The sequence below is a fragment of the Squalius cephalus genome (assembly GCF_949319135.1).
Source record: "Squalius cephalus genome assembly, chromosome: 4".
Classification (NCBI taxonomy): Eukaryota; Metazoa; Chordata; class Actinopteri; order Cypriniformes; family Leuciscidae; genus Squalius; species Squalius cephalus.
In genome coordinates this window covers 7,462,157-7,734,656 of record NC_137125.1, presented here as the reverse complement: position 1 = coordinate 7,734,656, position 272,500 = coordinate 7,462,157, and the positions used below count along the sequence as shown (strand labels likewise).

The window sequence follows — 272,500 nt, the reverse complement described above, 5'->3', positions numbered from 1 at the left end:
CTGAAACACTCACACACACAACTGAAATGCTCACACACACACAACTGAAATGCTCTCACACACACAAATGAAACGCTCTCACACACACAACTGAAACGCTCTCACACACAGAACTGAAATGCTCTCACACACACAACTGAAATGCTCACACACACAACTGAAACGCTCACACACACACAACTGAAACGCTCTCACACACACAACTGAAACGCTCTCACACACACACACAACTGAAACGCTCTCACACACACACACAACTGAAACGCTCACACACACACAACTGAAACGCTCACACACAACTGAAACGCTCACACACACACAACTGAAACACTCTCACACACACAACTGAAACGCTCACACACACACAAATGAAATGCTCTCACACACACAACTGAAACGCTCTCACACACACAACTGAAACGCTCACACACACACAACTAAAATGCTCTCACACACACAACTGAAACGCTCACACACACACAACTGAAACGCTCACACACACACACAACTGAAACGCTCACACACACACAACTGAAACGCTCACACACACAACTGAAACGCTCACACACACACACAACTGAAATGCTCACACACACAACTGAAATGCTCTCACACACACAACTGAAACGCTCTCACACACAACTGAAACGCTCACACACACACAACTGAAAGCTCTCACACACACAACTGAAACGCTCACACACACACACACACACAACTGAAACGCTCACACACACAACTGAAATGCTCACACACACACAACTGAAACACTCTCACACACAACTGAAACGCTCACTCACACAACTGAAACGCTCTCACACACACACAACTGAAATGCTCACACACACACACACAACTGAAACGCTCACACACACACACACACACACAACTGAAACGCTCACACACACACACAACTGAAATGCTCTCACACACACAACTGAAACGCTCACACACACACAACTGAAACGCTCACACACACACAACTGAAACGCTCACACACAACTGAAACGCTCACACACACACAACTGAAATGAGAAGATGTGGTGTCGTTCTGACAATTCTGAATAATGTCCCGCACGCACACACACACACACACAACTGAAATGCACACACACACAAACACACACACAAACTGAAATGCTCACACACACACACACACACACACAACTGAAATGCTCACACACACACACACACACACACACAACTGAAATGCTCACACACACACACACACACACACACACAACTGAAATGCTCATACACACACACACACACACACAAACTGAAATGCTCACACACACACACACACAACTGAAATGCTCACACACACACAACTGAAACGCTCACACACACACAACTGAAATGCTCTCACACACACACAACTGAAACACTCACACACACAACTGAAACGCTCACACACACACAACTGAAATGCTCTCACACACACAACTGAAATGCTCTCACACACACAACTGAAATGCTCACACACACACAACTGAAACGCTCACACACACACAACTGAAACGCTCACACACACACAACTGAAACGCTCTCACACACACACACAACTGAAACGCTCTCACACACACACACAACTGAAACGCTCTCACACACACACACAACTGAAACGCTCACACACACACAACTGAAACGCTCACACACAACTGAAACGCTCACACACACACAACTGAAACGCTCACACACAAATGAAATGCTCTCACACACACAACTGAAACGCTCACACACACACACAGCTCACACACACACACAACTGAAACGCTCACACACACACACAACTGAAACGCTCACACACACAACTGAAACGCTCACACACACAACTGAAATGCTCTCACACACACAACTGAAACGCTCTCTCACACACACACAACTGAAACGCTCACACACACACAAATGAAATGCTCTCACACACAACTGAAACGCTCACACACACACACACACACACACACAACTGAAACGCTCACACACACAACTGAAATGCTCACACACACACAACTGAAACACTCTCACACACAACTGAAACGCTCACACACACAACTGAAACGCTCACACACACAACTGAAACGCTCTCACACACACAACTGAAACGCTCACACACACACACACACACACACACAACTGAAACGCTCACACACACACAACTGAAATGCTCACACACACACACAACTGAAATGCTCACACACACACACACACACACACACACAACTGAAACGCTCACACACACACAACTGAAATGCTCTCACACACACAACTGAAACGCTCACACACACACAACTGAAATGCTCACACACACAACTGAAACGCTCACACACACACAACTGAAATGCTCCCACACACAACTGAAATGCTCTCACACACAACTGAAATGCTCTCACACACACAACTGAAACGCTCTCACACACACACAACTGAAATGCTCACACACACACAACTGAAATGCTCTCACACACACAACTGAAACGCTCTCACACACACACAACTGAAATGCTCACACACACACAACTGAAATGCTCTCACACACACAACTGAAACGCTCACACACACACACACACACACACACAACTGAAACGCTCACACACACAACTGAAACGCTCTCACACACACAACTGAAACGCTCTCACACACACACAACTGAAACGCTCTCACACACAACTGAAACGCTCACACACACACAACTGAAATGCTCACACACACACAACTGAAACGCTCACACACACACAACTGAAATGCTCTCACACACACACAACTGAAACACTCACACACACAACTGAAATGCTCACACACACACAACTGAAATGCTCTCACACACACAAATGAAACGCTCACACACACACAACTGAAACGCTCACACACACAACTGAAACGCTCACACACACAACTGAAACGCTCACACACACACAACTGAAATGCTCACACACACACAACTGAAACGCTCACACACACACAACTGAAATGCTCTCACACACACACAACTGAAACACTCACACACACAACTGAAATGCTCACACACACACAACTGAAATGCTCTCACACACACAAATGAAACGCTCTCACACACACAACTGAAACGCTCTCACACACAGAACTGAAATGCTCTCACACACACAACTGAAATGCTCACACACACAACTGAAACGCTCACACACACACAACTGAAACGCTCTCACACACACAACTGAAACGCTCTCACACACACACAACTGAAATGCTCTCACACACACAACTGAAACGCTCACACACACACACACACACACAACTGAAACGCTCACACACACAACTGAAATGCTCACACACACACAACTGAAACACTCTCACACACAACTGAAACGCTCACTCACACAACTGAAACGCTCTCACACACACACAACTGAAATGCTCACACACACACACACAACTGAAACGCTCACACACACACACACACACACAACTGAAACGCTCACACACACACACAACTGAAATGCTCTCACACACACAACTGAAACGCTCACACACACACAACTGAAACGCTCACACACACACAACTGAAACGCTCACACACAACTGAAACGCTCACACACACACAACTGAAATGAGAAGATGTGGTGTCGTTCTGACAATTCTGAATAATGTCCCGCACGCACACACACACACACACACAACTGAAATGCACACACACACAAACACACACACAAACTGAAATGCTCACACACACACACACACACACACAACTGAAATGCTCACACACACACACACACACACACACACAACTGAAATGCTCACACACACACACACACACAACTGAAATGCTCATACACACACACACACACACACACAAACTGAAATGCTCACACACACACACACACAACTGAAATGCTCACACACACACAACTGAAACGCTCACACACACACAACTGAAATGCTCTCACACACACACAACTGAAACACTCACACACACAACTGAAACGCTCACACACACACAACTGAAATGCTCTCACACACACAACTGAAATGCTCTCACACACACAACTGAAACGCTCACACACACACAACTGAAACGCTCACACACACACAACTGAAACGCTCACACACACACAACTGAAACGCTCTCACACACACACACAACTGAAACGCTCTCACACACACACACAACTGAAACGCTCACACACACACACAACTGAAACGCTCACACACACACAACTGAAACGCTCACACACAACTGAAACGCTCACACACACACACAACTGAAACGCTCACACACAAATGAAATGCTCTCACACACACAACTGAAACGCTCTCACACACACAACTGAAACGCTCACACACACACACAACTGAAACGCTCACACACACACACAACTGAAACGCTCACACACACACAACTGAAACGCTCACACACACAACTGAAACGCTCACACACACAACTGAAATGCTCTCACACACAACTGAAACGCTCTCTCACACACACACAACTGAAACGCTCTCTCACACACACACAACTGAAACGCTCACACACACACAAATGAAATGCTCTCACACACAACTGAAACGCTCACACACACACACACACACACACAACTGAAACGCTCACACACACAACTGAAATGCTCACACACACACAACTGAAACGCTCACACACACAACTGAAACGCTCACACACACAACTGAAACGCTCACACACACAACTGAAACGCTCTCACACACACAACTGAAACGCTCACACACACACACACACACACACACAACTGAAACGCTCACACACACACAACTGAAATGCTCACACACACACACAACTGAAATGCTCACACACACACACACACACACACACAACTGAAACGCTCACACACACACAACTGAAATGCTCTCACACACACAACTGAAACGCTCACACACACTCAACTGAAATGCTCACACACACAACTGAAACGCTCACACACACACAACTGAAATGCTCACACACACAACTGAAACGCTCACACACACACAACTGAAATGCTCCCACACACAACTGAAATGCTCTCACACACAACTGAAATGCTCTCACACACACAACTGAAACGCTCTCACACACACACAACTGAAATGCTCACACACACACAACTGAAATGCTCTCACACACACAACTGAAACGCTCTCACACACACACAACTGAAATGCTCACACACACACAACTGAAATGCTCTCACACACACAACTGAAACGCTCACACACACACACACACACACACACACACACAACTGAAACGCTCACACACACAACTGAAACGCTCTCACACACACAACTGAAACGCTCTCACACACACAACTGAAACGCTCTCACACACAACTGAAACGCTCACACACACACAACTGAAATGCTCACACACACACAACTGAAACGCTCACACACACACAACTGAAATGCTCTCACACACACACAACTGAAACACTCACACACACAACTGAAATGCTCACACACACACAACTGAAATGCTCTCACACACACAAATGAAACGCTCACACACACAACTGAAACGCTCACACACACAACTGAAACGCTCACACACACAACTGAAACGCTCACACACACACAACTGAAATGCTCACACACACACAACTGAAACGCTCACACACACACAACTGAAATGCTCTCACACACACAACTGAAACGCTCACACACACAACTGAAACGCTCACACACACAACTGAAACGCTCACACACACAACTGAAACGCTCACACACACACAACTGAAATGCTCACACACACACAACTGAAACGCTCACACACACACAACTGAAATGCTCTCACACACACACAACTGAAACACTCACACACACAACTGAAATGCTCACACACACACAACTGAAATGCTCTCACACACACAAATGAAACGCTCTCACACACACAACTGAAACGCTCTCACACACAGAACTGAAATGCTCTCACACACACAACTGAAATGCTCACACACACAACTGAAACGCTCACACACACACAACTGAAACGCTCTCACACACACACAACTGAAACGCTCTCACACACACAACTGAAACGCTCTCACACACACACAACTGAAACGCTCTCACACACACACACAACTGAAACGCTCACACACACACAACTGAAACGCTCACACACAACTGAAACGCTCACACACACACAACTGAAACACTCTCACACACACAACTGAAACGCTCACACACACACAAATGAAATGCTCTCACACACACAACTGAAACGCTCTCACACACACAACTGAAACGCTCACACACACACAACTGAAACGCTCTCACACACACACACAACTGAAACGCTCACACACACACAACTGAAACGCTCACACACAACTGAAACGCTCACACACACACAACTGAAACACTCTCACACACACAACTGAAACGCTCACACACACACAAATGAAATGCTCTCACACACACAACTGAAACGCTCTCACACACACAACTGAAACGCTCACACACACACAACTGAAATGCTCTCACACACACAACTGAAACGCTCACACACACACACAACTGAAACGCTCACACACACACACAACTGAAACGCTCACACACACACAACTGAAACGCTCACACACACAACTGAAACGCTCACACACACACACAACTGAAATGCTCTCACACACACAACTGAAACGCTCTCACACACACACAACTGAAACGCTCACACACACACAACTGAAATGCTCTCACACACACAACTGAAACGCTCACACACACACACACACACAACTGAAACGCTCACACACACAACTGAAATGCTCACACACACACAACTGAAACACTCTCACACACAACTGAAACGCTCACTCACACAACTGAAACGCTCTCACACACACACAACTGAAATGCTCACACACACACACACACACAACTGAAACGCTCACACACACACACACACACAACTGAAACGCTCACACACACACACAACTGAAATGCTCTCACACACACAACTGAAACGCTCACACACACACAACTGAAACGCTCACACACACACAACTGAAACGCTCACACACAACTGAAACGCTCACACACACACAACTGAAATGAGAAGATGTGGTGTCGTTCTGACAATCCTCCAAGATGCAATAAAGTGTCGCGAAAGACCATTTGTTGCAGACTAGCTGGAGCCGAAGCATGATTTGTATTTGGGAGTTCAGAGGCCAGAGCTTGGATTTTAAGAATGAAAGTGCATTTGTGTTTAGATTCAACGAGCCATGATTCATTAACTCAGAAACAATGAATGAATGATCTGCTCATACGCTACAGGAGGTATTCCCGTCTCTCAGTTATTTCTCCTCCACGGGCTCTATGAAGCTGTTCTGTAATATCTCCATGTGTTTGAGTGTTTTGTAGCTCTTTTCTCTTTTGTAGTGCTGAAGCTTCACGTGTTTTAGGCCGGTCTGCACTGTTCCTGCACTGCACTGTTTGTGAAAAAATATGAAATTGACCAAATTTGGACATACGAGGCTTCCACCCGACAGGCGACAGCGACGATATGTAGTTAATTATTATGTCAGTAATAAGAGGGCACAGTGAGTGGAACCGTCACCGTGCCTGTTGCTGAGTCTCAATGGATGAAATCGCGCTCCGAGGCAGTGTGGTGTGCTGACCAGAGGTGAGGGGGCACAGTAACCTAGGTGGCCGGGCCAGGCCCCCTCGTGGCGCCGACCCTGGCATGTAGCATCATGTCAGAATCACATGTAATGTAACTTTATAACGTTGCACTCTTTCTATGAGTTATAAATAGCCAGTAAGATAATATAAGGGTAACTAACGTTGCAGAAGGCTATGTAAATAATTATTCTAGCGATATGTAATGCTAAATAAGGTTTGCTAGTACATTATTTTAGCAACATGACAAGCCAGTGAATTAGCAGGTTTCAATTGTTGCTTTGCACAGTGCGTGACATTTTATCTGTATGTTATGCGGCTAGAGTTTTAACACTGAGTCAATGGGCTCCGACGGGCTTGTTTATCGTCATCGGTCTTTTTCCGTTTACCTGTCTTTGTTGTATGAGCAGGTTCCACTCGAGAAATTGGCAGTTTTGGTTGTTTGTCCGCCATTAGCACAGCTGCTCGGCATACCGGCAATCTTGATTTTGAATGACGGTACGCGCTGTGCAAGAGAGGGGCGATCAGCGCGTACGCGAACTTGATTGACACTGCTAAGACACTCCTCCTGGCTCTGAAGGCATCTGATTGGTTCTTTACACTCGGACCGAGTGGCAGTGATTGGTCAGAGTTTTTACTGTCCTGCAGCTGCTACAGAGGTCTGATTGTTTTCATTCCTTTTTCTGAACACATAATGTATTGACTACTCTCAGGATGGAAGGACCATTTCACCCAGTATAAAAAAAAGTGTTTCTGAACAGGATTACCTATAGCTTTAACAACATGGTTTTAGTGAGAATAGATAAAGGTGAATAAAGAATCTCTATAATAACAAAAATAATCTTCACCCATTCTTCATGCACATATTAATTTTATAGGCTACCTTATTTTGCTATATTTTGTATAGAGCCCTGTGTTTATAATTACACTTGGCTTTAAGTGTTTGTGTGTGTATCGTGTATGTGAGTGTATAAAGTAAGAATATTTCTTTTTTTATTATCTTGTTTATTGAATTGTTGAACTGACACGAAAGGTCTGCCACAGACCATGCTAACCAAACATATAACCGCTCTAAATGCATGTGTGTATGTTACATTTCAGAAAAATAACTACTTGTGTTATTACATTAAGTGGAACATTATCCCATAAACTATGCAGAAATTTTTAATGAGTGATTAGAATTTTGTACATATTTTTTAAAAAGTTATGAGGTGGTGGAAATGACAATGAATGGACTTCCATGTAGAAAAACAGAAAACATTTATTTGAAACCAATTTAACAAATCATTAGTCATTAGTCTGTTTGGTTCCATAACCAGATGAACAGTTACAGTCTTACTGTAAACAACTTTAACCACAAATAGTGAGACCTTTATCCAGCTGACCTCCGCAGCATCTTAAAAATAGATGAAAAGGCATTTCAACAAATATATATTTGAATAAATACATTAGCGTTGTACATTGATTCAGGAATGATTCAGATTTCTCTTGGCACAGCAACTAGAAGACAGACCGGTTAATCACGTTACATCTACGTCGTCAAGCTCAGTTTGAGTCTGCGCAGTCGCTCAGCCATCAGGAAGTGAGTGCTTCTAACTGACTTCACTTTTCTCTGTTGAATCCAATGGGGTCGCTGTGTCCAGTTTATATACTGTCTATGATTATAGTGGGTACGGAAACGTGTTCAAGTTCAACAGCATAGTTTAGCCTGCGTACCTGTGTTGTGTAGCTTCTTTAGTCCCTTCTGAATGATCCAGCTTCCAATATTCATGTGTTGAGTTAATGACGAGAAGTAAGTGACCGTTACTTTGTTGTGCTTGTGTTTCTATATTGTAGAATTACCATGCATTAACATGTGCGCAGCGTGATGAGTGAGATTTATAGCGATAGAACAATGTTTATGCTGTAACTGGTAAAGTTAACTGGTGTGAGCCTTCTGATGTCTAAGTTATGTAGTAACGTTTATAACATTGAGTTAAGAAGAGTTAATATCGTGCTCAGGAGAGCATGTGCAGACGCTGTTGTGTAGTAGCCTTGTCTGGCCAGAGGGTGTCGCCATTGCTCCTTCTGTAAACCCTGTTTAATACAGTTCATGTGAACTGGTCAGTGAGATGGGTGAAGCTCCTTATATTTCTCCAAAGAGTAATCCTCGTTTATGTAATTGTAGATTATGTTTAAAGGGGCATAGCAATGTTTATTGAGATATTTATGTTTGATGATCCTGATTTGTAGCCTGGGTGCCAGCCCGAACCCCGCCCACAACATTTTTTGGTCGGGAAGTTCGGTCTGGACTCGCTCCGTTGAGGAGCTATTATGCCCGAACAAAAATTGTTCGGACCAATCAAATTGTCAGGGTGGGCTTTATACGATGATGGACAGATGAGCAACGGTAACATAATCATCCACGTCACCAAAGAGCATTTGATTTGAATTGATTTGACGACTGCAGCTGGAGAATTGAGATTTCACGAGTTCACATTTACAAATAAGTCAGATATAATAAATGCGTATATAAGATTTCACGAGTTCACACAAATAAGTCAGATAGAATAAATGCGTATGCCGTGCTGTCCGAGGAGAGGGCTGTGGGCTCGGTAGCCATACCCCCCCGTATTCCTGGTTGTGAGAGAACAAGACAAGACAAGAGTGAGGATTCGGGGTGGTGGAGGGATGCTGAAAACTGTCAAGGAGTGTTAGGTAAGTTGACAGAGTGAATATGCTTCCTCATGCTGATATAGGGTAACGTTAGACATGGAATTGCTTGATGACAAGTTGATATTGGATTGATTATTTGTACGTGCTCCTCCTGAACTTTGTTTATGAAACATCATGTGTAGATTCCGCCATTGCGTCTGTTATAGAAGATATCCACAGCGCATTCATTTTAAAAGAGGAACAGAGAGCCGCGACATTTTGTTGGTTGAAAATATGAATGAAGAACATGCGTCATTTACTCCGTTGCTCTGATTGGTTGTAGGTCTATCCAATTGAGTGCAGAGCTTTTTTTTTTTCCCTGATTCGGTTGAGACACGCCCCATAATCAAATCTCTATGGAGCAGTATCAGACTCACATTCTGACTACAATATCAGTATGACGAAGTCAGGCTACCTGATTTGTATTATGTGTGTGGATTTATTATTTACGTTGCATAGTAATGTAAGTACTGTAACTGTTTAAATGACAGTACCTAATGGTGATGTATTTGTTTTTTATCAGACTATAATGACAATACTGGCTATTGAATGTTCTGATGAGTACTGCTGGAGCTCAATACAGTTAAAAGCAGAAATTACATCTCCTCGTCTTTATTCCTGTGTCCTGACCGATACACCATCCTGTTTACTGGCTGAAAACCTTGATGAACTAGCCCTACTAGAATACCTCACTAACAGTTATGTAGGCACTGTGATCAAGTGTGATCAACCTGTGTCAAGACAGGTTTGCATCCGTTGTTGCAAAAAAATGTAAAAAATGTAAATCAGACACAATTAAAAACCGAATAATATAATACTATGATTAAACGTTACAGATACCTGAAGCTGCTGTATCTTGGCGTTTAAGTGCTGGCTGGGGGTGTTGTACTTCCTTTTTTAAATATCCATTTTAAATTTCAAATAACACCACTAAGGGAGTGAACATTTCCAGAGACACTGATATGAGTAGGGCACCTTATGTGACCAGTTCTGGTCGAGTATCACGGCCTCCTGAACGTTTGAATTTGTGAGGAGGAAGAAAAGAAAAAGAAAAAAAAGGACTTGTGTTCACTGTTGGTTCTTAAGGTGTTGCCGATTTTTTGCACCCTGTTACTGAATTTTTAAAGGTTTTTCAAAGAGGTATCCAATATGTTCCAATTGGAAAAAACGTACTCGGTTACTAACGTAACCTCGGTTCTCTCTAGAAGAGGGAACGAGTACTGCGTAAGGTATCTTACGCTAGGGGAAAATCCTTTTTCCGCGAGATATTGAAGCCAAAAATTATCCTTAATTTTGAAATAATGCAAAACGCGTTGCAGCAGCATGCAGACATAGGCGAGACAGCTCGCGCGCCTATTGGCTGGTCTGCGGCAACTGCAGCAGCCTATCGAGCGAGGCCTGGCGTGACGCCAGACCCAATGAGGGTGCTTCGCGCCCGCTGCGTCACGTCCCGCCGAAACGGGCGTGGTCTAGGCCTAAAAATATCGCTCGCAGGCAGCTATTATCTGGTTTTTCATCATAGAAGCAACCAGAGCGTGTGCATGCACGGCAAGATATGCAGTACTCGTTCCCTCTTCTAGAGAGAACCGAGGTTACGTTAGTAACCGAGTACGTTCTCTTACGAGAGGTCTCTCGTACTGCGTAAGGTATCTTACGCTAGGGGACCCAATGCAAAACGCCGTGCGTGCAGGGATCTGACACCATAGATCCAAGGGCGAAAGCCCGGGATTCATAAAGAGCACAATCACCCATGGAGCTCACAGGGAGTCCGGCAAGAGAGAGGGGTTGAAACCGTACTCTTCCACACATAGCAGTGTCGTTTAAACGCTAATACATCACACAGACAGGGCGGGGTACGGCCTGAACTGGTGGAAAAATGGGTCTTACACATTCTGCCTGCACACATTTAATGCTACCACTTTACGCTGTCGATCAATGAGCTGCGCTCAGCAGACACAGCATTCTGGGCTGATAGCATCAGGACAGACAATACTGGTAACTAGACCGACAGCAGCCTGGCCTGCAGGGCGGGAACCTCTAGGTTATAGAACCTTATAAATGTAGACGGGGAGGCCCAGCCCGCCGCCGTACAAATATCTTGCAAGGCAATCCCACTCGACCAAGCCCATGAGGAGGCCATGCGATGAGATTTTGGAACATAACCGTGCTTAGGTTTGAGTATAACCCTCGAGTCATTCGGCCCAAACTCCATGCACGTCGCGCTCACTGAGAGCGCGTGTAAGTCCCCTATGCGCTTCACCGAAGCGAGAGCCAGCAGAAACACGGTCTTGAAAGACAGGTGTTTCAGATCGTCTGCAATGGCTCGAATGGGCCACCTTTCATGGCTTCCAGAACTGTAGAAAGGTCCCATACAGGGACTGAGGGAGGTCTGGGAGGATTCAGTCTTTTAGCTCCTCTGAGGAAGCGAATAACTAAATCGTTCCTTCCTATTGACTGACCAAGCGTTGTTCTAGAGAACGCTGCTATAGCCGCCACGTAGACTTTGAGCGTGGAAGGGGTTCTACCTTTTTCCAACAGCTCTTGTAGGAAGGAAAGCACCTCCGTCACTCCACAAGCTGTGGCCACGGGACAGTGCTCACTAGCTGCATCACAGCTGGGAACCAAGGTTGGTTTTTCCAGAGTGGCGCTACGAGCAGTACTGGACATCCTTCTTCCCTTATCCGCTCTATCACCTGAGGCAGGAGAGAGACGGGGGGGAAAGCATAGAGCGGGCGGCGGGGCCACACATGTGCCAGCGCGTCCCTGCTCTTGGAGAAAAACTCCGGGGAGCGAGCGTTTTCTTGAGACGCAAACAGGTCTATTTCCGCTCTGCCAAAATTTCCTCCACAGCAACTGGACTGTCTGTGGATGTAGAGACCATTCGCCTGCCGGAACATTGTTCCTGGACAGTCTGTCTGGTCCTACGTTCAGGAGCCCCGGCACATGCACTGCTTTCAGCGAGCGCAGATTGCACTGAGCCCACACCAGGAGGCGTTTCACTAGCCTGTACAGGTTTCTGGACCTGAGGCCCCCCTGGCGATTTATGTAGGACACCACTGACATGTTGTCCGAACGGACTAGAACGTGGTGTCCCTTTATTTGGGGACGAAAACACGTCAACGCGTTGTCCACTGCCAACATTTCGAGGCAGTTTATGTGCAGGAGCTTCTCGCGTTCTGACCATTGGCCAAAGAACGGTCTGCCCTCGAGCAGCGCTCCCCATCCCGAGGTGGATGCGTCAGTAGACACCACCCTCACCCTCGAGGAAGACCCCAGGCTTACACCTGACCAGTACCATCCGTCCACTTTCCAAGGTTTCAGAGCCGCAACGCACCTCTGATTGACCTTGAGATGAAGCGAACCGGACTTCCACGCTCGGCGTGGGACTCGCGCTTTCAGCCAGAACTGCAGTGGGCGCATGCGGAGCAAGCCCAGCTGAAGCACTGAGGATGCTGAGGCCATGAGACCCAGCATTTTCTGAAATTTCTTGAGCGGGACAGAAGCGCCGCAGTGGAAATTGCTCGCTGCGCGCTGAACGTCCACTGCGCGCTGTGGTGATAGACGCGCTATCATAGACAGCGAGTTCAGCTCTGTGCCCAGGAAAAAAATCTTCTGACTGGGAGACAGGGAGCTCTTCGCCCAATTGACTTTGAGACCTAATTTCTCAAGGTGATCGAGTAACATGGTCATGTGCTCTACGAGCACTGAGCGAGATTGCGCTAGGATCAGCCAATCGTCCAAATAGTTCAGCACTCGCAAGCCCTTCATTCTGAGGGGCGCGAGCGCTGCGTCCATGCACTTCGTAAATGTAAGGGGTGCCAGGGACAAACCGAACGGCAGGACTGTGTACTGATATGCCTGGCCCTCGAAGGCGAATCTCAAAAATCGCCTGTGACGTGACGCTATTTGTATCTGAAAATACGCGTCCTTCAGATCTATTGACACGAACCAGTCTCCTCGGCGAATGTGCGCGAGGATTTTCCTGGTCGTGAGCATCCTGAACTGTCGCTTCACAAGCACTTTGTTCAGTTGCCTAAGATCTAGTATGGGTCTGAGATCCCCGTCTTTTTTGGGTACCAGGAAGTATCTGCTGTTTAGCCCTCCTTCGCTCTGAACTTGAGAGAGAGGCTCTATAGCCCCTTTGCTCAATAGTTTAGTCACTTCGGCTCGAGGTAAATGTGCTACTTCTGTTTTTACCGTGGTCTCGACGCGCGCCGTATAACGGCGAGGGCGTCAGCGAAACTGCAGCGAATAGCCTCTTTCTATAATGTCTAGCACCCACTTCGAAACCCCGGGCAGCTTTCGAAGACGAAGCTCGCTCCGTTCGCTCTGCGATAGAGATGCTTCGGTGCATTGCAACTTAGTCGTCGCGCTCGTGACATTTGAGGGAGGGGGCGCGCTGATAACAGCGGGCAGATTGCCCGCGCTCGACTCCCTTACGGTAGTCAACCAAGAGGGGGAGGGCTGGGCGAGTCCCGTAGGAACTGTCATGTCTGTGTGTAGATGTGGGCGCGGGACGGCGGGCACATTCATTACACTGAAAGCATTTTTCGCTTGAGTGAAGCGAATGCCTGTTGGTTTCGTTTTTACAGAAACCGTGAGACATGCACAACGTGGTATATGTGGGCACTGGGTAGTGGGCACATTCACAACGTTTGAAGCGCAATCGATCTGGGTCGATTTTATGTGCGCGAGACCTGTGTGACAGGCTGTGCTTGTGTGTAGTGATGGGAACTGGACAGTGGGCATGTTTTCTACACATAAAACACCATCGGCCGTGGCCGGGACACCAGAAAATACGCTCTCTTGGGGATTTATCTGGGTAGCCGTGAAAACAGCTTTTGTGTGCAGGCAAGCGGGCGACAGAACCGGCTTGTTGACTGCATAATACACTGGAACAGTCACATTTTCTGGAACTGGACGAGCGAATAGCTTTGGTGGAAGTCCGGCCGCAGCGGGACTTGAACACCGTCGTTTTCCTAGTCGTGCTAGGACGACTTCGGGGCCTCAGGCTTTACCACAATCCTGGGCCGCGGGCCGCGCATGGTGGAAGGACTCCGTCACATCTACAATGTGACGGAGTCCTTCTGTCACGATACACACACAGGGAAAAGGTAGATCCAATCGCAATATTTATTGGGTAATGCGTAATTCGTAAATCCAGTCCAGGCAAGGGTCAAAACCATACAGTCAATCCAAAACAAGAAACAAACGAGAAACAGACCTTAGGAAGTGTTGTAACATTAAACAAGGACTCCGTGACAAACACTGAAATAACCAGGGTATATATACACAGATACTAATGAGGTGATGGGAAACAGCTGTGTGCAATGATACAATGAGTGACAGAACAGGATGATGGGAAATGTAGTAAGAGTGAATGACACCGTGGGGAAAGAGGACCTCTAGTGGTGACCCAGGGAAACACAAACCAGACACTGTGACAGTCATCTTCATTTATATAGCGCTTTTAACAATGTAGATTGTCTCAAAGCAGCTTTACAGAGATAAATGTATAATTTAAGGTAACAGAGATTGTTTTGGCTTTATAGCGGTTCTTTAATAAAGTTATTTTCCAGCTAAAGTTAGTTTTGATTGATTCGCTTCCGTCGCAACGATCATTTGTTATTAAATCAGGGGCCGCAAAGACGACACCATTCTCTCTACACAGACTTTAAACGCGATCCTGTGAGAAACGCTGATGGCGTTCACATGCGCATTAAGAATTGGTTCTATAGTTATGTGCGTTTGAATATATGTGTGCAGGTTTGTAATTCCCTACAAACCAAGCCTAAACAAATTACTGGTGTTTCCTTATAACGTTACTCCGGAGTGTAATGTTAGTCCTCATCAGAGCCAACAGTGCTTTCATCGTGGAAGCTCTTACAGGCAAAACACCGTATATGTTATGAATCTTACACGAAATTCACCTTCATCACAGCGTAACTGATGGTAATGGAAAAACGTGTATCAATGCAATCTGTTTTTAGCTTTGCCTTATGTTACTAGTTCGTCGTTACCGAATGAAACTCAATATATTTTAAACTTTACCAGTATTTATATGCTAGCTTGATAGTGAGTACTAACAGCCAGGTTAGTTGTTTATATTCATAATGATAAAGTTAGGTATTTTATTACATGTGATTCTGACATGATGTGGTAAACGGCGGTGTGAGCGGTCGGCGTCGCGCGTTCATGTGTTTTGGGGGCGTGGCTTTGGAAGGAGCCCAGAAGGGAGGGGGTGGGAGTGAATGAAATAAGTAGCTGTGTTTATTGCAGTCCTGTGAGGACTACAGACACTCAATTTTTATACTTTCTTTTTCAGAGTACTTACATTTTAATTATGTATTGGTATATAAAGACATTTTAAACAAATTTTGGATTTTTTTTTTTGAAAAAACCTGCCTACCCTGCCTTTAAGTAGAAGTAACATAATTAAATAGGGGTGTAATTACAATTTTTTTATACTAATGTAATTAAATCAAATTGATTAAGATCAACTTAATTGATTTTACCTACATTTAAACAAATGCATTGAGTGCAACCACTTACGATAAAAATATTGATTAAATTCAACTAATCTTTTTTTTCAGTGCACACAAGTCTCTCATTCGTCGTAACGTTATAACATTTCATCTAGTCTCGTTTTGGTCAACGAAAATGAAGAGACATTTTAGTCTCGTTTTTACTCATCAACAATATTGCATTTTACATTTAATTATACTAGTCATCGTCACATGACCAGCATTTCCGTTGCGTCTCGTCTCGTTTTCGTCAGGTGATAAAGGTTTGTTGACGACGATATTTAGTCATAATTTTCGTTGACGAAAGCAACACTACCTATAACCCATATTTATAGAAAACAGCTAAAATCCTGTGATTCATTCATACCATAGGGTTTCACTGTAGACCGTTCATTTATCCAAAAAGCTTCTCTTCTCAAGAGCTGTTTAATTATGTTACCACCCCTAGGGTTGGGCAATACTCTCTCAATACCAATGACCTGAGGGAGGCAGCAGAACCATGATTCTTCTCTATATAATGTTTAGCAATGGCATAGTCAAGGTTATTGTTTCTGATAGCAGCCTTATGTTCTGCGATTCTCAGCTTGAGGTTACGTTTTGTTTGGCCAACATACATAAGGCCACAAGGGCACATCAGCACATAAATGACATGGGTCCATAGACAATTTATAAATTCTTTGATGTTATATTTTCGTCCGGAATGTGGGTGACTGAATGTTTTAGTGTCTATAGTGTTGGCGCAATGAGCACATCTACCACATCTATAATTCCCATAGACCTGTTGAGAAAGCCAGTTTGCCTGTGTGAGTTAAATACATTTAGTGATACTAAAGTGGATAACAATAATTGTGCTTAAAGGGATAGTTCACCCGAAAATGAAAATTAGCTTATAGCATTTGTATGTTTGTACTTCAAATCTGGTACAGTAATTTCAACATTCAAAATTGTATCTGTGTGTGTGTGTGTGTCAGTGAATGGAAAAAGAGAGAGATCTTTTGATGAGAGAGTGTCCGTGTGAGTGTCAGTCTGTGTGTGTGTGTGTGTGTGTGTGTGTGTGTGCGTGTGCGTGCATGTGTGTGCGTGTGTGTGAGTGTGCATAAGTGTGTGTGCGGGTGTGTGTTTGATTGTGTGTGTGAGAGAGAGAGTGTGTGTTTGTGAGAGTGTGTGTGTGTGTGTGTGTATGTGAGTGTGTGAGAGTGTTTATGTGTGTGAGTGTGTGTGTGTGTGTGTGTGTGTGTGTGTGTGTGTGTGTGTGTGTGTGTGTGTGTGTGTGTGTGTGTGAGAGAGAGTTTGTGTGTGTGTGTGTGATGTGTAGACGTACATTTGTGTAGTCCTGCTGTAATCCAGATCTCTCCTCCATGATCCACACTAGAAAACACACACAGTGACACAATCAATCATAGGCGTAATGGTTTTAATACTGTACAAACTGTATATTCTCTTCGTGAAAGATTAAAGGGATAGTTCTCACTTTAAACTGAAAATTAGCCCATGATTTACTCTCCCTCAAGTCATCCTAGGTGTATATGACATTCTTCTTTCAGACAAACACAATCAGAGATATATTAAAAAATGTCCTGGCTTCCAAACTTTATAATGGCAGAGAATGGCTGTTTCTGTTTTGATCATAAAAGTGCATCTACCCATCATAAAAGTGCATCTGTCCATCATAAAAAGTGCATCTATCCATGATAAAAGTGCATCTATCCATGATAAAAGTGCATCTATCCATCATAAAAAGTGCATCTATCCATCATAAAAGTGCATCTATCCATGATAAAAGTGCATCTATCCATCATAAAAAGTGCACCTATCCATCATAAAAGTGCATCTATCCATCATAAGTGCATCTATCCATGATAAAGTGCATCTATCCATCATAAAAGTGCATCTGTCCATGATAAAAGTGCATCTGTCCATCATAAAAGTGCATCTATCCATGATAAAAGTGCATCTATCATCATAAAAGTGCATCTATCCATCATAAAAGTGCATCTATCCATCATAAAAACTGCATCTGTCCATAATAAAAGTGCATCTATCCATCATAAAAGTGCATCTATCCATCATAAAAGTGCATCTATCCATCATAAAAGTGCATCTATCCATCATAAGTGCATCTATCCATCTTAAAAAGTGAATCTATCCATCATAAAAGTGCATCTGTCCATCATAAAAGTGCATCTATCTATCATAAGTGCATCTATCCATCATAAAAGTGCATCTATCCATCATAAAAGTGCATCTATCCATCATAAAAAGTGCATCTGTCCATCATAAAAGTGCATCTATCCATCATAAGTGCATCTATCCATCATAAAAGTGCATCTATCCATCATGAAAATGCATCTATCCATGATAAAAGTGCATCTATCCATCATAAAAGTGCATCTATCCATTATAAAAGTGCATCTATCCATCATAAAAGTGCATCTATCCATCATAAGTGCATCTATCCATTATAAAAGTGCATCTGTTGCACAGAGAAATTCCTTGAGTTCTGAAGCTTATAATGCACTAACAAATACATCTCCATTTCCTGATATTTCCCTTGTATTCACGAACACATATAAACAGGTTCCCAGTGTAACGAGGTTAAAATGGTTTTATTTATTTCACAAGATTTTTCTGTTATTATACATTTAAGGATGTTCTACTATTATTTAAACAAGTGTTTATATTCCTTAAATTCATTAAAAAGGATCTGTAAAGAGGTGATGGTTCGACCGTTTCCCCCCTCCTCTTTACAACAAAGTGGTTCGGTCCAGGCAGCTATAGACCCCTTTTGCGCGGACGTCACAGTTACGTCACGGCGCTAGCTGGAGGCAAAACAAACGGAAAACTGGAGGCCTCCACATACAAACCAGCACAGATTCGGCTACATAATAAGGAGCTTAAATTATTCTTTTTATTATTAAATGTTATCTTGTTGTGTTGTTGGATGCAAGAATCGATGAAAAATGAGTATGCTGTATCTGGAATTTTTATTTCTAGAAAATATTCATATCATTAAAATTGCACCGTAGAGTCACTCTTTACATTGTCGTCTTCTTGGCGCTGGCTAGGCAGAACTGCGGATCGTACACACAAGTCTTTACATGACCATTCAGCACATAGTTATAGGCATCTAAATATATATGCCCTCAGTTTCTCTTTACCCTCGGTTTCTCTATCGGGTAGGTGTAGAAGTCAGGCCGCTCAACCGGAGGTAAGTTAGCGTTAACTAATCCTGTCAGATCGTCCATTGACTGAGCGTATACGGTCATCTGGTTCCGTCCGTTAAAATTAACTTTTGCAAATAACAATCGCGGTCCTGGACAGTGAGTGACCTTGCACATTAAGATAAAATTGGATTTTCTCCAGTGATTGTTAAAAAAACAAGCTAACAAACTGGCAAACTAGCGTTAGTGAAGCGGCCAGAGGGATCTTTCTGCCTCCAGCTAAGCCACGCCCACACAAATACGTCACCATGTTTACCAACTGTAAAAGGGTCTATATCCGCTGTATTGATCTTTGAGCGGTCTTTTCTGCCTTCCTCCCGAACTGAGGTATGCTGTATTCCATGCTACCGATTAGTTGTTAGCATTGGTTGAAATAAGTCACACACACGTTGTTTAAGTTGTTTTTATTTATTTTATTCACAGATGTAAGATACAATATTTGGGAATGTTATTTTTTTTTGGCAGTGTAACTGTGTGATTGAGCTGAAGCTGGCGTGACGGCCTGTTTATCAAAATATATTCTCTTATGCAGACCCAATCCGGCGCTCTCCTGTCGTTTTTGCACTGAATACACAACGCAGACAGAAGCATACGGTTACACCAAGATGGAAGGGCAGGAAAGGGAGGAAAAATGCACACGTGGTAAACACAATTCCCAGGAGTTAATACAATGTAGTACTAAAGTTACATTGTTTCATGATTTATGTCTGGGGCTGTTTACACCAGGCCACTTCATGCATTTTCTCAGATCGTATAGTTATCTGATTTATCAAAACGATTCCATTTACACCTGGTCACATAAATGTGTTTTTGGGAAACGGATTTAAATCCGATCTTCAATTCCCGCGCTATATGCAGATTTAATGGAGTGCACGTCACCGAAAGCAACAGATATGCGCTGCATTTTATTGATCATCAGCTAAAATTTCAAAATCAAAGACCGCAACAAGAGAGAGCAGTAACAGCCCTGGTGGTAAGATCATTTCGTTTCTTTACTTTTAATGATGATGATTGTGTGTTAAGCGTCTGCGACTTACTTTCACTTTGATTTGCGATAGTTTGCACGTTGGCTTAATGAATAGAGCTCGGGATCGTTGCATCGCGCCGCAATGCATTGTGAGAATCACGGAACGGAAGTAGATGTACTGTATAGTAGCGTATAGTAGGCAGTAGGTAACGTTGATCATTTGGTCATTAATTTAGGTTATTTTTTGGAAAATGGTTCAGTATTGTTGTATTGTGAACTGCTGTAATCGGTCTCATGATCGACAGGGCAAACGCCTCATAAATCATATTAGTTTTCCCTATTTTCATCGAATGGCTTGGGTTGCTGCTGGTCGTCAACCGGACGAAAACAGTGGATTATTGCACGTATGATAAATTACTCCTGAAGTGTAACAAACCCGCATAGACAAGCTTCGTAGCTCACAGAATCTGACGTGTGTGTGTGTGTGTGTGTGTGTGTGTGTGTCACCACTGATGCTTGGTTCACGGTGCGAACGATTGTTTTCGCCGCGTTTACTTTGTAGGTCTGCAGATCTTGCACTCATCCATTTGTGAACTGCAAGTGAGCCTCCAGTGACAAGTTTCTACTTTTCTAAAAGTGTCTACTTTTAAACAAACAATTCAAAACGAAAGAAAACAGACAGCTCTCTGCTTATGCAAGTTAATCCGTATGCAATTTGCATTTCTCTCTGGCGCGTTCACTTACAGCGAAGATCGCCAATCAGCATCGTCAACCTCATCTTTGCAGCCGACTATGACAAAAAAACCCATTTGTTTATTAAACAATTAAAATGTGTGTGTGAATGTTGTTGCCGAGGGCAAAGGAAATTGTAAATCCGGCTCTGGATCGGAGGTGTAAGCGCTCACTCCACAGACCAGGTAGGAAAATATCAGGGAAACTGAGGCTTGGTATTAGCCTACTCCAGACTTTATTCATAGGGATCGATTCGCCTATAATCTATTTTTTTTAAGTAGCGTTGTTTGGCTTCATTATTAAGTTTGTCAGTATACGGTATAGCCAACTTTTTTTGTCACGGCCCATAACTTTTTCTCTTTTTTTCTCGGTGCCGGTGGAGACCGGTCGGCTACGCTATTACTTTATTCCGAACGCTTCTGCGTTGCCTCTAAAATGGCCGCCGTTACCCACAATGCATCATTCCATAACGTCTACGCCCGAGCTCTATAGATGCCCAGCTGCTCATCTGCGGTGACGCGCGTGTTCCAGTAGCGTCGTCATATCTGGCTATAACATTACATATAGCATATAACACGCTCTCACACGCTTATTTTTTTGCATTTTTGGGAGGAGTACAATTTACATATGTGGTTTCAACAACCAGATGCATTTACACTTGTCCAGTTTCGTCTGGAATGCGGCACAGACCTCCTCCTGAAGTGGTTTGAGCGATCGGATTCAAATCCGTCTCGAATGCGTTTCGGAGGGCATTTACACCTGGTCTTTTCACGATCGGATAGCTATCCGATCTGAGAAAACACATGAAGTGGCTACGTGTAAACAGCCCCTAAGTCACATGTTTTTACATTATCATATGATTTATTAGTCACATGGTTTTACTTCCTCAGGGAAAAAACCCTAGCATAGGCACAGGAACTGATGTAACTAAAATTCATACGAGTGCTTTTTGTATGAGTGTTGTTGCTTTTTGATTTTGATGTCGTTGCAGCCCTGAAGCGAATATAGCTCGTCTTCAGTTTACTTTTTTACTAAACATACTTTGATTGATATTGCTCTGCTGTATTTCTTAACTTGATAAACCTGAACAAGGACAAGTTGACTATATACACTGCTTGAACTGTTACAAGGTAAATTAGTCTTTGTAAATCCATTCTCATGACTGCCCTGGAATAGGATAGAGCTGAAAGTATTATAATCTGTAACCTTTTCTTTTGTTTTATTGTCTAAACAGTATCTTAATCTTTTGTATAAATACATTTTATTTTATAAAGACAAGTATTGTTTCTTTTATACTTCAGCTCACAAAAGACAGTTCTATAAATATCCTAACAGAGCATTATAAGTATAGCTTATAATATACTATTCCTCAAAGAATCCTTGGACAAACTTCTGCTGGAAGGTAAGCATACATTTTGATCCATAGGAATAACTTATAAATAAGTATTGTTACATAATGGGGTTATGATATTCCTAGACTTGCTGATATGTCTTAGACAAGCCAAGAGGGAGTTAATCCTAGACAACTGACCTGACAGCACAAGGCTATCTAGTTAACTTTGGTTACAATGAGGCTAATCATGAGGCTAATCATGAAATGAGGTAATATCAGATCGCAGTACACTGTCCATCATAAAAGTGCATCTGTCCATCATAAAAAGTGCATCTATCCATCATAAAAAGTGCATCTGTCCATCATAAAAGTGCATCTATCCATCAACAGAGACGGACTGTGTGCGCTGTTCTGTCAGATACTACAAAACTTGCAGATGCGAACGTTTGAAAGATGAGCACTGGCAGATTATAGAAGAACTGAGACCTGTTCTCCAGTCTCTGAAGTGCGACACAACAATGTGCAGTGAGACGCATGTTTGCGTTTCGATGGTTTATCTGATCACACGTAGCCTCATCACTAAACACCTAAACACACAGACCAGTGAGTCTCCAAGAGTTTCTGAGTTCAAGACAGCAGTGGCAGAATCTCTGAAACGGCACATAGTCACTGTTGCTGAGGATGCTGGGAAAGTGGCTCTACCTCTGATTGCAGAAACATTGGATCCAAGACACAAACATCTGAAGCTTCTTGAGACCAAGCTTCGAGAGAGAGTAAAGGAGAGTCTGAAACAGCTTTACGACACCGTTACAAATTCTGTCACACCCATTCAAAATGACCCTCAGCCTGATCAAGCAACAGCAACTACGGCGCTCGACACTCTTTTCGGCACAGTTGAAATATGCTGCTGAAGTAGCCTAACACTGAAGAGAACGTTTTATTTACTGTTGAATAAAGTAGCCTAAAAGTATCATGTGTTCATTTTTATGATGATGAACATCATTTAAATTGTATTCAGAATTCATCAATCATGTGTTGTTCAGTAATTTAAGTCAGTTTTACTCTGGTTAAAGTGTAATTTTAGCCAATATACTGTAAAATAACATTTTGGTTTATCAGAAAGTGCAAATGTAATCCAAAATATTGCTAAAATATTAATTTGATATCGATATATGCGTTACCATTACCCTTCAAATTGCGCAAATTGAAATTGCGAATTGAAAATACGGCCAATGGAAACACGTCAATTTCGCAAAAACTCCCATTTATCGCAAAAACTCCTATTTATCGCAAAAAAGTTTTTACGCTCGCATGAGGTGGTTTTTCAGGCAATTCGAAAAATAAATATTTTGCAAAACTGCAATGGAAACAGTTTTTGCGCATTTACAGGTCACCTGACGTAGATGACGCGGTGTGTTTGGACAGAATACAAGACAGAGCTCTTTATTAAATTCATATAAGACAAAAGAATTACAGGAATAATGGATTCTAAACCTCAAATAAATGCCACAATCAAGACCTCAAAGCAGAAATGAGGGAGAAACACCCAGAAACACCTCATATGTGCCGCTCAAAAGTATAATAAGGGTTGTTCCTTACCATTAATGCTTAGAAAACACGCATACATCTCCTTCCATTAATAATAATGGCCAGTGGCTGGGATATAGTACAGAAACCCACGAACGTCCGTTGCCATGGTTTTTGCAATTATTTTACTTATCGCGAGAGGAAAAATTTTTTAGTCGCATAAGATTGGTCTTGGAACAGATTGATTTCTGTTCTGTGCGTCTGTGCGCACCAATCTTGCACTTCTATCTACTCCTCAACCAGACCACCTAGAGACTTCGGGTTTTCGGCATTATGTTAAGGAAGGTCTAATCTCGGGAACGCACAAAAAAAATCTCTTAGTGTTGTGATCCCATGAGGTGAGAAAATTGCGCTAAAACACTCACTAAGTTTTTATTACTTGTTTTAGCTGCCATATTGGACGGCTTTTTGAATTTGATGGGCGAAGCAATTAAGAGAGCTAGTTTATCGAAGTTAGTGAGCACCAAGGCCCTGGGTTTGGCATAAAGCATTTTCACCCATAGAGAGAATGATTCTCCAAGGTTAAACTCCTGAAGCACTGAAATAATATAATTCCATTCAATTTGGTGGAGGCTTTTTCAGCGTTCAGAGAGAAAATGGTGACATTTGAGAGAGAATCATGTTTTGAGTATAAATTATTCATTAAACGTCTCACATTAAAGAAGGAAAAGCACCCTGGGATGAAGCCGGTCTGATCCGGATGAATACTTTTTTTTATATATTTATTTATCTGTTAGCAAGGATCTTAGTGAAAATTTTAAGATGCGAATTCAAGAGGGCTATGGGGTGGTACGATGCTGGATCTGTTTCCTCTTTACCTTTTTAAGAATTAAAGAAATGTTGGCATTGTACATTGATTGTGGGAATTCTTGGTTGTCAATAGAATGATTGAATAATCTCAGCATCAGGGGAGCAAGTTTCTGAGAATATTTCTTATAAAATAAAATTCCAAAGCCATCAGGTCCGGGGGCCTTACTGCTTGGGAATGATGAGATGGCTTCAAATATTTCTTCTAATGTTATGTCTGCGGTAATGACGTCTTGTTCTGCATCATCTAATTTGGGGAGATGTAATGATTGGAAGAAGTGGGAAAGGGTTGTAGAGGCAATGGAAGTCCGGGATTCATACAAAGCTTCATAAAATTCCTTGAAACATTTGTTGATGTCTCTGGGATTCGTCGCTAGGGTTCCATATTGTTTCCTAATTTGATTAACAGCTCTATTAGCTTGAATGCTTGTAGAGGGAAGTGAATAACAGAAGGGCTGTTGTGTTAAACGTGTATGTGCATTATAAACCAAAAATATTGTGTTGGTTAGAGGAGGCAGAGCGCAAAGAAAAGATAAAGTCGAACTGCCAGGAGAAAAAAGGTTTTTACTTTTTTCATCCAGTAAATGGATGCATGACATTTGATGTCTAGAGAACTTAAATTTATATGATAAGGATTGCAGGAGCAAGCAGCTAAAAGGCTGTGTGACTTGGGGATTGAGATATGAGCCATATGATATTTTGGTTTATGTAAAACAGTAGTGGGGCTGCGACAATAATGATCATATTTGTTGTATCTGCAGACTAACCATTTGATAGATGAAAAGAAATATAGAAAAAAAAAAAGAATGTTATGAAAATTTAATTTATGATAGAATTTACAAAACTATTTATGAATAACTCTGCGATATTCTGGGTCGGGGATAATTTCCCTGGACAACTGAACAACTGTGACTAAACTTAAATGGTTGGTTCACCCAGAAATGAAAATTATGTCATTAATGACTCACCCTCATGTCGTTCCAAGCCCGTAAGACCTCCGTTCATCTTCGGAAAACAGTTTAAGATATTTTAGGTTTAGTCTGAGAGCTTTCTGTCCCTCCATTGAAAATGTATGTACGGTATACTGTCCATGTCCAGAAAAGTAATAAAGACATCATCAAAGTAGTCCATGTGACATCAGTGGGTTATTAAGAATTTTTTGAAGCATCGAAAATACATTTTGGTCCAAAAATAACAAAAACTACGACTTTATTCAGCATTGTATTCTCTTCCGGGTCAATCCGCGTTCACGACTGCTGACGTGTTATTTTTGTCGATTAGGACATCCAGAACATGTACACTTGCGCACCATTTTAAAAAATATACCAATACCAAAATACAAACAATGTAGAATAGCTTGAATACATTGTGCGTCTCCCTCAGACTGTAAACGAAGCTCGGGCGCACCAGATAACACGTCAGCAGCGTCTTACGTCAGCAGCGTCACTGCGGAGTCATGAACGCGGATTGACAACAGACCCGGAAGAGAATACAACGCTGAATAAAGTCGTAGTTTTTGTTATTTTTGGACCAAAATGTATTTTCGATGCTTCAAAAAATTCTAATTAACCCACTGATGTCACATGGACTACTTTGATGATGTCTTTATTACCTTTCTGGACATGGACAGTATACCGTACACACATTTTCAATGGAGGGACAGAAAGCTCTCGGACTAAATCTAAAATATCTTAAACTGTGTTGCGAAGATGAACGGAGGTCTTACGGGCTTGGAACAACATGAGGGTGAGTCATTAATGACATAATTTTCATTTTTGGGTGAACTAACCCTTTAAAACCTCTTAGAGTATGTTGAGCGTTTCCGTGCAGCTTATGAAGATGAATGTGCTGCCAATGATAATGATGAATGTTTTAAAGGCTCATTCAGTGGGGACTTTAATTATGAAACGGTAGTCATTGTAATATGCCATTAGTGAGCAGTGTACAGTAGTTCCCTTTAAGTCGAGAACGTCAGACATAGTCGACGTCGACTGAATGGGATCACGCTAGGGAGCCTGTCTTCTTCGAGTACTATTGAACGAGCCAATGTAAATTGGCGTGCGTGATTTGCATCACACACTCCGCCCCACGGCGCGGGTATAAATACAGAAGTGGATGCACGCACTAGTTGCTTTTTGCTTTGGAGCCAATAATTTTTGATGTCTCTGAAGTAAGGGTGTCACAATTTCGTTTTTTTATATAAATCGATCGAAATTAAACCACAACCTCGATCATCGAATTAAAAAATTGAATCGTCGATACTGCCACGCCCCCATGTCACGTACGGCCGGCTTTGCAGAAATCAACAAGAGCGCAGTGCAGCACCCAGAAAGTTTAGAGGGACATACATGCTCGCAACGGGGCTTACTTGACAAGAAGTTCATATATCAATATTCTTCTAAAGAATATAAATAACCTTAATGTATCTATTTGTCTATTATGTGTACAGTTACGTTCAGAAAGGACGCGCAAGCGGTTGCCATGGTAAAGAACAGCCTGCTAGTTAAAGTGAATGTATAATATTATCCTGTATCTGAGCCAAAATGACTAAATATACAGCGTGCATTATATTTTCTAAATCCAAACAATTGGCCACTGAACCAGCTGATAAAATCTTCATTTGATTCAATACGTGATTACAACTTGAAGACGCTCAAATTCGATCGTATTTAATACAAAAGACGCGCGCGTGCACACGCACTGAGAGGGAGCGCGGTTCACCGGGCTATGGTAAAGTAATGACACAGTTACAAGGTGTGTATAATTTAAACTACTTCGTCAATGCTAACAGTAGCTGCTGTAAGGTTTTTATTACTGCTGCTCTCCTTCTAGTCACTTCTGAACTTTTCTTGATTAAAGCTCCAGGTGACGGGTTGCCATTTATCACAAAAAGAGCAAAACAAGCCCTTTAAAAACACAGTTTAATAAGCATGGCAAAACTTTACCGGGGAAGGAACACATCTAAACCACTAGTATTATATTAATATCCTATACAATTAAAAGGAAGTAACTAATTTATTATGAATAGAATAGTTCAATATAAAATATTTAGATATTATAAACTGAATGATGAAGTGAAACAATAACATGAGATTGAAAAGTTATTCAGCAGCAATACTTTCTTTAAAGTTTAATTGACCTTTCGCCGAGCCCCGCCCCCCTTAGTTACTGTCGCTACGTCCGACAAACAAATGGTCAAACACGACCAGCGCGACAGATTGCCATGACGGAAAGAGGTATACCCGTCAGTGATGCGCGGGTTGATCCGAAATGAGCGGGTGCCTGCGGTCACCCGCGGTTACCCGCGGTTACCCGCGGTTACGAGTCATCCAAAAATATTTTTAATGATATTCGGGTCGCGGTCGGTCGGGTCGTTTGAAATAAAGATGCCAATTAAACCTTTGTAATTTATATAGTACTAGAGAGCATATGAGCGGAGTGGAGCGGTGAGAATCTCCGCTCATCATTGCTCACGGAAATGTTCGCTCCCCCGCTCAAAGCTACATCAGGCTGCCGCTCATCATCGCTCAGCGCTCAACGCAGTTTGCTCCGCGCTCCACTCAAATAAAGGAAAAAAAAAAATAAATCTACATGTATATCACTTTTAGCTTAGACCACAGCCTTACCTCCTAAAGAACTAATGAGCAACAACAACAAAATTTTTTAAATAGAAATGTTTTATTTCAGATTACAAATTAGACCTAGGCTATGTAAGAAGGAATATAGCCTACTTACACAAAGTCCTGTAAAATTAAACGAATAAATGGGCCTAATAATATAAATAACAATTATATAAACAAAAAATATAGCCTAGCCTACATAAAAATTTTAAAAGTAAAATTACTATTAGGCCAGAATTTTGATAAGTGAACTTTTGCGCAACGCGCACGATTAAAATGTAAATGGGCGTATATCCATTGTACACACAAACTGCTGTAAAATAAAACGAATAAATGGGCCTAATAATATAAATAAAATTTATATAAACAAAAATATGAAAAAATATACATTAACGTTTTAAAAGTAGGCTAAATTAGCCTAACTATTAGGCCAACATTCTTATAACTGAACTTTTGCGCAGCGCGCAGGATTAAAATTGAAATGGACTTGTATCAATTGTTTGAATATTACGCTATATTTAATTTACACTTTGTTACAGGTTACCCTATTCAATTTGCTAACCTTTTGCTTTCTTCCCAGCGTGTTCACATCACACTGCATGTTTACGAGAGATGTGTCTTTTTAGATTCCAAAATGAATCTTTACTGACTGGAATGATGTCTCCACATTCGTTTTCTTCTACCACATTATAGTTAGTTTTATATTATAGTAGCCTACACCTGTGACTTCTTATTTTCCTTTTTGAAGTAGCCTACTTTTTGAACTCCATTATTGAGCCGAGTTTTGACTGAAAATAGAATCCATCTTGCAGTCATCAACAGTAGACTGAGTCAGGCTTGACTGAGCATGCTTCAGAATCGTGGTGTGCGCGGAGCGAAATTGGAGCAGGAAATAGGGCGACGCTCCGTCTTTTTAAAAATGCCGCTCTGCGCTCTGTCCAAAAATGCGGGTCAGGAAGCGGGTCGGGTACAATATTTTCTACTTTTTTTTTTGCGGTCCGAGTTGCGGGCGGGTTAGTTGAAACCGTCGGTCGGGTGCGGGTTGTTTATACATTGACCCGCGCATCACTGATACCCGTGCCGTGCGTGTCAGTGACCATTTTTGGAGCAATACCTCCGCGATATCCTCCAGATCGAGGCAAAAGGGGTAACAGTATGCCGTGGAGGGATATATTCAAAATATAAAAATACGCAATGAAGGAGACACGACTACTATCTACGTCTCTATCGAGGCTAATGCTTACCGGTGTTCACACATCATTGTGATATGACAAAGAACGAGGAATCAAGTGTTTAAAAGCATTGAAAGACACTTACTGTTGTGTTTTGTGTTGTGTTTCGCATAACACAATGACTAACATTAAATGCTGCAAAACACATGGGAGTTAACGTATATTCCCGATGCTGTAGTTTATTTGATCAGTCACTATATCATTAATCAAGCTTAATTTGACTTTTCAACTACAATTAGGCAGGGTGAACTGAAAGATTTTACAATCTTTTAGCTATAACTTAGGCCTATATCATTGACAAAAGTATGTGGTGCATTTTCTTCCAAAAATGATTTTCTTTCTCAAATTCATGCTTCAAGTTGACAAAGCAATATAAACGATATCACACAATAACTGTTTAACCAGACATAGCCTTAATTTGCCTCTAAATAACTTTCCATGATTGTCTTTCATAATGCACTTACTATAATATTTATTAGGGGGGCAACGGATCACAAAAATTGCGGTTGAGACCATAATATTTATTAGTGGGGCAACGGATCATAAAACTCGCGGTTCAGACAATATTATGTTTTTTGAGTTACAGATAGGATAGTTTTTCAGATCAGAAAAACAAAACAAAAAAAACTTTAAGTAGCCATCGATAGCACAGCCAGCAGACGTATTTATGCTTAGTAATGTTCGACACATTTAACTGGGAGTGGGGCCGTCCACACTGTTTGTGTTTTCGGCTTTGGGAATGGAAAGAACACAACTCCTCCAGACAATCTCTCGAGGTATCTAGTGTCCGATTTACAAACGCCATGGGCGCACGCTTCACCATCTTGCTAATGTTTGTCGGACCTGCTCACATAGTAACGGTTGCTATGATGTGTGATTGGACAATGGCCGTTTTGGGGGAGGGGCCGGCGAAAGGTCAATTGCACCTACGAGTTGTATTTAATATCAATCAGTTGGGGGCAGTTCATCTAAAAGTTGATGAGTGTGTTTTGTTTACTATATTTAGCTATCAAAATAGTTTACCAAATAAATCATTTACCAAATAAAAGAAAAAGAAAATCAAACAAGGTGAAGTACTTTTCATTTCTAAAGTATTTGGATTTATTTATTATACATAAAGCCCTTTCTGTTGATTTCTCCAGAATAGCATAACTATATCGTGAAATATATTGTTACTGTGAAATAAAATCATATCGTGAGTCATATCGTGAAAAAAGAGTTTTGGTCATACCGCCCAGCCCTAGTCTAGTCTAAAACTGGTAGCAACCTGTGCTTAAAAAAAATAAAAAAAAAATTGAAAAAATCGAACATCGAATCGTGACACCCCTCGTTGTTGAATACAACGAGCGAATGTGTCTGTGTTCTTCTGGAAAAGACTCCCAGTGCTGGTGGTTCTACAGCGCGAGCTTTTGAGCTCTCAACTGCTGTTTTAACAGCATCAAATTTCTGTGTTTGTTGACGGCTGGTTAAAGGGTGGAAATGAGTGCTTCACTGTTTCAGTTCACTGTTCAGTGTTGCCGCAGTCATTCCCCGGTGTGCTCCGGCACTGGTGATGGGTCCCATTTCCTGAAAGAGCAACACGGGTGCATTTGCGTCTTTTTCAAGATGCTATTCCACCCGTGCGTTTCTGGATGCGATCGTTTCCTGTCCCCCCAAATGGACGGTCACAATGGTTGTATCACGTGTTTGTAGAATGTTCATGTATACAATGTATGTGTATGCAGCACGCTGAAGCAGCTTTTGTGGATAGTTTGTGTTCTCATTGCGAGGGTAAGACTATCGCGGTGTTGAGTCGCGTGAAGGTGTAGTCCCCATTACCACGCCCCGCCACCGTGCCGTGTGGGATGGGTGATCAGAGGATCATAGTGAATCTTCCCCGCCCGGTAACCAATCCCTGTGGGCCCCTCACTCCTCTATTACATTGCAGCCGGTGGAGCCCCCCGTTGAGCGCGCTGGTCCCTCTGTAATGGACCGACCAGCCGTTTCATTCGGAGTCTCTCCAGGGGACAGGATAGTGATTGCATCGGAGAGTGAGCTGACCTCTGGAAATGATGTCTCGACTGCGTTAATTCCCTCTGGGAGTGTAACGTTGCCCGAGCCAGATCCGAGCAGAAAACGTCAGCTATGCTGAATCAGGCCACAGAGGCTGTTGGGCTCGAGTGGAATCCTCCCCCTTGTCCCGAACAGTCTCGGTTGGATGATTGGTATCTCGGGTCTGACTCCGAGTTACTCTCGGCTCCTCAGCGTAAAGCAGCTAGTGCATGCATCCACTAGTTCCACACACAGTGTGTGATGCGAATCACGCACGCCAATTTGCATTGGCTCGTTCAATAGTACTCAAAGAAGACAGGCTCCCTAGCGTGATCCCATTCAGTCGACGTCGACCACGTCCTCCGTTCCCCGTTCCCTCCTTCACGTTTTCATACGCAACCAGGACATTAGTTGAGCTGCCGCTATCGGTTGTGTCTGTGCGAGCTGTCGTTGTTGATTCCTGTTTGTTCGAGGTAATTGCTGCAGATGTAATATCATGATGTTAGTCATTGATCTCAAAGTAAGCCAATTTGATTATATTTGTGTTACCATGATCTGAACAGAGTTATGTGTCCGTGACATACGTGCATGCCTGAACATGTCCTGTAGAGATCATTGTGTTATTCAGATCAGTAATATTAAGTGTGAATATTCATTCTTTATGAAACTGCAGATTAGTGTTAGGGGTTATTAATGATGTGATGTTGGTCTGTTAAGATACCAGACGAGTGATTAGCGTCATGTTTGTTTGAATGCTCTTCATATGAGCCACCCATAGACTGTAATAAAAGATGGAAAAGATGATTCTGCCCGAACTAAACTTTCGGGCAGAATCACGCAAACAACTCCTGGATATGCTTTTTTTTCATTGGTTGTTGCGTTAAATCTTACCCAGATACAATAATGCTATTTTCTGATAGGCTATTGTGTAGCCCCTTTCTTCTTTTTTTGATTGGCTGATAAGTGGCAGGCTCAACTAAGAATTCCAGGGGAGACGCGCTTGAATCCTGCCGGTTCCACAGTGAGAGTGGCGCGGCCAGAGAAATTTTGGGTGCTGCAGCATATTAATTATATTATTAATAGTTTTCCGCGTGAGAAATACAATGTGTGGCGGGAGTGCGTGACAAAAGACCGAAATGAGTGACTGTCAAGCTTAATGCGTGACACTTGAGAGCCCTGAAAAAACAAAGGGGTGAGGGTCTTAGTCCAATAACCTGAACAAATCCAAAACGGAAAGAAGTTTTAGGGCATTTCTATCTCATCCAATGAAGAGATAGCTTCAAGTCATTATTTTGTCTTGAAGACGAGAGAGAGGAGGACTGAGGACTTGTACGAGAGAGAGAGAGAGAGAGAGAGAGAGAGAGAGAGAGAGAGAGAGAGAGAGAGAGGAGGACTGAGGACTTGTACGAGAGAGAGAGAGAGAGAGACTTTTGACTTTAACAATCACTTTAATACAGAAATAAAAAAAAATGATTTCCTTCCTTTTTCTTCTATTCTTTCATAATTTTACAGACAATGAGGTATCACAACAACAACAACAACAACAACAACAACAACAACAACAAAAAAAAAACCCTAACAAAAAATTAAATTTTCATCGTAATCACCTTCACAAATACATTGATTTACACCCCATTTATTTGTAAACGTTTCAATGTCATTAACCAATTTGTAATAAGTGTACTCAATTTTTAATCGTGACCTTATTAACCCACTTAGGACAGATTCAACATCACAAGACTCATTACCATTCATTTTTTATTTCCGTGACACCCAAATGGCCATTTTAGCTTGTCCACATAAAAAGTTCATTAAGACGTGGTCCTCTTTTTTTACTCTTTTTATACTTTTATAAATTTTTATACATATATAAAATACATGGGTGAGAAGACTTCTCCCAGGGTTTGACACCACACTTCTATTATTGGAAACAACTGTTGTAATCTAGTACGATCTAAAAATAAATGAAAAACAGTTTCTGGTATCCCACAGAAAGGACATCCCTCCCTCACCTGTGGATCAAGACGTGTTCTGTGTCTGTTTGTAGCTATTATACCATGCACTAACCTCCACTGAAGATCTCCAGTTTGTTTTTCAATAGGAGGTGTGTACAAGGTCCTCCAGCTGCCCTTGGGGGAAGCACCTAAAACAAACACCTCTTGCCATTTAGACTCTTTTAAACTCGTAAGAGCCTGAAGATGCAGTATCTTTACACACAATGTATACAGTGATTTTTTTTTCGTTTTGCTGAAAAGTCCCAACTGAGGTGTCTTAAAAGTTAATAGTCCACCTTCAGTTTCTTCCCATTTTTGAGAGAATAATGTTTATGCGTGGTTATTGAAAAAACTAAAAACTAAAGTTTCTGAAATAAGACCACAAAACACATACTAAATATGTGCCAATAAGACTTTTGTCTAATGGATGTCATCGCCTAGTGTTTTTTCTTCAAAATGATGTGAAAATCACCCTGCCTAATCATTCACATAACACAATGCATTGATTTGAATTTTGCAAAGCACTTTCTGTTTGGAAAGGCAATATGTGGAGTGGGCGTCAACGATCATGCATGTTTAGTGGTTCACACCTGAGGAGACAATGGGGCCTGCATACTTAATTAGCCATTCATTCAGGGGAGTCACTGAGCCACAAGAATGCAAGAGCAACAGTTGGAAGCATCTCAATTCTTTTTTATTTTTTTCACATATTGTGCTTGCAATTTGGCCTATAATATCCAAGGAAAACATGTCTAGTAATTGTGCAGTTAATTCTTATACTGTATTTTCAGTTTTGGAATATTTATCCTCTCCCCAAATTTGTCACTAATAAAACACAATAAAAATTATTTAAAGAAAAGGCTTATATTTACCTTTTAATAGTTTGTTTACATCTACCTTGTAAATATATTTTTTTATTAAAAAGGTTACAATTACAACAACAGTTCAAGTGTAATCTTTCTTTGTAAAAACTAAAGTATACATTTTATCATACATATTTTTAAAGTTAAGGATTTGATTGATTATTTGATTACTTTATTTTTGACAAAACATACTATATTTAACATGAGCAAATATTGGCAAACAAAAGCTTATTTGAGGTGGCAGATATTTTACAGTAAAAATTTATAATCTATCCAAAACTAATCAACAAAATGTTGTCTTTCATATGTCTGTAACATAGGTCTTTCATTTTTATTATAAGAAATATAAATGTTAATTTGCAGTTTAATACGTTGCTTATACAAATACATTATATTTCAACATATTTCAGTCGATTTTTACTCAGTATAGCAATACAGTTTGCTAAAACCGAAACATTCATTCACAAACAGAAACGCCTGACTGTAACATTGTTTTTATGAAATATTAAGGCATATAAATGTTAATTTGCTGTTTAATACGTTGCTTATACAAATAGCCTACATTTTATTTCAACATATTTCTGTCGATTTTTACTCAACTCAGTATAGCAATACAGTTTGCTAAAACATCATCATTCATTCACACAGAGACGCAATTTAAATTTAAACTGTCATTTTGCAAGCTGTGATAAACAGAATGGTCTTCACTGACAGAGAGAAGGCGTTCACGTTTATTTTTCTTTATTTGGCAAAAAGCACAACACTTTGTTTTTATTGTGAGTATACACAAAAATAATACACATTTAACAGAATCGATTGATGTATGAAACTTGCTTGTAATATCAAAGTCAACAGAGCTAAATTAATTTCTTTTGAACTGAACTGAAAAAAAGCGAGCCTATCGCGCCGGCGCGATTGTCGACCTCAGGGGGTTAAAAAGCAATGGTTCTTCTTTCTGCCACAAACTTTGTGCATTGCTTGACTCATGAGAAATCTTAAAAAGTGTCTATGCTTTTAGGAGTGATCTATAAAACGATGTTAATCCTGCAAGATCCAAACTATTTATGTCCATCAGGAACAGGAACATCTAGTCCCATGTTCCCTGCTTTCCTCAATAGGATGCACGCTATCCCAGCCCAGCTCACGACCTTCCCATTAAGGAGTCTCTGAGCCACTTGAAGCCTGAAAGTCTTTAGTCTGGATCTGATGTCCACTAGGCCTTGTCCTCCTTCCTGTCTGGGCAGAGATAACACTGGAGCCTTTAGCCAATGCTGTCCCGACCAGAAAAAATCCACCAGACATCTCTGAATTTGTCTCACAAGGTCTTCTGGAGGTTCAAGGATCATCATCCTGTGCCAAAGTGAAGAGGATACAAGGTTGTTGCATATCAGCACCCTTCCCCTGTAGGACAGCTGGGGCAGCAACCATTCCTAATGAGACAACCGCGCACGTACTTTCTCCAACAGGCCCTCCCAGTTTTGCTTGCTTTATTCAGTTGTCCCAAAAAAAAAAAACCCAGATATTTAAAACCTGCCCTTCCCCATTGTAGACCACCAGGAAGTGGTGGACTATTTACAATTTGGCCACACCACACAGCATCGCTTTTACCCCAGTTAACTTTGGCAGATGATGCCTTTCCATAACATTCTAGAGCATGCTTTACCACATCAACATCTCTATCTCCCCTGATTAAAACTGTTATATCATCCGCATATGCAGATAATTTGACAGATTGCTGGGAGTTTTGAAAGTTAATGTGTAGACCTGCTAAATCTTTCCTTAATTTACATAACAGCGGTTCTATAATTATGCTATAAAGTTGACCTGAAGGGGACAGCCCTGTCTAATTCCCCTCTGAACTTTCACAGGGATGCTTAGGCCACCAGCCATTTTTATCATACATGTGGCTTCAGTGTACAATAACCGTATCATTTAAATAAAATGATCACCAAAACCAAAGGCCTTTAGAGCATCAAAAAGAAAAATGTGATCTACCCGATCGAAAGCCTTCTCACAGGGATTAAAGTGAAAAAAATTCTTCTGACTTTTTTTTTAGGCCAAGTCATATTCCTTTAACTTTTTAAATAGTCGAGACCAATAGCGTTTTAAGGGGAGACGTTTTAAAACGCTTTAATATTGCCAGTAGGCGTATTTTAAAAGCTATTTTAATCTATGAAAACCAGGCAGGGAGCATACTAATATAATTATAATTTGCCTATATAATATATATATATATATATATATATATATATATATATATATATATAGTCAAGTCAAGTCAACTTTATTTATATAGCGCTTTTCACAATACAGATTGTATCAAAGCATCTTCACAGTATTAAATAAAATAGTACATCAGTGTTTGTTTCTGGTGTAAAACATCCACGTTTGGTAATGCTGATCAATAGCACTGTTGAATCGATTAATCAAATTAAGTATCCCCAACTGAGCAAGCCAAAGGCAACAGTGGCAAGGAACCGAAAAACTCCATCAGGTGACCTAATGGAGAAAAAAAAAACCTTGGGAGAACCCAGGCTCAGTCGGGGGCCAGTTCTCCTCTGGCGTTTATGAAGTAGAGACCGGATTTAACTGTAAGATTAAAAATATTATATAAATGCCTGGCTGAAGAGATGTGTCTTTAATCTAGTTTTAAACTGGGAGAGCGAGTCTGAGCAACGAACAGTATCAGGAAGGCTATTCCAGAGTTTTGGAGCTAAATGTGAAAATGCTCTCCCTCCTTTGGTGGATCTGGATATCCTAGGTATGACCAAAAGCCTCGAATTTAGTGATCTTAAAGAGCGCGATGGATTATAGGGCGATAGAAGATCCGTTAAATAAACTGGAGCTAAGCCGTTTAGGGCTTTATAAGTCAGAAGCAATACCTTGTAATTAATATGGAACTTTATAGGTAACCAATGTAGTGATGATAAAATTGGTGTTATATGGTCAAATTTTCTTGATCTAGTAAGAACTCTAGCGGCGGCATTTTGGACTAACTGTAGCTTGTTTATTGAGGATGCAGGACAACCAGCTAATAAAGCATTACAGTAATCTAATCTCGAGGTCATGAACGCATGAACTAACTTTTCTGCATCAGAAACTGATAGCATATTACGTAGCTTAGCAATATTTCTAAGGTGGAAAAAGGCTGTTTTAGTAACATATGAAATATGATTTTCAAAAGACAAGTTACAATCTAATATAACACCCAGGTCTTTTACTGTAGAGGATAAAGTAACAGGACACCCTACTATGTTAAAGTTGTATTGTAAGAGGTTTTGTGGGCGTTTTTTTGAACCGATAAGTATTACCTCTGTCTTGTCTGGATTTAATAAAAGAAAATTGCGCGTCATCCAATCTTTTATATCTTTAACACACTCTGTCAATTTGGATAATTTAGCGTTTTCATCCGGCCGTGATGAAATATAGATTTGAGTGTCATCAGCATAACAATGGAAACTAATTCCATGTTTCCTTATAATATTTCCAAGTGGCAGCATATATATTGAGAATAATAGAGGGCCTAACACAGATCCTTGCGGCACTCCATAGTTTACTGGAGTTATGATCGATTTTTCTCCATTTAAATAGACAAAATGGTATCGGTCAGATAGGTATGATCTGAACCAGCTAAATGCTTCTCCTTGAACACCGGTATAGTTTTGTAGTCGATCTAAGAGTATTGTGTGATCTATAGTCGAACGCAGCAGTAAGATCAAGTAAAACTAGTATTGAGATACAGCCTTGGTCAGAAGCTAAGAGTAAATCATTTGTGATTTTAACGAGCGCAGTTTCAGTGCTATGGTGCGGCCTAAATCCAGACTGAAACTTTTCATAGATGTCATTTTCTTGTAAGAAAGAGCCCAGTTGGGCAGACACAACTTTTTCTAATATTTTGGACATAAAAGGAAGATTTGAAATGGGTCTATAATTTGCTAGGTTATTTGGGTCTAATTGTGGTTTCTAATGAGTGGTTTTATAACTGCCAATTTAAATGTTCTTGGAACATGACCTAAAGTTAAAGATGAGTTAATAATATTGAGGAGAGGCTCTTCCACTATAGGTAACACTTCTTTCAGTAGTTTAGTTGGTATGGGATCTAATAAACATGTTGTTGTTTTAGAGGAAGTGATAAGTTTATTTAACTCTATTTGTTCTATAGTTGTAAAGCACTGTAATTGTTCTTGCGGGGTGATAATCGAGGCTGAATTATAAGGTGCGATTGAGGATTGAACGTTTACAATTGTGGATCTGATGTTTTCTATTTTCTCAGTGAAAAAATTCATGAAATCATTACTACTAAACTGTAACGGAATATTTTGTTCAGGTGACGCTTGTTTATTTGTTAGTCTAGCCACGGTGTTAAATAAAATTGTTTTGGTTATTTTCTATTAGTTTGCGGAGGTGCTCAGCCCTGGCTACTTTTAGGGCCTTTTTATAGCGTGACATACTGTCTTTCCAAGCGATTCTAAAAACCTCTAAATTAGTTTGTTTCCATTTACGCTCTAAATTACGGGTTTCTCTCTTTAGAACACGCGTAGTATTGTTGTACCATGGTGCTTTAATTTTCTCTCTGACCTTTTTTAGTCTCATAGGTGCAACAATATCCAATTTTCCAGAGAGAATGGTGCTCATAGTGATGGTTAGTTCCTCTAGTTCATCTGTTTGTTTGGGTTCAGGCAGCAGCTGAGACAGATCCGATAAGCAATTTGAAAAATTATCTATGGTGGATGGAAGGATTGTTCTGCCTAATCGATAACGCGGCGCAGCATGATATATTACCGGGGTACGTAATATGCAAGTTACTATGTAATGGTCAGTTACATCATCACTTTGTGGAATGATATCTATATCGGTTGGATCGGTTCCATGTGATATAATTAAATCGAGTGTATGATTAAAACGATGAGTTGGTCCGGTAACGTTTTGCTTAACCCCAAAGGAGTTTAATAAATCTATAAACGCAGCCCCTAACGTATCATTTTGATTATCTACGTATATGTTAAAATCTCCAACAATTAATACTTTATCGACATTGACCGATAGATCTGAGAGAAAATCTGCAAACTCTTTTAGGAAATCAGCGTAAGGCCCTGGGGGTCTATATACGGTAGCCAAGGCTAAAGATAATAGGGATGTTTTTCTAACATCTAAGAGCGTAACATTTAGTACAAGTACTTCAAATGAAATAAATTTATAACCCGTTTTCTGAGTAACACTAAGAAAATCTCTATAGATAGTTGCAATACCGCCGCCACGACCAATCAGACGGGGCTCGTGCTTATAGGAGTATCCTGATGGAGTAGACTCATTTAGACCGAAATAATCATTTGGTTTAAGCCAGGTTTCAGTAAGGCAAAGTACATCGATGCTATTATCTGTGACTATTTCATTTACAATAACTGCCTTAGGTGTGAGTGATCTAATGTTTAAAAGACCTAGCTTTAGAAATTGTTTTTGTTTACTAATAGCAACATTTTCTGGTTTAATAACAACTAAATTTTTCCTAGATCCTGCAGTAGATTTATTATTTGATCTCACTAAACGAGGAATAGACACAGTTTCTATGCAATGTTCTACACTAGTATTTATATCAGTTAATTTGGTGCAGCAGAGACTATGATTTGGACTTTTGGTTACTAGTCAAAAGGTATTTAACATTTTGGATATGTTATCCGACAGAAGATCCGCTCCGAATTTGCTTGGGTGTAAGCCATCAGCACGGTAAAGCCTAGGACGCTCCCAAAACAGATTCCAATTATTTACAAAGAGCAGTTTCTGCTCATTGCACCATGACGTTAACCATTCATTTAGTGCGAATAATCTACTAAACTTTTCATGTCCTAGACGGTACGTGGGAAGCGGTCCTGACACAATGATCGTTATATCAGGCGATGTGCTGCGTACCGTATCGATCAGATTCCTGAAGTCTTTCTTCAGAACTTCCGTCTGGCGCAGCCTGATGTCGTTCACTCCCGCGTGCAAAACCACAGTTCCGACGCGCTCGTTATCGTTCAGAATCTCGGGAACGTGAGCAGTGATTTCATAAACACGAGCCCCAGGAAAGCAGTGACTGTGCACCTTATTTTTACCTAATGTAGCGTGTACGTGTCGAACAATGGAATCACCGATGATCACAGCATCGCGTTCTGTTTCGCGAAGAGGGGAGAAGCTGTTTTGTGTGGATAACTCGAAAACCGGGAGGGTCGGAGAGGGTCTTGGTCTAGACCTGACTCGCGTCTTCCGCTGCGGAAATATCCAGGCTTCGTGGTGGCGTGTTGGAGCCGGAGTGAACGAGACCATGGCTGATCGCGACCTTGGCGCTCGGGACCGATGCTGAGTCACGCACGGAGTAGACGAGGTCGGAGTCAGCGGGTTAGTAACGTTAATCTCTGATTTGTGAGCATTGGTGCGTGATGTTTCAAGAGCTAACCGCCGGTCTATTAGCTCGGCTTGTCTCACTAAAAGGTCGTGGATCTGTTTCTCAACAGCTTCCAGCTCAGACTGCACCGTGTGCAGCTCAAATGTGTCTTCACCTGCACCAAAAGGTAGACTACTTGCATCTGATATATTCGCCATTTTAACAGATGGACAGTAAGTTAGCAATGACACTACCAGTGATGCTATCAATATTAATACTAATTTCTGACTAACGTCTTAGATATAATCCGTCTTTTTAGTGGTACGGGTGTAGAGTAGACGCACGATAGGCGAAAAAATGTTTGTAAGTGAGTGTTGAGAAGACGCGTTCAGCCGTGATCCCCGGGAGTAACCTATAAGAGTATCCAGCGTTGGATCACTAACAGGCTTGAGACGTGTCTGCTCAACAGTCCGCGTTGTAACTATGAGGTTTGAGCAGTAGTGCTTCTCAGTGAGGAAAAGTAGAAAATGTTTGTTGTAAGTAAGTTTAAAGAGTAAAATCAAGAATTATAAATCAAATCGATGGAGCTCCAAAGACAACAACGCGTTCAGACGCGACGCATGCGCATTCGACAACAGTAAGTCAACTTACTTAACATAAATATATATATATATATATATATATAGATTATATAGGCAAATTATAACACGTTTACACAAAATTTGTTAACACACACAAGTAAAGGTGGGCGTACACGGTGCGATTTTTGCTGTTTTTATGAGCTCGCAGATAATTTTTTTTCACTCGGGAGAAATCGAGTGGAATCGGTGATGCTCGCATGGTCGTGGCTCGCAGCGTGTGAGAGGAATTACGAGCCGAGCCGAGCACGTTATGAGCACCTCCCCGACCTCCCGATCATCTTAAAACATGTTTAAAAAATTCGGGGAGTCGGCCCGATTTTCACCAGCTGTCCCCTATTTCCAAATTATACACAACCACGTGGGGCTATACCTCAGTGGCAGCAACCATACAGCGTGCGCATACACTGTCTCTCTCCCTCTCTCACACTCTCACACACCCACACACACACACACACTTCTCTCAATTCAATTCTGTTCAATTCAATAAAGCTTTATTGGCATGACAAAAATACAATTGTATTGCCAAAGCATCAAAACAGCATAGAAAATTATTTTGAACATTGTACTACAGAAAATAATAATAATAATAATAATAAATAAAAATAATAATTCTCTCTCTCTCTCTCTAGTTTTTATGTTGAATGGCTACTGTTCTCTGCTTTACAACAAATCATTTGCACACACATTTCTGTCATTTTTTCTATCTGAAGCTTTGCCTGCATGCAACATTGACGGTCTCTGTGTTTAGCGCGAAAGCTCACGTGATTGCTGCCGGCTCGGGATAAAATTCGTGCAGGACAGTCGTGCCGTGTACCAGCTGCATTGACGCGATTATCAGTTAAACTGACTCGCAACGTGTGCAATATCTCACGACCTCCCGAGTGTCCGATCCTGGTCCGAACTCGCACCGTATACGCCCGCCTTAAGTTACTTTTCCCCTTACTTAACATAAATTGTAAGAAAATGACTAATAGTAAAGACTAGTACTAATAAATAAACATTAGGCCTATGCTAAAGCTATTAAATAGCAGTCCCAAACTAGTTTTTGTTAATACAATGTTGGTATGAGCCACTACAGTCATTTAAAAATATAAAAAATAAAGTGGCATTTTGGGGTTAATATGGAAACGACAGTTACCATGGTGAATATACACAATATTAACAAGAACTGTTAATGAAACATGGAAACTGGTGAATAGAATGAGAATCATACCTGCATTACTTTTATTTCGTGTAATTTACAACTTAACGGCGTTGCATGCTTGTAGTTTCTTTTGCACTTGATCAGTGAGGCGATACAGCGCGCGCCGCCGCATTTGTGCGCTACGAGAACAGGATAGCGGCTGACAGGCACCGGCGGCGCCAGGGGGGGGTCTTGGGGGGTCTCAAGACCCTCCCAAAAAACACCTTGCCCCCCCATTTGACCCCCCACCCCCTTCCTGATTAAAAAATATATATACCCGGGATAAAGATTTAAAAATGTTTCTCTTACGCAGAACAATAATAATTAATAATTTATTCGACATATAAAAAAATAGGCTATAAACATAAGAATCACTGCGACGCCCCATAAACGTCGTTGCGCCTCGCGTCGTTGCGTTCAAGGCGCTGCCGCGAGCCCGCAAGAGCTATTCGATCGCTTTGCTGGACAAAAGAGGAGCAGAGAAGATGCCAGGGGGAAACTGGACAGAAGTAGGGCAATCAAAAGGTGGTGAGAGTATGAGAATTATGGAAGCTTGTTTCCGCCACAGAATAAAACATTTTAAAAGATAATGACTTTTTATCTCACAATTGCGAGTTTACATCTCGCAATTCTGTCTTTATTTCTCAGAATTGCGAGATATAAAGTCAGAATTGCATGAAATAAAGTCGCAGTTGCGTGTTGAAAAATCAGAATTGCGAGATATAAAGTCAGAATTGCTTGAAATAAAGTCGCAATTGCGTCTTAAAGTCAGAATTCTGTTTTTTTCCCTCGCAATTGCGACTTTATATCACGCAATTCTGACTTTATAACACATAATTGCGAGTTTATATCTCACAATTCTGAGAAAAGATGTCAGAATTGCGAGATATAAACTCACAATTGTGAGATATAAAGTCCAATTCTAGGGAAAAAAAGACGGACTTTTTTTCTTTTCTTTTTTACCTCAGAATAGTAAATATCTCACTTTATATTTATTATATTTGTAATATTTTGACTTTATAACACGCAATTGCGACTTTATATCATGCAATTCTGACTTTATATCTCCCAATTGCGACTTTATTTCTCAGAATTACGACTTTATATCTCACAATTCTGACTTCATATTTCTCAATTCTTAGAAAAAAAGTCACAATTCTGACTTGATATATCGCAATTGTGTGAAAAAAAGTCAGAATTGTGAGAGAAAAAGTCGCAATTATTATTATTTATTTATTATTCAGTGGCGGAAGCAAGCTTCCACAGAGAATAGATAGGCCTACTATTTTGTAAATATGTTTTCTGTCATGGGTGTGGTGGCTATGGCAATTAAAGTTCAGCATATTGTTTGCAAACTGAAATTGATTAATTAATTAAAAACAAAGTAGTTTATATGCTCTGTTGATTTTGTTGTTTAGTAGCAGTAGCCTAATATGCAGTTATTAGCCGTGTCGACTGTATTTTTTGTTGGTTTGCATGAGACCCCCTCTTGAAATGACCAGGACCCCCCATTGCCCCCCGATCAAAATTGTCTGGAGCCGCCACTGCTGACAGGACAAGAAAGTCAGTTTTTCTGAGGTGAAAAACTTTATTTCAGCGGACACTGTCACTGCCTGGTAGTTCCTATTGTGCTGGGTTTTCTGAAGTAACGTTAGTCATCATGATTCGCCTCTCATAACATAACATGCTCTAAACACGCACGCAGAGTGGAAAAGGAGGAGCGGGGGTGCGGGGAGAAAGGATCACAGCGCAAATTTGAACTATATCGATGCGATATGGTCTAATTCCATATCGCATTTCAAAAATATATCGATATATTTTTTATATCGATATATATCGCCCAACCCTACCTGCATTATAAGTGTGTCCATGGTAACTGAAATATAGCTCTACCTCAGCGCTCAGCTTGCACTTTCCGTGAGCGGTAATTGAAAACCCGGAGTGGACTGTGAGCAAAGTGATTACAGAACGCTTAGAGTGGAGAGAGGAACGTGCTTTTGCTCCACTCCAGGCTTTGATCACATCCCCCTCAGCAGGGTGAATACACCTCGTCTTTCCTTAATTTAAGACCTATTCAAACTAAAATTAAGATATTTATTACAATATTTGAGAAATTAAAGCCTATTTACGGCCTTAAATTTATGAAAAGTGAATTTAAGACTTTAAGGACAGACTGGAACCCTGCCATTGACGGAAATCCGTCATAGACTTGCTGCAATTAACGGAAATCCGTCGTAGCGACTGAGAACTTTAATCCCTGTGGTCTAATGATAAAAATCCCATTTCAATCTTATTGCCAAAAGCATAGTCATACACGTCTCTCACTAAATGTAGATTATCTACAATTGATCTATATTTTATGCAATAAGATTGATCTTCATGTATGATTTCATGCAGTACATTACTTAATCTTGTGGCCAAACATTTGGAAATGATTTTATAATCCGAACACAAAACTGCCACAGGCCTCCAGTTCTTTAAGAGTGTTAGATCTCCCTTCTTAGGGAGTAGTGTGAGCACTGCACGCTGAAAGCTCGTCGGAAGAATCCTTTCAGTGACACTTTTTTGCAGAACTTCAAAGTAATCATGACCAATAACATGCCAGAAAGCCTTACAGAAATCAGCAGACAGTCCATCTATCCCGGGTGCACGACCTACAGAGAGCCCCATAACAGCAGCCGTGACTTCTTCATAGGTGAGTTCGGTCTCTAAAAAAAGTTTGTGCTTTGGGGTTAAAACCGGAAGGTCAAAAAGCAGTTATTTTCTACATTGTTCTTCTGATTCCTCAGAGGTGTATAAACTTGAATAGAAGTCCACAGCAATTTTTCGCATCTCTGTTTGATCAGAAATATCTTGACCATTACACTCTTTTAAACAGTTCATCAATTTTTCTTGTCCTTTTTTACGCTCTAGATAAAAAAAAAAAAAGAAGTAGGAGCGTCCATATCTCTTGTTGTTACAAAACGACTCCTTACCAGAGCACCCTTCACTCTTTCATTTAAAATTGAGCTCAACAGTTTATTCTTTTCAGTCCACATATCTTTCAGGCTTACAGAGTCATTTGTAATCATACTTTGCTCAATACCAATAATTTATTTTTCAAGACATTCCAAAGACTTTTTTATACAAAATGAAGAATGTGATAAATATTGTTGACAAAAATTCCTTATTTGTACCTTCCCGATTTCCCACCATTGAATACAATTTTCATAACAATTCCTCTCACTCTTCCAAGACTCCCAAAATGACTTGTCCAAAAAAAGAGTATCTTCTAATAATTTATTATTAAAATGGCAATAATAACTTTAATGCATTTTTTTTTAAATAAAGTACACTTAATAGTGACAAATTTATGATCAGTCATTGAAGTGGGAAAAATAGTTGAATTTGTAACTCTATTCCTCATGTTACGTGAAGTATAGATTCTATCCAACTGTGCAGCAGAAACCGTCTCATTACTAATCTTCACCCATGTATACTGACGCGTAAACAGATTATACTCTCTCCATACATCAGATAACTTTAGATTTTTAATCACATTGGCTAAGCACAATGCATTCCTTACATGAGGTTCCTCACCATTCCTGTCCTTTCTAAAATCCAATGTACAATTGAAATCGCCCCCTAAGATAATGAGATCTCCTTCATGTTGTTGTCTTAAAAAAACTTCTAATTTAGTGAACAAATGTATTCTCTCTGCACCTATGTTTGGAGCATAAATATTCACAAAAATAAAGATAAGATTACTAATTTCTGCCCTCACAGTCAGCAAACTCCCTGGGACAACTTCATTTTTTGACAAGATTTTCACTTTAACCCCCTGAGGTCGGCTATCGCGCCGGCGCGATAGGCTCATTTTTTTCCTTATCTGTGCAAAAAAAAATCTAAATACTAATATTAATTTTTATCTTATATGCTTGTGTTATACATCAATCGATCCTGTTTAGTGTGTATTTTTTTTGTGTATACTCATTATAAAAACAAAGTGTTGTGCTTTTCGCCAAATAAAGAAAAATAAACATGATGCGAGTTCTGCCTACTCTCCGTCAGTGAAGTCAGTGAAGCTCTCCGTGCCACTTCGCTAAATATAGGCGCCTAGTCTATTTTTGACGGACGCACGTCCAAATCGCACCGGGAATACAAAATAAAAGTAAAAAAAACATTGTCAATTTCAAAATAAACACCCTGTGCAGACTCCCAAACGTATTGCACGTATATTGGCCAACTACTAGAAACCCCAAAATCAGAAAAACACGTCGGACAGGCAAATCATGTGGTCTCACGCATCCAGTCGCTCCGCTTCTTATATGCTCCCGGTGTGAGTTGGCACCACGTGGAGGACGGAATAAAACCTTGTCGCAGCCGTAATGCGCCGCAGATGTGTGCAGTGTAAATGAGGGGTAAGCGTCTCAGCTGTGTGGCGTGTCCGTTTTTATTTCGGCTCCCATGTTAACAGTTTAGAGTTTCCACACTGCCTGCGTGACACGTGCATGCTAGAAATAGAACCGAGGCATATTTTTCACGCGACACGCAAGCGTCTTGGAAGCGTTTCCATGCAAAATTGAATAGGAAAATCTGTTTATATGTCATTTTGACACAAATACATATTAATAAATGTCATCTTGATGTTTAAATGTGTCTAGGTTTTGACATAAATGCAAATATAAATGTAATTTTACAAAATATTATATATATATTATATGTATATATATATACAGGTGCTGGTCATATAATTAGAATATCATCAAAAAGTTTATTTATTTCAGTAATTCCGTTAAAAAAGTGAAACTTGTATATTATATAGACTCATTACATGCAAAGTGAGATATCTCAAGCCTTTATTTGTTATAATTTTGATGATTATGGCTTACAGCTTGTGAAAACCACAAAATCTAAGAAAATCTCAGAAAATTAGAATATTACATGAAATTACACAGTAATTACACAGTGATACCATGGTCATTGAACCAGGTTTTGGTTCTTTTGGCAGTGTGGGCAGGTGCAAATCCTGCTGGAAAATGAAGGAAGCATGAAGTGCTCTGAACATGTCCTGGTAGACGGCTGCGTTGACTCTGGATTTAATAAAGCACAGTGGACCAAAGTCCTATTTTCTGATGAGAGCAAATTTTGCATCTCATTTGTAAACCAAGGTCCCAGAGTCTGGAGGAAGAATGGAGAGGCACACAATCCAAGACGCTTGAAGTCCAGTGTGAAGTTTCCACAGTCTGTGTTGGTTTGGGGAGCCATGTCATCGGCTGGTGTTGGTCCACTGTGCTGTCCACTCAACGCAGCGTCTACCAGGACATTTCCAGAGCACTTCATGCTTCCTTCAGCAGACAAGCTTTATGGAGATGCTTCCTTCATTTTCCAGCAGGATTTGCACTTGCCCACACTGCCAAAATAACCAAAACCTGGTTAAATGACCATGGGATTACTGTGTAATTACTGTGTGATTTCATGTAATATTCTAATTTTCTGAGATTTTGATTTTGTGGTTTTCACAAGCTGTAAGCTATAATCATCAAAATTATAACAAACAAAGGCTCGAGATATCTCACTTTGCATGTAATGAGTCTATATAATATACAAGTTTCACTTTTTTAATGGAATTACTGAAATAAATCAACTTTTTGATGATATTCTAATTATATGACCAGCACCTGTATATATATTGCTCTTGTATTCTTTCTTGTGGCTATAGGTGACACACCTGAATGAATGGCTCATTAAGTATGCAGGGGCATTGTCTCATCAGGTGTGAACTACTAAATATGCATGATGCTGTTGGAGCGTTTACGCCCCATCCGCATATTGGCTTTCCAAACTAAAAGTGTTTCACAAAACTTAAATCAATGTATCGTTTTATGTGAATGATTAGGCAGGATGGTTTTCACATCATTTTGAAGAAAAAACTCTAGGTCTTATTGACACATATTTAGTATGTGTTTTGTGGCCTTATTTCAGAAACTTTCATTTTTAGTTTTTTCAATAACCATGCATAAACATTATTCTTTCAAAAATGAAAACAGGTAGTCCTGTTTGTGCTAAATAGAGTGTAATTACACCTTTGCCATTGATATGTTTATAAGCAACTGAAAAAAGCACAAATGTCAGGGCATGTCAGAACATCTCAAGGACCCAAAAAACACCTCAGACCCCAGAGAGGGTTAACTATAGGGGAAAAAAGTACTGCCACTCCAGCACTCAAATTGGACCCATGACTAAGAACTTTCTCTCCTTCCCACCATAGGCCCCATTCAGCCTCATTACTTTGATCACTGTGAGTCTCCTGCAACAAGACCTCACCTATATCCTTCAAACGTATAATCTCTGAAAGTAACCTATTCTTTCTCCCATCTCTCATCCCATTAACATTTAGAGATTCCACCTGCAAGACTTCCATGAAAAAAAGGGAGAGAAAGAAAGAAAAAGAACAGAGAAAAAAAGATTTTGCAGTGCTCATTATTATTGCGTTTTGCCTTTCCCCTCGTTATACGTCCCTTCCCTGTTTGTTTTACTTGTCTAATAACAGTTATGTGCTTTTTTAACCGAAACCTCTTTTGCTGTGAAAGTTCTTCAATGATATTTGTTTTCCTTTCCCATACAACAGAGGCAATAAACTTTTCAAGATCTGGGAAAAAATCACTGACTTCTACACCTGTTTTTCCTTTTGTTTCATCTAAAAAAGAATTGATCTGTTCAAGAGTATACATATCTTTTTCAGCCACTCCTGCCATATCAGATGTATCGGACCACTGCTCTTCATTTCTCAACCTAGCATCAGTACATTGGGACATTTCATCTAACTCATCAGTCATATTTTCTTCAGAAACTCCTACTGGTATTTCTTTGAGTTTGCACAATTCTTCATCACCTCCCTGACCTTCACTGTCATCAATTACATCAGTAATATTCTCAGCAACGCAAACCAGTTGCTCCATACCACCAGTATTTAAATGAACGACACTCACCTCTTCTGAGGCTGCTTTCACCTGTGTCTCCGTTCTCTGTTCTGTATCCTGCTGATATTGTTTCGCATTATTAACACCAAGCGATGTAGATGGCCGTTGATCGTCTTTATGTGGGCATGTAAAACGTTTGTGTCCTAGATCACCACATTCAAAGCACTTCAGATTTTCAGTGCTTGCGTAAATCATGTACTAGTTCTCTCCTTGATTAACTCGGAACGAAACTTCCAAAGTACGCTCTGGCGAAGTCAAAAACATAAAAACTTGGCGGCGAAAATACGTGACGTGTTTAAGCGCGATGTTTTTACAGCCTAAAGGAATCATTCTCACTGGACTTGCTATTTTTCCGAATCTTAGCAACTCTTTCGTTATGACATCATTACTAATGAAAGGTGGGACATTCAAAATCGTTATTTTTGTTGCTGAAGCGGATAGTGGGTTAATTGGGACAAACATTTCCTTTACCCATATTCCGCTCACAGTCAACTGATTAATTAGCGTTTCAGATCTAAAAAAAACAACAACCGCTTTGTTCATGCGTGAAGCTGAAACTATATTTTCAAAACCTACTTTTTCTCCAACAACTACAAGTAGTTCCTTTATTGTCACACCGGGCTCTGGTACACACCTGCACCCATTTCGGAGTGATATATTAGGTGGCATTTGCCTGGGAATTGACGCCATCCCGGCGTCTAAAATTCCACGGGCACACGATGAAAAACAATCCTTAATTTAAGAAAAAAATAATGAGGGGTCAGGAAAGAGAATAAAGCACGAAGGGAAAAGAAACATAGGCTTAAGATAAATAAAGGCTTTTCACAAACACTCTCAGAGCCGCACTCAGTCTCCACACCAACACTCCTCACCACGCCAAACACGAGAGAGAGAGAGAGAGAGAGAGAGAGAGAGAGAGAGAGAGTAGTCCTTTGTCTCTTAAACCTCCATCAAGGCGACCAAGCCATCAAGACCTATGTTCAGGACTTTTGTGAACTCAGTCATTAGATGGATTTTAATGACGTTGCTTTGAAAGACATTTTTCAGGTGAATCTGAATGAGCCCATTCACTCCCAGCTTCCTGGGGGAAAGATCCACTGGTCCTTGGCAGAATACATAGACTGCCTTGTTGTTAAGTGGCTCGTCATTTACTGTGGGTTTTGCAGATGTCGAGCCCCGCAAAACTACAGTAAACTCCAAGTCTGAGGGTGTATTCACACCTGCCTTGTTTGGTTCGATTGAATCGAACTCAAGTTTGTTTCCCCCCTTGGTGCGGACCTTTTGGGCAGGTGTGAATACAGCAATCGAACTCGGGTGCGGAACAAACAATCGAACCGAGACCCAGCTGAAGAGGTGGTCTCGGTACGGTTCCAAACGAACTCTGGTACGGTTCGTTTATGGTGTGAACATGAACCGACCCAACTGCAGAAAACTGCGCCTTTTTATTTGACTGCTCTTATGAGGATACTTAACAAAACGGACATTTTGGCATAATGCTGTGCATGTGTTATTGTTCGTTAAAGCGCGAAAGAGAAAGAGAATTCTGGCGCGCTGTCTGTGCACGCGATACTGTTGCGCGTCTTTCTGCGAGCCGTGTGTGCATTCACAGACAGAGCGTTCTCTTTTGTCTTACCGCGCTTAAATGGTTTAAAAGCACGTTCTCTCCGCCGGAACCGTACTTGCAGCACATCGTCGTCTTCTCAAAATCTAATTACAACATCGTATAGATGACATTTTGTCATATGCTCAATAGTTTCTTAATATTGCGTTTGTATGGAAGAACACCAAATCAGTAAAAGAACAAATATTACATTACGAATCGCACACTCCATGCTGAGCCTGTTTTTGCACTTCCTGCTTTTCCCTGCTTGAGAATTCTTTTTTTTATTATTTCTTTATTTAAAAGGGACAGCGCACATTAACATGAGGACAAAGTCCAAAATGTAAATGTGCCAGATTTAGCCATACAGGCTCATTTTCATTTGCAGTCTCTAGGTTGATGGTTAAGAGAAAACAATAAATACACTACAACAATACAATAAATGCATATCAATAAGAAAGCCTTAGATATAGATAAGTAAGAATAACACCACTATTCCCGATCAGGACAACTGGCAGGTTGATGAAAAAAAAAAAAAAATCCTGTCCAATGAATGGACGACCTTAGCACACATGTGGTTTTGTTTAAAAATTTTGGTTCACTTGCAAAAGTGAGCAGTGTGAAAGCGAACCGTACCAAACAAAAAAAATCAACATTGTGTAACCGAATGAATGAGATGATTGACATTAGTGAGCACCTATCAGCAGATAATCCACCCTATTTAAGAACTGGTTGGCTGTAGCCTGGCATGCGTCACGTCCGACTCCGCCTCCTGTTTCGTTGTTGACAATGGCTGTAGGTAGGTGGGTTAGCATATAGCAATGGTTATCTTCTCTGTGTATGGCACTGACTATTTTTGTTGTGTTTAGCCTGTCTTTTCTCTCTGCCTTGTCCGTGGCGTCGTCTTAGTGGGTGCATTCGTGTGCTTGCTTTGCAATCAGGTATGTGCAAACTGGGTGTGGAGGGCGAATTGTTTGTTTTTGTTTGGGATCGACTGATGTTTTGGGCTGTGTGCAGTGTCTCTGTGCCCCAGCTGAGTGCACAAATTCAGAGCGTCTGTGCGACGAAAGGATAAACACCATGGGTGGTTAGATCATCTTCTTTTGGTAAGTTTATTGCGCATGTAACGCAGTTGAGTTTAACATTTAGCGTTGAGGCATAACAGTTTAGTGGTGTTTTCTTTGTCTTTGGACCAGGATTTTCCCTCTCGTCCGGGCGATCATTTTCTCTACTGACGCTATAAATAGCCATTGTAATCTTGTCGATTCCTTGCTGCCATATTACAAGAACATCATATATTTCTGCAAAGAGAAGGGATTGCCGCTTTCCGGTTACACCTGTGGCGTTCACTCTTGCTGCTGTCTGGTTTGACTGATAGTTTACTGTGTCCTGAATTTTGAGGTTGACGCTCACCTGTGTTCATAACAGGAGCACCAAAACCATCTGCTTGCTCGGTGCGAGCCTGTCTCCCCTGTTGTGCGAATTGAGTTAATTTGTTTTATTTTGTTTAAATCTCTGTATATCACTGTTATGAGTATCTGCTTTATGACTACGTTGTGATTTCTATCAAATTGTGGTTGATTGTTATTTTTGAAGTTTGTTTATTAATTTTGATCTACTTTCAGGCGCTGGGGTCCCACGGGTGAAGGATCTCTTGTGGTGGTGGTGCTCCGAACGTTTGCCGTGTGACACTTTTGAAGTGTTGTGGTGTGATCTGAAGTGCACGGTGATTGTGTGAGTGTGTGTGCTTTCGGCTAACTAGTTTAGTGATCACTTCTCCTGTGGTGTACCTCAGCCCTGTAAGTCTGTGTAGTTTTTGTTTTTGTAAGTTGTGTAAGTATTAGTGAAGTGTGTTGTGTATGTTTGTGATTTTATTATTTTGAAACTTTGTCAGCCATATACCTCTCTTTCCAGTCTTCAGACACTGTCTTGTACAATGGTTGCATTTTAATGTGATTTATCTCCTTGCTCTAAATTAAACTTTATATTAATAAAGATTTTGTATTTTTGATATCCACGTTTCTGCCTACCTTTTTAAGAGAGTCGAACCTGTGTGACCTAATGACAATTTAAGTGTCATTCGTAGTCGCAATTCCTTATATCTGAAATCTGTGATACCACCTCCGTCTGCCCCGCTGCAATTGCATTTGTCCGGACCAAAGCAAGTGAACTATCGGACTTTCCTGGTGTGAATACACCCTGAGTCTCTTCACGTCATGCCTGCCGAGCCAGAGACTGTTCATGTCATGCCTTCAGACAAGATGCAGACAGCAATAGTCATAGTTGCCATGGTGATTTTGAGTTTGTGGGCAGTACCCACATCGGCTCCAGCCCGTGAATCCTTGCCCGAGATGACCGATATTGTTAGTCATGTTGTCATTGGTTAATTGTCTATCATTGTTAACAGGTGTCCCTTGTCTTGTCATTAGTCTTGTGGGTATTTAAGCCCTCATGTTTGTCATGTGTCTTTGTCTTGTATATTGTTTGTATAACTGCTGTTGTTGAGTCCTGTTTCATGTTTTGCCATGCCATGCCAGGTCTTTGTTTTGTATTTTGTTTTATGTTTTGGATCTTTAAATAAACTGCACTTGGGTTCTAGAAACTTGTCTCCAGTGGATCCCTATGTTACAATAAGTTATAACTGTAATTCAACTAAACTATACCTGCACTATCTCCATGCAGCATATATTATCTGTTTCTGTAGGCATTATTGTCAGACACCAGTTCAAACTGAACACCGATCTACTAGAATCTAGAACAGATTCTAACATTTTATTGTGTGAGATTGTCCTGTTTGTTGCCACCGAATCATGAGCTCTTGAAGCTCTGCCCTCTTCTTGAAAGGGAAAAAATTCTTGAATATCAAGTTAGGTGAAGGCTAACATTACTGAAATGATTTGACAAAGCTATATGGAACTGTAATGTGGCCAAGACATGACTGGAACTACTTTAGCTGTGGGTTTACTGGAAAATAATTACACACATTCATCAACCAATCAGAATGAAGCATTCAATAGTATAACTAGAGCTAAACCTCTGTTAATTATCATTTGGAACTTTTTTAAATGTATGAAATAAACAGAGGTGGGTAGAGTACCCAAAAACTGTACTCAAGTAAAAGTACAAAAAATGTATAAAAATACAAATATTTACTCAAAGTAAAGTAATAATCTTAATAGTCACTTGAGTAAGAGTAAAAAAGTATCCAATGAAAAAACTACTCAAGTTGCTAGTTACTAGTTACTTCGGATCATATAGGCTTATGTATGAAGACTTCAGATGCAAAAGCCTCTGAGTGCCATCTGAAACTTTCTTCTAAAACAAGCATTTTTATCAAGTTTGTATATTTAAGTTCAGTAATTTCACTTTAATGACAATTAATAGGTACTTTTCATTGCCATTTAAGTGAAATAACTGAACATAAATATACAAGCTTGATAAAAATGCTCTTTTAGAAGAAAATTTCAGATGGTACTTAGAGGCTTCTGGGGCCGGTTTCACAAAGCTATTTTAGACAGGTCTATAGTGTTAGACAAGTCTAAAATTAGCTCATAGACTAGTCTATTGCAAGTTAGACTGTTTCACAAAAATAAAGACTGACTTAATTTAGACCAAAAAAATTAGACACCTTACCCCCAGGCTAACGGTCTAAGACTCTATGTTACCTTGGCAACCAGCAGTAACAATCAGTTACATTACAAACTGCCAAAAGAAAAGGGAAAATGGCTCATAATTTAAACATTTCTTCTTGTTTCTACCTCTACATTCCCAAGTAAAATGTCCTTGTAACTGTTAGGGCCGTTACATAGTCAACGCGAGCAACGATCAACGCGCTCCCTTTCATAGTCTAAACAGTGGACGCAACAGGGGGTAGTAGAGCCATAGTGGACTCATAGCTCCGAACGCCCGTCTATTTCGCTTCAAACGCTCGCTTTATACGGGCTTCCAAGGCGTCCTATTCGCTTTGGAAGCGCGAATGGATTCAAAATCTTCAAGCGTCGAGCTAGACGTGATAGACAAGAATTTGACGCTCTATTCGCGTTTGGTGTGAATGCTGCATAATAACAGTCTGCAATGTCAAGATTGTAATGCTTGAATGTGTGTGTGTGTGTGTGTCAGAGAGAGAGAGGCACGGGCGCGATCGAACAGTGGAAACATAAAAACATACTCCGTCATTTATACTCCTCCAACAAACACATATTTTCCACTGGGGTAAACTGCACTGTGTGGTTGAATGCACTTACTCGATCCGCCATGTTTTTTGTTTTGAAAAGTGTCTTATTTTACCCAGAATGCATTGCAGTGTAGTCCTACTTAACCCTCTGGGGTCTGAGCTGTTTTCTGGGCCCTGGAGGTGTTCTGACATGCTCTGACATTTGTGGTTATTTCTGTTACTTGTGACATTTTCATGGCTAAAGTCTGATTACACTGTATTTAGCACAAACTCTGCTACAATAATATATCAGCAGCATGTATGTAAAAGTTTGTAGTTTTGAGATAATGACATTTATGCGTGGTTTGTGAAAATACAAAAATAAATTCTCACTGAAATAAGGTCATGAAACCCATACTGATTATTTCTTCACAAGACTTTTGAAAATTGTATGACGTAGCCTAGAATATTTGCTCTAAAACTATGTGAAAATCACCCTGACTGCTCATTCAGAGAAGACAATATATTGATTTAAAAATTTTACGACGTGTTTTGTGTGATAAAGCAATATGCGAAGGGGCGGATCATCTCATTAATATGAAAGCTTTCCACACCTGAGAAAGACAAAGAACCTCCCTAATGGCCCTATTAGGAGCTTATCAGGGCCCATCATTCTGACCACCCTTGCACAAAGAATGAGGAGATTTAAAAAAGAATGGCTTTTAAAATTGTTTGGATTTATTTACAACACAACATAATCCATATACACAACAAAAAAGTACCATGTTCATGTACAGAGACATGTACTGTGAACGTTGAAGTCAGCAGGACTCAGTGGCATCTAGGCCCTGAAAAAAAAAAAAAAAAAAAAAAAAAAGTGAACATACTGATATCAAGAGAAAGGCCTGCACGATTTTGGGAATACATTTTAGATTTTTCTTGTTAAAATTGCTTTTTAAAATTCACAGAATACACACACACACTCACACAAATGTTTCCAACAATATATTATATAATGAACACCAGGTTTGTTGTGCCTTGTAGGTATAGGCTATGCACAGTGCTGCATAAAATAATAACAATATAGCAGCCTATATATATTTTCAAAAAGATTTCAGTAACAACTAAGCTAGAGAAAAATATATTGATTATCATGTTACTTCAAATGTTTCCATTCGTTATGATGATATGAAATGAGATAATAGTAAAAACATGAAGCCGTTTGGAGCGTTTTGCTTTTCCAAAATATGATACATTCAAACGCGATCGCGATCAAAAATATGATACATTAAAACGCGTTCGCGATCAAAAATATGATACATTCAAACGCGATCGCGCTCAAATATAAAACATTATGGTTGGTTAGGCCTACCATATACATATCTACGTTTGAGCAGATATCCACAAACACAGTAACAGTAAACACGGGTCTAAATATTATAATATTCACTATATATATAGCAACAGTTCAACTGCAATGTGAAATTTATGCAACAATAGCAAACTAATATGTAAGAATTTCTTACCTTATCTTTCTTGTCTTCAAATATCGTTCTTCTTCTTCTGATGTAAATCCAATGTAAGCTCAGGCACGTCTTTCAAACTCGACGAAAAGTGAAGTGAAGTGTTTTGTTGTTGAGGTAATGAGGGCGATCGCGTTCCATGTGGAGATTTGCATGTGAATATCTTTTGCGCGAGTGGGCGTGGTAAATTAAAAAATAATTAGGAAGCGTTTGAGAAGCTGGACATCTTGTTGGTTTTATACAAATTACTTAAACAGAGAATATTTGTTTTCGTTTTGAATCCGATCATTTAAAAGTACACACTTAAATGTTTATAAAGGTGTATGGCTCATAAATGTGTGACAAGTATTCGCTGAGTTTTGTTTCAGTTTATAGACGTGCTCAAGAAAAAAAAGTTCACCGCGACGGAGAGGCAGAACGCACACCCTGTTTATTTTCTTTATTTTACAAAAGCACAATGTTTTGATTTGATTGGAAGTGGACACATACAAAAGTAGAAATACCACAGATTCTTTTTTTATATTGCTTTTTTCTGTATGACCATAAATGACGGAGAAATTTAAGTTTATAGTGCTACAATGTGGAGAAAATGCAGCAAAACGCGCCCGCGCGTTTGTCGACCTCAGAGGGTTAAGATAGTCAGAGTCTTAAGTGCATTGTGCAACGGTCTGATTTAGATGTCTATCTGAAGTCTGACTATCTACTATATCTAAGCCATAGTCGAAGTCTATCTTTGTGAAACCGGCCCCTGAAGTCGTCATATATATAAAATGATATTGTTTAGATTTTTTTTAATTTAAATGACTATTATTTTCATAAGTAGATTGGCTCTCTTTGCAACAAAAAGTATTATTTCTGCCATCTGTAGCCCGAAAAAGAAAATCATTGCCTGTCCTTTGGTTTGTATAATAGTAACTTATACAACTACATTTGGATTATTAGACAATGTCGAAATAAAGTGAATCTGCTGAGTGTTGCATTCAAAGGCATGTAATTGACACAGAGAAGAAAGAGTTAAAACTCTTCACATGTGCTCGCGCTCATGACTGCTACTGAATATCTGAACACAAAAAAACAAACAAAAGTACATTGATGGATCTTCTTCTGTCGGTTCTCCAAAATATAATCAAATGTATATTTCTGCAAGCATGTTTAAACTGGTTAACTCAACTGTGTCTACAGCAGGCAAAGGCATTCGTTTTCAAGTCGAGTTCGCACGCCACTGCGCAACAATACACACAAACTACCGCGGGATGGCGGGTGTTCATAAACTGTGAACAATGGTAGCTTTATTTAATGTAAATTAATGTATATGTACAAAAACGGGTAATGTCATACTTTCTAGTAGTGCTATCATGGCGTCATAATCTGTTTGGTTGTAATATGTAGACTATTACCTGAGTGAAATGAAATCGAATATATCGTCCTGTGGAATCATTCATTCACAGACAGCATACGATGATCAACTAATAAAGATCTTCATCGCTGGCAAAAATATGCATTTGAAGATTTGCTCTCACTTTACTGTACTGTAGGTCCACGTCCACTTCATCTAACGTTCTTGATGTTCTTAAATCTTCCTGTTACGACTCCGAGTCGAGTGTGAATTGAAATCGCTTCAGACAATTCAGTGCGTGCAGAAACTGAACAGATCATTCAAACCGATTCGCGAACCGATTTAGACAGATCTGCCAACTTGTTTGATGAAGTCTTTGAACAAAATCGACTCAAAAGAGTGATTCATTTGTGAATTGAGCATCGCTCAAGCCCAGAAAAAAGATACATCGCACTTACGCATTTAACAACACATATTGCATTAAAATAAAGTAACGAGAGGAACGTCGCCCAACGTAACAAAGTAAAAGTACAGTTTTTTCATTAGAAATGTACTCGAGTAAAAATAATAAGTAGCCACATTCAAATCTACTCTTAAAAGTAAAAATTTTCCAAAAAAATACTCAAGTAAATGTAATGAAGTAAATGTACTTCGTTACTACCCACCTCTGGAAATAAATAGTCAAACTAGTTTGTAATAAGTGAATATGGTAATGCTGTTTTTGGAGTGATTTAATCAAAACTATTCCTGCTTCACATACTTGAGTTTTTCCAGTGTGCAGTTTGGATCCTCCAGTTTTTCAGAGAGCTCCTTGACTCCTGCATCTCCTGGGTGATTGTAGCTCAGATCCAGCTCTTTCAGGTGTAAGGGGTTTGAACTCAGAGCTGAAGACACATAACCACAGCCTTCTTCTGTCACCATACAGCCAGACAATCTATAAAAACACACAGCAACAGTCCTCATGGCTTGCACATTTATACCTACCTCAGCCATTCATTAGGTATTATTTGTAACTGTGAAAAAAAAACAGAAAACTACTAGGAGCTACTGGGGGGGCTGGTCGAACCGCTTCACCAAATCGGACTGAATCAATCTAAACAGTTTGTGTCTTGAATCAGCACTGATCCACAATTTACTAAAGTTACTCACTTTTGGACATGGCTGACAGTCCCTCCAACTCTAAATAACCCAATATATTATTTTAAGGTGGAAACACAATGAATGGTTTGTAAAACTGTCAAGCTAAACATTTATTTTGTTTTATCAATATTGCAATATCTTTTCAGGAACAGCTTATTACATTTTTAAATAAGTTGACAAAGTTAAAAAACATAACCAAACTTTTGCCAAGGTTTTAAGGAGGAAAAGTAAATGTTTAAAATGTATTAACCCTCTGAGGTCTGAGCTGTTTTCTGGGCCCTGGAGGTGTTCTGACATGCTCTGACATTTCTGCTTATTTCTGTTACTTGTGACATTTTCATGGCTAAAGTCTAATTAAACTGTATTCAGCACAAACTCTGCTACAACAATATATCAGCAGCATGTATGTAAAAGTTTGTAGTTTTGAGATAATGACATTTATGCGTGGTTTGTGAAAATACAAAAAAAAATTATCACTGAAATAAGGCCATGAAACCCATACTGATTATTTCTTCACAAGACTTTTGAAAATTGTATCACATAGCCTAGAATATTTGCTCCAAAACCATGTGAAAATCACCCTGACTGCTCATTCAGAGAAGACAATATATTGATTTAAAATTTTTACGACGTGTTTTGTGTTAGAAAGCCTTATGCGGCAGCTCATTAATATGTAAGCTTTTCTCACCTGAGAAAGACAAAGAACCTCCCCAACGGCCCTATTAGGAGCTATCCTAATATAGCTCCTAATAGCCCTGTCATTCTGAGCAACCTTGCACAATACTGTAAATGAGGAGATTTAAAAAAGAATGGCTTTTAAATTGTTTGGATTTATTTACAACACAACATAACCCAAAGATACACAACAAATGCCAAAAAAAACCCACTTCAAAGACAGACCTTTGTGCCATTCCTAAAAACATTATACATACCTTTCATTTCCAAGGTGTTTGATTTTCACTTTACCATGTTCATGTTCCAGAGACTCATGTGAATGTTGAAGTCGGCAGGACTCAGTGGCATCTGGGCCCTGAAAAAAAAGTGAACATACTGATATCAAGAGAAAGGCCTGCACGATTTTGCAAATAAATATTAGATTTTTCTGGTTAAAATTGCTTTTTAAAGTTCACAAAATACACACACACACACACACACACACACAAATGTTTCCAATAATATATAATATAATGAACACCAGGTTTGTTGTGCCTTGTAGGCATAAGCTATGCGCAGTGCTGGGTAAAATAATAATAACAATAGATAGCAGTATAAATCTTCCAAAATATTTCAGTAACAACCAAGCTAGAGAAAAATATATTGATTATCATGTTACTTCAAATGTTTCCATTCGTTATGATGATATGAAATGAGATAATATTAAAAACATGAAGCCGTTTGGTGTGTTTTGCTTTTCAAATTTTCAAATGATACATTCAAACGCGATCGCGCTGCAAAATCTGATACATTCAAACGCGATCGCGCTCAAATATAAAACATTATGGTTACCATACATATTTGACCAGATATCCACAAACACAGTAGGCTTAATAGTAAACACGGGTCTAAATATTATAATATTCCCCATATATCTAGCAACAGTTCAACTGCAATGTGACATTTATGCAACAATAACAAACTAATATGTAAAAATTTCTTACCTTAAATCTTTCTTGTCTTCAAATCGCGTTCTTCTTCTTCTGAGGTAGCCTAAATCCAATGTAAGCTCTGGCGCGTCTTTCAAACACAGTAAGGAGTAAGTTACGAAGTCTCTGCTTCTTTGTTTTGAGGTGATGAGGGCGTTTACAGGTCTGCGTTTCTCCGCATGGATCATTTGCATGTCAATCGCTCGTGCGCGCGTAGGCGTGTTCAAATTAAATTTAATGAGGATGCGTTTGAGAAACTGTACATGCCGCTGCTTTCGTATGGATTACTTAAAAATAGAATATTTGTTTTTTATATAATTTACATACTTTAAAAATAGAGATTCCAAGCGTTGTATAGACATGCGTTTCAAGTCTGTGTGACAAACATTCGCTGAGTTACAGGTCATTTTCTGTCGCGTTTCAGAATGAGTTTCACATTGAGAGAGACGGCAGAACGCGCATCATGTTTATTTTCTTTGTTTTACGAAAAACACAACATTTTGTTTTTATTATGAGTGTACACAAATAAAAGAAGACATTTAACAGTTTTGAATGATGTACAATACAAGTATGTAAAATCAAAATCAACAGAGTATTTTGCACTGATATAAAAAAAAAACGAGCAGATCACGCCGGCGTGATTGTCGACCTCAGGGGGTTAATCAAAACAGTTGAAACGTATTGAACATATTGGAAACATGCTTTGACTTTTTAGGTTTGTATATATATTCAGGTTGCAGCAGTTTTCAGCTTAGCAGCAGACTCAGCAGTAAGTACTGAGCATGCGTGATAGCATTTACTGTCTGAACAGAAATGTTTCTTTCTCCCGCAGCATGGTTTTATTTTTTGTATTAGAATTGTGACATCTTCAGCTTTATGGTATACATTTGATGGAAAAGACTATGCCTAGAACTCAGAAAAAGCTCATCCTCTCGGCAAAAGCTCCTAAACTGAGCAAGGTGGGCTCTTCTCAGAGCGGTCAAACTAACATGGTGGACCAGCCTCCCGGATTGTTAGCGAAGGCCGAGATTGACAACCTGCTCGAAATGTTTACAACGGAAGTCCTTAAAGAAATTGAAACTTCACTCTACAGGAAAATAGATTGAGTTGTGCAGAGGCTCGACGTCTGTTCCTCGAAACTGGTGTGGTTGGACATGCAATTTGACAAAATGGATTGCCGATTCTCAGGCATGGAGTTTGCTATGACTTCACATGGTGCAAGGTTTACAGAGTACAAGCTGGAATCCGCTGTGGAGAAAATTGATGATGTTGAGAATAGGAACTGGCGGTACAATGTGCAGATCATTGGTCCCCCAGAGGGATGCGAGAGTAGCATCCTGGGTGACTTTTTTCAGTCCTGGTTGCCTGAGATCTTACAATTCAGTTGTTTCAAGGGGGATTAGTTAAAATTGACCTATGCCATCGGGTCCCCTCGTGCCGACCGCCAACGGATCAACGTCCTTGTGCTGTCATTGTGAAATTTCATTATTAGCAGCACAGAGCCCGGATTATGCAGGCTGCAAGGAAAGTGCACAATCTGGAGTACAACGGAGCCAGCATCATGTTGTTCGAGGATTTCTTCGCAGTAGTGGTGAGGAAGAGGCAAGAGTTTTTGCAAGTTAACCCCCTGGGGTCGGCGGTCGCGCCGGCGATACCAGCTTGCTTTTTTTTCTTATCAGCGAACAAATATTTCAGCAAATATTCTCAGTTTATGTAATCTGTATGAAAAGAGAGAGATGTCAGTCGATCTCCTTACAGCTCATTACAACTGTGTGCTAATCTTAATAATAATCCTGGAAAATTTACCTCAGAAGTGCTGGCAGTTTAATTTCGATGAGCAATGGATCCAGCTGGGGAATAGTAAGTTCTTTATTCTGAAGTGCTTTGTTCTAATCGCAATATGGAATAGTGTATGTAAACGCAAAAAGACATATTAAATATGAATCGCATTTCTGTGTGTGAATGAATGAACGGTACAGATGCGCGCTGTTGTGTACTACAGCTCACAAAAAGACTGTTAAATATGAATCGCGTTTATCCCATGAATCACGTTAATCCCATGTGAATAGATTTTACTAAACTATATTGCTTTACTGAGATGAGTAAAAATCTACTGAAATATGTTGAAATAAAATGTATAAGCAACGTATTAAACTGCAAATTAACATTTATATGCCCTAATATATCATAAAAACGATATGTTACAGACGAAATATGAAAGACATTTCATTGACTAGTTTTGGATATATATTATAAAGTTTTTACTGTAAAATAGACTACTGCCACATCAAATAAGCTTTTGTTTTGCAATTTCTGCTCAGATATTAAATATATATAGTATGTTTTGTCAAAAATAAAGTCCTCAACTAAGATGTTATTATAGTGTTTGTTCCAATGTAGGCTATATTCAAACCAATTAATCCTTAACTTTGAAATACATATTATAAAATGTAGGCCTACACTTTATTTTTTACAAAGAAAGAGTACACTTGAAATATTGTTAAAATTGTAATTGTTGTTGTAATTGTAACATTTTTAATAAAATAGCAAAACATATATTTACAAGGTTGATGTAAACAAAATCTTACAAGGTCAATATAAGCCTTCTCTTTAAATTATTTTAATTGTGTTTTATCAGTGATACATTTGGGGAGAGGATACATATTCCAAAACTTTCTGAAAATACAGTATGAGAATTAACTGCAATTACTAGAAATGTTGACCTTGGATATTATACAATTTGCAAGCATGTGGAAAGACACAATTTCAAGATGTTTCAAACTCTGTCTGAACCAAGTCTGTAGTGCATATTATATATATATATATATATATATATATATATATATATATATATATACAGTGCTATGCATAAGTGAATACACCCATGCTAAAGTTGACTAAAAAGAGGAATAAAAAATCATATTTTGGAAATTGAACTTAATGCCTTAATTAAAAAAATTAGGAAAAATCCAACCTTTAAGGACACCAATTTTCTTTGTGAATGAATAATGTATCGTAAATAAATAAATGTTCTTCCTTAAAATAGAGGGTGCATAAGTGAGTACACCCCTATGTTAAATTCCCATAGAGGCAGGCAGATTTTTATTTTTAAGTATTTTTTTTTATTAATTTTTAGGATACTATGCATCCTGATAAAGTTCCCTTGGCCTTTGGAATTAAAATAGCCCCACATCATCACATAGCCTTCACCATACCTAGAGATTGGCATGGTTTTATTTCAGTTAGCCTAAAAGCTAGTTTGATTTGCATTGAGAGATGATCTTATGGAAAGTACCCCATGCCAATCTCTAGGTATGGTGAAGGCTATGTGATGATGTGGGGCTATTTTAATTCCAAAGGCCAAGGGAACTTTATCAGGATACAGAGTATCCTAAAAAAAATTTTTTAAAAATACTTAAAAATAAAAATCTGCCTGCCTCTATGGGAATTTAACATAGGGGTGTACTCACTTATGCACCATGTATTTTAAGGAAGAACATTTATTTATTTACAATACATTATTCATTCACAAAGAAAATTGGTGTCCTTAAAGGTTGGATTTTTCCTAATTTTTTAAATTAAGGCATTAAGTTCAATTTCCAAAATATGATTTTTTATTCCTCTTTTTAGTCAACTTTAGCATGGGTGTATTCACTTATGCATTGCACTGTATATATATATATATATATATACACGCAATTAAAGCAGCACTTTTTTTGCCTAATTTTAAAGGGCTTCCTGTTGCGACTGCTATTGAAAAGGCCGAAAATATGCCATCCCGCCCCTCCGTGTTCGGCGATCAGGTTTCATTCTCGCGCAGCTTTCTTCAGCTTTCAGCTTTCTTCTCGTGCAGCTTTTTTCAATTTTTGATTAATTATTGAAATAGAATAATATATTGATGTTTAATATTATTTTAATGTAGGGCTATTTTCTGTTCCTTTTTTTCCTGTGTTGTTTAATTTAATTAGGTGATTCTGAGTTTAAATTGGTACGATTTTGGTATGGGCTAAATGGTATGGTAGGGATTAGGTTTGTGGGAGCATTGTTAGTGCGTGCGTGTATATGAATGTGAATGTTACTGTACCTAAATGTTTGTTATAGTCTTGTGTTGTATTTACTTTAATTATGATTTTTCATTTTGATGCTGGTTTCTTTGTAATGTAAAGGACCCCCTCGAAAATGAGATGGTACATCTCAAGGAGTTATCCTTGAAAATAAATAAATAAATAAATAAATAAATAAATAAATAAATAAATAAATATAAAAATAAATATTGATGATTACAAGCTTGGGGGAAATGCAATTAATTGCAATTAATTACAGCAAATTGTGCAATTAATTATTTATTTATTTTAGTTTTTTTTATTGATTCCCAGCCCAAATATATATATATATATATATATATATATATTAGGGGTGTAACGATACACAAAACTGACGGTTCGGTACGTCCCACGGTTTTGACGTCTCGGTTCGGTTCGGTTCATTTAGGTGGAGTGGGGGGTTTAGAAAGCTAAAATTGCTTCTTTTTTTTAAACAGTGCTTTAATTAACAAATTGTGTCCTTGTCTTTAAATTAATTCAATTACAAGTAAACGTTTCGCAAGGATAAAAAAATGTATCTGCTAATGCTGTAAACTATATAGAAGCCCTTACTTGCACATTACTATAACATTAAAGCTTAACAACAGAGCCTAAACTTTTAGCCTAAATTCAGTTGCTATTTATTTTTAGATATAATAATAATCAACACTCAAGTAACAAATTGTATGAAAACATGTAAATGCACATAAGGCAGTTTTTACATTAACATTTTTCTCTATTATTGAAATATAATAATTTAACGTTACACAGTTGCTGTCATTTTCATGACAGATATTTTAAACATACATTAAATAATCAAGATGTCATTAACAGGTTAAGTAAAATATAATATATAGGCTAACATAGTGCATTTATTTAGTGAAAGAGTTCATTTCCTTAGCAAACCAACAAGCTGTGGACACTGAATGACTTGCCTGAGGTAAATAAAGCTATGTGAAAAACTAAGCGTTTTATTGACGTATTTCCGCTGTTGAAACACTGACTGAGCGATTACATGAGTTATGATGCCTTTCAGTAAGTATACTGTATCTTTCAACGTACCTTCAGGTGTCCATTCATGTTTATTCTGTAACTGAGGAAGAGAATCGCGTTTACTCGCGCTCCGCGCTGCCGCTTTAAATGAGGAGCTAGTAGCCTACGGTGATCTGTCATGCCACATCAAAGAGCGCCAAAACGACATTTAATGTTTGAATTTCGTGATCAAATAGACAGAATTTGAAAGATTACACCTTGCTTATTATCGAATGTAACAAAACACTGAGCTTATTGCGATTAAATGTGGTTAATGGTGGTTAGGCAACAACGCTGTATTCGTTGTGTACACATAAGACATGAGGTCCAATGAGCCGGGACAGCAGGGGGCGGGGCGGGCGTGTTCGGTACGCCATGAGAGTATCGCGATTCGTATCGTGGGTGGTGTATCGCGGTTTTTCGGTTCGGTTCAAATATCGTTACACCCCTAATATATATATATATATATATATATATATATATATATATATATATATATATATATATATATATAACGTCCACATCAATTGTTTCTTTTGCTTGTTCCTTTTGGCTCCGGGGCATTTGTGGGTTATTGCTGTGTGTAGATATGTTTATTATTGAAGTTTGTGTTCATATAGTGTAAATGAAATACACCTAAACTGCAAATGAGATTTATTCTGTTGTATAAAGTGAACACTAATGTACAGTTATTACTTGTACAGTTATTATTTGATAAGAGGACAAAGATGACAGGTGTTTAAAGGAAGAAGTGCAGACATGATTGATGATAGACAGAAAATGTGATTTAAAGGGAAAATGTTTGTTTTTGGTTTCATACAAATTTTGATAAGTTAATGTTTGGAAAATATGGATACATTTATGTGAAAACAGACCTTTGAAGAATATATGGCTTCATGTTATCCCAAATGTGGATATAACCTGTGCTTCAATGCAAAGTAGACAAAACAACAGAAAATAATTCATGATTGCAGATACAAAGTTTAAATGAAGTAGAAAATAAATATAATCTGAATGAATGGAGAATGAGCAACTGTTGTCCTGCATTGCTGATTTCTGTGTAATATGTCCTATATTTCCAGAGCACTCCTATATCAGAGGATTATCTATACAGTATATATCTGCCAGCGTAGACCTAGCCAGGACCCGCTACGCTTGCATTCTTTCTTGTGGCTCAGTGACACACCTGAATGAAAGGCTCATTATGCGGCTCATTATGCAGGTCATTGTCTTCTCACGTGTGAATCACGCCCCCACGCATGTTGCCCATCCAAACAAAAAGTGTCTTACTTAATTTAAATCAATGTATTGTTTTATGTGAATGATCAGGCAGGATGATTTTCACATCATTTTGAAGCAAAAACTCTAGGTAACAACATCCATTAGTCAAAAGACTTTTTTTTTTCACTGCTCGATTGCTCCTGTCAGTCCTGCTGCTACTGCTGCTGCTGCGTTGCATTGGTTTTGCGTCTGCAAGCTTTGTATCTTTCTGTTTTTAATCATTATTTACTATCATTCCTTGTTATTTATACTGTTAAATATAACTTACTCAACATCACACATTAACCAGTGTTAATTTCGTTTTTCACAGACGAAAATGAGACGATAACTAAATAAAAACTAGTTTTGAATGACAAAAACTATGACGAAAATCTATTGACATTTTCGTCAACGAATAAAAACTAGACGAAAATGTTAGATAGTGACGATTTGGGAAGCGATCCAGTCTGATGTCCTGCATTTGTGGTAGATGCGCACAATTGTACTGTGACATGATCTACCCAGCGGCACACGAGTTGGCATGCGCTGCATGTCTCATAAAACGTTAAAACATGTAAATGTCTGGGAGAATGAGTAGAGCAGACATTAAGATCTGAATAAGAGTGACGATGCAAAAAAAGAGCTATATTCGGTACGGTTTTCTGTGCGCACACACCCGACCCGAAGCGTGCAGCCATGCACATAGACACCTATACAGCGCGCGAGTACAGAATTGAGCTCTCTTTCCTGTCTGAATGGACAAATACACACAAATATTATGTCTAAATGTCCGTTTTGGAGAGTATTCACGTAAATTATGTCGGTTATGTCTTAAACAGTTGTGAGTGTATCTATGTCATTGGACATGAACCAATGTCTTAAACTATAACAAATACTTTGTGTCTGATTGTCTCAGTCGTTACACCCAAGCGAAGATATGTCTATTAATAGTGTGTTTAGAACAGACCCTAATATATTGCAACCGTTCCATTGGTCCACAACATTGTTCTCCTATTTAGGTTTAAAGATATCTCGTTGATTATCAGAGCTATATAGTTTAAATTTTGTCCCCCTTTTACAATCAGTGAAACATAACCAGCAGACATGGTGCGGCCTGCCTTTATCATTTAATTAAATTTAAATCTAAATTAATATTCTTATTAATTAATGTGATCTGAGTCTGACCAATCAAAATCCACCATTTATGTCCGACAAAGCAGTCAGGAGAGTTGGATTAACGTCGGTGGATTTGACCTTGGCTTTAACTGAGGCAATCTGTCACGACACATTAAAGAGCCACAAAACGTTAGGCCTATTTATTGTTTAATTTTCTTTGACTGACCAAATTTGAAAGTTGAGACTTTATTTCATATTAAATATTACCTGCTCTGGTCTGTCAGCACGTTGTCAGTGTCCTATATTTTTCACTGCTTGAGAACATGGGTTGAATCTGAAAGTTTAAAAATAAAACTAATTCAAATTCAAAATATAACTAAAACTAAATAAAAAAAATTAAATAACACTCCAGGTCTCCACAAAACTATGAAAGCCGTGTGACTGACCAACCGGTAAGAAAAAAAGAAAAAGAAAAAAAATATATTATTCATGATTATTAGGCTACCGGTATAATAATCCTCCTGGCGCCGGGTCTGAGTTAGTAATTTACTCTCTTACCTTTGTTCTTTGATTAACATTAATGACACTTTAAGACCAGCCGCTGCTGACAGAGACACAATCTGACACACGTCCCATTTTCTCACAAATCTCTACGTTCATTTATGATATTAATAAAATTTATTTAAATCATTTAAGACTGCTCATATGAGGACACTCGACAAAACTGACATTTTGGCATAATTTGTGTGTGTTATGGTTTGTTCAAGCCCGAAAGAGAACTCGATACTGACACGCGTCTTTTCTGTGTGTGTGTGTGTGTGTGTGTGTGTGTGTGTGTAATAGGCAGGACTTACAGCGCAGTCCCTTTAGTCTTGTCGCGCTTGAATGGTTTAAAAGCATTCACATTAATAAGAGTGTGATCATACAATCATGACCGAAAAAAACGGATACTGCGTAATTGGGTTAAATATTTTTAACGCTTTAAACTTTTTTTTTTCGGTGCCGCAGTGGGCAAGTGATGAAACCGGTGTTGCGACTGAACTCCGTGTAACATCGGTAACACCAACTATCGTAGCAAGCCTAGATCTTACTCATGCTTTTCACTTTTCATATAATCAACATAGATGAAATAAAAAAAAAAGTATTTTATTTAAACATAAATATGAAACTAAATTGTTTTCTTTAATGACTGGGCTACAACACGTAGGCCTATAGCCTACAGTACAGAGAAATGTAATGTTGGAGCGGGATTTGAGCGACCGCCGTCTTACCGGTGAACATGTTGGGAATAGCCATACCATTTAGAGATTTAAAAACAAACAACAAAATCTTAAAATCAATCCTGTAACAGATTGGCAACCAATGCAATGAAAGCAAAATTGGAGTGACATGGTTCCGCTTTCAAGAACCTGTCAGCAATCTAGCTGCGGCATTTTGAACAATTCTCAAGCGTGTCAACGTCGACTGATTAATCCCTGCATACAGGGCATTACAGTAGTCTAAACGTGAAGTCACAAATGCGTGCATCACTCTCTCTAAATCCTCAAATGACAAAAATGGCTTGACTTTTGTCAAGGTTCTTAATTGAAAGAAGCCTGATCGAACAACAGCGTTAATTTGTTTGTCAAATTTTAGGGAGTTATCAAAAATTACCCCCAAGTTTTTCACCATGGATTTACCATAAATAAATAAAGGGCCTAAATTAACACAGGGGAACTCAGATACATTAGAGGGTGCAAACACAATAATCTTGGTTTTGCATTCATTTAGATGCAGAAAATTAGCAGCCAGCCAGGTTTTCAAATCATTCAGACATGCTAAAAGAGGCCCTATTGAATTATCTTCCGAGTAAAAACATGAAGCCTATGTCGTAAATGTATATGTAGGCTATCTATATATAGACAGAAACATGTTGAAATGTGAACTAGAAGCAACCTTTTAATGCTAAATGTGTCAAAACTTTCTTCAGTTAAACAAAGACAAAACTGAAGTCATTGTGTTTGGAAACAAAGATGAAGTTCTCAAGGTGAACGCATACCTTCACTCTAGGGGTCAAACAACTAAAAATCAAGTCAGGAATCTTGGTGTGACACTAGAGTCAGACCTTAGTTTCAGTAGTCATGTCAAAGCAATAACTAAATAAGCATACTATCATCTGAAAAATATTGCAAGAATTAGATGCATTGTTTCCAGACAAGACTTAGAGAAACTTGTGCATGCTTTCATCACCAGCAGGGTGGATTATTGTAATGGACTCCTCACTGGCCTTCCCAAAAAGACCATAAGACAGTTGCAGCTCATACAGAACGCTGCCGCCAGGATTCTGAGCAGAACCAGAAAACATGAACACATCACACCAGTCCTCAGGTCTTTACACTGGCTCCCAGTTAAATTTAGGATTGATTTTAAAGTATTATTACTGGTATATAAATCATTCAATGGCCTAGGACCTCAATACATTGCAGATATGCTCACTGAATATAAACCCAACAGATCACTCAGATCATTAGGATCATATCAGCTAGAAATACCAAGGGTTCACTCTAAGCATGGCGAGTCCGCTTTCAGCTATTATGCTGGAACCAGCTTCCAGAGGAGATCAGACGTGCTCCTACAGTGACATTCAAATCCAGACTCAAAACACATCTGTTTAGCTGTGCATTTACTGAATGAGCACTGTGACCCTGTTCGTCCGACTGTTTGTACTGTACTGTATTTTATTTTATTTTTCTAAACTCTTTTAATTATTCTTATTTCTTTTTATTATTTTAATTTCTTCTATGTAAAGCACTTTGAATTACCATTGTGTATGAAATGTGCTATATAAATAAACTTGCCTTGCCTTGCTTTAATGTATGCATGTACGACACGAGGATGTTTTTCGAACAAAAATAAAACACAGCATGATAAAAGTAGGCTAGTATGAGTGTTTATTCTAATATGGTGATTATTATAATGTTTAGGCCTGTGTTTAATGTTAAATACTTTGTTTGTGGATATCTGCTCAAACGTTAGACGGTAACAATGTTTCATAGTTTAGAGCGGCTCGATCACTTCAGTAAATGTTCTCTGCACGCGCTGTGAGTTTGAGTCAGTCGCACCAAACATTACGTTTCATGTTTTTACTCCAATCTCATTTCATAACATCATAACGAATGGAAACATTTGAAGTAACATATGATAATCAACATATTTTTCTCTAGTGTAGTGTTACTGATACGTTCCTTTTTAATGATTTATAGGCCGTCTGCTATAGCCTATTGTTAATATTATTTTATGCAGCACTTCACGTATATGCCTACAAGGCACAACAAACCTGGGGTTCATTATTTATATATATACAGTATATGTGTGTGTGTGTGTGTGTGTGTGTGTGTGTGTGTATTTTGTACATTTTAAATCACAATTTTAACTAGAAAAATCTAAAATATATTCCCAAAATCGTGCAGCCCTATAGTTTCTCTTGATATCAGCATGTTCACAGGTGTTTATTTCTATTTTTATATACAGGGACCAGATGCCATGATGAGTCCTGCTGACTTCAACATTCACATAAGTACATGAACATGGTAAATGGAAAATCAAACACCTTGGAAATGACAGATATGTACTATGTTTCAGGAATGAAACAAAGGTGTGTGACTGTTCAAGTCTCTGTCTTTAGATCAGTGAGTACAATAATGTTCTTTTTTGTCCTTTGTTGTGTGTCTTTGGATTATGTTATGTTGTAAATAAATCCAAACAATCAAAAAGCCATTATTTTTTTAAATCTCCTCATTCTTTGTGCAAGGTTGCTCAGAATGATAGGACCTGATAGCACCTCAAAGGGCCATTATGGGAGGGTCTTTGTCTTTCTCAGGTGTGAAATACATTAATATTCATGATGTGTTCCTGCCTCCTCGCATAAAGCTTTCTTACACGAAAACATGTCTTACCAATTTTAAATCGATATATTGTTTTATCTGAATGTGTGCAAAAGGCTCAAGTGATGTGAGCGTGACCGAGCATGTACAACGTGTTCGCTCAGACCACGCCCCCTTTCTGACACGTTGCGACATGCCCTGGCTTGCAGAGAACGGCAGTCAGTTGAGTTTCAGTTTATAAGATAAGCTTCATGCGTCAGTGACCACAAGTAAGTTACAATTATATTGTAAGTTAATATTAGCAATTTATGTTCGAGTTTACAGTCAGTGACAGCCTTTATCTCTGTTGTATGAGTAGCTTGTATGGTATTCTTATTGTAGTTCACGTTTCAGGACATGTTTAGCTCTGTTTATTTAAGTAACTAGGGAGAGTTATTAGCCTCAATTGTGTTTATGTTAGTTAACATCAATGTTTATTTCCTTTCCTTTAGAACCACACCTACACTGTAAAGTTTTATAAGAAATAGTGCCTGTGTGTAACCAGGGTTCTCAAGTTTTATCAAAATCTTGGAGTGAGATCACATGCGGTTGGGGGTGGAGCCCTAATGGAGCCCCGCCCCCACCTGTCCCCGCCCCCCAATTTTACCCATTGTTCATAATTAACCAGCACAAATTGAAATTATAACAATTGGTAAATCTGATAAATGACAGAGCAATTAATCACATCAAATATACTCTGTTATATTTCAAAATTACAATTAAGTTACAAAAATTACAAAAATATAACAAATTGCTCCAAACAGTTTGGAAAAACAAATATTTTTGCATTTTGAATGTGTCTAGTCGAAATGGTATAATGATTTATTGTGTGGTGGGACATTGAGAACAAATTACATATTAGAGTATTATTAAGGTATGTGTGTGTGTTTGTGTGTGTGTGTGTGTGTGTGTACACAAGAGTACACACTCCAGCTTATGAAATGTGTTTTGTGTTGCAAGTGTTTGAAAAATACAAATGCAATGGCAATCAATGATTAATGTAACGTTATGTTTTGACAGGATATAAAATATTACCCAGAGCACTCTGCTTTAATACGTATGTAGACTTAATGTAACTAGAAATACTATTAAAACAGTATAATATATAATATCATTTAAAATAAAATAAATACATTTAAATTTATTTAAAATAAAATGAAGAAATACATCTTCATTCCTTCCCATACCCACTAACATTTCCCTTAGTTTCAGATAACGTAAGCTAGCCAAACTGAGCCAAAGCTTCTGGCCTGGTTGCAAAGTAGTTGTAGAGTTTTGACTGCATCAATAATAATGTATACGATGGGCTATATATTAAATGTTCTAGCCTTAAAATGTTAGACGAGCTTTCTTCCAACTTACCTTCTCCATCATCACGACGTGTGTTCGCGCAATGTTGTTGGTTACCTAGTAACGAACGTGCGGTGGCCAAGAATGTTCCGTCAACTTCCGTGTGTTCGCGCATCTATGTATGTTGCCTATTAACGAACGCAATCTGGCCGAGATACGTGCTGGCGGCAGGAACCTTCACTTTGTGTGCCCGCGCCTCATATACAACGTTATATATAAAGCTTGTAGGACAACTTGGTTGGCATTGCCTTTTCAGCGTGAGAAATACATGGTGTGGCGTGTGAGCGTGTGAACTGGTTGAATTGCGTGTGTCTCACGGCCAATGCGTGAGATTTGAGAACCCTGGTGTAACCCCCCTCACCGGGTCCTTCACACCCCTTTCCGTGCGGGTCTCAAACCCGGGTCTCCGGCATGAGAGTCAGGCGCTCTAACAAGGAGGCTAAAGACCGCAGCCTCTAGCATCTGTCGCTAGAGCACCTATTGAGATCAGAGGAGTGAGGTTTACTCGCACAGTGACTACTAGCTGGCCTCCGTTACACTCACCCCCCTAAACCTCACTCCCATCCGGGTCACGGCACCAATGAAACCCCTCTCACCGGGTCCTTCACACCCCGCTCCGTGCGGGTCTTAAACCCGGGTCTCCGGCATGAGAATCAGGTGCTCTAACAAGGAGGCTAAAGACTGCCTCTAGCATCTGTCGCCAGAGCGCCTATTGAGATCAGAGGAGTGAGGTTTACTCGCACAGCAACTACTAGCTGGCCTCCGTTACATGTGCATCTGTATTTCAAAAGTGATATATTAAACCCTTCAACGAATATCTCTGCCTTCCGTGTCCTGACTAGACACCCCATATCGGTGACTAATTTTCATAACCAGTAGAGCCCCATTACAGAATGAGTTGTCAGGATGATTTTCACATAGTTTTGGAGCAAATATTCTAGGCTATGTGATACAATTTTCAAAAGTCTTGTGAAGAAATAATCAGTATGTAGCCTGGCAAGCCAGACCTACAACAAGATGTTAGGTCTGGCAACTCACCTTAGACACGGCTCGTCCAAGGGGCGGGATAAACAGTGTTTTTTCAAATTCCCTCTGCACGCAATAGGACAGCACTTCAACCAACCAGAGCGTTTACCCAACAGCGGAGCTAACGTTAGTTGATAGATTCAACTTTTGAATCTGGCCGGCAAAACTACGAACACATCTTCCTTTTTTAAGAATGACTTAAGTGCCGTTCTTTGCACTTTTCTCAAAGAAAAACTTAACTCCAAGTCCTCCAGAGTCGTGGCCAAAGCCGATGCGAAAGACTGTTCTCCAGTAGCAGTCGCCATTCTTTGTTTTCAAGTAGCAGGGAACTGTCGCAACTCTGTCATCATTATGTTAACTCTTTCCCCGCCAGCATTTTTAAAAAAAGTTGCCAGCCACCGCCAGAGTTTTTGACGATTTTCGCTAAACTTTAATGGCCGACAGAATATTTTCTTCTATGAATATATGAACATGCTACATATAAAAATAAAGACCTGAGCCTCTGCTTTTAAACAAAAAAAACTATTTTATTTTATCTTAATTTTTTCTTTTTTTATTGCCACTTGAACATAGATAGGTTTTGTCAAAAACACAACATTCTGGACAAAAAGCTGAGAAAAAGGCATTTTTATTAAACAAGTGCATTTTCAAGCAAAATACATTCTGATGTCGTTTCCATCATATATAAAACCTTCCAAAATAAATTACAATCATAAACTAGAAAAATGCATTTCCGGAGGAACTGCAAAGTGTGCTTGCTCGGGTGCAGTGCACTAACGTTAGCAGGTAGTGGATAGATGCGAGATGCGAGAAAAAATGCGAGAATGCGAGAAAAATATGTAAAACTGTCTTTTATTTTTTAATTTAATTCCTCAATCAGCGCTGGACCGGCATTTTCTGTCTTCCGCTGAGCCCTGGCCGTAGACAGATCATATGTTTTACCCTGTCAATGCAGTGGTCTGCGTTGCGCTGATCTTATTCACACTATCGAGTGTAGGTGCAGCATTCTAACATTGAGTCATAATGAGCTGTTTGTGAAGAAATTATCCGCTTCCAAATTATGTCATTTTAATCACGAAATTGAAACATTAAAAAACAATTTGCTCTTTATGGTGTGCGCGTGATAGAGCGCGGCAGCAACGAACCATCAGCTTGCAGCGTAACAACATTGAATGCTCGGCCGAACAGCTGATCATAGCTGTACAGGGCGCCTTATTATTTTCCATCTCCATAAATATATCTAGTAGTAAAGCTAATGCAAGGGCTAGAAATCTATTAATCTTTTGCTGATACTTCCTTAGCTGTGTCTGAAACCGCTCACTCGTTCACTCGTTCACTAATCCCGTATAGTGAATGGCAGTTGAGTGCACTACATCAGCAAAGAATTCGGACGCTGACATAATTATCACGCGCCAGAGAGCTCAGACAATTTGTCATAAACATTACCTACCCATCTTTAATATTTCCTTTTTTTGGCTGTATGAATTGTATGTAACAATTGTATGTATGTATTTTTCACGTTTATTGCGTTATTTGATTAAAAAAAAAGATAATAAAAACACTTGCTTGTCATATTTATTTACTTTTTACATTTATATGTGAAAATAAAAGAGAACAAAACACTACACAACACATTTGTTTATTCAAATATAGATATAACGGTATATATAAATAAATAACCAGGCGTCTGGTCTTATAAATGATTGTTTTCTAACTCGCGTGCACCGTTGCCATGGTGACATTTTTGTTTATTTTTCATTCGCGCTCTATCGCCTTATTGTGTTGTATTGTGGGAAATAGTGTCTCAGCAAGTGTACATCGTATGTACACTCGAATTCAGAGAGGATTGTGGGTAAAAGTAGTGAAGAATGTAGGGAATGATGATGTTCACTCAGAATTCGGACACCACTACAAAATGGCTGACACCCTAAATAGTGCACTATATAGTGGATAGGGAGCGATTTCAGACACAGCTCTTGTCATCATGGAGAGCGCAGTTCACGGTTGCATAGCAACGACAGACGCCACAGGAGAACAAGCGCTTGTGGAAAGGAAACAGCGGCGCGCTCGCGCTTTCCACTTGTTTTTACACATCTAATGTGCGTTCCATTCGACAGGGTCCATATGCAGTGTTCACTGCTCCTCTGCTCCCTGAGCACGGTATATCAGTTGAAGTGGACTTCACTGACAATAACCGCTCATTTGAAACGCCCTGCAAATGTCATCAAAGAAAGTCAACGACGGAGTCGCGCAGATTATGATATAACATAAATATACATATTTTAATTTTTATTATTATATTATATATTTACAATTATATTGCACTATTTTACAACTACCTAAAATAAAATCACTTTACTTCACAAACTAGCTAAGCTGGCTGCATTCACTGAGGTAAATTATAATCATCAAAAATAGTATATGTAATATTCACAACAATAACCGTTAAAAATACTGTCATTTGTATAACAATGGCGAAATGTATGAATACTTACACACATACGTAAACTCCTCCATCGTTAGTTATGACCGTTCTGACTGGTGATGACGTGGTGCGCGAAATGACAGTTGGGTGATCATGGCTCTCCACTTCCTGTGAAGTGATGTATCAATGTTCCCTTATTCCCTATGCCATGCGCAGTGCCCTTCGAACTGAACATGTTCGCTCCCTTCGGAGTAGAATCTAACTTAAGATGGCGGAAAACCCTGTGAAGTCCACTTCGCAGTCCACTTATGGTCAAATGGAACGCACCTGTTGATTGTTTGAGCATGTGACTGCGCGTTTCTCCTTGTTTTCTATTGTTATGCGCAGCATATTTCCCGTGCGCACAAACACAGCCACAGACAATGAATTGTTTGTTCGGTTAGAGAAGAAGAGCATGATGTATTTTGTATAAAGTTTTTTTTTTTTTTTTTTGTTATTAACTGCTTTGAGAACTGGAAATGCACAATTCATGCATACAAATCTGTATATATTAATAAATACAGATGATTAAATTAGACCAATGCAAAAAACGAAATTCATGCCTGCATTTATTAAGACAAACCTAGTAAAAACGAATGCAGTATATATACACTGACTTGGCAGCTCTGTGAAATGTAATACAACAGTGCCACCTACTGTCTAAATGCATTAACATTAAAAGTGTGAGGTGAACTCTTGCATAGACATAGGTAAATGGGTTTGTCTATTAGCCTGAAATAAAACATTTTAAAAAAAAATTCAGATCTTGTGCTTCCTCACATTGGAGTCTCGAGTTCATGTATAAAGTTTGGTTTCGATACGTGACAGAGTTCCTGAGATATGGACGACTTCCTGTTTGGCGACTACGCCGCTGATTTCGTTTGGCTGTGACGGGCAAACGCTTCCGAAAATCAAAAATCCTTCTAGTAACTTTTGTGAGGCTTGGTCCAAGGATCATGTACGTCCAGTTTCGTGAAGTTCGGACCAAATTTGTGACCTGTGAAACTTTAGTTTAGCTTTCTGTTCAATCCAATATTGCGGACAAACGACATGGACTCGTGATGTCATCTTCGCGAGCAACTTACACCGGTACTGACCGGACGGTTTAAAGTTGGAACGGTGTCTCTGTCTCAAAGGGCCTAGGCGCAGGAGCTGGCCAAATAGCTGGGGGGGGGGGGGGGGTTGCCAAATAATGTAAAATTTTGTAATTATTATTATTTTTTTTTATCTTGTACATCCTCACATTGGAGTCTCGAGTTAATGTACAAAGTTTGGTTTCGATACGTGACAGCGTTCCTGAGATATGAACTACTTCCTGTTTTGGCGACTACGCCGCTGATTTCGTTTGGCTGTGACGGGCAAACGCTTCCGAAAATCAAAAATCCTTCTAGTAATTTTTGTGAGGCTTGGTCCAAGGATCATGTACGTCTAGTTTCGTGAAGTTCGGACCAAATTTGTGACCTGTGAAACTTTAGTTTCATTTTCTGTTTAATCGACTATGGCGGACAAACGACATGGACTCGTGATGTCATCTTCGCGAGCAACTTACACCGGTACTGACCGAACGTTTTAAAGTTGGAACGGTGTCTCTGTCTCAAAGGGTCTAGGCGCAGGAGCTGGCCAAAATTTTTCTCCCGGGAATAATAATAATAAGAAGAAGAAGAAGAAGAAAACTTAAGAAGAACAATAAGTGTGCTGCTTTCAGCAAGCACACTTAATAATAATAATAAGAAAACTTAAGAAGAACAATAAGTGTGCGCTTTCAGCAAGCACACTTAATAATAATAAGAAAACTTAAGAAGAACAATAAGTGTGCACTTTCAGCAAGCACACTTAATAAATTTAAAATATATTAAATTTAGACACTGTAATTTGCTTTTGCCACGATTTCATTCTAATAGGGGCGGTCTTTCTTGACTTGCGTAAGGCCTTCGATACAGTAAACCATGAACTACTGATAGATAAATTAACAAATTTCTCTATTAGTATAAGTACAATTAATTGGATTCAATCTTTTCTCAGTGCAAGGCAGCAGTGTGTATCGATAAATAATGTATCATCTCCCTTACGAGCATGCACTATGGGTGTGCCACAGGGCTCTATATTAGGGCCCTTGTTGTTTTCTCTTTATATTAATGATTTTCCATCTGTGTGTATTAATGCTAAAATGATAATGTACGCTGATGACACAGTGGTGTATATTCATGGCAAAACTGTTAAGGATGTTGCCCGAAAGTTAACTGAGGAAATGGAAAAGATTTCCATTTGGCTGAAAAACTCTCATTTAACTTTGAATGTTGACAAAACGGTTTCTATGTTTTTCACAAACCGCCGTAAGTTCTCGCTATGTAAAACTGAACCAAAAATCATAATTGAAGGTCAGGAAATTTCAAGGGTTGACCAAATTAAATATTTAGGAGTCATTCTTGACTCAAATTTAAATTTAAAAAAACATATTAAAAAGATAACCAACACGTTGAGAATTAACATAGCACATTTTAGGTATATTAGGAACTCTTTGACCATAGATGCATCTAATTTATATCTAAATGCGATGATAATTCCGCACTTTCGTTACTGCATGACGAGTTGGTCACAGGCATGTAAAACAGCATAACGGCCTCTGGAATCATTGTTCAAAAGTTCTCTTAAGGTTCATGACAAGAAATCTCGGCTTTAAGTTTTGAAAACATAATCATATATTCAAATCTCTGTCTTTTGTTTAACCCTCTGGGCTTCTTCGTATAATAGTCACACTTAGCTTCCTCCCGCCCGAAAACGGGCGAAGCCTTAAAATTTTACTTTACTTTTTCCCAGGATAACCAATCAAATATATTTTTGTTCTATAATGTTTTCTGATTATTATTTAGAATTTTTAGAATTTTTTATGATACTTTGCATTAATTATATAATTTTTATGAGCTATTTTTTCCATTAGAATTAATATCTATATTTTTATTTTATTTTATTTTTCAATAAATGCAACATTTCACATCAAAATAGAGTGCAGGCCTAAAAAAAAAAAAAATTCAACTGAGAAGAGCGCCATCTAGTGGCTTCAAAATGTATTAATTTGTGTCATGTCCTATAACCGCCTATAGGCGGCCTATAGCTTTTTTATTTATTTATTTGATTTATTCCCATTCGGAAAGAAATGTTTTTATTACTATGCAACCACTGAATGGAACAACACAAATTATATATCATTTTAAAGCTTAGGATCTCAGATTTTTAATGCATATAATTACATTTATTAACTCCTAACGAGTGCTGAGTAATCCCTCTAAAACCAAGTGTACTGCCAGCAGGCGCCACCTAGCTGCAAAAATATTCTTTACCATATTTTTAAAGAATCGTGCCTTGATTAACACAAAGTTGATGTCATTTGAAAGCTTAGAGTCTGAACTTTACAGTGAATGTATCCACTTTGAAAAACTCTTAAGTATTGCGGAGTTATTTGCTGATAACTAGAATTTCCTTTTTTTCATAATCTATAAAATAATGTACTGCAATGTGTCAAAAACATCATACAGCTTATAAAACATTCTCAGATAATTGAAAATGGCACTTCATTTTTTACAGCATATTATTACAATTAAAATGAGCCCAAAATTAACATAATCTATTGCTTTTATGACAAGATATTCTTCATGGAGAAAATATTGCCCATGAGGGGGTGTCAAAGACTGTACAAAAAGGCTATCTCTTTTCCAAATGCTGTAACTTTTGATTCCTTTATCCAAAAATTATTATTTTTTTATCCAGATGCAGCTAACATGTAGGGGGACTTCACTAAAAAAGAATTTTCCTCCTACCTACTTATTTCCTTCCTGAATTATTCCATGACAAATAAGAAAGGTATGCAAAATCATAATAAAAATTATATATATATATATTGTCTTTTATCCGCTGTTTCTTGGCAGGACAATGTCCAAATGTAATGTAATTTATATTTTCAATTTTTTTTAAAAGAGTTCTTTCAAACGATACCTACCTTTTGACTCTCCTTGCTATAGTTTTGGAGTTATTATGATTATATAATTTTTATATAGTTTGGGGCAAAATTGGCTGTTTCAGTCTTACCAGTTCATTTCTCTGTGTGTGTGTGTTTGTGTGTGTGTGTGTGGGTGTGTGGGGGGGGGGGGGAGGGTGTCTTATTTGCACTCTTGATGTTCTAGAGCAGAGGTCGGCATGTAACTTTGGCCGCGGGCCAATATTTTTTTTAGCCAGTAGATGGCGGGCCAGCTACACAGAGTAGGCCTATGGATACAAATGAAATAGGCCTATAATCGCGGAATATGATGGGTCCGTCACCGTCCGTGGACCATTCGTTCAATCGTTTTTTCAAATTAAAACCAAAAATAGAAAGATGAAAAACGACTTGTTTTCCCATTATTTATTTCCTGAACTAAAATGAAAATACTAATAACGACGGGTTTTCTGATTTTCTGATTGTGCTCAGAACAAAAATAGAAAAAAATAATTACTGGATTAGACTAATTTTAATTTTGATTTTTAATTTTTAATTTAACACCTTAGGCATATATCAAGGAAATCATTTTAAACAGATCAAGTACTATTGTGGTAACAGATTACAGCCATTTTAATAAAGGTGTGAATAGCAATCATGCTCATTCGCTTATAGTCCGACTTTTGAACTTTTTTTTTTTTTTTTTGCATTATTTATTCGGGACACACTCATACACACCTAGGTTTAAGGAGGTCTGCGCGGGACTGTTTTGTTTTCGTCCCGCTCCCACAAGGTTCTATTCAGCAACCGCTTAAAATACACTCGGTGTTCACCCGCTTTGGGTCCGCAAAATTTAGTTCTCGTTTCCATAATCTCACATTCAAATGTCTCTAACGAAAAGAAAGAGATTAAGTAGCCTATAATAAATATAAATGCTATACAAAAAATTGTGTTCGTGTCAATATAAATATTAGGCTATTTTAACATTGTAGCCTAGCCTACTGTCAGCAGAGAAAAAAAATGCCACAGAAAAAAATTATGAAATATAAATAACATAAATTAAATAGGACAAAGCCTATCTCTCAAATTTCTAAGCAACATAAACAAAAATCATATTGCCCAACTGACAAATGAAGTAGGCTATTTTCTGCCGAACTATTTCAAACATCCTTGCAAAAAAAGAATGTTGTTGACTGACAATGGTTTCCAAACAGCTCCTCAGAGGTGTACAGGTGGCCAGAATGAAGTGCGGATACGCTGTCAAAAGATGTCGGGAGTGGGCTATTGTCAGTCAGACCGCACGCTCCGTCCAAAGTAGCCTACACTAGAGTTCTGACCGCTACCGTCTTTTGACCATAGACTGCTTTTGACGCGCGAATGGACACAAAGTGGTCAAGCGTATAACTAGACGCGGCAGGCGCGAATTTGACGCGCTATTCGCTTCCGGTGAGAACGCACCGTTAATACTTTTAAATTTAATCCCGCACCGCATGATTCCCTATGGGCGTTTCACACAGTGAGTATGCGGCGGTGAAATCGCCGCGCGACTACGGCTTTTCTCAAGAAGTGGAAGAGATTTGTGCAGCATTTAGGACTTCCAAAATAATCCGGCGGGCCAGAAAATATTGCTGGCGGGCCAGTTTTGGCCCGCGGGCCGCCAGTTGTCGTTCCCTGTTCTAGAGTGTCACCCCTTCATTGCTGTACACTTTTTTTCAGCACAGTGGCTGATCTGTAGCTTGTACCACCAAAAGTTTCTTTGAGTTTTCCCATTTTTTCGTATTTCCCATTCATTTCCTATGTCGCCCGTTTTCGGGCGGGAGGAAGCTAAGTGTGACTTTTTTTTTTTACGACCCTTTAACATATCAGAATCATCTCCTTGATTTTTTTGTGTGTTCATATAGGTAATAAAACAAAAGTCACCAAGTTTCACCCCCATCCGATGAAGCAAAAAACTGAAACAATTCGAAACGTTAAAGTTTTCGCCCGTTTTCGGGCGAAGAAGCCCAGAGGGTTAAGATAATAAATGGTACTGCAGCTCCTCCGTTAAAAAAGTTTATTTCACTGAGCTCAGAAATTACATCTCGAGTCACTCGGTCAACTGTTCGGGGTGAGTGTAGGATTCCTCAGTGTAAGGCCGGTGACACACTGGATGCGTGGCGTAAGCGTCTCAGCTGCGTGGCGTGTCCGTTTTTATTTCGGCTCCCATGTTAACAGGTTAGAGCTTGCACACTGCGTGCGTGCCCGAGCCACGTGGAAAACGCGTGCCTGCTAGAAATAGAACCGACGCCTATTTTTCACGCGACACGCAAGCGTCTTGGAAGCGTTTCCAGGCAAAATTGAATAGGAAAAGATGTTTATATGACATTTTGACACGAATACATAATAATAAATGTAATTTTGATGTTTGAAAGTGTCTAGGGTTTGACATAAATGCAAATATAAATGCAATTTAAAAAAAATATTATCGATTTTCAAATACTGCACCTGTCAATACAGAACGAAATATTCTATAGTCTATATTGCCGTCAACACTGCTGACGTTGTCTTTGCTGCTATATATTTATGTTTAACATGAAGTATAGGCCTTCCACAACTCCCCATGTGTTACGACCCTGCGCTTTCTTTCCTCGCCTGCTGGTGGTGTTATGATTCAGGAGAGTGTGGGAGATTGTGCACACCTGACACCAGTTCCCTATTTGATTGTGGAGAGGATAAAACCTTGGCCTCCACCACTCTTCTTCACTTCGTCCAGGGGATTGACACCCTCTGGAGAAGTCACTCTTTTGCATACCTTTATTTGTTCACAACCCATACCGACCTTTTCTCTTCCCCATTTGGATTATGATTTTTCCCCTTTGATTTTGAACCCTAGACTTTGTTATATTAATTTATCTGTATTTTGAAGAGTAATAAAAACTTGCAAGTCATTTCAGTGTACTTGTATCCTTTATGTACGGTCGAAACGAGCTGGCCGTAACATAAATTGGGTGTCTCGTCCGCGATCCTATGGGGGTAGGAAACGTTGGTAAGTATGGGTTGTATGTGTGTATGTTTTTGTGAATGATTACCTTTTATAAATGAGAACTCTGGTTAGTTAGAGTGTTTCCAGCTGGATTGTGAATACAATCCTTCCGACGGAACACTGTTTGTTGTTTTGTTTTGTTATTTTGCCTTTCTTGTTTTTGGAGGTTATCCTGGGTGGAGATTAACTCTCTGTAGGGGGTACGCTTCCGGGCCTTCAGTCTGACTGATTGTCGCGGAGCTCAGCGTTTAATGCCGCCCCGAGCCCGGTACATCTCTGAAGACCAGGTAGGATTTAGTTAGTGTTTTCTGAGTTAGGAGCTGGAGTTTTCTCATTTTGTAAACGGTAAATCCATTCAACAAAAATAAGTAAAGGTAAGTCATTGTGTTCGTGTGTATAGTGCGGTTTATTCTCGCGCTTACACTGTGTTTTGACTTGTGGGAAGTCTTCGGAAGTTTTTGTGAATGAGCAGGTTGCGTAAAACTGTGACGTAGTTTTTTTTTTAAGTAGTGACTTATGGGAGTTGTATTTCGTGTAAACAGCGTCTCACGTGTGTTAGCTAAATTAGTAGTTTCGTTTGTGTTGTTGTGCGTATACATATACGAACAAAATGTCTTCGGTGGTCGAAGATTTCTTTGCGTGTCTGTAAGAAGCTTTGCTTGAGAGTTGTACAAAGGAGCAGTTAGTGCAAATTGCCGAACGCTTCAGTGTCGATCTTACTTCTCAAGAAAAGAGATTGAAGGAAACTATCGTGACTACTTTGAAGCGATCACTTGTTGATAGAGGAGTTATAGAGGTAAGCACTGAGTTAATCACTCAGAGTGAATCGTTTGTGTCTACTCCTGCTGATGTTTATAGTGAAAGTGAGACAAAATTTCCAGAATTGTCTTTGCAAGAGAAGCAATTGTGTTTAGATGCCGTGAAAGTTTGTGCTGAACGTGACGATCGCGCTATGAAAGAGCGAGCGGTAGAAAGAGATTATCAGTTAGCTGTGCGAAGACTGGAGCTTGAGTTAGAGAGAGAACGAGACGAGAGAGCGTTTCAGTTAGAGCGGGAACGAGAAGAGAGAGTGTTTCAGATAAAGAAGTTGGAGTTAGAATTAGCAGCAAAGACAGCTGAAGTTTCACAAGCGAATGTGCCTCCTGTTCTACAACAGCGTGCGAATGCAGGTGAACCTGTGTTTGACGTTCACAGAAATATGAGATTAGTGCCGCCATTTTCTGAAAAGGAAGTGGATAAATATTTCTATCACTTTGAACGTGTTGCTTTATCCATGAAATGGCCGAAAAGCTTTTGGACTTTGTTGTTACAGTGTGTGTTCACAGGTAAAGCTCAGGAAGTTTATTCTGCACTCTCACTGGTGAGAGGTGAGTATGAAGTGGTGAAATGAACTCGTGCCTGAGGCATATCGTCAAAAATTTAGGAGTTTGAGTAAAGTTGATGAATGTACTCATGTTGAATTTGCAAGAGAAAAAGAGAACTTATTTGATTGTTGGTGCACTTCAATGAAAGTTACAACTAAAGAGCAGTTAAGAGAACTAGTGCTCTTAGAGGAGTTTAAACATTGTGTTCCTCATGCTGTAGCTATGCATCTCACTGAACACAAGGTGAATACACTTTCTGAAGCGGCTATCATGGCTGATGAATTTGTGTTAACCCATCGAGGGTCATTCAGTTCAGTCGGTCTTAAAACCAACGATATGAGTAAGTTTTGCTTTCAACCTAAGACGAAGTCTCCTGTGATGAGTAGGAATATTAAGGCGACAGTTGCTGAACATGTTAGTAAACCTGTACTCTCACGAGACATGGTTTGCTTTTATTGTAAAAAGCCTGGTCATAAAATATCTGACTGTCTTATTCTCAAGAAGAAAGAGAGATTGTTGAAACCTGTTGCTTTAGTTTCTACTTCACCATTCACTGTTGATACTCGTGATAAGAAAGATTGTCATTTATCTGGTGCTAGTGATAAATCTGTTGATCAGTGTATAACTTCTTCTGTTGATTATACACCCTTTATCACTGAGGGAAATGTGTCATTGCCTGGTTCAAACGAAACGGTGCCAGTACGTCTTCTTCGAGATACAGGAGCCGCGCAGTCATTTCTTTTAGAAGGAATTTTGCCTTTAACTTCTGAAACCGCTACTGGAACTCATGTGTTAGTGCGAGGTTTTGAGATGGGGTTTGTTGAAGTGCCTTTGCATCGAATCCATCTTTCCTCTGCCATTGTATCTGGTGATGTAGTAGTTGGTGTTCGTTCTGCACTTCCAGTCCCTGGGATTACATTTATTCTGGGAAATGATTTAGCTGGTGGGAATGTTTGGGGACGGAGTGATGTGGCAGCTCCGCCCATAATAGCATCCATACCGAGGAAATCTGATGTTGATGATTGTAGAGAATTTCCTGATTTGTTTCCAGCTTGTGCAGTTACTCGATCAATGGCTAAACCCCTGTCTGGAAACCAAGTTGAAGTTCCACTGCATGACACTTTCTTTTACACTGTTAATACAGGTAAGCCAGGATCTGATGTGTCTGAATGTCTTGAGCAAAGAGACCTGAAGTCCTGTCCTTCGTTGTCTTATGACCAGAAAGATTCAACGGTGCTGCAAAGTGAATCTGCTGATACATCTGAGGTTCTATCCACTCCTGAGAAAACTAATGTTGATCTCTCTGATGTTGATGACTGTTCTTTGACTTCTTTGTTACAGATCTCTCGAGAGGATTTAATTAGAGCTCAACAGAGCGATGACACTCTTAAACCTTTATTTTCTGCAGCCAGGTCTAAGAAGTGTTCTGATCCTCTGTCCTCCTCGTACTTTCTTGATGATGGTCTGCTTTGTCGGACAGTGGTCCTGCATAAAGATGTTTCTTTGGAACCTAAAACTCAGATTGTGCTTCCTTTCACAGTGAGAGACTCTGTGTTGTATTTGGCTCATCAAGGACTTGCTGGTCATACCGGTGTTCGTAAAACATATGATCGTGTCTTGCGACAGTTCTATTGGCCTAAGGTAAAACGAGATGTGGCAAAACATGTTCGATCTTGTCATATATGCCAGATCACCGGTAAGCCAAATCAAAAAGTGCCTGTTGCTCCGTTGCAGCCTATTTCTGTCGTCTCCACTCCTTTCGAGCATTTGATAGTTGACTGTGTTGGTCCTTTGCCCCGGTCTAAGACTGGTCACCAATATCTTTTAACCGTCATGTGCCAGACTACTCGTTATCCTGCTGCTTATCCGTTAAGGTCCATCACTACTAAATCTGTCTTGAAGGCCCTCACTAATTTCATGTCGACCTTTGGAATTCCCAAAGTTATTCAATCCGATCAGGGTTCAAACTTCATGTCAAAACAGTTCTCAAAAGCCCTGCGTCAACTTCGAGTAAACCACAATATTTCTAGTGCCTATCATCCGCAGAGTCAAGGAGTTCTTGAGAGGTTTCACCAAACCCTGAAGTCCCTTTTGAGGTCATATTGTGTGGAACTCGATGCGGATTGGGAAGAAGGTCTGCCGTGGATGTTATTAGCGATACGTGAGGTAATCCAAGAAAGTCTTGGGTTTAGCCCAAATGAATTAGTGTTCGGACATGTAGTGCGAGGACCTACGGCTGTGTTAGCTGATGAGTGGCGAACGTCTAAACCTTCTGAAAACATTTCAGATTATGTGAGTGGATTCCGGCGTAGACTGTATGAGGCACGAGCTCTCGCTAAAAAGAAGTTGAGTAAATCTCAAATAAAAATGCAACAACATTTTGACAGAAAAGCTAAGCTGAGAGAGTTTCAGGTGGGTGATCAAGTATTGGCTTTGCTGCCTCTACCTGCCAACCCCTTTCAGGCTAAATTTACAGGCCCCTACAGTGTAGCTAAACGTCTTTCCGATAATAATTATCTGTTGAATACTCCTGACCGGAGAAAAAAAGTACAAATCTGTCACAGTATCTTGTTGAAATTGTATATAGCTCCTGTTCGTTCTGTTACTGTTAATGTGGTAAACTCTTGTGACTCTTTTTCAGAACCGTCTCCTCTCTTTCGCAGCACGAGTGGGGATTCTTTTGAGAATGCTGATGAGGATGAGAGTTTTCTTTCTCGAGGAAAAGTCGATGGGCGACTTAAAAACTCTGAGATTCTTCTTAACCAGATTAAAGAACTTTTTTCTCGTTTAGCAAAGGCTAATCTTACCGTTAATCTCGCCAAGTCTGAGTTCGCGAAGGCAACCGTTACTTATTTGGGTAAGGTAGTGGGGAATGGTTGTGTAAAGCCCATTGAGACTAAGGTTGAAGCCATTTGTAACTTTCCAGCTCCCACCACTCGTCGTGAATTGCGACGGTTTCTCGGCATGGTGGGATATTATCGGAGCTTTTGCGAGAATTTTGCCAGTGTAGTCTCGCCTCTGACCGATTTATTGAGTCCGAAAGTGCCTTTTTGGTGGTCTGAGACATGTCAGCAGGCTTTCGAAAATTGTAAGGCTTTGTTGGCATGTGCCCCTGTTTTGACAGCTCCGAATTTTGAAAAGTCTTTTAGTCTTGCAATTGATGCAAGTGCTTGCGGTGCAGGCGCTGTTCTCTTGCAGGAGGATTCGAACCAGGTTCAACATCCCGTAAGTTACTTTTCTAAGAAATTTAATCGACATCAACAGGTATATTCCACCATTGAGAAAGAAGCTCTTGCCCTAGTGTTGGCCGTACAACATTTCGAGGTATATCTAGGGTCAATTGCTGCACCGATTATCATTTATACGGATCATAATCCTTTAGTCTTCTTGAATCGGATGAGGAATCGAAACCAGCGACTTATGCGATGGAGTCTCATTTTACAACCTTTCCATCTTGAGATTAAACATATTCGAGGAAAAGACAACATTATAGCTGACACACTTTCTAGAGCGTAAAATTGTGATCTCTGCGTTGCCTGTTCTCCTTTTTCTTTGCATCTCTAGGGCCCAGAGGTGTTGAAGAATGAAGAGAAGACGACGTTCCTTTGGATCACCAGAACTTTTATTGTGTTCGTTCTGGGTAATGTTTAACTGTCTTTTCTTTGTTTTTTTAGATTCGTTGCCGAATCTTTTTGAGGAGGGAGGTTTTACGACCCTGCGCTTTCTTTCCTCGCCTGCTGGTGGTGTTATGATTCAGGAGAGTGTGGGAGATTGTGCACACCTGACACCGGTTCCCTATTTGATTGTGGAGAGGATAAAACCTTGGCCTCCACCACTCTTCTTCACTTCGTCCAGGGGATTGACACCCTCTGGAGAAGTCACTCTTTTGCATACCTTTATTTGTTCACAACCCATACCGACCTTTTCTCTTCCCCATTTGGATTATGATTTTTCCCCTTTGATTTTGAACTCTAGACTTTGTTATATTAATTTATCTGTATTTTGAAGAGTAATAAAAACTTGCAAGTCATTTCAGTGTACTTGTATCCTTTATGTACGGTCGAAACGAGCTGGCCGTAACACCATGTCACCAATATGTCACCTAGCAGCAGCAGCGCCGCGTCAGACACACTTCTGGTGTGCAAAGACAAGGAAAACGCGACGCAGCTGACACGCAACAGAAACGCCACGCTCACGCCACGCATCCAGTGTGTCACCGGCCTTAGACAGCATTCGGCAGCTCAGCTTTCTCGAGTGTGGCCATCGGACAATGGAATAAATTACCAACAGAGCTGACCACATGTGTAAATTTTAACACCTTTTCACATCGGGCCAAAAAATGGCTTCTTTTAAAACAAACATGTTCACATAATGTATTGTAATTGATGTGTATGTGAGAGTGTACTTGTAAATGAATGCGGAGGAATGAATGAAGGGTGTGATGTTTTTAATGCTATTTTGAAATAGATGTATTATTAACTTTATATGTTGACATCAGCCTGCCCAGGGACTACAGGTGGAAATTAGCACATGTGCTACAACCTGGTAAAATGCATCTTTCCTTTTTAAGGTTAATGTATATTTTACATTGTCCCTGTTCAAATAAATAATAAAATGAAAAATGAAATGAAAATATGATGATTTGATCCTCAAGAAACATTCATTATTATTATCAATGTTGAAAACAGTTGTGTAGCCTACAATTTTTTTTTTTTTTTCAAAATTCTTTGATGAATAGAACGTTCAAAAGAACAGCATTTATTTAAAATAGAATATTTTCTAACATACGAAGTATCACAGTCTGAACTGTCACTGTCCCCTCTTCGACACACAGGTGAACTTTGTCTTCGTCCAGATCGATGGGTGAACAATCTGTCTGCTGTTCATCCATGACTAGAACTTTCTGTGACAACATCTGCATCTCTCTCACTGTCAACTTCGTCCCGATCAGATTCAGAATGATTAAAATAAGGAGTCATCAGACTCCGAGTCCATCAACACCTCCAGTATTTGATCAGCCGTATACCTCTTCATTTATTTTGACCTATATTCTCGCTACTCCATTCATGTTTGAGCCGATCGCAGTTGGTTTCTTTGATAAAAAAGTTCCGTACTCTTTCAGTGCATGCACATGGGTCTTCCTTACCGTATACCACCTTAAACACGGATACCCGGAAAATTCCGTGTTTGGCGGGGAAGCGTTTTTTCTTAAAACCCGGAAAATTCAGTGTTTGGCGGGGAAAGAGTTAAAGGGATACTCCACTTTTTTTGGAAATAGGCTCATTTTACAACTCTCCCAGAGTTAAACAGTAGAGTTTTATCATTTTGGAATCCATTCAGCCGAACTCCGGGTCTAGGGGTCCCACTTTTAGCATAGCTTAGCATAATGAATTGAACTGGACAAGACCATTAGCATCTCTCTCAAAAAAATGAACAAAGAGTTTCGATATTTTTCCTATTTAAAACTTGACTCTTCTGTAGTTACATCATGTACTAAGACCGACGGAAAATGTAAAGTTGCGAATTTCTAGGCTGATATGGTTAGGAACTATACTCTCATTCCTGCGTAATAATCAAGAAACTTTGCTGCAGTGCCATGGGTGAAGCAGGCGTAATGATATGAAAATCGCAACATTTAATTTTCCATCGGTTTTCGGAGATCGGCTGAATGGATTCAAAAACGGTAGAACTCAACAGTTTAACTCTGGGGGATTTGTAAAATGAGCCTATTTCCAAAAAAAGTGGAGTATCCCTTTAAGCCCGCCCCGCCTACTCTATACACGGCGTGATTGGCCTGACCCAATTTAGGTTTTTCCAGCATTAAAGTCAACGGAGAGTTGCTAGACTACCCTGGCTGCAAAATACATTTTACTGTCGCTAGGGTGCGTCTAGATTTCTAGGCTAATCAGTAAGTAAGCTAAGGCCACACTGAATAAACATTTCATTTGAATGGTTCTTGCTTTCTCTTTTTATTTTATTTTTTTTATGAGAAAGTTATATTTTCCCAGACAACAACATAGTGCCGGCCCAGATCCGGCCCACATCTGGACTGTGTGGAATACATGTGTACCAGATGTAGGCCGGATCTGGGCAGACACAATGTTGCTGTCTGGCTTTGTAAGGGATTAATGTTTTTGGTGTCTATTTATACATTTCTATGTAATTATTTTTTTTCTTTAAATATTATTTACCCAAACATTGGAACTGGAAGGTGCTACGTTGTCTCTTTAGCACGCATTGAACCTCAAAGAGCGACAAGTCAATAATTATTTATTTCTAGAGTTCACACTAATGAGTAAATTAAACCACAACCAAGATATGGGTTTGATTTATGTTGGCTCTGTTTCTTCTGCTCAGTGTTTGGTCAGAACAAAGTGTTGCAGTCAATAAAATTACACTTTGGTGATTATGAATGTCTCCTGAAAATTTTATGGAAGAACCCTAACAATCAAAGAATGTCGTCTGCCTCTAGGCACAGTGAACTTTGATCAGAATGATTTTACTAAATGTCTTTAAAAAATGGAATAACTTTTGATCAAATGGATCAACATGTTGTGCAGAAACATTGTCGGGTGAAACTGAGTAATCATAAATATCACCACCATGAAATCACATGAAATCCAAGCACCAGTCAAATGAGGAAAGATAGCTGTGCATCATTCATTACAACAGCTGTACAGAGAAGAGAACTTATCTGATAGCAAAATGATGAGACATACAGTATGCTTCCTTTAAGTTTAGTTGAGGGAGACAGGTTTGAGAACAGAAAACACAAAGCACTGTAAGTAACTTCTCAAAGCACACATTATCTGTGTCCCTGCAACGTCTGTCAGCGGAGCACATTTTGTCTGCGCCTGGCTTTATATTTATCAGACTGAGGAGCCTACTTTCATGCATGTGGATACTTTTTTTTATTCCTCAACATGAAAATGTGAAAAAATAAAAAAAATAATATAATATGCTGATTCGAGTGTAAATGTACGTTCTCTACGATAACTGGCACTGTCAGCTTTATTAGCGTTTTTTTCTGTTCACTCTGCTTCAGCTTTAATGCTTTTGTTCTGTATATTTTTTGTTCATACACATTGTTTAATGTTTTCCACTAAAAGAAAATCTCAGGATACAATGCAAGTAAACTTGTTGTGTGTATATTTGCAAATCATAAACTTTTCCAGAAAGGGTGACGTAAAGATAAAAAATGATTGTCTTTCTCATTAAACTACATTTAAATAAATGAATATTTAAATATGTTTTTTTTATGAGGCCAAATATTCAAATAAATGTTTTTTTTTTTTTTTTTTTTTTTAAATGCCCATCCCTAGTGGATTGCCATTAATTTGCTGCCCTGATTGCCTATGTGTGAATACACTGCAGGCTCACTCTCGCCCGTATCCAAGGTAAATCATCAACACTATCAGCCCTGACATGTGTTTTCACTAAATACATCATAATCAGCTAAAACTTCCTGAACAAGTGCGCAGCCAAGTCTGTGTTGCTTTCACATTCACGCAAATGCAAGAATCTCTCCAAATACAATGGGGAGATTCTTGGATATTGGATATGGATAATGGATATTATTTCACTCTTATGCCAAAACTATGTAAGACAATTGCTTTATAAGTTAATACAATTAAAAATATCGTCCTTTTTAACATAAATCATTACTATTTGTATACCTTTAGTCTGTCTGTGGGTTTGCAAATATTTAACCAATTAGAAGTATTAAAAAGAGATTGTGACCAATTTTCGTAACTCCATTGTCTCTTTAAGCTGTCAGTTAAACCTCTTAACTCCGTCCCGTCTCTATCGTAACAAACAGGAAAAAAAACAAGCGGCCACATAGCTACAATAATCTTCATAGTCTTTAAGCTGATGAAAATGTGATGGACTGACTGCCTCAGATGCAGCCGTTCTAATGACGAAAAAACACGGCATTCACTGGACAAAAACAACCCAACTTCATTTCAGCTTGATTTTGGTAAAGTTTATAGTGACATGTAGCATCTGGACCAATCAGACACACACAAATTATTCATTTTTAATGAATAATCCAGCAAACTCACTCTCCCAACAAAGGCCTGCAAAACTTCCCCCAAAAAAACTAACATCCCAAATGAAGCTAACACACGCGGTGTCTTGTTACAGGACACACTGAGACAGATAAGAGTTTTTTACGACCAAAAGGAATTTCCAGAAAACTGTGACTCTCACTTAATTCTTGCAGAGGAAGAGAAATAAACCCTGTAATCATATATATTCTATATATAACCACTTGAGAAATGTGTAAACATGTATCTAATTTTCCCATCTCATGATTTTCCTTTTATGTCAAGTCGTCATCTTCATTTATATAGCACTTTTAACAATGTAGATTGTTTCAAAGCAGCTTTACAGAGAAAAACGTATAATTTAAGGTAAGAGAGATTGTTTTGGCGTTATAGCGGTCCTTTAATAAAGTTATTTTCCAGCTAAAGTTAGTTTTGATTAATTCGCTTCCATCGCAACGATCATTTGTTATTAAATTTGGGGCCGCTAAGACGACACCATTCTCTCTACACAGACTTTAAACGTGAACCTGTGATAAACACAGATGGCGGTCACATGCACATTAAGAAGTGGTTCTTTTATGTGGTGTGGCCTCTGTATTCTTGTAAACTCTATTGGGTTAATGTTTCAGACTTTGCATACTATGGTTTACCAAAATCATATGTGTGTGGCATGTTTGGTCTCTAAAAAATCCAATCTTCGTCTCCGATTTGTAAATCTACATTACATTTTGCTAACTTTGTGACGCATTAGTATTATAAGCATCTTAAAGATTCTTGTGTTAAACATCCAATCAGATTACATGTTCAAAGACAATGGTCATAAAAGAATTTCCCTCCAAAGGAAAATCCTCTCATTGGCTCTTGCACCTCCAGTAGGTGTTACTTCTTCACACTTTAAAAGCCCAAGACCAGCTTTTAGCTCTTCTCTCTTACTTCTGTACTGGAATGCTGACGTGAAGGAGATGCTGAACTAGAAGCCTCTAAGGACCCACCAAGCTTGTGCCAGGCTGCGGCCTTGTCTTTCCATTCACCAAAGATACTCTGACTCCCACTGGTTCTCTCTCATCAAGACCACATCAGCAAAGATCAACTGGAGCCTCAACAAATTGCATCAGGACAGTTTAATTCAAATGGGCGAGACATGCAAGTATCAAACTTAGTCTCATTATTTGATACATTAAGTATCCGTACCCCTTTAAAGAAGGGCGTGTTAGAACTAAACTGATGGTTTGCTCAAGGCTGTTGATCTGCTGAATTTCAAACAATGCTATAACTTCTTGCTTTCCTGTATTCTGCTTCAGCTCTTTTTCCCTTGGTAAACTGTATGCATGTATGTGTGTATGTTAGAGTAGTTTAAGTGTTTAGACTAGTTAATAAAATCTTGTTCATGTCACACATAAAGTTGTCTGTGTCTCAAGCTCATAACTGGAGTCACTAATCATTTAGATTTTTGCTACTGCTCTTAGTAGTACTGTAAATTAAGAAAGACACTTCCCATGCCCCGGAAATGTACATTTCTTGGAGTTAATAAACAATTAATCCTAAGTGTTCACAGAACAAACAGGTTAATTGATTGTAATATTAATTTACGACACTAAGTTCATTATATTAACTGATCCAAATATTCATAATCAATTATAACCAGTTATTATTGATTATTAATATTTCATATGGCTAATTTGCTACAGACACATGCAAGTAAATGATCACATATACAGCCACAATATCAAATTTGACATCACAGTGTTTAATTGTTTTTTAAAAGTGTTTTTAACCCCATTTCCTTTCAAAGTCGTGGTTTTGGTCATGCGGTGTGGCCCCAATTTGCTTTTGCCTATGCCACAATATGAGGTATATCCGGCCATGTTTATTTAAGAACATCACAACCTTCAAAATTCATACTAAGCCATATTCAATTGTCTCAAACATGTATTGCTAGAATTGAGAAAGAAATTGCTAGCCAACTCGTGAGTATCATTGTTTCATAAAATCGCCATTTGGCATGTGGTGTAAATTTTGAACCCTGGCTGAGATGTTCATGGTGTCCCGTACACAGCCACTAGATGGTGCTACTAGCCATCAGTGCTATCGGAAGCAAACCATGCATGAAATAGATGTATTTGAAAAAGCAATATTTTACAGTTTTAGTACTTCAATCTTCATACAGTCCACTACTGTCCCTTCACCCACAACAATATTTTTCTCAGACTAATGCAGTCCACGTGGGTCATACTTCTCAACTCTGACAATACGTATATCTGTATAAATATGGAAAAAATCCCATTCCTGCAAATGTTGTTTTTGTCTTTTGTTCTTGCATTCCACTGAGAGCAGATGCCACATTCTGTGACAGAATAATTTATTGTGATAGTATTTCATTAATTATTTTACAAACATTTACCTCAGTATCTTCAGCTGACAGTTTGGACTCTTCAGTCCATTAGAAAGAAGCTTCACTCCAGAATCCTGCAGGTCATTGTTACTCAGGTCCAGCTCTCTCAGAAAGATGTTTGAGGATTGTAGAGCTGATGATAAACTCTCACAACACTGAGCAGTGAGATTACATGTGGGAAATCTGAAAAATAAAAACACAATGTAATTGCATACAGAATGAATCTTAGCAGTGGGATTTTTAATAATTAACCAATTTTTTTTTTTAAATAACTATTTTAACTCAAACCTCAGTATCTTTAGCTGACAGTTTGGACTCTTCAGTCCATCAGAAAGAAGCTTCACTCCAGAATCCTGCAGGTCATTATTACTCAGATCCAGCTCTCTCGGGAAGGAGTTTAAGGACTGAAGAACTGAAGACAAACTCTCACAACACTGAGTAGTGAGATTACATGTGGAAAATCTGAAGAAGAAAAACACAATGTAATTGCATACAGAATGAATCTTAGCAGTGGGTTTTTTAATAATTAACCTTTTTTTTTTTTTTTTAAATAAGTATTTTAACTCAAACCTCAGAATCTCCATCTGACAGTTTGGACTCTTCAGTCCATCAGAAAGAAGCTTCACTCCAGAATCCTGCAGGTCATTGTTACTCAGGTCCAGCTCTCTCACAACACAGTTTGAGGATTGTAGTGCTGAAGACAAACTCTCACAACACTGAGCTGTGAGATTACAGCTGTGTAGCCTGTGTAGAGAACAAAACAACAATAATGCAATAGTAATGCTTCTTAGGTAGGGTTTATAAGAATTTGGAAAAATCTTTGTCTAAAAAGATGTAAGCAATAGGGATGCACTTATACCGATACCAGTATCGTTATCGGGCCCGATACTGCACCTGTGTACTCGTACTCAAAAAAATGCTCTGATACCAAAAACCGATAACAGGCAGCGTGTGTACATTGTTTGTGTCCAGACAAAGAAACACTGACAGCAGAGAGTATAATGGTAATAAAAAAGAAGGCTGTCTATAAAGTAAATATATCTCATTAGTGGAATATTAAACAAAATATATTAACGCATATAGCTGTGGTGCGCGAGCTGATGAGTGCGCGAGCTGTATACAATTACAAAAACAAAATTACATAACCTATTGGAAAGATGCTACTAAATTACAAAGTTTCTAAATTACTAAATGTGAGAGGACGGCACAGGCAGAGATGGCAGCCGAGAGCAGAGACTGTGTTCACTGTGCTCTCAGAGAGAGGTGTGTTTGTGTTTGTGTGTGTGTGTGTATAGCCTTAGACGAAATTAACCTACCCAAACCTTATATCAACATGATTAAGGATATCTATAGAAACTCCTTTATCCAGGTGATCTGTGGAGATCAACTGACTAGCCCAATCCAACTAAGAACCGGCATCAAGACAGGCTGCCCATGGAGCGCAGTAAACTTTATTCTAGCCCTTAACCAGTGGCTCAAGTGGCTGTGCCTCTGCTCCCCCTCGCACATCAGATCGCCAAACCCTGTCCAGGCCTATGCAGACGACGTCCAGGTGTCATCCAGGGATGAGAGAGTGATCAAAACCATGCTCTCCCATACTGATAAATTCATGCGATGGTCTGGACTAGAGGTGAAAAACACCAAGTGCGCTGTGTTTTACGAGAGACGCAGCGGAGGCAACAGGTGGTATCAAGCCAAAAAAGACAAGCCACCCTCCTTTTCCATCATGGGCAATGAAATTAAAGTGTATGCGCGCCATGAAACTTACGGCTACCTTGGACACCGGTTCAACATCGCGGGCGAATGGGAAGAGCAAATACATGAACTTAGAAGTGAATACTGCACGAGGCTGGACATGGTGGACTCATCCCCTCTCCCTGTCGTAATGAAACTACAGGCCATAAGAGAGATTGCCCTTTCTAAAATACAGCATCTCTTTGCAAACATACATATCCCTAAATGTATCCTAAATGAGCTGAATAATAAGACTGTAGGCCTGGCAAGACGCTGGATAGGACTAAATACACACTCGACAAGAGACGTCTTGTTTCACAGGTGCAGAGAGGGAGGGCTGGGCGTCCCTCATATAGAGTGGGTGTATGTTGCCGCCAGAATAAGCAACCTGTTAAGGATGTTAAATAATGATGACGCAGCCGTGCGTGAGCTTGCCCGAGCCTCACTTCTATTACATCTGGGGAAACGCAAGGTCCCTCTCTCTACATCAGATGATGCCAGCTTCCTCGGGTTCAGAAGAAAACCCAATGGAAAACTGGACACCAACACACCAGGCTTTGGCGTGCGCTCGGACTGGCTAGACCTGAATGACCTCTGCAACCGCACTAATATCCAACTGCGCTGGAGGAACACAGCAGGACAGTCGGCGGAAGCCAATAAGATCATTCTCACGGATTCAACCATCACGGCAGAGGCAACCATCACAACTGGCGACAACATTCAACTCCTTGACACTCAAAACATCAAAAGGACAATAATCGATCACTTCCATTTGCGTATGATACAGCACTGGACAGGCCTACGCCTACAAGGACAACTGGCCTGCCTGCCCTGTGCCGACCATAACGTATCACATACAGTTCTGAAGAACACAGCCCTACAAGACGACATCCACAGATTCACAATTAAAGCTCGTCTACAGGTACTACCAACAAAGTCCAACTTAGCAACATGGTTTCCATCCGTACATGAGCCGTTCTGCCTGCAACATCACAGCCGGCAAAGAGAGACGATCGCACACATCCTTAACGGCTGCTCCGCCTACAAAGGACTGTACATCGCGCGCCACGACCGTATAGTTGCACTCCTAGTGAAGGAGCTCAGAGACAATGTCAACCTTACCACAATCCACTTTAACAAAAAAATAGAGACAGACTGGTTTTCTCCTTCACACGAACAGTGCGCTACACTGGAAATTGCCATAAATCACTTACCAAATACACCTGACATAGTTGTAATTAATGAACACACCAAAGCCGTTACAATACTAGAAATTGGTTGCTCTTTTGATGCTTATATGGACACCTGCTATGCTTCAAAACTGTTGAAATATCAACCATGGTACAATGTTTTCAGTAACTCTGGCTACTCCTGTAAAGTTATTGCCCTCATCTTTGGTAGTCTAGGCCATGTGCATAAGTTGTGTGTAAGAGGCCTGCAGATTTGCGGACTACAGAAGAACAAGGCCAAAAAACTGACGAGATATTGTTCTGTATCAGCAGTAATTGGTAGCCTCTATATATGGAGGCGCAGGTGCCACCTTTACCCTTAATGTGCATAATGGACTGAGATATTGGCTGCTGTTGTACATCTTTCTGCCAAATTTGGATTATGCCATGATAAATGTTTATCTTTTAATTCAAATAAAGAATTTAAATGTGTGTGTGTGTGTGTGTGTGTGTGTGTGTTTGTGTTTGTGTTTGTGTGTGTGTGTGTGTGTGTGTGTGTGTGTGTGTGTGTGTACAGAGAATTAAATGATATTTTGGAAGAAAACTCTAGCTCAATCACAACAGCAGCAAAATATGTAAAAGCCTGCCACAAACTACAAGAGTCAGCCAGTGGACAAAACTCAGAAGTCAGAATCATTGTTATCTTGTCTGAATGTTGGTACAAATGTACAAAGGTGTGTTTTTATTCTTCTTTTTTCTTTCTTTCTTGTTTATATAAATTTATTCATACATTTATTTTATTTTTTTCATTGCTTATGTAATGGACAATGCTTTGGCAATACTGTACAAGTCATGCCAATAAAGCTCATTTGAATTAATAACTTTATTTTTATTTTTATATAGCACCTTTAAAGCAGCTTCTGAAAGGGGCTTTACATAATAGAACAAACAAATTAAAATACAACACACACAAACAAAAATAAAAAATAAAATAAAATAAAAAGTCAAGTAAAAGCTAACCTAAAAAAAATGCATTTTTAGACCAGCTTGTGAGGAGCGTAAATGATGCTTGGGTGTTGTAGCAAATTAGCTCTATATGAAATATTAATAATCAATAATAACTGGTTATAATTGATTATGAATATTTGGATTAGTTAATATAATTAATTTACTGTTGTAAATTAATATTACAATCAATGAACCTATTTGTCCCATGAACACTCAGGATCAATTGTTTATTAACTCTAAGAAATTTACATTTCCAGGGCGTGGGAAATGTCTTTCTTAATTTACAATACTACTAAGAGCAGTAACCAAGATCTAAATGATTAGTGACTCCAGTTATAAGCTTGAGACAAGGACAACTTTACGTGTGACATGAAAAAGATTTTATTAACTAGTCTAAACACTTAAACTACTCTAACATACACACACATATGTGCATACAGTTTACCAAGGGAAAGAGAGCTGAAGCAGAATACAGGAAAGCAAGAAGTTATAGCATTGTTTGAAATCATTGTTTGTTAGCAGATCAACAGCCTTGAGCAAACCATCAGTTTAGTTCTAACACGCCCTTCTTTAAAGGGGTACGGATACTTAATGTATCAAATAATGAGACTAAGTTTGATACTTGCATGTCTCGCCCATTTGAATTAAAATATCCTGATGCAATTTGTTGAGGCTCCAGTTGATCTTTGCTGATGTGGTCTTGATGAGAGAGAACCAGTGGTTTTCAGAGTATCTTTGGTGAATGGAAAGACAAAGCCGCAGCCTGGCACAAGCTTGGTGGGTCCTTAGAGGCTTCTAGTTCAGCATCATCTTCACATCAGCATTTCAGACAAGGAGTAAGAGAGAGCTAAGAGCTGATCAGTGACTTTAACCTGTTAAGCTGCAACCCCACTTTTGAAAAATCCCCAGAAATGACATACCCAAACTGAAACAGATACAGTTCATGATCCCTTTGCACTAAAAGCACAAGTATGATCTCATTTGAAAGCTGACACCTGGCAGTTTATTGTAAATGTAGAATTAATTATTGTCATAATGAAAAAAATAGTTATAAATAGCTTCAAAATTTTGTAAAGTTTAGAAATTTATTTTTATGAAACATTTTCATGAAAATAAAATTGAAGTTGACACTGTAGCAATCTAGAAATGCACTGCAGCTAAAGCCACATGTCTGACCATGTTATATGTACAATATGAAGATGATAAGTCTAAAACTCTGTATTTAGTTAAATGTTTTTCAAGATCATGTCATGACTTTATTTTGATTTGACTCTAAAATGCTACTGATGTTTAGTCATCTTCTAAGTCATCTATTCAGTCTTTTGTCTCTATTGTTTTGTGGTGCAAACGAGCCCAATTCAGTCTCAGTCTCCCCCTGCACACATTCACACCTCTCCAGCCTGGTTATGGCTCTAAATATGCATTTCTTTTGTCTGCATTATAGCTACTAACGACTGGCTATTCACAGGCTATTCATAGGGTTTCAATCCCTAAATTCTTTTATCAAAGTTCTCACTGTATCTAACTGTATAAAATGCCCTTCTGGAATAAAGAAACATTTCAGCAAGCATTCCTATCTAGAAACAAAATCATAAAAGATAAATTCTAGGTTGCGGGTGCACCTAGGCTTGCTAGCATGTTAGCTTAGCACACCATCAATACATGACAATTTATGAGATTAAAACCATGTTTGTGCTTCAAACTTAATTTATAACGCAAGATGAGTGTTTTAAATAATCTTCTGTGATATAATTTGGCTTCAGATAAAAAAAAAACAGACAGAAAATATACTATTGTATGGTGTTCTGCACAATGATATTCTATATAGATTAGCATTACATTATAAATATAATCTATTATTATGAAAATACCTGGCATGGCTTGAAAAACACAGGTAACTCAAATATCATTGCAATCATGTTTATTATCTTCAAAACATCTTTTATCTGCATGTTACAGCGCGATCTCTGTAGCTTTGTGTGTATCAGTGACGTCCTGGAATGTCACATGATCATGGCTCTTCTTCATGTTCCATATATGGACTATTATTGTGCATATAGCGCCCTCAGGCTATTGGTATGAATTGAAAACACAGTATCAGAGTATCCAATCGCTCATAATGATTACATCGACGCATTTGGGTATAAATTCAATAAATATTATTCCTGTCTATAGAAATCTGATGTAAATCTATGAGAATCTATCAATATTTCTCCAAATCTGCACATTTTTGAGCTAAAGCCCTGAGGGACGTTGTTTTGTGTATCGCTGTCATGACGACAGCACAGGAGTTTTTTATGAATGGGAACGTCTGACGCGCATAATTCATATTAAAGGTATCGACTCATTTTTTCATTTCATAACTCCTGACACAAATTAAGAAATAACTGTCGCTATAAGTTTTTCAGAATACAATAGTGGTAAAATACTGAAACTTGAGTCTTATATCTTTTTAATGATGTATAGTTTGTCAAGGTATAACATTAAATCTGATAGTAACTTTGAACTATATACAGGGGCGTCACTAGGCCCTTTTTAGGGGGGCTTCAGCCCCCCTAAACTTCTGCCCAGCCCCCCTAAAAAATATTTGATAAATACATTTTTGATCGCTTCAGTCCCCTTTTAAAAAACTCATTTGAAACGGCGGCAAGCTGCGTCAAGTTTCGGCTCCTCCCCTTATCTGAGTCTGCTTGGATTTAGCGCATTTTTCAATCTGCAGGGGCGCCGAGCAGAGCGAACATCAGAGAGTACAAGGTGTGTCGTGAGTGCATTTATTGATAGATTGCAATGATATTACATCTGCATCGGTGCAGTTCTTTGTCATAAATGCATTGCGGTTTACATAATGTAATGTTACTAGAGCATTGGGAGCAACACAGGACGGTTCGGTTTCTCATCCTCGCGCGAATTTTAGCAGCACGACTGACGCTTCAGTTTACGGTCAAGTGCGAGTTGAGAATAAGTAGCTAAACTAAACATTTTATATTTGACAGTTTTTTAGGTCATAAATGTTAAACGAATGACAAAAATAATTAGAAAACGAATAAACTTTTGTCTAATTTCGCCATTTTGAGCTGAAAATAGGCCTATATAACGTGTAATTATGGCATTGTGAGGGGACAAGAAACATTAACAAAGCCGTTTTCATAGGCACAAGATTAATAATGCATGTGTACATTTTGAGAATTAATATAATACAATTTGTAGCCTTCAGTAAATTAAAAAAGTTCAGCTTTAGGAGGGGAAGAGACCGGGCAAGATCAGGAGACTGAGAGAAAAAGACAGAGTAATGGAGATGAGGAGAGAGCAGGTTTTAAATCTATTTCTTATCCTTTTTTGGCCTTCAAACGTCTTGAAATGCACATATCAGAGAAATAAAAATGTTTAACCCCATAACAACTTCAAATTTATGACCTCTTTGATTATAAAGCCCTGTCTACGGCCATATATTAGGCCTAGATCAATAATGAATGTGTACATATTGTGAATGAATTTAATAAACTTAGTTACCTAGCTTTCCTGGTAGCTTTGTCTGAGAAAATGATTCATAAACCAACCTATCAGTTGACCCTATGTTTACTTTCTTCACTGACAGACAAAAATGAAAAGCCTATATCAGTCAAAGCTCAGCTTTAGGAGGGGAAGAGACAGAGCAAGAGAAAAACAAAGAGAAAAAGAGTGTGATGCTGATGAGGAGAGAAAACAAACAGCTGCCAGCACATGGTTTTAAAGCTATTGTTATCCAATTTTTTGTTTACACATTTATCAAGTGGTTATATATAGAATATATATATATATAGGATTAACATGGTTTTTATTTCTCTTCCTCTGCAAGAATTTAAGTGAGAGTCACAGCTCTCAGGACATTCTTTTCGATCATAAAACCCAGTCTCAGTGTGTGTCCTGTAACAAGACACTGCGTCCTGCCAGTGTGTTAGCTTCATTTGGGGAACGTTTCACAGGCCTTATTTGGGAGAGTGAGTTTGCTGGATTATTCATTAAATAAATGAATAATTTGTGTGTGTCTGATTGGTCCAGACACTACAGTGTGTATAAAGTTAAAAGCGCAGACAGATACTGAGGTGCCAGTGCCGGATTTACTGCACCTTGTCCTAATATCTTATTTTTTCTAGTTTTCCAAATGGCAGAATTTTGCATTACCAAATAAAAAATTAAGTGAAACCAAAACATTATTTTGCTCAACGGTGTACTTTGGACCAAAGATGAACAACTGAAAAGAAAAAGTTTCACCCAAAGATGTAACCCACTCTGTTAACAACGAAAACAAGTCCATCAACCTTGTACATTGCATAAACAAATGAAAGACAGATTCAATGTCTCCACAAAAAGGACAACCCACACTAACACTAGGATCAATATGCACCACATGTCTGTTTGTAGCTACAGATCCGTGTACAATCCTCCACTGGAGGTCACCAGTCCGCTGGTCAAACAGACATTTGTACAGGAAACGCCAACTAACTTTAGGGGAAGAGTCAGTACCAGAAACGTCTGTCCATTTCGTTGAAAGAACCCCAGTCAAAGAATGTAAATTAGACACCTTTACACAGGTGACATAAAGGGCTTTCTTTCCCACTGACTCAAATCCATCCATTTGTGGAGTTCTGAATGACAGTAGACCTTTCCTCTGTTCCTGCCAGTCCCCCATCGCAGCTCTTACAGTCAGAGAGGGAAGACAATACTCACATCTATTATAGCTGGATTGTCCAGGAAAGAACGATAGTTAAAATCCAGTTCTCCAATCACCTCTGTGATGAGCTTTTGTGATATTCGTGTTGACTTAACTCCAGCTTTCTTGCCCAAGGATTCCAAACTGGTGTGTAGTAAATGACCCAGCTTTGTGCACCCAGCAGACAGTAAAGGTGCACACAGAAAGGCTGAGGATAGAAGTCTCGAAGGCAGGAAAGAATTAAGAAACAATGGCTCCTCCAACAGCCACATCCCTGAAGGTACTTCAGGTGATCTTGAAAATGCAAAAACTTTCCAGGCTTCCAGAACAGATTTGTAGAAAGGAGTAAGATCGGTAAGCTCAGTCTCTTCTAGCTTCATCAGAAACAAAAGCTTGCCAAGACCCATTCCACCAGCTCTTCTCAAAAGTACCACTGCAGTGTCAAACCAAGCACTATTATTGTTGTATAATAGTCTCTGGGCAGCTTTTAAATTAAATGTCATTAGCCTGGACCTGATATCCACCAAACTGTGGCCTCCTTCTTGTATTGGAAGAAACAGTACAGAGGAATGGACCCAATGTTGTCCGGACCAGAAAAAGTTCACCAACTTTCTTTGTACTTCTTGCATGAGTCCAGCCGGTGGTTGTAACACATTAAATCTGTGCCACAATGTGGAAGCAACCAAGTGATTGACAATCAAGACTCTCCCCCTGTGGGATAGTTTGGGTAGCAACCAGGTCCAGCGAGACAATCGGGTGCATACTTTCTCCATTACACCCTCCCAAATTAACTTCTGAAAGTCATTTGAACCAAAATGAACTCCCAAGATTTGTAACCCTTCTTTGCCCCAATTAAGCTTTCCTGGCAGTGATGGCAAACAATGTAGAGGATATTGGCCTGCCCAAAAAGCCTAACTTTTGTCCCAATTTACTTTTGCTGATGAAGCCTTGTCATATAAATGAAGGACTTCAGACAGAGCAGTAATATCTTGCCCACCGCTAACCAACACAGTCACATCATCAGCATAAGCAGGAAAAGAGACATTTGCATTCTGAATCACATATGGTATTGAAAACCCAGATAAAGTCTTTTTTTTTTTTTTATTAAAAAGCAGAGGTTCAATGGCAATACTGCATAACAAACCAGACAACGGACAGCCTTTTCCTCTTTGAACAGAAATTGGTTTACTCAAACCACCCCCAACTTTTACCATACACGAAGCGCCAGCATAAAGGAGTTGTCTGCAATTTAAAAAAACTTCCCCATACCCAAAAACTTTAAGTTGAATAAATAACTGATCTACCCGATCAAAAGCTTTTTCCTGATCTCGGGCAACTAATCCAACTCCTAAATTAAATGTTTTACAAATATTTAAAATGTCTCGTACTAAAAACAAATGATCCATTATTGACCTTTTTTAGTATGCAATGTCTAATCTTTATGCACTATTGTATGTACGTATTTGTTTAACCTATTAGCAAGACATTTTGACAAGATCTTATATTCCGTGATCAATAAGACAACCCATCAACACCAGAGGAATGCCCTGAGCTGAGCTGTGTGGCAGCAGATGAAAGTTCCTAAAATTATAAAAAAAATAAAAATAATAAAAATAAAAAAAAAAGAGTCCAAGGCAGTCTTAGAATCAGAGTTCAATTTAGGAAGACCTTGAAATAACTGTTCAGCACAGTCCAAGTCACAATGTTCTGCAGTATATAACCAGGAATAAGTCCACTGCATGACGCATTTCTGCAATGTTAGTGGTAACCCTTCCATCAGGCAGACGGAGGCAGGCCATTTGTTTGTGCTGTGCTATAGAACATTCCTAAGTAAAAAAAAAAAATGCACTTGGGGCATCCATCTCATTTACTGCAATAAAACGAAACCTCACCAAGGCTCCTTTCACCCTTTCATTTAAAAAAAAGGACCCCAACTCAATCTTTTTTTGTAGTAAACAGTGAGACAAACCAGGATCATTCAGGATCACTCTTTAATCAGATACTTTTAGCCAAGTATATTGTCTAACAGTATTATGTAAAATTCTCAACATATCGAATTGTCACAGGCCGGGGTGGCCTTCCCTCCCCTTCTGAGCGTACCACCTTGAGGAGTAACCCAGAGACACCAACAGACCAGACAAGATAATTAGTATCAAAACTTGTATTTTATTTAGTTAAAATAAGTCCAATCTCAAACTAAAATCCACCGACTGATCCCCCTCTCTCTTCTACCAGGTTGCGTGGGAAGTTCGCACAACGATCCCTCTTCGGACAGGCAAAGGCAAACAATGGAGCAGACACTGGCAAGGATTCATACAACAGTTCCTCTTCGGCCGGATGCAAGTAATGGAGCAGACACAGGTAAGGATTCGTGCAGCGGTTCCTCTTCAGCCAGACATAAGTAATGGAGCAGGCACTGGCAAGGATTCACACAGCAACTCCTCTTCGGCCGGAGGTAAGTAATGGAACAGGCACTGGTAAGGATTCGCGCAGCGGTTCCTCTTCGGCCGGGGGATAAGTAGTGGAGCGGACACTAGTAAGGATTCGCACAGCGGTTCCTCTTCAGCCAGAGGTAAGTAATGGAGCAGACACTGGTAAGGATTCATACAGTAGTTCCTCTTCAGCCAGCAGTAAGTAATGGAGCAGACACTGGTGGGGGAACACGCAGCAGTTCCTCTTTAGCCAAAGGTAAGCAATGGAGCAGACACTGGTAAGGATTCTCGCAGTAGTTCCTCTTCAGCCAGCGGGTAGTAATGAAGCAGGCACTGGTGGGGGAACACACAGCAGTTCCTCTTCGGCCGGAGGTAAGTGTTGAGGCAGGCACTGGTAGGAAATTGACAAGGGAAGGGGTTACTCTTCTCACTGGACAGCATCAATTATTTGAGTGTCACCTATTTTTGGGACGGGGGGAGGATAGGGCAGGGGATCATCCGACGTAATGCAATAGTCGGTCGTAGATGGCAAACGGGGAGCTCTCTCGCTCTCTCCACGGGACACCCCCGATAGTGGAGCGGACACTAGTACGGATTCGCACAGCGGTTCCTTTTCAGCCAAAGGTAAGTAATGGAGCAGACACTGGTGGGGGAACATGCAGAAGTTCCTCTTCGGCCGGAGGTAAGTGTCGAGGCAGGCACTGGTAGGAAATGGACAACAAGGGAAGGGGTTACTCTTCTCACAGGACAGCATCAATTATTTGAGTGTCACCTCTTTTTGGGACGGGGGGAGGATAGGGCAGGGGATCATCCGACGCAATGCAATAGTCAATCGTAGATGGCAAACGTTGAGCTCTCTCGCTCTCTCCACGGGACACACCGCTAGCTGGGGGTCACCCCCCTTCCACAAGCCGGCGGCAGTTGAAATACAGCGACGGACAGTAACTTCCCCACAGAACAGTGATGGCCGCATTCAATGGCAAAGAGTAGTTTCTCTAGGTTCACAGAACAATAGTGGTGAATACAGAATTCAACAGTCAGCAACTAAGTCCTCTTTCCACAGGACAATGATGGCAGCATTCAATGGCAGAGGGCAGTTTCTCCATGTTCACAGAACAATAGTGGTGAATACAGAATCCAACAATCAACAACTGGATCTTCTTACCACAGAGCAGTGATGGCAGCATTCAATAGCGAAGGGCAGTTTCTCGATGTTCACAGGAAAACAGTGGGGAGTACAGGATTCAACCGTCAACAACTGGGTCTTCTTTCCACAGGACAGTGATGACAACATTCAGTGGCAGAGGGCAGTTTCTCTGTGTTCACAGAATCCAACAATCAACAACTGGATCTTACCACAGAACTATGATGGCAGCATTCAGTAGCGAAGGGCAGTTTCTCGATGTTCACAGAACAGCAGTGGTGAGTACAGGATTCAACAGTCAACAACTGGGTCCTTTTTCCACAGGACAGTGATGGCAGCATTCAATGGCAGAGGGCAGTTTCTCTATGTCCACAGAACAATGGTGAGTACAGGATTCAACAGTCAACAACTGGGTCTTCTTTCCACAGGACAGTGATAGCAGCATTCAATGGCAGAGGGCAGTTTCTCTATGTTCACAGAACAACAGTGGTGAATACAGGATTCAACAGTCAACAACTGGGTCTTTTTACCACAGAACAGGGATGCATAGATATCTTATAAATCCTCTTCAACTCAAACAGGATGGGGCTGCATTCCTGTACAGCATATGCTCAACACACAGCAGTTAGTTAATTTCAGTTTGACCTTCGAGACCCACGAGTAGCCAACTGGGGAACGGGCAGACACAAAATTACAGTTTCCACACCAGTGCACAATTCAGTCACCTCAAATGATCACACGTGTTCACTTCACATTAAGCATTGCAACTCACATCAACTCACAGTGAATAAGGTCTCTTCTCGTGGTCCCAGCCGACTCTCTCCCCTCAACTGACAAAACTGTACATCCAGGGCTGTGTAGGTAATTGGCTATGGACACACAACTGACATTAAAAGGTTTCAAAACAGAACTCACTGGACGCCGGGGCGGCTTCACCGAATCATGGCGGGTAGCAGGCACTACAGGCATTAACTTCCTAATAGGACTGGCAGATAACACTTATCTGTTCGATGAGATAACAGTTCAACCAAACCGCTGATCTCCAGCTCTTCCTTCTTTATATGCAGTCTTTCCCATCCTGTACGATCTGCCCTCTCGTGTACTGCTCGGCGTGATCAGTCAGATCGACAACAAAGATTTCCTCCGGTCTGCTCCACAACAAAAGATTTCTCCCAGTCTGCATCAACCCCAAAGATTTCCCTCTCTGCACATCAACCGGATCCTTTTATAATCCCCCTCACAAATCCATATCCCTCGTGGCTCAATCTCTGCTCATCACCCAGCTGCCACTCATTCCCTCATTAGCAAGCTCCGTCAGACTGTTTACACGGAAGGACCCGGAACCGTTCTGGTGTTACATTAAACACGCTCCCACCGGGAAACAAGAATGGGGAGGAACTGTTCCGCTTACCATCACCCTGTGACATAATAGTTCAGCTTCTTTTACTATTTTAGACAGGTAAATGGAAGATTGCATATGAGGTTCCTCAGAAGTTCGATCAATGGTAAAATGTTCTGTGCAATTCCAGTCTCCCCCAACTATCACATTGTCATTATTGTGACACTGTTTCAACATTCCACTTAAAATCTTAAAAAAACGTGATTCTCTCATGTCCCACATTCGGTACATATACATTTATGAAACAAAAACGAAAACCTTCAATTTCAGCCTTCACTAAGACAAGACGACCTTGTATAACTTTACTATCAGATTTAATGTTATACATTGACAAACTATGCATCATTAAAAATATATAAGACTCAAGTTTCAGTATTTGACCACTATTGTATTCTGAGAAACTTATAGTGACAGTTATTTCTTAATTTGTGTCAGGAGTTATGAAATGAAAAAATGCGTTGATACCTTTAATATGAATTATGCCCGTCAGACGTTCCCGTTCATAAAAAACTCCCGTGCTGTCGACATGACAGCGATACAAAAAACAACGTCCTTCAGGGCTTCAGCTCAAAAATGTGCATATTTGGAGAAATATTGATAGATTCTCATAGATTTACATCAGATTTCTATTGACAAGAATAATATTTATTGAATATATACCCAAATGCGACGATGTAATCATTATGAGCTCTTGAATACTCTGATACTGTGTTTTCAATACATACCGGCAGCCTGAGGGCGCCCTATGTGCACAGTATAGTCCATATATGGAACATGAAGAAGTGCCATGATCATGTGACATTCCAGGACGTCACTGATACACATACTATCAGAGATCACGCTGTAACATGCAGACGTTTTGAAGACAATAAACATGTTTGCAATGATATTTGAGTTTCCTGTGTTCTTCAAACCATGTCAGGTATTTTCATAATAATAGATTATATTTATAATGTAATGCAAATCTATATAGACTTATATATTATAAAATAATATATTTTCTGTCTGTTTTTTTTTTTATCTGAAGCCAAATTAGATCACAGAAGTTTATTTAAAATATTTGATTTGCGTTATAAAGTTAGTTTAAAGCACAAACATGGTTTTAATCTCATAAATTGTTGTGTATTGATGGTGTGCTAAGCTAACATGCTAGCTAGCCCCAGGTGCACCTGCCACTACAGCTATTCTTTTATGAATTTTTTTCTAAATAGTAATGCTTACTGAAATGTTTCTTTATTCAAGAAGTGCATTTGATACAGTTTAAAAGGTGAAGTGAACTTTGATAAAAGAAATTAGGGACTGAAACCCTATCAATAGCCTGTGAATAGCCAGTCGTTAGTAACTATAATGCAGACAAAAGAAATGCATATTTAGAGCCATAACCAGGCTGGAGAGGTGTGAATGGGGCTGTTTACACCTGTCCACTTCATGCGTTTTCTCAGATCGGATAGCTATCCGATCGTGAAAAGACCAGGTGTAAATGCCCTCCGAAACGCATTCGAGACGGATTTGAATCCGATCGCTCAAACCACTTCAGGAGGAGGTCTGTGCCGCATTCCAGACGAAACTGGACAAGTGTAAATGCATCTGGTTGTTGAAACCACATATGTAAATTGTACTCCTCCCAAAAATGATAAAAAATAAACGTGAGAGAGCGTGTTATAGGCTATATGTAATGTTATAGCCAGATATGACGACGCTACTGGAACACCTGCGTCACCGCAGATGAGCAGAGCATCTATTCATTAATCCAACGTGCAAACTATCGCAAATCAAAGTGAAAGTAAGTCGCAGACGCTTTACACACAATCATCATCATTAAAATTAAAGAAACGAAATGATCTTACCACCAGGGCTGTTACTGCTCTCTCTTGTTGCGGTCTTTGATTTTGAAATTTTAGCTGATGATCGAAAAAATGCAGCTCATATCTGTTGCTTTCGTGACGTGCACTCCGTTAAATCTGCATATAGCGCGGGAATTGAAGATCGGATTTAAATCCGTTTCGCAAAAACACATTTATGTGACCAGGTGTAAATGGAATCGTTTTGATAAATCAGATAGCTATCCGATCTGAGAAAACGCATGAAGTGGCCAGGTGTAAACAGCCCCAATGTGTTCAGGGGGAGACTGAGACTGAACGGGGATCGTTTGCACCACAAAACAATAGAGACAATATACTGAATAGATGCTTAGAAGATGACAATAAACATCAGTTGCATTTTAGAGTCAAATCAAAATAAAGTAATTTGACATGGTCTTGAAAAAACATTTAACTAAATACAGAGTTTTGGACTTATTATCTTCAGATTTTAAACATAAAATGTTTAGACATGTGGCTTTAGCTGTAGTGCATTTCTAGATTGCTACAGTGCCGACTTCAATTTTATTTTCATGAGGATATTTCATAAAAATAAATTTCTTATAACTTTACAAAAATTTGAAGCTATTTATAAAAATTTTTGTCATTATGACAATAATTAATTCTACATTTACAATAAACTGCCAGGTGTCATCTTTCGAATGAGATCATACTTGTGCTTTTAGTGCAAAGGGTTCATGAACTGTATCTGTTTCAGTTTGGGTATGTCATTTCTGGGGATTTTTTCAAAAGTGGGGTACTGTAACCTATGTTCCCTGAGAACAGGGAACGAGACACTGCGTCAAGCGCTAGGGGGAACGACTCAGCGTGACTGATGACTGAAAACACTGTATAAACACGACAATCGTATTGGCCGGCGTCAGCCATGATGTCATGCTCTAGCGCGACCAGGAAATATAAAAGGGCTCCTAGAGAACATGTCATCCACTTCTTCGTCTGAATGGACTGTACAAGCAGACCGGAGGCATGGCGACGAGACGCAGTGTCTCGTTCCCTGTTCTCAGGGAACATAGGTTAACCTGAGACGTTCCCTTTCGAAAGGCCACTGCTTCACACTGAAGCCACCAACCTGTTTAGACCTATGGGAGGCAGAGGCCTCAGCAGGATGACTCAGAGATTAGAGGAAGCCTGTGCACTTACACCAACGTGGTCTCCGGAACTTATTCTCAAAATGGAAAGTTCTTAGTGCAGAGCTCAGACAGAGAAAGGCTAAAAACAACTCTCCGTATCGAGAGGGCCCCTATTCTGTACTACTATCTGCAATGCTGTTTGCATGGAAGCCTCAGCAGGACGACTCTCGAAGGAGAGGAGGACTGACACATGCTAAAACAGATCACACAGCCAACTGTATATATGGAGGTTTTAGCAGGATGACTCTCAAAGGAGAGGAGGCCTGACACATATATTGGCTCGATGACCCTCAGAGCGAAGGGCCTGAAGCACCTCCTTAGAGAGGGAAGGGCCACTTCTCAAGCTCCACCTGCAATGCTGTTTGCATGGAGGCCTCAGCAGGATGACTCTCAAACGAGAGAAGACCTGACACATGCTAGAAAGCGGAACAACAACCAAACTTAATAGAACTCAAAATACCACCAGAGCTTAGGGAGCGAGGGGTCTAACAACTACTCAAGAAATGAGAAAGAACCCCTTCCTCGCTCTACTGAGCTGTATATATGGAAGCCTCATTAGGATGACTCTCGAAGGAGAGGAGGCCTGACACATATTTAGGAGAGCTAGCTCGACCATGATCAGAGCTCAGGGAGCAAGGGACCTGGAGCACCTCCTCAAAGAGGGAGAGGCCACTTCTCAAACTCCAACTGCAATGTTGTCTGCATGTAGGAGGCCTGACACATGCTAGAGTACTGTCAACTCAGCCAGTTGTATATGGAGTTTCTTTTTAAATTTGCCTCAACAGGCTGACTCAAAGGAGAGGAGGTCTGACACATATAGTTGGGACATATATATGTGGAGGCCTCAGCAGGATGACTCTCGAAGGAGAGGAGGTCTGACACATATAGTTGGGACATATATATGTGGAGGCCTCAGCAGGCTGACTCTCAAAGGAGAGGAGGTCTGACACATATAGTTGGGACATATATATGTGGAGGCCTCAGCAGGATGACTCTCGAAGGAGAGGAGGCCTGACACATATAGTTGGAGAGCTTAGCTCGACTATCACCAGAGCTCATGGAGCAACGGGTCCAAAAACTCCTCAAGAAATGAGGAAGAACCATTTCAATGCTCTACCGAGCTGTATATAGCCCCTTTCACACAGCACTTTGAACCCGGGAAATTGCCGGCAAATTGCCAGAGTGCCTTTTGTGTGAACGCAAGCACGACCCGGGATTGATGCCAGGATCGATGCCGGGTTGGTGACCTAATAACATTGCCGTGTTCAGTCCCGGAACGCGCGCTGTGTGAACAAAAGCCGTAATAATGCCGTGTCCAGGGGTGTAGCAACCGGGGGGGACGGGGGGGACACGTCCCCCTCACTTTTAGAAACAGGTGATTCTGTCCCCCGCATTTTTTTTTTTTTTTTTTTTTGACCCAGCGAGCGCCAATATTTCTGCCCGTGTTCTCAGACTTGAGTGAACTAACATTCAGTCAATCACAGCGTGAATCATCTCTGCGTGTCTGTCATGAGCTTCAAATCTCTTGTTGCTTTTGCAATTTTCGTTCTTTGTGTTCCTACTTTGTTGTTTGGCCGTCTGGGGTAAAATGAACCCCAGAAAAAAAGCAGAGGACGATTACATCCTTTTTTCAAACACACAGAATTGTAGTTCTACTACTTGCCCAACTGGACAAATGCCCTGATTAAAACAATTTTTTATATAATAATAAAAAATAAACAGGGAATCACAAACGTGAGGATGATTCTGTTTTATTTAATTTGATGTAACTGGCGATTGATAGCCCATAGTTGATAATAATATAGGCCTAATGTGCGCTGTTGAGGCTCGCGCAGTTATAACATATTTTAGTGAAAGGTAGGGTAGGTAATCCTGTTCAGAAACATTTTTTTTTATACTGGGTGAAATGGTCCTTCCATTCTCATAGTAGTCAATACATTATGTGTTCAGAAAAAGGAATGAAAAAAATCTGACCTCTGTAGCAGCTGCAGGACAGTAAAAACTCTGACCAATCACTGCCATTCGGTGCGAATGTAAAGAACCAATCAGATGCCTTCATGTCTCGTGCCCGAGCACCACTGCGTGCACAGCCCTGCGTGCACTCATCACATGTCACCGTTCCCGGAAATATTCAGCTCACTACACCGAGTAAGCAGGAGTTTGCGGAACAATGGCTGAGAAAATGCAGCAAAAAGTACCAATGCCAGCTTTGCTACTTTGCTAAACTACTTCCTCGGACCCTGCCCGCACTCTTGAACGACCTCCTCTGCTTCGCCCTCGACCCCGGAGTGGACCTGTCCTCGAACCGACGATGCGGTACTTGTCACCGGAGTGTAACGTTAGTCCTCATCAGAGTCAACAATGTTTTCATCATGGAAACTCTTACATGCAAAACACCGTATATGTTATGACTCTTACACGAAATTCACCTTCATCACAGTTTAACTGATGGTAATGGAAAAACGTGTATCAATGCAACCTAGCTTTGCCTTATAAATATAGCTTGTTACCGAATCAAACAAAATATATTTTAAACTTTACCAGTATCGATATGCTAGCTTGATAGTGAGTACTAAAAGCCATCATATTTGTTTATATTCATAGTGATAAAGTTAGGTATTTTATTACATGTGATTCTGACATGATGTCACTGCATGCACTGCGCTCCTTCCTCTCCACTCGTCTCAGGTAAATAATAAATGCGTCTTCAGCTGAGCCTGCCGGTTTCACACCGCAAGCGTCAGCGGCGCGTGAGCAGCGCGTATTTTTTTCGGCGTCCATGTTATTCAATGAGTGCATTCACACCGCACGCAGAGGCGGCGCGGCAGCGCGTAGCAGGAACAGAGCAGGAGCAGCAGTGCAGCGATCGTTTCGGCGCCGAGTCTATTTTTGCTGCGCCGCTTACGCTGAATTAAAGTGACAATGCATTGATCATGGCCAAAATACACCGCAGTTTCATCCAAAAAGCGCATTGATGATATCTATTGTGTTTTAAACAGTCAATCAAATGACCAAAAACAATTTAAAAAGAAAACAAATGTCCGTTGCCCGAACAATAAAAACAAAGATGAACCAAAAGTTATATAAATGAAATTATTAATAAAATAAGCTTCTTGACAAGTATTTTCTCTTAAATGTATTTGAAAACGAAATAAAGCAATGCCAACTTATCCATTATAGAATAGCCTACTCTGTCTGTACAAAACCCGCAGTTCAGGTGCTCGTGACAAACGCTGCCAGTGTGAAAGCAAAACGCACGTGTCCTGCTCCTGCTCACCATATGCACTGCTCCTGCGCTGCTTACGCTCTGCTAATGCATGCAGTGTGAAACCGGCGTGAGCGTTTGGCGTCGCGCGTTCATGTGTTTTGGGGGCGTGGCTTTGGAAGGAGCCCAGAAGGGAGAGGGTGGAGTGAATGGAAATAATGAGCTGTGTTTACAACAGTCGTGAGAGGTCTACAGACACTTGATTTTTATACTTTCTTTTTCAGAGTACTTACATTTTAATTATGTATTGGTATATAAAGACAGTTTAAACAAATTTGGAATGTTTTTTTTTTCTGAACAGGATAAGAAACAATATCGGCTAGCCTACACACTACCAGCTGTTTTCCTGAATGCCATCAAGATTGAAACCGTGACTGGTTTCATAACAATTCAATAAACAAATAGTTAAAATTAAGTCACTTACATTTTAGGCACAATGACTGTTTTTGTTCTGTTCCAGCAGCGAAAATAGTTCCAAACAAAGATCACCGCCGAATAGAGATGCACGGTTGGCGGTTATAGCCGCGGACTCCGCGGATAAACCGCGGATCGGGCGATGACGTGATGAAAAATAATATTTTAATTACATTCGGGCGGGTGGCGGGCGGTTGAACCAATCAGATAAAAAAATATATGTATACATTGTTAGATATTGTTATCTGACTATACCTACATCCAAAAAAATCGCTTTTGGAATTTTTTGCAAAGCACACTATCTATGCAGTCTATGCAGACTGCTTGTTATTATCAGAGATGGTAACACCGGCGAAGGAGGTACGTGACAAACTCAAAAAAGGAGAATTAAAAACAAAGGAAATAGAAGGTTATCCATACATTTTTTTTTTTTTTTTTTTTACCAAAACGCTATAAATCCATACATTTTTTCCAAAAATTGATGGTTTGTCTTTTTTAAAAAGTCTTTTGTCATTTATTTTTCGTGTTTGCATTTATGAGGAAAAAACAATGTTATGTGACAGTTCTCCACTACGGACGCGACCGCTCTGAGAAAAGACTTTCAAACTTTCACAGAGACCTCAAACAGAAAGCACAAGCCCTTCTTTAAAGCGAATTTCGTTTGGTATTAATTGTATCTTAATTTTAATCCATGTTTCATTAACTAACCATGTCCTGGATTTAATAATTAAAAAGTAAATAGGCTATCTTGATTGTATAGGCTATTTTTTCATTATAAGTGTAAAATATTAGGCTGTGTAGCCTATACCGACATGGATCAATTATTAATATTAGATTTCATCTGTCTTTTGTAGGCATAAGCCTAGCTGATGTCGCACCAACGAAAAAGCCTAAATGATGTGCCAAAATGCGTTTTCTATTAGGCTACAATGAAAATAATGTACAGTAGCCTATCAGATAAGGTCAGTTTTGCCGAAACACGTTTAATTTAGGCTATTTATTTATTTATTTATTTAAATAATGTAGCCTATTTATTTTTGTCCCTGTGCGCCGATCGGAGACGGAGACAGAGTTCACTGCTGATATTCTGAAAGTAAGAGCTTTCTAGTCTCGCGGCTGTCATCAGCAGCGCCTTGCATCTCCCAATCAGCGGATGGTGGGCGGTTGCGGTTTTGAAAATTGGTCAAAAACGTTGGTGCGGATGGATGGCGGACGGATGATGAGTTTTGTGATGCGGTTGCGGATGAAATAATAGCCCATCCGCGCATCTCTACCGCCGAACCATCGCGCATCTCACAGTTGTTGCATCTCAATGTTAACACTTACTGAATGATTCAGCGTTTTGAACGAATCGATTGAGTCAAAGATTCAATTACCCATTCATAAACTGCCTTATTTTCATAAAGGTTTAGTTTCATAAAGTATCATGCTTTTCAACATTCCTTATTTGTATATTCAAAAATATTTAAAATAATCCAAATAAACAGTTATACTTTTTCAATGTAAATTATTTAATTTGATTGGTAACAGCCTAGTGTATTATTTTTATTGAATATATTGATCAAATTTAAGAATTTGAAAGGAAAGGTGGAGCATACATTTAGGCCGTAGACTGTAAAAAATAGATTTAGGCTAATAAAATTAGGGGGACAATGCCCTTTATAAAGGTATAAAAAAATGGTGTTTTCAAACATTGACAATTTAAGTTTGAAGGGAGTAAATTAAACTGAGTAAAGTCTCTGTTTAGGCTATTAAATGTAATTTTGCCAAAAAAAAGAACTTTTATTTTAAATAAATGTTCATTTTAAATCAGCCTTCAGTGTGATATGTTACCATATTAGCATACTTAACACTGAGTATTTGAATAATTGTAATGTGATGATCAGATGCAGATATCTAAATCAGAGAATATCATCGGGCGGTTTGCAGGTGGATTATGGACTCGGGTGACTCAAAGTGCACCAGATTAATGAATTTATCTTTAAAATGTACAAAATTTTCTTCCGAGGGGGCATGCCACCGGACCCCCCTAGAGGTACTAAGTTCCACCCACAAAAATAATGTGGGAAACACATTAGGGTATATGATAATCTACAAAAAAATACACATTTAATTATCTTATTATTAAAATTGCAATGTAATGAAGTGTAATGAACATCACCTTTGGGTCACATACTATGGTCAGTCACATACAGCTTTTGTCCCCCCACTTTTATAATGGCTGCTACGCCCCTGGCCGTGTCGTAGTGATGACGCTGAAGCCGGGATCGTTAGCCAGCTGTGAAACGGTACGTAATGCGCAAGTCTATGATCGAATCAGAGAAAAAAAATGCACAAGCGTGGTTTCGCAAGAGAAATCACAGCTCATAAGCAAACTTAAGACGCTGCTGAGACATTACAAGTCACATCGATGTCACGTGTCTTTACGGGATTTTTATGGGTTGTGTGTGAACGCATTCTCTGATTCCAGGAAATCACTGGCAGTGTGAATTAACCAAAATCAAACGAACCCGGGTCAAATCCCTGGTCACTTTATCCATGTGTTTTCCGGAATCTCTGTGTGAAAGGGGCTTATATGGAGGCCTCAGTAGGCTGACTCTCGGAGGAGAGGAGGCCTAATACATTTTTAGGAGAGCTAGCTCGACCACAACCAGAGCTCAGGGAGCGAAGGGCCTGAAGCACCTCCCCAGAAAGGGAGGGACCTCATTCAAGCTCCATCTGCAATGTTTGCATGGAGGCCTCAGCAGGATGACTCTCAAAGGAGAGGAGGCCTGACAAATAGTAGGAGAGCTAGCTTGATGACCATCAGAGCTCATGGAGCGTAGGGCCTAAAGCACCTCCTCAGAGAGGGAGGGGCCGCTTCTCAACTCCAACTGTAATGCTGTTTGCATGGCGGCCTCAGCAGGATGACTCTCGAAGGAGAGGAAGAGTCTTCTAAATAGTCTTCTAGAGTCTTCTAAAAGACTGAACATGCTAGAGTACAGACCAAAATGGCCAAACTGTATAGTTAGGACATGTATATATAGAGGCCTCAGTAGGATGACTCTCAAAGGAGAGGAGGCCTGATATGGAATGCCAAAGCTGACTTTATTATAAATAAATAAATACATAAATAAATGAATTAATACAGAGATCATTATTGGTCGCGACTGAGTGCGTTGTTGTGTTTGGAGCTCCGTCGAATTAATTCAGAAACCTTGTTTTTCTTCTTTACACTCTTTTACAAACGAACTTTTTCATTTTTATAGCGTGTGAACATATCTGGAATACTATTCTCCTTAAAAAACAATCGGATTGCTCTGATATCGCTACATATATCCAACCTTTCGAACTTCCGCTACTAGCCTTAGCCCGCTAGCATTACACGCGTGGTCGCGCCTATCGATCGACTTATTTACACCCGTATCACTGAAAGCTATAATTCGCCATTATAGCACATCTGCTATAATGGCGAATATAACGGATGTGTGTCTAACGTTACCTTTGAGTGCAGGTGAGGACACCTTCGAGCTGCATTCTGTGCAGTTAGAGCTGGAATCCGTGGAGAAGCAGATCCGCGACCTACTAGAGAGACAGGCCGAGCTACGAGATCGACGTTTCGCGCTTGAAACATCACGCGCCGATGCTCACAAGTCAGTGGTTAGTAACCTTTTGACTCCGACCTCGTCTACTCCATGTGTTTCTCTGCCCAGGATGTGATCATCCCTGGTTTCATTCACTCCGGCACCGACACAACAACATGGACCCTGGGTGATTCCACAGCGGAAGACGCGGGCCAGGACCAGAGCTAGGACCTCTCCGCCCCTCCCGGCCTTCGAGATCTCCACCCGGAACCGCTTCTCCCCTCTACGCGAGACGGAACGCGACGCTGTGATCATCGGCAGTTCCATCGTCCGGCATGTCCGTGCTACCATAGGTAAAGGTAAGGTTCGCACTCACTGCTTTCCTGGTGCTCGTGTTCTCGATGTCGCTGCACAGGTTCCCGGGATTCTGAACGGTGACGAGCCCGTCGGAGCTGTCGTGCTGCACGCGGGAACGAACGACATCAGGCTACGGCAGACTGAGGTTCTGAAGAAGGACTACAGGAGCCTGATCGAGACGGTACGCAGTACATCGCCTGAAACAACGATCATCGTGTCTGGACCGCTTCCCACCTACCGACTAGGACACGAAAGGTTCAGTAGATTATTTGCTCTAAATGAATGGTTAATGTCATGGTGTAATGAACAGAGACTGCTCTTTGTAAATAATTGGAATCTTTTCTGGGAGCGACCTAGGCTCTTCCGTGCTGATGGCCTTCACCCCAGTAGAATCGGAGCGGCTCTTCTGTCGGACAACATCTCCAAGACGCAACACACCATATGACTAGTAAGTCAAAGTCCAAATCACACTCTTTGCTGTCCAAACTTAATTGATATAAGTACCAATGTAGAACATTATATTGAAACTGTGTCTATTCCTCGTTTAGTGAGATCAAATAATAAATCTACTGCAGGATCTAAGAAAAATCTAATTGTGATTAAACCAGAAAATCTCAATATTAGTGAACAAAAACAATTTATAAAGCTAGGTCTTTTAAACATCAGATTGTAAATGAAATGGTCACAGATAATAGTTTCGATGTACTTTGCCTTACTGAAACCTGGCTTAAACCAAATGATTACTCCTCCTGGATACTGTTACAAGCATGAGCCCCGTCTGATTGGTCGTGGCGGTGGTGTTGCTATAATCTATAAAGATATTCTTACTGTTACTCAGAAAACAGGTCACAGGTTTAATTCGTTTGAAGTACTTGTGCTAAATGTTACTCTCTTAGATGTAAGAAAGAAATCCATATTATCTCTAGCCTTGGCTACTGTATATAGACCGCCAGGGCCTTACGCTGATTTCCTAAAAGAGTTTGCAGACTTTCTCTCAGATCTTTTGGTCAATGTCGATAAAGCATTAATTGTTGGAGATTTTAACATACACGTAGATAATTCAAATGATGCTTTAGGGGCTGCGTTTACAGATTTATTAAACTCCTTTGGGGTCAAGCAAAACGTAACTGGTCCCACTCATCGTCTTAATCATACGCTAGATTTAATTATATCACATGGAGCCGATCCAACCGATATAGATATTATACCGCAAAGTGATGAAGTCACTGACCATTACATGGTCACTTGCATACTACGTACCGCTGAAATTTGTCATGTTGCGCCGCGTTATCGACCAGGCAGAACAATCCTTCCAACAACTATAGATCATTTCTCAAATAGCTTACCTGATCTATCTCAGCTGCTCAGTGAACCCAAACAAACAGATGAACTAGAGGAAATGACTAGCACTATGAGCACCATTTTCTCTAGTACATTAGACATCGTTGCACCAATTAGATTAAAAAAGGTTAGAGAGAAAACTAAAGCACCATGGTACAACAGTGCTACGCATGTTATCAAGAGAGAAACTCGTAATTTAGAGCGTAAATGGAAACAAACTAATCTAGAGGTCTTTAGAATCGCATGGAAAGACAGTATGTCACGTTATAAAAAGGCCCTAAAAGCAGCCAGGGCTGAGCATCTCCGCAAACTAATAGAAAACAACCAAAATAATCCTAGGTTTTTATTTAACACCGTCGCTAGACTAACAAATAAACAGACGTTACCGGAGCAAAATATTCCGTTACAGTGTAGTAGTAATGATTTTATGAATTTCTTCACTGAGAAAATAGAAAGCATCAGAAACACAATTGTAAATGTACAATCTTTAATGGTGTCTTATGATTCAGCCTCAATTATCACCCCGCAAGAACAATTACAGCGCTTTGCAGCTATAGGACAGGAAGAGTTAAATAAACTTATCATTGCATCTAAACCAACAACGTGTTTATTAGATCCAATACCAACTAAACTACTGAAACAAGTGTTACCTGTAGTGGAAGAGCCTCTTCTCAATATTATTAACTCGTCTTTATCCTTAGGTCATGTTCCAAGAATATTCAAGTTGGCAGTTATAAAACCTCTTATTAAGAAACCACAATTAGATCATAATAACCTAGCAAATTACAGACCCATTTCAAATCTTCCATTTATGTCTAAAATACTAGAAAAAGTTGTGTCCGCTCAACTGTGCTCTTTCTTGCAAGAAAATGATATCTATGAAAAGTTTCAGTCTGGATTCAGACCGCATCATAGCACAGAAACTGCGCTCGTTAAAATCACAAATGATTTACTTTTAGCTTCTGACCAAGGCTGTATCTCAATACTAGTTTTACTTGATCTTAGTGCTGCGTTCGATACTATAGATCATACAATACTCTTAGACCGACTACAAAACTACACTGGTGTTCAGGGACAGGCATTAAGCTGGTTCAGATCATACTTATCAGACCGTTACCATTTTGTCTGCGTAAATGGGGAAAAATCGAAGATAACGTCAGTAAACTACGGTGTACCGCAAGGATCTGTGTTAGGCCCTCTGTTATTCTCAATATATATGCTGCCACTTGGTAATATTATAAGAAAACATGGAATTAATTTCCACTGTTATGCTGATGACACTCAATTATATATTTCATCACGACCAGATGAAAACGCTAAATTATCTAAATTAACAGAGTGTGTTAAAGATATAAAATACTGGATGACATGTAATTTTCTGCTATTAAATTCAGATAAAACGGAGGTATTACTTATTAGTCCAAAAAACTGCCCACAAAACCTCTTACAATACAACTTTAATTTAGAAGGGTGTCCTGTTACTTTATCCTCTACAGTAAAAGACCTGGGTGTTATATTAGACCGCAACTTGTCTTTTGAAAATCATATTTCATATGTTACAAGAACAGCCTTTTTCCACCTTAGAAACATTGCTAAGCTACGTAACATGCTATCTGTTTCTGATGCAGAAAAGTTAGTTCATGCATTCATGACCTCGAGACTAGATTACTGTAATGCTTTATTAGCTGGTTGTCCTGCATCCTCAATAAACAAGCTACAGTTAGTCCAAAATGCCGCCGCTAGAGTTCTTACTAGATCAAGAAAATACGATCATATAACACCAATTCTGTCGTCTCTACATTGGTTACCTATAAAGTTCCGTATCAATTACAAAGTATTGCTACTGACCTATAAAGCCCTAAATGGTTTAGCTCCCGTGTATTTAACGGAACTTCTATTGCCCTACAATCCATCGCGCTCTTTAAGATCACTAAATTCGAGGCTTTTGGTCATTCCTAGGATATCTAAGTCCACTAAAGGAGGGAGAGCGTTTTCACATTTAGCTCCTAAACTCTGGAATGGCCTTCCTGATATTGTTCGAGGCTCAGACTCGCTGTCCCAGTTTAAAACTAGATTAAAGACGCATCTCTTCAGCCAGGCATTCACATAATACTTACATTTTATACTACAGTTGAATCAGATTGAATGCATTAATATTGCGAACAGCAGCTACGCTAATTATTTCCCATATGCTTTTCTGTTGTTATCTCGGGACGCTAGTCCCGAGGTAAATACAGATCGTCAGCTCCAGTTTGTATCCAGCCTATCATGGAAACTACAGATTCTCCAACACCCGTGCAGAGACGACTCGGCGCCTGTGAAGAGACGACTCGACGCTGGCGATGTTTATGCCCTAAATCAATACATGATTAACTAACTGTCACATGTCTGTCCTGTCTTGTTCTGCACTTGGGTGTCTGTTATGTTGAGCCATGTGCTTGTGTCATTGTTAGCCCCGCCCTACTTGTTATCTGATTATTGTTTGAGTTCCCCCTGATTAGTTTCCCTTTATTAGTTCCCTCTTGTTTGCAGTCTGTGTGGATCGTTGTCTCTGTTTCCCCCTGTGTTATGTTTTGAGTGTTTGCCTGCCTTGTTTTTCCCCCACGAGGGAGTTTTGGTTTTTAGTCTGTTTGTTTGTTATTCATTAAAAATTCCTTTCCTGCACTTGAATCCTCGCTTCACTTTTTGACCTCCCGTGACAGAACGATCCACCACAAGGATGAGGATTCAGCGGAAGGATTCAATCCAGCCTCCTATTTCCTGCCCGCATTATGAGCGTATTGTACGTTTCAGCACTTTGAGTTCCCTTCGTCAGATGGGGACTAATGTGAGAGAGTTTGCTGTGAAATTCAACACTGCTGCAGAAGGACTGGGGCTTGGTGTTGAGGCTCTTAAGGACTTGTTTAACTACGCCCTTGATGAACCCATCGACTTCCTAATAATGAGAGCTTTGCAACATACGACGTTTGAGGAATTTGTGAATTCCTTGGAGCGTCACGGTAATCCTCCTGCTAAAGAGGTCCCAGTTCCAGGGGTCCCAGTTCTGGTGGTCCCAGTTCCGGTGGTCCCAGTTCCGATGGTCTCAGTTCCGATGGTCCCGGATTCGGTGGTCTCGAGTCCGGTGGTCCGGAGGCGGAGGAGGAAGAGGAAGCACGTCACGTCTGTCCAGCCAGAGACTGTTCACGTCACGTCTGCCCAGTCAGAGACTGTTCACGTCACGCCTGCCCAGCCAGAGACTGTTCACGTCACGTCTGCTCAGCCAGAGACTGTTCACGTCACGTCTGCCCAGCCAGAGACTGTTCATGTCACGTCTGCCCAGCCAGAGACTGTTCACGTCACGTCTGCCCAGCCAGAGACTGTTCACGTCACGTCTGCCCAGCCAGAGACTGTTCCTGAGCCTATGTCTTCGGACAAGATGGTCGTCACTGCCACCGAGCCTGTGTCTTCGGACAAGATGGCCGCCGCCGAGCCTGTTCACGTCACGCCTGCCGAGCCTGTGTCTTCGGACAAGATGGCCGCCGCCGAGCCTGTTCACGTCACGCCTGCCGAGCCTGTGTCTTCGGACAAGATGGCCGCCGCCGAGCCTGTTCACGTCACGCCTGCCGAGCCTGTGTCTTCGGACAAAATGGCCGCCGCCGAGCCTGTTCACGTCACGCCTGCTGAGCCTGTGTCCCCTGACAAGATGGCCGCCGTCGAGCCTGTGTCTGAGCCGGTGGTGTCTGTTCCTGAGCCTGAGCCCTCAGTGACCGCGACACTGGCCATTATGGCCACAGCCATGTGGTGTGTGTGGGCTACGTACACACTTGAGCCGGTGGTGTCTGTTCCTGAGCCGGTGGTGTCTGTTCCTGAGCCGGTGGTGTCTGTTCCTGAGCCGGTGGTGTCTGTTCCTGAGCCGGTGGTGTCTGTTCCTGAGCCGGTGGTGTCTGTTCCTGAGCCGGTGGTGTCTGTTCCTGAGCCGGTGGTGTCTGTTCCTGAGCCGGTGGTGTCTGTTCCTGAGCCGGAGCCAGTGTCTGTTCCTGAGCCGGAGCCAGTGTCTGTTCCTGAGCCGGAGCCAGTGTCTGTTCCTGAGCCGGAGCCAGTGTCTGTTCCTGAGCCGGAGCCAGTGTCTGTTCCTGAGCCGGAGCCAGTGTCTGTTCCTGAGCCGGAGCCAGTGTCTGTTCCTGAGCCGGAGCCAGTGTCTGTTCCTGAGCCGGAGCCAGTGTCTGTTCCTGAGCCGGAGCCAGTGTCTGTTCCTGAGCCGGAGCCAGTGTCTGTTCCTGAGCCGGAGCCAGTGTCTGTTCCTGAGCCGGAGCCAGTGTCTGTTCCTGAGCCGGAGCCAGTGTCTGTTCCTGAGCCGGAGCCAGTGTCTGTTCCTGAGCCGGAGCCAGTGTCTGTTCCTGAGCCGGAGCCAGTGTCTGTTCCTGAGCCGGAGCCAGTGTCTGTTCCTGAGCCGCAGCCAGTGTCTGTTCCTGAGCCGCAGCCAGTGTCTGTTCCTGAGCCGCAGCCAGTGTCTGTTCCTGAGCCGCAGCCAGTGTCTGTTCCTGAGCCGCAGCCAGTGTCTGTTCCTGAGCCGCAGCCAGTGTCTGTTCCTGAGCCGCAGCCAGTGTCTGTTCCTGAGCCGCAGCCAGTGTCTGTTCCTGAGCCGCAGCCAGTGTCTGTTCCTGAGCCGCAGCCAGTGTCTGTTCCTGAGCCGCAGCCAGTGTCTGTTCCTGAGCCGCAGCCAGTGTCTGTTCCTGAGCCGCAGCCAGTGTCTGTTCCAGTACCTGAGCCGGTGGTGTCTGTTCCAGTACCTGAGCCGGTGGTGTCTGTTCCAGTACCTGAGCCGGTGGTGTCTGTTCCTGTTCCTGGGCCGGTGGTGTCTGTTCCTGTTCCTGGGCCGGTGGTGTCTGTTCCTGGGCCGGTGGTGCCAGTTCCAGAGCCGGAGCCGTTGGTGCCAGTTCCAGAGCCGGAGCCGTTGGTGCCAGTTCCAGTGCCTGAACCGTTGGTGCCTGTTCCTGAGCCGGAGCCGTTGGTGCCAGTTCCAGTGCCTGAGCCGTTGGTGCCAGTTCCAGAGCCGGAGCCGTTGGTGCCAGTTCCAGTGCCTGAACCGTTGGTGCCTGTTCCTGAGCCGGAGCCGTTGGTGCCAGTTCCAGTGCCGGAGCCGTTGGTGCCAGTTCCAGAGCCGGAGCCGTTGGTGCCAGTTCCAGTGCCTGAACCGTTGGTGCCTGTTCCTGAGCCGGAGCCGTTGGTGCCAGTTCCAGTGCCGGAGCCGTTGGTGCCAGTTCCAGTGCCTGAGCCGTTGGTGCCAGTTCCAGTGCCTGAGCCGTTGGTGCCAGTTCCAGTGCCTGAGCCGTTGGTGCCAGTTACACCGCCCGAGGGGTCGTCGCCGCCCTGGCCGCCCGAGGGGTCGTCGCCGCCCAGGCCGCCCGAGGGGTCGTCTCCGCCCAGGCCGCCCGAGGGGTCGTCTCCGCCCAGGCCGCCCGAGGGGTCGTCTCCGCCCAGGCCGCCCGAGGGGTCGTATCCGCCGTGGCCGCCCGAGGGAAAGTCTCCGCCGTGGCCGCCCGAGGGAAAGTCTCCGCCGTGGCCGCCCGAGGGAAAGTCTCCGCCGTGGCCGCCCGAGGGAAAGTCTCCGCCGTGGCCGCCCGAGGGAAGGTCTCCGCCCTGGCCGCCCGAGGGAAGGTCTCCGCCCTGGCCGCCCGAGAGAGAGTCTCCGCCCTGGCCGCCCGAGGGAAAATCTGCTTCGCCCTGGCCACCCGAGGGAAAGTCTGCTCCACCCTGGCCGCCCGATGGACTCTCTGCTCCGCCCTGGCCGCCCGATGGACTTTCAGCTCTGCCCTGGCCTCCCGAACTGTCCGTTTTCCCTGCCCCACCCTGGTCTGTCCTTCCTGTTCCCCCTGTTCCCCCTGTTTCACCCTGGTCTGTCCCTCCCGTCCCGCCCTGGTCTGTCACTCCCGTCCCGCCCTGGTCTGTCACTCCCGTCCCGCCCTGGTCTGTTTCTCCAGTCCCGCCCTGGTCTGTTTCTCCAGTCCCGCCCTGGTCTGTTTCTCCAGTCCCGCCCTGGCCTGTTCCTCCCGTCCCGCCCTGGTCTGTCCCCCCCGTTCTAGTGGAGTGTCTGGAAGCCACTCCTTAAGGAGGGGGTTATGTCACATGTCTGTCCTGTCTTGTTCTGCACTTGGGTGTCTGTTATGTTGAGCCATGTGCTTGTGTCATTGTTAGCCCCGCCCTACTTGTTATCTGATTATTGTTTGAGTTCCCCCTGATTAGTTTCCCTTTATTAGTTCCCTCTTGTTTGCAGTCTGTGTGGATCGTTGTCTCTGTTTCCCCCTGTGTTATGTTTTGAGTGTTTGCCTGCCTTGTTTTTCCCCCACGAGGGAGTTTTGGTTTTTAGTCTGTTTGTTTGTTATTCATTAAAAATTCCTTTCCTGCACTTGAATCCTCGCTTCACTTTTTGACCTCCCGTGACACTAACTGTATTTCTCTATGTACATTTCTGAAATGCACTTTCTGTAAAGCTGCTTTGAAACAATATGTATTGTGAAAAGCGCTATACAAATAAATTTGAATTGAATTGAATTGAATAAATATACGAAGAAATGTAAAAAAGCAAAAATACATAAATAAATACATAAATAAATATACAAAGAAATGTAAAAAAATACAAATAAATGAGTATTTATACTTTTATTTCCTTATTTATGTATAATTGTATTTTTTTCACACTTTTTTTTATTAATTTTCACTTTTATTTATTTATTTTCACATTTATTTATTTCTACATTTCTTTGTCCGTATGCTAATGAGGGGGGCGTGTTTTACCTCAGACATCAGCAATCGAGCTCAGAGTGGCAGTGCTGAAGCTTTGAGGCCACAGTGACACCTTGTGGTGTGACCAAACGAAACGCAAGAGGTGTGTGGACAATATCACATTTTAAGTCATGTAATATCACCCTAACTGTATGTAGGGTAGGCTATATAGGGTTAACACACATAGCACACATGAACAGAAACTGCATTTTGGATAATGTGACTATATGTATCCTATGTGACTGTAATGTATGTGTGGGTGTTTAAATGTATTGTAATGTACAATGTAAAGCGACCTTGAGCTATGGAAAGGCGCTATATAAATAAAACTTTTTCTTCTTCTTCTTCTTCTTTGTCACCACAATCAAAATATCGCAAGTTGCCAGTAGTTACATAAACCATATATGATCTCACTTCATGCTTTACACGGAAAGAAACATCCGAAGTATTTTCTTGAGAGTCCAAAAACATGTACACTTGTCTTCTAAAAGACTGAACATGTTTTAAAGACGGAAGACAACCTAAAGAGATCATTCTGAACTCGCTAGCAAACTTACCGAATGTCACTAATTCACGTTCCAACGCCTCATTAGAAATGAAGGGCGGAATGTTTGAAATAATGATTTTACTGGAAGGTGCATAAAGCGGAGTAACCTGCACAAGAGTATCACGTATGACAATACCATTTTCAATCAACCTGCAAGCAGTGTTTTTCTCTTTTACAAATACAACAATGCCTTGTTCATTCGGGAGGCAAAAATAATACCTCATCTCCCACTGCCACGAGAACGTCCTCTACCATAACACCGTCATCAGGTACACACTGCACACCATGCTGCAAAGATAAAGATGGCGTCTCCTGAGACGCCATGCTAACCTTTTTGCGCTCAAAAAATTAACCGCTTACTACCAAAAAAACTGTCAGAACATGCAAAAGAGAAAAAAGTTCAAATAAAAAGAAAGACAAGAAAAAGGAGAAAAAAGAAGGCGCTCTTCTGTTGAATGCTCTTGATTGCTGATCGTTCACTCAGCACACGTGTCATTTGGATTAAAACTAAATCGCATATTTATGAACTGTTATCTGGTTTAAGTATAACGAGTGGTTCCCTACATTATTACAGGATGTTTGCAGGTCAAGAAGTTCCATGAACACAAACATACAAAGCGTGCGCCCTTAACACTGAGTCTCAGTGTTTGCTGCCGTCTCAGACAACGCGCAAATACTGAATTAAATTCTTTTTCACGTCTTGCGCTTGTACGGACAAATTCACACAAAATTATGTAAAAACGCCTGTCTTGGTGAGTATCCTAGTAAAGGATCCTATCCTAGTAAAGTATCCTAATATCCACAGTCAGTTATATCTCAAATGAACGTAGACAGTATATTCAAATGGGATCTGTGTATTCGGTCAAAAAGGGGCAACACAAAGAAATCACTCACTGCTCTAGAATGAATACCTTTTGTAAATTTGTAAAGATACATCTATATTTAATGTATACAGTAATGAATATGCAGTGTTATTTCACATTTGATTGCCTTATTAAAATGTCTGTTCCTGAAAAATCTACCTGAAAAACTCTAAAACACTGTTTATTTCATTTGTAGCCTTTCTTTGTTTTATTTGTAATTTGATTATTTGTTCTTATTTTATTATAGACTGCTTAATGTCCTTAATAATGTTTTACATTTACATTAATTAGGCAAGTAGTTTTTGCTGTAGTATCAAAATTGTAATAGAGAATTGTGATATTTCATTGGTATCTTGGCACCGCTGACCCAATCCTCAGCACTGAGCCCAGCTGGAGCTGCTCTAAATATGTCTTGTGCTTTTAAATGAAAGATAAAATATGAAAGAGCAATAGAAAAAATAGTGAGAGTAATAGAAGCTCATACAATACATTTTAGCATTCTTAAGCATGCAAATAATTGAAGGAAATATATATTTGTTACACTAATTAAGCCAACTAATATGATTTATGTTATTTTGGTTTCTCTACCCAATACATAACAAAAAGACAAATGCAGTGAAAATACAGGTCTCGTAAGTACCAGAAAGTATTGGATTTGAACTCGTTCTGGGAAAAGTGGTATTGGTACATCCCTGGTAAAGATTAAAAAAAATACATATCTTAATAAAATCAAAACCAGTATTTTCAGTTTCTTTAATTTATGATAAAATTAGGAATAATAAAATTGGTAAAACTTGCTGGTTGCTGAGTTTTGCCTGATGCCTGACCCAAGTTGCCTGATGATGGAGGTGCTTTGGTATTTAATATCATCACACTCATTGATACATTTATATTTATTCTTTTTTTTCTGAATAAAATTGGCCAGTAAATCACATGTGTAAGATTAATCCCAATTAAAATGACTAACAGTGTATATAAATGAATGTAAAGGAGACTCTTACAGTGCTCTTCTGGTGTTTTTGATCACTGGCAGCAGTCTCATCAGTGCTTCATCAGATCTTCTGTATTTCTGCAGTTCAAACTTCTCTTGAGTCTCTTCTGACATCAGGAGCACAAACACAAGACCAGACCACTGAGCAGAGGAGAGATTCTCTGCTGGAAGATTTCCTGAGCTCAGAGTCTTCTGGATTTCCTCCACAAAGTCATCTTTCAGTTCACTCAGACAGTGAAAGAGATTGATGGTCCTTTCTACTGATTCCTCCTCCTCTATTTTCTTTTTGATATAGTCAACAGTGTCTTTAACGTTCTCAGATTTAAGTTCCAGTCCTGGCAGTAGTTCCTTCAGGTCACTCTGATTGGACTCCAGTGAGAGACCCAGAAGGAACCGGAGGAAAAGGTCCAGGTGTCCGTTCTTGCTTTCTAAAGCCTTGTTGACTGCAGCCTTATGAAGCTGAAACAGGGTTTTTTTGGAGAGTGACAGTTTTTTCCAGAATGGAATAAATGGGTTTGCTTTCTTGTCTTTGTTAACAAAAAACACATAGAGAGCAGCAAGGCATTCCTGTACGCTGAGGTGTACGAAGCTGTAAACTTGAGTGTCTGAAAAAGCCCTTTCCTCCTGAAAGATCTGAGTGCATAACCCAGAGAACACAGCCCCTTCACTGACATTTAGTCCACACTTCTCAAGATCTTTTTTGTAGAAAATCAGGTTTCCTTTCTCCAGCTGTTGAAAGGCCAGTTTCCCAAGCTTCAGAATAATCTCATCAAAAGACACTGCATTGGCTTTAGGTTCAGGGCCATCACGGTTGTATTTTTTTTTCATCTGTTGCTGCTGAGAAATTAAGAAGCTTGTGTACATCCCTGTGAGAGTTGTGGGAGTTTTGGCATTGCTCTCTCGAGCCAGTAGAGGCTGAAGAACAGTGAGAGAGATCCAGCAGAAGACGGGGATGTGGCACATGATGTACAGACTCCTGGATTTCTTGATGTGACTGATGAGGTTTCCAGCAACTTTCAGGACTGCTGTTTTTGAGGAAGTATTGCTCTTTCTGCTCATCGTTAAATCCTCGCACCTCTGTCACCTGATCAATGTAGTCACGGGGTATCAGACTGGCTGCTGCTGGTCTGGATGTGATCCAGATGAGCGCAGAGGGAACCAGATCTGTCTTGATGAGGCTTGTTATTATCTTACTCACTGTTGTTTTTTCGTGAACATCTGTAAATCTGCCACCCTCTTTAAAGCTCAAAGGGAAGCGACATTCATCCAGTCCATCAAAAATGAACAAGACCTTACCATCACCTTCAGGAAGAGAAGGCAGTTTTTTCGGACCACTAAAGAAGTGTTTGTGAAGCAGTTCCATGAGACTGCAATTCTCTGTAATCAGGTTTAGCTGACGGAACGGCAGAGGAAAAATGAAGGTTATTTCCAGATTTTCTTTTCCTTCAACCCAGTCAAAGATGAATTTATTGACAGAGACAGTTTTTCCTACCCCTGCGATCCCCATCGTCAGTACCTTTGTGTTTCGTTTAAACATGTCATTACACTTGATTGGCTTCTCATTGGCAGTCAGTCGGTTGAGATTTGATTCGATCTGTCTCACCTCATGCTCGTTCACTCTTCCTCCAGTCTCATTCTCCACCACATATAAATCAGTGTAGATATCATTCAGGTATTTCTTATGACCCATCTGTGAATTACCAACCAATATCTGCTTGTAGTCCCGTTGTAATTTTTTCTTCAGTGTGCTACTTGCCTCTGTGTAATCAAGAGCAGCTTGACTGTCATCTGCAGTTGAACCTTTAAAAAAGAGGGGAAAGACAGCAAAGACTAAGTGATCATGTTTTTCATAAAGTCTTAATAAAACCTATTTGTAATTTGTAACCTGGTCTGCAGTTCCAATTACAAAAATAATGATAAAACTGCACTTCTGCTGTATTCAAATTAATCACACTTTGTCCTGAAATTGTGTTTACATCAACATCTTACACTGAGTATTCTGAAGTTCACAACATATATGGTGATGGAAACACCTTGACTAATGCTGACTTGAATGCAGTTGTTTTCAGTTTTTAAATTCCTGAATAACTTCAGGTCATGCTGACGGGCATTATTAAAAGCCTTTTGATTAAACATTGACATCTAGCACACCAAACTATACATGTAGTTTGTACTGTAGTAGGCTTAGGTTAGGGTTATTAGGGTTAATATTCAACAATATTATTGATCTGCCTGCATTGACACCATTATATGAGAACTGAACTGAGCTGGACGATGACATCACTGTTTTCTCCAGAGTGGCTGTATAGGCAAGGCAAGTTTATTTATACAGCACATTTCACTCTTAGGATTGAGACGCTTACATTAAATGACAACCTCTTCCTGAGGAAGTATAGTTGCTGTCCTTTTTTGTTCACAGCTTCAGTCCATTTATCCCACCTCAGTTTATGATCAAGGACAAGCCCAAGATATTTATACTCATTAACACTCTGAATTGGCTCCCCTTTAACAGTCGTCACACTCACTGAAGACTCCTTCCTAAAATCAATACACATCTCCTTTGTTTTTGAAATATTTAACTTAAGGTTTGACCTCTCTGGTCTCATCCACACTTCCTCCACCTGATCAGCTTTCAACACTAGATACTAACAGTGCAACTGATAATCTTTTCTCCACTTCAACATCGTGCTTGGACAACTTCTGCCCCCTTTCCTCCAGGCCAGCCCGCGCCACACCCTCTGCCCCCTGGTTATCTGATGTTCTCCGTGAACATCATTCGAAACTCAGGGGTGCAGAGAGGAAGTGGCGCAAATCGAAAGAGCTGACGATTTTGCTACATTCTTTATAAATAAAACAACCTCCATCAGCGGCCAATTTACCAATCCACAAACTGACACACACACTTTTCCAGCTAACACACACTCTCTATCCTCCTTCTCTCTACTCTCAGAGGCAGAAGTCTCCAATCTCCTCCTTTCCAATCGCCCTACCACCTGTCCGCTTGATCCTATTCCCACGAACCTACTTGAAGCCATTTCATCCTCGTTTGTACCCACACTCACACACATCATAAAGACCTCTCTTCACACTGGTACCTTTCCCACAGCATTTAAGCAGGCTTGTGTAACCCCATTGCTTAAGAAACCCACTCTAAATCCAGCACATCTGGAGAATTACAGACCGGTATCTCTCCTTCCATTCATCTCGAAAACACTTGAACGAGTTGTTTTCAACCAGATCTCTTCCTTCCTTACACAGAACAACCTCTTGGACAACAATCAATCTGGTTTCAAAAGCGGACACTCAACTGAGACAGCCCTGCTCTCAGTAATTGAAGCTCTGAGACTGGCAAGAGCAGCCTCCAAATCCTCAGTTCTCATCCTGCCTTTGACACAGTTAACCAGATCCTCCTGTCAATCCTAAAGATGAAGGGCATCTTGGGAACCACACTCCAATGGTTCGAGTCTTACCTCTCAGGTAGGTCCTTTAGGGTATCGTGGAGGAGTGAGGTGTCTAAGACACAACATCTAGCTACTGGAGTGCCTCAGGGCTCAGTGCTGGGACCGCTTCTCTTCTCCATCTACATGACATCACTAGGATCTGTGATTCAGAAACATGGCTTTTCCTATCACTGCTACGCTGATGACACACAACTCTACCTCTCATTCCAGCCTGACGATCCGACGGTAGCTGCTCGCATCTCAGCCTGCCTGACAGACATTTCTGGCTGGATGAAGGACCACCACCTTCAACTAAACCTTGCGAAGACAGAGCTACTCGTGGTCCCGGCCATCCCAACACTTCACCACAACTTCATCATTCAGCTAGACTCGTCATCCATAACTCCTTCTAGGTCAGCCAGGAACCTTGGTGTGGTAATTGATGATCAATTGAACTTCACAGACCACATTGCTAGAACTGCCCGGCCATGTAGATTTGCCTTGTACAACATTAGGAGGATCAGACCCTTCCTATCAGAACATGATACTCAACTCCTTGTCCAAGCGCTTGTTTTATCCAGACTTGACTATTGTAACGCTCTCCTGGCCGGTCTTCCAGCTTGCACAGTCAAACCTCTGCAACTGATCCAAAATGCCGCAGCTAGAGTGGTCTTTAACGAGCAGAAAAGGGCACACGTCACTCCTCTCCTCACAAAATTGCACTGGTTGCCAGTTGCCGCTCGCATCAAATTCAAGTCACTGACGTTTGCCTACAGAACAACCACTGGTTCTGCTCCCTTTTACTTTAACTCTTTACTTCAGACTTACGTGCCATCCAGGAACTTGCGCTCTGCAAGTGAACGGCGTCTTGTGGTGCCATCTCAAAGAGGCACTAAATCTCTTTCTCTGACCTTTACCATGACTGTTCCCTGCTGGTGGAATGATCTGCCTAACTCAACCAGAGCTGCTGAGTCCATAGCCATTTTTGAGAAACGGCTGAAGACACTTCTTTTTCGACAGCACTTGATCCAGTAATACTAACACTTTCTCTACTACTCTACTCTATTCTATTCTGTTCTATAACTATAAACAAAAACCGATCTGCGTTAGATAAAAAAAAAAGATCTGCGTTAGATTAAACTGAGAAGGGTCATAGCACTTCCATTTTGTTGTCCTACTGTTAGTTTAACTGCTTCTATTGTTCTCATTTGTAAGTCGCTTTGGATAAAAGCGTCTGCTAAATGAATAAATGTAAATGTGACATGTCACACCAAGAAATAAATTAATTTAAAACAGGTCCATGACTGTCCTCATCCCCCTGAACTAATGCAGTACCATCTGCAAATTTGATTATATATCTCCATGAATGGGCACTTTTACAGTTGTTTGTGTACAATATAAACAGTAGGGGTGAGAGGATCCAACATTAGTAATTTGTTTCTCCGACAGTGATCCACCCACACTCATTCGCTGTACTCTGTTTCTTAAAAAGTCCTGCGATTTCCAACGTATTGGATGAAGACGGCGTGTGAAAAAGGTGGCAAGGTGCATGGCATCAGAGCTAGAAAATATAAAGTTAATCTAAAGGCGCAGTCTTTCCTTTCTGTTAGTATTTCGGAAAGTCTGTTCTGGGATGCTTTTAATATATTGCACAGAAAAAAAACTATTTTGGCTGCTTGTTCAAATTGCTTCATTAAAATGAGCTTGCAACACAATTGCTATACATTTAGTCTAATAACTTAATTTGATTGTGTTCAATCTGCTTAAATATATGTAAAATTTAAATGTATTTAATACGTTTGTGTTGGATTACATGAATGATTTGTGTTGCATGATTTGAAACTGAAACTGGGTGAGGCTTAGTTCCCAGCATGCTTTGCATATAGCTGAATTAAGAGAGAATAAATGTTGAAATTAAGTGTTATTTTATGCATTTTTTTTTAGAAAATGAGAAAAGAGGAAGACTTGATAGTGTTTAATTGTGTATAATGTTCAATTACATTGGAATAATTAGAACCATTTACATTACAGTGGGTTACCATTGTGGAGAAGAGTGGAGCATTTGGTCAGGCTGTGGACTGATTCAAATAAGTTTCACTCCTGTGGTTGAAGGAGCATATCAATCTTAGCATTTAAGATGTTAATAAGTGCTCTTTTTAGTTAATAGCTAGCTATAGTCTAGAAGTTCAATTGAGAAATCATGTAAATCCATCACACTTTATTTATCAGTGCAGTTTTAAATAAACTAAAGCATGTTCACTAAACTTAACCGGTTTAAGTTACAGGGAAGTAATTCCGTTGATTTGGTTGGACATTACTTTTTCACATAAATTCTTTCTCATTCAGTCAACAAGGAGTTTACATAGGTTAAAAAAATCCACTAATGTTAATAAAAAATAATTTGCTTGTGTGGAACCACTGTTCATAATTTAAGTTATTTTAAAGAGTCATTTTTTTTAGTGTATATATTGCGTTTTTGACACTACATACCTTTTAACAAGCCTTTCAAAGCTTTTAAACACCAAAGACGTCAGTGCAATTGGCCGAGAGTCACTAAATTCCAATGGTTTATTGATTTTAGGAAAAGGTATAATAGTTGAAGTTTTACATATAGTTGGTACTATGTGTTGGTCTAAATATATTTGGAATAACAGAGTAAAAACTGATGATAGTTGCTCAGCACAGTTTTTTAACACTCGTCCACAGATGCTGTCACTCCCAGGACTCTTGTGTATTGCAACTCTGAAACATTTTCTTTACATCAGCCTCTTTGATGGAGAAGTTAGTAGTTGAAGTCAAGAAAGATCCTTCATCACTATTAGTATCCTCACTACTCAAAACGTGAAAAAAAAAATGAAAAAAGATTTAACTAATTCGCTAGCTCCAGATCCCCACTTTTGCCATCTGTGATTGTCATATTTGTGTTATACTTTCCTTGACTTTTATGTGGTATACTAATCATCGTTCTAATACCTTCCCATGCCTGTTTAGAATTTCCCTGTGACAGTTTAGCTTATGTCACAGGTCGGGATGGGCCAAGCCGGACTGCGCCCACCCCTGAACCAGGACCACCCTGAGGAGCGTGTCAGAGACGAGACGGAGACAGAATTTAAAGGAATAACAGTTCTTTTTATTAAAGTTAAAAGTAATTTGAATAACCTAAACTAAAATCTTCCTTTCTTCTTCCCAGGAATCGAGGCAATGCAGTAGTCTCCGGGGCCCACTCCCACGCCGATACAAGGTTCACAGTGGCCTGTGATGGACCGGTGGGTTTCCACAGGTGAGTATGCGGTCGGGGCTTTTACTCTTCCCACACTGATGCAGGGTTCACAGGGACCTGCGACGGACAGGTGAATTTCCACAGGTGAGTAGACGGTCGAGGCCTTTCCTCTTCCCGCGCCGATGTAGGGTTCACAATGGTATACGATGGACAGGTGAGTTTCCACAAGTGAGTAGATGGTCAGGGCTCTTCCTCTTCTCACACCGGTGCAAGGTTCGCAGTGGCCTGTGAGGGACAGGTGAGTCTTCACAGGTGGGTCGGTGGTCAAACGGGATGCGGTTGTCTCACCCCGACAGCCTGGACAAGCTTCCTCGGGGACGAACAGAATGGCGACTTCAAGCAGCGTGCAGAGTTCTCACATTCACTCTCTTGAGATGTCCACTTTTCACTATGCGGGCAGACTGACAGGTGCACAGTGAACTCGGGTCAAACCGGTGGGCGGGGCTTTGGCGAAGAATAGCAGAATCAACACAGCGGGTAGAGTGTGCAATTCTCACGTGTGTTGCAGGAAGATGGACACTTCACACTAGACAGGTGGGCTCTGGAGCTGCAGCAGACTCGAAGTCAACAGGCGGAGCAGAGCTTCTTCTAAGACAGACAGAGTCAATACTTCAAGCAGAGGGTGCAGTCCTCACATGTAATACAGAGGGATGAACACTTCGCACCAGACAGGTGGGTTATGGGGCTACAGCAGACTCAAAGTCAACAGGCTGAGCGGGGCTTTTTCTAAGACAGACAGAATCAACTTCACAGCGGTATACAGTTCTCACGCGTGTTGCAGGGGACAGATAACTTCGCACCATGCAGATGGGCTAGGGGCTGGAGCAGACTCAAAGTCGCAGGCTGAGCGGGACTTCTCTAAAACAGACAGAATCAACTTCAACAGCAGTATACAGTTCTCACGTGTGTTACAGGGGACAGATAACTTCGCACCGTGCAGGTGGGCTTAGGGCTGCAGCAGACTCAAAGTCAACAGGCTGAGCGGAGCTGCTGCTAAGACAAACAGAGTCAAGATTGCAGATAGAGTGTGCAGTCTCACGTGTGTTGCAAGGGAGCGAACACTTCTCACCATACAGGTGGGTTGACAGACTGATAGCGAACTTAAGTCAACAGGCTGGGCAGAGCTTCTTCTAAGACAGTCAAAATCACTACTTCAAACAGAGAGGTTAGTTTGACTCACGGATGCTGTTCCTTCTAGTCCTCAACAGATGGGGCCGATCGACATTATTAAGCTCCAGTTACTGACAGTAGACCAGCATGGCACGTGGGGAGTGCACGGCAAGAGAGAATAAATCTTCCACACACACACACGGCACTTTCACTCCAAACATGCAACGTGAGGGGGAGAAACGTCAATTTAGGCACTGCAATCCACTTCAATAAGTGCAGATAAGGCCAGCACTCACCCAGAGGTCTCCGTGCCACAAGCAACGAGCTTCAATGTTGGGAAAAGGGGTGTTTCGGGGCTTTCCTCCACAGACATAGACAGGATTCACATCACCGTTCCAACACGGGGGAAGAGGGTAAGAGATCAAACATAAATCAGTGTAATTCACTCAGTGACGTTTAGATAGCACAATCAAAGCACTCCAATCCACCTTAAATTCAGTGTTGAAACATGCAGGTAAGAGATCCAATGGTCGATTACTTATCTCTCTCCCATCCAGGCGAACGGTGTGTTTTCACAACTCTTCCACGCTCCTCAAGTCCCCTCCAACAACACTTTCCCCTGCACACCACAATTCTTCTCTGCAACACTCAAATGGAACAACTTCTCACAGGGGAGAACCACACAACAGTCTCTCTTCGCTGGCTTTTTATATCCTTCTCAATGCCCACATGGCTTCGTCATGGCTCTAGATTAATTCCCCACACCTGATGTCGATTTCCTCATCCCGGTTGGCAAGGCAACAGATACACATTTACAGGGGTGGGGGGGGGGGGGGGGGGTGTGTCCTTGTTATTGTACCGGAGGGGACACAATTGCGGCGCACTTTAGTTCCGCCCTCTCATTTGTCACACCGTGACACTTACATTTTTTTGTTTATATAGGGCCTTATCTACCTTAATTTGTATTTTAATTTCTCTTTGAGTGTCCCTTTTAGCTAAAACATCATTATTATAATATGGTACCTTCTTCTTATTTAGTGGTTGTTTAAGTTTTTAATTATAATTTATACCTTTTTGTGGGTAGAACTGACTCCACACACAAATGTGGTCTCTGATTATATACATTTGTGTGAGTATCCAGATCAGGGAATTCAAATGAGCTCTAGGACTGACTCACGGGGTAACCTCGGGTTCAGTGCCCCACCAGTCCGCACCCCAAAAACCCATTTATTCGAAAGCTCTAGGAATGGAATCAATCCTAGTATAAATAAATTAACTAAATTAATAATTTTTTACAACAAAAATTAACCATCACTGAACTGACTTGTTCACAGCAGGACTGTGATGCTATTTTCTTCTGGAAACAAACTTTGTTGCATTATTTTCCTGTTATCACTATGAAACTGCTTTGAAACAATCTGTATTGTAAACATCGCTATATAAATAAAGGCGACTTGACTTGACTTATTGAAATGAGCCTTTGCATGTACAAGTTGCTTGCAGAAGTTTTAATTAAGGGTTTTAATTTAGACATTGTAAACATATTAACCATTTGTAAAATCAGACAGTAAATATTCTAGTAAATGTACTTGTATAAGATCTGCTACTGTTCTTGGCCCTGTAAATGATGCTTGCTGTTACAGATGTGGCCATTAAGAATGCGCATCACAGGGAAAGGGATTCCATGGCAAGACTCGGCCCGTAGTGAAGTTCTCTGGCACATGACGTACATTACCAGTAGGGGGCAGTCCTGTTTCTTTCAGTTATAGCATGTACTGAAGCCAATAATATCCAACAGATATGTTAACCTCTCTCGGGCGTGTATTGACAGCAAGCGACAGAGCTCATAAACCACATTTTATATTGGATTGTATATTGTTTATGTACAGCTCAAATAGAAATAAAATATGAATGGTTTTTATATGCTTGTCTTAGGCGTTTGAACATTACTGTAGCACTTATATTGAGTTATTAAAGGTGATCGAAGTAACTTTTTAACCTTAACTGAACAGCTTCGGAGTCAGTGGAATGGTTATATTACTTATTTCGGGTTGAATGGTGGTGGTTTCGCACCCCCTGGTGCCCGAGAGCGGAAAAAACTCACTTGCAACTTTGGGCCGTCAGGAAGTAACGCGTGATATCAGGTCTCACGATGTAACGAATTGCTTGATGGCACTGCACACGTACACGCCCCCATTCAAGCACCGGCTAGCTATAAGCCATAGACAGTATATACACACTATAAGCAAAGGGCAACGATAGATTGAGTTCCTCACATTTTCATCATGGCTGAGCCTGTAAAAAAGAAGCAGAAAGCTAGGAAATCTTTTCGGAGGACCAAAGAAAGAGGAAACGGGAGACTGACTGAGCAAGAAGTCAGACTCGAGTAAATATCGGACCGGCTTTTTCAGAATGGCGAGAACTGAAAGAAACAGAAGTCTGCAAAATGGATGCTGACCTGGCCTTCTTGCTGTTGCATTTGTAAGTATCTTTGGAATCGTCTGATAATAGGAAATAAACATATGTTGCACATATCATGATCGAGCTAGAAAAAACGTTCTGATGTTTTCTTAGACAAGCAAAGGTAAACAGTCATTCTACCAGATGAACTTATAGACCTTGCTAATATAACTTTAGACAAATATTAGCCTCCGATTTATATATATTTTTTATGCTCATGCCCACTCTCCCAAAAAAAACAAAACACGAAAGCAGTAGTTCGCCTCGTTCATATCGTTCGTTCCCGGTAAAAATACTAGTATGCATGACAACACAATAATTTTTTTTTTTTAAAACTCGCCATCAGTTGGAAAGAAAATATTGCTTTACTTAACATAACTGGTTTTGAAATAGCCGGTTCCTCTGCTCAGCTGGGTTGACAACTGATCAGCTGGGTTGCTCGTGGCGAGGGGGGAGGAACAACAGTTCGTTTTTACGACAGAGTGTTTGAAAGCAATTACTACCAGACACTAGGGGGAGCTTCGTAGAGAAAAAAACTCTCAGGCTTGCCTGGTGTCCCTTTAATGGTTAGGGACCGTTCAGTATTTATGGAATGGACCACCAGAGGAAAATAGGGGAGGGTCATGTCTTTTTATTCTTTGTTGAGGGAAAGGTCATCCAACTTTGTTTAGTCTAGGGGGAGGGTCACCCAACTTTTGTATTAATGAAAAAAACTAAATTTCAGAGTGGCTTGTTTGCTGCATATTTCTCCATGTAGCTCTCTCAGTCTCGGCCCCCCATCGCTAGCAGATGGGTCTGACCCAACAAAAATCAGACGCGAAAGATAAAGTCCAGTTTGCCGTAGTTTGAGAGTATGCGAGCTTCGGGCGTACATGCTCAGAAAAAGTGCATCATGTCAGAACAGAACGCCAATGAAATGTTTACCCGGCAAAGCTTTAAAGCACGGGCAAATAATGAACTTGATAATCTACCTCTGCATTAACATGTGATGTGAATGTACGTCGAGTTTTACAGTATGGAATGTGCGCTGTACAATACTACCATATTTCTTCAAATGCAGATTGTGGAGACATTAAATCATCCACGATCAAAAATCGTGATATCGCATAAACACAAGTATAAAACGCCTGTTAAACAGAGTTTACAAAACTGTATCGCATGCGTGCTACAGTGGTACATTTAGGGGCCGTTTACACCTGGCCACTTCATGCGTTTTCTTATCAAAATTCCATTTACATTTAAATCCGATCTTCAATTCCCGCGCTATATGCAGATTTAATGGAGTGCACGTCACCGAAAGCAACAGATACGAGCTGCATTTTATTGATCATCAGCTAAAATTTCTAAATCAAAGACCGCAATAAGAGAGAGCGGCAACAGCCCTGGTAAGACCATTTCGTTTCTTTACTTTTAATGATGATGATTGTGTGTTAAGCGTCTGCGACTTTCACTTTGATTTGCGATAGTTTGACATGACATGACAAATAGTCTATAACACACTCTCACACGTTTATTTTTTTAGCATTTTTGGAAGGAGTAAAATATGCATTTACACTTGTCCAGTTTCATCTGGAATGCATCTCAGACCTCCCCCTGAAGTGGTTTGAGCGATGGGATTCAAATCCGTCTCGAATGCATTTCGTAGGGCATTTACACCTGGTCTTTTCACGATCAGATAGCTATCCGATCACAGAAACGCATGAGGAGGCCAGGGGTCCGTTCTTCGTACGTCGCTAACTCAGTTAGCTGGATTTGATTGTTGGCGATTTGGCATGATCTTGGATTGTTTGGTTCTTCGAAGCTCATCCTAGACTTGTTGTCATAGCAACAGGTGCACAAACTTAAAACTGCTCGCAAGCAGGCTTATTTCATGTAAACAGGATTAGACTGCGGCTTCATAAGCGGAGCTGATACAGGAAGTCCAGCGCAGTGCGATAGTTCACTTTCTGAGATATATATTTTTTTCTCGTGACTTGTGAGATTGTCGTTTACATTATTAATTTGTTGGAAACGCACATTTATTTTCGACTTGTCGGAGTCAGGCTTAAACTACAGCACAAACTGTACCCTAAGATTATTTGCGTGTGGCTCTTTCCTTTACACTATTGGAGATGCGGAGAACTTGATGGAAAGTGCTGTCTGTCGTGTCAATCGGAGTTTACCTGGTGCTTTTAGGTTTAAAAAACAGTTTTAGGTTTTTTTGTGGCATTTCCAAGCCACTGAAGACCCAATGTTGTAAAGCAGTTTTTTTTAGGCTATCATAATTTTTTATGAAGATCATGCAATCATGACCATGCCGATTACAGTATATGTCACTCAGGCTTCACTAACGTGATTGGTAGACTATAGGCTATAGACTGCCATCAAGGCCTCAGTGAAGGGGATTATGTGAACAGAAAGGCGGTTCACAATGTAAATGTGCAGCCCAGTTATTCTTGATTCTTAATATTCCAGATTAGTAATATTATATCAAATAAAAAAAAGCAGTTGACTAAAATCAAAATTTCCACAATAAGGAAAGTTCCACAATTAAATATCAAGCTCACTGTATTACATACACTTATGCTGATCCTAACAGAACTGCATTTTTTCATAGGTGATTATGACATGTTCCTGCAGACAGGTGTTTTATGACCCCATTCCCTGACCCAAACCAGTTACAATGCAGCTCTAGCCAGGACAAGGGCACACAATGAAATGAACTTTGCCTAACTAAAGGGAAGATTTCAGTGTCTGAAAAGTCTGAGGGTTGTGTAGAATTGAAAATAATCCAAGATATTTTAAATGAACAAAGACATTTGCTTGACTGTTTTTCTACCCCCTCTTTCAGAGACAATGACCATTTGGAGTTCCTAAGGCACAGAGGGGCTGATAGTGATCTAGGCATGCAGGCCAAATGTTTGTACTTTGGGGGGTCGATGAATTGTCACACCTTTAGTACAGTGGTGGAAGTGTAATTATCTGATTGGTCAGTTTGAATGTCTCACATTTGGGTTTTAGTCACATGGTCAAGGAAAGGATAAAAGAGGATTGTAACTGTTGCTCTGTCTCTTTGATGCTCTGGCTCTCTTCTTCTCTGGGTCCCTTTCTTGGGGGCTCCCCTTTCTATCTATATCTCTCTCTCTCTCTCTCTCTATCTCTCTCTCAGGTAACATTTTTCATATATGCTGGGTACAATTAATAATATAAGTTATCATCATCTCATACATATATTTTGTAACTATTTTAAGTGTAACCATAACCATAATTTGTCATTAAACCTTTTCAATTGCAACTAATGTACTAACTAGTTTTGATTTGATATTGACTTTAAAGTGCTACATATTGCAATACAATATCGTCACTATCTATAGCAATGCTCTCCCACAAATATTAAGCTATTGTAACTGCACTTATTTCCGTCGTTGGTATAAGTGGCAGTGGGTGGTTAAAGACTAGAAATGTGCAGGTTTCTACCATCTTGCCAATAACGTTTCTTTAGTCATTCGGCAGTTCTTGCAGCTTGAACCACTGCAGGAATTCCACCCTTACAGTTGCACACCTGACAGGGCCTGTGACATTGTTGCATGTGCTATATTACACAACATTGCCAAACAAAACCCTTTTCATTAAATGTTTAATAAAAGACAAATATGCTTAGTTCCTTGAGTTTTATTTCAGTTGTTCTTTGTAAAGAAAAGCCAGTGGTCAAGTGCCTGCAACAAGAGATATTAGACACATGCCTCATGCAACAAATAAAAAGGAAAAGTTGGCTATACACTGCCCACCTGTAGGCCTATGTCTCCTCTGTCTGTGCAGACTCTTCTGTAGGCCTTTCTGTAGATGTGGAATCCTGCAACTTATATTGCAGCCATAAAGCATACAAGTATAAATGAAGTAAAGTTATTTATGCACTTGCAGGTAGGCTAGTTCCTCCATATGACAGTTATCTGAGAGGGTTTATTCACTGTCCAGTGCAATGGAAACAAATGGACATTACAAAGTCTTATACTTTCTGTCCTTTGGAAAGTTAGAAAATGTCCACTTACAGCACATATTTCAGTCACCACTTTCTTGGGAACAGATACAAGTGTTGGTGTATTGTGTAAAAGTGCACAAAAGAGGAAAACACAATGTCATTACAATGAACTACACTCGGGAAAAATGTGATCAATAACTCATGGCAAAATATTTTTACATTAACATAAGTTTATCAGTTTTCACTTTCACAAGTCAAAGCAATTCATCATTACTCAAGATTTAACAGTTGAAATGACTATACGGCCTTAATTTAATGCAGCAAAAATGATTTTACAGTGTAGGCTACTAAGATCTTTTCTATTTTCTCAGCCTTTTTCTTGGTTGCTTTTATAAACAGACAACCATTTATTTAACAGTGCCTTTATAAAAGAGACTATAATATAACTAAAAATTACCATTATGTAGAATATTTTTGTACTTCACTTTTATTTGTTCCCATGTTCTAGTGTGGTGACTCTGACATTACAATGAACAAAGTAATTATGCAATTATTAAAATACAAATATATAGACTAATAAGTGATAAAAACTTCTAACATGGCCACTTCTAACGGATTTAAATTGTCTGCTACTTTTTGCCAGCCCTCTCTCCTGGCTTTTGCAGACTTTGAGGTGTTCCCTGGCGTTTTAAACATTAAAACATTAAAATTCCGAATAAACTTCGACTATTAGTTCTTGCTCTGCTGAGGAGAAAAACTGAGCTAATTAGCCGGATCATGATTAGCACGATGATATCATCTTGGATGTGTCATTTGATCTCGGATGTAATAAGCAACGTATGAAGAACGAGCCCCGGGTGTATACAGCCCCTTATTCAGAGCACAGACCAATCTTTTCGTAGATATTTGTCACACTGTACAGCCCTGTACAAGACCCTTTTTAATGAACATTTGGTTCATAACTACTAGGCATAGAGATATCTGAACATCTTTGCCAAGCGCAAACCAGTACAGAAGTAATCAAATTATCGGGGAGGTATGGAGGAGATGAACCCATATGCAGACCGTATGCAATTGAACAACGTTTATTGTAGACAAAAAGGGAAAACAAAACCCACAAGGGGACAAAACATGGACAGGACAAGGAGTGACTAAACTAGACAATAAACCAACAACAAATATAGAATCAGAACTTTCTCTGGACAATACTCTTGACAGAATACTCACAAGGTTTCACTAAGTATGATAATGAACCAGCACAGGACAGCAAACACAAGGGGATTAAATAGGGAGACTAATGATAACATAACAGGTGACACAGGTAAAGCAATAATGACAAAACGAGGATAACAAGGGGGCGGGGCAAGAGAATGAGACAACACAAGCACATGGCCCAAACAAAAGGCCATGTACTTGCACACAAAACATGGGTCTGTCATGATCCTGCCTCAAGACTAGCGAAAATCAAGGACAAGAAGGCAGAATCATGACAAACAGGGCTTAAAAACGGAAAAATACTTCCATCGGTTCACTCGAGCAGAATCGGTAGCCTAGTTTAACGTTTCTGTTCCTGCATTCCTTCTGTATAATTAACATTCCGAAACCAGTTTGATTAGAAAAATACAGATTAATAAGTTTTTTTTTTTAGTTTTTTTTTTATAATGTAGCCTAGTTTATAATAATAATAATAATAATAATAATAATACTAATATCTCTCTTTTTCTTTCCTTTTATGAAGGCCATGTCAGCTTTTATGTATATATTCAAGGCAAGAAACAGGTTTATTTGTTAAAAAATATAACTTAATAAGATGCAAAACAAATTATTTGAAGTGAAAATCGTGGACACACTCTAGATTTACTTATCAGTAAGGGTCTAAACATTTCATTAATTGTTATTAAGGATGTAGCACTGTCTGATCATTTCTGTATTTTCTTTGATATATTGATCTCTCCTGCCATTGAAGCTAAATCTGTGTCTGTCAAGAAGAGATGCTTAAATGAGAACACCAGTGTACTATTTATGAAGGCTATATCCTTAACACCAAGTATATCTGCTGACTCTGTTGATTTTCTCCTTGATTCTTTTAACTCAAAAGTTAAAGGTATAATTGATGATATTGCTCCTGTTAACCCTCTGGGGACCAAGCTGTTTTTGGGGTCCTTGAGATGTTCTGACATGCCTTGATATTTGTGCTTTTTTCAGTTATTTATAAACATGTTAATGGCAAAGGTGTAAATTCACTCTATATAGCACAAACAGGGCTACCATAATATGCGAGCAACGTGCATGTAGATGTTTGTATTTTTAAGAGAATAATGTTTATGCGTGGTTATTGGAAAAAAATAAAATGAAAGTTGCTGATTTAAGAACACAAAACACATAATAAATATGTGTCCACAAGACTTTTGACTAATTGATGTTGTCCCTTTGAGTTCTAGCTTCAAAATTATATGAAAATCATCCTGCCTGATTGTTCACATGAAACACTACATTGATTTAAACATTGTAAACAGTTTTTTTTGTCAGAAGAGGTTTATGCGTGGGAGTGGTAATGGGTCATCAATATTAATGAGATTCAGACCAGAGGTGTGACATAGACGCTCCCCCAAGTGTTAATGGGCCATCAGTGAGGCAGCCTGAACAAAGAATGAGGAGATTCAAATGTTTTGTTTTTCAATCTGTTTTATTGTAATTTTGTAAAAACAAAAGTAAAGGCAGGTATCTCACAGTAAATGCTTATGCCCCGTTGATGCGGGCTCTAAGCAAATCAAATGTGACCATACATTACATATATGTGACCTTTTATATTAACATTACCAATCAATAATTGTTATATTGTGCATGCATAACAACACATTTGTTGCAAAGCCACACAGGCACATATAGGCTACATTTGTATCATCAGTATAAGTATATAAACAAAATGTAACTAACATCTGTAAAATAGTAGGTAAATATGTACTTACTCTTTTTGATTTTTGTTGCTGCGTGTCCTCGTTGCAGTGGAAGGCGAGAGTGAACAAGCTACATTCCTTTTAAAAAAAGTTACAAAACATATGTAACATCAACCAATCTCCAAAAATAAATAATAAAGTCATACAGGCTCATATTATTAACACTAAGTATAAACAAAATTGAACTAACACCTGTAAAATAGTGGGTAAATATGTACTTACTCTTTCTGATTTCTGACTGTGTTGCTAAGCGCACTCCGAGTTGCAGGCGGAGGTAGTGATGAAGCTACATTCCTTTTAAAAAAGTTGAAGAATATTATTACATAAATATAACTATAGTAGCATTAGTCTATCATGAATTACTGATGTAAATAATTTTAGACGCGTGCAATAAGCCTATATGCGTGTCAATGGGCCATTACCGGAGAGGCACACCGCAAACATTAGCCTAACACATTTGTGCACTTCATTAACTGGGTATATTTACACATTTCAGCACATTTACACACATTTACAACTGATATTTGCGAGCATGCATCGTTAATGATAATGAGGCAGCATTTATATAGTCAAAATATAATCTAAACACCTACTTTCTAAAATAATTTCTAAATTCTATCTTTCATACATAATGATCTAAACATATCATTTAGGCTACACATACAAATACAAATTTCCTAACCAAGGGGTGTAGCATATGTACACAAAAAAACAAAACAAAACATTTTTAACATTGAAATGGTACGAGATATTAAATTCATGGTATAGATATGCACTTTCATTAGATCGTGTTGAATAGGTAGATATAAAATGTCAGTACTCTGGATGGCAAGTCCACCCAGTATAATATGTAAGCTCATGTTTTGAATAGCTTGTCAATTAATGCAAGTAAGAATAAATACTTACTCATCCGAAATTCTATCCACGGCTGGATCAAGTCGCTCTTCAAAATACAAACGGTCGTCATCAGAGTAGTCGCGCTCCTCTTCTGATGAAAATCTGGACTCTTCGTCGCTAGTATCCAGGACGAACTGAAGGGCTTCCGCACCGGTGTACCGTGTCATCTTCCCAACGCGCAGGTGACGAAATGATGAAACTTGAAGCGTTTAATGCATTTGCTTGGGGGCGTTTACCTGTTTTGCATAGATGGCTTAGCACATTATCTTGTGAATAGCGCGCTCCGTGAGTAGGCGTGAACGAATTAAAGTCAATGAGCTCGTAATGAGCTCGACTGGAATCGCTCTCTTTTTATACAGATTACAGAAGCTGATAATATTTGTTTTTTATATAAATGACTTCATTTAACAGATGCGATCTCAAGCTTTATGCCCGTGGGTCTGTTTGCCTGTTTGACTGAATTTTCGCGGAGTTATAGATCATTTTCGAACACGTTTCAAATGGGAGTTTACTGACAGAGAGAAGGCAGAAATCGCATCATGTTAAAGTTTCTTTATTTGTCAAAAAGCAAAACACTTTATTTTTATTGTGAGTATACAGAAAAAAAATAGAAACTGAACAGGATCGATTGATGTATAACACGAAAATTAAAGATCAAAATTAACAGAGCATTTTGTGTTTATTTTTCATTGCTAAAAAAAAAAACGAGCAAAACGCGCCGGCGCGTTTTTGGTCCCCAGAGGGTTAAAGTCAGGAAGAAGAGTGGCAGACAAAAAGCACCTTGGAGAAACTCAACAGCAGTGCAAAATATGAAAAGACAATGTAGAAAAGCAGAGCGCATGTGGCGGAAGACTAAACTTGTAGTCCATTATAACATCTACAAAGACAGCCTTCATGCTTTCAATATGGAACTAGGCAAAGCTAGACAGACTTTCTTCTCAAATATTATAAACAGTAATTTAAACAACACACGCACTCTTTTTGCTACTGTAGAGAGACTGACAAACCCTCCAAGCCAGATTCCCAGTGAAATGCTCTCAGAGAACAAGTGTAGTGAGTTTGCTTCTTTCTTCTCTGAGAAAATCAGTAATATCAGAAAGGTGATCAGCACATCCTTGAGTTGCGCTGGGATCAGACAGATCAGACCACCTGAGAAAGTAGTTACTATGTCTGATTTCAAAGAAATTAATGGCAAAATTTTGGAAGAAACTGTACAGCACCTTAAAACATCAACATGCGCTCTTGACACACTTCCCACATCATTTTTCAAAAGTGTGTTAAACAGTTTAGAAGCAGATCTCCTAGAAGTGGTAAATGTCTCACTTCACTCTGGGAGTTTTCCATACTCCCTGAAAACTGCAGTTGTCAAGCCCCTCCTGAAAAAGAGCAATCTGGATAAGACCATATTAAGCAACTATAGACCGATCTCAAATCTTCCTTTCATAGGCAAGATCATTGAAAAAGTTGTCTTCAATCAGCTGAACAAATTCTTGAGCTTGAATGGATACTTTGACAATTTTCAATCTGGTTTCCGACCGCACCACAGCACAGAGACAGCGCTCATAAAGATAATAAACGATATTCGCTTAAATACTGATTCAGGCAAATTATCAGTGCTGGTACTACTCGACCTCAGTGCTGCATTTGACACTGTTGATCATAACATACTTCTTGACAGGCTGGAAAACTGGGTGGGGCTTTCTGGGATAGTCCTAAAATGGTTCAGGTCATACTTAGATGGGAGAGGTTATTATGTGAGTATAGGAGATCATAAGTCTGAGTGGACATCCATGACATGCGACTCCCTCAAGGCTCAATTCTTGCACCACTCCTGTTCAACCTGTATATGCTCCCAATGAGCTAAATAATGAGAAAGAACCAAATTGCTTACCACAGCTATGCAGACGACACACAGCTCTACTTAGCCCTATCGCCTAACGATTACAGCCCCATTGACTCCCTGTGCCAATGCATTGACGAAGTCAACAGTTGGATGTGTCAAAACTTTCTTCAGTTAAACAAAGACAAAACTGAAGTCATTGCGTTTGGAAACAAAGATGAAGTTCTCAAGGTGAACGCATACCTTCACTCTAGGGGTCAAACAACTAAAAATCAAGTCAGGAATCTCGGTGTGTCCCTAGAGTCAGACCTTAGTTTCAGTAGTCATGTCAAAGCAATAACTAAATCAGCATACTATCATCTGAAAAATATTGCAAGAATTAGATGCTTTGTTTCTAGACAAGACTTAGAGAAACTTGTGCATGCTTTCATCACCAGCAGGGTGGATTATTGTAATGGACTCCTCACTGGCCTTCCCAAAAAGACCATAAGACAGTTGCAGCTCATACAGAACGCTGCCGCCAGGATTCTGAGCAGAACCAGAAAACATGAACACATCACACCAGTCCTCAGGTCTTTACACTGGCTCCCAGTTACATTTAGGATTGATTTTAAAGTATTATTACTGGTATATAAATCATTCAATGGCCTAGGACCTCAATACATTTCAGATATGCTCACTGAATATAAGCCCAACAGATCACTCAGATCATTAGGATCATATCAGCTAGAAATACCAAGGGTTCACTCTAAGCATGGCGAATCTGCTTTTAGCTATTATGCCAGCCGCAGCTGGAACCAGCTTCCAGAGGAAATCAGATGCGCTCCTACAGTAGTCACATTCAAATCCAGACTCAAAACACTTCTGTTTAGCTGTGCATTTACTGAATGAGCACTGTGCCGCTGTTCGTCCGACTGTTTGTACCGTATTTTATTTTATTTTTCTAAACTGTTTTAATTATTCTTATTTCTTTTATTATTTTAATTTCTTCTATGTAAAGCACTTTGAATTGCCATTGTGTATGAAATGTGCTATATAAATAAACTTGCCTTGCCTTGAAAAGGCCTACCTTTCTCATTCGACACAAATCTAAATGTTTCGATATTTGTGACTCATGCTAAACTATTGTTCTTCACTGGTGTTATTGATGTAAAATATCATCTTTCCACAGCACAGTGAGGCTGTGGTCATGCTAAACGTCACAGATTATATTACAGCAGAGGCGGACAGAGTACACAGCTTCATTACTTGAGTAAAAGTACCAGATACCCCTTGCTAAATTTTACTCAAGTACAAGTAAAAGTACTGTCACCGGGGCGGACCTCGGATGGATGACCCCTCCGCCCTGGACTTTTAAAACACCACCGCGAGGAGCCGACACCACAGGCCCGCAACAGATGGACGACACAGACACAAGGTAATTTCCAAGGAATGACAATCTTTATTTAGCACAAGATATCAAAGGGCACAGAACGTAATAGAATTCGATGTCTTCTAGGTCTTCGTCGCCATGGAATACTTTCGTCGGTGCACAGTAATGGGATGATGACTCAAGAGCTTACTTCATCAGCAATGCTGCATACTTCAGTACTCAGACAGTAAGTAGGAAGGTAAGGTTCTTCTCAGTACAGGATACTTTCGTCAGTGCACAGTAGTGGGACAATGATTCCAAGGCTTACTTCAAAAGCGATGCTGCATACTTCGGAACTCAGACGGTAAGTAGAAAGGTAAGGATTCTTCTCAATACAGGATACTTTCATCAGTGCACAGTAGTGAGACGGTGGTTTAAAAGCTTACTTCACCAGCGATGCTGCATACTTCAGGACTCAGACGGCAAGTAGGAAACTAAGGATTCTTCTCCGTACAGGGTACTTTCGTCAGTGCACAGTAGTGAGACAGTGATTTAAAAGCTTACTTCATCAGCGATGCTGCATACTTCCAGACTCAGACATTGAGTAGAAAGATAAGGGTTCTTCTCAGTACAGGTTACTTTCATCAGTGCACAGTAGTGAGACAGTGACTTAAAAGCTTACTTCATCAGCGATGCTGCATACTTCCAGACTCAGACATTGAGTAGAAAGGTAAGGGTTCTTCTCAGTACAGGTTACTTTCGTCGGTGCACAATAGTGAGTCAGTGGCTTAAAAGCTTACTTCACCAGCGATGCTGCATACTTCCAGACTCAGACATTGAGTAGAAAGGTAAGGGTTCTTCTCGGTACAGGTTACTTTCATCAGTGCACAGTAGTGAGACAGTAGTGTAAAAGCTTACTTCGTCAGCGATGCTGCATACTTCCAGACTCAGACATTGAGTGGAAAGGTAATAGTTCTTCTCAGTACAGGATACCTTCGTTGGTGCACAATAGTGAGTCAGTGGCTTAAAAGCTTACTTCACCAGCGATGCTGCATACTTCCAGACTCAGACATTGAGTAGAAAGGTAATGGTTCTTCTCAGTACAGGATACCTTCGTTGGTGCACAATAGTAAGTCAGTGGCTTAAAAGCTTACTTCACCAGCGATGCTGCGTACTTCCAGACTCAGACATTGAGTAGAAAGGTAAGGGTTCTTCTCAGTACAGGATACCTTCAGGACTCAAGCAGAGAAGAGGTTAATAGTACTTCAACAGCATAGCTGTACACTCACAGGGCTTCTAATGGAGAGCAGGTATCATAACTTTCCACAACGTGTAAGCAAGGGTTGGGGCCGCTTCTCAGCAAAAACACCACACTCGTGTTCACTTCAAATCCACAGCGATGAATCAATGTGTATCAATAAGGCAAAAGCACTGCAATTCACTCACACGATAGGGCTGATCAGAGGTCTCCATCCATTCATTACACTCCCGTGGGGAGATATTCAATCCTCAGTTCCTCTTCAGCACACTCTGAAACACATAGCTTCCCCAACAGTCAGATTTACATTCACTGTGTCCTCTTCGAGCTTTTCAAATGTTTGTAAGATGAAATCAATTCACTTATCTTTCTCTCTCTCCCTTCACAGCGCGGATCCAATCGATAAATCAGTCCAGCAGATTCCCACAGACGAACTCTGATCCAGCAGACTTCAATGGGCGGCTTTCACCCCAACGAGGCTTCCCCACAGCCGATTATAACTCCCAATGCGGACAATTTCAACAGGAGACCTTCCCACCCAGACAGCTTCCCCGAGCCAACTTGTGCCCAAAACTGCTCCGAGAGAACCAGCTCCCGTCCGCCGTCAACGCGACCACCATCCACCTCCAACGCTTCTCTCAATGGCTCTTTTATGTTTGATTTGTAAAGCGGAAAGCCTATGTGAAGGCACCAATCAGGAAAGCCTATGTGAAGGCACCAATCAGGCCGGGCAAAATTCCTGCCACGACCCGGAACCGGAGTCGGATGTGTTGCATACAAATCGATCCCTCAGGAAACTCGTGATTCAGAGGAAGGGTTCCGCTCGCTAAGCGCTTTTGTCACCCGTGACATCCCCCCCTGCCAATCGGTTCTAGTCCCTAGAACCGGTGTTCTCAGTTCCATTCGCCATACCTCTCAGGTGGCTGTCCTCGGGTTTCCCGCTGCGATCGTCTAGGTGGTGAGGGTGGCGCCACTCTTACTTCCACCTCAGGGTCCCTCGGGACCACAGCCCACCCTACCATGGGTACCTCTGGGACGGGTGGCACACTCGGGGCCTGGGCTGTTAGCTGCAGGTAGTTCGGACATGGACGGAGCAGGTTTCGATGGAGCACCCGTATCGGTCCTGGTTTCCCTTTTTGGCTTCTCCTTCCAAAGATCCCAAAACAAACTGTACTTTCTGTGCTGCACTCAGTCCCTGTAATCCGGCCAGATACTCCGTCTGGGCCTTCCATTCATGCAAGCCCAACTCCGATCCGGGCCCTCCATAGCGCTGCGCCCAGGGAGCTCCCATGAAGATCGGCATGACTTGCGGACGGGCTACTGGTGCTGCTTCGTCCATCATCGCGTACCTATGGCCGCTACAACTCACGGTGGTAGTCCTGCCGACTACGCCACTTTATGTCACCGGGGCGGACCTCGGATGGATGACCCCTCCGCCCCGGACTTTTAAAACACACCACCACCGCGAGGAGCCGACACCACAGGCCCGCAACAGATGGACGACACAGACACAAGGTAATTTCCAAGGAATGACAATCAGCAATGCTGCATACTTCAGGACTCAGATTCAGAGGAAGGGTTCCGAGGAAGGGTTCCGCTCACTAAGCGCTTTTGTCACCCGTGACAGTACTACAGTCAGATGTCTACTTAAGTAAAAGTACTAAAGTACATGTTTTTAAAAGTACTTGAGTATCAGGAGTACAAGAGTACATTTTCTAAATATTGCATTACTACTGCCACAGTGCTTACATTGGTAAACACAGCAAACACTTGAAGCGAAAACTATCATTAACTTGTTCAGAAAATTGAAATAGTCTGGCGAGGTGAGGCCACGGGTTCGGGATGCAATATTTTTTTTCCCAGGATGGTAGGGGACGACTCATGGATATTCATTAGGGAAGTCATCCCTGATTGGTCTGATGACCTACCCCTAACCCCACCCCTAAACCTTCCCGTCACTGGGGTGAAGACCAATCAGGGATGACTTCCCTAATGAATATTCATGAGTCTTCCCCTACCATCCTGGGAAAAAAATACCCCCGGGATGGACCTGCTGCGTCTTCATCCATTGTTTCGTCCATGGTTTAGTCCAGGGGTCGGCATGTAACTTTGGCCGCGGGCGAAAAAAATTTTTAGCCAGTAGATGGCAGGCCAGCTACACAGAGTAGGCCTATGGATACAAATTAAATATTCTTATATATGCCTATAATCGCGTAATATGATGGGTCCGTCACCGTCCGTGGACCATTCGTTCAATCGTTTTTTCAAATTAAAACCAAAAATAAAAAGATGAAAAACGACTTGTTTTTCCATTATTTATTTCCTGAATTAAAATGAAAAAACTAATAACGACGGGTTTTCTGATTTTCTGATTGTGCTCAGATCAAAAATAGAAAAAAATAATTACTGGATTAGACACATTTTAATTTTGATTTTTAATTTAACACCTATCAAGGAAATCATTTTAAACAGATCAAGTAGGCTACTATTGTGGTAACAGATTACAGCCATTTTAATAAAGGTGTGAATAGCAATCATGCCTCATTCGCTTATAGTCCGAATTTGGAACTTTATTCCTTTTTTTTTATTATTATTCGGGACACACTCATACACACCTAAGGTTTAAGGAGGTCTGTGCGGGATTGTTTTGTTTTCGTCCCGCTCCCAGGTTCTTTATTTCCCGACCTGACAGGTCCGCAAAATTTAGATCTCGTTTCCATAATCTCACATTCAAATGTCTCTAACAAAAAGGAGATTAAGTAGCCTATAATAATTATAAATGCTATACAAAAAAATTGTGTTCGTGTCAATATAAATATTAGGCTATTTTAACATTGTAGCCTACTGTCAGCAGAGAAAAAAAATGCCACAGAAAAAAATTATGAAATATAAATAACATAAATTAAATAGGACAAAGCCTATCACTCAAATTTCTAAGCAACATAAACAAAAATCATATTGCCCTACTGACAAATGAAAGCTATTTTCTGCCGAACTATTTGAAACATCCTTGCAAAAAAAAGAATGTTGTTGACTGACAATGGTTTCCAAACAGCTCCTCAGAGGTGTACAGGGGGTCAGAATTAAGTGCGGATACGCTGTCAAAAGATGTCGGGAGTGGGCTATTGTCAGTCAGACCGCACGCTCCGTCCAAAGTACACCAGGGTTCCGACCGCAACCGTCTTTTGACGCGCGAATGGACACAAAGTGGTCAATTGATAACTAGACGCGGCAGGCGCGAATTTGATGCGCTATTCGCGTCCGGTGTTAACGAACCGTTATACTTTCAAATTTAATCTTGCGCCGCATGATTCCCTACGGGCGTTTTACACAGTGAGTATGCGGCGGTGAAATCGCCGCGCGACTACGGCTTTTCTCAAGTAGTGGAAGAGTTTTGTGCAGCATTTAGGACTTGCAAAATAAATCCGGCGGGCCAGAAAATATTGCTGGCGGGCCAGTTTTGGCCCGCGGGCCGCCAGTTGTCGTTCCCTGGTTTAGTCTCTTATCTATATCTGACCATGGAGTTGACTTTGGCGGAAAGCTGAAGGTGATTGCTGATAGGCTGCCCCAATCAGTGGCGCCTGCACAATCCAATCACATTTGAGAGGGAAACAACAAATTGAGGGATTTCTTTTTTCCTTTTTTATTTTTTTTAGAAGAAGAAACAGGTACTCACAGTTATGGATAGAAAAGTAGTGGAGTAAAGAGTACAATATTTGCCTCTCAAATGTACTTGAGTAAGGTCATGAGTACTCCCCAAAAATGATACTCGAGTAAAGTACAGATCCCTCAAAATTGTACTTAAGTACTGTACTCAAGTAAATGTACTCCGTTACTGTCCGGCTCTGTATTACAGACAATTCAAATTGAGCAGTGTAACATTTGGTTGACTGTATTTTATTTAAATAATGAACAGGCTACGATATCAAGTTCGCAATTCAAGAATATGTTGTGTGTGCGCGAGTGAGGCGGCACGACCACTGGATTCTTTCCTTCCAAGAGAGTAAAATCTTTCTCTCTGTAATTTATGGTCATACAGATAAAAGCAAGACATAATTCATACATTTACACAAGATATTCAGATTTTTGGTAAAATAACGAAAACAAACAATGTCTCTGTTTCCTTTACTAGATCTATGGAGCGCGCCACAATGAACTGAAACTCAGCACGTTTTCATTCGTTTTAAATGTGTAATATTTAAGTAAAATATATTTCAACCTTTTTTTTAGAAGAATCTGCCAAATGTTTATTTTCAAAACAAAACATAAAATAAATAAAAAATAAAAAGGTTTTAGTTTCAGTCAATGAGCACAAAAATACAACAAAATGGTCATGTCAGAGCTTTTTCTTTTTTTCTTTTGTGACATTACACTTTAGTTTTTATCTTGGCCTACTACATTCCAGTGTGTCCACCCTGATTCTTAACCACAACTGGAAGAACTTTAAACAGCTTATTTATGTATTTGTTGCAAATACTGAAACCTGTACTGAAAAAAAGACTATAAGTCAAATTGACTTAAATTTGCCAAGTTTTTGCACAAATATTTTTTAAGTAAATTTCATATGCATATTTTTTAAGTAAATTTCACATATGGAATTAAGTAAACTCTACTTAACTAAATTAAGTGAAAGTAACAAGAAAACAAGTAATTTTAACTTGACTAGTAAAAGGTTAAGCAATATCTACAGTATTTAGTTGAAGTTTCCTTTGTAATACATTTCACTCAAAAACCACACATTTAAAGTGTATGATTTACTTAGAAATATCTAATTAATTAATACAGTCAATAATGTGTGAGGCACCATATCTACATACCCGAAGTTACGCATGATGTAAATGCAGAGACCTCAATACTTAGTAGACAATACACAATGATGGATCGTTTTTGTGTTTGAATGTGTCATTTTGAGTAGAAAATGAACTCCAAATGTCACAAAATGGCAATTTACTTATCCTAACAACAAAAGCAAAGATAAAACAGTGTAAATACAGCTGGAAAACAGTGAAAAATCAACCTCTTTAATTATTCAAGGCCCAGTGCATGTATCAGAAAAGTTGAGTAATTTTACTTAATTTTATAACGTTGATATTTACAGTTTCATTTCTACACGCTTGAACAATTACATTGTTTTTTTTTCTGTAGTATTTTATTGAAAAAACTATTCAAAAATACACACAACCGCTAAAATGTAGACAAAATGCATCTCTACCATGGTTAAATTCAGATATCTATCAACTAATGAAAAAGAGAGATATAGCTTTGAAAAAGTCATTGCTTACAAAAACGCAGACAGATATTATACATTTTAAATCATTAAGAAATAAAGTAATTGGTGCTATGAGGAAGGCAAAAACTACATATTTTGAGCAATTGATTACAGAATCAGGAGGAAATAGCTCATCTCTTTGGAAGTGTATAAATAAACTTTCTAAAAGAGAGGATACACAAAGAAAACCTTTAGTGGAGCTGAACATAAATGGTAGATTAAGTACTGATAGCACTGAAATTGCCAATGAATTTAATAGATATTTTACTCAGTCTGTGGAAGAGCTTGCTATGCGTTTTAAAACTATACAACTACCTCAAAATGTAATAAATGGCACACCCTCATCCTTTCATATTTCTGAGGTTGATGAACATAAGATACTTCAAATTATTAATCAACTGAATAACTCAAGGGCTAAAGATATATTTGGAATGGATACTGCTTTTGAAAAAACATATAGTGCTTGTTTGATAAAGCCCTTGGTAAATCTGATAAATTTATCAATTAGAGAAAATATATTCCCTTCAAATTGGAAAACTAGTATTGTAACTCCAATTTTCAAAGCAGGATCAGCTGATGAGGTTCAGAATTATAGACCAATTTCTATTCTTCCTGCAATTTCAAAAATTCTGGAAAAATTGGTAGCTGAACAACTTATCAATTATTTAGAAAAACATGATTTACTTTATTCTAAACAGTTTGGTTTTAGGCCTAAGTATTCAACAGAAATGGCAAACTGCTATCTCACAGAATTTATTAAGGAATCTTTAGATAAAGGTAATGTAGTAGGTGCAGTGTTTTTAGATCTCAAAAAGGCATTTGATACTGTGAATCATGAAATTCTCCTACACAAATTAAATTTATTTAACTTCACTCAGCAGGCAATGAATTGGTTTAGATCATATTTAGAATCCCGAGATCAGTGTGTTAAAATTAATAATTCAAGATCAGCTTTACGAAATAATAATATGGGTCTCCCTCAAGGGTCAATTTTGGGCCCATTGTTGTTTTCCTTATATGTTAATGATTTTCCAAACTGTTGTAAGCAAACAAAATGTCAGTTATATGCAGATGACACAGTCATTTATGTATCTGCAAAGACTCCAAGTTTAGCTGCAGAAATATTAACAAATGAAATGATTGGTGTGTCACAGTGGTTACAGAACAGTTGTTTGACCCTGAATTGTACAAAAACTGTCTCAATGTGTTTTTCAATTAGAAAGAAGGAAATGAGTGGTTTTATAATTAAGATCAATCAAAAGGAAATTGAAACAGTTAATAATTTTACATATTTAGGTGTTATTTTAGACTCTCATTTGAAATTTGATATGCATGTTAAGAAGCTATGTAGAACAATCAAAACAAATCTGAATTGTTTTTACATGATTAGACCATATATATCCTTGAAAGCAGCCAAGTTATACATGCATGCAATGATTTTTTCACACTTATCTTACTGTGTGACTGTCTGGAGTCAGGTTTCTCAACTGACTATTAAACCTGTTAGATCCCTATATAAACAAACACTAAAAGTTTTGGATAAGAAACCAACCAGATGGCATCACTGTAGCATTTTACAAAAATATAGTTTGCTTAGTTTTTAGAAAATTTTATAAATTCATCTCTTATTAAAATGTTTTTTAAATGTTTAAATAATCTTGCGCCAAAAGTTATATGCAAATTAATATCAAAACAGAGTAGTAAGGGGATCGCTACAAGAGGTGCAACTACGCAGAACTGTATAGCACCACAGAGAAAAACTAAATTTGCACAATCTACATTTTCAGTTCAAGGTACGTTGTTATGGAACAGCTTGCCAGCTGAATTGAAAATGCAAACACAGTTGAATATTTTTCAAACAAAACTGAAAAAGTGGTTCAAACAAAAGCAGATATGTGAACATTGATGGTGGTACATAGTCTTAGTTGTTTATTTTATTTTATTTTATTTCATTTGTTTTTTTTTGTTTTTGTTTTTTTAGCCCAACCAGGGACTGGGGCTGCAAATTAGCCTCCGGCTAGAAGCCTATATGTAGAGCATCGGCTGCATGAAATTGTAGCAATGTTATACTGCATTGTCCCTGTTAAATAAACGAATAAATAAATAAATAAATTTACTTCACCACAAAATCATTTTTATCAGTGTGAGTATTAGATATTTTAATGATCTATAGTTTGTCAAGGTAATAACATTAAATCTAACAAACTATGAACTAATTTAAACAAAGAACAATTCAGTTTGTTGGCGTGCTCGAGAGGTTAACAGAAGAAGGGGCAAGTTATTGTTTGATGTGTGCGAAAGTCAACCTTTTCTCACCTTTCATTCACAAGGCATTCAGTGTAGTTTAAGATTAACCGGTTTTGCCAGTTTTCTCAACCCAGAATTTGGGGGGTTGCTGTCGTCTACACTTGCAATTTAAATTTTTAGGCTCAGCTGTAACTTGTATGTGTTACCTTGTATATTCATTGTTATCATATTATATTATCATACTATTCATCAACATATAGAAATAAAAAGAATACAATGAACAAAGTGTTTAAGATAAGTCTCTGCAATAATATTTCAGCCTGATCTCAAGGCATTCGTGCCAGTCACGAAATGTATACTTTATTGATTCGTGTTCACAGACATTTTCGTGTCACTCAGAACGACTTATTAATGTATTTTTTTCTTTCATCTACTAAGTGCCCATTAAGTCAATTAATATTTTTCAGTCATGTGACCTGTGTGGTGGCCTGAAGGGCAAAACAATGGGCCGAATGGCAGCTGATTATCAGCATGATGAATAAATGATATTAGCATTAACTGCATCCAGAAAGAGAGCAGAGAATGTGACCGATCTAGCGCTAGTTTAAGCACTCTCACAAACAGTCAGTTAAACTCACGGAAGCTGACGACACTGCGACATGAATCTCTTACATCGAATCTGCACTTTGTTGTTTATGACAGGAGAATTCACGAGTTTCAGTCAGACTTCAGACAGAGAGCGTGCACTGAACACAACTCTTCATTTCAGCGATGACTAATCTGAACGCCTCTGATTGGCCGATCACATTCAACAGAAACAGATGATTTGATATAATGTTCAACGCTGCAAAATGAAATCTGACGGATTTCTGTCGTCAGATGGATCGAATAAACATTACATATTTGTAGTTTGTTTAACCAATATTTTATACTTTCTGGGTTTATTTATTTTTCCAAACTTTTCTAGGCCTGGAAATTTCTTTTTTTTTTATTCCATGACTTTTCCAAGTTTTTCATGACCGTACGAACCCTGAATTTAAGACATGTCATCTTATTATTATGAACATAATTTTAAAGTGCATTTACCAAAATTCATCATGAAAGATCTATTGTTGCATGATTGATGTTTGCTTCAGCATTAGATACTGATATATTTTTAGGCTAACTTATTGTTGCACTTCGTCTTTTTGCACGGACACTCAGACATCTTTAAATTTGAACAACAACAGCACTGTGAGTGTGTTTACAAAGCAAGCACATCAAATAATGATCTGCTTTGTACGGGACATGTGAATGTCTTTTATTTATTCCACAAGTTTTGACGCGTATCATCTTGTCTTGTATTCACACTCGAAATCCATATAGTTCCTTTTCACTGTTTATTCTTCCAAGTCAACAAAGAATCACATTTATTGCATACAGCATAATCCTCTTGCTCAGCGATGTCTCCTCAACAACTTATTTGAAGAGATACTATTCTTGTGAGGCAATTTATGCTATATTACAATAATTGGTCTAAAGCTTTTTCTTTGGTCTGCTATGGAGTGAAAACAGTCTCAAAACCTTTCACAAATGCACGCGAGAGATCCACACACACAAAGCAATCCACAAATGCACGCGAGAGATCCACACACACAAAGCAATCCACAAATGCACGTGATTCTCACACACACACACACACAGCGATCCACACACACGGCAATCATGCATTATTGTCCTTACTCGCATTGCTTTGGTCACAACACAATCCACAAATTTGCTTTATCTGGATTTTCAGTCTTATGCATTGGTGTTCTGCCTTAAGAATGCCCCTGAATATGCGCTTTTGTATCTGTGGAATCTTTTGAGACTGTCGTTCCGCGGCCAGGGTAAGGACAATAATGCATGATTGCCATGTGTGTGGATCGCTGTGTGTGTGTGTGTGTGTGTGTGTGTGTGGATCTCTCGCGTGCATTCGTGGATCGCTGTGTGTGTGTGTGAGAATCTCTCACGTGCATTTGTGGATTGCTGTGTGTGTGTGTGTGTGTGTGTGTGCATTTGTGGATTGATCTGTGTGGATCTCTCGCGCATTTGTGGATTGCTGCGTGCACATGTGGATCTCTCGTGTGCATTTGTGGAAGGTTTTGAGATTGTTTTCACTCCATAGTCTGGCTTATAGATACAGTATGTTGTTCCATGTGCCATCTGGTGGATATACTGTGAAGCACAACACATTTATTTAAATAAAAATGAAAACGTGCCGTCATGATTCAGCGACATTCCACTGGACAAATTGCGGCATGTCATGGGAAAAATGGCCACATCTGTATATTTTTGTTTCTATGTTTGTATGTACAGGCAATGATTGTTATTTTCCCCAGCTCTTTTTTGAATGAGCTCCAACAGCGTACATGTCTTCATATTGCCTGTCAATTACGTTACAGTCAGAGTGAATTAAACATTACCTTGCTTGTGATTGTTCTCCAGCTGCTCAGCCAGATTATTCTGGTTTATCTTCTTCAGGGTCTCCACTGTGATTTTCACAGCTTCTTCTGGTTTAAAACACTCCACCATCTTATCAACAATTTTCAACCTATCTGCTTTCTCCATTTCAGATTTTGATATACGCTCATCATGTTTCTTTAAGCGCCACTTAAACTCCTTTAGATCATCTTCACTCAGATCCTTCAGTGAGTTCAGAAGCAGATCTTCAACAGACGCCATCGTCCTTCACAAATTCACACAGATTCACAGCTGCAGGACAAAAAGAAAAAGATCTGAAGTTGTTTCACTTCTAACATTTGGACCTAAGCACTCAAATGTTATTGGGATTATGAAATGAAGCTGTGATCGGATCTGGGGCCTCAGTTTGGCGACACCGATAGTGAGCTGGAGTTAAATGTCTTTTTGGTCACTTTTAGACAGAAAATCTAAAGAAAATTAAACATACAGAAAGATAATACAAATATAATTTCACTCACCAAGCCTGTCACTTGAAGGATCTGCATAGTAAAACTAGGCGTTGTAAGCTCCATATATGGTTATTTCGGGGAGGAGACGCATGTGCGCACAATCTTCCACTGACTGGGATTTATGAAGTGAAGCGTACGAACGGTTTTATAAGTCTGAATATTTTTTAGCGTATGCCATTTTTGGCTTTCTGGCGCACGTACACTTTTAGTAAGGTTCCTACGCACAGTTTTATCAATGAGACCCCTGGACTCTCATTGAACTAATACAAACTCCTTTGTTGAAAAAGCCCTATAATGCTCCTTTTTACAAGATAATATAATAACACAAGATAATATGAGTCTCATGTGTCCCATAGAATGGTTCTGTGAAGTTTCAGCTCGAAATACCCCACAGCTCAATTATTATGCTATTCTGCAAATGCCCACTTTTGAATGGAAGCAAAGACATGATGTTTTTGTGTGTGTGTGTGTGTGTGTGTGTGTGTGTCTCCTTAAATACAAATGAGCTGCTGCTCCCCATCCCCTTTTCCAGAAGTGGGCAGAGCCTTTACAGCTCCTGCCTCAGATACTCCACCAGCAATAAATAAATCTTCTGTTTGGTTTTGATTATCATCTCTGTCGTGGTCATGATGAAATGTTTGTTATTTGCATTTGTTTAAAAAGCCTTGCCTATTTATGATTTTCTGAGCGCAAATACACAAAGTTCACCAATTGGTTATGTCTCTGAACATAATCAGCTGGGAATGAAATCACATATATATCAGTAGATTAGATCTGAGAAAGAGCATTTCTTGGACTCTGCTCACGCTTTCTTGGGCGGGAATTATTTAAATGAGGATGTAATGAGGTTTAAGGGAGTTCAGAAACAATGATATAGAGAATAAATCTTGCTGGAGTGAAAAAGTGCAGACAGCAACATTACACAATAAATAAAGTTGAACATTTAAAAAGGCATAATATGAGCTCTTTAAAAAGTCGATTCCTCACAGAAGAGTCACACAAACACTGACACACAAAAACAGGCAGACGCGCGTCAAGCTCAAAGTGAGGGGATCAGATGTGCAAGCCAAGGTTTGACACAGAATGTTTCTGTGGACAGACTGAATTATGAATAATATACTCTCACATGATCTAAATTATTTATTTAAAATAAAGGTTCTGCGATGAATGTGTGTATTAATAAATAGAGAAATGAGATACTGTCTGATTTGAGAGACATACAGTATGAGGCTTCAGAAAGCTGTGTTGATTAAATCTGCTAAAATTACTGAAAAAGATCAAATAATTGCTTTGAGTTTTGTTAACAATCAAAAATGTTATACACAATGTGTCAGTGCTGTTTGATAAGTCTAGATCACTGTGAATGGATTCATGACATTGTTAAATATATATATGTCAGTATTTTATGAAGTAGTATTTACTAACCATGAATAATGAAGGTGAAGATGAGTCTTGTTCCTCCACTGAACTTGAACTGTCTTGAGCAGAAGTTGATTTAAAACTGCTTTCAGTTCTGAGTTATCATAAAGGACTGTGGAGGGGGAAGTTTTTCTTCAGAAATTAAACCTGTTATACCAGAACTTTTTCATAAAACTAATAGAACCAGTTTTTCAAAAGGACTCATGACATAAGAGTGAAACTATGTGGAGAATCACAGTCTGTCATCAAAAGACCTATGTCACGGTGTGACAAATGAGGGCGGAACTAAAGTTCGCCGCAATTGTGTCCCCTCCGGTATAATAACAAGGAAACACTACCCCCCGTGCAAGTGTATATCTGTTGCCCTGCCAACCGGGATGAGGAAATTGACACCAGGTGTGGGAAATTAATCTAGAGCCATGACGAAGCCATGTGGGCATTGAGAAGGATATAAAAAGCCAGTGAAGAGAGACTGTTGTGTGGTTCTCTCCCGTGAGAAGTCGTTCTATTTGAGTGGTGCAGAGAAGAATTGTGGTGTGCAAAGGGAAGTGCTGCTGGAGGGGACTCGGAGTGTGGAAGAGTTGTGAAAACACACCGTTTGCCTGGAAGGGAGAGAGATAAGTAATCGACCATCGTATCTCGTACCTGCATGTTTCAACACTGAATTTGAGGTGGATTGGAGTGCTTTGATTGTGCTATCTAAATGTCACTGAGTGAATTATACTGATTCATGTTCGATCTCTTACCCTCTTCCCCCGTGTTGGAACGTTGAGGTGAATCCTGTCTATGTCTGTGGAGGAAAACCCTGAAACATCTTTTTCCCAACATTGAAGCTCGTTGCTTGTGGCACGGAGACCCCTGGGTGAGTGCTGGCCTTATCTGCACTTATTTGAAGTGGATTGCAGTGCCTAAATTGACGTTTCCCCCCTCACGTTGCATGTTTGGAGTGAAATTGCCGTGTGTGGAAGATTTATTCTCTCTTGCCGTGCACTCCCCTCGTGCCATGCTGGTCTACTGTCAGTAACTGGAGCTTAATGTCGATTGGTTCCATCTGTTGAGGACTAGAAGGAACAGCATCTGTAAGTCAAACTAACCTTTCTGTTTTGAAGTAGTGGTTCTGACTGTCTTAGAAGAAGCTCTGCTCAGCCTGTTGATTGAGTCTGCTGCAGCACTAAGCCCACCTGCACGGTGTGAAGTTATCTGTCCCCTGTAACACACGTGAGAATTGTTTACTGCTGTTGAAGTTGATTCTGTCTGTTCTAGAGAAGCTCCGCTCAGCCTGCGACTTTGAGTCTGCTACGGCCCCAAGTCTATCTGCATGGTGTGAGCTATCTGTCCCCTGCAACACACGTGAGAACTGTATACTGCTGTCGAAGTTGATTCTGTCTGTTCTAGAGAAGTTCCGCTCAGTCCGCGACTTTGAGTCTGCTATAGCCCCCGGCCCATCTGTATGGTGTGAAGTTATCTGTTCCCGGCAACACACGTGAGAACTGTATACTGCTGTTGAAGTTGATTCTGTCTGTTCTAGAGAAGCTCCACTCAGCCTGCGACTTGAATCTGCTATAGCCCCAGGCCCATCTGCATGGTGTGAAGTTATCTGTCCCCTGCAACACATGTAAGAACTGTATACTGTGGTGAAGTTGATTTTGTCTGTCTTAGAGCAGCTCTGCTCAGCTGCGACTTGGAGTCTGCTACAACCCCAAGTCCATCTGCATGGTGTGAAGTTAGCTGTCCCCTGCAACACACGTGAGTTGTATACTGCTGTTGAAGTTGATTCTGTCTGTCCAGGAGAAGCTCCGCTCGGCCTGCGCCTTTGAGTCTGCTATAGCCCCCGGTCCATCTGCATGGTGTGAAGTCACCTGTCCCCGGCAACACACGTGAGGCCTATATACTGCTGTTGAAGCTGACTCTGTCTGTCCTAACTGTCTGTCCTGGAGAAGCTCCGTTCAGCCTGCTGACTCGAGTCTGCTGCAGCCCCAGAGTCCCAACTGTCTACTCACCTGTGGAAACTCACCTGTCCGTCGTAGGCCTCTGTGAACCTTGCATCAGCGTGGGAAGAGGAACAGCCCCGACTGTCTACTTACCTGTGGAAACTCACCTGTCCGTCGTAGGTCCCTGCGGACCCTGCATCAGTGTGGGAAGAGGAACAGCCCCGACCGCATACTCATCTGTGGAAATCCATTGCTCCATCACAGGCCATTGCGAACCTTGTACCGGCGTGGGAGTGGGCCCGGAGACTGCTGCATTGCCTCGATCCCGGGGAAGAAGAGGAAAGGAAGATTTTAGCTTAGGTTATTCAAATTACTTTTAACTTTAATAAAAAGAACTGTTATTCCCTTGAATTCTGTTTCCGTCTCGTCTCTGACACGTTCCTCAGGGTGGTCCTGGTTCAGGGGTGGGCGCAGTCCGGCTTGGCCCATCCCGACCTGTGACACCTACACAGACATATATGAAATTACAGGCAAAAAGAGACAAACAACACTGAAAATACAGATAAACACAGACAGACATTAAGGCTGCCAGAACCACTGGCATGGCTTGGAAAACACTGGAGTAACTTGAAAAGTTTGACCAACATCACTTTCTCGTCCTGGCCTTTGCACAGTGTTTGCCAAAACTGACGTGCAACGGTGAACAGACTCCACCATTCCAGTAGTAGTTGCACTTTCCCGCATTAAAAAGGTTTTCACTACCAGGGTCCTGTGCATCCAAAGCTGCCATGTAGTTGCTTTTACGTTCACTGAAACGCAAAGGCATTTCTTGCTGGCCTGTGGGCAGGAACCGCATCATTTGCACCTATACTTTCACCCCACAGTTTCGCAAACTCTACATCTGATCGTAGACTTTCAATGCAAGAAGCGCTGCAAATGAGACGAATTGCCGTCATTAGATCCGTTTGTTCAGCTTGCAGCGTCCTATGTGGCACAAAACTTTGTACATCACACAGGCAAGAAATTTGAAAGTGGGTTCTGTAATGGCCTTGTGAAGTCCACCAGCTTCACTTTTTACGTCAGCACCTTTTCTTGTGGTTCAAGCATGTTGTGCGATTTCAAGATGTCCAGTCCATCGTTGATCCAGCAGCCTTTTAAGCTTCTCTCCCTTATACTGTGCAGCTACAGTGGGCTCTCTCAGAGATTTGTATAGTGCATTGCAATTGGCAGAAAAACCTCCAACAGTGCTCTCGGATGAAACTGCATGCACTATAACCAGATGTAATTGATGGTTAAAACAGGGCACTTCTGTTTAATTTGTCTTGAACATGTTTCTGCATGCCTCCTTCCAGTGGCGTGCACAGACCTCTGGGGCGGAGGGACCAAAAAGGGCACTTTTTAAAAAACATTTTTTTTAAATAAATCACCTGTATTAAAAGCAGTACCCGTCTGTCTGTGTTTTTATATATTTTAATGACTTCCTCACAATGGAATATCTCACTCGATGGAGAGCAGCAGTCGGTCAGAGAGCCTCTCTTCATTACCAATGAAAAGATGTCGATACAATTAGAATAACACATCAAACTAAAATAGGGAAATTATGATAATATTACTAAATATTACTTTACCAAACAAAACAGAGAATCAAGTAGGTAATTATGAGGAATTCATGTTTAGTTATGTTGATGTTATAAATTGTATGTATGTATTCATTAAAGTGTTAGCTATCATGAAATCAGTAACACTTTACAATAAGGTTTCATTAGTTAAATTTGTTAACATGAACTAATAATGAACTGCACTTCTACACCATTTATTAATCTTAGTTAATATTAATTTCAGCATTTACTAAAATATTATTAAAATCAAAGGTTGTATTTGTTAACATTGGTTAATGCACTGACTGTGAGATAACATGAACAAACAATTAAAAGTTATATTATTATTAAAGGTACAATATGTAAGATTTTTGCATTAAAATAAGGCCAGTGTTATATATTTTGTTAAGTTGATTACTTACAATATCTCAAATGTTTCCAACTATTTTTAAATCGTGAGAAAATTGCGATTTTAACCAAGGAAACGGGGCGTTAGAGCAGGGGGGAGCTGGGAGTTGCCAGTCAATTGCGTCATATCCGCGTTACCCTCGGTTTCCGCTCGTACTGCATGGAGTCCTGGACAAATGCGGAAGTTGTAGTTGTAGCGTCTATCAAGCAACACACGTTAGCTTGTTTCATGCAGTCGTTATGGAGCACAATTATTCTTTACCGATTGCAGCTGGTTCTGTCGACAAAGCATGCTTAATTTTATATTTTCCAAATGTAGCATTCGGTAATAGTTATGTTTATGTAAGGGAAGTATTATTGCTTTAGATTTGTGTTTAGTTTATTGACATTGTTTATCACGTCTGGTGTTTATGGCCATGTAAATAAATATAGCATGTGTTATACATAAAGATTAATCAGTATTTTGGCAAATGATGTGGGTATGTTCGAATGTACTTTTACAACAATTGTTTAGAACACGTAAAACTGCGTCGCGTTATCACAACAACGAATTCGACATACAGTAACATCTATGATAACCAATTTAGTATTAAACCTTACTTTTTTTGATGTTAATTAATTTTAATGAAATAAAAGTGTGATGAGGTTCAAGAGTCAGGAAGGAAGAAGACAGGGGTCGGCGTGACTGGGACTCGTACTTTATTAAAATAATACAAAACGAACAAAAGTCGTGCACAACGCGCATTCACCGTGGACACCGCGACGGCACAACACAGTTCAAAAATGAGAGCTCGGATCCACCTTTTTTCTTTCTCTGCGTCCAATTTTCTCTCCAGTCTCTCATACGAGTTCTCTCTCTCTCTCTCTCTCTCTCTCTCTCTCTCTCTCTCTCTCTCTCTTAACCTACTTACTCGTCTCGTTTCTCTCTCTCCCGTTACAGACCGCGCTGAACCACGCCCCCCTCGCCACAAAAAAGCATATCATTAAACGCAACTTTACCTCATCCATGAACATGATTTTTCGATTCCCGTCTGACTGAATTACATCCACGGTGGAGTTGAAAACAACAGTTCCCATCATTCCACGCTCCTTCACATCGTCATCAAGCTACGCCGTTGTTGTTGTTTGGAATGTAGCGCCCTCTAGCGGCAAAAAATGTTGCATATTGTACCTTTAACTAAGATTAACAAATAGGCCTACAGTAGCCTAACAAATGTTTTGCTCATGACTAGTTAATGTTAGTTAATATGAATAATAAACAAATGAACCTTATTGTAAAGTGTACTATGAAATCAAAGATATAAATTCCTAACAGTTTAGAGCTGGACATGGACTTTCCTTTCAAAACATTTCCTTTTACTAGATGTATTTCCCCAAGCTAATAACACCTGCTATGGCCTTGGATAAAAACGAATGACATTGTCAGACTCAGAATGCGGCTGAAATTGAGTTATACTTTTATGATTGTTAAGCATAACTCACAAGTTGCCGCAACTTTTACAGTAGCATGGTAGGATAAATGTAACTTTTCCGTATTAGCTTAATGAAGACTCGCGGCGAACTGCTGCGTATATATATAAACTCAGCCTACCACTTCACCTCCGCCAAATGCTTCCGCCAAAAAAAAAAAAAAATCATATTATTATTGTTAGTGGCAATAGTGTATAAGTCTATTGTTATTTACTATAATATTTATTTTAATAATTATTACTATTTACATTTATCAGAGAGGGGCACAATACATTTTGAGACAAAAGGGGCAGGGGCTTGAGCATATTGGAAGACCGAAGTGTGTGAGCATTCAGATATTTTTTTCCTGAATTACGCTGTGTGTGAAGTGTGCTAAAAAATACATAAATAAATAAATAAAAACGTTTTTTACGTTCCCTTATCTTCTCTGAAAAGCGTTCCGTACATTCAGCTGACATAAAAACACTTTCAATAAACAAAACAAAACATATCCAGTGATGAAATGTTTTCTGTGTTGACAAATCTTGTGCGATGTCCTAAACTGCCGGGATAATCACACAACACGTAGACGTCCGCTAATGACTCGTCCGATTCGCAAACTAATGACTCCTTTGAACCGATTCACTTTAATGAATGTTTAAAACAACTGATCTGTCCAACACTGAACTCACGAGACGTCTGAATCGGTGTATAACAAATCGGTAACACCTTACAGTAATGTTCCATTTATTAAACTCTTGTTAACTACATTAGTTAACATTAACTGGGACATTCTACCAGAAACGTACATTATCTGTCCTTGAATTGTTAAGTATTTAATCCCAAAATTTCTAAAACTGGCTCATAGTTTATTTCTGTGAGTTGTTCTGTAAAGGAATATGTCATTCATTAGGTTCTCAGATATTTTTTTCTTTATTAAAAACACTTTTGAAAATTAGAAAATCCTGTCCATGTCCTTGTCCTCAGCCAAATTGGAGCTACAGTTTTGATATGCTACAAACTGTTATTTAGAAAAAAAAACTCCATCAATAACAAGTTTAAGCTGTTATCATTCACATCAACTGATCAAAAAACATGAAATTATATATAAATTCTACAAATAAATTCTATTTTACAACTGTCCCCATGTTTTGGTCAGTCCTGTCACGTTTACATAAAACTCTACATAAAATGTGTGAAATAGGCCTTTAAGGGTGTCACTCAGAGGAAGTGACATAATTTGACCCAGGTGAAGCTTACATTTGTAGCGGGGCAGACGGAGGTGGTATCACAGATTTCAAATATAAGGAATTGCGACTACGCCACCCTGGGAATTTCACCCAGGGAAATATGAATGACACTTAAATTGTTATTAGGTCACACAGGTTCGACTCTCTTAAAAAGGTAGGCAGAGACGTGGGTATCAAAAATACAAAATCTTTATTAATATAAAGTTTAATTTAGAGCAAGGAGATAAATCACATTAAAATGCAACCATTGTACAAGACAGTGTCTGAAGACTGGAAAGAGAGGTATATGGCTGACAAAGTTTCAAAATAATAAAATCACAAACACATACACAACACACTTCACTAATACTTACACAACTTACAAAAACAAAAACTACACAGACTTACAGGGCTGAGGTACACCACAGGAGAAGTGATCACTAAACTAGTTAGCCGAAAGCACACACACTCACACAATCACCGTGCACTTCAGATCACACCACAACACTTCAAAAGTGTCACACGGCAAACGTTCGGAGCACCACCACCACAAGAGATCCTTCACCCGTGGGACCCCAGCGCCTGAAAGTAGATCAAAATTAATAAACAAACTTCAAAAATAACAATCAACCACAATTTGATAGAAATCACAACGTAATCATAAAGCAGATACTCATAACAGTGATATACAGAGATTTAAACAAAATAAAACAAATTAACTCAATTCGCACAACAGGGGAGACAGGCTCGCACCGAGCAAGCAGATGGTTTTGGTGCTCCTGTTATGAACACAGGTGAGCGTCAACCTCAAAATTCAGGACACAGTAAACTATCAGTCAAACCAGACAGCACCAAGAGTGAACGCCACAGGTGTAACCGGAAAGCAGCAATCCCTTCTCTTTGCAGAAATATATGATGTTCTTGTAATATGGCAGCAAGGGATCGACAAGATTACAATGGCTATTTATAGCGTCAGTAGAGAAAATGATCGCCCGGACGAGAGGGAAAATCCAAAAGAAGATGATCTAACCACCCATGGTGTTTATCCTTTCGTCGCACAGACGCTCTGAATTTGTGCACTCAGCTGGGGCACAGAGACACTGATTGCAAAGCAAGCACACGAATGCACCCACTAAGACGACGCCACGGACAAGGCAGAGAGAAAAGACAGGCTACAGCCACTGTCAACAACAAATCAGGAGGCGGAGTCGGACGTGACGCATGCCAGGCTACAGCCAACCAGCTCTTAAATAGGGTGGATTATCTGCTGATAGGTGCTCACTAATGTCAATCATCTCATTCATTCGGTTACACATTGATCAAGGCTGAATTCTGTCATTTAATTTTATGATTTTAAGCTTGTTTTTGTATGTTTTTTTTCAGGCCCTGTCACGGTAAAATATTCCGGAAAATGTTTCAAATCCAAAACATGTCTAAAAAGGTTACTGAAATTCCTTGCTTGCATGTTAACAGTTTTTATGCTAGCATGCTAGCAGGCTGAGTAATGGCAGTTTAAAATGGCCAACCGTCAGGCCCTGTCACATTCCTGTGTGACACGGCCTTACAAATTAATGTTATTGTTCTTTTTTATTACATTTATTGCATATATTATGTATTTAATGCATGCAATGTTAAAATGAAGGCCCAGGTGCTTGATTTTTATACAACTGTGGCCATGGAAGTGATTTAAACACCTGAATTCAATTATTTGGAGGGCTGTCCCAATACTTTTGGCAATATTATGTATGTCCTTGGCTGAATTTTACCATAGTCTAATATTACATTAACATTAAAATTATAATAATAATTTAAAAAAGAAATGGCAATCAAAACTTAAATAAAGAACACAAAACATAACTTTTTATGCATCATCAAAATCCATAAAGTCAGGCCTGTCACAGTACCGTCAGTCCTGTCACACAGGAAATTATGATAAAAGTGTACTATTTGAGAAAATATTTTTTAATTAATCTCTTTAAGTGTGTAGATGAAGGTGGGGGTATATATCCAGAACAATGTTTTTGTAAAAATCTCCTATGTAAAGGTAGTTATTTTACAATATGAGTGCCTGGTGGGTATTCTGTGATTTTGTGTACTACAGTTGACCGAAAAGTTACTTATATTTCTTAAAGGAATTATAATACCATGTTAGATACAATCAGGGACACGTGATCAATAAGAAAATGCTATTTGTATCAAAGAAATTCATTAGGAAACCATTCTAACAAATACAAATTTGTCTGTGACAGGGCCTGACATTTTAGGGGTGAAATACGTATAAAAATGTATTTTATTTAATCATAAAAACATGCTGAGATGACATGATATGTGTTTCTCATAGTTTAACATGTCCTCCATATGTCTCAACGTTCAGATTTAAGAAAAATATATTTTTCCCCCCAAGATTTTTTACAAGTGGAAATGTACACTCACCTAAAGGATTATTAGGAATTATTAGGAATTATTAGGAATATTATTAGCCTACATTATTTAAATCAAAAGTTGTATACATTAGGTAGCCTAATGCACTGTGTGAAGTAACATCATAAAAATACAGCTGTTCATTATTTGTTCAACTAAGATTAACAAAGATTAATAAATACAGTAACAAATGTATTGCTCATGGTTCATGTTAGTTAGCCTAATACATTAACTAATGTAAACAAATCAAACCACATTTAACACCTCTTAAAATGAGAATGTAAGTGTGCTTACCCCATTTTTTTAGTAAGAGTGGTTAGCAAGATTTAACCTTAATAAACTACTGTATTTTCAGGTTATCTATATGACAATGTGTAGAAAAATTACCAAAACAATATTTTAGTTTAAGCTGTTTGTGGTAAATGCAGTTGGGTTGTTGAGGTCAAAACTCTAAATAAGCTGTGAATCAAATAAACATATTATAAATAATGTTATGTCATTTTTTACTCTTACACTGTTTGGATTTTGTGAAGGTGTGAATCATTTTTGATTAATATTTAATATAATAAAGTTCTGTGTAATGAATTATTAACGAAAGAACATGGAAAATGTTCCTTATATGTCATTCTACATGATGCACTCAGACTAGCGGTTCTGAAGTCCGACTGCTTGCGGGAAGAAACTGTTTTTGAGTCTGGATGTTCTGGCCTGGATCCTCCCAGATGAGAGGGGCTTTAGCCAGATGTGGGAAGGGTGAGAGGAATCCTTCATGATGGAGGTTGCCTTTTTCACACACCTCCCCTGTGTCTCAATGTCCATATCCATCCTAAACAGTGTGTGAGATTAAAATAAGTGTGTCACAAAGTATAGTGTGTTGAAAAGAGTATGCCAGAAGTACCCGCATACTATTCCCGGTGGATTCGAGTGTGGATCCGAGCTCACTATAACAGCTAATATTACCCACAACCCACTGTGCTATTTTGTGTCTTTCTCTGCATTTAATAGCACCTGTTGGCAAACAGAGAGTAAATAAGCCACGCTCATACAATCTCCAACACAGTCACAATCATTTACAAATACATTTTTATAATCCCACATCACAAAGTATGTTTTACAAACTAAGAAACAGCTTAAATTCAAAACATTTAATCAAATATCAGCAATATTATTCAATGGTTCATTGAGCCACGAGACAACCTCGGCTCGTCAGGAAGTGAACAGAGCGCCAGAACCAGTATATACTCTTGAAGAGACAATGCGCTGCTTTAAGACATCTTGAAAAATCATATACTCAAAACAAGATGAAATAATCCATACAGTCATATCAAAGAAGCTAAATTACATTTAAATTCGACAGAAAAAGAGGATTTTGACTGAAAATAACACAATCAAAATAACCCTGTTCTTTTCTATTTATCCAGTGGCATGTATTCCCAGTGTGTTTGTGGACTTGTGTTATTCCGTCTTTTGCCTTGTTTAATAATTCTTTGTCATTTTTCATATTGATTAGTTTCACCAGGTGTTTCATTTACCACGCACCCTTGTTATCTTGTTAAGCTAGTCTTCCCTGTGTATATAGTGCTTGTGTTACACTTGTGTTTTGTTAGTCGTTGTAGGTGTTGTGTGGTGTTTTCTAGCATGTTTGTTGTTCCTAGTGTTTCTCTATGTTTTTTAGTAAAGTATTCCTGCGATTAGCTCCACTTCCCTGCTCATTTACACCTTCGTGACATCCAGAAAATGCTGTTAAAGGTGACACACGCATCAGTCATGTTGTAGGAATGTGCAAACGGCTGGAGGGATGTTTCTCTCATAGTTGGAAATGATAAAAGAACATGAATAAACACTGAATAAAGAACAGAGAGAACTTAACCTGTCAGAACATGATCTGATCACAGAGTGTTCAACACGATGAGGCTCTAAACAGCAAATGATGGGAAGGACACTGGAACAGCAGAGGGATCTGTCTCCAATTCTCTCAGAGAACACGACATCTGTGGGACATTGATGTCCTCGAGTCAGTGAACAAGGCATTGAAGCCTCTTTAGGAGATTACAGATGAACCTCTGAATCCTCTGACCAAGCAATCGTTGAAACAGAATTTAACAGACACTGTTCTTGTGGGGAATTCATAAAACCAATGTTCCCCACTTTAGTAAAAGTATCTGTGTGTGTCTGGCACTAGCACACCCTCTGAAAGACTTCACAACACCTCAGGCAATGTAGTTACATGTCCACACACATCTCTGAAACCAAGTGGGTTTTTTAATGCAACAAAAAATATACAAAGATTTGTACATACATATCTGTACACACCTCACAACAAGTAGAAAATAACATACATAAGAATATGTCAAATAAAGTAGGTCATGCCAGGGGTCAAATTACAACAATTTAAAGTAACAAAAAGCTTCATAAGTAATAAAAAAGTAGTAAAGTAATAATTTATTTAATGTAGTACCATATTGTTTAATCTCTTTTATAAAACGTTCAAAACAATTAAATTCTTAATTTGGTCACAAAAATCATTATGTTTCAATAGACTATTATTTAACTTTCAATATCCTCGTTTAACTCTACTTGAATGACAAATTAACACATTCATTTTAATAGATATGCCTATGTGATCTGTTAAAACTGATGGTTCAATAGTAACAAATTCAACTCTCTCTTTTATATGTTCTGAAATGAGCCAAAAATCAAAATGCGATTGTTGAGATCTGTCCCTATTACTGAGATGGTCCTCACTGCAGAACACAAAATCCAGGGGGAGGAGTTGGATCCAGATCCAACTCCTCCCACCTTACATACCTAAACCTACCAATCTCTGCCCCCTGATCCCTAAACCCACCCCTAAACCTACCAATCTCCACCCCTTATATCTGGATCTCGTGCACTGCAGTGAGGTGCTACTGCTATTACTCCATGTATACAAATGTGACTGTGGATTTTTATACCTCCATATGTCAATTATGTTCAGTCGTAAACAAACATTGCTTAATGCACTTGCCATATTGTCAATTCTAGGTGGCAATTGATCTTGTTTTCCATCAAACACCGGATTAAACCCAAATTACTTCAGCTGAGGGGAATTTTGAATGTAAATGATTAATATGGCCTTCAATATCTTGAAATATTAACTTCATTAATTGTTTTTTTTTGTTTTTTATTATTGGTGGCATATATATTTATAATAATATCTTTAGCTTGGTTTAAAGTAGAGCAATCCAATGACCTTGATCATCTGTTTTGTGACTTATCTTCCCTGAAAACCTGTCCTGTAAAATAGCGACACCTGCTGTCCTGTTTGAGGCACCAAAAGAAAACCAAATGTCAGATCCACACTGATTCTTCCAAAAGAGCACATCATCTTTGCAGGCGTGGGTTTCTTGAATAACACAAAAATCTGCTTCTTTTCCTTTACAAAGCAAAAACAGAGCTTTTCTTTTTAGCATGTCTCGTATACCCCTAGCATTAACAGAAAATATTGTTATTGACATAGACTCGAACAAGAAGGAAAAACACCTAAAAGAACAATTATGTGAAAACAGTGAGCAAATTAAAGCGTAACTCTCGCCAAAATGCAACCTAGGCTCTTTTTGTGAATCTACCCGAGGCAAACTTTAGTTTAAAGCTTAATTAGGATGGAAACGCGACTTTTAAATTTGACTGTATTTTCGATTTCAAATTGAAATGTCAAATTGCCTTTTGAATGGGAGTACTTGGGGCACTACTATATATATATATATATATATAATTAATTGTAACGGATTATAATTAATTGTAAATATTTTAATTATTTTTAGAATTGACTGTAGCAAAGTTAATAGTACAATTATTTAATCAGTTCATCCAATGAACAGAAAGCATAATCAATTATTAATTCTAGGAAATATACTTATACTCTAGGATATATACTAAATATATCTTCCTGGACAAGAAAGAATAACCTTTTCCAACTAAAGTAAATATAGCACTAGCAGGGTAATAGCATAGGAATCACTAGATCAAGATGTTTCAGTGACTTCGATATGTGGCAAACACAGAGATAATAAGCGGATATAATGGCGGATATAAAGCGTGGATATAATGGTTTAATAAATTAAACTACGGTAGGCTACACACACAACTAAACTAAGCAAAGATTGTATACAGAATCAAGAAAGTAACGAAAAGTGAAGAAAGAGACACAACCTACGAGAAACATCAGAGGATCAGGGTCACCTTGAAGGGGCACAGTAACTGACAAACGCATCTTAACCATGGTTACACTGAAATAATGATTTGGCTCAAAACCTTACATTTTATACCCCATGCATGGTCAGTAATATTATCCCAGTGACTCCAGCAACAGCATATGCACTGAGCAACATATCAATACTCTTCGCAAATGTATTTTTCTCTAAAGGTTCTGTTCAACACATTTCATATTGTGTCTAGATAATGATCGCTTTATCCTAGCAACTCTAACGTTATTTGTTATAGCTTGCACAAAAAGGCCGTGCCAGCTTATGTCTCTGAAAGGGCTAACATTTCATAATTACATACTCTGTGATCAGGGGCGTCATGCAAGCCAAAATTCTGGGGGGGGCACAATCTGAGACGTTGCAATTGTTTTCTGACGGGTGATATGGATCATGTTAGGAGGGGTCAGGGGTCAGGGTTTCTCCCCCTGAATTTTTTTTAATTCTGGCTGCTAAACATACCATTTCAATGCAGTTTGGGAGGGACAGAAATACCTTAACAGAGCTAGCAGCAACCCTCCTCTATCTGAGGACTAAGTTAAAGTAAGTAGTATATATGGGGGACCTTGTGTCAAAATGATTTACGACTTTGACCTTTGACCTTTGTGACAGGTTGAACTTCCTGTGACCTTTTATGATTGATGGGTTGAACTTCCTGAATGGGATTATGGGATTAACCTATTGACCTCTCCCACGCATCGATCATGTTGTATGACAGGTGGTTAATCCGTTTTAAACCTAGTTAGTCCTAAATCATAGTTTTGAAGGATAGTTTTGACGGAAGGAAATAAAACAGATGTTGTTTTGGCGGATAGTTTTGAAGGATAGTTTTGACGGATAGTTTTGCCGGTGTCATGTTATACGGATGTGTGTGTGTGTGTGTGACAGACAACAAGCTTTGTGTCATATGTGTGTGTGTGAAGAAGGGTTATATAGGACATGTTGTGCGGATGTATGTGTGTGTTATATAGGACATGTGTCACAGATGCCTTCGGCATCCCCCTCCCACCTTTGCATTCCTGAGCATCGGGCACTGAACATCTGAACATTTGCTGTTCGGTCACTGTGAAACTGTGAAGCGTATGCCACACAAAAACATTCTATCCTTTATATCATTTATATAATATAAATGATATAATATAAATGATATAATCTAAAAACAATTAACATAAAGTTGAAAACATAACATTCTTTATATTCTATCCTTTATATAATTTATATAATATACTAAAGCAATTTAACTAAGGTTGAAAAATATTCTGTGCTTTTAAAAGAATATAAAATAAAAAAGCCTACTAAAACCAATTGTTTTAGTTTTAGAAAAAAAATTACATAAACATTCCATCCTTTATATCCTTTATATAATATACATAATCTAAAGCAATTTAACTAAGGTTGAAAAAATATTCTGTTCTTTTTAAAAGTATATAATGAAATGCTTACACAATATATCTTACTAAAAAGTATATAATGGAATGCTTACACAATATATGTTTGTATACATGTTTGTAAGTCTGGACGGTCTCTGACTTCAGTGATCAAGATATCAGTGGCTGAAATTATTTCAAAGTTTAAAAATGTTTTAAAGTTGTAATAGAGTTGTTAAATTATTAAAAGTGGTAAAAATACTCCTTTCCTGAATGAGCTTACCCCTGTCTCAAAACATAGGGAGCCGTGCGCGTGCCTGCATGCGCGCCCCTTCTCCGTCTGAGCTCTGACCCCCTCCTTTGCATACCAATCTCGCACTAACAAAAGTTGAAAAACATGCCTTTAAAAGTGTATAATATAAAATAAAATAATTTTACTAAGGTTGAAAAAAATATTCTGTTCTTTTTAAAATAAAAAGCTTACTAAAACCAATTCATTCAGCTGAATAAATTAAATCATCTTACCTTATTTTAGAAAGTTGATGTATACCATTGATGTCCACAAAAATGTAATGTATGAATGGATTCAAAATTGTTTTACACAACTGAATTCACATAGTCATTCCTGAATGTCTCTCAAAGCACCGTCTCAAAACATAGGGAGCACGCCTCTAATGTATGTGCGTCAAAAGTAAAACACACTTGTTTGTGTGTGTGTGTGTGTGTGTGTGTGTGTGTGTGTGTGTGTGCTCTGACATATGAAACAGGACCCCACTCCACATTCCTGAGCCCAGTGAAAGTGTAAAGCCAGTAAAGTATATCTCATTTAAAGTGAGAATAATGTTTTATATTTCACAAATAACATAATATAAATATATTACAAAAATATACTGAAATGCTTGTAAAAAGAATAAAATTCATCTTACATGTTTAGAGTTACATGTTCAAGAAGGTCTTAAGAGACATAAATCACAGAGTGGTTCTCTCTCACACCAGCGTCTCTGACTCAGAGGAGTGTATTCAGTGATGGGATGAGACATTTTGAATGCTGTGTTGGGGCTAAATTGATTTCAAAGTTTAAATGACATCTTTTAAAAATAAAATTTAAATAAATTATTAAAAGTCTTAATAAAAACAAATATTCTACAACGATGGTCTGTGGAAAAATTCGACTTGAACTTAAAGTATATATTTTTTTATCATGGGTATGTAAAATAATTTGAAGCGTCACAAGTCGAATATTCTACAACGATGGTCTGTGGAAAAATTCGACTTGAACTTAAAGTATATATTTTTTTATCATGGGTATGTAAAATAATTTGAAGCGTCACAAGTCATCTCACGCCTGTGAAATGTTCAATAATTTCTTAAGTTGAATCTGTGAGAAAATGACAACATAGGTCTATCTTCAGAGAGAGCAACCATGAGAACATTTAGAGACTGGGAATCTTCCAGAAATAAGGTCCTTCCGACCAGCGCTGAGAAAGAAGTTACTTGACAATAATGATAGTTTCAGGATATCGGATGACAGATGAGCCTCTGTGCATCGTGTCAGAGCGTATGTCATGTTAGTCTGCTAACGCCTTTCCATACCAAATTCATTTCAAAGCATAACCTTACACGTTTACATTAGATATTTTAAAAGATTGATTAAATTATATCTTTAAAGTTTGAATACATACTCATCTTCTATTTATCTGTACTTATGTATGATATACATTTTTTTTTTGCTTAACGGTGACCTAAAGTATAATTGTTATTAAACAATGTCTGTTCAAAAACTGTACTTGGTCGTCTTAAATCTCATTTATATGAAAAAGATTCAATCAGCATTTTTTGTCCATGTGGGGGTTTCAATTTTTATGGCTTTCCATAGCTATCCCGCACACCTAAAAACGACCATCACAGAAAACTACATTTTCAAAATGTAAACAAAGTTTTAGCTAAATAAAAACACCTTACATTCCAGAGAGGCAAAGTAGTTCTTTATGCAATGATAAAAACGATCCAAAAAAGCAAATAGTTTAAGTTGTCATAAACAGAACAAAACAAAACAAAAATCCTCCAGAGATAAACTCTGAGATAAAAAAATGAGTCTCGGTGGACAATGTGACAGTAAATCTAGTCTGGGTTTCAGAGCATACTACATCCAGAGTTTACACTAATTTCATTTAAAAGCATAACCTTAAAAGTTTAAATCAAATCATATTTTCTATTTATCTTCTTAGAAGATTTATGTATTATTGTTACTAAGCAGCGTCTGTCCAAAAACTTTAGATTGTTACATACAACATGAAACATGTTGTCAAAGTTTGTCACAATGTTTTTTAAGAAATCCTAGGACTTTACATTGCTCTTATTTAGACAAAGTTGTATCATTTGGAAAATCACCACACAATTTGAGAGATGCAATCTGTGATAAGTAAAAATCACACATCGTCTTAATTCAAAGTATAAGTATAAGATCGTATAAGATCATTTTTACTCGTATCTCCCGAACTAGGGTGAAACCCTTTACTGAGAATATACCACCGGCCATCTACTCAAAATATATGTAGAAGTTTCAAATGTTAGCATTTGTTGATGGTGGCCGTATGAACAGACTTTGGGGGGAGCTATAGCAGGAAGCATGCCCTTTGACCTCCTCGATTTTGCAGGCCTTTTTGTTAAAGATTTAAAAAGATTCCCATCTAGCGGTGAAATTCTATTTTGCATTTAAACGAATAGTGCTCTCTAGCGGTTCTCCCATCTAATCGCTTTTTCAACTTTGGTAAATGTGTCAAGAATCTATGACAACATGTCTTCCGATAGCGCTTCATCGAGTTTAATTGTACATGTTCTACCGTTATGATGTACTTGTTACATGTTCTACCGTACATGTTCTACCGTTCTATATAATGATTTACACAACCAAGCAATAGACCGTACCTTTGACTTACCCGTCGAGAAGAAAGTAGGTGTCTACTGCGTCCCTCTTTCCACCTGGGAAAAGCTATCCCGATATTTATTTACATACCGATAAATAAAATTTGAATTTAATTAAAACTTCTCCTGTGGCTCGGCATAACTATGATCCTGCATTATATTGTACCGTGCAGTGCAGCCTTTCAAATGTGCCGCGGGAAATATCAACGTCTCCCATATGGTCTAGCGGTTAGGATTCCTGGTTTTCATCCAGGCTGCCCGGGTTCGACTCCCGGTATGGGAAGACAATTTTTTACATTGCCAACAAAATTCAAGTTATTCAAGTTCATCAATGATCATTTTTAGTTATTCACAGTCTTAGGGGCCTACACGAACTGCAGAAACAAGCAGTTTCTTGAAGATTCGGTACTGAATCATTTTCACAAATACAATTATATTGAATTCAGAAAATTTCACTATGGAATACTTTATCATAATTTCAATTTAGTACGTCATCATTTCAACTTTTCATCTCATTATCATGACGCATAGTCATAATTTAATTTTTTTATGTCAGAATTACAATTTTTGTCAATTACGCCTTTTTAATGTTTTAAAGTCATAATTTGGTTGTTGACTATAGTAGTGTTGCACCTGCATGTCCACTAACTCGCTTGTGAGAGTCAGAGTGTGTAAAGTAAACTCTCATTAGTGTTAGTAGAGTATTAGTGGACTGGTAGGGTTAGAATAAGTAATATTAGAATAAAATATCTGTTGGGGAGCATGACAATAAAGAATTAGCAGATATTAAGCACATATTAAAATTACCATTTTTCAACCGAGCGAATCTGCGCATGAGAGGCCTTCTTCAACTTTTTAATTCAGAATTACAATGACGCCTTTTTAATGTAATACTTAAAACGTTTTTTAAGTCATAATTTGGTTGTTGACTATAGTAGTGTTGATGATGAAACCTGCTAGTGCTTTTTGTACCTCTCTGGTATTATAGTGTTTCAAGATGGCGGAACAACACGGAAGCCTCCTTGGACTTACCCGCCCCATGTAAATAAAAGATAAGAAATGATCTTTCTTAAAATCAGATCATTGGCACAGATCATTTTACACCCATGAGGATATATTTATGAATAAAGACAATGATTTTAGCTAATAAAATACCATTTTTTCAATCTACACATGAGAGACCTTCAGAAGTCAGAACTTCAGGGGTCAACGGTTTAGGCCCGTTGGCGAAAACACTGCATGTGTAAGGTAGTTTTCCAGATTTTCACCCAAAATCAAATACTGTATGACACTTTTCAAAGTTAGAATAACCTGTTGTGTTCTGACACAAGGCCATTAACCGTTTTTTTTTTTGTTTTATAAATGTACTTTGCTTATTTCTAAATATCAACCTGATAAATATGAATACGATTAAACAAGATCATTTTTAAGAAAAAAAACTTTTTTAAGAAAAATACAACTAAACCATGATAATGTTTAGTTTAGATGTTGATGATTTTTTGACAGTCCTACATAAATGTTTCAGGCATAGTGCAACCAGATTTCTCTAACATCTCACTCACAACGCAAAACGTTGTAAATAAAAATTTTCAAACTGTAATTTTATTTTATTGATTATGGTGATTTAAAGTTTTTGTTATTAACTAACACTTCAACATCCGGCACAAAATTAAAGAGATCTCAGTTCACAATCTACATTGTTAGATATTCTCCTATGTATGTAAGTAGTTGTGCTTAAATCTTTGGCTGTATCTTGACACAGCATAGCGATGCAAAGTTCCACACCCTATAACTTTAAAACATCATCTTTGGAATCACACGTGTCCATGTAAGATTCAAAAAGACCAAATCACTAAGAATTTGTGATACACAAATAAATACACAAAAGTTTATTACTCCGCTAGATTCAGTCATCTTGTTCAGATAGCAGGTGTTTCACATGTTGTACGTTGGACTGTGTGTGTGTTTTAGGTGAAGACGTTTCTTTGAGAGCAGTTTATAGAAATAAATGACGCTTAAGAATTTAAGCGATAGTTTGACTAAATTTATATCAATCACACAAATACGAATCACACAAACTGTTTTACAGTTAAACTATGGCACCGAGAGATGCATATTCATCAAAGCTTGAGGCTGTTTAACAAATTTCCACACTTTGGTAAAACCTGCTGATAAAATTGCACAAAAGTAAATTCTAATTCTTCATCATCATGAGCCATTTAAAACAAATACAGAAAAGCCACTATAGTGATCCGTTTTGAATGTCTGTCATTGACATCTTGTTTCTTTTTGTACAGTTTGCAAAAAGTACATAGAGCGTGGTCAAACATGTTAGGAATCTATCCTATAGTTCCTTCTACACGATGTTTAGTGTGATTATGGCTGTTTTTCTGTTACCTATTACGCTATAACTCGTTTAACTATTACACTTATTTTTTGTGTGTGTCGCTAAACAACGGTTAAGCTAATGAATTATGGTTGACAAGTGGTATTTTCATGTGAATTGATTCATTTTTTTATCCCGTCCACACTTTCACAGAGTTTTATGATCTTCTTTTTATTCGGCAGAATGCCGAAATATTTAATCTATCGTCAATTTCAATCGTTAGATAAATCATCTAACTATCTAACAAGCACAGTCGCATTAGAGTCAGATTCTTGTTTGTATTGAACATTGTTATTGAACCGTTTTTCAATATTATTGAAAATAATTGTTAAATAAAAGCGCTATTGTTCTCGGCCTCATCAAAGTTCACATAGTTTTCACAGGAGCGTTCTGACTCTGAAACAAGACTTTAAAAGATTTTGTTTCCATTTCTTCTGAAACACCCTGTTTTGAAATGGTTTAACTTCACCAGCGTAACACTTACCGTATTGCCGGGTGTGATTGTAATGTTTTGTATGGCGTTTTCTTTATCTCTTTATATATCTCTTTGTTCATACACGACAGTATTCGCATGAATTGGCTTGATTTGTATCTTGATTTGATACGAGAGACATTTACATTATACCATAAATAGCGCTAAAATTTATATTTTAATATTTTAATTATATCTCTGGTTCTATGTTTTTAAAGACAAGGACGCCTCTTTCTATAAGCGACCCTCAAAATCTGTGCATACAACAAAATTACTTTTGTCTCATTGTTTGAAGAAAAACTCAGCCGGTGCTTGATCACTATTGAAGCTGATTGGTATAACGACGTATTATATATATATATATATATATATATATATATATATATATATATATATAGTCGAGGTATAACGACTGGTATAAGGTATAACACCCCTGAATTCGGTAATGATGTGTTTAATGCGATATTGATATCACGTTTTAACTTCAACTAACTTCAAATAACATCTTGTTGGTCAAATGAACTTAAAAATGAAATACATCCTAACTACTTTCTAAATGTTTGTAAATCCAAAAATGTTGTCACTGGATCGAGTGAAAATAATAAACTTGTCCTTTGTTTTTATGCATCAAGTTAAATGTAAATTTGCAAATCCAAATGATAGGAAAACTTTATGATAGGAAAGTACGGACGGCGCCTTTGACCAAGCCTCTACATATGGGGCACTTGCTCAGAGGAGCGCACATGCAAAGTTTGCATGGATAAAGAAGTGAACATTGTCTTCATCCCCTGTGGTCACCTAGTTGTGTGCAAAGAATGTGCGCCTTCTCTGAGCAAGTGCCCCATATGTAGAGGCTTGGTCAAAGGCGCCGTCCGTACTTTCCTATCATAAAGTTTTCCTATCATTTGGATTTGCAAATTTACATTTAACTTGATGCATAAAAACAAAGGACAAGTTTATTATTTTCACTCGATCCAGTGACAACATTTTTGGATTTACAAACATTTAGAAAGTAGTTAGGATGTATTTCATTTTTAAGTTCATTTGACCAACAAGATGTTATTTGAAGTTAGTTGAAGTTAAAACGTGATATCAATATCGCATTAAACACATCATTACCGAATTCAGGGGTGTTATACCTTATACCAGTCGTTATACCTCGACTATATATATATATATATATATATATATATATATATATATATATATATAATACGTCGTTATACCAATCAGCTTCAATAGTGATCAAGCACCGGCTGAGTTTTTCTTCAAACAATGAGACAAAAGTAATTTTGTTGTATGCACAGATTTTGAGGGTCGCTTATAGAAAGAGGCGTCCTTGTCTTTAAAAACATAGAACCAGAGATATAATTAAAATATTAAAATATAAATTTTAGCGCTATTTATGGTATAATGTAAATGTCTCTCGTATCAAATCAAGATACAAATCAAGCCAATTCATGCGAATACTGTCGTGTATGAACAAAGAGATATATAAAGAGATAAAGAAAACGCCATACAAAACATTACAATCACACCCGGCAATACGGTAAGTGTTACGCTGGTGAAGTTAAACCATTTCAAAACAGGGTGTTTCAGAAGAAATGGAAACAAAATCTTTTAAAGTCTTGTTTCAGAGTCAGAACGCTCCTGTGAAAACTATGTGAACTTTGATGAGGCCGAGAACAATAGCGCTTTTATTTAACAATTATTTTCAATAATATTGAAAAACGGTTCAATAACAATGTTCAATACAAACAAGAATCTGACTCTAATGCGACTGTGCTTGTTAGATAGTTAGATGATTTATCTAACGATTGAAATTGACGATAGATTAAATATTTCGGCATTCTGCCGAATAAAAAGAAGATCATAAAACTCTGTGAAAGTGTGGACGGGATAAAAAAATGAATCAATTCACATGAAAATACCACTTGTCAACCATAATTCATTAGCTTAACCGTTGTTTAGCGACACACACAAAAAATAAGTGTAATAGTTAAACGAGTTATAGCGTAATAGGTAACAGAAAAACAGCCATAATCACACTAAACATCGTGTAGAAGGAACTATAGGATAGATTCCTAACATGTTTGACCACGCTCTATGTACTTTTTGCAAACTGTACAAAAAGAAACAAGATGTCAATGACAGACATTCAAAACGGATCACTATAGTGGCTTTTCTGTATTTGTTTTAAATGGCTCATGATGATGAAGAATTAGAATTTACTTTTGTGCAATTTTATCAGCAGGTTTTACCAAAGTGTGGAAATTTGTTAAACAGCCTCAAGCTTTGATGAATATGCATCTCTCGGTGCCATAGTTTAACTGTAAAACAGTTTGTGTGATTCGTATTTGTGTGATTGATATAAATTTAGTCAAACTATCGCTTAAATTCTTAAGCGTCATTTATTTCTATAAACTGCTCTCAAAGAAACGTCTTCACCTAAAACACACACACAGTCCAACGTACAACATGTGAAACACCTGCTATCTGAACAAGATGACTGAATCTAGCGGAGTAATAAACTTTTGTGTATTTATTTGTGTATCACAAATTCTTAGTGATTTGGTCTTTTTGAATCTTACATGGACACGTGTGATTCCAAAGATGATGTTTTAAAGTTATAGGGTGTGGAACTTTGCATCGCTATGCTGTGTCAAGATACAGCCAAAGATTTAAGCACAACTACTTACATACATAGGAGAATATCTAACAATGTAGATTGTGAACTGAGATCTCTTTAATTTTGTGCCGGATGTTGAAGTGTTAGTTAATAACAAAAACTTTAAATCACCATAATCAATAAAATAAAATTACAGTTTGAAAATTTTTATTTACAACGTTTTGCGTTGTGAGTGAGATGTTAGAGAAATCTGGTTGCACTATGCCTGAAACATTTATGTAGGACTGTCAAAAAATCATCAACATCTAAACTAAACATTATCATGGTTTAGTTGTATTTTTCTTAAAAAAGTTTTTTTTCTTAAAAATGATCTTGTTTAATCGTATTCATATTTATCAGGTTGATATTTAGAAATAAGCAAAGTACATTTATAAAACAAAAAAAAAACGGTTAATGGCCTTGTGTCAGAACACAACAGGTTATTCTAACTTTGAAAAGTGTCATACAGTATTTGATTTTGGGTGAAAATCTGGAAAACTACCTTACACATGCAGTGTTTTCGCCAACGGGCCTAAACCGTTGACCCCTGAAGTTCTGACTTCTGAAGGTCTCTCATGTGTAGATTGAAAAAATGGTATTTTATTAGCTAAAATCATTGTCTTTATTCATAAATATATCCTCATGGGTGTAAAATGATCTGTGCCAATGATCTGATTTTAAGAAAGATCATTTCTTATCTTTTATTTACATGGGGCGGGTAAGTCCAAGGAGGCTTCCGTGTTGTTCCGCCATCTTGAAACACTATAATACCAGAGAGGTACAAAAAGCACTAGCAGGTTTCATCATCAACACTACTATAGTCAACAACCAAATTATGACTTAAAAAACGTTTTAAGTATTACATTAAAAAGGCGTCATTGTAATTCTGAATTAAAAAGTTGAAGAAGGCCTCTCATGCGCAGATTCGCTCGGTTGAAAAATGGTAATTTTAATATGTGCTTAATATCTGCTAATTCTTTATTGTCATGCTCCCCAACAGATATTTTATTCTAATATTACTTATTCTAACCCTACCAGTCCACTAATACTCTACTAACACTAATGAGAGTTTACTTTACACACTCTGACTCTCACAAGCGAGTTAGTGGACATGCAGGTGCAACACTACTATAGTCAACAACCAAATTATGACTTTAAAACATTAAAAAGGCGTAATTGACAAAAATTGTAATTCTGACATAAAAAAATTAAATTATGACTATGCGTCATGATAATGAGATGAAAAGTTGAAATGATGACGTACTAAATTGAAATTATGATAAAGTATTCCATAGTGAAATTTTCTGAATTCAATATAATTGTATTTGTGAAAATGATTCAGTACCGAATCTTCAAGAAACTGCTTGTTTCTGCAGTTCGTGTAGGCCCCTAAGACTGTGAATAACTAAAAATGATCATTGATGAACTTGAATAACTTGAATTTTGTTGGCAATGTAAAAAATTGTCTTCCCATACCGGGAGTCGAACCCGGGCAGCCTGGATGAAAACCAGGAATCCTAACCGCTAGACCATATGGGAGACGTTGATATTTCCCGCGGCACATTTGAAAGGCTGCACTGCACGGTACAATATAATGCAGGATCATAGTTATGCCGAGCCACAGGAGAAGTTTTAATTAAATTCAAATTTTATTTATCGGTATGTAAATAAATATCGGGATAGCTTTTCCCAGGTGGAAAGAGGGACGCAGTAGACACCTACTTTCTTCTCGACGGGTAAGTCAAAGGTACGGTCTATTGCTTGGTTGTGTAAATCATTATATAGAACGGTAGAACATGTACGGTAGAACATGTAACAAGTACATCATAACGGTAGAACATGTACAATTAAACTCGATGAAGCGCTATCGGAAGACATGTTGTCATAGATTCTTGACACATTTACCAAAGTTGAAAAAGCGATTAGATGGGAGAACCGCTAGAGAGCACTATTCGTTTAAATGCAAAATAGAATTTCACCGCTAGATGGGAATCTTTTTAAATCTTTAACAAAAAGGCCTGCAAAATCGAGGAGGTCAAAGGGCATGCTTCCTGCTATAGCTCCCCCCAAAGTCTGTTCATACGGCCACCATCAACAAATGCTAACATTTGAAACTTCTACATATATTTTGAGTAGATGGCCGGTGGTATATTCTCAGTAAAGGGTTTCACCCTAGTTCGGGAGATACGAGTAAAAATGATCTTATACGATCTTATACTTATACTTTGAATTAAGACGATGTGTGATTTTTACTTATCACAGATTGCATCTCTCAAATTGTGTGGTGATTTTCCAAATGATACAACTTTGTCTAAATAAGAGCAATGTAAAGTCCTAGGATTTCTTAAAAAACATTGTGACAAACTTTGACAACATGTTTCATGTTGTATGTAACAATCTAAAGTTTTTGGACAGACGCTGCTTAGTAACAATAATACATAAATCTTCTAAGAAGATAAATAGAAAATATGATTTGATTTAAACTTTTAAGGTTATGCTTTTAAATGAAATTAGTGTAAACTCTGGATGTAGTATGCTCTGAAACCCAGACTAGATTTACTGTCACATTGTCCACCGAGACTCATTTTTTTATCTCAGAGTTTATCTCTGGAGGATTTTTGTTTTGTTTTGTTCTGTTTATGACAACTTAAACTATTTGCTTTTTTGGATCGTTTTTATCATTGCATAAAGAACTACTTTGCCTCTCTGGAATGTAAGGTGTTTTTATTTAGCTAAAACTTTGTTTACATTTTGAAAATGTAGTTTTCTGTGATGGTCGTTTTTAGGTGTGCGGGATAGCTATGGAAAGCCATAAAAATTGAAACCCCCACATGGACAAAAAATGCTGATTGAATCTTTTTCATATAAATGAGATTTAAGACGACCAAGTACAGTTTTTGAACAGACATTGTTTAATAACAATTATACTTTAGGTCACCGTTAAGCAAAAAAAAAATGTATATCATACATAAGTACAGATAAATAGAAGATGAGTATGTATTCAAACTTTAAAGATATAATTTAATCAATCTTTTAAAATATCTAATGTAAACGTGTAAGGTTATGCTTTGAAATGAATTTGGTATGGAAAGGCGTTAGCAGACTAACATGACATACGCTCTGACACGATGCACAGAGGCTCATCTGTCATCCGATATCCTGAAACTATCATTATTGTCAAGTAACTTCTTTCTCAGCGCTGGTCGGAAGGACCTTATTTCTGGAAGATTCCCAGTCTCTAAATGTTCTCATGGTTGCTCTCTCTGAAGATAGACCTATGTTGTCATTTTCTCACAGATTCAACTTAAGAAATTATTGAACATTTCACAGGCGTGAGATGACTTGTGACGCTTCAAATTATTTTACATACCCATGATAAAAAAATATATACTTTAAGTTCAAGTCGAATTTTTCCACAGACCATCGTTGTAGAATATTCGACTTGTGACGCTTCAAATTATTTTACATACCCATGATAAAAAAATATATACTTTAAGTTCAAGTCGAATTTTTCCACAGACCATCGTTGTAGAATATTTGTTTTTATTAAGACTTTTAATAATTTATTTAAATTTTATTTTTAAAAGATGTCATTTAAACTTTGAAATCAATTTAGCCCCAACACAGCATTCAAAATGTCTCATCCCATCACTGAATACACTCCTCTGAGTCAGAGACGCTGGTGTGAGAGAGAACCACTCTGTGATTTATGTCTCTTAAGACCTTCTTGAACATGTAACTCTAAACATGTAAGATGAATTTTATTCTTTTTACAAGCATTTCAGTATATTTTTGTAATATATTTATATTATGTTATTTGTGAAATATAAAACATTATTCTCACTTTAAATGAGATATACTTTACTGGCTTTACACTTTCACTGGGCTCAGGAATGTGGAGTGGGGTCCTGTTTCATATGTCAGAGCACACACACACACACACACACACACACACACACACACACACAAACAAGTGTGTTTTACTTTTGACGCACATACATTAGAGGCGTGCTCCCTATGTTTTGAGACGGTGCTTTGAGAGACATTCAGGAATGACTATGTGAATTCAGTTGTGTAAAACAATTTTGAATCCATTCATACATTACATTTTTGTGGACATCAATGGTATACATCAACTTTCTAAAATAAGGTAAGATGATTTAATTTATTCAGCTGAATGAATTGGTTTTAGTAAGCTTTTTATTTTAAAAAGAACAGAATATTTTTTTCAACCTTAGTAAAATTATTTTATTTTATATTATACACTTTTAAAGGCATGTTTTTCAACTTTTGTTAGTGCGAGATTGGTATGCAAAGGAGGGGGTCAGAGCTCAGACGGAGAAGGGGCGCGCATGCAGGCACGCGCACGGCTCCCTATGTTTTGAGACAGGGGTAAGCTCATTCAGGAAAGGAGTATTTTTACCACTTTTAATAATTTAACAACTCTATTACAACTTTAAAACATTTTTAAACTTTGAAATAATTTCAGCCACTGATATCTTGATCACTGAAGTCAGAGACCGTCCAGACTTACAAACATGTATACAAACATATATTGTGTAAGCATTCCATTATATACTTTTTAGTAAGATATATTGTGTAAGCATTTCATTATATACTTTTAAAAAGAACAGAATATTTTTTCAACCTTAGTTAAATTGCTTTAGATTATGTATATTATATAAAGGATATAAAGGATGGAATGTTTATGTAATTTTTTTTCTAAAACTAAAACAATTGGTTTTAGTAGGCTTTTTTATTTTATATTCTTTTAAAAGCACAGAATATTTTTCAACCTTAGTTAAATTGCTTTAGTATATTATATAAATTATATAAAGGATAGAATATAAAGAATGTTATGTTTTCAACTTTATGTTAATTGTTTTTAGATTATATCATTTATATTATATCATTTATATTATATAAATGATATAAAGGATAGAATGTTTTTGTGTGGCATACGCTTCACAGTTTCACAGTGACCGAACAGCAAATGTTCAGATGTTCAGTGCCCGATGCTCAGGAATGCAAAGGTGGGAGGGGGATGCCGAAGGCATCTGTGACACATGTCCTATATAACACACACATACATCCGCACAACATGTCCTATATAACCCTTCTTCACACACACACATATGACACAAAGCTTGTTGTCTGTCACACACACACACACACATCCGTATAACATGACACCGGCAAAACTATCCGTCAAAACTATCCTTCAAAACTATCCGCCAAAACAACATCTGTTTTATTTCCTTCCGTCAAAACTATCCTTCAAAACTATGATTTAGGACTAACTAGGTTTAAAACGGATTAACCACCTGTCATACAACATGATCGATGCGTGGGAGAGGTCAATAGGTTAATCCCATAATCCCATTCAGGAAGTTCAACCCATCAATCATAAAAGGTCACAGGAAGTTCAACCTGTCACAAAGGTCAAAGGTCAAAGTCGTAAATCATTTTGACACAAGGTCCCCCATATATACTACTAAAGTATCTATTTTGTAAGTTTATGTAAAAGACAGGTTGATGAAAGAACTGTAAGCTCAAATTCAAAAGCTTGTGAAGTCTACTTCATTAAAGCATGTTTACACACACACTTACTGTACACTTAGGCCTACTACACATGATTTTAAATTGGTATGTGACCTAAGAACGATCTTACATTAAAGGTACATAAAGGTGCTGAGGTCTGACTTTGTGGTGCTCTGAAATTAAGTTATTTTAATATTAATATGTGATGAAGGACTTTGAAAGAAGTTTGACAGATTTCAGTGCTGAAAACAATTGAACCAGCTGGAGACTTTGACACAAGACAAAACAGAACAGATGTTTCAAAACCGATCAGATAATGTTACTATGGCTTTGTATGGCAGTAACGTTAGCCAACTAGTTTAGACAAGGCTAGCTATCGATAACGTTACACTGACACAACTTAAAGGGGTGGTTTACTGCCTTTTTTCTTTGCTTGATTGTGTTTATGGGCTGCAATATAACATGTCTTCGTGTTTCGTTTGTTAAAAAACGCCTTATTTTTCATAAATTTCACCTTTATTGTTTACAAGCCGCTTCCTCCTCTGTCATTTGAACGACCGGTTGACTTCCTGGGTCTATGAAACCACTCCCTCAGAAACAGGCAATGAGCTCAGATTGGTTAGTTCGGCCGGTGTGTTGTAATTGGCTAAACTGCGTCCGGAATCTTCACGCCCATTACCTTTACGGGCGACAGCTGCATGTGCTCCGGTCAAATGTAATGGTGTCAATATTGCCTCATCAGTTTGAGCCAGAATCAGACCCAGAGAGCGGTGATGAAGAGAGTCAAGCAGAACCTCCGCAAACACGGCTCTTACTAAACGTTTCTGAATGGTAATTTTTTTTTATTATTATTATTTTCTCAAAGAATTTCCATACGCTGTTACTTGAAAATGCTACTGCTGTTTGTTAGCTTTTGAGATACGCTTTCCCCCTGATTAAACATTTAATATAACTGAATACATGACTGAGTAATACCGTTTTTTAAAGATATTGTTTTATTGATAGAATGAACAACCGTTTAACTATTCACAAAACTTACCGGTAGTTTACTCAGTTTGTCGTTTTCTTTAGGTGTACACCCAGCTAGAAATGTTACGTTCCCAGGACGTTCTCAGAACGTCCCCACTGGTGTCAAGGACGTCGCCTAGTAACGTTCCGGGAACGTTCGGAGACGGTCATGATGTGGAGTTCTTTAAAGGGTCAGAGGACGTTATTTTGCGGACCTTCACGGAACATTCGGGACGTTCTCGGGACGTTTAGGGGACGTTTAGGGGACCATGTTTTATTTGGAAATGTGATGTTCTCAGAACGTTCTCAGAACGTCCCCACTGGTGTCAAATACGTCGCCTAGTAACGTTCCGGGAACGTTCGGAGACGGTCATGATGTGGAGTTCTTTAAAGGGTCGGGGGACGTTATTTTGTGGACCTTCACGGAACATTCAGGACGTTATCGGAACGTTTAGGGGACCATGTTTTATTTTGAAATGTGATGTTCCCAAAACGTTCTCACAACGTCCCCACTGGTGTCAAGTAGGCTACCTGTAGGGAACCAAACTAGAATGTTACTGCAAAAAACACTTGTTCTTGCAGAACCTTAATCAGGAATAAGCATGCACGTTTAACACATTCAAAGATAAAATACAAAGCAGGGATCCGTTATTTATTTATTTATTTATTTATTTATTTATTTTGTGTGAACAAAAACAGATTATAAATAAATTATATATTATATAAATGATATATATATATATATATATATATATATATATATATATATATATATATATATATATATATATATATATAGCCTATATATATATATATATATATATATATATATATATATAATTTTAATAATATATATATATTTATAATTATAAATTAATATTAATGTTGTCATGCATATAGGAAGCGTATAGAAAATAAATCAAACACAGTAAATAAATAAAAATTTTTTTCCAAATATTAGGAAACAGTAACAACAAGAACAAAGACATTAACCTTTAATTTACTTATATTAAATATATACTGTGTGTGTGTGTGTGTGTGTGCGCCTGTCTCCATCCTCAGGAGGTGCCCGAAGTTCTTCTTCCGCTGCCTGAAAAAAACAAAACATTATATTTACCAATCACTTCAACGACTTTTTAATTACTTTTAAAATGAGATCTCATTGAATAAAACAACTTACAGGTGTCGCGACCACCTTTGCACGGTGAGGTGCATGTTTGAGGGTTTCCCCTATACATGTATCTATTTCCTTTTCCGTGTGTTTCGGAAATTGTTTGGCACAAGCACCTAGAAGAGAAAAAAAAGGTAACAAAATAAATGTGAAAGTCTCTAAAGACTATGCTGGAAAGTATTTACAAAAACAATAATTCAAAGCTCCACCGAACAAAAATGGAAAAAAGAAGCATGTAAACATTTAAAATGGACCATTATTATGACGTTATTGTGATACATGATTACATTTTAAAATATGTAGACTAGGCTATTATAGTTATTATTATAGTTTGGATTATTTTATATTTTTATTTTATATTTTTTATAATATCCCATGAGTCCTAATAGGTGCAATTTCAACTATTTCTGAAGTGCTTTTATAAAGAACACCGCTTTCTCACATAACGCAGTGAATCAGCCCCTGCACGAGAGAATAGGCTAATTGATTCTCGAGCCATCAATATCAACAGATTCAGCACCATCGCCATGGACAGCACCGGGTAACGGCGCGATGTGGATATAAAATTGCTACATTATGAGACACAATTGCCCCCTCCAAAATGGATAAAAATGCATATTCTGCAAGGGGGGTAAAACAATCTAAATAAATCTATGACAAGTATCACTATTGAAATAAAATGTGAAAATAAATTAAAAGTGTTGCGCCATATTACAGTAAGTTAGCCTACACATGGCATGCAACATATTACTTTTTATTTCAGCGTTGAGCATTATAAACAATCAGACACGAATCGGATGAGCTCATGATGCAATAACCAATCATATGAGTTTAGATAAGAGTGAAAAAAAAAAAAACTGCTGGTTCGCGGGAGTTTTTGCCGCGTTCACGCCACTGACGCCAGTGAGTCGCCACATGGCCACCTCAGACATGTGACAGACAGACACAATCTGGATTTCACCGAATTCACTCGAGGAAAACTGTAGATGTAAGTAAGATATTAATTTATAATGTTTTTCATGCTACTAAAATAACGACTTGATTTTGTTTGATTCGGAAAAACGAATTAACTAATTCATAAATGGTTCTTGTGATAGCCTACAGTAATTTGTATTTGTTGTAATATTGAAAATGTTTTTTGTGTTTTCGTGAAATTAAATATAAGCATATATGGTGTAGCCTACAGTTAGAGTCCTGCACGTGTTCGGGTACCCGACGGGTGACCCGCAAATTTTGCTCAAACGGGTGAAAAATATCCAACTGTGTCGGATACGGGTGCGGGTCGGGTCGGACACGGGGGAAACACGGGTCTAAAACACGGATTTAAAACAATCACATGCAAACGTAAAAATATATGCATTTTTAGGAACACATCTACAAAAATATGCCTGTATTTCAAGTTGATCAAATAATTTAAAATCCACATCCGTTTATTTGTGCCCACGCGCCACGACCTCCCAGGAATCTATACGTTACCTATGGGTGATTCTTTAATTGGAGATACATTTGAAGTCCGAAGCCATTTATTTTTAACAGCTTTACCAAAATTTTACTCCAAAAACGCATTTTAATTTTTTTTAAATCTTTTTAAGAGTCACAAAATGTTAGAGTGTAAAACTAGAAAATATTTTATTTTAAAAGCTATTTCATGATGCTGAAAGTCATGATATCATACTGTCCTTAGTGGGTGGTACTTTTTTCAAACAAGGGTAAAATATGCATTAAACATGTTTTAAATTACAAATTTCAGGTTGGGGTTTTAATTATTTTGTTTATAAATTATTATTGGTGACAGTTTCCAAATTATGCTAAATTAATTTGTTTAAAAGTAACTTTTATTGTTGAAAAATACCAATCCATAAATCCTGTGTCAATTCTGTTACTACATGTTATTGTCTCTTTAAATTATGCTGATCTGTCGCATCAGTATCCTTAGCAACGCAAGATGATGTCACTTCCCTTTTGGTATTAAACTCTGAAGAACTAGGAGGTATGTGTTTTGTTCTCTCTGAAGACATGTAATCTTACAGGCACTTGCACCAAGAGTTCTTATATAACATGTCAAAACTGTTTCAACAATCTCATAGGGAAAGCAAAGTTCAAAGATATTAACAAAAGGAGGTATTAAAAGTTTTTAAAATCATCTTTAGTATCAGGCCATGTGCTCTTAGCCTTTATGCTAGCATGTGGTGTTATTAGTAAAAAATGCTAAAAATGTCAACTCTGTTACTGTCAATTCTGTTACCAAGGTACGGTAACAGAATTGACCAATGTCCATGTCTTGGTTTTCACCCTGCCTTGGTTACAATCACACAATGATGCAAACACACACAAAAATGCATAATGTGTGTTTATAGACACACACACACACACACACACACACACACACACACACACACACACACACACACACACACACAGAGAGAGACACACTGATCAATTGGGTTATTCTACCATGATCAGAGGATTTCAACACACACACAGACACACACATGCACCATCCACCCAAGCATGTGTGGTTATTTGTCATGCTATCGTACAATAATATAATAATAATAATAATGTAATACAATGTAATATAATGTAAAAATGTGTGCCTCAGACATGCCACTCTCTGCTGCGGAGAAACAGAGTAGATATCGAGCGAGACGTGATGCTACCCCAGAGAGAAGAGAGGAGAACTTAAAAAAAGATAGGGAAAGATGGAGGCACAAGAAAGAAATGGGAAGAGTCAGATTGGTTGCAGACTTAACACCAAGAGAGAGGAGGAGACAGCAGAAATACTGGAGGAATACCCAGGCTGCCAGTCGAGCCAGGCGAGAGCAGTGTAGAGACCTTACCACTTCAGAGAATTCTGATCAGTCACAGTCATCCCAGGGTCCACATCAGAAAAATAAATGGAGGTTGGTGGTTGATGTGCAATGAAAGTTGATGGAGTATGTTTTGTATTTGGAATGCACAGAGTTTACTATATTGGAGAATTTAAATTTACTTTTGATCAGAGAACATTATTCTTATGTAATTTGCTGATACACAATCAACTATTTGAGAAATTATTTTAATAAGGCTTTTCATATAATTTCAGGCAGAGGTCAGGACAAAGGAGAGCAAAGCGCAGGACCTCAAAAGTGTACAGAGAGATAAAGAAGTTACAACAGGCACTGACAACACAGAAGAGGAAGACTGACATGTACCGCAAACGTTGTGAGAGACTGAAAGTAGATAGGCATTCTCCTAAAAGTATAACCAAGAAGTTAGTTGGTAGACGCCATGTGTCAGAGAATGTCAGAAAAACCCTTACCTACCACCATGCTCTTGTGCGTACAATTAAAGAAAATTATCATGGATCCACATCAGAGAAAAGCAGGCAAATAATTTCACAAATTGTGTCTGGCAGAATTATCAGAAAATACAGATTCCAGGCCAAGGTTCAGGAAACACTAGGATTGTCAAGAAAGAGGTTCAACCAAAGCAAGACCAACAATGACAAACTGGCTTTCCAACGAAAAAAATATGCATCTAAGAGGATTAGGTTGCAAGATAGAGTATGTGCATTCTACAACAGGGATGATGTCAGTCGCTTGACAGCTGGAAAAAGTCAGACAGTTACTAAAATGAAAGAAAAAAAGCAAAAGCGCTTCCTATGTGATAATGTAAGAAATTTACACAAGCGTTTCTTAATCGAAAATCCTGCAACAGAAATATCCTACTCCCTGTTTTGCCGCATGAAGCCATTCTCGGTGGTAACTCCTACCAACACAGACAGGGAGACATGCTTATGCAAAGTTCATGAGAACATAAAATTCCTTGTTGAAAAGTTGCGTCATCATAAAGTGATTGACAGCACCAACTTGGAATCAATTGTGGAGGCAACCTGCTGTAGCATTGAGAAAAAAGAATGCATGTATGGAGATTGTGATGCCTGTAAAAATAAGGAGGTCCAAGCAATGGCTGATTATGACCCTGAGGCTTTGGTGTCATACCCACAGTGGACAACTGAAATGGTAGAAAGGAGAAGGAAATCAAAAGATCAAATGCCAGAAAAACTGCCTGTTAGGGTCACTATAAAAAAGGTGTGTGAAACTACATTGGAAGGGTTGCTTGACTTGTTTGCTAACCAGCTCACATTCTTTAAAAAGCACCTTTTTACAATGAGGAGTCAGTCCCGGCACTATAATGAGCTAAGGCAAGGGATGAAGTCACACGAGTGCCTAATTCATGTGGATTTCTCCGAGAATTACGCCTGCAAATATGCAACTGAGATCCAATCAGTGCATTTTGCTTCCTCCCAGGTGCAGGCAACACTCCACACGGGAGTGCTTTACTTTGGAGGGGTTGAAGACCATATGTGCTTCTGCACCATTTCACCCTCAAAGGAGAAGGGTCCCGCTGCTATATGGGCCCACCTCTCTCCCATCTTAGATCACCTGAAGCAACACCATCCCACAGTGTCGGTGCTCCATTTTTTCAGTGATGGGCCTTGCACCCAGTACCGCCAAAAGGGTAATTTCTTTCTTTTGAGCCAAAAAATTTACCAACTTGGTTTCATAGCTGGAACATGGAGTTTTTTTGAGGCCAGTCATGGCAAGGGGGCACCAGATGGAGTTGGAGGATCACTGAAACGCAGAGCGGACGCATTAGCTAACAGTGGGAAAGATGTGCCAAATGCACAAAAACTTTTTCAAGCATTGGTGGATGCACCATCATCAGTGAAGCTGTTCTACATTGAAGAACATGCCATTAACATCGCAATGGAGGTGATGCCAAAGTCACTTCCTGTCGTACCCTTCACCATGAAAATCCACCAAGTGGTCACGGTCTTCCCATATCAGCTAATTTACCGGGATGTGAGTTGCTCCTGTTCCACTCAGCAAAAGTTGGTGTGCCAGTGCCACCAAACAAAGACATTCAAGTTCCCTGCTGATCCTCTTACATTAAATGGAAAGCAGAGAGTTGGACAAGAGAGAGCTGTTGGAGAAGAGAGAACCGTTGGAGAAGAGAGAGCCGTTGGAGAAGAGAGAGCCGTTGGAGAAGAGAGAACCGTTGGAGAAGAGAGAGCCGTTGGAGAAGAGAGAACCGTTGGAGAAGAGAGAACCGTTGGAGAAGAGAGAACCGTTGGAGAAGAGAGAGCCGTTGGAGAAGAGAGAACCGTTGGAGAAGAGAGAACCGTTGGAGAAGAGAGAGCCGTTGGAGAAGAGAGAACCGTTGGAGAAGAGAGAACCGTTGGAGAAGAGAGAACCGTTGAAGAGAGAGATGAAGACCAACAGACAGACATACACTGGGAGAGCCAGGATGTGGTTGGACAATGGTGTGTCCTCACATATGACCATGATATCTATCCTGGTACCATCCTGGAGGTCAATGAGACTCATGTGAGGGTCAAGTGCATGCACCAAATAGGAAAAAATTGATTCTTTTGGCCTGGTCGTGAAGATGTTCATTGGTACCCACATGAGGACATCCTCAGATTAATTCCACCCCCGACCAAGGTTGCAACACGGCATGTAGAGATCCAGAGGGATATCTGGTCGAGTATTTCTCAATAACTCAGCAGTTATTTTCTTGTTATAGGCATGTTCTGGTTGGTTTGGGTCAATTCTGTTACCCCCGTCAATTCTGTTGCCAGATGTGTCAATTCTGTTTTTAGTCTTTCATCTTGAATATTAATGAGATAATACAATGAAATATCAAACTACTTAATATTGTTATTTTTATATTGTGCAAGAGTAAGATATATGTTATAGTTTTATCTCTACCCTGTAATGTTCAAGTAATTTGATAAAAAAACAAGTGCACCCTTTGGATAATCCACTATTGCCTGGGGGTGAATCTAATTTTGAAGTTGTATAAATATAACATTTAATATCTGTTTTAAAGGCCTGAATAAAAGGACTACATGACAAATGAAACTAAAAAGATTTATCATTTTTTGATGTACTGTTACTTCTATTTATTACATGGCTTGGCTGAATTCCAATGTAGAATGCGGTCTGTTATTTCTTTATAACAGACCGCTGCGGAGTATAACAGACCGTTGCCATGAAAAACAGCGCGTTGCTATGGACGCGGAACGGACTATTTTCTTTGGCGGAAGCAATACAATCGTTTTTAAATCAATAAACTCCTTTTTAAATCAATAATTCGTGTCAAATTATTTATTTATTTTGTAGGTAGCCATGTAATAAGCGGGATAATGTATAGAGAGGCGGTCGTTATAGCGAATAACAAGCCCTTCAGGCTGTCAAGACCCCTCCGCTTCGCGTCGGGGTCTCGTTCAGCCTGTCGGGCTTGTTATTCGCTATAACAACCGCCTCTCTATACATTATCCCTTACATATTTGGATGTTCGTCCGTAACAGAATTGACGAGAAAAACTATGAACAGGTGATATTTTGATAAAATAGAGAAAATAATAAACTATCTGTATTTGTATAGCACTGAATATATCAACTTTAAAGTGTTTTCAAGGTAATTCTTAAACAATGGTTCTGTATGACAACCTTTTTTTTTTTTAAAAATTGAAATGCAAAATGTATCTCCAATTATAGAATCACCCATATACTTTCACTTTTAAAAATGCATCATAACCGCACGCGATCTGCTTGCAGTCGTCAAGATGGATGCTGAGGAGTTGAAGAAAAGAATAGCTAGTGGAGATTGAAAAAGTTGTCGACAATACGTCAAAAATCAAGTCCAGTGTGTGGGAGAAATGTGGAGTTAAGAAAATATTGTGAACGGCTTATTTGCTGCATGCATTTTCGTGTTGGATAGCCGCAAATGTGGAACTTCATCGCTGAGGTAACAAACCTAGCAGTTCTATCGAACAGTATTTTTCAAATTTAACTATGTTAAGTATGTGTGGTGTGCAGGGCGTGTTTGAACCCAAAATTGTCAGATGTAGGCTAGACGAAATTGCGTGTTGTTGCCGCGTCTGTTCGATTGGATAAATTTTACAAGGCTACTCAGTTTTGTGGTAACGTTAGCCATGTTCTTCATGGACAGGCGAAAAGTGATGGTCTGCCGAAAATTGATTGCATTATTTATTGCAATAAGTAGAGGCTTCAATCATTTTGTTGTAAGTAGAATACTGCATTTTATGGGTTGTTTTCGACATTTAAAGGTATTTTAACAGGTAAAAAGGGCTGGATTGGTTTGTACACATCAGGTAAAATAATGCAGAGTCATAAGGATAGCCTAATTGCAAAGAGATCATGTCTTTATTTTATATATAGCTCAGCAGTAAGTCATGTTATTATAGGCTACAGTCCGTTTTCCGTTTTACGTATTCCATTGGCAACAACAGGCTTCTATTATTTCCTATAATAATGTAAATGTCATACCTGATTAAGCTAGGGACCGTTCGGTATTTATGGAAAGGACCACCGGAGGAAAATAGGGGAGGGTCATGTCTTTTTATTCTTTGTTGAGGGGAGGGTCATCCAACTTTTTTTAGTCTAGGGGGAGGGTCATCCAACTTTTATATTCATGAAAACAGCAACATTTCAAAGTGGCTTGTTTGGTGCTATTTTTTTCCATTTAGCTCCATGTTGATCTCGCGTTATCAGCCCCCCTTCGATATCAGATGGGTCTGACCCAACAAAAATCCAGTTTGGCGCTGTTTGAAGTGCGCGCGCACTAATTCAGTTCGCGCTTAGAAAAAGTGCATCATGTCAGAACAGAATGCCAATGAAATGTTTACCCGGCAAAGCTTTAAAGCACGAGCAAATAATGAACTTTTGTGATTGCGAATAAGTGCACAGTGTCCTGTGAGTGTATTCTACCGCTGCATTAACATGTGATGTGAACGTACATCGAGTTTTACAGTATTGGGACTGAGGCGCCAGAACTGCAGCAGATAGAATGTGCGCTGTATCGCGATACTACCATATTTTAGATGTGTAAGATGTAGGGCTACCACATCTTTAAATTGCTATTAGTATTATTTAAGTTAACATAATAAAATACGTAGACCTACACCACAAAAACTAGTTGAGGATAAATTCGTTAAAATTGGGCGATTCCAGTGTTATGGACGTGACATTTGCAGTCAAAACTTGAAATATAAATTCTCAGAAAATGCATTTAATACCAATATTTTGAAACGTCTGAAAGGAGTCAAGACATTAGAAAAATATCAGTCTACACATGCGTTTTATATTTAATATGAGGGAAATACACATGTGACGTGACACAACAAATCTTTAACTTTTAGTAGGCTAATTCTATGAATTACACTGTGCAAACCAAAAGATATATACCCACCGGATAAATAAAGATTGGCCTCCACAGAACATAAAATATTATTTTTATTTTATTTTTCGTGTTCGCATTTATGTGAAAAAAAAAATGTTAAAATGACAGTTCTCCATTACGGACATGACTGCTCTGAAAGCGACTTTAAAAATTTCACAGAGACCTCAAACAGAAAGCACAAAGACTTTCTTTAAAGTGAATTTCGTTTTTTTATTAATTGTATCTTAATTTTAATCAATGTTTCATCTGGATTTAATAAATAAGAAATAAATAGGCTATAGTAGAAAATAAATAATCATGAAACGGAGGCGCGGGCGAGTGAACTGGATCTTGTCTCATAAATGAACCGAAACTCAGCGTAAGGTAGGCTATGCTACTTGCCTCACAGACCTGAGAAATAGAAAGCTTGAAATGTCTACTTTTAAACAGAACAATTCAAAACGAAGGAAAACAGACTGCTTTCTGCTCGAAATGTGCATTTCTCTCTGGCGCGTTCTGAGAAGATTGCGACGCATCGTCAACTTCATCTTTGCAGTCGACACAGAAAACACTTGTTTAAACAATTAAAATGTCTCCTTGCTATATTTGACATATTAATAATCATTACTTTTGCCGGTTCTTTGTGACAGCTTTTAGATGCTTGTTGGCAGCGCCACCCACATGTTGAACGAGTCACACAGCATCAGCACCGAAAACATGATTTTTTTCAAATCTAAAATCAAAAATCGTGATACGAACCGAATCGTAGGTTTGGTTTATCGTTACAGCCCTAGTAAGATGAGAAAGCAAGAGTTTATGTTTTTTTTTGTTTGTTTTTTTTTTAAACAATGGCTATCTGAACATCTTTGCCAAGCGCAAACCAGTAGGCTACAGAAGTAGGCTAATCAATAAATTATCGGGGAGGGTCATGCCTTTTTTCACAATCATTTTGGAGGGTCATAGAAAAATTTTATTGCTGGCGAAGGGAGGGTCATGTATTTTTTGACAACAGATCTCAAAACTCCTCCGGTGGCCCCTTAAATAAAAAACGAACAGTCCCCTATAAACGGCAAACACTTATTTGGGCACAGTTGTTACTATTATGTAAAAAGAAACGTTAAAGTATCACACAGATACCTTTGCTATTACCACGGACATAAACTGATGGTTATTTGCACGTTATGTCTGTTTGATCCAGCTGTAGACGTAAAGAGACTGGGCGCAATCAATTTTAAAAAGTTACATGATGAAGTGAGAAGAAGAGAGAAGTTTTGAAAAGCATACTTAAAACAATATGATGGAGGGCTGTCCCAATGAAGGTCAGTTTTCCTTTTCGGCCTTTCAGGCTGTAATTTGACCAGGCCTCATTGGTTGCTATTTTCCGAAGTATTCTCCTCACAGCATCTCCAATGTTGCTGCCTCCCATGAGGCTCAAAAACTGTATCTATGCAACATATAAAGATAAATATTAAAAAGCAAATGTTAGTGTTGCAATGGCACGCGGAGCAGGGTTAATTGCTGGCACACAAGCAAATGTGAGTGGTGTATGTATTTCATTCAGGTAAATTAACATGCACACAGATCTACATTTTGAACTTAAAAATTGCACTTTGTGACAAAAAGGTTTGCAGACCCCTGTGCTATATCACCATACCATCCTTTTTTTTCCTTCTGGGCCCTCAAGTTTTAATATTAAAGCTTGCAGCTCCTGCACTGTTTTGCAGGGCCTCTCAATGGTCTCCTGTGGTGGTGTTGTGATGGTTGCCGGACCAGGACGATTCTGTTGAATAGCCTGGACCAGACGCTCAATAGAATTTGAAATATCTGTCGACATTCTCTCTATTGCAAGGAGCATCCGCTGCTCAGATTGCTCGATGAGATGCTGGAAATCTGAAAAATTGAGATAGGTGAGATGATTGGGGGGGGGGGGGGGGGGGATTGTTTAGATTGTAGATTGTGTAGATTGTTTCAAAGCAGCTTTACAGAGATAAACGTATAATTTAAGGTAACAGAGATTGAGATTAGTAGACAGTAATTAAAAAAAATCAGCCATAATCTTAATTTACTGAAGATTTAAAAAAAAAAAACATTTATCTTAACAGATGAATAGAAGACCAACATTAAACATACATACCATGGAAAGTATTATTAGCTGAAAGATTTGGCAGGGATGGCTCATCTTCCTCAGGTGAGTGAGCTGTGATTGTGATGTCAGTAGGTGGTTTGTCTAAGAACAGACATTGAAAGCATGGGATAAACTCATAGTTCAGGGGAGTTGAGTACTTTGACAAGGAATTGTAACTTACACAAAATACCATGACAAGAAATACCAACCTACAACTCGCACAATATAAGACACTCCAACCAAATTCAAAACATTTTTAAAATAGGATTTTCATCAGAAATCTGTTTGTATTTCACACAAAATAGCCTCTTCGTGAGCTGGCAATGCACTTATTTTGCCTGTTCACTAATTGACACTGGACACACCACCATCAAATCAACACAACACCAGAAATGACATCAAAATTTAAATCTGTTACTTACAACTCGGAGGCTTTGGGAGGCTTGGTGGCTTTTGAGAGGATGAGGATGTGGACATTTTTCTCCTTTTTTTGGAAGGAATCTCACATTCTCCTATTAATTCAGGATGAAACAGTTTATATATAGTTTAGTTTTATACAGTAGTTATCTCTGTAATCATGCATGGCATATGGCAGGATTTTTATACATAAACAGCGGAGTAATGCATGAAAAAGCAATCACGTGTGTTTACCTTCACTCTCTGTCCAGTATTTTGATGGTACTTTTTTTTTCCCGCTCTTTTAGCTCCTCTTCTTCTGTTTCCACATTTGAACTTTCTACAGCTTTTTTGGCTCGCTCTCTGGCTGTCTTATAGTTGTCTTAGGACAGAGTAAATTTGTGTTGTGTTGTTATTGTTGTTTTTGTAATCATTTTACTTTTTAAAGGCAGTGTACCTCCATATGACTATATATTTATTCAGTTTTCTCACCAGTCTCGGAGAGTATTCTTATTTTGTGGCGCTTCCAGAGCTCCTTATCTGGCCTTTGGGAGGCCTTTGCCATGGCAGCAGCGTTTCTACGGGGCCAGTAGCAAATCAGAACCTAAAACATTTCAGGGAAAAGTTAATCACATCTTATTTTTTTCCGTTATTAATTATGTGTGTGTGTGTGTGTGTGTGTGTGTGTGTGTGTGTGTGTGTGTGTGTGTGTGTGTATGTCTGTCTGTGTACCCTTACCCCATTCACCTCCTCTACCCATAATGCAGGCGCCACAGCAATTGCATTTTCTTGTTCAAAAATAACTATGTAAAATCCAACCTACATTACAAACAGAAGAACATACACTCCTTAGAAAAGAGGGCCGATAAATATGAAATCTAAGTTAAGACATTAAAGCAATGACAGAAAAATAAATAATACTAACTATGTACATATTTCCATGTTTCCTTAATCAAGGTCATGAAGGAGCGAAAAGACAACTTTGCGGCCATGCCCGTCCTCAAGGATCATTGCCCTTCCTTGCAAGTTTGTCTTGTCCAGAATCTCCATCTTTGATGGACCACATACATAGGCTCCATAGATCATCGAGTCACATGGCTCGTAAAGGTACGATGTTAAGTGCGAGAAGACTCTACACAAGAGCTTTCCGGAGTTGGTCCTCTCCAGAACTTCACAGCAGGATGTTGGGCTAACAATGTAAACATTATTAGGATGTTTCAATTGTATTGGTCTCTCTTCACTTGCTTGTATAGGAATCTGTGAACGTTCTTGGAGCCGTTTTGCTGCTTGGACTAGAACATGGTTTCCTGATCTTACCATCTTCTTCAGCTGATGCAGGTAGCTCTCAAATGCAAAGGCACTGCATTTGTCTAATGATCCGTATGTGGTGGCATCAGCAGTGAGGTGAAGCAGTGAGTGCACATTGTACACCAGGAATTCTTTCCCATATATGTGCCGGCCTTGTTCTACAAAATATGTGAGGAGCTCATGGGCATACACACTGTGGGTTTGTGTTAAATGTGGAGACACTAGTATGCACAAAGCCACACTAAAGGCCATGAAATGACTGTACAGGGTTTCTGGCAGGATTCCCCGGAGAACAACTTTGCCAGTGTAGAGCATAAACTGCCTGAATTCAGTGGCCTTCCACCTCTCCAATTCCTCCAGACTCCGTGGCTTCCTGGCAAAAATATGGGGTATGTCACTTCTCAAATTTATTAGCCTCTGATTGACCTCCCTCAGCTGAGCCGGCGATAGCCGATGCCCCGACTTGCCCCGTGACCATAGTAGGAGCATTTTTCTCATCACTCCCAGGCAGCACTGGTGCATGTAGTCAGCAGGGAAAGACTTGATCATGTCAATTTGGAGATTGCTGAAAGGGGACACGGCATTTTCATGATGATGTTCTGGCTGGTGTTGCTCTCTAAATGAGACATCATTCCTCAAAGTGAGGTCATGCACTTGTTGGTATGTGATGCGCCCTTCCCAGTTGCCTTTTTGGGTGCATTTGTCACAGCCATAGTAACCTGAGAATTGTTTGATGCACTTCAGCATGGCTTTTGCTGGTGCATCACAGGTAATGCATCTCAATTTTACACTGATTGTTGTTTCTCCCCATGCAAAGCCATTCATTACAAGCATGTTCAGTTAATCTGATATGACTTTAATGAAGTCCAGTGATTTGGGCTTGGCCTCAGTAAGGGCAATGGTCAAAGGAAATGTGCTTGCTGGTTTTAGATGTACTGTGCAGAGTACAGGCCAGAATGATTTACCAGTGCTCTTAAAGAGTGGCAGTCCATCTACACTGAGGGAAATCTCAAGCTCAGTGATGTCTCTTGCATAATTGTTGGGATACCGATTCAAGCACATGATTAATTGTTCAGTCACTCCTAATTTAATGCATTCCACACCAGACACCATTTGGCTTTCAACATGATCCGTTCTTAATAATGTTTTAGTAGTTGATGGCAGGTGTTTATGCCCTTGATCCCTGAGAATTTTGAGCAGTTTGTCTGCAGCATTGTGCTTGATATTATATTCATTGATCCACTTCTTTAACTCCTCTGCTAAATTTTCAGTGGGCATATCATTGTTGGCAGTATTCTCAAAAAACTCTCCATCCATGTCACTACTGGAATATTCAAGAGCCATATTCTCTGTGTCTTCTGCCATTGTATGTTGTAGCGATGTGACTGCATTGATGTCAGTATTGACAAACGATATTTCATCGCTGTCACTATCAGATTCTCCCGTCATTGCATTTTTTAGGCCTGGGCTCCAGATTGGCATAGGGTCCCTGGGATTGTGTGCTTCACTGTCTAGCACAGTACTAGGACCAGCTGCATTAATGTGCACATTTCTCATTTTCCTTTGCACCCTCTGCCATAGTCGCTTATATTCTCTTTTCCTAGCTTCTGCAGGCATCCAGTTGTGTGACACAGCTATGTGTTTTTTTCTCTGCAAATGGTGGGTACACACATGTAATTTAAGTAGACCTAAAGATCATTCAACCTTTTTTGCAAGACAAGCCTACCTTCTGAGATGACATCATGCTAGTCTGTCTGTAGGGCAGGGTCTGGAAAGCACAGAGAAGAGGCATAAAGTGAATGGAAATCATATATATGACGTGGGATAATGTTATTTACACTGTTAGTGTTACTTCAAATGATAGATGATAGCCTACTAGATCCATGCCTGAATTATGACTTGCCTAAGTTGCCGGTTGTGCATTAAACTGTAATTTCTATAATAATAATTATTTATTTATTTAATTCGGTTTTATTTTATTTTGTTTGTGTTTTGTATACAGTGTATTTATGTATTTATTGTTTGTTCTGGTTTTGTTATGTAGGCTATAAATAAAACCAATACAAATTTAATTTCATGAACATTATTAAACATGGACATTTTATTTTCCCCAAAAAGGCTTATTTCTGCTATTGTAGGCTCTTTTTTTTCTGTTCGGCCAGAATAAGCTCGTGCACCTCTGGAAGCGGAGTTTCACGCAAAGTCACAAAAACTGCCGTGCACACATCCACGCGAAATGGCAGTAGCACCTCACTGCAGTAGCCTACACGAGATCCAGGGGGCAGAGTTGGATCCAGATTTAAGGTGTGGAGATTGGTAGGTTTAGGGGTGGGTTTAGGGATCAGGGGGTGGAGATGGATAGGTTTAGGTATATGTAAGGTGGGAGGAGTTGGATCTGAATCCAACTCCTCCCCCTGGATTTCGTGTTCTGCAGTGAGGGTCTCGCGCCCACACCGTGATGACGGCACCGTCGCGCTCGTGCGGAGGCTGTGTGAAGGCGCGTTAATTTTCAAATAAAGTATAACTTACAATATTCATAATAATTGCATTCATAATTTATTTTAAAGTAGCTAATGTTAACATGACAGTAATAATAACCCTAAAAAAATTAATCTGAAAAGGATAGGCTACTCCTTCAGACCAAATGACGTCACGTAAACATAACGGTATTTAACGTCAATTAGCCTATAGCCTATAACAGCGTTTAACAGTGCGGGCGAGTGGTATAAAGTTAAAGAAAAAGACGGAAAAGCAGTTTGTGTGAGTAAATGTGGTACATTTACTACTGGAAAAGACAGTCCGTAAATTTTATGTCAATTTATTGTGGAAACGGCCGTTTTACCATGAGAAAATTTCGCTCAAAGGCTACTGCCCTTAAAATTCCATATTATTATTATTATTATTATCATCATGTCTACATATTTTATGTCATTTTGTTTTGTGTTTTTAATTTAAATGAAATGGTTAATTAAAAAGACATTTAGGCCTACCTCAGAGAAACTGACAGTTGGGATGTCCAGTTGGGATGTCCACTATTGAGGTGTGAGTCAAAGAGTTGGGCTGTGTGTGAGCGCGATGGTCACAGACCCCAGTTTATATATGCCCTCTGCCAGATTTAGAATTTGTGACACAGGTGTTAAACGTTTTTTATTTTATTTTTAAAAAATGTAAAGTATATTTATATAATGATATATTGCGTTATAATAATAATAGCGTTATATTATGTAAGGGATAATGTGAAAAAATAATAAAGAAAATAGTCCGTTCCGTCTCTAAGAATCCTGCGTCCATAGCAACACTGTTTTTCATGGCAACGAGAAAAAACAGACCGCATTCTACATTAGAATTCAACCAAGCCATGTAATAAAATAATATAAATGAAAAAAAAAAAAACTGGGTTCCGCTGCCGCACCCAATAATTAACTAATTAATTAATGCAACTTGGAGTATATCTTCGTGTGTGTGTAGGCTTGGCCTAGCCTATATTATTATTATTTTAATTAAAACATAGGCCTACCATTATATCACCATACTTTGCGTTATATTGAAACTAAGTATTGTTTTCAAATAAATAATTGTTGTGAGCATAATTTAGTATTAGTTACTAATATATAATTCGTATTATAATAATTATAATTTAGTATTATTTTTTTAAATTTATTTAAAAATGTTGAAGTGCAAATAGACCCAATAAGTCATATTTCCCGGTTGTAAAATTGTCGTGTTTTATTCGTCTTATAGATAGGCTACCTAACATTTCTCATGAAAAATCGTTATTGTAATCATGTATGAGATTGTAAACTTCTTACCTTTTTCTTCTTCTCAGATGTGCAGAACCTGACTCATCCAATTGATTTTTTCTTCGATGGTAAAATAAAATAAAATTCTTCCCCCAGAATGAAGTTCAGTCGTGGTGTGATCTTTGTGGCATATTGAGTTTATGGACAATTTGAAATCCCCATTAACTTTGTCCACTTTATCAAGCAGCTGCTTTCCTGAAATTATGTATCGCTCAAGCGGTTTTATATAGCCTATATATATATATATATATATTACTATTTATATATATGATTTTTTTGTTAATGTATCTTCATTACCTAGATATAATTATACAACATACAAAAAGTAGTCAAAACACATCTAACAGACAAAAGTTGTTTATTTATTGATACAACATTAAAGTGCTTATTTTTTAATTAACGAAATGTCATATTCATCTTTATAGAAGATACAATACAACAATCTTCAATCTTCATATTCATAGCAGATTGTAACCTTTAAAACAGTTCTTTTTGTGGTGGTTTATTTTGCAAAAGCACAATGTTTTCTTGATATTGTGAGTTTACACAAATAAAAGCTTTGAATGTATTATTCGTATCTGTATGACCAGAAATGATTGTATTTTATTTTAAGTTGTTTACACTGTTGACAGGCAAAAATGCAAGTGATTGCGCGGGCGCTTCCATGGCCTGCAGTGCGCGCGCTCCCCACTCCGCACATAAAGGACAGATAATGGAAGATATATAGCCAGCACCAGCAGCAGTGGCTCACAGTTGAATGGGGCTGCAGCTCTCCCTTCTGAATACAACAGAGTCAGTCAGCCGCGGGTGTGACAGTGCCTCACTAAAATATTATTTTTTAATATTTATATAGAAATGTATAGACATTTATATAGAAAATGGTAAATGTGTTCACCATCCTGCAGCAATGTTGCTAAGTATTTTTAGACTATATTAAGTCGTAAAGTGCGCTTGATAAATTCAAATTGAATGCACGACTTCAGCATGTAGGCTAGGAGACAGTGTCAAAGCTCCACAAAAATCCACAATTTTCCAATGTAAATCTGTGGTGAAAAATTTAACTGCATCACTTATGCATCGCTTATTTTCATGTTGCCTTGATCTATGACATTGTATTGTTTTGTATGTCTATTTGTTAATAAGGGATTTATGGACACATCAAGGTTTTTAGATTTGTAGAGTAAAAGTAGAGTAAAAAAAATTAGCAGAGAGGACGTAATAAATTGGCTAGCATTTTAACCAGTGTTATTATTTTTAAGTTTAATACTTGTTGTATTATTATTTAATATTTTCATGAATTGGATGTACATTTAATACATATTTGCTTTCATTAATTTGTCATATTTGTAACGTTGTTGTGTGACCATATAATAACCAGTATGGAACGTTCCCCTAAAGTCACATTGAGAACGTTATTATATGACCAACAGTTACAGAGGACCATGCGAGAACGTTCTGTTAACGTCCCGAATGTCCTCTTTGTAACGTTTGCTATGTGACCATAAAATAAACAATATCGAACGTCCCCCTAAAGTAATTGGAACGTTATTATATGACCAACTGAGAACCGTATGGGAACGTTCTGTTAACGCCCCGAATGTCCTCTTTGTAACGTTGTTGTGTGACCATATAATAACCAGTATGGAACGTTCCCCTAAAGTCACATTGGTAACGTTATTATATGACCAACAGAGGACCATGCGAGAACGTTCTGTTAATGTCCCGAATGTCCTCTTTGTAACGTTTGCTATGTGACCATAAAATACCCCAAATAGAACGTCCCCCTAAAGTCATATAAGGAACCTTGAACTGCAGCACTTTCATAACCAAAAGAGGACGTTCTATGAACGTCCCGAATGTTCTGTAAAGGTTCGGAACTTTCGTTACCTTTAGAGAACTTTTAGGGGACGTTGCACAAGGTCGCGAGAACGTCCCCTCTTACGTGGGCATGTGATAACAGCAGCTGAAGTTTGCTGTTGCGATAATTTTTTTAAGTTTCTTATACACACAAAATAACCTCGAACTAACTAGCTACTATAACCAAACAGCTTTGGCATTGGTTTGCGTTCTTGATCAAATAAAATACGTTTACAAAATTTGTACATTTTACAAATTCGGGTCCAAAATGTTTGTACGCATCTGTCATATACTAAAGCCAGCGCTGGCATTTTTTTACATCCTTGATAAAACTAAAACATTACGTCTTAAATTATACAGGCAAATACATTTAAAATGATTAAATCTTACTTGCAGGTTGTGGCCTCTGGTTTTAAAGCTGTAACTGCTTCATGTTGGAGTAATAGTTTCTTGTTAAATCCGACATTGAACTCGTGTAGATTCTGGAAGCTGTCTTCCGTAAAATGCGCAGCACAGAGAGCTAAACTACGATTGTAATTGTCAGGAACATAATCAAACTTAAATTTTAACCATTGTTGACGAACTACAGCGTCTGTAGGAAGCCTGAACACAGAAGACCTGACAGCTACAGCTCTCCACTATAACTCCTCCTCTTCGACAGCAGAACATGTTCCGGAGGGAGGGTTGATGTAAATGTATGGGTTAGTTACGTATAAAACCCGGGAAGTATCTCGTTGTAGTCCCATTCGAGTCGTTTTTGTAGGCATTAAACTTCCTGATTTTTAAAAGACCATGGCTGCGTTCGAAACCGCATACTTCCCTACTATTTAGTATGGGAAAAAGAGTAGGCGAGCGAAAAAGTATGTACGAATCCAAAAGAGTAGGCGAGAATTACCTGGGTGACGTACGAATTATCGCGAGATTCGGACTTAAGTGCGTTCCAATATGCCTACTTTCCTACTATATAGTAGGGGAAAACAGTACGTGAAGGAAGCAGTATGTTCGAAACATCAGTATTCATAAAAGAGTAGGCGAGAAGTTCCCGGATGGCTTACTCGCTTCCGCCCAGATTTTTGAGTGTTCAACGATGGATACTCTTCTATCCCAGGAGGCCACGCGAGAGGATACGTCATAAAAAAGAACAAGAAGGATAGGTCATACTCGAACGTGACGGAAAGGATGACGGACGAGACTGTTTTCAAATGTGAGTATTACAAATCAAATGATCGCATGTGTTGAACTACTGTACAGTAAACTGTTGAATTGTTGAAGATGTAAAGATGCTATATATGTGTGATTTTGCTGTAAATCACATTTTATTATGTATAGCTAACAGAGAAGCTCCAGTAAGGACACATACGTCTCCAAAGTGGATTTGCATACATTTTAAACCGTATACATCTTAAATACAATTACTAAATGTCTATTTAATATCTGGCAAGAAACTCTTCTATAAGAATTGCAGAATACTATATGAAATAGGCATCTGAGTGATGTATGTGTGCTATTATGTAGAACAAATCTATAAAGTAACTAAAAATAAGTTATCTATTTTATTTGTCCATTAGTAGGCTACTGTTGATAAATTAAGGAACATTTATGTAGGATAAAAAGTTAAAACAACCTCAACATGTAAATGTAGTGTTGAGCTCATAAATCAGAGGTTATGTGAATCATGTCTGGATGTTACAGGGTCAGATGAACAGATGTGTGTTTATCCGGTGGAGAGTGGCTCATGAAGCTGAATGCTGCCATCAAAGGCTTTGTGACATTACAGAAATGAATAACAACAACTATTTAAATATTAAGTTGTAGTTTATTTTAATTATTGTAATTTCAAACAGAGCTATTACAGCACTTTTCTGATTCTTGATTTCTATGCATTTGCTGCACAGCTTTTGTGGTGGAGCAGGACCTGCAAAGAAAGATGATGGCGGCATTTGTGGAAAAAAGCGTTTTTGTCTTCTAAATAATACTGAAATCAAATGACATTGTGCTGTTAAAATGACTGCTTTTGTGTTATGTTTGTGTATTTTGTAGGATCTGAAATGTCAGCAGACTGGTGTGAGCACTGAGGATGAAGAGCACAGAGCTGAATCCTGGAGATGGTGCCATGGACGAGACCCTCCATCACTCCACCTGCCCTTATTGCCTCAGATTGTGAAGCACAACACATCACGCAACAACCTCAGGCACGAAGGCATGGCTCACCTCTGGCGCTCAGCTGATTCATCAGAGCCGCAGAATGGGAACCGCTGTGTTGAGATGGCAGAAGGATGTGGTTCAGCGCCTGTAGTCTACATACATGATTGTAGTTTGAATAAAGCTTTGTTTCATGTGTTGACTTGTATATGCATTTGTTTATTGTGTGATGGTGACTTTGATTCATTCTTTTACTAATTAATTAATATTTCTCATTGTTGTCAGTAAATAAAATACAATTAATTAATGCTTTATTTATTGTTTGAATGAAAATGTAGATGTTCACTATATACACATCTAGAGTGTATTCATGCATAGCTATTTCATATGACATACATTACATTTTGTTTGTTTTATTGAATTATATAATTTACAGTAAAAAGTAATATAATTAATTGATCAGCATTTATCGTTGTTATTATTGTATGTTTTGGGCTGGGATAGCAATGCAATTCATTCTGGGGTAATATTAATTTTTAATAATGATACTTACATTTTTCGAGTATAAAATCAACAGTTTTCTCCAAAGGTGAATCTCCCTTTGTGCAGACATTACAAACGCTGAGGAAAACCGTTCTAGGTAGGGCTGTCGAGTAAATGTGAGGTAAATGTATGTATGTATATGTATGTATGTATTTATACATATATATATATATATATATATATCATGGGTTTGCAAACATATTATGAGATTTTATACACAGGAAAAAACCTATAAGGTTGAATATCAATATATATTTTCTTAAATGATTAATTATATAATACATTTAAAAAAAATGCATTTTCTGTTATTTATAGGCCTGAGGGATGAAACGAGAGTTAAATTTAACAAGAAAAAGAGGAAAACAAAGCAGTAAGCCACTTTTGCTTATGGATGAAAATGTTTGGATATAAAATAGCAAAAGAAATTAACAACATATTCAAGAGATGACAATTTTGGGATTTCGTAATAAAAATAAATATCGTTAAGGATAAAACGGTGGGTCACATTAGTAGGGTTAAATATAAGAACTTAAATCAACCCTAAATGTACTCACACAAATGGGCAGCAGTTTCTTCAAAAAGACCACAAAATGAGCAAGTTTAATCAATATCATAATATTTACAGACAGATGAATTAAACGTGTCGTTCAAATCTTTTAAGTTGTTGCGCTTGTGATAACGCGTCGTAGGTCACATGATAACGTCAACATGGCAGATGTCCGGTTCTCATTCATACTCAACGAGATCTGGCTATAAAGTACCTACTCTTTTAGCGCTCGTTAAGTAAGTACTCATTGAAATTAAGTACCTACTCATTGAGTATGCGGTTTCGAACGCAGCCAATATCTCCGCTTACGTTGAACTTTCAGCGCAGCAACTTTGCAGATACTGTTCATGCACCAACAGAAACATTACACAGTATTTAAAATGAAAAAAGTGAAATAGCAATCAACCACCCCTTTAAGTTAATGCTCTCAATTCGCAGCTAATATCAAATCCATAACTTTTTGATCAAGTTAAAATTTCCAGGTCAACCACAAATAATCCCACTACCTTTTAATATCATCCGATAACTAATTCAATGCTGATTTGTTGCTTTGCCCACTTACCACTTCAAGACCATCTGTAAAACATTGCCAGCTCAATGTGCGAGATGGGTGAGTTGCTTGAACATACACAGCAAAGATTCTAGAGCGCTACGCGCGAAGCGCTCTAGATTTGATACACAGACACCATATTAGGAAAAAGGGGCGGGCTGATGCTGACCGATTTATTACACATCCAGAAGAATACATTTGAGTCGTTATAGGCTCTGGTATATTATGGAGCATAATAGGAATAAAGTTGTGACAAAAAAATTATCAGGGAGGAAAAATCTGAGGGGGCACGTGCCCCCTCACTTTGAATGGGCATGGCGCCACTGTCTGTGATTAATTAATCTAAATTAATCACATACATAATTTTTACGTAATTGTGATTGCTAATTGATTGCTAACTGGCGTCCAGTGATCCTGTCAGCGCGATGACGTACCTCCGGATTAACGTTAACTCCTGGATGCTTTGCATTGATGTGGTACGTACGTTCGAGTGGACGAACTCCGGTGATATGCAAATTCCTTGCTGCAGACATTGCAGACGACTTTTATTTTTATCAATACTTCCATCAGGCCATTTTTTATAAGTAAATGTTCCAATCAATGATCCAGGCAGCGCCAGCGTGTTCTCGTCTCCCTCCTTCATTTTACAGTTGAATGGTGGCTAGAACGGCTCTAGGTTCAAAGGTCAATACGGAATGGATTAATCTGCGTTTTTTTTTACGCGTTAATTTCGATTAATTAATCTGAGAAAAAAATTATGCGTTAAAAAATATTTTGACAGCCCTAATAATAATAATAATAATAATAATAATAATAATAATAATATATATATATATATATTTATTTATTTATTTATTTATTTTCACACACACGTCCCTTTAGGTACCTTTTAATTTCAACCAAAAACAGACAAACAGAGAGCAAAACTAGAATCATTAATTGTCATATTTAATCGTTTTCTTAAATGCATTCAAACAGTATTTTGTGAACGGTAACCAATTAAAATGCATGTGACAAAAAAAAAAGAAAAGTTCAGTCAGCTGCAATCTAAATATAATCAGATTAGATGTACCACAAGACTATTTCAAGTGCATCAGCTGGTAGTTAGTTTATATATATTTGTACACATATATAAAAACCTTTGGGAAAAAAAATGCATACATTCTGTTACAAACCTCCCCGTTTGTTTAGGGGTAGAAGAGGAAGTAACAATTGTAGTAAATCAAAAATCAGAATAAATGTAACATAAATTAGCTAGCTAGCGTTGTCTAACTCTCCTCAAACAACACATTTGTTTATAAATACATCCACAGGACATAACAGTTTTGAATTAACATTTAAACAGAAAAGTAATATTATCCTCAAAGATGACAAAATGACACCATCAAAAAGGCAAGAAGTATGGAGCAAATGGAAACATGATTTAGAGGTAAACTGATGTGCCTCACACAGTCTTACAGCCTCTTGGTATATGTCTGTGCCGAAACAAGTGCTGCTCATCAATGGATCAATATTCTCTTGAAGCACAGCCAGCAATGCATCCTGGAGAGAAAAATTGATTTAAAATAACATGTGTACTTATGACCTATCTTTGTAGTTCCCTGCTCCATGAAGAGGGTGTTCCAGCATAAACCGGCAACCTCCACATTCTCTCCACCCTTGACGCTTCTTACCCTTACAGGTAAACCGACATTTTCAACAGCAGCAAGAAAGCAACTCAACACAGTTGTTGCCCGATTGTTGTTGCTGGCTCTCAGAAACATTATTTTGCGGCTGTACCCATCAATACCTCCATCAATAACAATTCGCCAACTGTCCAAAACCAGACATAGAATATCTGCATTCCAGATTAATATGTAAGTTTGCAAGAACAGTTTTAGGGCCAAGTTTGATAGGATTCATAAAAAGTTGCGGCACAAATAATACTACAAGAAAATATGTAAGAACAAACCATATAAATGAAGTCTCACATGATCAGTTTGTGATTTCCATAAATGTGCCGTAGTGCCAATGGTGCTCCTACACAATCTCCTCTGTGTGACGTTGAGCTGAACTCCTCGTAGAACTGTCCCCAGTGGATCCACTGCTTTAAGCATGGCTAGTAGCCGTGATCGTTGTCCTCTAGTGGTCAAGAAGGTGTGTAAAATAAATAAAACATATGTAATAAAAAAACATCTGTTGTAGAATACACTTAGAAGCATATCATTTTTCATTGGTATGAGATAAACATATATTTAAAAAAATATATTTGAAAAGCAATTGTTTCAGCAATTGATATTTCTGAAAGCATGTGAGGATGTATCTGTATGTGGAGACATAACATTGCTCATAAGCTCTTACCTAACACCACGAGCTCGCAGAAGACGACTAGCCAGTCTGAAGCCAGAGTTTGGGAACCGTGAAGTAAACTCTTCTAGATGTTGTCTGAGGTCCTCATCAGAGATAACGCTGTATGCCTGTCTGACTGACAGACTGAACTCACAGAGTCTTCTCTTGACAGTTGATCGACTCACACCCAATAATCTGGCCATGTCTGGGACTGAAAACTGCAACTCGAGCAGAAACTCCAGCTGGTCGTAGGTGATTATTAAAGCTGGGCTACATAAAGCTGGAACTCTAAATCGTGTGGTTGTATTGTTCATGTTTGCTTGTAGAAAGATCACAAGCTCTGGATATTTGTTCAGTTGTGGGTTGGATACACTCATGAGGCAGATCGATACACTCATGAGGCAGATGGATACACTCATGAGGCAGATGGATACACTCATGAGGCAGATCGATACACTGCAGCAAAAATGCCATAATGTTTTCTGCCTGCTGGAGAACAGCTTCTGTCTGTTCAGACGGACTTTGTTCAATGTTTTCACTGAGGAGGTTTAGGAACCCCTGTCAAAAAAGAGAGAAGTTTCAATTCACAAAAACACAACAATAAAGTACACAGAATTATGTTTAGATAGCCTTCGGGTTGACCTACTCCCGCTATCAACATATCTTTCATTATGGTTGTCAAATGGTTTCGGTTTACTCATGCCTGACTAACAGTTCTGTGTATTTTAATGGTATCTTGAACATTCCTAATTATTTTGTATTTTTTTTCACTTTTTCCGATACATTTTACAGGGAGAAAAATGATTAACCGCAATTACAGTCCCTGTGAACCGGAAGCTGCAACTGACTTTACTTCAGTGTTGTGACGAACAGAGTGGTGGAGGTATGACACATTTTTATAGGCCAAAATTTCCCGTTCCATCACCCCGAAGTCAATGAGTTTTTTTGAATGGGATTTTGGTCAAATGGCTGAAATAAGGTTATTTATAAGGTTGGAGGGGAGTGGTTAAAGGATATTCAACCCTATAGCCTTCAAACTGACGTCATCAGAGAAGAAACACAATTCCAGAGCGAAAGGACATTTTCAGACTTTGATTAAAGTCTATTTTTTCCTGTCTATTTATTTGCACAAATTAATTGTTCACCACAAGACTAATAATGTGCGCTACTAATAAAGTAAATAGGATCAAATCAAAAACGTAGTGGGCGTGGTCAACCGCTCACTTCAGCCGAGAGTGACCAATAGAAAAAGTCCTTTCATCCTGGTGGGTCTAGATGTAACGGGTACAGAAAGTGTTCTGTTAAAACATATGTATTGGTTGTTATAATTCACACAAAATGGTTTATTTTCATATATCTGGTATGCCTGCCTGAATGAGCGTTTTTACCCTTTAATTGCTGTGATGTCATCATGAGCCTACATCATTTCCTGTTTTGTCTCCTCCTCTTCCTCTTGGCATTGTTAATTCACTGAAGAGGTGACTTATTTTTGGCTCCTGTTAATCTTAATTAATCTTTATTTTAAGTGTTGCTCTTATGTCTATATCTTAACTGCAATGTATGTGCATTGTGTTATTTTACTAACCTGTGTTGTTATTTTTGTCATTTTGCCCCATTTAAGTTATATTTTTGTCTTTGGCCTATATGTGGAGATGAAAGCACATGGTGATTAAATGTACATCGCATTTGTTTTATAGAGCAAAATAAGGGCGATATACTCAGAGGCTGCTTTTATTTGTTTTTTACATCAGATAAAATCCAGTGAATCCGCCGCCTGTTGTCCCGTGTCTGTCTCCACAACACTACACAACGCAGACAAGTGTTTATATAACTGGTGTTGCGAGCCACCGCTTACACAGAGCCCACTGAAAAGCAGCTTCACTCGCAAGCAAAACTTTTCAACTCAAGCAAAAAATAATTAAAAAAATAGAATAAAAGTGCACAAAGATTTACACACACTGCAATGCACTTCATCAACAAGACTTTTATTGCAAAATAATTAGTTTTAGGCTATTTTCCAACACACTATGTTTGATTGAATAAAAAAGACACAAAGAAAACTTTATAATAATCGACTACAAAAATCTAAATGTACATTTTGACGTTTTGAAAAATGTCAGTTTTAGATATGATGATTTCGAATATTAAATTTAAGTTAGGTGAACTGCTTTGGAGAATCTGATGTTTCCCCGTTCACAGAGATAGGATCTGCACTTGCCTGAGCGGCGAGTGAAATTATATTAATGATTTAAAATGATTTAAATCTATGGGATTTTTTTTTCGAGTTTTATTCGTCATTTCTAGAAAAAGTCTGATCAGTTAACAAAGATGTAGTGACCTGAGTAAGAAGGTCTGCCCTGTTTGCTGGTTCTAGTTTTAAAGCACTTGAAATAGCCGATTTCAAAGTTGTCATTCTCACATCTTCCCTAAACCGAAACAACGATGATTTATTTTGCCTGATAGACAGCTAAACAATGATAACCACCAATATGCTGAAAAAACATTAATTTGGTCGATAAATTACAGGTAATATGTGGTAAGAAACTTACGCTAAACCTGCTTCCATTCCTGCAACTGGTAGCCGACAAATGATTAAAACCTGCAAGAAGAATCTCCAAGCGGTTTCTCCTTCTGCATTATCTATCGCCACCTATCGTCCTCCAGATACTGACACTACTAGGCTACACCTTCACATATAGGAGGAAATTTGAATAGAAAAAATAAACAATTATTTTACTATAATAAACTTTGTTTAAATTAAAGGGGGGGTGAAACACTCAGTTTTAGTCAATCTCATGTTAATCTTGAGTACCTATAGAGTAGTATTGCATCCTTCATATCTCCAAAAAGTCTTTAGTTTTATTATATTTATAAAAGAAAGATAGGCTGTACCAAGTCTTTCCGGAAAAAAACGAGCGGCTGGAGGCGTGCTGTGTGGGCGGAGCTAAAGAATCACGAGCGCTGTTCTTCACTGTTTACTTGCTGTGCTTACGCGCCGATAGCTAACAACACACAGACATTTGAAGCAGTTTTACTCAGCGCCTGCGGTTCCAACGCACGACCGTGAACCTTTATCGTTGGGACTGCTCCATCCTTAAGCATTAGACGATCTGCAAATCCGGCGTCGAACTGGGCCTTGTTTATAAAACAATCATCGTCGAAATGCAGGGAACAAACAAGAACACTTGCACAACTCCGTTGATGATCTGGAAAAACAAACTCCATCCACGGGTCCCTTAACGCTGGGTTCTTTGGGAATCTGTGCAGGGTTGTCTTGCCCTGGCAACCAAAAACACACTTCTTTCTTTGACATTGTGCTAAAGCCGAGCACAGCGCTTTGATGGGCGTACTGCTTTCGCTCTCTCGCTCTGGTCTATGGGTGCGCGCGCGTCCTTCCGGAGAAGTGCCCTTAGGACCCGTATAAGGAAATTCCGCCCCATCTGACGTCACACACGCCCATACTCGAAAAAAACTTTCCGAAACTTGTGACAAACCGGAAGGACAATTTTTGGCACAGAAATACTCCTTCAAACGTACAACTTCATTTTTGAAACTTTGTTCATGTTTAGCATGGGAATCCAACTCTTTAACAGTGTAAAAAACTCAGTATGCATGAAATAGCATTTCACCCCCCCTTTAAATGTTCAATAGGCTGACTAATATCTGCTGAACATTTGGAATACAAAATATGCTGAAAACCCAAACAATATGTGACAAACGAAACGGCTTAGGCTATTGGTTTATGCTTCTGTAATGAATTTTGAATAGCCTAAATATATAAATAAATAATTAGGGCTAAATAAATAAACAAACAAACGACGAACTACAGTAAAGTAGGCATCTATCCTAGCTAGGTCATAAACTGTTTTGTGTTTATACCCTAATAGTTTGTTTGCAGATTGCAGTTGCAATTGCTGTCTTCACACATAAACAACACACTGAGAAGAGATCAGTTACTCGCACATCTATGGTGCGCACCCCGTGCCAAAATTAAACATCCGAACGACCGACCGACCGATCGAACGTCTATCCGAACGTCTTGTACTTTTGAGCGTCTTACTGAACAGGTGACCCACGTGACGACCTGACGTGACGTCAACGTCTTGAAATTAGCTATTTTTTAACCATGCAAGTATCCAAGCTGATGTGCAAAGGCTATAAATGGACATTAAAGACAATACATACAGATATTGTACACCTAAAACAACACTAAAATATTTACTGCATCCTGTTGTACTAGTCTATACTTGAATAAGCCTTTTACAGTTTTTCTGAATTGCTAAAACACTAAACTCCATTCTCTGAACCAAATTCTCAATCTGTTGAATAAATCACTATTTCTGCAAAACCTTAAACAAGTTCAGGCAATTAGACACTGTTTGCAAATCTCCTGCACTCTTTTCAAAACTCTAAACACATTCTCCCTTATTAAAACACATATCGCACGGTGACACATTTGTGCCGCGAATATTCAATTAAAGCTACTCTAAAAAATGAGTTTTAAGGTTTTGTGACAAGTGCAGAATATACAGACATTCAATAGGCCTACTATTCAATATTCAGTAAAATACTATACTTGCAGAGCATACAGTACTTATACAATATGTTCACCTCATCAGTAGCAATTGCTAGACTTTTTTTATGTAATTGCAAAAATTGTTTACTGTATACAATATTATTATTTTCTGTAACGTTTTGGATGCTTTGTTCTCCTTTTTTAATGTAGCATCTAATGAATGATTTGTAGTGCTTATTTTATTGACTCATGTGTGTAGTTTTAGTAGAGCAATTGTTTGACTTTTTGAGAAGAGTCAGTGGTTTTGTGGGTTTAGTTTGAAAATGTGCTAGATTTGTGTTTTACAGTTTTTCTGAATTGCTAAAACATTAAACCCCATTCTCTGAACCAAATTCTCAATCGCCTAAACCATTTTTCTGTAAAACATTAAACAAGTTCACAGGTAGTTAAAACACTGTTTGCACATCTCATGCACTCTTTTTGCAGAACTCTAAACACATTCTCACTCACTAAAACACATTTCTCACAGCGATGCACTTATGTTTCAAAATGCTAACTTTTATTTCAAGAACTAATTACAGATCTCAACACTGACTCAATCCTAATAAAATTACTAAATTATCATAATATTTCACAAACATCATAAATGTTAAAGTGGAAAGGTTAAAAACATGTATAAGAGTTCTAGTAGCCTATTACATTTAGACATAATCTGCTGAATATACTTTACTTTGTAATTAAGTTTTGTTGATTTTTATGTCTGCCACGTAAACTAAATTATTGATCATTTTCATAAAATCATATGTAACTGTAACCCTTCACTAAATTTGATACAGACAATGTCTGCGTATGGACCAGTCAAATCAGAAGCCTAGAATTCGCCTGTAGAGAATAGGATGTCCCAACAATAATGAGTCACTCACACAAGGTTTAAGTTGTAACTGATTTAGTATAATGAAAAATTTGTATTCAAGAATTTCAAGATATTCAAGAAAAACAGAGATAGATAAAATAAAATACAGGAAATAGAAAAGTAAATAAAATACAATGAAGTGTGCGTCTCAAACAAATTAATTTCTTTAAACACTTTTGTTTAAAACTTCTTAGGTTTCACTCATATTTCAGTGGTTATTTTAGAAAATAAAAGAAACATAAAATAAAATTTAGAATTCAATTTAGTCACCACCTGTAACACTCACTTCACCTTATAATTAAATTTTAATTTAGAATATAATCAATTCAAGCTAAACTCCTAATCTGATTCCTTTTGAAATTCTTCTCTTATCTTCTAATTTTTCAAAACAAAATAAAAGAATGGACAACAAAAAAACAATTACCTTTGATCAAGCAACACAAAATAAAACAAATAATTAATAAATTCACATTTAAATTCTTTTTTCAGGAATTTAACCTTTCAATTTCGACATGAGTTGAGTGCAGTCTCTGTTATGGCTGAAATGGGTAATGACAATGATTTTGTCCGTTTCTCCTCGTGAATGAAATTCCTCCCAGTAACAGTGAAAAGTGTGAGAGCTGTTAGTTCAATTTCCTACCATCCAGTTCGGCAACGATAATGTCAGTTTCAGGCAATCGATCAATACTCGTTGTTAGACTCGTGCGGCTCGCCAGTCCCGACTCCCTCCGCGAACATGAGAGTTACGCCGCCTAAAGCCTTAATCGAATGCGAATGTCGTGCGCAGTGGAAAGGCGGCTTTATGCCGCCTTTCCACTGCGCACGACATTCGCATTCGATTGTCGCATTTCGCCCCCTGGTGTCAGTCGTACGGAACTTTGAAATTGGTCGTGAAGCAACCCTCGGCTATTCACAATGGTAAAATGAATGATGTTAATGAATGTAATGCATGCATGAATATATCCACACAAAACGAATGACCCTCAATACATCTAATATAAAAAACAGTCGATTTTATAGAGCTAATCAATATAAATATTGATTTAATAATGATACAAATATTTTTTCAGCCATAATTATTAATAACCGTCATTTTGCAGGAATAGCGTTTACATTAAAGTATTAAAATATTGGTAATTCTAGCTTCGCGCTCATAGTTTTGATTATAATACATCACATCCGGTCGACCGGTCGCATACGGTCTAGCCGCAGAAGTTCAGATATTTCAACGCATCCGAAGCTCAAATCGGATCCGAATTTTCCGCATACGCATATGATCGGAACTCCCCGCAGCTCCCGTACGACTCTCCATTGGAAATGAATGACTTCCGGTCCGACGGCTGTCGTTTGTCGTTTGCAGTGCTCTCGTCTGCGATAGCAATCAAAAAGAACGCGGTCTCTAACTGCATGCGAAATATGGAAAACAGAAATGCACTCTCATTGGTCAATCCTCCCAAATAAAACTAATTTTAATTGGCTATTTTAAAACGCATGAAAATAATTTATGAAATGAAAAGAGAATTTATATAGGATATATATATATAGGATTAGAATTTTCTAATTCTTTGTTAATACTGTTTTTTTAACCTGGGTTACATAACACGTTCCTACATGTGCTCACGTGTTGTTAACACGTTCCTAGACTTTTTATTTAACAGGTATACAGTATGTTGTGTGAAGACTCTTATTTTGATATCCGTTGAGAATTCTTCTCCTTTTCTCTGGGTTTTATTTATTTATTTGTCTATTAAACATCAAAAGTTATTCTTCAGTGAGTATGTCAGACTTTACTGGATCACCTCCGCTGTATGTAGGCTACTAAAGTTTTTCTTTTTCTTTTTTAATAATCAAATGTATTCAAATAATAGGGACAATCCTACTGGATAATAAGCTCGATAGCCTAACGTTACCCGTTTCATTGGCTGATTGGCTCTCGTCCTCGTCAACATCAACACCTGGCCTGTCATGTTGACACAGTGTCTGGCGAGGGATCTTTGCCTTACTTTGAGGTTCCAGGTATAGCTTATATTTTTGCCTATTTCTACGCATATTTGTCCCAAAAAATACTAATAACGATGTAAAGTGCTGGAGACAAGTTGTTGAGTTCTTATCACGTAATAAGGGGCGGAGCTTAGCTTGAATCCCTCTGTAAGCTGTGTAATGCATCTCTTAATTAATACAATTGAGTGCATTATTGCTGCACTTTTTTCAGCAGCGCAGGTTCCGGAAGTAGTTTTTCCATTCATTTATCCCATAGGGATTTAACAATAGTCTCCATTAAAGTGTTAAACCAATCAGCTATGAGGTGAATCATAACATTATACACATTATATGCTTGTTTCGGGTCTCTGATTGGTGAAATGATCTAAATAGCATCATAGGAAATTTAGTTTTTCACCACAAATTCTGCTGTTAAACTTTTTTTTCTTTCTTTTTTAAGTGTGACAAGACAAATGACAAGACAAAAAAAAAAAAGGCAGCAGTTAAAAACATTCAAAAAATGAAAAGTTTAATGGATATCGTAAAAGAAAAGAAAAAAGTTGACGAAACACACAATGAGTATGTCCTATAAGTACTACAACCTCAACAAAAGGAGGATATGAGTAATAAAGGGTAAAAATGAGTTTAAAAAAAATGAAATGTTTAAAGGAAGAGAAAAGAGACACAAAAGCTGAACTGCAGCAACTAAGGCGGTTAAACCTTCATTTCTAAGAGGAGCTCAACAAAACAAAACAAGTGAGCATTTTCAAACTGGTTGGCTATTCATTTAGCATAGATGGTCCTTAGAAAGAATTGGACACTTTTAAATGCAACTTATAGCCTATGATTTCACTATTTGTTTGCAACTAAACTAATAAAAGTATCAATCTGATATTAGAGTAGCACAAAAGGAACCACAGACCTCTTCTGCAGGACACACTCCTCTCCCACAGCCGCCAGTTCACGGTCCAGAAGCAGAGGACCAATCGGCTGTAAGACACAGGGATGACGAGGCGTTTCATAGACTGTAAAACATAAACTCTACATATTCCTATCATTTTCATGCGAAGCAGGGGAGTCTTGAGAAGCCAGGTGTTCCCTGTATACCCTTACGAAATGTTTTATTCAGGTGTGGTATTGATATACTTCTTTTAAACTAGGGCTGCACGATTGATCACAATGAAACAGCGCGCGATTTAGCAAAGGCTGCGATCATTTTATGTGCAGCGAGTCAGTGCAGTTCGGTTCCTGTTGAAGAAACATTTCTGTTGGGTAAATTCTGGTTTCATATTAACTGAGCCTTTAGCTACAACATAGTTTCTTACAGCTGTATGACATTTTCTTAAATAGTTTATATTGTGCAAATATTGTACACTGGACCAAATTCTTAAAAAATATAAGCAATTTTTTTATATAATATTTCTTCTTGCTTGACTTTATGTATGTGACCTTAAAGAAATCCAAAGGTAACCAGATTACATTACTTTCATATCGTGATACTTGGATTGTGTTACTATGAAGTAATTTGTAACTGTAACAGAATACATTTTTAAGGTAGCCCTGCCAAGCCTGCCTGCTACCTATTGGTGCCAAGTAATCAGTAAAACCAATATAATGGTCGACCTCTACTTTTAAATGAGCTAAAATGGTCTTATTCTGCATATTAATGTTTTTTTTTCAGGATCTAGGACATGGAGTCATGACACCCACAGAGAAATGGGACATTGTGAGGAGAGTTGAGGGTGACTCGAGGTTCTGTAAGTGTCTGGATGTTGTTATCTGGGGTCCCACAGTCCTCAAACACAGGAGCGTTACCGGCTTGAAATGTAACGCTAAAAAACTGCTGAGGCAAAACCACCTCTGACTCCTGAAAAGATCTCAGCTATCAAAGGTAAAAGTGTCAAATTTATCTATAATACAATTAAATCTCTACACAAGACACATTATTCATCTAATAAAATATACATAAAACAAGACATAACTCCAAAATCACTTAAGGCTGAATTAGACAGCATCATTTTATACATCTAAAAACATTCTATAAAATACTAGTTATCATACAAATACAGACTTGATAAATGCCTAGAAAACAACTCTATCATATACCTGACGATTGAGGAAATACACCATATGTCCATCATATTATATCCCAAAAAATCAGTTTGAATGTCCGCTGAGGAAAGCGATATGTTCATCTTTGTCCTTCCCATGACAGACAGCGCTAAAACAACTTCCTTGTTCTGACTCAATCATAAAGACAGTCTTTGCTGCCATCTAATAATAATGTAATTGTCATATAAGTCCATAAAGTCGCATAAAATGTGTGTGTGTGTGTGTGTGTGTGTGTGTGTGTGTGTGTGTGTGTGTGTATGTGTGTGTGTGTGTGTGTGTGTGTGTGTGTTCCAAACAGAGTGTTTGTCTCAGAGGCTGAAGGGAAGGGGTCACACCTCAGAGGACATTAATAAGCGCCTCCTAAGTGTCTGAAAATACCCGGCTGAGAAGATCAGTGACATAAACCGGACAAAAACTGTCAGTGGTAAGTATTTACACACCCATTTCTTAATGTAATAATAATGTTTTCTTATAATATCTTTGTACTTTTACATTTATATGTTCATCATTTCACTGGGGAACTGTTGAGCAGCTTTTTTTGTTGAAAGCTTGACCACTTTCTTTGACACATCAGTTCCTACACTACTTGAGTGCTCCAGTAGTGTTATAATATGGATAGTTCTGTTCCTCATGATTGGCTGAATTGCTTTCAAAGCCGCTGTAAAATACTGTAAAACATAACAAACACCTGGACATCATTACCTCAGTAGCCCCTCCTCACTGGTGAATGACTGTTGAGAGATCATGTGTGAACAGGACCTTTTCAGAAATACTGCTAAACCAGTTTTGCCAATTTACCAGTAAGGGAAGTAATAACATTACCGGTGTGATGCTATGCGTGAACAAAACATGACGATTACTGGTATGAGCCGTACAAAGTCAGAACATGCTGACGTAAGAAGTCTGCTTTGGGCCAATCATAAAGTTCTTATGAAGATGATGCGATTACTCCACTGCTCTTTAATAGTTTTTCTATGTAAATGTGCTAGATGGACATCTTTGACCATTGCGCCGCGTCTCACAGCTTTTCCAACATGTCGGACTCGAGACCCAGCCTTCTTTCCCATTCAGTAGTGCTGCGGCTCTGCAGTTGGATGCTATTATGCCCGTCTGTTTTTAATAGCAAAAACGCTAACTTAACTAAATTTCCCTGATCACCAAGGCTGCATTTATTTGATTAAAAATACCAAAAAAACAGTTCTTTCCCATTCAATAGTGCTGCGGCTCTGCAGTTGGATGCTATTAACTAAACTAACTTAACTAAACTTCTAACTAACTAAACTAACTTGGAAGCTAACTTAACTAAATTTCGGTGCATCCCTAACCTGAACTGTTCTGATCAGTTTTATCATTTAAAACCTACACCTGGAGAAGGTTAAATAACAGATGACTGTAATGCTATGAACATTACATGACTAGTGGACAAAGTTCACCGCTGGCAAGATCTTGAATCTGCTCAAAGTACGGCCAAAGATGTTGGATGAATATATTCAAATATATAATGTATGGATAATCTTATGTACTGGTAATGTGGTTTAAGAGGCACATAAGTCCTAATGAATTCTCCTTCTTTTTGCAGGTCTAATCAGTCAGCCCCAGTGAAGCCACTCAATGTAAAAGAATAACGGTGAATCAAATAATTAAAATGTAATATTAGTGTTGTGTGTCAGATGTTTATTTCCAGCTGGGTTGAGTAAAAAAGCAGGTCTTAATACTGTATATTATGTTTTCTTCTTTGCTAAACAAAACCTGAGCTGTAAGCTATTGAAAAGTTGGTGTGCAGTTTATATCAATTGTGTATAATTGTAGTAATAATTCAAATTAATTAAAAACTATAATTAATGTCCTAATTATTAACAGCTAAAAGTATGTAACCATACCAATACAAATTTGTAATGAAACCATTATCAGAACCAATACAAAACTGCAATGGAAACCATTAAATACAGTATGTACAAATCATGACCAAAACAAATTTGTAAGAAAACCATTACAAATCAGAACCAATAGAAGCTGTGATGGAAACCATTAAAAGTATGTGCAAATCAAGACCAATACAAATTTGTAATGAAACCATTATCAGAACCAATAAATCCTAATGGAATATGGCCCAAAACACACTACTTAATGGACACAACTTGGTAATGGTTTTAATGGTTTTAATGGTTTTGTAGTGGAAACCATTAGCATTTCTGTAATGGTTTCTTTTTTTTTTTTTTTTTTAGCAGGGCTGCTTAATGAGTGACAACGGAGGACAGAACTAAATATTCAGACGTAGCCTGGTTACACTATAGGTCTGTGATATTAGTCTGATTTTATATTAGATTTCGGCAGATTATACAAATAATATATTGAGGTAAAACTATTAAAAACGATTGCCACATTCTGTCTAGCGCAACTTCCTTTCCATCGCAGCAGTGCGCTGTCATTTCTCCCTAAAACTCAAACTTAACCACAGAATCAGCACGATCCGTGATTGCTGTAAAATGAAGTCTAGCTACTGTTGCTAAACTGCGGGACGCGTTTAATAATAAAAAGAGTTATTAAAAGCACAAAGATATGCGCAAGAGATGCTGTTCCCAAGACGGCGCGCACTCCGAAACAGACCGCAACGAGACAAGCTAATTATACTTTGGGTTTCATGTGCGCGTAAGCGATCGATAAGCCGTATCGGTAAGAGTAGTAATAAAACCTTAAAGATACCCATCCCTACTCCCCGGTCAATGCTCCGACAACAGCCCAGACATGAGCTACTTCAGCCACCAGTCTCCCCAGTCCCTAGCCAAGAGGGATCTCCTTCATCGGAGATGGCATCCGACTCAGAGACGGAGCTAGAGACTCAAAATAGTTAGTGTGGCAGCTCAGTGAAGCACTTTTTAAAAAGGATTTTTATTTTTATATACAGTATAATTGTGCTAGCCTGGTAATACCAAACTCTGCTACTTCGCTTTGCTTTGTAGACAGAGTCTGGCATGGCACAATTGAAAGCGTTTTCTTTCTCGCGGGGGGGGGGGGCGCTTGTCTGAAGTTTAAAATCATTGGTTACCCGTAAGCCAATCACATAACGTTTGGTTATGGCGTGTGTTATGCGCATGCTCAGCCGCATCTAACTTCCACTGTAAACACATGTATGATGCGAAAACAAAACCATCGAGCGAAATACCGGAGTGAACATGGCTGTGCGCGACTTTTGCAGATTATGTGAAGTAAATCTACGCATCCACGGTACAATCAGCGTCTACGTCACGGCTCTCAGCCCGCCCTCTGTTCGTTGATTGGCCGGCTGTTTTCAGGCCGGAGGAAAACGCTTTTCAATTAGTAGTGGGAAGTTCGGATCATTTTACTGTGGGGGGGGGGGGGAATGGTATGTAAGTGGGGGTATGTAAGTGTCATTTGCATTACATACAAATGCAAATGACACATTTCTGAGTGCTTTATTAAACAGAAATGTCATGTTTAATCCCATGCAACAAGAGATTAACACGTTTGCCAAATTGCTTTATGTTACACTTATGCTGCGTTCACACCAAACGCGAAAATGCGTCTGGCGCGAGTGATTTCAATGTTAAGTCAATGGTAAGACGCGTTTACGCGCGTCTGGAGGTCTTGCGGCGCGAATGAGGCGTTTAGCGCGGCGCGGTAGACGCGAATTCGCCTCATTCGCGCGTCTAGTTCGCGCGAATGACGCGAATTGAGCGTCTGGCGCGTTTCGCGCGTCAAGCGCGAAATGTGCTTTTTGTGCATCACGCGTTTGACGCGAATTCGCGTCTGCCGCCTGAGTTGAAAAATCTGAACTTCTGCGTCAATTCGCGCCGCGTTAACCAATCAGGAGCCTGCCTGCTTGCTACTGTCACGTGGTGAACTGACATTTTAATGTTATTTTATGTTTGGCCTCAATAAATTATTTAGTAATATGACTAAAATGCACAACAAAGCAAATCTTTCACATAAAAACTCGATTTCAATATGAGAGATAGCCTACTCATTTGTATTGAATGCTATTTATTCCATATCTATTCTAGATTAGCCTATATGAAACTTTATTAATCTAATGTAAAGACACCAAACACAATTAAGTGTATAAAAACTTTTCAAAAAAATCACAGGACAGGTTTCACTTTTGGAGGCTGGCTCCATTTATTATCAAAATAAATGACAGATTAGGTGCGGGAGAGGGTGTACCTCGCACCGGACTGTACAGCGCGGGCTCGTCATGCAGAGACCACTCGAGGCCGAGGCTTTATATGGCCTACGCTGTCCTCGTCAGCGTCCTCACCGTTAGGTCCACCAAACCTACCTCCTGGAGCAAATTGTGAAACTCCTGAAACCCTCCGGAGGTTTTGGTGGACCCGAGTACAGCGACGATGTCCCCTACGCAGCTGTTTCTGCTCTTCAGAGCATATAAGAGCGGTGACTCTCTCGATTAATGCTAATGCTAATGCTCGATAAACATCTAAAAAAGATGGCCGCCAACAGCTTTCGAAACTTTCGCCCCCGGACTTCGCCTTTGACGCGCGTGACGCGCGTAAATTTCGCTTCAAACTTTTGATTTTACGCGCGTCAATTTCGCTCTTGACGCGCGAATGCACACAAAGTGGTCACGCGTATAACTAGACGCGGCAGGCGCGAATTTTGACGCATTTTCGCGTTTGGTGTGAACGCAGCATTACTCTCGCATCAGCTGTTGTGTAAAGAGTAGGGGTGTAACTGTTCACAAAATTCACGGTTCGATATGATACACTTGTGTCACGGTTCGGTTTGGTACATTTTTGATACAGCAAAAAGAAAGAAATACCAGAGAAATTTCCTGGATTTAATTTTTTTTTTTTATCTTTTTTTAAAATTAAAACTAAAGTATGACATTTTTTTACTTTGAGCAATTCTGGAGCTATAATTGACTCTTCTTAGGAGCATATAAAACAAAACAGCTCCTTGGAAAAAAATATTGTAGTAGTTATAAACAAAGGTTTATTTTAGTTCAGAATGATTAACATTTGAGGCAATTGTATTCATAACATTGTCAAAATAAAACCGACGTAATGTTACTTGAAGGCATTGTAGCCTACTTTTCCTGCCAAACTTACATGGTTGCAGTGAGTGTTACTACGGTAAATCCATGGTGAATGTTGCTGATCTGTGGACGCTGGATAGTTCATTCATGCCACAATGTTTGTTCCTGGTTTCCACGTCAGTGCTGTTTGATCCGTTAATAACGGAGAAATCTGAATGTTTCTCACTAGATCTCGCAGCAATGTTATTACTTCTGTGGCGAATTCAAATGCTTTCTTTACTGGATCTCTTATCAGCGCTGTGTAGTGACAGTGTCGCTTGATCAAGATCGGCTCGCGCTGCTTTGGTCCAAACTGATAAACGGTCCGTCAACCACGAGCAGTTTCGTTCCGCTTGCATTACGTTTGCCATTTGGTGTTGGACAATGTTGTGGTCGCGCCGGCGGATTATGAGCGCGCTCACCACGCGCAACGCGCCTGCATTTGAAATAACGAAATTTCAAATGTATTTTTTTGAATAATACCCCCCCCCCCAAACAAAAACTCTCCGGTTCTACGCGATTCACGTAAATGACCCAATTGACCAAGAAAACGGCGATTGTCGCCGAAAAGCGACAAGTTTGCAGGTATGATAAATAAAATGGCATGTTAAATATCCCAACACATCTAGAACTTACGAAAATGTTGATTACATTTGTAAAAAGAATAAAAATAAACTAAAGGGTAATATAGCCAAAGCCAAATTATAAGAAACCAAAATGTTATATTAATTGATTAGTTGTTGGGCAGTGTGACTCTGTTAGTTCACCTCACCTCCTGATCTGAGACGTTCTTTCCTTTTGTGGCAATTAGAGGTATCACAAGGGCGAACAGCAGCACTTAAATTTCTAAATGATATTACTGATTCCAAAAAGATAACGACTACGCCACCCAGAACTAACTCTGGGAAAAGCCCAAGGGGCACAGGTTCGATTTCTCAGGAAATGACCAAGAGGCATGGGTACCTTGTATAAATCTTGTACATCTTTATTAAACAAAAAAATAATAAAAAATGGTCTCATTCAATGAATCACACGTAACAGCAAGAAGATTCCACACAGCAAGCAACACCACCTGCTGCAAAACAAACAAGAAAAGAGAAACAAAAACAAACACCACAACAAAAGAGCTGGGGCTTACCACTAGGGCGGCAGGCTTGACACCGGGCTTCAAGAATGCCCGTAGTAGTAATAATGATAATAACCACACACGTGCCCCAAACCACACTCATACCCTCCAAAGGATTCACGGCAACTTAGTTTGGCAGTTCAGTGAAGCACTTTTTTAAAAGGATTTTTATTTGTATACAGTATAATTGTGCTTCAAAAAAAAAAGTATTTACCTACACCTTATTCTTGTTTCAAATCATTTACATACTATATATGAATGAATATGGAGCGTGATAAAAAGGTGACCTTGAAATTGTGGCGTTAAAGGCGACGCGATCCGAGGAAAAATTTGGGTGCACCTTTTTTATTTAGGCACACCAGTGCAACCAAGGCAAAAAGTTAGTCTGGAGCCCTGCTCACACTCACACACACTCGCGCACACACTCATGTGTTTAATAGTGTTCAGACAGCACTGTATGTACTCGGATCCATCGTACAGGAGTGAGCTAAGATATAAACACACACACACACACACAAACACTAACACACACTCATTCACACTCACATTCACTCACACAAACACTCATAGGCACACTCGCACATGCACACTCACACACACTCATGTGTGTCACACACACACACTCAGATCCATCTGCGACGGGTACAGGAGTGAGGTTAGATATAAAAAAAACACACACACTCTCAAACTCATTCTCGTAATCATAATTACTTATACACACACACAGAGTTTCCTGCAGTGTCTCCAGTGAAGGCCTCATGTGGACAGTCTCACTTCCAGGTGGCGGGGAACGGTGGCCTCACACTGCCGGACCTGCTGCCCTTTGACCCCAGCGACTGACCCGACCGGCTCCTGAGGTCAGCGCTCTCGCTCAGGGCCTGCTCCTCGTCATATCTGAGAGAGAGAGAGAGAGAGAGAGAGAGAGAGAGAGAGAGAGGGAGGGTGAGAGAGAGAGAGTCACTTACAGCACTTGATAGAGAGAGAGAGAGAGAGAACTACAAAACCAAAATTACATTACCTATTGGAAAGATGCTACTAAATCACAAAAGATGGAACTCTATTTACTCCTGAAAAGAGATTATAATCCAGCAGAATACCTGAGCTGTGTGAAAGAGCATAAAGTGAGAAAGACCCTGACCAAGTACAGGCTGAGTGACCACTGTCTGGCTGTAGAGAGAGGTGTGTCTGTGTGTGAACAGAGACTGTGTTCACTGTGCTCTCAGAGAGAGCTGGAGACAGAAGAACACTTCCTGATACACTGTGATCACTATCACAGCATTAGATCAGACTATTTCACTAGATTCCAACAACTAGAACCAAATTTTATGGCATCACCAAATTCAGAAAAATTAAATCATATTTTGGGAGAGAACTCAAAATTATCTCAAAATATGTAACAGCCTGCCACAAACTACTAGAGTCAGCCAGTGGACAAAACTAAAGTCAGAATCATTCTCATCTTGTTTGAATGTTGGTAGTTGTTTTTTTTTTTTTTTTTTTTTTTTTTTTCTTCTTGTTTATATAAATGTATTCATGCATTTGTTTACTGCATCCAGTCAATATTGAGAAGGCCAGAACTGATGGTTAAACTGACTTTTATTGCCGTCCGTGTCATCAACCAACGTAAGAGCTGAGTAAAAACAAATAAACCATGCCTTACCATCACATTTCGAACGTTACAGCTCATTACATTAGTTTCAATCTTATAGCATTACCAAATTATATATTTTACGATAAACATTTCAAGTAACTCAAATATATTTCTCATTAACTCTACCAAACTTGTTCCCCAATTGACCGAAGCTAAACCTTGTAGTTTTAACTGTTTCTCCGTGGCCTTTAACTGTTTTTAACCGTGAACCTTTTCAGACTTTCCTTTCGTCCTTTGCGCCATTCGCCAGTTTCGTTTCCGTCACCATACTTCCGGTTTCTTTGGTTATCAAAATAAAAGCCCGATACCGTAATAATAAAACCTTATAGCGTAGCTATAATCAAAATAGTGCTACTAACTACTCTGTTGGTCTTTACAGGTTTTATTTATGGGCCAAAATATATTAGGAGTAAAAAGGAAGTACTTTAACTAAATTTCTTATTTGGACAGGCAAAAATGGCAATATGTTTGACACGTAAAGGAAAATTGAATGACACGGGGTCCACTGATGTTTTAGCAATTTTGAAAGGATTGATAAACACACGTGTTAAAACAGAGTATGCTTATAATAAGATAGTTGATAATCTTGAGTCTTTTAAATGTAAATGGGAAGTAAATCAATGTGTGTGTGAAGTTGATATTGATGGTAATTTGCAAGTTAATGTCTAAGGTGGATAAATTCTCTTTTTTTTTTTAATCTACGGTACATTGTTATTTTTATGTCCATGGTATATTTATTGTCTGTTTTTAATAATCTTAGATTGTAAACGATTGATTTATTTGTTGCTTATGTAATGGCCAATGCTTTGGCAATACTGTACAAGTCATGCCAATAAAGCTAATTTGAATTGAAAAATTGAATTGAGAGAGAGAGAGAGAGAGAGAGAGAGAGAGAGAGACTTGACTTTTAGGGTCTCTTATTTTACAAAAAAATATTTTCCTTCATATATATTTTTTCCTTTTTATTTTTTACAATTACACTTTTGTTGACGGCTACAAAACCCATTGGGGTATAAACGATGGCCAACGTTTGGCACCACTTCTCTAATTCAGAAAATAGTGTCTGCAATCTCACGTTTACACTGTCCAACCTTTGAAGGTATAACACTTTTACACACAGTACATAAAGAGCTTTTTTTCCAACATCACTGAAAAAGCCAAGTTGGGGTGTCTCAAAAGACAACAGTCCACTCTCCGATTCATTCCATAATCCAGTCTCTGCAGAAATAGTCAATTCTGGGAAGGAAAAAAGATCCTCTTCATCATCATGCATTTCCAGAGACAGTCTGTAATCCACAGGTAGAGCTTTACTCAACTAAGTCAGTATGTTCTGGGCGAGCCGAATTGATCTTATACCCAGTTTTTCAGCCAAAACGCAGATATCCATCCTTCCTCAGATATAAATTGCCCAACTTTTAATAACTTTGCAGTCTTTAGAGTATTTCTTAGAGATATTGCCTTTAGAATATTTCAGTCCAATGCAGGATTGAAAAGAATCGGTTCTTCTTTCAGCCACATTCTCTGCACACCATTGTGTTCTCGGGATACTCTGCAAACTGTCCAAGATGTTAAAATTGACCTGTAGAAAACTGTTAATCTAGACAGGTCTATCTTGTTAATGTCCATGGGGAATAAATGGCGGTCTAGTCCCATATTACCCACTCTCCTCAGTAGGGTACAGGCGACTTCAGCCCAGCTCACATCTTCCCCATACAGGAGTTTATTCACGGTCTGGAGTCTGAAGGCTTTTACTCTTGATCTTATGTCTACTAGTCCTTGTCCTCCTTCTTGCAGAGGTAGATACAGCACCGATGCCTTCAACCAGTGCTGTCCCGACCAGAAGAAATCTACCAGGCACTTTTGTAATCTTCTTATTATATCTTTTGGAGACTCCAGAATCCTCATTCTGTGCCACAAATATGCTGTTACAGACAAGCACTCTTCCCCTGTAGGACAGCTGGGGCAGCACCCGTTTCCAGTGAGACAACCTTGCACACACTTTTTCCACTAAACCCTCCCAATTTCTTTTTCTAAATTCTTCTGTCCCTAAAAAGACCCCTAAATATTTATTTAAATTAAACTCTTCATTACATTCCTCTGAGGAAGGATCTACTTTCTCAGAGACGGGGCACAATATGGCACCCACATCTAGACCTCTGGAAACTCCATGTCTTGTCCCTGGACGGGACGCAGAGGTTTTAGGTGACCTACCCCAAACGGTGGTAGACACCATCTCTTCGGCTGAAGACGAGGCGCCTCTATGCATTGAAGTGAAACCTGTTCATTGAGTGGTGTTCTTCACCATCAGGAAGACCCCGAAGGTGTTTGATCGGAACCATGCTTTCCTTCCTGCAAGATGGGTTGGAGCAAAGGCTGTCTCTCTCCACCCTCAAACTGTATGTTGCCACGTTTGTCGTTAATGACGATGCAGTCGATTGTAAGTCCTTGGGAAATCATTAACTGATCGTCAGGTTCTTGAGGGGCGCAAGGAGATTAAATTATCTTGTGTACTCGCTTCCCATAGCCAGTAACACTGGAGAACCCACTTAGTGTCGGCTTGCTGCGCCATTCCCCTCCTATGGATGGATACGTGCGCTTATTCGCTCCAGTAGAGGTCCCCGGATTGGCAAACCCTGTTTAATTCCTCCACACCCTCTGGCAGTCGGACGTGGCGGAGCGTCTGACGCCAGGCCTAACACTCGTATGCATTGGTGGAACCTGTGCTAAGCTGGGTCCCATATGTTGTGATCCCTATGGTGATCCCATGTGTATTCTTCCACGGTACGGCTCCCTACGGTGAGCCTGTGTCTTTCGGGAGGTGCGGGGGATTAGGAGGCTTACGCTGGGTGCTAGAAGGTGGCAGCAATAGGTGGCGTTTTACTTGGGATCCCACTAAAAGTCGAACGTGATCGACTGAAAGGGAAATCGTGTTCCCTGAAGGAGGGAACGGAGACTTAACGTCCCATAGGCACCATTGCTGGACCACCACTGAGAGCCGGGTCCTGCTCGGCTCCTCAGCGAAAAACAACTGGTGCTTGCATCCGCTTCCTATTTATTCCTGCACTGCTGGGCGGAGTGAGAGATCCAAATCTTGGACGCTAATGTCCATTGGCTCGTTCTGTTTACACTCGAAGATGATTGGGGCTCTCGTCGACTTTACGTCTCCTTTCTCTACATTCCGTACATACGTAACAGAGACTATTTCTATACAGACAGCGAAACAAATAAAAATACATCTACCCACCCCAAAAGAATCACTCAAAATTAAAAAATAAACTATCAAAATTGAGGGGAAAGTTGTGCCACACAGAAGAGAAGCTTGTGGACAGGACTAAAGAGATTGTAAACCTAAAGAAAAAACTGAGAAGACTTGAGAAGAGGGAGATTAAGCAGGTTCTTGTGAACATGGAAGGCAGAGAGGTCAAAAAAAAAAAAAAAAAAAGGGAATTGACCAATCAAATTTTACATCCATAAGATATGAGGGAGAAGGTCTGGCGCTACTTTGATGACATAAAAGCCATTATTCCAGAGATACAACCACATCTTCGGATCAACTTTTTTCTTCTTCTTTTTTTTTTTTTTTTGCTTATGTATTTTTGAAGCACTACAAATTAAAACTTGAACATGATTGTGAAAATATTATTAAAAAAAAACCCCTACATTAAATAAAATTTTGTGTTTTTAACAAAAGCATAGTATACTTATTATCATTACCGAAATAATCAACCTCATATCCGTGACCGATGTATCATTACCACAACAGATGTTCATTAAATGTTCATTAAATTAATAGAAAAATAGTAGTTTGGTTTTAAATGCATGTACAGAATCTACACATTATGTTCTTTCAGGTTTGACACATCATTTTGAAAATGTATTTTCATTGAAATATATCCAAATTGTAGATTAATGAGAGAAATCAATACAACTTTAAAATAAATATTTTATCAAAAATTTAAGTAACTGTGCATGACTTAATAACCCATTTTTAAAAATGTGAAAATATTTGCTTTTCTAACAGTGTTGATGTGTTCAGACTGTTGCAGTAATGAGATGTTTTAGGACTAGTTTTGGAAATTATGTTCAAAAAGGTCTCAAAATGCAAGTAAATGTTTTTTAAAGTAATGTTCACAAAATCTCCAGACTTTGTTTCTAATGTCTGAAGAAAAAAACAACAACAACATTTGTACATTTTTAAAACCAAGCTTTCGTGAGAATCACCCACTCAGAGCATAAAGTGCAGTATCATACTAGTATTTCATTCAGGACACAGTCGTACGACCGCAATCCACCGTGAGCGGTTCAAACAGTTCATCTGAACAACATGTAGTGTGTGTGTAACTGGGATTCAGCCGTAGTACTGGTCTGATCAAGTGCTTCAGTGTGTAGTTCGTGTTTGCAGTGTCAGTGTGAACGGATGAAATGAAACGAGGTCTTGCCAGTAGAAGTTCCAGTCGTTGCTGTTTGTCACCTGGATCCATCCTCTCTTCTCAAAGTTATTGATCAGCACCGATTTCTCGATGTCCGTCACCCACTTCACCTTCCCAGCCATCGCACACACACACACTCCTGAGAAACACCCGTCACTTCCGTCTCAGAGACACCGAACCCCGACAGCTCAAAACACTCATGAGAGAGGAGCAGCTCAATCACTGTGAGGTTATTAATGGTGTTCGGCTGAAGAAAAAAATGTAAATAATACTTTGCTTTAAAATAAGATCCCATTAGATAACATCACTTTAGTAACTAAAAAATACAATTAGTAAATGTTAAACATAACATGCACTAAGATTAATAAATGCTGTAGAAGAACAAAATTTTTAGTTAATTTATAGTTCATGTAATTCACTAATGAAACCTTATTGTAAAGTGTTACCAATATTACAAATACTTTGATAAGTTATTAATGTATTATTTGTAATTGTAAAATTATTAAGTCATTACAATTATTTCAATAATTACACTTTCTTTGTCACTAAAGCACGTCTTTGATAATGTAGTCAATGTTCATGATTGTTTAGAGGAAGATTTCTATGTCAAAGTGCTGAAACAGATTGTTATTGAACACGGATGATAAACTACAGGCGCTGCTCGTGCGCTTCATTATAAACTGACAGACTACGGATCATATCTTCAATAAAACACGGCGGACTGAACTCACACTCACAGCTGTCAGTCCGCGCAGAGATCAGTTCATGCTGAATGTTGCTGGAGAAATGAGCTTTTCTTCATCAGAGGAGCATCACAACAGCAGCAGCGGCCCATAGCAACGGCTCTCCACTTCCGCCTGGACTACGTCATTTCCGCAACGCCTGGCACGACCATCAGTTTATAGTTTAGAGCTGTGTCTGAATCCTCTCACTTGTTCACTCATTCACTAATCCCTACGTAAATGGCAGTTGAGTGCACTATATCAGCAAAGAGTGAACGAAAATGAGTGAGCGAATTGGGACGCTTGACATAATTATTACGCGCCAGAGAGCTTGGATAATTTCGTCATAAACATTACCTACCCATCTTTAATATTTCCTTTTTTGGCTGTATGAATTGTATGTAACAATTGTAAGTATGTATTTTTCGCGTTTATTGCGTTTTTTGATAAAAAAAAAAAAAGATAATAACACTTGTCATATTTATTTACTTTTTACATTTATATGTGAAAATAAAATAGAACAAAACACTACACAACACATTTGTTTATTCAAATATAGATATAACGGTCGGTATATAAATAAATAAATAAAACTGTCAAAAAAAAAAAAAAACCTCCGTTATTTAAACATTACTTTCGCGGGGTTTCCAGTCAGTGTCCTTCAGAGATACTCCTGAGGTAAACCAGGCCAGAGCCATCCAGGCATAAAATGTACTCCATCCTGTTTGTTTTCATTCTGACTAAACTTCTTTTCCTGAGGAGAAGAAAACGGCTTTTTTTCGGAAGAGCAACTCAAAGGCGTGCTTTGTTAGCTCGAAGATGCCACCTATTGGTAAGAAGATGTTATATTATACAGTAAGTTACACATTCAGCAATTAACTGAAAGTTAACAAACATTTATCAATTTAGTTTCCAGTGTTACTTATGATAATTGGCAGAACACATTTTTGTGTTTAAATGTAGCTATTTTTCAATATATAACATCCTAATTATATAATAATTAGTGCTGTCAATCGATTAAAAACTTTAACTAGATTAATCACACATTTTTTCTGTGATTAATCGCAATTAATCGCAATAAAAAAAAGAAATGTTTTTGTACGTTTTTAATATATTTTATAATGTAATAATTTCACAGTTAATCAAATTAATGTAGAAACAACATAAAAACAGTATATTTTAAATACTTGTTTAATGGCATCTTTTTATGAATGAAGGCCAGTATTACTGATATTAATACAGCTACTGATTTTTTTTTTTATTTCACATTAGGCTTCAAAAATATAACAGTTTTTAATTTAAGTGAACTTAAAACAATGCTAACATAAACCCATAAAAAATGTCATATTTACTCGTGCCCTTCCTGTCTTAACAGTTAGGAAATATACAGAAATTTAATAAAGTTATCAAAGTTATATGCAGTCTGCACTGCATAAACTATAAATTAAATAGTTAATCCTTATTAAAGCTACAAAAGTTATTTAGTCAAGAGCAGTGAGTCATTTTCTCTGTTCCCTTTGTTCTTTAACTTTACTGACAGGAAGCTTTATTGGCTGCTGTCCCTTTAAAGGAGAACTTGGTAACTTTTTTAACTTAATAAAACTGTCTAGAAATCATTTGGATGGTTAAACAACCTGTTCTGGTGATATTGGTGACTTTCCCCGCTCCCCCCAGCGTTCCCAGGCGGAAAACCAACCTTGCAACTTGGGGACTACCGTCCCGGAAAGATAGAAATTGGAAGTCTCGTGAGAAGTGAGAACGAGAACGAGAACGAGCGCGAAACACAAATTGCTTTACGGCAATTCGACATAAACACACACGCATGTATGCTGTATTACCAGATTACCCACCTCGGTAGACATAGCTCCACACGATACAGTTGGCTTTCTCCGATCATAACAAACGCACATGAGCAGCGGTAGAGAGGGGGAGGAGGCCGCCGCAAGTGAGTTTTTTACGACCGTGTTGTGAAATATACGCCCCCCCCACAGCTGTAGGGGGAGCTCGTGGGGAAAACATGCGACAACAAAAGGGAAAATCAGCGAAGAAGTGACTAGAGTTCGCTAGAGTTGCCGAGTTCTCCTTTAAGAGCAGACAGACACGCAGATCTCACCGTTTATATACTGTCTATGGATCTCACACGCGCCTCATTCTCTCACAACTCTTTGTTCATTTTAGACTTTATATAAATCATTTAAGTCTGCTCTTATGAGGATAATCGACAAAACTGACATTTTGGGATTGTTATTGTTATTGTTAGTGCAAGCGCGAAAGAGAACTGGATTCTGGCGCCCTGTCTATGCATTGTGTGTGTGTGTGTGTGTGTGTGTCACATAAGGACATTCACAGACAGCGCATTCTCTTTTGTCTTGCCGCGTTTGATATGTTTAAAAGCATTTAAATGAATAAGAGCGTGATTATATAATGTAAGCTAGCCAATGGATGGCAGAAAAGACGGATGCTGCGTTAATTGCGTTAAATATTTTAACACGTTAAAACAGACAAAAATTAATCGCATGCGTTAACGCGTTAACGTTGACAGCACTAATAATAATATGCTTATGCTTATATGATCATATCACATCATATCAACATCTTTAATTTTATATAACACTTTTTAATGTTAACTTTTTTATTAAACGCATCCTATTACATTGACATAAATATCATTATTGACCATTTCAGTAAATTTACTCTTTCAGTCTGGCACTCGAGCTCCATACTCCCTGCTGAACCAATCAGTGCCTGTCCTCAGGTTGTACCTGGATGGGAGAAGTGACCTGAGGCCAGACTTTCGACTTAACAGGCAAACACTGACCTACCTCATTTATACACTCTGTGAGGATCGTGATCATGGTTGGGCTCAGGATATAGAAATTCTGGTCTTCATATTCTGGCTTGCAAGTGCAACTTCTTATCGGGTTGTTTGCAGAGCATTTGATATGCCCCGTTCAACAGTTCACATGATTGTCCACAAAGTCTCAAAACTGCTCCTCAGAATCAAATGCAAAGTAATCCACTTCCCATCATTAGAAGAGCTAGAGGAAATCAGCACAGGCTTTGCAAACCTGGCTGGCAGTCCTGTCTTTAGTTCAGTCTTTTGCTGGTAGCATTGATGGCTGTCACGGTAGAATCAAGCCTCCATCTGCTGATTCTGTGTTACTTAAACAGAAAATTGTTCTACTCTATACAGTTACAAGCACTCTGTGACCACCAAGGTAAATACCTGGACGTTATCAGTCCATGACTCCCGAGTTTTCAGAAACAGCACGGTCTATTTGAAGGCACTGTACCCACCAGAGGGATACCACATTTTAGGAGATGGAGGTTACCCCTGTCTTAGCCAGCCAATCTCTCTCTTATCACTCCATATACAGTAGAGAGCCACTACAGAATCCAACTCAGCGTCGCTTCAACTTACACCATGCGAAAGCTCGATCCATCGTTGAGAGATCATTTGGCATTTTGAAAACCCGGTGGCGGTCACTTTTCTTTAAGGCCCTTGAAGTCAAGCCAGAATTTGCTCCAGAGGTCATCACTTGTTGTACTGTACTGCACAACATCTGCATCATGGAGCCAGAGGAAGAAGGACAGCTGAATGGTGATGATCCTGATGACCTGCAAGTGAGAGAGCCACAGAGTGGAGAACACACCAGAGACCGCTTGGCTGCAGCCGTTCCTGCTCCAGATGATGATGATGATTATGATGATGATGATGATGATGATGATGATGATGATGATGATGATCATCCTCCAGCCTTAAGACATCATGATTAATTATAACATGTATTATAGTTATGTTCAACTACTATATAGTTAGTATGTAATTAAATGAAAAACAAAACGAGTGTAATTATTTTAGGTTAGTTTATGTATCTGTTTATTTTTTCCAATTTTAATTCAAATCTAAGCTAATTTAAAACATGTTATAAATTCCTTGTTATAAGTATTATAAAATAATATAATCATATCTTAGTGTGTTTAGATGTACATGATATTGTTAATTTGCCATAACAGTTTATATTATTATAAGAATTAAAGAATCAGTTTTTTCAAAACAAAAAAAACAGTAAAACTCAAAATTATTTATTTAGAAAAAAAGATAACATTTTTATACATTTTTATAATTATTAGAAAATTTAATATCGCTTTCCATTTTTATGCAGATGATTCCCAACTGTACATCCCACTAAAATCAAGCAACTCAATGCAACCTCTTTTAGACTGCTTAAAAGAAATCAAAATCTGGATGAGTAATAACTTTCTTCAGTTGAACGAGAACAAAACTGAAGTAATCATCTTTGGCCCCTCAAGATCCAAAACTGTCACCACCGCTGACCTTGGTCCCCTTGCACCGTACGTTAAAACTCACGCACGCAACTTAGGCGTTATTTTTGACTCAGAACTTAATTTGGAAAAACAAGTATCTTTGACTCAGAACTTAATTTGGAAAAAAAGTATCATCTGTAGTGAAATCCAGTTTTTATCAGCTGAGAATCATTTCCAAACTCAAGCCTGTCCTGTCATTCAAAGATTTGGAAAAAGTCATCCATGCCTTCATAACCTCCCGTTTAGACTATTGTAATTCTCTAAACTTTGGTCTCCCTCTGACTCTAGTGGCACGGCTTCAGATGGTTCAAAACGAAGCGGCCAGACTGCTCACAAACACAAAAAAACGTGAACATATTACACCCGTCCTAGCTTCCTGTCCAGTCTAGGATACAATTTAAAATACTGCTAATGGTTTTTAAATATCTACACGCACTGGCCCCAAGCTACTTAGCAGATACCATTCAGCCCCAAACAGCTCCCAGAGCCCTCAGATCTTCCAGTCAGGGCCTGCTGTATTGTCCCACGGTCCCTGCTTAAGCGAAAAGGTGACAGAGCTTTCTCTGTTGCTGGTCCTCAGCTGTGGAACCGACTGTCACCTGACATCAGAAATGCCCCTCATATTGATATTTTTAAAGTTAGACTTGAAACCCACCTTTTTACATTGGCCTTTTAGGCATCTTAGATGTTTTTCCTGCTTAGTGTGTTTTCAACCTGTCGTTTCTATGTAAATGTTGTTTATTTGTCATTTATTTGTAAACGTATTTCTATTACATGTTTTTATTACCTTGTGGCCAATACAACTATGTACAGCACTTTGGTCAGCGCAAGCTGTTTTAAATGTGCTATAGAAATAAACTTTACTTACTTACTTACTATACTCAATGTTCAGATTTTAAATTTTTTCAACAATTTTCTCCAGAATTGAGAGAAGTCTCTCCTCTCTGATGTCCTCTTTTCTCATTCTCTCTTCTGTTCTATTACCTATAGAGTTCAATAAACTCCACAGATCTCCGTGCCTACATGGGGCTACTGATTTTGGCCGGCGTCTACAGGTCCAGAGGGGAGTCCACACGTTGCCTGTGGGATGATCGCAGTGGTCGTGCGATTTTTAGAGCCACCATGTCCCTCTCAAGATTCCATGAAATCAGTTTTGACGACAAGCTGCAGAGACCAGAGCCCCATGTAGGCACGGAGATCTGTGGAGTCCACCCCGGTCTAGTTTCTCATTGTGCGGCGCCCATGGAGGTTGGTCATGCTGACAATGAGGTCAATCATCTCCTCCGTAAAAAACAGATTGAACACAGAATCCATGTTCTGGACCTTTGCGATGGCGCGTCGGCCCTGGAGTCACCGCGCGAGTGGGCCCTTCCCAACAGGAACAGCTCAGTAGCCTGGTAGCAAGTCTTGCCAGAGAATCAAACAACAGTGCATGATTGTTCAACACATCCTCTTCAAATCAGACAGTAATCAGGTACTCACGCCAGGGATCTTCTTCAGTGTGAACAGCTTAATGGACAGATAATGCTTCCTCTTTGAGTCAAACAGCAATGCATGATTGTTCAACACATCCTCTTCAAATCAGACAGGATGGAGCTGCAGTCCTGCACAGCATACACTCAACACACAGCAGTTAGTAAATTTCGGTTCGGCACTCGAGACCAACGAGTATGCCAACTGGGGACACGAGCAGACACAGAATTATAATGTCCACACCTGTGCATGCGTCAATCACTTCAAATGGTCACACGTGTTCACTTCACACTAAGCACTGCAACTCACAACAACTCACAGTGAACAAGGTCTCCACTCGCGGTCCCAGCCGACTCCCTCCTCTCAATTGACGATGCTGTACATCCAAAACTGTGTGGGAAGTGCACTATGAACACACAACTGGCATTAGAGGCTTCGAATCGGATTTCAATAAGCTCCGGGGCAGTTTCACCAAACTGTTGTATACAGCGGTTACGGAAGGCATTAGGTTTCCTAATAAGAATTACATATGACACTTAACTGCTTGATGAAGTAACATAGATCCACTGCCTCTCTTCCTCTGTTAGCATTATCTCTCTTTATGGATCCGGATCCAGATCCATCCAAACCACTGATTTAAGGCTCCTTCCTCTAATGTGCAGTCTCTCCCCACTCTGTGTGACCTCCTCTCTCCACACAAACAGGTCCTTTTATAATCCCCCTCGCGAATACATGTCTCTCTCGCGGCTCAATCGCCGCTCGTTACACAGCTGATGCTCATCTCCCCATTTACTAAGCCCGGCCGGACTGTTTACATAGAAGGACCCGGAACCGGCCTGGTGTTACATAGAAATCGCTCCCACAGGGAAACAACATTGGGCAAAAGTAGTTCCGCTTCACGTCACCCTGTGACATTTTTATTGGTTTATTAAGTACAAACAGGCGAGTTATGAAAAATTGAGTGTGAGGGATTTGTTCACTTCACACAAAGATATCTTGGAATGAGATGGCTAACTGTATAGCGTTTAGTCCACTGTCTATAATAGCCTAATTTAGAGATCACTTTTGTTTTTAACCGACTACCGACAACTCTGACCGGTTATGGAGATATAAACATAATCGAAGCACTTACAGGATTTTCATTCAGGATTTCACTCTTTGTTAGGTTTCGTTTTGCCACGTTCAGCTACAGTGCGTATCTGCGGTAGCACCACAACAACAATCTGTGACGCCGTATAGGAGCTTACTCGGCTAATAGCTGCCCTGACTGCTGCCTCGCGCTAGGAAATAAATTAATTACTGTTATAAATATAAAACGCCACTAAAGACCTATCATTTTCACAATCATTTTTAATGTTAAAATATATTTGTTAGGGACCCCCCAAAATCCAAAAATAAATTCTTATGGGGGGTCCCTAATGACTTATGGAGGGTCCAGGACCCCCCAGACCCCCCTCATTTCGAACCCTGGAATTCGGACACCAGTACAAAATGGCCGACACCCTAAATAGCACACTATATAGTGGATAGGGAGCGATGTCAGACACAGCATAGGCTATGGTACAAATTACTAACCCTAACATTTGCACTTGTTCATTCGTTATTGTTTATAGGCCTACATATATTTATGATTTTACTGATCGCTGAAAGGAAATACAGTGTTTGAATTTAGTGTTTGTCTCTGTCTAAATAGTTTTGGTAATTTAACTCTTCATTTCAGACCGTTTCTCAAAATGCATTAATATAAAAAAATGATTATTCTTTTTATTTTATTTTTTTTGGTGCTAAAAAAACAAACAAAAAAAACAAAACAGAAAAGAAATCTAATCATAATAATAAATAAATGAATACATAAAATGCCACTATTACTAATAATGATACATAAAATATTATTAATAGTAGTTGTAATAATAACATCACAAGTAAACAATGTAAAAAGTAAAAAGAAAAGCTAATGGTGAATCTCGAATATAAGCACAATAAGACTTTTATTCACAATATTGTTTTCCTCACTGTTGTATTTTCAGATGCAGAGATCGTAACACAATATTGTTAAAATTACACCTTAAAAATGTGGTTTATAATTGAAGACAGTGAAACTGTGTGTGGAAGAAGAAACAGATTTAGAAGATAAAACTCATTAAATTCACATTTTTCACAATACACATCATTTCACAGCAGCTTTACAAAAAAATAGAGAGTCCACATTACAATCTACAGTGATCTGATATCAGAGGAAACTGTCTAAGTTGTGCATTTCAGAAATGTACATATACAAATCACAGTTAGTGAAAAATTTATTAATTTAAACAATCTAATATTTTAAGGTAGAATACAATGATCTGATTGAAGTAATGAATACTTGTTTGTTAACAAATGATAATGACATTTAGCGAGTTGATTCACTTTTACAGTGTTTTGACCAACATTAATGGAGGACTGTGGTGTGTGTGTGTGTGTGTGTGTGTGTGTGTGTGTGTGTGTGTGTGTGTGATGAACTGAACAGAAGCAGGAGTGTAAATATATACACAGAACAATAATCAGAAACAGAGGAATAAAGATCAAGAGGAAACTCAAATATGAACAAAAACAGCAAAACTAAACACAGCCCTGACAACAACTATAATAACAACATGATAAATGCTGTAAATCACATGATTACTACACACACACACACACACACACACACACTCATTGATCAACACACTGTGATATTGATTGATTCTCTTGAATTTGTGTCTTAATTCCCTCGACTTTAACTTTCTGTTCCTGTATTTCTTTCATTGTTGCTTCTAACTTTAACATCTTTGTCTTCTGACATCATCTTTAAATGTCTCTGTTTTATTATTTATTTATTGAATTTTCACAGCAACAGAGACAAACAATCAGAAAAGTAAAATAATAAACAATCACACATCAAAAATAAAACAAAGATAATAATAAAAAGATAAAGATCAATCCAGAACCCCCACTAACAGGTTTAGTACAGTACACAATATATTACAGCAGAAGCGTCTTTAATAACACACACATAACCCACAGCAGAGGAATCATGTTCTGAACAGATCAGAGAAGTGTGTGTGTGTGTGTGTGTGTGTGTGTGTGTGTGTGTGTGTGTGTGTGTGTGTGTGTGAATCATGTTCTGAACAGATCGAGAAGTTCAGATAAAACATCTCTGAATGTCTTAAACTGAGTTTAGAGCTGAAAGTCTAGTTTTGCTCGTATCATCCAGACATGTTTCAGTGAGTCTCATTGTGTCTCATATTTCCTCTCTTCTCTGTGTATCATTGTCTGTTTCTCTTTATACCATGGTCTGGGTGAATACTCGATTCTGATTGACTGCAGGGTGTCCATTAAAAAGTGATAGAGGACACCTAGTAAATAAACCGTCAGGCGTAACCAGGGAAACCAAGTTATTGTTTGTAAAAACTTCAGATTTCGATTGTAAAACTAATTAAAATATAAACTAATGTTTTAAAAATGTGTTATTTGGCAAGTGACCATGGTATAAGCGGGTTAATGCCTGACGAGGTGTCCATTGTCAGGTATTAATGGACTTCGGCGGAGGCAACCGTCCTCCATTAATACCTGACAATGGACACCTCGTCGGGCATTAACCCTTACTTATTACATGGCTTGGCTGAATTCCAATGTAGAATGCGGTCTGTTATTTCTTGATAACAGACCGCTGCGAAGTATAACAGACCGTTGCCATGAAAAACAGAGCGTTGCTATGGACGCGACCGTAGAGACGCAACGGACTATTTTCTTTAGCGGAAGCAATATAATCGTTTTTAAATCAATAAACTCCTTTTTAAATCAATATTTTGTGTCAAATTATTGATTTATTTGGTAGGTAGCCATGTAATAAGTGGTATAATGTATAGGGAGGCGGTTGTTATAGCGAATACAACCCCTTCAGGCTGATTCAAGACCCCTCCACTTCGCGTCGGGGTCCCGTTCAGCCTGTCGGGGTTGTTATTCGCTATAACAACCGCCTCCCCTATACATTATCCCTTACTTATATGACTGACTGAAGTTCAGCTGTGTTATTAATGCAGACCTGCCAATCTGTACGCATTTTGCGTAGCGGATACGCATTTTGACTTCAAAGTACGCTGGTACGATTTGTTACTCTAAACTACGCAAAAACCTGGTGACGCCTATATGCACGCAAAGTCCTCAAATCAAGCAACAGCAAAAGAAGAAGAGTTCGACCAATCATAGCGCTGGATTCATCCCCCAAATAGTAAGCGGGGATGATAGACAAACCGCCGTCTGACTGATTTCATTAGCGAGGACAGTACAGTAGTCACGGTACTTCTGACTCCTGAAGGGAAACGGCCTGGGCTCGATGTGGAAAGTTGAAATATTGTATTGAGTTAAAGGAGAACTCCGGTCAATTTTAACATTGAGCTCATTTTTTTGTACATTTGGAGTGCTGTCAATACAGAGAACAACGACAAAAATCGGTGTTGCCTACACCGAGTTATTCTATTTTTAAAATTTGCACCCTGTTGACTTCAATGGCTTACGACGACGACGACGGGGGGTTGTGTGGACGACGACGACACACATGCATTATATTGCATTGCATAAAATGTGTGCTGGTCAACTAGTCTAAAATTAAGAAACCACTATAAAGCTGTAAAAAAAAAAATTTGTACAATTAAGATAGGCTACTTAATTTATTATTCCAATATCCAAATATGATACTAAATACCACAGGGAAAAGGGCTTCTATTTGTGACGTGCTGTCTTTGCATTTGAACATTGCACATTTTAAACAGGACACGCATTACTGAATAAATGTTACCAATACAAAAATATTAATAGAAAACAGTTGACAATGATTAGACAGGAGTCCAGTAATAGCATAACGAATCACTTATTCTAAAAAGAATATCAAGTATACCGGTAAGTTAGACGATTCCGACATATGAGGGCTGTTAACAGTAAACCGTTCGTCATTTAACGAATTCTAAAAACAAGGATGGATAATACAAAATGCTTTCTGGCATTTTGACAGAAAAAAATAAAAAACAAAAACAAGCAAGAGCAAAATTTAAACTTAGCCCGTCAAATCTAATTATCTTCTCTCTGTGCGAGCGTCCGTGTTTGTGAGAGAGCTCGCGCAGCACTGATACAACGGTACTTTTTAATCCATAACTAATACGCTAGTTTTCATACAAAATAAATATGTAACATAATTAGGTACTTTAGTTATTATTAACACAATAACGTAACACATGAAGGCTACGTTTCTCAACACTGAGAATGAATAAATAAACGCCTGTTTCTCCAGACTCGCGCTTATCCGTAGGCTAATCCACATATCACATCACTTTCATAATCACGAAGCCATAACGATTTCAAGTTTTTTAAGATTTATTGTTCAGTATTTCTTGAGCATTTTATTATTTGCGTGGCTGAATGATGTCTACCTCTTTTTCTGAGTGACCATGAAGAACGGAGTATTTTAAGATAATAAATGCGATCCGTGTGATCATCGAATCCATAGGATTAGGTTAACTCAGTACAATATTTCATCTTTCCATATCGAGCCCAACCCAGCCCGTTTACCTTCAGGAGTCAGATGTACAGTGACTAGGCTACTGTAACGTTAAAGTTACTGTCCTCGCTTATGAAATCAGACGGCGGGCCGCGGGAGTGGAAGGCGGATCGAGCAGATTCTTTATTGGTCGATTTTCAGTCTCTTTTTAATTATAGGCCTTACGCATCTGTCAATCATCCCCGCTTGCTATTTGGGGAATGAATCCAGCGCTATGATTGGTCGAACTCTTCTTCTTTTGCTGTTGCTTGATTTGAGGACTGCGCGTGCATATAGGCGTCACCAGGTTTTTGCGTAGTTTAGACTAACAAATCGTACCAGCGTACTTTGATGTCAAAATGCGTATCCGCTACGCAAAATGCGTACAGGTTGGCAGGTCTGAGTGAGTGATCTTCATCTCCATTTCACAGGCTACCACAGCAGCGCAGTCCGTAACTGTCAAATCCCGCGCTCGTGATGAATTCAAATTCAAAAATTGCGCCCTCAAGAAGCGCTACGACATGTTTTACGGCAGTAATATCAAACGCTCATTGGCTCTCGCCTGTTCGTTTATGTTCGTCACAGATTGCGACATGCCGTATTTCAGTCGGTAAACTACATTTGAAATGGAGAAGCGCGCGCGCCTTCACACAGAGCGAAGCCGGATTAACATTTTCATGGATTAATAACTTAAATTCTGATCTGTACCTCATTCTAAACTATTATATATTGAGAGAGAGGACTGTGACTGCAACACATCGTCATGTGAACGACTTTTGGTACCGGTTTTGACATTTTCGCAATAAATAAATTATTGTGATTACACGTATGTTGTTTTTCTTCATAGTTGTAGCCTATGTAGTTTTCTATCTTTGAAAATTACGTATTAATACTATGTATTAATGAGACCAGGCTGGAATGTTTTAGTTAAGTTGCAGAACACACATGGTAAAAGTTTGTGATTTCAAAAATGTTTAAGCAGTAGCAAAGGATGTGGTAAGAGTCTGGTAATACAATGGAAATAAACAAGGCTTTCTTTTACAGTACAGTTGCACTTTACTTACTGAGTAAATTGTCATGTTTTCCTTGGTAAAATTGCAGGGCATACGAGGTAAAAAAAAAAAAAAAAAGTGACTATGGAAAAGGGAATGATCAGATTATATGGTACAATTCCGGTGTTGTGCCGAATTTTGACTCCCTGCCAAATTACTACCCCCCTCGTTGAAGTCAGTATCTGATTGCCTAATCCTAACCCCACCCCTAATCCTAACCCATCCCCCACAACTAACCCTAAACCTACCAATATTAAGAGGGTAATAATTCGGCGGGGGTCAGAATTTGGCACAACTGTAATACCATGGAAATAAACAAGGCATCATTTTACAGTACAGTTGCTTTACACTTGAATTGATGGGTAATACCGGAGGTGTTTCTAAAAATTGGCTGCCTAGGAAGTACACAATTAAATCTGAGTTATTACCAGCCTAAACAGGTAACAAGTACACAGTACTTTGTTGAGTTGATATTTAACAGTGGTGTTTTTTTCCCTGGTAGTTTCTCTGTAATTGCATAGTAATCACCTTAAGTAATTACACACTAAAATACTATAATTTACCATATGCTTACCAGGTAAATACTTAGTAATTAGTTTGTAGTTTCTCTGCATTTAATACTTGTTACCTGTGGTAATTACCAATAACCAAGTATAACTTACAATATATTTACCAGGTAAATACCTAGTAATTAGGGGACTGTAAAAGGAAGGGTTACCAACAATGTTATATATAAACAATCTTATAACTACTGAACTAGCAACCGGATGTGCCGTGTCAGTTTAGCGGAAGTCAGATGACAAAATGCGGAAGCGCAAAGTATTAAAAGCGGGCGGGGTAGAATAAGGTGAATAACATCTCACTGTCACTGATTTATCATGCAGCTCAAAGCATTATGGGTAGAATCTCTCATCAGTCTATTCTCATTCATCAACACAGTTTCACTGATGATCTATTATAAAGCCTAAACCCAGGATATAGCGTGTCAGTGAATGTGGTCTGGACTGTGTGTATGAGGCTAAGTGTGTTTCTGTCAGAGACGCTGTAGAAGGACAGAGTTCCTGCACTGTGATCCACATAAACTCCTGTTCTACACACTCCTGTTCTCCTGCTGATGATGGGCTTTAAAGGGAGTTTAGTCTCTATGTTATTGTGTGTGAATGAGTAACTGTCAGGAGAGCAGTCCAAACTCCAGGACCGATCATTACATCCAAACACACACTCAAGACCTGACCCCTTCCTGCTGATGCTCTTATATGACACTGATATAAACACACATTTACTCCACTCAATCTCCCAGTAACAGCGTCCACACACACTCTCTCTACACAACACCTGAGGATACACATCAAATCTGTCTGGATGATCAGGATACGGCTGACGCCCTGGGTAAGTGCCAGTAATCACTCTGTTCCTCTCAGACAGACGGAGGCGTTTATTCGCTGTGTTCAGATCCAGAGTGAGGCGATGAGAATCTGATGGAGAGAAAACACACATCAGTGAATTACAGAAACTTTCTATCTTGAGTCTTCATTTCAGATCTGACTAGTTCATTTAGGATTGTAAGCAACCAATGATAATAAAGCACTAAAGAAATATCATTCTGTAACACAGGGACGTCGTTAGGCCTATTTTAGGGGGGCTGAAGCTACCCCAAAATGGGTAAATGGGTAATTCCTAAGCCCCCCTAAATGATAATAAGAAGAACAATAACAATTTGATTTATCAATAACCGTATCCTCATTCATATTTAGACGCAACAAATGATATATATCCAGCTACAAAAAATAGCCTTTTGGAAGTTGGACAGAAGTACAAATAGTCGTATTACAGAGCTGCCAACTCTCATGCATTCACCGTGAGACACACGTAATTGACACTTTTCACACGCCCTCACGCCACACATCCATTTTCTCACACACAGAAAAATCGCGAAGCAAAGAGGACACGGAGACTGACAGACTAGACAGAGCAGGTTACTTATGATATAAAAAAATCTCAACTCTCAGATTCAGTACATTTTTTTACGAAATTCAAACAGTAAATACCGTTTTGGCGCTTGTAAATGTGACATGACAGATCCCTAGTGCACGTGAACCGATCGTCTACTAGCTAATAGTAAAAAATCACGAACACTGTTGAAAGATACAGTAGTAGGCTACAACTTACCGAAATGTATATTCCTCATACATAATATCGATCAATTCGTGTTTTCTATCAGCGTGAAGAGGTCAGTAACATAGCTGGAGAACAATTATGTCACATTTACCTCAGGAACTCCATTTAATGAAGATAATATAGGCTATAGCACGTAGTTGGCAAGAAAAAAGAGCTATAGAGAGTATTTTGCTAAATATGTGTTCAGTGGTGGACAGTAACGAAGTAAATGTAATTCGTTACTGTACTTAAGTAGCTTTTTTGGGTATCTGTACTTTACTCAAGTATTTAAATTTGGGAAGACTTTTACTTTAACTTTACTACATTTCAAAGTCAAATATCTTACTTTTTACTCTACTACATTTTCAAATCAGTCGTTCCTTTTTATTTATGAGTGAATAAAAACTTAACTGGTCAAACGAGCCTCCAATCACAGTACAGCACGCGTTTTGTTTTGAACTTGCCTTGGCGGTATCTACTATTCGCGAACCAGAGCCATTAAATATGAGAGTTGCGACCATAGACGGTTGCTACCATATAGTATATAAGGTTGCGACACACTAGGCTTGGGCTTGTTCGACTTGAACCGGAGCTGCAAGGACCGATCAGTTTATTATGACATCAAAGTATAGAGCGAAATCGCGAGAGCGATTGAAAAGCATACAGAGCCGTCTACTCTCTAATCGCTCTCGCAGTATTTTAATGTCATTTACCGATTGGTCTGTGCAGTGTGCAGTGCCGGTTCAAGTCCAACAACCCTACTGTGATCTCGCCGCCGCGCGGTCCCGTGATTCGTCTAGCTCTCAATAGTTCCAAACGAATCGCGTTGCCAATGATTTTTAGCAGGGCATGATTTTTACTCAGAGAGCAGCAGCTATTATTGCAGAAATTATCGGTAAATATTGACGCATAGTGAACATTGCTTATTACGTTGACACTAAAATTACTTGCATATAATAGCATTTTTCTGGGGAGTAGCAGAAACACTGCATTAATATGTTTTGGTGTTTAATTTTGGAGGGATTTTGCTTTTTAATTTTGCTCCCATAACGTAGATATGTGTGTGTGTGTGTGTGTGTGTGTGTGTGGGTGTGTGTGTGTGTGTGTGTGTGTATGTGAATGTATCATAACATTATGTTTATAATTATGACCATAGACGCTCGTGAAAAATATATACAGTAAATACTGTAAATGTATTATACCTTATGGGAACAGTCCCATTTCCTCCAAAATTAAACACACAAAAAATTAATTCAATTCAAATATATATATATATATATATATATATATATATATATATATATATATATATATATATATATACACTCACCTAAAGGATTATTAGGGATTATTAAATTTATCATTAATGCAATTATCTAATCAACCAATCACATGGCAGTTGCTTCAATGCATTTAGGGGTGTGGTCCTGGTCAAGACAATCTCCTGAACTCCAAACTGAATGTCAGAATGGGAAAGAAAGGTGATTTAAGCAATTTTGAGCGTGGCATGGTTGTTGGTGCCAGACGGGCCGGTCTGAGTATTTCACAATCTGCTCAGTTACTGGGATTTTCACACACAACCATTTCTAGGGTTTACAAAGAAAGGTGTGAAAAGGGAAAAACATCCAGTATGCGGCAGTCCTGTGGGCGAAAATGCCTTGTTGATGCTAGAGGTCAGAGGAGAATGGGCCGACTGATTCAAGCTGATAGAAGAGCAACTTTGACTGAAATAACCACTCGTTACAACCGAGGTATGCAGCAAAGCATTTGTGAAGCCACAACACGCACAACCTTGAGCCGGATGGGCTACAACAGCAGAAGACCCCACCGGGTACCACTCATCTCCACTACAAATAGGAAAAAGAGGCTACAATTTGCACAAGCTCACCAAAATTGGACAGTTGAAGACTGATGAGTCTCGATTTCTGTTGAGACATTCAGATGGTAGAGTCAGAATTTGGCGTAAACAGAATGAGAACATGGATCCATCATGCCTTGTTACCACTGTGCAGGCTGGTGGTGGTGGTGTAATGGTGTGGGGGATGTTTTCTTGGCACACTTTAGGCCCCTTAGTGCCAATTGGGCATCGTTTAAATGCCACGGCCTACCTGAGCATTGTTTCTGACCATGTCCATCCCTTTATGACCACCATGTACCCATCCTCTGATGGCTACTTCCAGCAGGATAATGCACCATGTCACAAAGCTCGAATCATTTCAAATTGGTTTCTTGAACATGACAATGAGTTCACTGTACTAAAATGGCCCCCACAGTCACCAGATCTCAACCCAATAGAGCATCTTTGGGATGTGGTGGAACGGGAGCTTCGTGCCCTGGATGTGCATCCCACAAATCTCCATCAACTGCAAGATGCTATCCTATCAATATGGGCCAACATTTCTAAAGAATGCTTTCAGCACCTTGTTGAATCAATGCCACATAGAATTAAGGCAGTTCTGAAGGCGAAAGGGGGTCAAACACAGTATTAGTATGGTGTTCCTAATAATCCTTTAGGTGAGTGTATATAAATATATACTAATTAATGTCATTTTATTAATAGATTGGTGTGCCCAGAGTAACATTATAGTCTTCACGTAGACTGAGTTAAGCAAGAGTCTGGTGACAAAAATTATAATTGGACATTATAGCCATAAAATAATAATAGTACTTGGATACTAAAGTACATTTGAAGGCAAATACTTTTGTACTTTTATGAGTAATATTTTACCTTGAGTATCTTTACTTTAACTTAAGTACATGGTATGTGTACTTCGTCCACCACTGTATGTGTTCTATATTACATATTTATTATATTTTTACTTATATCATTAAATAAAGTTGTTATTATAATAAAAAAATGCATTATATTTAATTTGAGTTATTTTTAACTTTAAATAATACTACCAGCTCATAGGGCTATCTGCATGTTTACAGCATTAGGTGAGTTTTTTTTTTCTTGAGAAAAATTAACGCTATTTTGAGTACCTAATATTTATCCAAATTAGTCAATATTAAATCAAATCACAATAATTGAATTGAAATAATAAAAAAGCGTAGCTTACTAGAAATTGTACCATGCACCATAACATTTACATATAATTTTACACTTATGCTATACTAAAGCCTTAAATGGGCACTTTTTGTGACAGCAACTTCATCATTTTTGAGAGAGAGAGAGAGAGAGCACGAGTGAGTGTTTGTGTGTGTGCGTGCAGGTGTGTGTCCGTGTGTTGTGTGTGCATGTGAGCGTGTACGTGTCTGTGAGTGTGTGTGAGTGTATGTGTAAAAGTGTTTGTGTGTGTGTAAGAGTGTGTTTGTGTGTCCGTGTGACTGCAAGTTTGAGTGTGTAAGAGTGTTTGTGAGTGTGTGTGTGTGTGTGTGTGTGTGTGTGAGTGTCTGTGTGACTGTGTCAAAGTCAGCTCTGTAGATAAAATTGTGGTCACTGTGGGAAGCTAGTTTGATTTTGACAGACTGTACAGACATGACTATAGTTATTCTTAGTTATGTTTTTTACTGTTTCTAAACATGAAGATGCTGTGTTAGTTTGGGCCACGGGCCTACGTGTATGTCGTGAAATCTGTTAACACAGCACCGCTATTTCTTCTGACCGCCGGTAGGGCTGAAACGATTAGTCGACATTGTCGGCAACGTCAATAAAAAATTGTCGACAAAATATCTTTGTTGTCGAGTAGTCGTTTGATCTCACGTGACCTAATGTAAGGGCCTGCAATGTCGCGATTTGACCGCTACGGCGCTGTAGCGCTAGAGTGTAATGCAGCCGTTACAAATGCTATTGGGGTAGATGAAAACACAGCGTGAATTATGACGGAGTGCAAACGAATCTAGCTAGGTGTGTGAAAGTTTCACAAAACTTCAAACCAAGCTGTCGTGTGCAATACATGCCAGGCAGAACTTGCTTTTTACTGTGTGACTAGACATTGTTCAGGATGATTCCCACATTTCTGCTAATGAGCTGAGTTATGGGTTTGGTTAAGGGTTAGGATTATTGGGGTTAGAGTTAGCTTCTGGGTCAAGGGTTGGGCTACAGTTAGGGCTAAAGTTAACTGTAACTACAAATGTTAATTAAATGCATGTGCTTTAAATGTAACTGCACTACGGAGGCTATTGAATGCTTGATTCTGATTGGCTGACAAACTTTCTAAGGTGTGCAATTATTTTCCAGGAAATCCACAGCTAAAGTAGTTCCAGGCAGGACACACACACACACACACACACACACACACACACACACACACACACACACACACACACACATGCAGCAATGCTCCACAACTTTAGCAAAAATAGTTTTGCAACTGAAAAGAGAAAATGAGTACATTTATACAAAGGAAAGAGACAATAGATACAATTACACAGAAGAATAAAGTGACAAGTACCTAAAGCATTTCTGAACAATATGGCGACACACTAAACTTCCTTAAGAATAGGATTCACAACTACTGAGCAATATTTCATATATGATTGTTAATAAGCAGTGTGTCTCAGAAAGCAGTTATTGAGTCTTTTTAAACATTACAATTTATTATATTTTCACTATATGAATTGTATTATAGTCATTATTTTATATATATATATACTATATTACCATGTCCTGCAGTGTTTAAGCTGTAGTTGAAGGTCACTGGGGCTGTGATGGTGTTATCAGTGAGTACAGGAGCATGTACAGTTGTTGCTGTTTTAGCTTTCACATCAACTCTGACTCCAGTGTGAGCATTGCTGCTCATCTGGCCTGGAATAGAGATAGAGAGATTAATTACATTGCTTAATCACAACTTTAACATTTCCAGTGAGTACACATCAACACTGCTAGTAGTGATTATGATATAGCATGTGTAAAAATTAATTATGTCCCCCCACATGACCCAAACACGCCGTGCCCACCTACGACCTTGCACCTTTGACCCTGGGATCCTCTGGGACCATTTATGGCCTTTTTATGACCGGTGGATATTAGGAATACCTCTGTTGATTTATGTCCCATGGTATGCTCTAGGCCAGGGTCTAATATATCCGTTTGATCAATTTAGAAGATTTAGACTATTGAATCACACACACACTAATAATTGTAATTATGCATAATTTATAGTTATTACTATAGTAACTACATGTAACGTGTAACAAGGACACTGTAAAATAAAGGACTGCTGAAATTTCTTTTAAAAATTAAGAGACTACATGAGTAAGAAGAGAAGGAAGAGAAGAAGTGAGACAAATGAGAGAAAAGAAAAGATAAGCTAACAAAAAAGACAAAATGAGAAGAAATGAAACAAGAAAGGATGAAATCAGAAAAGATTAAATGAGAAGAAAATATATGAGACAAGAAGAGATGAAATGAGAAGAGAAGAGAGTGAATGTGAGGAGTGGAAGGCATCATGTAAAAGAGGGTGTCACACACACACACACACACACACACACACACACACACACACACACACACCCATATATTTCATAAGATTTCACACTAACTAAAGTTGAAAAACATTGTTTATTTTAAAAGTGTATAAATGAAATTAATATATCTCTCGATATAAAAATAAATATCTTGCTAAGTTTAGAGAAACAATTTAAACAGTTATTTATGGTTATTATGAATAAACAAAACATCTCGCATGTTCAGCAAGATAAAGAGCTTAGCATTGTAAATGTGTTCAGTGATGTGGTTTACAAAATGCAGTAAGTTTAAAGCTGAAAATCTACTGAGTGTTTCTTAGAGAGATAGAGAGACAGAGACACAGGTGTGAGATCACCGCACAGAACACACTCCCATGGGGAAACACTGCGCTCCACACATCAGTTTTCTAATGACACACTCTGCATTCTTTGGATGCCCTGCGGTTGTAAACTGCTTCAATATATTTGCAGAAAGCAAATTTGCAAATGGAGTGACATCTCGCAACACACACACACACACACACACACACACACACACACACACACACACACACACACACACACAGGTTCTATAAAAGGAGCTTATCTCTATTTTAAATTAAATGATTATAAATAAAATATAGAACTCAGTGAATAATAACAAATATTACACAAACTGATTTAAACAGTTTTAGTTATAAAAATAAGTTGGTTAAAAATGAATAAATACATATAAATATGAAAACACCTTACATTTTCAGAGCGCTGAAGTAGTAGTTCTTTATGCAATGATAAAAAAAAAAAAAAAATCCAAATAGTGTAAGTTGTCATAAACAAAACACTCCCAGATCCTCCAGTGATAAACCACAGTGTGAACTGAAGCATCAGATGCTCACAGAGACGGAGGAGTTATAGACCAGACGAGCCTCGAGACACAATGACACAGTAAAGCTAGTCTGCGCTCCAGAGGTTTATTCACACTAAATTAATTTAAAAGCTTAAAGTTTAAATTAGATATTTTACAATTAAAAGACTGTTTAAATCAAATCTTTAAAGTTTTATCAAAATGCATTTTCTGTTTATCTTCTAGAAGACTTCTGTATGAGATAAAGGTTTTTCCTTAAATTTTGATTTTGATTGGATTGGGGGGGATGTAAAAAAAAATCTTGTATCACATTAAGTGTATTGTGATTGTCAAAACATTTTAATAACTAAACAGAATTTTATTAGGTTAAAGGAACACTCCACCGTTTTTTGAAATAGGGCTTATTCACCATCTTTCCTACATTTAGATAGGTGGGCAAACGCATTTCTGTCAGGACCACTATCGTCAAATATGATTGACAATCAGCATACAGTTTGGATTGGCGGTATGATTCTGTTCTGGGCAAGAACTGTAGCCTAGCATGGATAAGAGCAGGAGAGCAGCATGTCACGATACCACACACAGGAAACAAAGATAGATCCAAGAGTAGTTTATTGGGTAGTCCATAAATCATAAACCAGTCCAGGCAGGGGTCAAAATCCATATAAGCAGTCCATAACGAGAAACAAAACAAGAACAGGCAAGAAACAGACTTTCAAAGTGGTGTGACGAATAACAAGGACTAAACAGAACAGAACAAAACAAAAACACTAAACAGGCAGGGTATTTGTACACACAGAAACTCACAATCATGATGGGGAACAGCTGGGTGCAATGAACAGTGATGAGTGCAGACAAGGATTGTGGGGAATGCAGTTCCTAATGTGAATGACACTGTGGGGAAGAGGACCTCTAGTGGACACCCAGGGAAACACAAACCAGACACTGTGACACAGCCACCAGACGCTCCAAGACCCACAAAAAACAAACAAAACAAGAGTCCAGGAGGGAGGTGGAACAGTGGAGGATCAGGGGGAGGGATGGGGGGCCAGGTCCATGAAGGGGAACAGGAATAGGGGGTGACGGCTTAGCCGGCGGCCAGGGCGAAGCAGTCCATCGGGTGGCCAGGGTGAAGCAGACGACCCATCAGGCGGCCAGGGCGGAGCAGACAATTCCTCAGGCAGCCAGGACGGAGCGGATAGTCCCTCGGGCGGCCACGGCGGAGACCTCCCCTCAGGTGATCAGGGCGGAGAAGATAGTCCATCGGGCGGCCAGGGTGGAAGTGACCCTTTAGGCAGCCAGAGCGGAGCAGACAGTCCATCTAGCGGCCAGAGTGGAACAGACAGTCCATCTGGTGGCCAGGATGGAGACGACCCTTCGGGCGGCCATGGCGAAGATGACCCTTCGGGCAGCCACAGCGGAGACGACCCTTCGGGCAGCCACAGCGGAGACGACCCCACGGAACAGGAACAGGCACTGGCTCAGGAACAGATACCGGCCCAGGAACAGGAACAGACACCGGCTCAGGATCAGGAACAGACACCGGCTCAGGAACAGGAACGAACACCGGCTCAGGAACAGGAACGAACACCGGCTCAGGAACAGGAATGCACACCGACTCAGGCACAGGAACAGACACCGGCTCAGGAACAGACACAGGCTCGGCGGTGGCCATCCTGTCTGGAAACACTGGCTCGGCGGCGGCGGCCATCTTCTCTGCAGACACCGGCTCAGGAACAGACACAGGCTCGGCAGTGGCCATCCTGTCTGGAAACACTGGCTCGGCGGCGGCCATCTTCTCTGGAGACACCAGCTTGGCGGCAGCCATCTTGTCCGGAAACACGGGCTCAGTGGCGGACATCTTGTCCGGAGACACTGGCTCGGCAGACGTGACCTGAACAGTCTCTGGATCGGCAGACGTCCTGTGTCTCCTCCACGCATGCAGTACCACCACTGCATAAAAGAGGAAGACAGCCCTCTTGGCTGTGGCAGGACTGATGGTGGGCAGCTCTGAGACGATCTCAGGGATGACAGCGGGCTGCACGGGGACGACCTTCGGGACGACAGCGGGCTGCACGGGGATGACCTCCGGGACGACAGCGGGCTGCACGGGGACGACCTTCGGGACGACAGCAGGCTGCACGGGGACGACCTTCGGGACGACAGCGGGCTGCACGGGGACGGCCTCTGGGTCTTTGGGGAGGCTGGAGCTCTTCCTCCTCCTCCACCGTTTCTGATGGCGATGTGCAGGCTCTGGGCTGGACGGGAACCGCGGCGAACAGAGCTCTGGGCTGGGTGGAAATCAGCGGCGGATGGCGCTCAGGACTGGACATCACCAGCCCAGGTTCGAAGAGGGGCCAGAGTGGAGAATGGAGTCGGGATTCCTCTCGACCGCCTCCTCCACTGCGGCCTCAACGGGTCCCGCTAAATTTGACCAACCAGGTCCCCTCAAAAAATGCTCGGTGGCTGGGGAAGAGACATTAAAAAACATACCGCTGGATCTTGTGTAGACGGAGTCCTTCTGTCACGATACCACACACAGGAAACAAAGATAGATCCAAAAGCAGTTTATTGGGTAATCCATAAATCATAAACCAGTCCAGGCAGGGGTCAAAATCAATATAAGCAGTCCATAACGAGAAACAAAACAAGAACAGGCAAGAAACAGACTTCCAAAGTGGTGTGATGATTAACAAGGACTCCGTAACAAAACACTACACAGGCACGGTATTTATACACACAGAAACTAACAATCATGATGGGGAACAGCTGGGTGCAATGAACAGTGATGAGTGCAGACAAGGATTATGGGGAATGCAGTTCCTAATGTGAATGACACCATGGGGAAGAGGACCTCTAGTGGACACCCAGGGAAACACAAACCAGACACTGTGACACAGCAATAACCCCCCTCAGGGTAAACAGAACAGAACCAACATGAATGTATTGCAAATGTCATTAATTCAAGATTTTAAAGTACAACATAATTTGAGAATTTATTCTGATTCAAAGAGCGCTCAGGAGGCCAAATCCTGACTGACGAGAGGAGGAGCTGGGGAGGGAGGAGGGTAATCAGCTCCTGAGAAACGCGATAGCTGCTGATAATACTGATGGAGCTTATATATGTAAACTGTGATAGGCGTCTTGTTCCTATAGGTAGATGGTTATGTGACATAATTGTTCTCCAGTTGTTTTACCTCTTTCTGCTGTTGAAAAACAATGATTGATCGATATTATGTATGAGAAATATACATTTCGGTAAGTTGTCCTGTATCTTTCAACATTGTTCATTCGTGTTTATTTACTATTAGCTAGTAGAGATGATCGGTTCACGTGCCGCTAGGGATCTGTCACGTCACAAGCGCCAAAACGGTATTTACTGTTTGAATTTTGTAATAAAATTGACAGAATTTGAGAGCTGATATTTTTTATATCATAAGTAACCTGCTCTGTCTAGTCTGTCGGTCTCCGTGTCCTCTTTGCTTCGCGATTTTTCTGTGCGTGAGAAAGTGGATGTGTGGCGTGAGAGCGTGAAAAGTGTCAATTGCATGATTCTCACGGTGAATGCGTGAGAGTTGGCAGCTCTGCTTTTTCTATGGTAGCTATGATCTATTCAGTGTGGAAACACACAGGGTGAAACCCTTTACTGAGAATATACAATCGGTTATCTACTCAAAATATATGTAGAATTTAGGGCTGCACGATATTGAAGGAGAATGCGATATGCGATAACTCTTTAAATAATGCGATATTCGATATGCAATACGATAATGCTTAAAAAGTGTGTAAAGTAAACTTAAATTATCTTTAAAATATATTTAAAATGATATAACCTACATATGTGTTTCACATTCTTTGTGTGACAAGAAAACATCCTTACAACTTCTGACAGTGAACAGCAGTGTATAAATGTAAAATAAAAATAAATAAATGTAAAAATAAACACTGCTTAGTTATCACTGTATGAATTAAATATATACTGATTCTTATTAAAGCTACAAAAGTTATTCAGCCGAGAGCAGTGAGTGATTTTCTCTTTGTCTTTTGTTCATGACCCCAGTTATTGCAAGGTGTTGCGATATGCGTATTGTGATATATACATTTGCGATATTTCGATAATTTTGATATATTGTGCAGCCCTAGTAGAAGTTTAAAGTGTTAGCATGTGTTGATAGACAGGCTGTCTGTCTGGTGGCCGCATGAACAGACTTTGAGGAGAGGTGATGATACTATAGCAGGACACATGACCTCTGACCTCCTCGATCTTGGATGCTTTAAGTTAGTCCTTAACCCCCTGAGGTCGGCGATCACGCCGGTGTGATCTGCTCGCTTCTTTTTAAAAGAGACTCTAAATAGTCTGTTGACTTTGATCTTTCAAACAAGTTTCATACATCAATCGATCCTGTTAAGTGTGTATTATTTTTGTGTATACTCACAATAAAAACAAAGTGTTGTGCTTTTTGCCAAATAAAGAAAAATAAACATGATGTGAGTTCTGCTTTCTCTCTGTCAGTGTAGTCCATTCTGAAACGCGTCTGAAAATGAACAATAACTCCGCGAATACTCAGTCAAACAGGTATACAGACACACAGGCATGAAGCTTGGATTCTCTTCTTTTAAATGAAGTAATTTATATAAAAAACAAATATTCACAGTTAATGTAATATGTATGAAAAGAGAAGGATGTCAGTCGTTCTCATTTCAGCTCATTATTTTTAATCTGACCCCGCCCACGGAGAGTGCGCGCTATTCAAACGCAAATGACTGAGGCATCCATGCAAACTGTGAACGCCCCCATTTCAGCTCGAGAAAACACAAGTTTATTCAGATCATTGAATTTGTTTACACCGTCTCGCAGCGCTGTGTGGAATAATACTATCGTAATAATAATAATGGAAAATGTACCTCAGAACAGAAGTGCTGGTATTTCAAGGAGGATCCGAGCTGAGGAATACTGTAGTAAGTTTTTTTTCATTCTCAAGTGAAACGTGTTTCTGTGTGTGAATGAATGAACGGCAGAGACGCGCGCTGTTTACCACAGCTCGCAAAAAGACAGTTTAAATTTGAATCGCGTTTCTGTGTGTGAATGAATGATGATGTTTTAGCAAACTGTATTGCTATACTGAGATAAGTAAAAATCGACTGAAATATGTTGAAATAAAATGTATTTGTATAAGCAACGTTTTAAACTGCAAATTAACATTTATATTCCTTATAATAAAAACGAAAGGCCTATGTTACAGACATATGAAAGACAACATTTCGTTGACTAGTTATGGATAGATTATACATTTTTACTGTAAAATATCTGCCACCTCAAATAAGCTTTTGTTTGCCAACTTTTGCTCATATGTTAAATATAGTATATGTTTTGTCAAAAATAAAGTCATCAAATAACATGTTATAGTGTTTGTTCCAATGTAGCCTAGGCTATATTCAAAGTAATGAATCCTTAACTCCCTGGGGTCGGCGGTATCGCCGGCGATACCAGCTCGCTTTTTTTATTATGAGTGCAAAGGAGACTCCAAATACTCTGTTGACTTTGATCTTAAATACAAGTGCCATACATCAATCGATCCTGTTAAGTGTGTATTATTTTTGTGTATACTCACAATAAAAACAAAGTGTTATGCTTTTTGCCAAATAAAGAAAAATAAACACAAAGCGAGTTCTGCTTTCTCTCTGTCAGTGAAGTCCATTCTGAAACGCATCCGAAAATGAACTGTAACTCAGCGAATACTCAGTCAAACAGGCATACAGACACACAGGCATGAAGCTTGAATTCTCTTCTTTTAAATGAAGTCATTTATATAAAAAACAAATATTCTCAGTGTATGTCATTTGTATGAAAAGAGAGAGATGTCAGTCGTTCTCATCTCAGCTCATTATGTCTTAATGTGACCCCGCCCACGGAGAGCGTGCGCTATTCAAACGCAAATGATCTGAGGCGATCAACGCAAACCTGTGAAACGCCCACATCAGCTGGAGAACACACACCACGAGTTATCAGAGTCATGAACTTTACAACGCTGTGAGGAATAATACTATCTTAATAATAATCCTGGAAAATTTACCTCAGAAGTGCTGGAAGTTTCATTTCGAGGAGCAACAGATCCAGCTGAGGAAGAGGTCAGTTCTATATTTGCTTTGTTCTAATCGCAAGTGTCTGTACACGCAAAAAGACTGTTTAAATATTAATCGCGTTTCTGTGCGTGAATGAATGAACAGCTTTTACTAATGAATTATTTACTTTGAAATACGTATGATAAAATGTATACTTTAGTTTTTACAAAGAAAGATTACACTGGAAATATTGTTAAAATTTTAATTGTTATAATTGTAATTGTATAACCTTTTTAACCCCCTGAGGTCGGCTATCGCGCCGGCGCGATAGGCTCGTTTTTTTCCGTATGAGTGCAAAAAAAAAAATAAAAAAAAATTATAATTTTTATCTTATATGCTTGTGTTATACATCAATCGATCCAGTTTAGTGTGTATTTTTTTTGTGTATGCTCATAATAAAAACAAAGTGTTGTGCTTTTCGCCAAATAAAGAAAAATAAACATGATGCGAGTTCTGCCTACTTTCCGTCAGTGAAGTCAATTCTGAAACGCGTCCGAAAATGAACTGTAACTCAGCGAATACTCAGTCAAACAGGCATACAGTCACACAGGCATGAAGCTTGAATTATCTTCTTTCAAATGAAGTAATTTTTATAAAAAACAAATATTCACAGTTTATATAATATGTATGTAAAGAGAGAGATGTCAGTCGTTCTCATCTCAGCTAATTAAGTTTTAATGTGACTCCGCCTACGGAGACCGCTATTCAAACGCAAATGTGAGGCGATCCATACAAACCTGTGAAACGCCCACATCCGCTGGATAAGGCCGGTGAAACACTGGATGCGTGGCGTAAGCGTCTCAGCTATTATAATCCAATAGTTATCATTTAAGTAAAAAAAAAGAAAGAGAAAAAACACCGTTTTTTTATTTTCCAATTGTAATTTTGGTAACATTTTACAAAAAGGTTTCATACATTATTTAAGTACATTAGTTCACATGAATTAATAATGAACTGCACTTCTACATGTTAATTTCAAATTTCATTTCAACCTTTACTAATATTTATTAAAATCAAAAGTTGTTATTAACATTACTTAATGCACTGCGAACTAACAGGTTACTAAAAGGGTACACTTCTCAGATTAGTAAAGTAAAACAAAGTTGTTAAAGTAGTTTAAGTTTATGAACATTTTAAATGTATACAATACATAATGTTGTTATATATATTTTTGGAGAAAATTTCAGATGGCATTTAGAGGCTTTTGCATCTGAACTCTTCATATATACACACACACATATATATATGCATGCACATACATACTTTATAATCTTTTCAAAACTAGTCAACGTCTTTCAAAACTAAAGTATACATTTTATCATACGTATTTCAAAGTAAAGGATTCATTAGTTAGTTGATGACTTTATTTTTGACAAAACACATACAGTATATATTCCTCATCTCAGTATAGCAATAGAGTTTGCTAAAAGCTGTTCATTCAATACAGCAGTATTTGAAAATCGATCATATTTTGTAAAATTACATTTATATTTGCATTTATGTCAAAACCTAGACACTTTTAAACATCAAAAGGACATTTATTAATATGTATTCGTGTCAAAATGACAAATAAACAGATTTTCCTATTCAATTTTGCATGGAAACGCTTCCAAGACGCTTGCGTGTCGCGTGAAAAATAGGCGTCGGTTCTATTTCTAGAATGCACGCGTTTTCCACGCGGCTCGTGCCGCGCCTGAGACGCGCGTCTCACACAGGCAGTATGCAAACTCTAAACTGTTAACATGGATGGGAGCCGAAATAAAAACGGACACGCCACGCAGCTGAGACGCATCCAGTGTTTCACCGGCCTTATCCAGCGGATGTGGGCGTTTCACAGGTTTGTATGGATCGCCTCACATTTGCGTTTGAATAGCGCAGTCTCCGTAGGCGGAGTCACATTAAAACTTAATTAGCTGAGATGAGAACGACTGACATCTCTCTCTTTACATACATATTATATAAACTGTGAATATTTGTTTTTTATAAAAATTACTTCATTTGAAAGAAGATAATTCAAGCTTCATGCCTGTGTGACTGTATGCCTGTTTGACTGAGTATTCGCTGAGTTACAGTTCATTTTCGGACGCGTTTCAGAATTGACTTCACTGACGGAGAGTAGGCAGAACTCGCATCATGTTTATTTTTCTTTATTTGGCGAAAAGCACAACACTTTGTTTTTATTATGAGCATACACAAAAAAAATACACACTAAACAGGATCGATTGATGTATAACACAAGCATATAAGATAAAAATTAATATTTTTTTTTTATTTTTTTTTTGCACTCATACGAAAAAAAATGAGCCTATCGCGCCGGCGCGATAGCCCGACCTCAGGGGGTTAATAAAATAGCAAAAAATATATAAATACAAGGATAGATGTAAACAAAATCTTAAAAGGTCAATATAAGCCTTCTCTTTAAATTATTTTTGTTGTGTTTTATTAGTGACATATTTGAGAATATATTCCAAATTCCATTAACTGCACAATTACTAGAAATGTTTACCTTGG

The 272,500-nt window shown here is 39.1% G+C and overlaps 2 protein-coding genes and 1 long non-coding RNA gene across 5 annotated transcripts in view; 1 reads left to right on the top strand and 2 right to left on the bottom strand.

Annotated features, from left to right (window-relative positions):
* Positions 1 to 52,823: 52,823 nt before the first annotated feature.
* On the top strand, positions 52,824 to 54,556 carry LOC307157310. Its single transcript, XR_013820930.1, has 3 exons — positions 52,824 to 52,898; positions 52,975 to 53,063; positions 53,154 to 54,556. It is a non-coding gene; the product is annotated as an uncharacterized lncRNA (long non-coding RNA).
* A 3,609-nt stretch (positions 54,557 to 58,165) lies between these two features.
* LOC307157252 (protein NLRC3-like) lies at positions 58,166 to 166,030 on the bottom strand. Its single transcript, XM_079869119.1, has 7 exons — positions 165,913 to 166,030; positions 163,981 to 164,269; positions 131,480 to 133,269; positions 97,351 to 97,524; positions 97,069 to 97,242; positions 96,790 to 96,963; positions 58,166 to 59,903 (listed from the first exon to the last, which is right to left on the bottom strand). The coding sequence occupies exons 3-7, from the start codon at positions 132,526 to 132,528 to the stop codon at positions 59,711 to 59,713; spliced, it is 1,764 nt and encodes a 587-aa protein (XP_079725245.1). The 5' UTR covers positions 132,529 to 133,269; positions 163,981 to 164,269; positions 165,913 to 166,030; the 3' UTR covers positions 58,166 to 59,710.
* An 86,840-nt stretch (positions 166,031 to 252,870) lies between these two features.
* LOC307157292 (stonustoxin subunit alpha-like) overlaps positions 252,871 to 272,500 on the bottom strand; it is a 48,362-nt gene continuing 28,732 nt past the window's right edge. For all 3 annotated transcript variants that reach the window (XM_079869174.1, XM_079869176.1, XM_079869175.1), the window contains 2 exons: positions 262,217 to 262,360; positions 252,871 to 256,928 (listed from right to left, as the gene is read on the bottom strand). In XM_079869174.1, coding sequence (XP_079725300.1) covers positions 256,384 to 256,928; positions 262,217 to 262,360 — 689 coding nt within the window. In that variant the 3' untranslated portion in view covers positions 252,871 to 256,383. The remainder of the gene's footprint in view (positions 256,929 to 262,216; positions 262,361 to 272,500) is intronic.

Bases quoted from the DNA above. Each gene is read 5' to 3' on its own strand.
- LOC307157252 (XM_079869119.1), bottom strand. From the start codon at position 132,528: ATGAGCAGAAAGAGCAATACTTCCTCAAAAACAGCAGTCCTGAAAGTT. The intron at 97,525-131,479 runs GTAAGAGTCTCC...TTCTCTACACAG, and splicing joins AAAAACACCAGAAGAGCACT to GCTACACAGCTGTAATCTCA. The intron at 97,243-97,350 runs GTTTGAGTTAAA...TTTCTTCTTCAG, and splicing joins TGTCAGATGGAGATTCTGAG to ATTTTCCACATGTAATCTCA.